Source organism: Conger conger, chromosome 4, assembly GCF_963514075.1.
Source record: "Conger conger chromosome 4, fConCon1.1, whole genome shotgun sequence".
Classification (NCBI taxonomy): Eukaryota; Metazoa; Chordata; class Actinopteri; order Anguilliformes; family Congridae; genus Conger; species Conger conger.
The window spans coordinates 29,781,832-30,070,189 of NC_083763.1; the positions used below are offsets into that span (position 1 = coordinate 29,781,832).

General features: G+C 41.6%; 9 protein-coding genes and 1 pseudogene across 14 annotated transcripts in view; 5 read left to right on the top strand and 5 right to left on the bottom strand.

Moving 5' to 3' along the window:
* Positions 1 to 4,212: 4,212 nt before the first annotated feature.
* LOC133126587 (patched domain-containing protein 3-like) lies at positions 4,213 to 15,149 on the bottom strand. The gene is made up of 5 exons (XM_061238931.1): positions 14,415 to 15,149; positions 14,118 to 14,239; positions 10,427 to 10,572; positions 4,582 to 6,157; positions 4,213 to 4,219 (listed from the first exon to the last, which is right to left on the bottom strand). Exons 1-5 carry the CDS (start codon positions 15,141 to 15,143, stop codon positions 4,213 to 4,215), a joined length of 2,580 nt encoding a protein of 859 aa, XP_061094915.1. The 5' UTR covers positions 15,144 to 15,149.
* A 13,735-nt stretch (positions 15,150 to 28,884) lies between these two features.
* LOC133126588 (uncharacterized) lies at positions 28,885 to 50,821 on the top strand. The gene is made up of 11 exons (XM_061238932.1): positions 28,885 to 28,942; positions 29,552 to 29,705; positions 32,812 to 32,972; positions 33,192 to 33,395; positions 33,997 to 34,178; positions 35,102 to 40,596; positions 44,199 to 44,565; positions 44,666 to 44,720; positions 44,861 to 45,231; positions 45,305 to 46,626; positions 50,749 to 50,821. Exons 1-11 carry the CDS (start codon positions 28,885 to 28,887, stop codon positions 50,819 to 50,821), a joined length of 8,442 nt encoding a protein of 2,813 aa, XP_061094916.1.
* Positions 50,822 to 74,278: 23,457 nt separating this feature from the next.
* Positions 74,279 to 135,462, top strand: LOC133126589 (uncharacterized). Its single transcript, XM_061238933.1, is given in 9 exon segments — positions 74,279 to 74,328; positions 76,394 to 76,554; positions 76,678 to 76,881; positions 80,981 to 81,074; positions 81,076 to 82,075; positions 82,589 to 82,915; positions 88,011 to 88,301; positions 134,294 to 134,759; positions 134,762 to 135,462. Coding segments are annotated over 9 exon segments (3,294 nt in total).
* LOC133125932 (patched domain-containing protein 3-like) lies at positions 90,898 to 101,903 on the bottom strand (annotated as a pseudogene).
* A 3,437-nt stretch (positions 135,463 to 138,899) lies between the features above and the next one.
* On the bottom strand, positions 138,900 to 168,451 carry LOC133127089 (tetratricopeptide repeat protein 39C-like). 2 transcript variants are annotated; one of them, XM_061239725.1, is made up of 16 exons: positions 168,029 to 168,451; positions 167,772 to 167,919; positions 162,525 to 162,573; positions 155,444 to 155,572; positions 154,125 to 154,239; positions 153,213 to 153,564; positions 150,406 to 150,574; positions 149,646 to 149,739; positions 148,452 to 148,559; positions 148,119 to 148,228; positions 147,761 to 147,884; positions 147,177 to 147,274; positions 146,810 to 146,914; positions 145,618 to 145,656; positions 139,545 to 139,889; positions 138,900 to 139,242 (listed from the first exon to the last, which is right to left on the bottom strand). In XM_061239725.1, exons 2-16 carry the CDS (start codon positions 167,909 to 167,911, stop codon positions 138,931 to 138,933), a joined length of 2,289 nt encoding a protein of 762 aa, XP_061095709.1. In that variant the 5' UTR covers positions 167,912 to 167,919; positions 168,029 to 168,451; the 3' UTR covers positions 138,900 to 138,930. The 2 variants fall into 2 exon arrangements, with proteins under 2 accessions (XP_061095709.1, XP_061095710.1); XM_061239726.1 differs by lacking the exons at positions 138,900 to 139,242; positions 139,545 to 139,889 and adding an exon at positions 140,781 to 144,427.
* A 6,803-nt stretch (positions 168,452 to 175,254) lies between these two features.
* Positions 175,255 to 190,167, bottom strand: LOC133127743 (laminin subunit alpha-3-like). 3 transcript variants are annotated; one of them, XM_061240877.1, is made up of 17 exons: positions 190,138 to 190,167; positions 188,760 to 188,904; positions 187,832 to 187,936; positions 187,143 to 187,294; positions 186,503 to 186,620; positions 186,033 to 186,173; positions 185,627 to 185,757; positions 184,495 to 184,629; positions 183,777 to 183,915; positions 183,157 to 183,287; positions 182,030 to 182,210; positions 180,869 to 181,024; positions 179,712 to 179,874; positions 178,967 to 179,103; positions 178,035 to 178,125; positions 176,134 to 176,247; positions 175,255 to 175,509 (listed from the first exon to the last, which is right to left on the bottom strand). In XM_061240877.1, exons 1-17 carry the CDS (start codon positions 190,152 to 190,154, stop codon positions 175,364 to 175,366), a joined length of 2,202 nt encoding a protein of 733 aa, XP_061096861.1. In that variant the 5' UTR covers positions 190,155 to 190,167; the 3' UTR covers positions 175,255 to 175,363. The 3 variants fall into 3 exon arrangements, with proteins under 3 accessions (XP_061096861.1, XP_061096862.1, XP_061096863.1); XM_061240878.1 differs by lacking the exon at positions 190,138 to 190,167 and adding an exon at positions 189,220 to 189,526; XM_061240879.1 differs by lacking the exon at positions 190,138 to 190,167 and adding an exon at positions 189,386 to 189,494.
* A 23,834-nt stretch (positions 190,168 to 214,001) lies between these two features.
* Positions 214,002 to 219,134, bottom strand: cts12 (cathepsin 12). Its single transcript, XM_061238935.1, has 7 exons — positions 218,985 to 219,134; positions 217,781 to 217,903; positions 217,495 to 217,659; positions 216,806 to 217,027; positions 216,088 to 216,256; positions 215,659 to 215,764; positions 214,002 to 214,101 (listed from the first exon to the last, which is right to left on the bottom strand). Exons 1-7 carry the CDS (start codon positions 219,132 to 219,134, stop codon positions 214,002 to 214,004), a joined length of 1,035 nt encoding a protein of 344 aa, XP_061094919.1.
* A 2,443-nt stretch (positions 219,135 to 221,577) lies between these two features.
* On the top strand, positions 221,578 to 233,979 carry ankrd29 (ankyrin repeat domain 29). Its single transcript, XM_061240197.1, has 10 exons — positions 221,578 to 221,884; positions 222,941 to 223,051; positions 225,480 to 225,578; positions 227,510 to 227,608; positions 227,922 to 228,020; positions 228,546 to 228,644; positions 230,294 to 230,392; positions 231,718 to 231,813; positions 232,256 to 232,354; positions 233,487 to 233,979. Exons 1-10 carry the CDS (start codon positions 221,873 to 221,875, stop codon positions 233,568 to 233,570), a joined length of 897 nt encoding a protein of 298 aa, XP_061096181.1. The 5' UTR covers positions 221,578 to 221,872; the 3' UTR covers positions 233,571 to 233,979.
* A 3,200-nt stretch (positions 233,980 to 237,179) lies between these two features.
* Positions 237,180 to 249,370, top strand: LOC133126419 (vacuolar protein sorting-associated protein 4B-like). 2 transcript variants are annotated; one of them, XM_061238623.1, is made up of 10 exons: positions 237,180 to 237,421; positions 240,198 to 240,343; positions 240,785 to 240,897; positions 241,626 to 241,739; positions 242,965 to 243,118; positions 243,677 to 243,795; positions 243,934 to 244,015; positions 245,393 to 245,612; positions 246,294 to 246,434; positions 246,792 to 249,370. In XM_061238623.1, the coding sequence occupies exons 1-10, from the start codon at positions 237,404 to 237,406 to the stop codon at positions 246,891 to 246,893; spliced, it is 1,209 nt and encodes a 402-aa protein (XP_061094607.1). In that variant the 5' UTR covers positions 237,180 to 237,403; the 3' UTR covers positions 246,894 to 249,370. The 2 variants fall into 2 exon arrangements, with proteins under 2 accessions (XP_061094607.1, XP_061094608.1); XM_061238624.1 differs by having other exon boundaries at positions 240,785 to 240,840.
* Positions 249,371 to 269,610: 20,240 nt separating this feature from the next.
* The window catches only part of LOC133127182 (apoptosis regulator Bcl-2-like), an 80,387-nt gene continuing 61,639 nt past the window's right edge, over positions 269,611 to 288,358 (top strand). For both annotated transcript variants that reach the window (XM_061239875.1, XM_061239874.1), the window contains exon 1: positions 269,611 to 271,055. In XM_061239875.1, the coding sequence (XP_061095859.1) occupies positions 270,501 to 271,055 (555 nt within the window). In that variant the 5' untranslated portion in view covers positions 269,611 to 270,500. The remainder of the gene's footprint in view (positions 271,056 to 288,358) is intronic.

The window sequence follows — 288,358 nt, forward strand, 5'->3', positions numbered from 1 at the left end:
GAACTGGAGAAGGGGGCCGAGGTGCCCTCCGCTGAGGCTTTTGTTTGGCGGTGCCGAGGCACCTGGATTAAAGTACGGGCGGCACTCCTACGGGCTACTGCTACCCAGAAGCGACTGGCCGACAGACATCGCCGGTCAGCTCCTTCCTACAGGGTAGGGCAGAGGGTGTGGCTGTCCACTCGCGATCTGCCATTGCGAGTGGAGTCGCGGAAGCTCGCCCCCCGCTATGTGGGTCCATTCCATATTATCAAAAAGATCAACCCAGTTACGGTGAGACTCCAACTGCCCCGGTCCATGAGGATCCACCCCACCTTCCACATCTCACGCCTTAAACCGGTGCTCACCAGCGTGCTGGCCCCGGCGGAGGTTCCTCCACCGCCTCCACGGTTAGTTGACGGGGGTACGGCCTATACGGTGCGCCGCATCCTGGCTGAGCGTTGCGTGGGCAGGGGTAGACAGTACCTTGTGGACTGGGAGGGCTATGGCCCTCATGAGCGCTGTTGGGTTCCCACTAGGAACATTCTGGACCCAGAACTCATCCATGAGTTCCGCAGGCGGGGGGCTGAAGGAGCGTCTGGGGCCGCTCCTTAGAAGGGGGGTCCTGTCAGGGTTGGAGGTAGTACTGGTTGTGGTCACCAGGGGGGCTTATTACTTTCACCTGGTGGTCATTAGTGCGTACTTGATGTCTACCTCCTGAAGGTATTTAAAGCCCTCATTTCCCCTCAGTCTTCGCTTCGGTGTCACTGTTCGCTCTGCCACCTAAAGCCGGTATTTAGCACATGGTAGACTCAGCAGCTAACGAGTCAGGTATTGTGCTGGTTCGCATTGTGTTCAAAAAAGGTAAGGAAGGGGTCTGCGTGCTAGTGTGTGTACACTGCAACCGCCTTCCTTTTGGTTCTGTTGTTCTTTGTTTCTTTTTATTTTCGGCTCGTGTGAGTCCGTGGGTGAGGGACGTTGTCCCCGGTATTTTGTATTTTGATTTGTGTGTTATTTCGGAGCTGCGACTCCTGAATCTTTATTTTTGTTCGCCCAGTCTTTTATACTGGGTTGTACTTTTATTTTGGGTTTTCCCCGGTCCGGGAGAGGAGTGCTAGCCTTTACGCACTCATTTTTGGTTTGTGATTTTCGCCCTGGTTTTGTAGGGTAGTTTTATTTTCAGAGCCGTTATTTGGGGCTCTTCCTTTTATTTGTGCGGAGTTGTCTCCGGGTTCAGAGCTGTCTCCTGTACCCCCCGGGGTCTTAGTGGCGGGCACGTTTGTGTGTCCGCTTACAAGGGATTTACCCCTTAGTCGCACCTGGCTCTCTGCACCTCCTCAACCTCACAGATGCCTCCAATTCTTTTGCAAAACATGTTTAGAACTGATAGTGAAAATGTCTGTGTTCAGATCATTCAGGCGGCTATTCTGTTCCAGAAGGCATACCTGAAGAAGCAGAAAGCATTGCTTTACAGTTGGCTGAAATCAATGCAAATTATGGAAATTCCAGTACTGAAAAACACCATCTTTCAAAGAATGATTTCAAGAAGCATTGAATGCTGTTCTGTTCAGGAATCAAAATCCTACTTCAGCTCAGACACCACATCTGTAGTTGTGCTTGATGGAAACACTAAGGATGAGGTCTCCAACCTTCCAATTCAGGAGAAGCCAAAACAGCATTTCATGCAGAAATCTACATACATAGTGACGGGGGACTGGGATTTGAAACGGAATGTTCAAGGTGAGTGCATTGTTTAGCAGAAGGTCTGCTATCTTTCATGTTGAGTTTGACTGAAAACATGAAAGATGACTTTACAGAGTTTTAGACATTTTGGCTTCAGATAACAGCAGTTGCCAATTTTTTTATTTGTATTTATATTTTTTATTTTTTTGGAATCTATGCATTTTATTAGCCCATATAAATTAGAGTATGATTCAATGTAATATTTTTAAATATGACTTAGGTGGAGTTATACGTATATTTTGAAAAAGAAACAAAACTTTGGAAGCCAAATCATTTGAATAAGATTTATTAGGCCTAAGAGATTGATATGCAGATCATTCATCTTCTTTCAGTTTTTGTATGAGGGGGAGAATCATTTATTTGAACAATTGTGTTTTATTGAATGTTGATTGACTAAGTTCCATCAGAAAAATTTAGTACATTCTATCATGAAATGTTTCAGTTACAATTTTACTTGGCACAATCGTCTTTCTTCTTCTCTTTATTTTTCTGCTTGCTAGTCTCTATAGCAAGGGTGCCACGTAGAAGATGTGGGAACATAGACTTAGAGCGTTTTCTGTTCTCTGTTATACGTCTAAGTCATTCCTTTTTGTCTGGGTTCGATTAGTGTCTCTGCCTCCTGCTCCATATTTGTTTTAAAGGTACAATAGGTAAGATTTCTGTGTTAAAACACTGACATGTTGACTCACCCTCTGTCTGTGTTCATAGTCCTTCTGGTTTCAAAATATACAGTTGACAGGCATTGTACAGCTGTAGAATAATTCAAGCTCATTGGTTAAAAAAACTAGTTCTAATTGCCACAGCCAATGGTGTGGGGGCTTATTCTGATTGTTCGTAACTGCCCAAATTGCATCACTGAAACTCTTGCTATTACTTGCAATATACTATTGCTTATTATCGAAGCGAAGACTACATTTCTATTTATAAAACAATACCAGTTTGCAAATTAGCCATAGTTAGCTCGATGAATTTACAAATATCCTCCTGAGGCAATACGAACGTAGTAGTGAGCATTGCGAGCATAGTTGCACAGGGCGTTGTGCCTCAGGTTGGATAAGAAGAATACATGTTTTAGGTAAGCAAAATGCAGTATTTTATACCTCATAAGACCCACAATATAATTTAGTAAGAGACTCCAAAAGACTGAAGGATGCAAGTGTGTTCAGCGGCCATAGTTCCAACCGTCTAACTTCTCAGAAAACAACGTCTCTCATTTTTACAATTCTTTTCTTGAATGTGTATTTCAAATAAACATGATACCTCAGGTAAATAAGACAGCTTCAGAGTTGCTGTAAGGGAAAATTCTTCACATTGAAGGAGGTAGGCTACTGACTCCTATAGGCTTCAAGTCTTTATGCTAAGCTAACAGATTATGCTAAAATGGAAACAGAGCCAGTGAATGCACAAAAATGAAAATTAAATTGAACATCTCATTTAAGTCTGGGTAAGTCGGAAAAAAGGTATATTTCCCAAAATTTGGTGTATTCTTTTACGGGGTTATCCAGCTATTCAGAGAACTATAATGTATTTTACTGAAAGATAAACTTTAGAATGAAATAGTTATTGCTGCATAGACTATTACAATTTGGGTTTTAATGGTAAATTACAGTAGATTCAAACTAAATGGCATTGAAAAATCACATTTTATTGTTCAACATTGCAAACAATTACAGTAATCATTGATTTCCTGAATTACTCATAATTACTCATAATACAGATGTCACAAAAAATCACAAAATCACTTAAAGAAGCAGTGGGCCTGTATTGCCTATATACAATATGCCAGTGCATAGTCTGTCAGCATCTTGAATTTGGTAGAGGGATGATGACACCATAAATCAAGCCAACTTTTCCATAGCACATTTAAAATAACAAATTGACCAAAGTGCTGTACAGAGTTAAATAAGATGCATGAATTAAAATAAGATTTCACATTACACACAAGACATAATGTATTGGGAAATACTTCAGACAAACTCATAGGCTAATGAGAAGAAGTATGTCTCATGACAATATTTAAGGTGTCAATGGAGGGGGAGGACTTAATACTCAGAGGAAGGCTATTCTCAACCTCTCAATGGAGAAGGCACAATCACCCTAAAATAGCATTGCGGAATGCACATGAGCAATTTGTCAGAGGATCTCAGAGACCTGGAGGTGGAATAGGGTCAGAGGAGTTTGGAAATATAGTGAGGGGGCAATCCATGTAGGGCTTTAGAAACAAAGATTAAAACCCTGACCAAAACAAACTTTACTGGTAGCCTGTGAAGAGAGGCTAGTATGTAGGTGTGATGTGATCTCATTTCCTCGTGCCAGAGAGAAGCTGAGCAGCTGTATTTCGGACTAGCTGTAGATGGAAGAGGATTATGTTGGGAAGAAATAAAGGCATGCATCTCCTGAGCCTTAAGTTTTAATTTAGCAATTGCTTTTAAGTTGAAAAAAGCTTCTACTCACCACAAAGAGAGAATATTTGATGACAGAGGCCCTAAAGTCTTAAGTGCTAAGGTGGAGTCAGGGGGACAAAATAAGATAACCCAAGTCTTACTCTTGTTTAGCTGAATTAACTCACAGTTATCACAGCGCCACCCAAACCCTTCACTGGTTTTCCTTACCTGTAACTTGCCATTTTAGAATGGCCAATGTCAGAAACAGTCAGGGTCCAAGTGAATATCATGAGCATATCCTTGATTAGCAGAACTGTGTATGTTTCCGTTGATTGTGTCCCTTTGTCCAGCAGCAGTTTCTGCATTTTTTGCCCCAGAATAGTTTTTCTCATTTTCTGACCGACGATACGTGTTCTCATTGTTTGGCCAAGCATCATTATTTCCATATTTTTGCCCAGTGACCCTTATCTCATCTGACCCAGCATCACTTTCCTCATTTTCATTGTTGACTTTGGCAGAGGAGTCGCAGAAAAAGAAAGTAAGAAAAACTGGAATGAAAGCAATTCCATGTGCTGCCCCAAACAGGATGACTAGGAACAGGATTTTGAAGAAGGTTCTGAAGATGTAGCTCGGAGATGTGGACAGCGCCACCAACCCCAGTATGGTTGAAACAGCCCCCTGGACTATGGGATAGCCTAGTTTGTGGAGTGCATCGACAGCCTTCTTATCGGGTTTAACTTCTCTGCTTGAGATAAAGGCATAAGCAATGTGCGCAGAGAAATCCACAGAAAACCCAATGCAGATGACCAGATTGATCATGGATATGGAATCAAGATTAACATCCCATAAGGTCATGAAGCCAACAACACCAATAATGACAGAGGCAATGGCAAAGGTCACCCACAGAGAGCAGATAATATTTGGAATCAGCAAGAGGGAGATGACCAACATGGCTGCTGTGGCCACTAGAATATTCTGAATAGTATTATTAACTATGACAACATACTGGTCAAAGTAGATGAATGCAGGGTGATAAACCATGAAATAATAATTCTTATTCTTATCAGAACAATTTACAGCAACCTCTCTTAGTTTAGTCAACATGTTCTTTTCTTTATCACCATCAGTTATGTTTACAGTCTGGATAAAAAAACGGGAGGCATAAATGTTGCCATTGGTGAAGTTAACATCTTGCTTGAAATAATTTTTTTCTAAAAATCCAGGTAAATGTGATTTAAATTCAGTTTCATTATTTATATGAAATCTGTTTTTTGCATAATTTTCATAAATATCCAGCCAAGACACAAATAAGCTTTTGTCAATAAATGGTAGACTTTGAAATATTTCCAAGCTTGAGTTAAGAGTGGCTCGTTCTGTTTTGTTCCAATACTGAAATTCACCATCTAAAATCACCATAACACTTGGACCATATGTACTGAAGTACAAATCCTCATCACTGTAATACTTAACAACATAGGAAGTGTCTGGGGCCAGGTTTCTGAGGTCTATACCCTCTTTTATCTGGGTGCAATTGTAAATGCTGCCAGCCAGGTAAGTAGCATAAAGTAGAGTCAGAAAAGCTTTGCTCCCTAATTTTGTTAAGAAAGGCCCATAGAAATCCCTAAAAAAGTCATTGATTAAATGTACTTTCTTCTTTTTGTTTGTACTTTCTGTTTCAACATGTAATTCTCTACAGTATTTGCTACTGCATTTATATCTTCCTATGGAGTTTTTGAATTCAACCTTTTTGCACGTCAACCAGTGCAATTCTTTTTCTTCTCTCTGTCCATCCAGTGCCATGAAAGCCCCAAAGAATGTCACATTGTAGATGTAACAGAACAGGATAGCTGTTCCAGTGTACAGACAGAAAGACTGCACGGAGCGGAACTGTGTCATGAGACCAATGTAGAAAGCCAAGAGATTTGTCAGGGTGGTGATGGTGATAGACATGGCAGCCTCTTTGTATGTGTCTGCCAGACGCTGATGAACAGGGTCGCAAATGTTGGTCTGCTGCCAGGCGGAAATCATGATGAACATGTCATCAACACCAATCCCTTGGAAAGAAGAACAATGGTTTTGTTAGCATTAATGCAGAATTAATTTTAAAAATTATATTTTAAAAATGGTTCATCAGACTTTGAAGTGAATAAATGTTCAAAAGTGGTAATGCAAAACCCTAAACCCCTGTACCAAACAATGTGAAATATCATGATTACATTTGAATATTTTAAGGTTGAAGAGTTGAGTAATTGTGATTATAGGAGAGTAGAAGATAGTGGGATCAGTGAGGTATACTACTGAAATGTATTAATTTATCAACATTTACAGTCATCGGTTCATTGAAATTCTGTAATATTTGCCTTACATTTGTTACAGTTGTTTCACAAACTGTCCCATGTCTTCTAATGCAGTCAATGTTTACTTGTAGGCCTAGGGTAGGACCCTGAAATTCCTTTTTGAATTATTTTCGAACATTAGCCCATTAGCCACAGAAAATAAGACAAAATGCAGTTTTCAGAAATACTAGACTACGTGTTAATTTATGTGCATCCAGTCCGCATTTTCGTTTCCCCCTTTTCATTGTATCATTACCCTATTATGTTCTCAACCTGTTGTCCATTTGTTTAGCCCACCTCACTCCTGTGCCCCGCCTACTTTGTCAACTTCCCTCATGTATTTAAACCCCAGTCTCTGCAATGTTCTTTGTCAGAACGTTGATCAATATCCAGTCGCCGATTCATCAAAGCCTGTATGTTTGAGATTCAAGAACGACACCCTTTGCCATTGACACCGAGTTTGCCTTATCCTTGGTTTTTGACTTTTTCCTTCAGCATTCTTCAACTTCGTTTTTGCCTAGCCCTTTTTGTACTTCAGCCTGTGACTCTCGGATTATAGACCCCTGCTATGACCATTCTTTCGCATCTCAATTCTGGCATTGTTTGAGCTCTGTTTACCTGGCCTGATTCTGGACTGATTAAAGACAACGTTTTTGCATACTCCCTGGTCTGCCTCTGGGTCCTCTGAACAGTATGTCACACCCGAGGCCCCGCCTTGATTGTCACCTTCCCTCATGTATTAACCTCAGTCTCCGCAGTGTTCATTGTCAGAATGTTGATCATTATTCAGAGCTGAGTTACCAGTATGCCTGTTTGAGATTCTCTTTGACAACCCTTTGCCTGATTTCCAAGTTTGCCTAGCCCTTCTGATTTGTTTGCACTTCTATTTATTTGGTTTTGACTTGATTCTGCTTTTTCGACTATGATTTTTGCCTACCCCCTATGTACCTTCGCCTTCTGATTTTCTGGATTTTTGACTTGTTTCTTCCATTTTCCTTTTGCATCTTGTTTTGGCTTGAATGTCTAGTAATCTCTTGGCTTTGGTGTTGGACTGTAATAAACTATGTTTTGGAATATCCCGTGGTCTGCATCTGGGTTCTCAGGGTCGCACATAACACCCTAAGGTAAAATGTCTCATTAGTGTGCATTAGTGTTCTCCAGTGTAGCATTTTCTCCAGGATTAGCTAAGTATCATTTGTTTGTGCCATTTCTAACTAAGTTTATTAGTCACTATAGTGTGATTCTGCTCTTTATTTGTTTGTTTGTTTGTTTGTTAGTTAGTACAAGTGCTGTTTATTTAGATTGCAGTGAAACTTGGTTGTGTGTCTAATTCTCCCAGGTGAGCTAGGCTATTGAGTTAGGCTATTGTCGCCACTGGCTGGCAGGCCACAGCTTTTGTTGTAGGAGGAGCCATTAGTTTGCACCCTGTTCACAGTATAATTACTGGCACAGCTGAGCTCACGTCAGTGTGCATTAGTGTTCTCCAGTAGCATTTTCTGTGACTCAGTGTCAGCTGGTTATTTAAGTGATTGTGTAGCGCACCAGCGGCAGCTGGGTGCAGCAGCCTCGTCTACTTGCCTCGGTGTACAGTCACAGGCATACAAAGTCGAGGGTGTCTACATACGGGTGTCCATCAAGGCTGTCTAAGAGCCTGATTATTGTTTTTGCTGCCTGGCCTCACCTCACTGCATAGGATTCCTTCTGTCCACCCTAGTTCTCTATCCATGTGTTTCCTCCCCATTCCTGTCCTCTCTCCTCTCCCCAGGTCCCAGTCAGGTAGGAGGTCTGCTTCCCACCAACATGGCCGGAATATCTCTAACCTGATCATCCCTCCCAGATCTGCTGGTGTTGATCTCTGTGTGGCTGGTGGCCTCTGGACCTGCCAGTCCACCATCCAGAAAACAGATTTATATCAGCCTTTGCCTCCCACCTCAACCTTGACATTCTTGCCTTAATAGAAACCTGGCTCTCACAAGAGAACACAGCGACCCAAGCTGCCCTTTCCTCTGCCTTCTCTTTTTCCCCACACACCCAGAACCTCTGGCAGAGGAGGTGGCACAGGTCTCCTAATCTCATCCTCATGGAGATCTAGTGTCTTCTCCTCATCCTTCTCCTTCTCCTCTTTTGAATTTCATGCAGTTTCTGTTACTTTTCCATGAAAACTCTATTATTGTTGTTTATTGCCCCCCGGGTCCTCTGGGGAGCTTCTTGCATGAGATGCATCCTCCTTAGCTCCTCACCAGACAATGGCACTCCCCTGATCCTCCTGGGTGACTTCAACCTGAACTCAGAGTCCACCCAGTCTACCTTTCCCTCCCTCCTTTCTTCTTTTGACCTTACCCTCACACTTTCTCCTCCCACCCACAAAACAGGGAACCTTCTTGACCTGGTCTTCACAAGGAGCTGCACAACAACCAACCTCTCTGTGACACCACTCCACATATCTGACCACTCCATCTCTTTTTCTCTTCCACTGTCCTCTAACTCCCATCCATCTCTCCTGCCATCCACTGTCACCTGTCGGCGTAACCTACGCCACCTGTCTACCTCCACCCTCTCGTCTGCAATCCTCTCCTCCCTACCATCTGCGGAGTCTTTCTCTCGACTGTCTCCCAACGATACTGTGACTCTCTGTGTCCCCTCACCACCAAATCAGCCCAGGCCTCCCCCCCAGTCCTTGGCTTTCTGATGCTCTACGAGCTGTCCGAACCAAACTGCAGGCAGCGGAGAGAAAATGGAAAAGGTCCTGTCTCCCCAGTGATATAGCTTCCTTCCATACCCTCCTATCATCTTTATATTTCTCTGTCTCTCTAGCTAAATCTTCCTTCTTTTACTCTAAAATAACACGGCCGCCTCTAATCCCCACAAACTGTTTTCAACCTTCTCCTCTCTTCTCGCCCCCCCTCCCCCCACCTCCCACACCTGATGGCTTTGTCTCTTTCTTTGAAAAGGTAGATGCCATTCACAATCCTTTGTCACTAAAACTCTGGAAGGGGCGGTCTGCTCCCAACTGTCCACTTATCTTCTCCAGAACAATCTCCACAATCCCAACCAGTCCGGCTTCAAGAGTGGCCACTCCACTGAGACTGCCCTGCTCGCGGTCATGGTCTTGGTTCTGTTATCTCTTCCCATGGCTTTTCTTGCCATTCTTATGCCGATGACACCCAACTCTTTCTTTCCTCCCCCCCCCAATACCCAGGTCACCACACAGATCTCTGCCTGCTTGGCTGTTATCTCTGCGTGGATGACTTCCCACCACCTGAAGCTTAACCTTGCCAACACTGAACTTCTCTACATCCCTGCTAAGTCTTCTCCGACAATCGACCTCTCACTGATTGTTGAGGACTTTGTGGTATCCTCCTCCCATACGGCCAAGACTCTTGGGGTGACTCTTGATGACCACCTCACCCTGGCTCCACATGTATCCTCCACTGGCAGAAACTGCAGGTTCTTCCTCTACAATATACGCCTTATCCGTCATCTCCTGACGGAGAAAGCCACCCGGCTCCTAGTCCAGGCCCTCGTCATTTCCCACCTGGATTACTGCAACTCCCTCCTAGCTGGTCTCCCAGCTTGTGCCATCAAGCCCCTCCAGCTGGTCCAGAATGCTGCAGCCCGCCTGATCACCAGTCAACCCAGGTCGGCTCATGTCACCCCACTCCTCATTGGCCTCCACTGGCTTCATATTGCCGCATGCAGTGTTGGCATTTCAGGCTGCTAAGGGGACGGCCCCACCTTACATAGAATCTAGCTAGACCACTCCGGTCTGCCAGCTCTGGTCACCTTATGGTTCCCTCACTATGAGCACCTGGCGGTCGAGCTGCCCCTTCCGATATCCCTCTTGTCTAACCCGAAAAAGAAAAAAAACGTGCATTTTACTAGTTATGGATGTGATGCTTTAACTTGTGGAAGAACCTACACACTTGTAAATCGCTTTGGATTAAAAGCATCTGCCAAATGACTAAAATGTAAATGTAAATGTCTCACCAAGTATCAGGAAAGGAGCAGTGGCTACAGTCATGGCAAAGGGCACACCACTGTACAGCAGCAGCCCAAAACTGGACAGTACTGCCAGACCAGCAGAGAGGACCCCAAAGGTCGCCACCCACACCTTGTTCCATACATGATCCAACCTGATGAAATGTTTAAAAAATAAAAAGGAAACAACTATTACAATTCACCACAAACTAAATGGAAAGAAAAGCTCTCATCATTACTGTGTTCTTCCCCAGATAACATGGCATTCACTGTAAAACATTTTTTTATTAAATTAACTAATTAGGTAACTTAGGTAACTGATCACAACCACACTCTTCAGTTTGCTCAGCTGTCAAGGTTCAAGATTCTTACCTCTGACAATAATTATATGTTGGCATGGCTTAATAAAGTCGAATGAACTCAAATTGTGCTGTTCAGTTAACAAAATATTTGTTTTTAAATAAAATAAAAACTCCATCAAATATGAAACCAAAATTGCATATTTCATGTGACTAAGAATTATACAGTGGGACACCCCTGACTGGCAATGCACAAATAATATTTGTCATATGCACGAACAATACACAAATAATATTTAAAGATGAAAATAACTCAATACAGTCTAACGGACAGTACAATAACTTTTTTTCCCTACACAATAGTAACCTACACCCCAAATTAATCCCCCAACAAAATCTATTTGAAACAGACACCATTAATTCTGTCCAGCTCTCTCATCCAGTGCAATCCAACCATCTGCCCTCCACTGCTTGATCAGGATAAGTTGTACTAAGGTGTACTACAAAAATGTATATAAGGTAGGCAAACATAATACACATGTAAGATGACTTTGATTTACTTAATGATAATGCCACCATACTGAAACATTAAATATAAATTATATAAACTTTAGGCTTTGGCCTATATTATTTTTCTTGACATGCACTGGGAAGTCATGAATAATAATATAGGCCAAGGCATAATTTAATGTTTCAGTGTGGTGGCAATATCAGAAAGCAAGTAAATAAAAGTATTATTTTAAATTAAATTGTATATTTGTACAAGGACATTTGAGAATGCTATGAAAATATTTATAATGTATTATGGAGGTTCCCCGTATAGCTTGAGAATGTTTTTGCTGGGCAGGGCCAAATTAATCGGCTGGATTTCTTTGTGCTTACACTATACAAGATAACTAGATTCTCAATGGAGAGAAAATACAGTAGCCTACATATGCAAGCTTCTTGAACCCGACATGTCTACTACTTCCCTTAATTTGTCACTTCTTACTCAATTACAATCATTCCTATGTTTGAGGTGATCCCAAACGGTTTGTGTTCAATTTAAGCAAATGTAAATGTTGTTTGATGTTACAATTGTAAAGTATGTTCATTTTATGTTAATCGATAATATCTGCATTATTTTCCAGGACATAAACACTTGTTTCAAATAACCATATTCTGCATGAATGTTTAGACTAGCAACCAATTAGGAATGCCATTTATTTTTAGTTAAGTGTGAGACTGAATGAGATGTGGTTTCACATTTTTGTTTCTTGTCCACATTCTGTGAATGCACTGCTTACAAAGAATTCTGTGCTTTTATGTCCCAATGGTACTCTTTTGTAAATCATAAATAAATGAGGAGAATATACATCTTATTGTGTATAATTGATAATCGATGTGTTTTCCTGTAATTTAATTAGCATTTTATGGGTCAAAATAACAGTTACTTGCATAACACCTGAGATTGTACTGTTTACATGAATAGTTTACATTCAATAGGTTACATAATTTAATTCATGAAATTAGATTCCAAGACAATAAAAATGAAAGATAAAAAACAAATGTCATGGTAGGTTAATACAGTGTGTTTGTAAAATTAAATCTTTTGGAAAATGAATATTTGGAAATCTCAAATGTCTTCTTATATACTGAGACATTTTTGTATTTAATTAAAAAAGTAACATATTACTGTAAGCAATTGACTACTTTTTACATAAAAACTTGATCAAGGCTATCTGAGATCAGAAGCAAGGAGCCAACCAAAGTCAGCAGAAGTTCTCCAACATGCTTGGAACAACCTCCCTGCTGATTGTCTTATAGAACTGCAGGACAGCGTTGGCTATCTCAGAGAAGTGATGCAGTTTTAATGCCGAAGGGTGGTCACAAAAAATATTAATTTGATTCAGTTTTTAAATGTATGAATGTATAGTATTTATTTAGGACCTTTCATTGAAATTTTGAAAGAATCTTATCTGTACAGAATGTTATACAGGTACCTAAGACTTTTGCACAGCACTGTACATTTGATAGATTTTTTAAGTATAAATATCTTTGTCCCGTACCTTTCTTTAAAATGTAGTTTTTCAAAGCCAAACAAATTTTTACAGAAAAGGGGCAACTGACAAAAATGGAGGGAAGTTCATATTTTTGTGTCCCTAAGTAGGGAATTTCATTGTACTCTTTTTCGACCCCCTGGATATCTTATCTTATCGTATCTTACTATACTGATGAAAATATTGTAATTGTCACTTTGAAAATGATGCAAAAGTTTCATGAGTCAAAACAGTTGATTACTTATAAAATATATGATTATTTTATTATTTACAACAATTTAGCCATTTGAAAATATTTAGAGAGAGTGAGGCACACTAGGGTACACTGCTTAAATTTTGCTTCATAGATCTTTAGTAGTTCTGCATATCATCGTCACCAGCACAATTGTGGTCAACGAGGTTATGATCCAGGAAATGTATAGGTCACCTGTTTTACATTTGTGACAACAAACACAATAATGTTTGGCAAAGCAGCTAGCTCCCATTACTGTGCTACAGTTGAGGTATGCTTTTTTATTGAATATAAGAAAAAATGTGTTGTATGCTGTGTAAAAATAAAGCCCAGTTTTCCGGACTCCATGCTAAATATTTATTTTCTGTGTGTGATTGGAAATTGCTTTTAAAGTTCACCATGACTGCCCATTTTTGGGTTTAAACCAGTTTAAACCTATATGAGCTGGATTGATCTGTATCACCTGATTCAGGATTCACTGTTGTGGACATGCCGCATAAAGCTCAAGCAAGGCAGACTTCAAGTTTATATTTAAGTTTTATTGAGTCCGCTATATGGAACTGACCTTGTCAGACCTTGTTTAGTATTACAGGAAAAGACTCCATGCACTTATCTTTGTAAGAGGTGGATGCAGTATGTAGCCTACTAAACCAGGGGTGCCATTAATTATGAAACCTTTATTTGGGTTTTTTATTAGGCCTAAATGAATGTATGATTTTGGTTGGTTCCATTGAAACATGAATAAAATACAGTATTTGTAAAAAAATAAAATAAAATAGTGTATTGCCAGGGGATGCCAATAATTTTGGAGCCCACTGTACATTGGGCCAACCTGGAAAATAAACAAGAATACCACCAGTCTGTCCATCCATCAGTTTTCTATACCACTTGAAATGTTGGACTTGCACAGTCTGCTTGGTTTAACGAGATAATACAATACTAATGCTACTCAACTCAAGTTATCTATAACCTCAACAGAAAATCTAAATAATTGAGAGTAATTAATTTTCAAACGTTATAGCGTAACGCTATGATAAATAAGCCAATCGACTGTTACAGAAGCAATGTACAGTATAGGCCAGAAAGTCAGTAAATATGGTGTGAATCCAAAGTAACAAAATGTAGGCTACCTCAAGCAAGATACGATTGAGAAAGTGATCACAAGGAAGTATGTCACTGAAAATAAAGGGATCACTTCTTTTGTATTTGCCTCAAGCTCCTCCTGCCGTGATCGAGAAGTGAAATAAGACACCTGCAACGATAATACACATGAATATTATATTTAAATTATATTAATAATACGTTATTATATATTGTAATTAATATACATTAATACAGTATACACTTCTCACGAGCACGTTCAAACCCTGTTGCATCAGTTGATCAAGGAGTAGGCTAAACATGATCGAAAAGAGAATTCTACATACCTCAAAGGAATTTGCAGTTGTGTAATTTGATACAATTTTCACGAATTCGTCCAGCCATAAATTGACTTTTTGTCGATAGGCCTCATCTTCCCATAAATAGTAATATAGTCTTATTGCCTTAGCATTTTCGACAACATTATCTTCACTCAGAGTCACTCCACCGACTTCAGAGCCCAGAAAATATACTTCTGATCCGTTCCTATACGTTGGAAATGTAATTTTGGTTTGCGGCACCATTTCGTTGTTGTAATCAATAATTTCTAATATCGCATTGGAGACGCACATATCATTCGACTTGGCGCAAATGTTAGAAAAGTTTATTGTCTCCTGGTCGGCTTTCACGCGTACGTTGCGAATAGTTTCGTCCAAAGTGATTATTTCTTTAAAAACCTCATTTGTCAGTACATTACGTTTATTTTTTGCTATGAAAGATGCATATGTTCCTTCGGTGTAGAGCCTCTGACTTGAAAACATTGAATTATTGCTGTAAGGAAAGTTTTCCATGACAAAACGTCTTTCGTACTTGGCAGGTCCGTTCACCGGGGTAAATTGATCCTCGATGTCATTCGCCTCTCTGTCTTCTAGAAAATAGAATCCCCCTCCTAAACAAGCGGAGAGAAATAGAGGAATTATGAAAAACGGTAAGGGGTTGCTGCCCACACAACCCCCAAATTGCTCAAATAAATTGCTTAAGCGTCTCGAGACGCAGTCTGTGACACAGGAAGCCATATTATTCGTTATCGGTTTATCGTCCCAACATGTTATCCCAAATCAGTCGGACACAATGCTCAGTGTTTTTCCGCTAATGTCTGACACGCGCGGAGACAGACACCAGAATGCTGAAGCATATGCTCCGCAGGGCGTGTACTAAATAAACCAGTCATTATAGCTATTACCTCATTGGAATATCTGACGTGCAATTTCATGTCATCAAAAAATTAAGAGCTCTGAAGTCCAGCGATTGTTGGGTTATCTGTCCATCAAACTAACATGAGTTATACTCGGGGTTGCTCTGGATAAGAGCGTCTGCTAAATGCCTTGTAATGTAATGCAATGTAATGTAATTATGATCAGAGGAAGAAGCCTGCTATCCAGTCCTACATTGGATCCCCTTGGGGGGGATCAAGCAACAAGGCTGCCTGGCAGCCTATTCATGTTGAATGGTGGTTGTGATATCATATTTCATGGGTCAATTGTATTAGTCAGGTACTCAAGCTGATGTCCAGATTTGCCCAGAAGGTCAGATAGTAAATCCCCTTCCCACTCCAAAAGCTCCCTTCCAATTTATGAAAGTCTCCTTCAAAAGATTTGCCATGGATCTGGCCAGTCACTTTGTATTGGTTGGTTTTGTGAATTTTACAGGGTCATGTCCGGAGACAGTGCCTAGACATAATAAACTAGCATGGACCATTGCTCTGCTAGTCTCCCTGGAAGTCATAATGGATGAGAGGCCATCTCACCCCTGGGCAGCAGACAGACATAGGTCAGCTGCAGGGTGTTTACTGATATGTTCTCAAGTATGCCAGGACAGACTGATCAGACTGAACACCACCTTAAGTGCAGTCCATAAGTATTTGGACATCTTTAGATGTAATACTAGGCTTTATCCCTAAAGAAGGTAAAAATAGATCAGAGTGTGGTTCATATAGGCTGGTATCGGTCCTCAATGTGGACTATAATATATAAAATAATATATACATCTATTATGGCTAAAAGGATGGAAAATATGCAACCCCAATTCATACATTATGATCAGACAGGCTTCACACGACACCGATAGACCCAAGACAATATTAGACGTACATTACATAGGCCATTTTAATTCGTTTAGATGCTGAAAAAGCTTTTTATTCTGTCGGCTGGATATACTTATACAAGGTTTTGAGACGGGTGCGTGGGGAGTTTGGACCCAAAACACACGACTCAGAAACAATAGTGAAGTAAAGTCCCGTCAGGGCTTTATTTGGGGAATATCCAGAGAGCGTAGTCAAAAACAAGCAATGTTCGTACACGTAAAATCCAGCCAGAAAACCAAGCGCAGTACCGAGGGAGAAGGCAGTCTCGTAATCGGTACACCATGCAAGAAGTCCGGTAGCCAGGAAAGCTGTCAGCGGGGCAGAAGTACAGGCGGGCGGTAGGCAGGCTCAGGGTCGATGACGGTGCAAGAATCAAAACCGAAGCCTTGTACAAAAGTACAAAAACAGCAGGCAAAATCGTGGTACAGGCAGGCAATGGTAAACAAAACAGAAGTCAATAATCTTTGGTCAATAAACAGGCTTGGATTGTAACGGGTAGACATGGCTTGACAAAACTGCTCAAAAGACACACTGATGAACAGGAGGCAAACAATTCCACAAAGACAAGACATGAAACTGAGCTTTATATATATGAAGACAGGTGTAGACAATTAGCTTGAGAGCAGCAAGAGAATGGAAATCAACTAAATAACATGACATGGCATAATAATAAACTAAATAACATGACATGGCAAGAATAATAACTAAACATAAAACATGACATGACAAACATGAAACGTGACAGGTTTTGTATAAATTTGGATTTCATGAGATCATAATAAAAATTATTATGACTCAGTATTCAGGCGTAATAAAATAAACCCAATGCTAGAATAAAAATAAATGGCCACTTGTCAGACCCCATTGATTGATAAAAACTTAAATAAAAATTTTTAAATAAATAAAAAAACCACTGCTTGGGCATTTTAAGGGGGGGGGGGTTTAATACCAGCGAAAATGATATGGTAATAAAACAATAACCATAAATATAATATAGACAGTCCAAGCAGTTGATGTCAAGCAGCACAATGTGATGATTAAGAAGTTTGTTCACTGTTTCTCAGGCTGTTGCAGGCTATTGTGATGCTATGGCTCCCTCCCTCAAGAAGGCTGGCTATACATTTTGTCATTTAAATGTTATTGATTTACATATGGATTTAACATACAAATTTAATGGACAATAACCAAAAGAAAGGGCAAAATGTAAATTTCCCCTGTATCGTACCATTGCCTCATTTTAGCTTTTTCTGTCCTGAAAAAAAGTAGTAGCGCAATATCGTATTGTTTAACTGCCAATGCGACAAACAAAGAAAAGGTTAGCCAAAGAAACCTTGTACTTCTTTCTTTACCATTTTCCATTTAATTAATTCCCACAATTACCCGTAAGACTTCAAAAATGATTTGAGTTTTCTGTAACCTTCTTTTATCTTACTACATCCAGGGTCATCGAGTTGAAAGAATATGATACTGTACATTGAGATTATTAAACAAATACGTAACTTCATGGTGAGTAAGATATCATAAGCTATCCAATAAGGCAAAGGTCATGTCAATTCAGGAGTATCTGAACAAACTATTTCCTTATTACACAAACAGAATGGCTTATTATCTGGAAATTTAGACCTGAGCCTTTCCATGAAGTTTTATCTTTGACTGTGTGCTAGTGAACACACTATTTCCTTATTACACAAACAGAATGGCTTATTATCTGGAAATTTAGACCTGAGCCTTTCCATGAAGTTTTATCTTTAACTGTGTGCTAGTGAACACACTATTTCCTTATTACACAAAGTGAATTACTTCGCTGGAAAGGTTTATTTATTTATTTATTTATTTATTTTTAATATATTGGTCTTCTACTGCTGTAGCCTATCAACTTAGAGTTTTGACAGATGTTCAGAGATGCTCTTCAGCATACCACTGTTGTAATGTGTGGTTATACAGGTGCATCTAAAAAAATTGAATATTGTGGAAAGGTTTTTTTATTTCTTTTCAAATTTTTCCATAATTTAATTCAAAAAGTGAAACTTTCATATATTCTAGATTTGTTACACATTAAGTGAAATATTACAAGCCTTTTTTTGTTTTTATCTTGATGATTACGGCTTACAGCTGATGATCCAGTATCTCAAAATATTAGAATATTACATAAGACCAATCAAAAAAAAAGGATTTATAATACAGAATTGTCGACCTTCTGAAAAGTCGACGAAATCCACAAAATCTGGTACTGTCCAGATCCAGAAAGAGGAGATGGCAGGGAACTTGAAATCCCCAAATTAGGCAATGCAAAAATATTTAGCCAAATTTTTGTGTCGTTATCATCACGCATATCATCCTACCCAGATTGTGAAATGTCAGTTTGTATTTCTGGGTCATATGCGGCAAACAAATTCAGCAATTTAAAATGGGAGTGGGTTCATTAATTTGGTTGTAGCCACTGGCGTAGCGGACACCCCCTCAGCCCCCGCTGTGCAATTATAATTTTTGCTATATATAACACCCAGCATTAATGATCAGTAATCTCACTAATCTGTCATATTTTCCCGTTAAAATTCACCAGAAATGAATATTTCTTTAAAAAAATTATGCCACTGGTTGTAGCCTACATAAAACCATTGTGACCATTAACAAGCAGGGCAGCTACAGTTATTTCAGTGGCCTACGTAAACATGTATGGATGCATTTATTCAACCAACAGTTTCCAAATGGAATATTTATTACCAATACATTCGTTACAGATGTTACAGTGGGAAATAATTGTTTTTCAATGTGAACACTCGCGATAACTGACATATTAAGTGCCATATAGCATAGGCTACATTTATGCAAGTGATGAGGTAGCTGGAGATACCACCTTTATCACAAATAATTGTATCCAAACACTTCCTATAATTTGATATCAGTCTTTCACATCACTATATCCCATTCTTCTTTTCAGAACTGCTTCAATTCAGAAAATCTGGCCTTGACCATGATGTTTTAACACTGAACTTGAAGCATACTTCATGAGAAATAGGAAAACCAACAACGCAATAAACCAATAACAACTATAGCTTATCTTGACAGATAAGAATCAGTGTCATGTGTCATCCGCGTCCTAGTGTCCTTTCCACAGAATCACTGATAAAATCTACACACTGACAATTACATAATTGGCATTTAGCAGACACTCTTATCCAGAGCGATGTACATTTGATTAGATTAAGCAGGAGACAATCCTCCCCTGGAGCAATGCAGGATTAAGGGCCTTGCTCAAGGGCCCAACGGCTGTGTGGACCTTATCGTGGCTACACAGGGATTAGAACCACTGACCTTGCGTGTCCCAGTCATTTACCTTAACCACTACACTACAGGCCACCCATAATATATAACAATATATTATTGTTATATATTTATATTATTGTTATATAACAATCAATATATTTTTTATTTGTACTGATTGATTTGTATAAAACCTCCAGAGTTTCTGGATCATTATCACAATTATTGATTGGTCCTGAACAGAAAATTTGTTTGTCAAGGTTCAGTTTATTCATAGAGCTCACAACAGCCTGTTGTTTTCTATCTTCCTCAGTGTGGAGGAAATGGTCAGAACTGCGAAGAAAACAGAAATGTGGAAGGACTAGGAACTGTCAGCCAGCAGTATGAGGAACCAATAAATGTCTTTATTCAAAAACTGAAAGGTCAGGCAATGGTCAAACACCGGCAGACTGGTATGGCAGAGACAGAACAGTTTGCTGTCGCGGTCATAAACAATGGTTCAATCATGGGGCAAACAGTTATAACTAGGGTAATTGGATCCAAAACTTAGTTCATATCACAGGTGAGAGTCCAAACGCAGCTGAGCAATCCGAAAAGGCGACAGTACAAATGTGATCCGAGAATCGTAAGTAGTAATTCCAATCAAAAGACATAACATAAAGTCAAATCAGGATAGTTCAAGAATAATCCAAAAAGCAGAGGTCGGGGTACACAGGTGTGTGTGAGGCAAATAGGCAACGAGACACAGGTGAACTGAATGACTAAATAAATGAAGACTACGGAAAGTGAGACGGGAGGCACGGGTAAACAGAAACACAAAACGGGAATACAGAACATGACAGGAACTAGATATTGTTATGTACGGTATATGTAGAGGCCCAAGTTTAAAATGGAAACGCCCCAGTATGCTATGATATGGCAGCATATTTAAAGACAAGAAGGTGTGCACAGCTATGAGTGAATAACCATTTTCACATTTTATTGATTGCTGTAAAAACTATCCTAATTAAAAACACATTAACCAACACCTTTTCCTACTTAAATCCCTTTGTCCTCAAAACTAAACAGAAATAGAATGAGAAGAATGATGCCAAATGCCCCCTAATAAATCCAACAATCAGCTTATTAATTAAGAGTTAACTGGTAACTGTTTGCCTCAATGACCAGAAGTAGTATGTAGGAATAAGTTGGATGCAACTATATACTAATGTCTTAATATGAAACACTTAATATGTAAACTGCTTACAGTCAAAGTTTATTTGTGCTGTTATATTTGTATAGAGCCCTCAGAGTCTCTGGATCATTCTTGCAAATATTGATTGGACCTAAAGAGAAAAGCATTTGTTTGCTGCAATTCTGTAAAATATTTGTGGATTAAGTTCAATTTATTCATAGAGCTCACAACAGACAGTTGTTTTCCATCTTCTTCAGGGTGGAGGAAATAGTTCTGAGCAAAATATGGAAAAGCCAGAGTGTGCTATGCTATGGCAGCATATCTAAAAGACAAGAAACAACCATGAAAGTGAACCATGACAGCAGGCCTGCATTAAGGGGTTTTCCAACCCTGGGCTGAGCTTAGAAAAGAGGGGAAATTGATCAGAGCCATTGCACAAGCATTGGGGATAGGTTTTACAACAACAAGAATGTCCTGAATAAATAAACCGCTGGCATGCTGAACAACAGACATCAAACAGTTTGACCAAGGAAAACAACAGCAGTTGATGACAGAAACATTTTGAAGGCGAGATTACTATTTGGAAAGAAATACAGAGATGAGCGACAAACGTTCTGGAACAATGATGAATGAACTGATGAGATCAAGATTAACCTCTACCAAAGTGATGAAAAGGCCAAAGTGTGGAAAAAGAAGGGGTCTGCTCACGATGCAAAACATACAAGCTCATCTGTGAAGCACGGTGGATGAAGTGTCATGGCTTGGGCTTGCATAGCTGCTTCTGAAGTAGGCTCACTACTCAATCTTTCTTGATGATGTAAATGGTTGACATTTATATAGTGCCTTTATCCAAAGCGCTGTACAATTAATGCTTCTCATTCACCCATTCATACACACACTCACAGACCAATGGCGATTGGCTGCCATGCAAGGCGCCGACCAGCACGTCAGGAGCATTTTGGGGTTAGGTGTCTTGCTCAGGGACACTTCGACACAGCACGGGCGGGGGATCAAACCGGCAACCCCCCGACTGCTCTTACTGCCTGAGCCATGTCGCCCCTGTAACTCATAATGGTAGCAGCAGGATGAATTCAGCAGTCTGCAAAAACATTTTGTCTGCCAACTTACGGAGAAATGTGTCCAAACTAATTGGGAGGAACTGCATCATGCAGCAAGACAATGACCAAAAACACACTGCCAAGGACCTCATTAGAGGGAAAAAGTGAAAGGTTTTTGATTGGCAAAGTCAATCACCAGACCTTAACCCACACTTTGGCCTTTCCATCACTTTGGTTGAGGTCAATCTTAAACAATACTATTTATATTTTTTGTCTTTTAGAAATTTTCTATTTTGCTAACCAACTATATTGTGAGCAAGCAAGTTATTTGGCTACATAACTAGCATGCTATATACCGAAGATATGATAGTCTACCACAAACGATGCAACTGTAACTTACAGTTTTACAGAAATGAAGGTTTAGCTTAACACGGATGATTGAACATGTAAAGAGATCACTCACAAGCCACTGGCTGAGTGCCACTGTGTTGGAGTTTCACCCGGGGAACGAGAGGGTTGCCTCTCTGCGACTACGTGTCGCTGGGGGGAAAGCTCTGACTGTCGTTTGTGCTTATGCACCATCAGTATCATCAGACCTGCGGCCGTATGTCTTGGACACTCGGGTGAAGAGAGGAGCAGAGCTGTCAACTGATCACCACCTGGTGGTGAGTTGGATCAAGTGGCCATGGAGGCTGCCGGACAGACCCGGTAAACCCAAACGTGTAGTGAGGGAACGTCTGGCGTCCGCGAGGCCTTCAACTCTCACCTCCGGAGGAACTTCTCGTGCATCCCGGGGGTGGCTGGGGACATGGAGTCCGAGTGGGCCATGTTCAAAGCCTCCATTGCAGAGGCGGCAAGCAGGAGCTGTGGCCAGAAGGTCATCGGTGCCTGTCGGGCCAGCAAGGGAGGGAGGCCGTCAAACTGAAGAAGGAGTCCTTTCGGGCTTGGCTGGCCCGGGGGTCCCATGAAGCAGCAGACAGGTACCAGGTGGCCAGAAGGGCTGCGGCTTTGGCAGTCGCTGAAGCAAAAACCCGGGTATGGGAGGAGTTCGGGGAGGCTATGGAGAAGGACTTTCGGTTGGCCTCGAGGAAGTTCTGGCAAACCATCCGATGACTCAGAAAGGGAAAGCAGGGCTTGTCTCAGGCTGTTTTCAGCAGGGGAGGAGAACTGCTGATCCGGACTGGGGATGTTGTCGGGCGGTGGAAAGAGCACTTTGAGGAGCTCCTGAACCCAAACAACACATCCTCTGTGGAAGAGGCAAAGCCCGAAGACTCAAGGAAATCTGCACCTTTATCCCTGGTGGAAGTTGCTGAGGTAGTTAAAAAGCTCCTCAGTGGCAAGTCGCCAGGTGTGGATGAGATTCGCCCTGAGATGCTGAAGGCTCTGGACATTGTTGGGCTGTCTTGGCTGACACGCCTCTTCAGTGTCGTGTGGAGGTCAGGGACAGTACCCGGAGGTGGTGGTCCCCATTTTCAAGAAGGGGGACCGGAGAGTGTGCTCCAATTATCGGGGTATCACACTCGTCAGCCTCCCCGGGAAAGTTTACTCTAGGGTGCTGGAAAGGAGGCTCCGACCGACAGTCGAACCTCGGATTTAGGAGAAGCAATGTGGCTTCCGTCCTGATCGTGGAACAGTGGACCAGCTCTTTACCTTAGCGGGGTTGCTGGCGGGGTCATGGGAGTTTGCCCATCCAGTCCACATGTGCTTTGTGGACTTGGAGAAAGCTTTCGACCGTGTTCCCCTGGGGAAACCTGTGGGGGGTACTGCGGGAGTATGGGGTACTGGGGCCGTTGTCATGAGTCATCCGGTCCCAGTCAAGCACGTTTCCAGTGGGTGTGGGACTCCGCCAAGGTTGCCCCTTTGTCACCGGTCCTGTTTGTGATATTCATGGACAGGATCTCAAGGCACAGCCAAGGTGAGGAGAGTGTCCGGTTTGGTGACCTCAGAATTGCGTCTCTGCTTTTTGGGGACGACGTGGTTCTGCTGGCTTCATCGGACCGTGACCTTCAGCATGCACTGGAGCAGTTTGCAGCTGAGTGTGCGGCCGGGATGAGAGTCAGCACCTCCAAGTCCGAGGCCATGGTTCTCTGCCGGAAAACGGTTGATTGCTCCCTCCGGTCATTGCCCCAAGTGAAGGAGTTCAAGTATCTCAGGGTCTTGTTCACGAGTGAGGGTAGAAGGGAGCGTGAGATCGACAGGCGGATCGGTGCAGCGGCAGCAGTAATACGGGCGTTGCACCAGACCGTCATGGTGAAGATTTACCGGTCGATCTACGTCACAACCCTCACCTATGGTCACGAGCTTTGGGTAGTGACCGAAAGAACAAGATCGCGTATACAAGCGGCCGAAATGAGCTTCCTCCATAGGGTGGCTGGGCTCAGCCTTAGAGATAGGGTGAGGAGCTCAGCCATCTGGAGGGAGCACGGAGTAGAGCTGCTGCTCCTTCACGTCGAAAGGAGCCAATTGAGGTGGTTCGGGCATCTGATCAGGATGCCTCCTGGGCGCCTCCCTTTGGAGGTTTTCCGGGCTCGTCCAACTGGGCGGAGACCCCGAGGTAGACCCAGAACCCACTGGAGAGATTATATATCTCTCCTGGCCTGGGAACACCTCAGGATCCCCCAGGAGGAACTGGAATGCGTTGCTGGGGAGAGGGACGCCTGGAATACCCAGCTTAGCCTACTGCCACCGCGACCTGACTCTGGATAAGCGGATGAAGATGGATGGATGGACAAGCGATCACTGAAACTGTATACTATTGCTTATCTAGTTAGAAAACAATACCAGTTCACTATCTGTAACAACAAGCAAATGAGCTATTCCTAGTTAGCTTCCCGAATTTACAAATATCCACCTGAAGCACAACACTTGTGCAATCGCTACTATGTTCGTATTTCCCATGGGTTTGGCAACCCTGGTCCTGGAGAGCCACAGGATGTGCTGGTTTCTGTTTTTGCCTTAATACCAGCAACCGATTCAGGCCCAAGAAACCAGGAGAGGCGAGTTAGCTGTGTAATTCACTGCTTTAATTGATTGCTTTAATTGATCAAAAGCCAGCACACCCTGCGGCGCCCCAGGACCAGGGTTGCCAACAACCCCTGGTATTGCCTATATTTTATCGTAAGTGGATATTTGAAAATTCGTCAAGCTAACTATAGCTAATTCGCTTGTTGCTACCAATAACAAACTGGTATTGTTTTATAACAAGACATGTAGTTTTCGCTTGGATAATAAGCAATAGCATTCAGAGTTTCAGTGATCGCTTGTCTGGAGTGCAATTTGGGCAGCTACACAAACAATGAGAAAATGCCCCCACGCCATTGGCTGTGGCAGTTAGAACCAATTGTAAACCAATGAGCTTGAATTGTTGTACAGCTGTACAATTTGTATCTGTATCTGTTTTGATACAGAGTGACGGCCCAACAAATGTACACTTTGAAACCCGAATTTAAAGACTATAAACACAGGCAGAGGGTGAGTCACCATGTTAGAGAGCATTTTTCAATGATAGGAAGGGATTTACAATAGTCTTGTCGCAATGTTTTAACACAAAAATCTTATATATTGTACCTTCAAAAATAAAGAGTGAGCCTGGAGTTAAAGATTAGAAATCCCAGAGATGGCAGTTGTTGCAATCTTTGTTTCAGTGAAATGAAACCCACTGTACATTATGTCATTGTAAATGGCCAATAAAGAAAAGAAGATCAAGGAAGAATGATTGCCAAAACAGCATTATTTAAAAATGTTCTTCACCTACAGAAAGTGGAAAGCAATGTTTTCTATTGTACTTTTGGTTGTGCTTGCAGTGTTTCGGATTTTGCTGTACATGTTCTTCCAGGGAGGAGGAGAAAATGAGGATGTCATCCAGGTAGACAAATACAAACTTAGAAATCATGTCTCTGAGCGCTAGTGAGTCCAAACGGCATCGCCAGGTACTCATAGTGGAGTGTTAAAAGGCAGTTTTCTTCTCATCACCCTCTCTTATATGCACCAGAAGATAAGCATCGCATAAGTCCAACTTGGTAAAAAACTTGCAGTTTTGGAGGGAGGAGCAGGTTAAGTGAGATAAGTGGAATGGAGAGTCTGTTCTTGACCGTGCTGTCGTTCAAACCCCGGTATGTATATATATGTGAGGGAAAAAAAGTGAAGGGGGTAGGATCAATGGAGGTGCACGTCAGAACCATCTTGCTTTCTGGCAGGCATTGCCTTTTACTGGACAGTTGGTCACTCAATGTCCAGGTCCGCCACAGTAGCGACAGAGTTGTTCGATCATCCGTCTTTCTCTGAGTAGTATCCTCTCTCAGGATTATCAAGCCAGGGCCTGGTTGCTGGAGTGTGGGGTGAAGGCTGGTCTTGGATTGGCAGGCTCCTGTGCCTGTCTCTCAGCCTGCCTGTCCCATCTCTCCATACCTCTAATCGGGTATCCACTTGAATGGCCAAGTCAATTAGCCTGTTGAGAGTGGGTGGCAGTTTGTAAGTGATCAGTTCATCTTGAATGCGATCCCAAAGTCCATTGTAGAAAGCCCTGTGTAGTGCTTCGTGGTCCCCTCCTGCAGATGCTGCCAGAGTCTGGAATTCAATGGAGTAATCTGACATGGAGCGATTATCCTGCTATATCAGGAACAGCTGACAAGAGGCGGCAGGGCCAGCGGTGGACCGATCAAAGGCTAAATAAATAAATTATCTGCAGGAACCGGGTTCTCCAGTGTAGCGCTCTGGAGGTGGCAGATGAGGGTCATGGTGATGTTAGGCAGCTTCGGAACCGGCACCCCTTGGGGAGTGGGCAGCTTGGGCTCCCGTTAGGGAGTCAGTGAAGTTTTTCATCCGGACATGCAGAGTCTCGAGAGCTTGGCTGAGGGACCAAATCCCTGTCTCTGGGATTCCTGGGTGTCGGTTTCGCTGGTTCCATCCTTGGCCAGATTGTTCTGTCAGGGCTCAGAACCAAGGAACCAATCGCAAATAGAGAGGTATCCAATAGAATGTCTTTATTCAAATCAGAACAGGTCAATTGGGCCATAGTCAGGCACGAGCAGATGGGAATATCACAGGCAACAAAGTTTGTGGTGATTAACACAGGCGAGGGTTTGAAACCTGAGACTTGGCCATAGGTAGATTGTCCGGCAGGACATTGAATCCAAAAATAAACTGAAATCCACACAGAAATGGTTAAGTAAAAACAATATTCAAGTTCTGCAGTGCCCATCTCAGTTTCAGACTTACTGTAGATCCCATCAAAAACCTGTGGTCTGATCTGAAAAGTCTACAAGCCCAAGAATATTAATGATTCTGAAAAGTTCTACATGGGGGATTGGTGAAAAATCCCTCAAAATGTGTTCTCTAGCCTTATCACAAATTATGAGAAAAGAGGTGTTTGCACAAAATGGATGCCAATAATTGTGGAACCAGTTTTTTGCTGAAATACATTTTATATTTGAAAAATGTAAGCCTTTGGTTGATTCCATTGAATCATTAATAAAGCACAGTACTTTACACATGTTGGAAAACAAATCTTATGTCAATAACTGTATTATTTTTTAGTTTACAGCATTGTTTTAACATCCATCCATCCATCTATTATCTTAACCCGCTTATCCTGAACAGGGTCGCAGGGGGGCTGGAGCCTATCCCAGCATACATTGGGCGAAAGGCAGGAATACACCCTGGACAGGTCGCCAGTCCATCACAGGGCACACACACCATTCACTCACACACTCATACCTATGGGCAATTTAGACTCTCCAATCAGCCTAACCTGCATGTCTTTGGACTGTGGGAGGAAACCGGAGTACCCGGAGGAAACCCACGCAGACACGGGGAGAACATGCAAACTCCACACAGAGAGGCCCCGGCCGACAGGGATTCGAACCCAGGACCTCCTTGCTGTGAGGCGGCAGTGCTACCCACTGCACCATCCGTGCCGCCTATTGTTTTAACATATTTACCAATAATTCTGCCCAAAGTACTTAACTGTACTGTACTTAATGTATTAATGTACTGTACTTAAAATAAATGAGTATTTTCAAAAAACACACTCAACCTTTGTTGTCTAAATGCTTGGCGCATCCAAATAATGACTTATTCTGCAGACTTCTCAAGCAATTGTGGGACATTAAGCAGATGGGCAAGAACTGTCTTTTTCTACTGTTTTACTTCAATTTTTTATTTTATTTTGGTGCACACAAAGTACATCTAATTTTTCTCCATAATTTTCTTGATTACTGGCTGTAAAAGCTATCCCAAGTAAACTGGGATAGTAAACTTTGATCTCAAAACTACACGGAAATAGAATGAGAAGAATGGCCCCCTAATAAATCCAACACTCATATTATCTTATCTTATCAATTAGGAGTGAACTGGTAACTGTTACCTCAATGACCTGAAGTATGGGGAAGTTGGATGCAACTATAAATAAATGTAATTTCTCACATTCCCATCACAGCATGTAAATATGCAACCTTTTGTAATCCGCCAGATGATCATGTGCGGTCATATGCCCATGTCCTTAGTGGCAATGGGGATAAAGTTCTGTTTTAGTCATTTTGTTTTGATTTCACTGAGAGTTTGGCAATAATAAATTCACTGGAAGTTACATTTATCATTTGAACTTTATACCAGAGTTGGCAAGACCTTTGGAAGGTTGGCAGCTGCCAAAAACGCACCCATCGGCACCACCCCATACCTATATAAGCTTAAGATTCTATAAAAGTTTTGAAAAGCTTGATCACATGAAACTCCAATAGTTTGGTAATGGAAATACCATAATTTTCATCAGAATTTGGTGAGTTAAAATAAAATTTAAATCTAACATTGAACATCACATGAAGTATTACCACAGGCCCACAGCAGCTTCATTTTGTAAAACCAGGTGCAGGTGTTCAGATTAGAGTTTATGTTAAGCTCAGAATATACTTTTTGTTGAACTGTAGGAAGGAAGCATGGAGTAGGAACATTAATCAGCATCATATCAGCATGCATCGTTATGGATGCTTTTATATAAATTGTTTTTATTTATATTATTTAAATTAATATTTTCTTTCTCGAATGCCCAATTGGTGTATTTTGGTTTATTGCTGGAACCGATATTGTCGATCTACACATTAGTTTTGATTTATGTTGCATGCTTTGGGTTGTGTTAGATATGATTTTTATACTTTCATTTTGCAAAGGAGTGAAGGCAGAATATGGCAGACTCAGATGAAGAGATTGCTGTCGTGGGCATTGGTTGCAATTTCCCTGGAGGTGAGGTGTCTGCCTTTCAAAAAGTTGTAAATATAGGCGGCCTTTTTTGGGGAAAATTGTAAAGATTTATTTCACTGTACTTTCACTGTATTTATTTCTCTTATTGTTTTCAGTGTACTGTACTGTACAGACATTATACTGTATAGTATATACAATATCCTACAGGTAACTCTAATGTATGTTCAAAAAAGGGATAATACAAAAATCAGATTTTTTAAAAGTTCAGCTATTGCTGTGATTTGATTTCTCAGTGGTTTACTATCAATGAAAGTATAATAGATATATATATATATATTCATAAAATAAATATTTATGAAAACGTTAAGGCACTTATTGAGTTTATTTCTTGCTCTTATGAAATACACCAACACCACCAAATGTAAACATTTTTCTATTTTTAGCACTGGCTTTAGTATATGTGAGCAGACTAACAGCATAATGGTTCATTTTGCAGTAAACCTTTTATTTTTATTTTAAGTTGCTTAGTCAAGAATGTTTTTTTAAATGCAAATTTTATGTGAATGAATTGCCTAATTAAAACTAATTGCTTTCTTTAATGGCATAGAAAACAAATGTATAGTGGAAGTAAACATTACCTCTATATGCCAGGTGAAGGACTTCAAAATTTCTGGAAGATTCTGTTGGAGGGAAAGAACTGTGCAGTGCAAATTCCAGATGACCGTTTTGACCCAGCATTCTGGTATGATTCAGATAACAGAAAAGCTGGGAAAACACAGACTGCCAAAGCAGCCCTAATTGATGGGTAAGCTACATGTTTCCTACATTTACCTGAATATTTTGCAACACATATTTATGAAATTCATGCAACTGGAACAACCAAAAACATAATTCTCCAAGGTATCTTCAATTGTCCATTCAGTGCGCTCTTGGAGATTTTCTGATGGAAATAAATGTTTCATTATACAGTCGCCGCAAGTTAACAGAATCTTAATACAGTCCTCTCCAAAAGTATTGGAACAGCAAGGCCAATTCCTTTGTTTTTACAATACACTTAATATATTTTGGGTTGAGATAAAAAAATGAACACGAGAGAAGCATTTATTTCCTGGTATTTACACCTAGATGTGTTAAACTACTTAGAACATAGCACCTTCGGTATCAGACAACCACATTTTTAGGTGAGCAAAAGTATTGGAACAGAGTATTTCAGCAAATGAAAGTAAATAACACTTAATATTTGGTATCATATCCCTGCAATCCCTGCAATAACTATATATCATGTAGTTATATCAATCCTGGGACCCACTGACATCACCATTCTTCTTTTTTGATGCTTTCACTGCAGCCGCAAGGGCGGTTCTAAAGGGGTGGCTGGGGTGGCCAGTGCCACCCCTAAAATCTGATTGGCCACCCCAGTGCCACCCCGCAAATAGTCAGTTGGCTATAACGTTGCCAAGATATTGTTTTTACCAACACACCGTCTTTCCCGTTTTACTGCCTTCCAAATGTGCATGAAAAGCGCACGTATCAGGAGCACCAATTTGATTCGCACGTTACTGGCTGTTTTATCAGTCAATCTGTTTCTAGGAAGACACCGTCTTTTCCGCTTGCAAGACTACCAAATGTGCGGTAAAAAGTCTGAATCACCAACACGTGACAGCACAGCTTGCAAGCTTATGTGGTGCAGTTTATAAGCCTCTATACTTCATTTTGCTCTTGTCTGTGTGACAGGTTGAAATATTGAATATGTTGAATGGTAACGTTACGGTTGAAATATCATTTAAATGTCATCATTAAATAACATCAAACTAGCTGACTAAATTGAGGACTAGTTACTAGCTAGCTAACGAACGTGAGTCACAACAAGAAATAAATCACTTGAATCCTGTGTTTCTTTAATATAATATGGCCCCTTCTGTACTACTAGCTAAATCAGCTATATCTATATAGGCAAACTGCTAACTTATCTATTTAGTTAGCTCATGTAACTTTGTAACGGATGGTTTGAAATAATTTACATTTACATAATAATATTGTACCCTCTGTGTAGGTGCTGGTACATTCTTATAATATTTAGACAATTTGACACGTTGATTGATGCAAGACAACAATCCATTCATATAGTTTCCAAAAGGGCTGTTACATGTAAACATTCTTCTCATGTCACATTGTGACATCCCTGTGTCTGACCCGTCTGTTGTTTTAAAAGATTTAATTTAAATTGAGATAATTTGCCTTTTGTTATTTTGAGTGTCTTTCTTTATGTCGAGTTTATGTTCTCTGTATTAATTCAGAAGAAGACTAACTGAAGTGACTGGATTAGTAATATGCATCAGAGCTGGTGAGAATGTGATTTTGGAAAAAGCAACAATGTGTATTATCATCATTTTAATTAATTTAATGAATCCTTTTAATCATATTAAGCTAATTTGTTAGACATCCATGACCACAAATTCTTGAACAGGCTTAGTTATAGGTCAGAGCCTTATTTATTGTAATAAATCTCATGTACATCATGATGATAATACACATTCTTTGTTCAAAATCACATTCTCACCAGCTCTGATGCATGTGTTACTTATCCAGTCACTTCATGGTATTATTCTCAGATTGAAACAAGTCTGTAAATATTTGTATTATGTTGATGTGCCATGGCAGGGATTGCTCTACACCATGTAGTTTCTTCTGCCGAATACAGTCCATTACTTTAATGCCCTTAAATATGACCAAACACTTTGTTTTTCTTTTGGTCCATAAATATGTAATTGTGTTATGATAACAATATCTCATGTATAGCACTATAGCCTATTCATTTATGTTTAGTCTTAGTAGACTAGTAATGCTTCATAGACTTTTGCACATGAAACAATAAACACATAAATAACCCCAAAAATGATTCACGTGAAGCCAGGAGATATGGTGGCCACCCCCAGACAACCCTTGGCCACCCCAGTAAAAAAATCCTAGAACCACCCCTGCTGCAGCCTATTTCAGTTGTTTTGGGGGGGAGGATGGAATGCATGCTCAATTTGGTTAAGGTATGGTGATTGACTTGGCCAAACAAAAACCTTCCAATTTTTGTCCTTTGTTGTATTGGCAGTATGTTTTTGGTTCCTTCCAATTAGTTTGGGTGCATTTCTCTGTATGTTGGCAGACAGAATGTTTTTGTAGACTTCTGAATTCATCCTGCTACCATCATGAGTTACATCATCAAGCCCAAGTTCTGACACTTCCTCCACCGTGCTTCACAGATGGCTCATGGTCCCTTCTTTTTCCACACTTTGGCCTTTCCATCACTTTGGTAGAGGTTAATCTTAGTCTCATCAGTCCATAAAACTTTTGTGGCTCATCTCTGTACTTCTGCAAATTGTAATCTCACCTTCCGATTCTTACTACTGATGAGTGGTTTGTATCTTTGGGTTCAGCTATATTGCTGCTCTCTCAGTCTTCTTCAAACAGTTGATTGAGATATCTGAACCCCTGCCCTGATTTATTTTTTGTGATGTCACTGACAGATTTTTTGGGGGTTTTTCACAGCTCTCACAATGGGTTTGTCATCAACAGCTGCTGTTTTCCTTGGTCGACCTCTTCCATGTCTGTTGTTCAGTATGCCAGCAGTTTCTTTCTTTTTCAGGATATTCCAAGTTATCCCCAATGCTTGTGCAATGGATTAGCTTTTTTTTTTCAAGCTTCAAAATGGCTTGCTTTTCTCCCAAAGACAGCTCTCTTCCTGTTCGTTCATCTTTTCTTTTTTTAAAAAAATTTTTTTCAGATTGTATCTTCACTGGCAAAACCCAAGGCTATAACTAAGAGTAGACATTCAATGACATTTGGAGGGGAATGTGTATCTCACGGAAACTCAAAGCAGTGTAATGAAAGCACTAAACAATAAATGATTTAATCCTCAGGTTGAACGAGTTTGACCACAAGTTCTTTGGAATCACTGAGGCAGAGGCTGACTTCATGGATCCCCAGCAGAAGCTCCTGCTGGAGTGCACCTACAGAGCCCTGGAGAATGCTGGGATACCCATGGAGAAGGCCAGTGGAACCAGAACTGGGGTTTTCATTGGTACAAACTACTCATTTTCCAGTGAGATAAAAATAGATTTTCCTTCAGGGGCATACATTGGTCAGGAAAACCTAATGGTGGCTATCATTGTCTGAATGGAGTTGTTTAAGATTGCCAGCCCCATAGCCAACTTTTAAATACATTTAACGTTTTCATGGTCCAGTGAAGCCATGCTTCGCAGCATACTTTTGAATTGTACAATTGAAATCCTGATTTTAGGACTCATGAACAGGGACTATGAGACACTTCTGAACAACAGCCCAACCACCATTACCCACTACAACGGCACAGGAACAGCCATGAGCATAGCTGCCAACAGGATCTCCTACGCCTTCAACTTCACTGGCCCCTCATTGGCTATCGACAGTGCCTGCTCATCCTCTCTAGTGGCTCTTCACTATGCTGCCCATGCAGTTAGACAAGGTAAGGCTGCATGTTATGTACAGTTTTGTTTTATTTTTAAAATATTTTTCTTAGTTTAATTGATCTCTCTGTTACTTATATCAGGTTCAAATAGTACTTGTTTGGATTAAAATATCATTCTATGGTGTAAATGGACAGGGCTTACACTTTTGGGATTATTTCACTTACAATACACCAGGTAAGCTTAATCGAATGCAAAAAAGTATTTAGAGCCAAAACAAATACTATTTGAGCTCAGGTTTTACTTGTATAGTACATATTGAAACAAGCAGTAGAGCCTTGTCCCTTTATTATGATTATCTCTGCAAGCATTGGTGTCATGTGTAGATGTGTCATCTTGTTTAGACTTGATTATGTGGATGACTATGGAGAGCTATTTTTGTGTGAATTTGACCAGGACATATGGGATCTTTAATGACAACAGCAAATCAGTACCTTGATTGAATTCTTGTTCAGTTGACAATTTATTTAATTAAAATATACTTTTTTTTTTTTGTAGTAGCAAGCAAAATCAACACTAAACTTTCTGAATATTTTTGAGATAATGTGACTGCAGTTCAAGACATTTTGGTTATTGAATTATTCTTCTTGCTTTCCCTAGGAGACTGTGAGATGGCTGTTTGCGGTGGAGTCAGCTGTATCCTTGAGCCACGGGTCTTTGTCGCTCTTAGCAAGGCCAAAATGATCTCACCTGATGGCTCCAGCAAACCTTTCTCCAACAAAGCAGATGGCTATGGAAGAGGGGAAGGCTGTGGGATTGTCCTGCTCAAACCTCTGAAAAAGGTAAGGCGTTTCCAGGGGGAAGCTGGAGTTTTATTACCCTAAGAGTCTGATAAGCATCTAAACTGCTATTCTTGCTAGTGGACAGTCTTTTTAACAATCTGCCATTACCAGTTTTATTACGTTGCCGTTTATATTTTTATTGACATATGAACGCAACAATAAAATAGGATGTAGATGTCTCAACCTATCAAGAGATTATAGAGATTATAGAGAATGACAGTGTATGTACTCAAAGCACAGTGACTAGGTCCAAAATAAAAAGTCCTCTATGGACACAATAATCAGGCCCCAACACACATACACACATGTGCATTTGACAGGAACCTTAAAAAAATTTACTAAATGTAATGAAATAAGCTTTGTAATGCGCAGTTATATTACTGTACTAATTACGCCAACTAGGGCAGTTAGTTACCAAGGGTGATCATGCTTTTAGTGTCTGTGCACCTACCCTCTGGGAATAACCGCCCATTACGCATTTAAAAAAACTGTTGAAAACCCACTTTTTTCAACGTCTATCTATCTATCTATCTATCTATCTATCTATCTATCTATCTAGCTATCTAGCGTTTGTCAGGAAACCTTAAAGATAAACAACTTCCACCTCTTTTGAATTCATTTTGGCAGAAATAATAACTTTTGAGTTATAGTGCAGTAAGCAGATTTAGCAAATTACATTTAGAAGTGTTGTAACTGAATTGGATACATCAGCAGCAATTTATAATTTATAATTACCTAAGGGTAATTATGTGTTGCAGACTAGAAAATTAGAAAATTAGAGAATTTTGTTTTTTCTATTGGCTTTGTGGGATTCTCTTGTGATCATAAACATTCACATGCCTCTATTAAAGGAGCCTGTGGTGGCACCACCATCAAATTCCTGTATGACCTCATGGAAGTCTTTCCTGTATTGTCCTGGACAGGCTCTACGGGACTTTGATCATGTGTGGGGCATCATAAGCAAAACTGCTGTCAATCAAGATGGCCGTACTGTCACTCCAATCACCAGGCCATCCATGGCCCAGCAGGAGGACCTGCTCCACAGAATTTACTCTGCTGGGTTTGATCCATCACATATCCAGTACATAGAGGCTCATGGGACTGGAACCCCTGTAGGGGATCCAACAGAAGCAGGTAGCATCTCCAGAGCTGTTGCTGAAGCCAGACATCCAGGAGAAGCACTCTGCATCGGCTCTGTGAAAGGTAACGTTGGACACACTGAATCTGCAGCTGGAATGGCAGGACTCATCAAGGTGCTTCTGATGATGCACCATGAAACTATTGTTCCCTCACTATCCTACTCTGAGGACAGTGCCAGTATTGATGCTAAATCTTTGAATCTGAAAATTCCCACTAGAGTAGAGAAGTGGGAAAAGACTGGCCCAGCAGGAAGGGCTGCAGGTATCAATAACTTTGGGTTTGGAGGGACCAATGCACATGCCATTGTCAGAGAGTACAGGCGGATGGACAGTTCTAGATCCTGCATTCAGGATGCAGACAACACAAAACTGTTTGTGTTGTCTGCAGCCTCTGAAAAGTCAATTGGAATGACAATTACAGACACACATCAAGAACTGGCCACAAACAATGCAGTAGATTTAAAATCTCTGGCATATACATCAGCATGTCGGAGAAGCCACCTAAAGCACAAATACAGAAAAGCGTTTCTGATATCCTCTCTCAGTGACTTACAGGAGCAACTTAGATTAGCACTAACCAAAAGCATTGTGCCAATAAAATCAGGCTTAAAGTCAGTGTTTGTGTTCTGTGGAAATGGTGTGATCTACAGAGGCATGTGTGAGGAATTGTTGAAAGAGCAGCCCATTTTCATTGAAAAGATGAAGGAGGTTGCAAACTTGTTCCTGAATTACAAAAGCACTAACATTTTGAAAGAACTGGAAAATGATGATTATTCAAAACCAGATGTTGCCCAACCCCTTCTCTTTGCTATCCAGGTTGCCATTTTCAGCCTTCTAAAACACTGGGGTATTAGACCTGATGCCGTTCTGGGGCACTCTGTAGGAGAGGTTGCCGCTGCCCATTGCTCTGGTCTGCTGTCTCTTGAGGATGCAGTAAAGGTGATCCATTTCCGCAGTATGTTGCAGAGCAAGGTCACAGGGGGGAAGATGCTTGTTGTCAGTAAGATAGCGGTATCGGAAATCGTAACGCTTCTGCCTGCTTACTCAGGGAAGGTCTGCTTAGCTGCCTTCAACAGCCCTCAGTCTTGTACCCTATCAGGTGAGGCAGATGCAGTTGACTCTCTTCACCATAAGTTGAAGACCTCCTTCAAGAACAGTTTGTTTCTCCACATTTTAGATGTCCCTGCTGCTTACCATAGTCATATGATGGATCCCATCCTGGACCAAATACAGAGCAGCATAGGATCCTTGCAAGAGAATGAAATGGAGGCAGAACTGTTTTCAACTGTGACTGGAGAGATGTGTTCTCAAGGGGATTTTAGCTCAGGGAGATATTGGGCCAGGAATATCCGTGAGCCAGTTGCATTTGAACAAGCATTGAGATCAGCAGCCAATAACAAGAAGAACATAGTCTTTCTAGAGATAGGTCCAAGACGGGCCCTGCAGAGGAACATCATGGAGACATTGGGGAATGACATCTCTGTGTTCCCTTCTGTACAGCCAGATAAAGATCACGAGACACTGTTCACTGCTGTGTCTAAGCTCTTTGAGATGGGGGTGAATGTAAACTGGGAACGCCTCTACAATGGACATGAAGTACCACCAAGACCCATCCCGAGGTATCAATTTGATTGTGTAAAGAAGGACGTGTACTTTGAAGCAGTAAGGCAGGGCAATGAGACAACATCTTGGACCCTTCACCCAGTTATAAGGCCTATAAAACAGAGCAGCACAGAGTTCACCTGTAATCTTTCCTCAGATGCAACAAAGTACATGAGTGAACACAAAAACAATGGTGTTGCTCTTGTCCCTGGTGCTTTGTATGTTGAATTGGCTCTAGCATCCTTCATAGCCAGTATGAAGTCAAATATGCCTCTTTGCTCACTGCAGCTCTGTATCAGTTTCCAAAATCCATTCATACTCAGTGAGAACTCCCCCCAAATGAAAGTACAGCTTGAACCATCAGAGAAAACAGCAGAATTTAAAATACATTCTCAGTCAGCTACCTATGCCTCTGGTGCCATTGAATGGACAAATGGATCAGTGGCTCCTGAAGAAAGGAACATCTCCTTGGATTTTGTCTTCAAAAGATGCCAATCACTTATGACGGCGGAGCAGGCTTACACTGCCCTCTCTCAGGCAGGATTTCAGTATGGTTCAGTCTTCCGACAGCTGGGAGACGTGTACTATGGCGAGGAGTTCAAGGAGGCTATTTCAACCTTCAGGGTTCCAGATGAAATGATGAGGCAGCTGCATGACTACTATGTTCACCCAGTAGTACTGGATCACTTTCTGCAGATGACGGCTGTTGTAGCCGGGAATAGATTTGCATCAAGGCCTGGGTTCCCATCTGGTATAGGCTGTGTCACAGTGTCTGGCCCCCTGCAGAATGAAATGGTCATATATCTGAGAACAGCAAGAGAGACATCTGATGGAATTGAAGTATGTGGCTGCTTCACAGACAAAGAGGGTCATGTTTTGGTTGAACTAAGACATGTGAAGATCACATTATTGGGAGGCGGTTCTCGTGTTGCAAAAGATTTCTTCTTTCACAATGAACTGCATGCCACTTCTGAGGATGCCAGCCTCTTCCACAAACCAAAATCTTTAGTTTTTGCTGATCAGTTAGGGGTTGGTGAATTGCTACAGCAGTATCTTCACTCAAGTTCTACTTTTGTCCGGTTCAAGGAATGGGGAAAACTATCCTCCTCCAAAGTCAGAGAATTTTTTACGGAATTAAGTGTTCCTGATGGCAACAGGAACAATTTCAAAGAGGTTTTGTTCATGTGTGGTATTCAAGATCTCAGCCATTTGAAAACAGAAATGGTCCTGGATCACCTGGTCGACTGCTGTGAGCTTTTCCGTGAAATTGTTCTTGCACTGAAAGCTGCCAAATACACAAGCAGTATGAGAATTATAACCTACAGATCAGCAGAGGGGACAGTAGACCATATCAGTCCAGGTTTTGTCATTTCTGGCATGACTCGAGCCTGCGCAGCTGAAATTTCAGGTTTCTCATTCCAGCTAATTGATCTTGCATCTATGACAAGTGAGGATATCAGGTTGTTGGCTCAAGTTGTATGTTCCTACCCAGCCACCAAGTACCCAGAGCTAACAATAAGCCAAGGTCAGATTCATTCAAGTGCAATCACTCGCACTCCCATTAAGACCACTGAGAGTCCTGAGAGGGATGTCTTCTATTCAGGAGCTGAACATGTCATCCTGCAGACTGCTGACCCTTACAAAATGACAAGCTTGTCTGCAATTCCCTGTAATGAGCCTGGAGAACAAATCTGTGAGCAAAATATTGAGGTTCAACTTAATAAAATCTGTGTTCATTCATCAGATTACTTCCCTGTCAGTGTTTCTGCTCAGATATATGGCCAGACCATGTACTGGAACAAAGACACATCCCAAAGCCACAATCTTCTGGCACTTGACTTCAGTGGTACTGTTACGGCTGTGGGGAGGGATGTGGGAAAACTGAAAGTGGGAGATCATGTTGTTTCATGTTACCCTATTACTGCGTCCTCAAAGGTTGTGATTCCAGAAACTGCATGCTATAGAACAAAGAAGCTGCCATTTCTCAAGGAAGTACCATGCGTTTCCTTCTTTGTTCTTGCATGGGAAATCTTGCATCATGTCCTTCCAAAAGTAAGACAAAAGAACAAGTTGGGCATTATTTCTCTTGAACCCGATTCAAATCTGATGCAGGTGCTAATGTTTACTGCAAATCAATCAGGGTGGAATGCCATTGTATGCACCCAATTTAGTGGACTGCTACAAAACATGAACAGGTGTGATGCATTTGTCCTTTTGCCTCCATTTGATGCATCATTGGTTGCTAAAGCTTGCAGTGTTTCTACAGTCAGAAACATTGTATTAGTGCATGATAACCAGATGCCACCTATTCTTTTGCAAAACATGTTTAGATCTGACAGTGAAAATGTCTGTGTTCAGATCGTTCAGGTGGCTAATCTTTTCCAGAAAGCATGTCTAAAGAAGCAAAAAAGATCAATCTACAGCTGGCTAAAATCAATGCGATTGAATTATATTCCAGTACTGAAAAACACCATCTTTCAAACAATGACTTCAGGAAGCATTGAGTGCCTGTCTGTTCAGGAATCAAAATCCTACTTGAGCTCAGACACCACTTCTGTAGTTGTACTTGATGGAAACAAGGTCTCCAACCTTCCAATACAAGAGAAGCCAAAACAACCTTTTCAGCAGAAATCTGTTTACATTGTGACAGGGGGTCTTTCTGGGCTGGGGTTTGAAACAGTGAAGTTCATTGCTCAAAGAGGAGGTGGGTGCATTGCCATTTTCAGCAGAAGGTCTTCGTCTCATTTGCAACATGAGATATCCGACCTGCAGAATCGGTATGGAGTGTCAATCATCAGCATACAGTGTGATGTGTCAGTTTCAGAACAGGTTGTGAAGGCAGTCACTGCAATTGGACAGATGTTTCCTTCTTGTCCAATCAGAGGAGTATTCCACAGTGCAGTCATCCTGCATGATGGTCTACTTGAAACTCTTGACAAATCACACTATGAAAAAGTGTTCAAGCCAAAGGTTAATGGTGCTATGAATCTCCATCATGCAACAAAGCACTGCAAACTTGACTACTTTGTGTGCTACTCTTCCATCACCTCTTTCATTGGCAATGCCACTCAAACAAACTATGCCGCTGCCAATTCGTTCCTGGACATGTTTTGTCATTATCGGAGGAGGCTTGGACTGGCTGCACAGTCCATTAACTGGGGGGCTTTGAACCTCGGCCTCCTATTGAACAAGGAATCTTTACAGAGATTTTTGGAGACTAAGGGAATGACAGTGATGCAAGTAGCAGAAATTCATGAAGGCCTGGAGCAATGTTTATTGCAAAACAATGCCCAACAGGTTGTGTGCAAGTTCAGCTTCACAAACCTTCGGAAGCATGTGCTGTCTCAAAACACATCCCTCAAAATGCGTCTGTCAGATTTGGTAGATGAAGAACTGAGAAACATCAGCCTAACAGAACCTAGTGTACAACTGTCAACTTCACCCTCCTCACCAGGGGAATATGTCAGGACCATGATCAGCGAGACTTGCAATGTAGACCTTCAAGAGCTGAGTGATGGTACTACACTCTCTGCTCTGGGTGTCGACTCCATGGTGTCCATGACTCTGCAGAACCTCATGTTCCAAGAGACAGGAGTCAATGTTCCCCTTGTTAAATTACTGGACCCAAACAGTACAATCTCTACGTTGGTGTCAATCTTGGAGGAAGGAGAAGATCGGCAACTTAAGAAAGATGTCAAAAAATCTACTCTGAGTTTGACTGAACACGGAAAATATGAGATCACACAGTTTTAGACATTCGATCTTCAGATTACAGCAGTTGTTGGAATGGCAGAATAGTCCTAGTTTGTAAACAGACTAGTAGAATACATTATTCTAGAATCAGAAAATAAATGTTGAGGAATGAATAAAACTTTGATTAATTAATAAATTATTTCTATTAAAATTAAGTCAAATTTTAATAAAATTAGAATAAAAATAGAATGTAAAGTTTACCATTATGACCATTACAATTATGTGTTGAATATCTCAGCCATTTATTGTACACTCAAAATAAGGCTTTACACAAGCAATCTACTCTCACCCAAGATAAATATTATAAAGTTGGAATGGCATGTCCAGTGCCAAAAATAATATGAAGAAGTTTGCTTCCACAAAGTTATTATTATTAGTACTATGTACTGTCTATGGGAGGAAAGATACTTTACTCCTGGGCAAGTTCAAGGGTGAGAAATTTGCAGATACACCCATTCCTTCATGTTAAAATAACCCTGTATTATGTGCATGTGTATTTAGTGTCGTCTAGTTGTGATAAGTTTTCAATGTTACCATTCATATAAAAGGAAATCACAAATATCAAGTAACACAAAGTGTATTTATTTTAATAAAGTGTTTTGCTTGTATCCATCACATTCTGCAATATTCTGCTCTTGTCACATGTGCAATTGTATGAGATAGCAAATAGTGAACATCCCAATGAAGTTGTAGGCTTTGTAAAATGAAGGTCAGGTATTTTACTGTCGTGATACTTTCTTGTAAAACTGCACAGAACAAATAAAGTTTGTTACAGCATTGTATTGTTTGCTTCTTTTTTCTTCACATAAGCTTACAACAGGATTATTTAAACTAGGGACTGAGAGGAGGGGGCAGGGAGGATCGAGAGTGAAATGGGTAGGGAGGCAGAGACTGCCCAGACTGAAGCGGCCAAGGCTACATATAATGGTGAGAACACTGATAAAATATTTTTAAAGCAACATTTTAGTGATGGTGGCTTGGGAGTGAGGGAACGGGAGAGTGCAGGAACAACAGTCTGAAATGCCTTTGTTTAAATGCTAGAAGTATAAATACTACTTGGAACTTGAGGCTGTTATTGAGACATACTACTGATTACAGAGACATGGCTTGGGGATGAAATGGGGATGAATATTATATAGAGGGGTATAAAATTATTCGGAAGATCGATCCAGTAAGAGAGGTTCCATCTTCCTAATAAAGGGACAATATGCAAGATTTTTGTGTTAAAACATTGTTACAAGACCATTGTAAATCCCTTCCTATCATTGAAAAAGGCTCACTGACATATTGACTCACCCTCTGTCTTCATCGTCCTTAAATTCTGGTTTGAAAATATACAGGTGCATCTCAAAATATTATGGTAAAAGAATATCATGTAAAAGTTTTTTTTCCGTAATTTAATTCAAAAAGTGAAACTTTCATATATTATAGATTCATTAAACATAAAATGAAACATTTCAAGCCTTTTTTTGTTTTAATCTTGATGATTACGGCTCATGAAAATAAATATCAATATCTCAAAATATTAGAATATGACATCAAATGTTGACCTTCTGAAAAGTATGTTCATTTATGCACTCAATACTTGGTCAGGGCTCCTTTTGCAGGAATTACTGCTTCAATGTGCCGTGGCATGGAGGCAATCAGCCTGTAGCACTGCTGAGGTGTTATGGAAGCCCAGTTTGCAATCTGTATTGTTGGGTCTGGTGTTTCTCAGCTTCCTCTTGACAATACCCCATAGATTCTTTATGGGGTTCAGGTCAGGCGAGTTGGCTGGCCAATCAAGCACAAGGCTTGATGGTCATCATGGTCAGCAACTAGTAGTTTTGGCACTGTGGGCAGGTGCCAAGTCCTGCTGGAAAAGGAAATCAGCATCTCTATAAAGTTTGTCAGCAGACGGAAGCATGAAGTGCTCTAAAATCTCCTGGTAGACAGCTGTGTTGACTCTGGACTTGATATAACACAGTGGACCAACACCAGCAGATGACATGGCACTCCAAATCATCACTGACTGTGGAAACTTCACACTGGACTTCAAGCAACTTGAAGTATGTGCCTCTCCACTCCTCCTCCAGACTCTGGAACCTTGATTTCCAAATGAAATACAAAATTTACTTTCATCTGAAAAGAGGACTTTGGACCACTGAGCAACGGTCCAGTTCTTTTTCTCCTTAGCCCAGGCAAGACACTTCTGACTTTGTCTCTGGTTCAGGAGTGGCTTGACACTAGGAATGTGACACTTGTAGCCCATTTCCTGGACACTTCCGTGCGTGGTGGCTCTTGATGGACTGACTCCAGCCAAAGTGCAGTCCTTGTGAAGCTCTCCCAAGTTCTTGAATCGGCTTTGCTTGACAATCCCTGCTGTTTGTGCACCTTTGCCTACCACACCATTCCCTTCCCGTCAACTTTCCATGAATATGCTTTGATACAGCCAGCCCTTTCAGCAATGACATTCTCTGGCTTACCCTCCTTGTGGAGGGTGTCAATGAGTGTCTTCTGAACAACTGTCAAGTCATCAGTCTTCTCCATGATTCCCGACCAAGTACTGAGTGCAGAAATTAACATACTTTTCAGATGGTCAACATTTTTGTCTCATAATTTTTTTTATGTAATGTTCTAATATTTTGAGATACTAGATTGAGCTGTAAGCCATAATCATCAAGATTAAAACAAAAAACGGCTTGAAATATTTTACTTTATGTGTTATGAATCTAGAATATATGAAAGCTTAATTTTTTTATTAAATTACGGAAGAAAATGAACTTTTCCATGATATTCTAATGTGTTGAGATGCACCTGTTGTACAGTTGATGGGCCGTCACTATGTACTAAAACATTGCACAGCTGTACAATAATTCAAACTCATTGGTTGAAAGTTGGTTCTAATTGCCACAGCCAATGGCATGGGGACTTATTCTAATTGTTTGTGTGTAGCTGTCCAAATTGCACTCCAGACAAGCTATCACTGAAACTCTGTATAAAATTGCTTATTATCCAAGAGAAGACTACATATCTAGTTATAAAACAATACCAGTTGGCTATCAGTAGCAACAAGCAAATTAGCCATAGTTAACTTGACAAATTTACAAATATGCACCTGAGGCAATACGAACATAGTAGCAAGTGTTGCACAAGCGTTGTGCCTCAGGTGGATATTTGTAAATTCGGCAAGCTAACTAATAGCTAATTTGCTTGTTGCTACTGTGGCGGCCCGATCAGGGATCGGTACACCACGGGAGTGGAACGACCCGTGCGCCGACGCCAAGTGCTCGGGAGAATAATTAACAACGTGAATTTCCCTAGTTCGGATTTAATAGGTCAGCACCTTGGAGAGAGCCCGGCGAGGAGAGTCAGCACCAAGGCCAGCAAGGCCAGTTTTTTGTTTTGGACTATTGAAATGTGCCCTGAAGTCACTTAAAAAATTAATAAAAATGATTTTTGATTTACCCATTTTTTGCTCTCTCTTCCTCTCTCAGCCCCTGGGTCTCCACATATGGTTGGGAAGAGACTGCCCTCTATTCCTCAGCTACTGGAATGAGAGGCCGACCCCTGAGAGGCCAGTCCCGACCCCCCGACCCCGCCGAAAGGGCCACCAGGAACCACACCCGGTTTGGGTAGCCCCTGCTGGGGAGAGTGATGAGGAGGAGACCCCTCCCCCAGGGGGGAGAAGACAGACGACGCAGCCCCCCATGGAGAGCACGGATACAGCCTCGGAGGGACCGGACCCACAGCAACCCCTGATGGCGGAAAGGGGTAGCAGGGGCGGATTCTCAGAGTTCCAACCCGAGTTAGAAAGGGCCCCAATGGATTTTGGCTCCGCCCAGCTGCAAGACCCCCTCCTCGCCCAGGCCTGGAGAGCAGCTGCCTACATTGAGGGCGTCCCACAAGGCGGGGTGAGTAGACCGGCCTCCCCATATACAAGTGCAGCATGGCTTGCTATATCGAACATGTACTGTTAACCAGGGAGAGATAGATGAACTCCTGGTACCCCAGACCCACACCTCCAAGGTGCTCACCTGTTGGGGGCCCACCTGGGACGGGAGAAGACGTACGAGCGGATCCTGTCCCGGTTTTTCTGGCCCGGCATCAAATGAGCCGTGGAGGACTACTGCCGGCAGTGTGCGGAGTGTCAGCTGCATAGCCCCAGGGTGACGTATCGCAATCCACTAATCTCTCTCCCCATTATAGATGTGCCCTTCTGCCGAATCACCATGGACATAGTGGGGCCCCTACCCAAGTCTAGCCGAGGTCACCGTTACATCTTGGTGGTCGTAGACTACACCACCCGCTACCTGGAGGCCGTACCCTTACGGGCTGCAACAGGAAAGAGCATCGCGAAGGAGCTGTTCCTACTGTTCAGCCGGGTAGGGATCGCTGAAGAGGTCCTGACTGACCAGGGTTCGTGTTTCATGTCGGAAGTAATGAGGGAGATGTGCCGCCTGCTCCAGGTCAAACAAGTGAAGACGTCCATCTACCACCCCCAGACAGACGGGCTGGTAGAACGTTTCAACAAGACCCTAAAGTCGATGCTGAGGCAACGACAAGACCTCCGGGAGATGGTAAGCCAACACCGTGACGTGTTTTCCCACCTCCAGGGCCGGACTATGAGGGTCCAACACGACATCGTCACAGAGCCAGGGACTGCGGCCCTACCGGATCCCTGAGGCGAGAAGGCAGGCCATCCGGGTGGAGGTGGCGAGGATGCTGGACCTGGGGATCATAGAGGAGTCCCAAAGCGCCTGGTCCAGCCCGGTAGTATTGGTACCAAAACCGGACGGAAGTTGGCGGTTTTGTAATGACTTCCGGTGGCTGAGCGAAATCTCACGGTATGACGCCTACCCCATGCCCCGGGTAGACGAGCTGATCGAGTGGCTGGGACCTGCCCGCCACATGAGCACCATGGACCTCACCTGGGGGTACTGGCAGGTACCTCTGACCCCGCAGGCGAGGGAGAAGACGGCCTTTGCCACCCCGGACGGCCTGTTCCAGTATAGGGTGCTACCCTTTGGAGTGCATGGAGCCCCCGCCACCTTCCAACGGCTCATGGACAACCTACTGAGGCCCCACAGGGAGTATGCCGCCGCCTATCTCGTCGATATTGTCATCCACAGTGCCGATTGGGAGAGCCACCTCGGGAGACTGGAGGCCGTGCTGGGGGCGCTCCGGGAGGCCGGCCTAACAGCTAACCCCGCTAAATGTCACCCGGGCCTGGAGGAGGCCGACTATCTGGGCCACACCGTGGGACGAGGGTGCGTCCGGCCCCAGAGCCAGAAGGTGGATGGGATCGCACACTGGCCACGAGCCACCACAAAGAGGCAAGTTTGCATGTTCCTGAGCCTAGTAGGGTACTATCGCCAGTTTATTCCCGACTTTGCGACCAGAATGGCCCCTTTGCACGAGCTGACCAAGAAGGACCAACGGCACACAGTGAAATGGTCTCAAGATGCCAACCGCGCCTTCCTGGACCTGAGAGCTGCCCTGGGGAATGAAACACCTCTTAACTTTTCACAACAATTTGTTTTACAGACCGACGCCTCAGAGACCGGGCTCGGTGCCGTCCTCTCGCAAATCCAGGACACAACGGAGCACCCCATCACCTATATCAGCAGGAAACTGCTGAAACACGAAAATAACTATAGTACGGTGGAGAAGGAGTGCCTGGCCATAAGATGGGTGGTCGGTAAGCTGAAATACTACCTCCTGGGGCGAGAGTTCATCCTCATAACTGATCATGCCCCAGTGAAATGGATGTACCGGTGTAAGGACACTAACACTAGGGTGACCCGGTGGTTCCTGGAACTACAAAGTTTTAAGTTCAAGGTAGAACACCGAGCAGGGAGACTCCAGGGAAATGCGGATGCCCTGTCCCGTATGGACGAGGGCCTCTATTGTGACGCTCCCGCCGAGGGCTTGGAGCTGAGGGGGAGGAAATGTGGCGGCCGGATCAGGGATCGGTACACCACGGGAGTGGAACGACCCGTGCGCCGACGCCAAGTGCTCGGGAGAATAATTAACAACATGTATTTCCCTAGTTCGTATTTAATAGGTCAGCACCTCGGAGAGAGCCCGGCGAGGAGAGAAATCATTTTTGATTTACCCATTTTTTGCTCTCTCTTCCTCTCTCACCCCCTGGGTCACCACACGACCAATAATTAACTGGTATCATTTTATAACTAGATATGTATTCTTTGCTTGGATAATAAGCAATAGTATATAGAGTTTCAGTGATCGCTTGTCTGGAGTGCAATTTGGGTAGCTACACGTTCCTTTTTCTTTTTACATGTTGAATAATGCGTGTTTAGCTCAAACTGTAATTTTCAGTTGCATCGTTTGTGGTACACTATCATATCTTAGTTATATAGCCAGCTAGTTCGATAGCCAAATAAGTTGCTTGCTCATAATATAGTTGGTTAGCTAAAGTGAAAACTTCAAAAAGACAAAAAATATAAATAGTGCTGTGCAGCATACTCAAGTCAACATTTCATAAAGTCACCTGGTCGGCAAACATTTTCTTACTAGAACACTACGAAAAGACGGCAGGCTCTGTCGCGTGTGTCACTGTCAACTTTCCAAAACAGTGCATGCTGTGTTTGTTGCTGCAATTCCTCTCTTGACTGTTAGGACTCTGAAATTACCCATTGTACCTTTAATGTGCCAAATTCCAGAAATTAACCATTTATCTTATGCCTAGTGAAGATATTTGCATTAAACTCATTGGCGAACATGAAGAGGGTCTTGAAATAGTGTTTCATGGAACGCAAGCTTTAGACAGTAGTGTGAATCCAACGCTCTTGGATTGTTGGGGAGGAAAGACTATTATCATGAGTGACATCAGTTACATATATAAATTGAAAATTGGGTGAGGAAGAATTTGTAGATGTTATAAATGAAAAGGACTTGGAGGTAATAGTTGATCAAAGCCTTTCATGTTCTAGCCAATGTACTGTAGCAGTAAAAAAAGGCGAACAGGATGTCATAGGATACCTAGTCAAGAGTATAGAGTATGAATCTAAGGAAGTTATACTCACCTTATACAATACCCTTGTCAGACCACTGTGTAGTTCTGGGGACCATACTAAATGAAAGATATGGAGGCGCTTGAAAATGTTCAAAGAACGGTAACCAGATTGATTCCATGTATAAAAGATAACAATTATGAGGAAACACTTTAGAAGCTTAATCTCTTCAAGCTTTGCAAAGGGAGACTAAAGGGACATTTTATTGATAATTTAAAAGCTTCAAAGTGAACTATAGCAGATTTTTTTAGGGTGAGATCGGTAAACAGAATGAGGAGGCATAAATGGAAATTATCAAAGGATGAATTCAGCACAGATATTAGGAAGTATTTTTTCCACACACATTGGAAACATGCATAGACATGTAGTGGAGGCAGAAACACAGCAAAAGCTCATCCTCAAATGCTTGTACATTTGAGGATGAGCAGGAGGCAATTTCTCTGGACCACCAAAAAATAAATAAATAATAATAATCACTTTCCCTGCATGATGACCGGGGAGCTGTACTGTAGTGGGTGCTGACTTTCAGATGATACCTCTGTTCATCTGTTCACCTAATCATACCATCCACATTTCCCAGACTGCACAACTGCTTGAATTCCCTACCTGTTCATCTGGGGCCTCATTTATAAACGTTGCGTAGGCACAAAAGAATGCGTACGCCACTTTCTAAGCAAACTTTGGCATTTATAAAAAACGAACTTGACCGGAAAATGTGCGGTCCTCCACGGAAACTCTGACCCATGCGTACGCACATTAACTGGAGAAATGAGAAACTGTGCCTTTAATGCTCGTGACGTAAGACCAGGAAAACGGGAAGTGAAACAGGATGTAAAAAGGTATAAAGATTTGCCGGGAGTCGTGGCTGGGTATGGCTGCTGTAAGGACGTGGTTCGTCCCTGTTATACTTATGAAAGTGTTGTATTGTTAAATCTCGCTATACGGGTTCTCTCCCTTCCTAAGTACAACACAACATTTGGCGACGAGAGAAGTCGAAAATGATACACAACAGATACCACTGTGTAAAATAAATCGAAATTGATTGTTGTTGATTGTACTCTTAAAGGGTTCTGATTTTCTGCATGTTTACACTAGGACTCGGAACTATACTGTCCTCTCAGGTCCTCTTTGCACTTGTTCTTGTGTTTAATTTGCACTTTGTTGTACGTCGCTCTGGATAAGAGCGTCTGCTAAATGCCATGCAATGTAATGTAATGTAATGTAATGAAATATTACCTCTCACGTATCATATACGAAGAGTTAATTTGCAAAAATGGATAAAAGCCTCTCACAACAAATAAACAAACAGCTGTTTGATTGATGCTCCCTGGAGTGCCCAAAAAATATGATTTAGGATGATAAATATAAACGGAGATGTTGTAAAATAATCCCTCAAATATGTAGACGAATTGTTAAACAATACTTCATGTTATTAAATGTATTCTCATAAATAATATGGTAAACAGTCGGACAAATTGCGCTGCACTGATGCCGTTTACAATGCGTCAGTCGGCAGATACGAGCAAAGTTTCATATATTGTTATCATATTCATATATTATGTTTTTTTTTCCAATGGTGCTAGACAAATAACGTGTATTATTATTATTATTATTATTATTATTATTATTATTATTATTATTATTATTATCATCGTCATCATCACATTCGTTGTGCAGAACTGTTCGTCATTTACAATCAATCAGGGTAATTCCCACACCTGTAGCTTTTCAGAGGCAATCAAATGGCTGAAATCCCTTTTCTTGGCCTTCTTGTCAGCGTTTGCCATTGTCCTCTTCGTGAAATGCATATTCATTAGGGGTGTTTCACTGCCTATTTATAGGCAACTGTGGGTGGGACATGAAGCTGGCAAAGTTGCGCCACATTTAGAGTTGATAGTGATTTATAAAGGAAAACTGGCGTGGGACGTGCGTATGCACTGTTTTATAAATCAGAATATTTTTTTGCGTACGCACGTCCTAGGTTTCATGCTTACGCAACCTTTTGACGTGAATCCTAAGCACAGTTTTATAAATGAGGCCCCTGGTCATTAATGCAAATGATTTGTATATTTAAGTGGCAATTCTGGGTAACACTCACTATAGACCACACCCTTTTTCAATGGGCTTGAAAAACACTTTGTTCCCCGCTTGTCTGATTCAAAGCACCGTGGTCATTGGAGTCCCTCCACCCTTTACATGCTTGCTGGTGATACCAACGATGCGATAAAGGCTGATCATGTACAAACTAAGGTGTCATTGTACTGTACAATTTTGTAGTCTATTCAGTATTTTTCTATTTTTAGTTGAATTATTTTATTAAGATTAAAGATATATCCTGCAGATGAGCTGGGAAGCATCATCAGTGATGGAACTTGGGGTCATTGGGTTTCGGGTCTTTCAACATCAGGCAACCCTGATGCGATGGAAGTCGGCTCGCTATATGTTGGACCAGGTGGTCTTTTGTTGCAGCACACTTTCTTATCAAGTCCATGCTCCTTGCTATACTATCCCCACCAGAGGCGACATTGGCTCAGGCGGTAAGAGCAATCATCTGGCAGCTGGAGGGTTGCCGGTTCGATCCCGCCCTGGGTGTGTCAAAATGTCCCTGAGCAAGCCCCCTAACCCCTAAATGCTCCTGATGAGCTGCTTGCTACCTTGCATGGCAGCCAATCGGCGTTTGTGTGTGTGTGTATGAAAGGGTGAATGAGAAGCATCAATTGTATAGCCCTTTGGATAAAGGCACTATATAAATGCCAACGATTTGCCATCCTGCTGCCTCGTACCTCCTCCATGCCTGCCTGCACTTCCTCCTGAACAAGATGTTCCCGCTCTTTGCCCTGGATGTTGACCCTAGTTGCCAGGAAGTGGCCTATGCCTGCATGCCCTGTTGCTACGGACCCCACTAGTGGCTTATGCCTCAGCCATGACTCAGCCACCACCAGAGATTTGTCTGTGCTCTATTTCCTGTGTGATCCTGGATACCAGCAGATGCCACTTTTGGATCCCTAGATTCTCTGTACTGGAGTGCTTCCTGTGACTGTGATACCTTGACCTCTTCAGCGAGGTCACTGATCAGGAGCTGCAGGATGTTACTGGTACCATACAGAGCAGCATTGCTCAGACCGCGGGGTAGGCCTAACTATCTTTGCAAGTTGCTGCTGATCTTCCTCTCCAGGGCCTCAATGGTTTTGCAAGTGTGGCGAGGTGGTGATAGAAACAAAGAAAATACCATTCATCCGACTACGCCACCTAGGGAATTTCACCCCAGGAAGTATATAGGGGGGGCTTGGAGTAATACCTTGATGATACACAGGCTACACAAGTTCGATAACTGAAAAAAGACAGACGTGATTCCAAAAGAAATGCAAATTTATTGAATTAATAACTAAAAGGGTCTGTGGAAAGAATGGGAAATAAACCAAACCTAGGTGAAAGGAGGTAAAAGGTTTATTACAAATTTAATCAATATATAAAATACAATATTTTCCTAAACTTCCCCTTCCTAAGGCCCTAAGGGGAAAGTGGACTGAGGCCAGCAATGGGGAGGCAGGCTAGCTGAGTGTGTGTCCAGGGGTGCAACCACTTTCCTACCACACGTGTATTCACTCCAAAATGGCTACCATGGCAAACAGGTGAAAAACAAGTGTCCTAGTGCTCTTTTTAACACTACCAACCAGTGAGGGGAACCACACCAAGGTGTCTAGCCTCGCAACCAAGCCAGCACTCAGTTCCACTTCGAAGAAATAAAAGAAATATTAACAATCAGAAAAGGGTCACCAGTACACCAGTAAGCTCACAATAAAAATACCAGACAACTGGCTAGATAAAATACATACACATTGAATATAAAATCTACCTAGGCAAAACAGCAGCTGATGGAGACCTACAATCAAAAAGGCACATTAGTACATAAATTACTTAAGGTACTGCTCAAACCCTACTTACCCCTGAACATTGGTTTATACCTTGGGTAAAATGCACGTTGGCCAAGCAGCCTCAGGGTAACAATCCCCAGCACCGAAGGGCAATCGGTTAGCAGCAGACCAGGTAAACAGGACACTATCAAATAAATTAAAACTCAGTCATTGAGTATGTAAAAAGAATCTTAAAAAACCAAACGCATGCCTGCATCACCTACCCCAGTCACAGAGAGGAGCCAGCAGTGCCATCAGCTCAGAATTGGCAGAAACCAATGGGTACACTGCTCCTTAGTAACTAGGATGGGTTAAATAGAAATTGGTAAAAAAAAGTGAAATAAAAAGTTATTTAGCTAATGACATTACATTTCCAACGGCGTATTTTGTTAGGCTTGCATAAAACAGCACAGCATTTTTCCACCTGTTAACGAAACCGTAGCATTTTCAATACACACATGGAGACTGTTTCGCTTCGGCAAAAACAGAACACGTGCATCTAGCTCTACCTTCAGAAGGTATGTGGATCACTGCGCTCAACCAGCGGAAGACTGAAGGATACATCTGTGTTCAGCGGTCATAGTTCTCTGAAAACAATGTTTTTACATATGTATCTCAAATGTAAATGATTATTTCCTGTAATATACATAATTATAAAAAAAAAAAATACATTAAAAAAAAAAACTATGCAAAATCACTTCAAGAAGCAGTGGGTCTGTACTGCCTATATACAGTAATCCAGGGCATAGAGTTTGTGAGCATCTGGAATTTGGATGATGACACCATTAATCTAGTCAACTTACATATGTACATAGCACATTTAAAACAACATATTGACCAAAGTGTCACGTTTCATGCTTGTCACATCATGTTTCATGTTTAGTTACGTTATTGTCATGTCATGTATTATGTTAGTCAAGTCTCGCCGCGTTTTTGTTTTATTTCCTGTTACGTTGTTACGACTTAATTGTTAGTCTTGTCATGTCACGTTATAGTTTATTGTCATAGTTTTGCAAACTTATGTCAGGATTTATGTTTGTTTAATGTTATGTTCTGTTCATTGATTAGCATACACTTTTTTGTGTCTTTCTGCAAACCTGCATTCATGCTTTTTCTCTCTCTCCCTTTCTGTCACTCATGCTTCCCTAATTGTTTCAATTTCCCTTGTCTTCTTACTAATCTACTAACTTTAGATCAGGATTGGGTAATACTAACATTCTAACCATGTGTTCATGTTACCTTATGTTTCTTGTGCATGTCATTTACTAATTTACAAACGCTAGGGCAGGATAGGTTTGTACTAACGATTACTAATTATCTTGTTGTCAATCCTCCACACCTGATTTCCATTCTCATGCTGCTCTCAAGCTAATTGTCTGCACCTGTCTACACCTGCATATAAGCTCAGTTCCATGGCATGTCTTTGTGAAATTGTTGCCTCCTGTTCGTCAGTGCACTTGAGCGGGTTGTCAAGCCATTGTTTACCCGTTAAGATCCAAGCCTGTTTATTGACCATCGTTATTAACTTCTGTTTTGTTGACCATTGCCTGCCTGTACCACAAACTTTGCCTGCTGTTTTTGTGCTTTTGCCCCGCGGGGCGGACTTCGGTCTTGACTCTTGCGCCATCATCGACCCCGAGCTTGCCTACCATCCATCTACACTACTGCCCTGCTGACAGCTTTCCTGGTTATTGGACTTTTTGCATGGTGTACCGATTACGAGACTGCCTTCTCCCTCGGTTATGGCTGGATTTCGCATGTATGAACTTTGCTTGTTTTTTCGACTACGCTCACTGGACATTCCCTGAATAAAGCCCTGATGGGACTTTATTACATCTCTGTTGTCTGAGTCGTGCATTTTGGGTCCACCCCCCCACGCACCCATCTCATAAAGTGCTGTACCGAGTTAAATGAGATGCATAAATTAAAATAAGATTACACATTACACACAATTGCACATCACTAGACATAATACATTGGGAAATACTTCAGACTCATAGGCTAATGAGAAGTATGTCTTATGACAAGATTTGAGGTATCAATGGAGGGGCAGGACTTAGTACTCAGAGGAAGGCTATTCACAACCTCACAATGGAGAAGGCATGATCACCCTTAAATAGCATTTTCAAATGCACATGAGCAATTTGTCATAGGATCTAAGTGACCTGGAGGTGGAATAGGGGCAGAGGAGTTTGGAAATATAGTGAGGGGCCAATCCATGTAGGGCTTTAGAACCAAAGAGTAAATCTTTGAACGAAACAAATTACTGGTAGCCTGTGAAGAGAGGCTAGTATGTAGGTGTGATGTGATCTCACTTCCTTGTGCCAGAGAGAAGCCTAGTAGCTGTATTTTGGACTAGCAGTAGATGGGAGAGGATTATGTTGGGAAGTAATAAAGGCCTGTATCACAATTTCCTGGTCCTTCAACAAGAGGAAATATTTTAATATAGCAATTGTTTTAAGTTGGAAAAATCTGCTACTTACCACAGAGAAAGAACATTTGACAGAGAAAATGTTTGCGAAGGTGGAGTCAGGGGGACAAAATAAGATAACCCCAGTCTTATTCTTGTTTAGTTGAATGAACTCATACTTATTAGAGAGCCACCCAAGCCCTTCACTGGTTTTCTTGACCTGTAATTTTCAGTTTTAGGATACAAATGGCAAGTCAGGGTGATAACCCTTGTTATCGCAAGCAAATTCTTGATTATCAGAACTGTACGTTTTCTTTGATTGCGTCCCTTTGTTCATTTGGCCCAGTAGCAGTTTCTGCATTTTTTGCCCCAGAATTGGTTTTCTTCCCACACATGTATTTCAAATACACAGGACACCTCGTGTAAATAAGACATCAGAGTTGTTGTAAGGTGTATTTCTTCACTTTGAAGGAGGTAGGCTACTGACTCCTAAAGGCTTCAAGTCTTTATGCTAAGCTAACACGTTATGCTAACATGGAAACCAAGTTGTATCTATACAACTATATAAGTGCCATTACAGTCTATGGCATATATAAGGCTAATCATGGTGGTGAGTTAGGGAGGGAAAGGTGTAGCCTGAAGAAATTAGTCTTTAGTCTGTGCTTGAAAGAGGTCAGAGACTCTGCTGTTCTGACATCCACCGGGAGGTCATTCCACCACTGTGGGGCCAGGACAGACAGCAGTCGTGAGCGAGAAGTGCAGGTGTGGCGAGGGGAAGGCGCCAGACGGCACAAAGTGGCAGAATGGAGGGGTCTTGCTGGTATATAGGTTTGGATAAGTGATTGAGTATATACAGGGTCTGATCCCTTAACTGCCTGGTACACGAGCACCAAAGTTTTAAATTTGATGCGAGCCATAACAGGCAGCCAGTGGAGGTTGCTGAGCAGGGGGGGTGACATGTGAATGTCTGGGAACATTGAATACCAGATGGGCTGCAGCATTCTGGATCAGGTGTAGGGGTCTGATGGCAGATGCTGGAAGGCCAGCCAGCAGAGATTTGCAATAGTCCAGGCGGGACAGGACCATTGCTTAGACAAGGAGCTGAGTGGAGTAGGTGGTGAGAAAGGGTCGGATTCTCCGGATGTTGTACAGGAAGAACCTGAATGCCTGGGTCACCGTAGCGATGTTCTCGGAGAAGGACAGCCTGTTGTCCATCACCACTCCAAGGTTTCTTGCACTAGGGGATAAGGTCACTGTGGTATCCCCCAGTGAGATGGAAAAAGGGAGAGGTTAGAGCAGGGATGAAGTTTACCTCCGTCTTACCTGGGTTGAGCTTTAGATGGTGGTTGCCCATCCAGCTCTGAATGTCTCTCAGGCAGGTGGAGATACGGGTAGAGAACTGTGTGTCTGATGGGGGAAAGGAGAGAAAGAGTTGGGTGTCATCGGCATAACAATGATATGAAATGCCATGAGCAGAGATAACAGGACCATGGGATCTTGTGTAAGTGGAGAAGAGGAGGGGTCCGAGGACTGAGCCCTGGGGGACTCCTGTAACAAGGGGGCGAGGGGTTGACACTTCCAGCCCAGGACACGTGGGAGGACCGGCCAGAGAGATAAGATTGAATCCAGTCTAAGGCTGTGCCACAGATCCCTGTAGATGCCAGGGAGGCTAAGAGGATGGAGTGGTTGACCGTGTCGAACGCTGCAGAGAGGTCAAGAAGGATCAGGACAGAGGAGAGGGAGGTTGCTCGTGCAGCCTGAAGGGACTCATTGACGGAGAGGTGTGCGGTCTCCGTCGAGTGGCCAGGTCTGAAGCCGGACTGGTGGGGGTCCAGCAGGTTATTCTGTGAGGGGAAGGAAGAGAGTTGGTTGGAGGCAGCTCGTTCAATGGATTTGGATGGAAAAGGAAGGAGAGATACCGGACGGTAGTTTTGAATGCAGGAGGGGTCTAGAGTGGGTTTCTTTAGGAGTGGGGTGATGTAGGCCCTCTTGAATGATGAGGGAAAGCAGCCAGAGGACAGAGAGGAGTTAACAAAAGAGGTGACAAACGGGAGGATGTCAGGCGTGATTGCCTGAAGGAGGTTCGAGGGGATGGGGTCCAGGGCACAAGTAGTAGGGCGGTGGGAGAGCAGGAGGTGAGACACATCAGCATCTGTAAAGGCACAGAAAGGGAGGCAGGCACAGAGGTGGTGGTGGTCGTGAAGGTGCTGTGGATATCTGCAACCTTTCTCGTCAAAAAATACTGCAAAGTCATCAGCAGTGAGGGAGGACTGAGATGGTGGGGGAGGTGTGCTGAGGAGAGAGGAGAAAATGGAGAACAGTTGACGAGGGTTAGAGGCGGAATTCTGGATTTTTGTTTGGTAGTAATTTATTTTGGCAGTGGTGATAGCGGAGGAGAATGCCGCCAGGAGAGACTGGTAGGAAGACAGGTCCAATGGGTCTTCTGATTTCCTCCACTTCCTCTCAGCTGCACGTAGGCTGGGCCTGGAGGAACGTAGGTTGGAAATCCAGGGGCTGGGAGGGGAGGATCGAGCAGGCCTGGAGACAAGAAGACAGAGAGAGTCAAGGGCTGAGGAAAGAGAGGAAAGCAAGGCGGAAGATGCAGAATCGGTGGGTAGTTTGGAGAAGGAGTCAAGAGGAGGGAGAGAAGCGGTGTCTCTGGGGGCAAGCGAGAAGGGTGATAGAGAGCAGAGGTTACAGCGGACAGAAACAGTGGGGGTGAGAGAATGGGAGGGAGGCAGGGGAGCAAGGGGGATGGAGAAGGAAATGAAGTGGTGATCAGACATGTGTAAAGGGGTAACAGTGGGGTTAGAAGAGGAGCAGTTCCTCAGAAAGAAGTTCCTCAGGTCTAGAACGTTTCCAGCCTTGTGAGTTGGGGGAGAGTGCTGCAGGGAGAGGTCAAAGGAGTGAAGTTGTGGTAAGAAGGCAGCAGACTGGGAGGCTTCCAGGTGGATGTTAAAATCTCCCAGGAGGATAAGTGGGGTGCCATCCTCAGGGAACGAGCTGAGTAGAGTGTCAAACTCATCAAGGAAACTTCCCAGGGGACCTGGAGGACGATAAACAACAACAATATAAAGTTTAACATGGTGAATAATTGAGACAAAATTGTGGCATTTGTGTGGGAAACATTGCAAATAATCACTTCAGCAGCTCCAAAATATCCCCCCCAATCGCCCCCTCCCCCCCAAAAAAGAACAACTAATTGGCAAAATGGCGTCTCTCCCGTTCTCTATCCTCACAATTTCTCAAAAATCCCAGATGTGTTAACCTTAACCTTACAAGAACATACTTCATGCTGTTATTCTTGTAAGAGGTTGATGCAGCAAGTAGCCTACTCAACCAGGGATGCCATTAATTATGAAACCTTGATTTTGGTTTAATTTTTTTATTTATTATTAGGCCTAAATGAATGTCTGGTTTTGGTTGGTTCCATTGAAACATTAATAAAATACCGTATTTATTTAATTTATTTAATTTTCAAATTTTGAGTTTTTCAATAATTATATTGCTTTTTTTCTTTTTTCTTTTAAGGATTTTTGTTCATTGCAAATATTCTGGAGCCCACTGTACATTGGTCCAATCTGGAAAATAAAGGTGATTGTGAAATAAAAATAAACGAGGTATGGCTAAATACCATCAGTCCATCCATCCATTCATCACTTTTCTATACCACTCGAAATGTTGGACTTGCACAGTCCAACAGAACTGTTGGTTTAACTAGATAATACAATTATGATGCTACTCAACTGAAGTTATGTAGAACAATTACCATCTGCCATCAATACTCTGTATACATATAACCTGAATAGAAAGTCTATATTATTGAGAGTAATTCATTTTCAAATGTTATATAGTAATGCTATGAGCCAATCGACTGTTACAGAAGCAATGTACAGTGTAGGGCAGAAAGTCGGTAAATATGGTGTGATTCCAAAGTAACAAAATGTAGGCTACCTCAAGCAAGATACAATTGAGAAAATTATCACAATGATGTATGTCACTGAAAGGAAAGGGATCACTACTTCTGTATTTGCCTCAAGCTCCTCCTGCCGTGAAAAAGTGAAAAGTGAAAGTGAAAAGTGAAAAAAGACACCTGGAACGATAATACACTGTTGTTACATTACATTTAATGAATATAGATTAATACAGTATACACTTCTGACGAGCACGTTCTTCAAACCCTGTAGCATAAGTTGATCAACAAGAATGCTGCAACATGATCGAAAAGAGAATTCTACATACCTCAAAGGAATTTGCATTTGGGTAACTTGGTACAATTTTCACGAATTCATCCAGCCATAAATTGACTTTTTGTCGATAGGCTTCATCTTCCCTTAAAAAGTAATATAGTCTTATTGCCTTAGCATTTTCAACAACATTATCTTCACTCAGTGTCACTCCACCGACTTCAGAGCCCAGGAAATATACTTCTCATCTGTTCCTATACGTTGGAAATTTAATTTTGGTTTGCAGTACCATTTCATTGTTGTAATAAATAATCTCTAATATCGCATTTGAGATGCACTTGGCGCAAATGTTCAAAAAATTCATATGATCCTATTCGGCTTTCACAGCTACTCGTTTCGTCCAAAGCGATTATTTCTTTAAAAAATTATTTTGTCAGTACATTACGTTCATGTTTTGCCATGAAAGATGCATATGTTCCTTTGGTGTAGAGCCCCTGACTTGAAAACATTGAATTATTGCCACGAGGAAAGTTTTCCATGACAAAACGTCTTTCGTACTTGGCAGGTCCGTTCACAGGGGAAAATTGATCCTCGATGTCATTCGCCTCTCTCTCTTCTAAAAAGTAGAATTCCCCTCTTAAACAAGCAGAGAGAATTACAATTAAAATAATTTTATAAAAAACAGTAAGGGGTTGCTGCCCACAAAAAAGCCAGAAAGCCATATTATTTGTTATTGGTTATTAACATCGTCCCAACATGTTATCCGAAAGCAGTCGGACAATGCTCAATGTCTTTCTGTTAATGTCTGACACGGGCACAGACAGACACCAGAATGCTGAAGCATATGCCCCGCAGGGCGTGTAGTAAATAAACCAGTCATTATAGCTATTATCTGTGAGACGGGTGCGTGGAGGGTTGGACCCAAAATGCACAACTTGGTCAACAGGGATGAAATAAAGCCCTGTCAGGGCTTTATTCAGGGAATGTCCAGTGAGCGTAGTCAAAAAACAAGCAAAGTTCATACACGTGAAATCCAGCCAAAGTACAGTACCGAGGGAGAAGGCAGTCTCGAAATCGGTAAACCATGCAAAACGTCCAGTAACCAGGAAAGCTGTCAGCGGGGCAGTAGTACAGATGGACGGGAGGACAGCACAAGAGTCAAGACCAAGGTCCCCAAAAGACAGTAGGCAAAGTCGTGGTACAGGCAGGCAATGGTCAACAAAACAGAAGTCAATAATCTTTGGTCAATAAACAGGCTTGGATTGTAACGGGTAGACAATGGCTTGACAAAAACGCTCAAAAGTGCACTGACATGACTTGACATGAAACTGAGCTTATATGCCGATGCAGACAATTAGCTTGAGAGCAGCATGATAATGGAAATCAGGAGGATTGACAAGTTAACAAGATAATTAGTCATCGTTAGTAATAAACCTATCCTGCCCTAGCGTTAGTAAATTAGTAAATGACCTGCACAAGAAATGTAAGGTAATGTAAAACCCCACGCTAACCCAATGACGGAATTTAGCGGGGGCCGAAGGGGGTTTTGCGTGCTTGTCCTTCTGGCGTTGCTGGGAGAACATTAGTAGGGTTAATTATTATCCTCCGTACAAGAACAGAGCACAATTATGTTTAAGAATATACTGGGTCCGTTGCCATGGGTCGGATATGGATTGACCTGCCCCATATCCCGCTTACAGCTGGCCAGAAACGGATCAGTACAATTGTTAATATTCTCCGTTCTCAAACGGGGCCGTATTGTATGCTTAGTGGTTACTGTAGTTTTATTCGTTTATCTGACTCCATTTAAAATATAATTTAGAAATTTGGGTTTGTAACTTACGCGGACCTCGGGAGTGATTACACTCGACTCGTACCTGCGCCATCATTACTCAATAGATGCTCCCGGGATTAGCATTACTGCTGAAATCTCAGTTCGGTGGAGAACTCAGAGGCTGAGGGTCCAGTCAACACAATACATGGAAACCTGCCATGATAGTTGCGAGCCCAGGTCGGCGTAGCATTATCTGGGCTCCTTAGAGCTAATTTGGCAGGAACCAGCGCCGTAACGCCCATGGGTTCCCTTCGCACCAAATCACAAGAGCCGTGCATCACCTGACCCTTTAATGGACAGAAATTGCTGGCCTCACAGCTTAGAACTACCACAAGTGTACCGCACTGCCGATCGGTCGGTCTTTGGCCCCCATTTTCCCCCTGAGTATTCAGTTGTAATTTAGGCTGAAAAGGTACAAGATGAATTAGAGTCATGGAGATCACGCAAGTTACAAACAAAATAGTTTATTCGCAGACAGGTAGGTTATTAGCTTTAGAATATCAGTCAATTACAAAATACAAAAATAAGAATAGCGATAGAGTAAATAATCATACCTAGCCTGCTTTGACTACACACAAACAAAGAGTATAGAATATGCCATGTATGGGAAGCCGATTACGGCCGTTTCCGCTGCTACACCTACATACATAAATACATACATACACAAGACATGTTGTGTGGGAAGTCGAATACGATCTTCCCAGATTGGTCTGTCTCCCTTGCTTTTATGCCAAATCCTACGTTTGGAACCAGGCGGCAGTGCCATAAATCAACCTGGAGGGGTGGTCAAATCTGGAATTTAGACCCCTACCCTTGGGGGTTGTTGAGTAGGGAAAATGAGATGATTACCAAGAGAGGACGTGTAGGTTTTCCCTTGAGTTACTGAAACTATGGTTTATTAAACTCCATTTGGTATGAAATGTATCTCATCCGATTCCTTGATTTTACCAGATCACATCCATACCAAACAGATTACCCATGTTTTATTATGTTGAAGTTATCATGAAACTTCCCTCCTGATTATCCATTTTACATGCAATTCCTGTTACCATTACATAAGACTTAATGCAATAATACCAGGATCACATAGGCAATGTTTTCAAGGTTTTACCGGGTCTATTTACTATCTTAATAGCAGTTTTGAATATTTAATCTAGGAGAACAGTCACCGGTGTAATGGCAGCAGTGCCCAAATGAGGGCACTGTGGCATTGTCCGGAGTCTTCCCCCTTGGAAGTGACCAGGTATGGGGTCACAGGGAGGTCACCAATGTTCTGGAGGATTCTTTTCCCATGACCCAACTGCCCTTGGACCACTCATACATCTTTCCCTTATCTTTGCCCGAAACTTTACATTACATTATTGGCATTTGGCAGACGCTCTTATCCAGAGCGACGTACAGTTGATTAGACTAAGCAGGAGACATTCCTCCCCTGGAGCAATGCAAGGTTAAGGGCCTTGCTCAAGGGCCCAGCGGCTGTGCGGATCTTATTGTGGCTACAGCGGGATTAGAACCACCGACCTTGCCTGTCCCAGTCCTTTACCTTAACCACTACACTACAGGCCGCCCCTACATAATATGTTCACGAAACTGTAGTCTAAACAACATTGAAACCCCAGCTCTCAGGCCCCTCACAAATGGCAGCTCTTCCTGACCTTAACCACTACGCTACAGGCCGCCCCATCATATCTATGAATGCTGTAGTTAGGAGTTTTCATGATAACTGCATTATGCTGTAAATATGTATTTGTGCCTCTCATGGTAATATACCTTTTGGATAAATCTGATTTGGGTGAATGAAAGGAAAGGAGACACAACCCCAGATTGCTTGGTTTCTTCTCCTTATCTCCGAAATCCAGGCCTTAGTTCTTGACCCTAAAAGTGTCACCCATCTGTAATTTACAGCCAGCCCCACCAGGCAGGGGGCTAAAGCACATGGCTTCTACAGCTTTGACCAGTTTCCCCTTGGCTCCTGAATGGTTATGATATCAAAGGTAGACTGTTACAAAAACTAGACCATTACACCAGTTGCACTGAACCAATCAGAATAACACCAAACATTACTATGTTCTGACCTGGGATTATCATGAAACATCTTTATGCCATCTCCAGTATTCCTGTGCTCTAACCTGTCAGGAATGTGAGAGAAGGGGGCTCCAGGAATCCTTCTCTAGCTCTCCCCCACAGGCATGTGTGCCAAAAGGTGGGGGCTAACAATGCATGCTCCGGGAGGGGGAAGTCAGCAAGCTGACCAGCGCATGAGACCAAATGTTACTTATGACTGGCTTACAGTAACATGAACACATGGTTAGAATGTTAGTATTACCCAATCCTGATCTAAAGTTAGTAAATTAGTAAGAAGACAAGGGAAATTGAAACAATTAGGGAAGTGTGAGTGTGTTGTATTCTATGCCACTAGGTGTCAGGCTATTGTGATTCTGGTTACTAAAGTAATGTATACAAATGAGGAGGAGAAGAAGAGAAGTTCCAGTACATGTGATGCTGTTCGCATTGTTCACGATGTTCCTCAGTAAAGTAATGGAATAGTATTACACAGCCTCTTCATTTACATACTACAATACATAACAAATTGGCGACAAGGTTTCCTCCGCCTTTTCTACCTTGCCCGGGTGAGCCGCCTATTCCGCTCGTTACATGGGAAAAGATGTTCCAAAACTATCTACTGGTCGTTAGTGCGACGGGGGATGGATGGCCGGAGGAGAGGAAAAAGGTACTTTTGCTGCATAGTCTCGGAACAGAGGGCCAGAGACTGTTTTATACGCTACCAGGTCAAGGTACGACGATGGATGAAGCCCTTACGGCTTTGAAAGCTCACTTTAACCCGAAAATAAATACTGTTGCTGAACGACATGCCTTCAAAAAGAGAGTTCAGGCTCAAAATGAAAATATCCTGCAGTATGTTGCCACACTACGAGATTTAGCTACTACGTGTGAGTTTGCGGACAAGCAGGATGAAATGTTAAGGAACCAATTGGTCTAGTCAGCGCATACGAGAACGTCTGCTGCTGGAGACTAATTTGACATTGGAGAGAGCAATCACACTTACCACTCAAATTGAAGCTGCGTTAGTGCAGGCCAAAACAATCTCTGCCATTGCTGCGGCTACTGTCGCCGCTGTGCATACAAAACCTGCAGACGGCCAAAACCGTTTACGTAACCCCCGCACTAGGAAACCACCTACTGCTCCCAATTCAGGACCTGCTGCTGCCTCTACGTCTTCGCGTTCATGTTATAGATGTGGTTCTGACAAACATATGGCAAACCGCTCTTCCTCTATACTCCCTGACACTGTACGCTCTTATTTTCGCTTGAGAGATGAGTTCAGTGTGCAAAATGTCTATGTGTTCAGAGGCACTCGTCTTGTTGCTCCACTCTCTCTGCGTAACACACTGGTCAATTTAGCACATGAGGGCCATCAAGGAATTGTCAGGACGAAACAGAGACTCCGTGACCTATACTGGTGGCCAGGCATGGACGAGCAAGTCAATCAACAAGTCAAGGGATGCCAGTTATGCCAGTCATGCGACAAAACTGCTACACCTGATCCCATACATAACAGAGTGACAGAAAGGGAGAGAGACAAAAAGCATGAATGCAAGGTTTGCAGAAAGACACAAAAATGTGTATGCTAATCAATGAACAGAACATAACATGAAACGAACATAAGTCGTGACATAACAAGTTTGCAAAACTATGACAATAAACTTTATAACGTGACATAACAAGACTAACAATTAAGTCTTAACAACTAAACATGAAATGTAACATGACAATGAAACGTAACAAGAAATAAAACATAAAAACGTGGCGAGACTAGACTAACATAATACGTGACATGACAATAACGTAACTAAGACAATAACTAAACATAAAACATGACGTGACAAGCATGAAACATGACAATCTGATTCAAATATCTGACATCCAATATCCTGCCAGCAAAGTTTTAACGGCTCTTCTGGGGCCTCACTTTCTTGATTTACTTTCAGGGAATCTACCCTATTGAACGTTATTCCAAGTCGATTAAAAATACCATTTTGAGCATTAAAGTTAAAAGTGATCATAAAAATGTAGTTAATTTAATTTAATTTAAATTGTTTTGATTGTCTTGGACAATTTATGTGTGCAATGAATTATAATTTAGATAATTAGGAAGGTTTGTCGTGACCTGCAAGATTTTCAGTGGCTGGTATAGGGGCATCAGCAGATTTATGGTTCGAAAAGAAAATACATTTTAAGAAACCCCAAAGCAGCATGCACAGCAAAATTATGTTTGCTCTTTTGATTATTTGGTTTTGATTTAGATTCTTCTGCCTCTTTTAGATTTTGCCTTACCTTTATGTACCTCTGCCTTCTGATTTTCAGTATTTTTGACCCCTACTTGTTTTTTCTACTTTCCTTTTGCATCTCGTTTTGGCTTTGTTGTCTCGTGATCTCTTGGCTTTGGAATTGGACTGAAATATGTTTTGGAATATCCCCTGGTCTGCGTTTGGGTCTTCAGTACTGTACATAACAGAAAATCCACATGACGTTCACCATTACACCATATAAGTCTCAGTTTTATTAAACAAGAAAAAATATGTGTACTCTGATACAGAAATAAACTATTCAGGAAAAATAATGTTGACAAGCCCAAGTTACAAAAGAAAGTGTACAGTAGGTGTAATGGTGAAATTAAGTTGGTTGAATATTGAACAATTCTACACTTGCATAAAGATTAACTTGAATATTATTTGGTTACTGCCATGTACAAAATGCATGACGCCATTCATTCAAGCCCATTGACAGTATAAGCTGGACCCGGGTGGGAGAGCCAGTTGGTGACATGAGTTATGATTAGAGGAGGAAGCCTGCTGTCCAGTCCTACATTGGATACCCTTGGGGGGACCAAGCAACAAGGCTGCCTGTCAGCCTATTCATGTTGAAGGGTGGTTGTGATATCATATTTAATGGGTAAATTAGTGGGCGGCACGAATGGTGCAGTGGGTAGCACTGCCACCTCACAGCAAGGAAGTCCTGGGTTCGAATCCCCGTTGGCTGGGCCCCTCTGTGTGGAGTTTGCATGTTCTCCCCGTGTTTGCGTGGGTTTCCTCCACGTACTCCAGTTTCCTCCCACAGTCCAAAGACATGCAGGTTAGGCTGATTTGAGAGTCTAAATTGCCCGTAGGTATGAGTGTGTGAGTGAATGGTGTGTGCCCTGCGATGGACTGCCAACCAGTCCAGGGTGTATTCCTGCCTTTCGCCCAATGTATGCTGGGATAGGCTCCAGCCCCCCTGCGACCCTGTTCAGGATAAGCGGGTTAGGATGAATGAATGAATGAATTGTATTAGTTTGGTATTCAAGCTGATGTCCAGATTTGCAGAGAAGGTCAAATAGTAAATCAACCAGCCACTCCAAAAGCTCCCCTCCTTCAAAAGACTTGGCCAATCACTTTGTAATGGTTTGTTTCGTGAATTTTGCAGCCATAATATACTAGCAAGGACCATTGCTCTGCGAGTCTCCCTGGAAGTCATAATGGATCTCACCCCTGGGCAGCCAGCAGACAGAGGTAAGTCAGCTGTAGGGTGTTTACTGATATGTTCTCAAGCATAACAGGATCCGACTGAACACCACATTAAGTGCAGTCCATAAGTATTTGGAAGGTGACACAATTTTGGTTGTTTTGGCTCTGCACTCCAGCATATTGGATTTGAAATGAGATAATGACTAAAAAGATTAAAGTACACATAAAATCACACAACTACTGTTAGTTTTTAGCTACCCCGTTAGTTTCCAGCATAGCCTGCAATAAAGGTGAACAAAACCTGCAGGTTTAAAACATTTTATAGATTTATTTCTAGAGTGTGATTGCAGAGATCCTATAGAACATGTAACAATGTTAAATAATGTTGATAAAATGACTGTAGAGGTCAAAAAATGGCTACAGAGAGAGGGGGTGAGAACACGGGATGGTGAAGGGGCTAATGAACCTCGGGGTAAGCGTGGGGCAGGTGGAGTGGAGGGGAATGTACCTGGATGACAGCCATACCTTCTGGCCAACAGTGTAGCGAGGGGCAGGGCGGTGGCGGCGGTTGGCGAACCTCCTAATTTCTAAGACGCTCTTGAAGAGTGCAGTATGGGCCCTCTTCCAGGTTTGATGGGCCCGCCGAATGAGGGGCTAAGCCACCGGCACCTCCACCACCGTCTCCTCCTCTGGGAAAATAGGTGAATGGAGACAATCCGGTGGAGAAGACAGGTAACAAGTTTTTGGCATACTCAATGTTCCGTCTGACCGTTGGTCTGGGGGTGGAAGCCAGACCAGAGTTGGTCCTTGGCACCGATGAGCATGCAAAAAGCCTTCCAGAACTGACTGGAAAACTGAGGGCCTCGGTACGAGGTTACCTCCAGCGGAAGGCCATGCAGGCAGAACACATGGAGAGCTCGGAGTTTGGCCGTCTCTTTAGCTGATGGAAGCTTGGGTAAGGCGATGAAATGCCCACATTTTGAACGTCTACCACCGTCAGGACAACGGACATTCCTTTGGCAACGGGTAGACCAGTGATGAAGTCCAGTGTACGGCTGACCCCAGGGTGACAGGTGAGTCGGGATGTGTGTTCTTGGAGCCAGGTCAGTAGGTCAAGGAGAAGTTGTTGAAGAATAGTGACCACCTGGCCTGGTGGAGATTGAGTCTTTTGGCTGACCTGGTTCTCCAGGTTGTGGTGATCGGTCCAGACAATGAACGGTGGCCCCCTCCAACAGATGACACCACTCCTCAAAAGCCAACTTCACTGCCAGGAGCTCCCGGTTGCTAATACTGTAGTTCCTCTCCATGGGCAAGAGGCGACGAGAGAAGCAGTCACAAGGGTGGACCTTGTTCGCCGGGGATCACAGGGACAGAAAAGCTCCGACCCCAGTGTCGGAGGCATCCACCTCAAGGGTGAATTGCTTCTCAGGGTCGGGCATGGTTAGGACAGGAGCAGAGGAGAAGTGTCTCTTCAGTTCTCTGAAGGCGGAGTCGGCAGCAGGTGTCCAGCAGAAGGTGACCTTGCTGGAGGTCAATGCAGACAGGGGAGCGGCGATGGAGCTGTAGTTTTGGATGAACCTCCTCTAGAAATTGGCGATAGAGCTCCTTACAGTTTATAGGAGGGGGCCAATTAGCTACAGGAGAGATCTTTTCTGTATCCATTTCGAGCTGCCCCCTGGAGACGACAAAGCCGAGGAACTGGAGGGTTGCTGGAATTCACAGCTTTGACAAAGAAATGGTTCTCCAGGAGGCGATAGAGAACTCGACAGACGTGGTTGACATGTTCTTCCAGGGTAGCGGAGAAGATGAGGATATCGTCTAGGTAAATGAACACAAAGCGGTTGATCATGTCCCAGAGGACACCGTTGATGAGGTTCTGGAAGACAACTGGGGCATTGGTGAGCCCGAATGACATCCCAAGGTATTCGTAGTGGCCGCTTGAGGTGTTTTCTCCACTAAGAAGAACCCGGCTCCAGCTGGAGAGGATGAGGGACAGATCAGACTGGCAGCCAGGGATTACTCGATGTACTTCTCCATGAAGAGGGTCCCTGGGACGGACAGGGAAAGGAGGCGCCCTCTTGGAGGAGTGGTGCCGGGATGCAGTTTGATAGCACAATCATAGACCTGGTGAGGAGGCAGGGATTCGGAACAGTTCACGGGAGGCAGCTGGTCCGGAGATAGCCTGGTTGAACACCCTCTTCATGGCTGGACAGAAGAGTGTCCATGTAAGCCAACTTGGACCATGGGGAACGTTGCAGCTCGAAGATCAATTAACACTGGGACAGGAAGGAGGCGCAGTCCTTGGGTTCACCCTCATCACACTGCGGAGGTGGCAAATGAGGCTCCGGGCAGGAACGGACTGGACCGGAGTAAGGCACTGGAGGAGGCTGCGGGACCTGGATGCCGGTCAAGGTGCCCACCAAGGTAACTTCCCACTGGATTAGGGTAGCTACGTCTTGGTTCAGGACACGGAGTTTGGTCTCGTTAACCCCGATGCGCTGTCCTTGAAGTTGGATCGCATCCAGTGTCGGGATTGGATCTGCTGGTTCCATTGTGGCCAGATTGTTTTATCAGGGTTCTGGAACAACCGAACCCAGTCACAGAAATCCAGCAAGCGAAAGTTATTTCAGAGTATTTATTGTTATAAAGGCAAGTCAGGACAGCGTGGGTCAATAGCCAGCAAACAAACACAGCAGGAATCAGGCAGTTTGTGGTCAAGTGTCCAAGCAATGGGTCAATACAGCAGCAAACAGGAACAGTAAGGAGAATCCAAAACGGGGTCGTGGTTGTCGTGTTTGCTAAAAACATATATACGCACGAGACACTGGTGACTAAATATGCTGTCTTATTAGCTAAGCAACTCTCCCGAATCCTTACCCGCCTGATGTCACCTAACCCTGTTTCTTTCCACATATCCCAACATTGATTCCTATTGGTCCCTAATACATAGGGCTTCATTACATTAAATTACAGGTATTTGGCAGACAATCTTAACCAGAGCAACGTACAGTTGATTAGACTAAGTAGGAGACAATCCTCCCTTGGAGCAATGCAGGGTTAAGGGCCTTGCTCAAGGGCCCAACGGCTGTGTGGATCTTATTGTGGCCGCACTGGGATTCAAACCCCCCAACCTTGCCTGTCCCAGTCATTCACCTTAACTACTACACTACAGGCCGCTTCCTATTGGTCAAATACATGTCAATCAATCCTATTATGTACTGACATGCAATAATACCACAGTGGTCACAGGCGAAGGTTCGATAACAGACGGGCAAAACAGGTAAAAGCAGAATCCGAAAAAAAAAAAAGCTAAAACGGGTTGATAAACTACAGTTCCAAACAAGACAGATGGGAAAAGTAAAATGCGGAAGTCGGGGGCGAAACAGGACGTAACAGAAATCAATCAAATAATGCTGGAGAGTATCATAAAGACACAACAATCTGGCAAAGAGACATACAAAATGAGGGGGTTTTATAATACAAAAGGAAATGGTAATCAGGTGTGGGAAACAATCAGGAAGTGAAAACGCAGGTGAAACAAGTAACAATGAATGAACAAACTGATAGGGTGACTACGGTGTGCACAGAGGATACTAAGACAGGGAAACGCGACGTACTTTGACAAAAGACTACACAGTGAAAAACATGAAACCTGACATGTACAGTATTGCAATATCTTATTGTTTAACTGCCAATGCAACAATGTGCCAATTCTGAATTCACCTTACCATAATTATATTGGTTTTGTAAGCACTTTAATTCTCCTGATGATCATGCACCAATGTCACTGCATTTAAACACAAATTTTCCTTCTTTTTTTAACTTTTTTTCAAGCATCAGAAATTGACAGGGGACCAGATGGATATGAGATGGGATTTAGCCAAAGCTGAATAAACTATCAGGAAATTCACAGGTAATGTCTTCTATTATTATTATGATTATGATTATGATGTTCCATCCATCCATTATCTTAACCCGCTTATCCTGAACAGGTGTCGCAGGAGGCCTGGAGCCTATCCCAGCATAGATTGGGCAAAAGGCAGGAATACACCCTGGACAGGTCCATCGCAGGGCACACACACCATTCACTCACACACTCATACCTACAGGCAATTTAGACTCTCCAAGCAATCTAACCTGCATGTCTTTGGACTGTGGGGGGAAACCGGAGTACCCGGAGGAAACCCACACGAACATGGGGAGAACATGCAAACTCCACACAGCCGACCGGGATTCAAACCCAGTACCTCCTTACCCGCCCTAGTCCATATAACATTCAATTAATTTTCATTATGGACTTAGGGCATAAATTCGTCCACACTAATTGATTCAAAGTGTTAAGCAATTCCACCATTTCTGAAAGGGTTATAAAATGGCTGGGTGATGACCGTGCGCAATGATGCGCAATGACTGCTTTAGCGCTGTTGGAGGGCTTTGCCAATGGCAGGCTTCGGATGGAGAGGGCGTTCTGGGACCACAAGGATTTTCCTGATGACTGGCTCATGAGCTGATTTTGTTGATTTTCAAATCATTGAGCCTCGTCATGTTATCCGTGTGGGACCGTTTCCCTACACTGCGGGTGAATAAGCCAACATCAAAGCACAATGTGCAGCGCGTTCCGAAATGTAATCGGTGCGATTGAAATCACTCATAAGGACACCACACAAGGTAGGGATGTGACAAATCATCAGTTTTTGTAAACGGATTCCATCCCATTTTTTAAACGGTTAACTGTAACCGATACTGTTCGTATCTTTATTTTTTTTTTAAACTGTACTGACACATTTAATTGCATTTTCAACTTTATTTTGGGCCATCTTAATAGATACACGTCAACATTGTAAGTTAGATAATAGCCTAATTGCCAAATTAAAGATTTACATGTACATTGACATGGTCCAGTGTCACCTCACAGCTACAGCAGTCTAGGCTACTTCAATTCATGTAGTTTACGTCCAAGCATGCTGGTCGGTCGCGTGTCATTTAAAAAAATGCATAGAATTCTTCATGTTTTCATCCCTCTTCCCTATGGCTTCTGCCAGACAGACTTGATTGGCATGAGATCTGTAAATATGCTGCCGTTAAGAATTTACTGACGGGGTTGTGCACTCCGTTGGGAGTGCAATATTTTCCTGATATAATATGACACTATAGCATTATAACACTGAGTCTGTATCACCATAGGCGACTGGTCTAATGATCATGTATGCCAATACAGGTCTCTATACAATTTGATATAAGTTTATGTAACGGTAAACTTTGCCAATGCATATGGCGCGGGACAATCGTGGTTGTGAGATTAACATAGTCAATTTTTCGCTGAAAGCACGATAAATAGCCTAATGATAATGTATTGCTTTATTTGTTTTTATGTAGATACCGCATAGTGGAAAGCTACGTTCAGTTATCCGGTAGTTTGAATCCGCGTGTTAACAAATAAACACTGAAGAAAAAACGCCAGATATGAAGCCACAAGTGAACCCACGGCTACAGAAAACACAGAAATTATTTGATAACTATGGTACTGTAGAATTCAATTCCCTGCGGTGTTTGCCTTCTTAACCCCCTGAAATGGCCACAGATTGATTTCACATTCAACAGCTTATTGCAATATTGCTTAAACCGCAATAAAAAGGATGATGGTGATTGCGCTTTTATTTAAACTGAGTTTACCATTTCAGCTTCAGAAAAAAAAAATTGTTATCAGTGAGCATTTTTTATTTTTTTATTTGGAAACGTTTACAACTCAGTTTGGTTAATCGTTTAAACGAGGACAAATTTGATTTTGTGAATCAATTCCATCAATTTCCAAATTATCTTTCTTATTTATCTTTTTATGTTTTTCTTCTTAGCTTTGCACTCTGACATAGCCGACATAGGGATTATCCGGGACAGTTTTATGCTTATCAATATTAATTAAGGGCGTTTCTTTTCTTTTACATGTACGGACAATTCAAAGTTGTTTTTTGTCATTTATAAAAGGAAATTACGCACTCAGAGGCGTACGCAAGGTGTTATACATACATTTCCTTTATTCTACATACGCCAACATTTAGTATGGATTCGATGCAGTTTTATAAATGAGACCCCAGACCTTAACCCGGTTGAGCATGCGTTTCATTGAAGGGAGATTGAAAGGAAAAACCTCCCAAAACAAACAACTGAAAGAGGCTGCAGTAAAAGCCTGCTAAAGAAGAATGCAACAATTTGGTGATGTCAATGGGTTGCAGGCTTGATGTAGTTATTGCATCAGTTAAGTCACCAAATATTAAGTGTTATTTACTTTCATTTACTTAAATACTCTCTGTTCCAATACTTTTTCTCAAATAAAATTTGGGTGGTTTGATACCAAAGGTGCTATGTTCCAAGTAGGAAATGAAATTCATAACTTTTGTCTCAGGTTCATCTTTTAATCTCAACCCCAAATGTATTCAGTGTATTGCAAAAACAAAGGAATTGGCCTCGATTTTCCAATACTTTTGGAGTGGACTGTATGTGTGTAACCCCTATATTAAATATTAAGACTGCAGAAGCCAGCTTATAGTAGGGACCACAAGGAAAATTTTATTCCAGGGAGGATGTATATGTACTTTAGTTTCTATTGTCTGAACTGGAACTACAATTGCACACAGCATACAGTTTCTTTGCAAATGTGAAAAGGAAACTTACACAATGATACAGCATAAAAACAAAAAATTGAATTCTCAAATTGAACTATCTAGAATCAGTCCATGAACATGTTTGTTTGGAGAAAAAAACCCCAAAAAAACAAAAAAACCGTAGGAGTCAAAGTTAAACGGGTACCCGTGTCATAAAGAAATTCTGTTCCAATTCCTACTTGATCCCGTTGACGAAAGGAAGAAAATTTATGAGCGGCAGCGGGGCTCCCTCTAGTGGTGTCCTCGAGGCAAGTGACGGATGACCCAAGGCGAACTCTTCTCAGTCTCCGACACCTAATATGAGAGGCATGTAATTGCAAACTTTGTAGGGGCAAGAATTATCGCCAGTGTGCAGCGGTTACTTTACAGGACTGTACTGCTACTGCCTCAAGTCTGCACACTTACTTTCTGGCGCGCACATGCTCTACCAGTGCATTTATACTGCTAGCTAAGTGCAGCTAGGTACATTACATTTTGTCCTACATATAAAACATCACAATTTTAACCTCAACAGTCAAAATATTCCTTCACTATTGCATCTCAAAATAACGTACTTGATGCAAACTTTACACAGTGATACGTTTGTCTATTCCGTTAATTGAAAACCCAAAATAGCTAGCAACTGTACTAGCCATGTACAACTCCCAATGATTGATATTTTTAATATAGTTTTAACATACATGCTCTTTAATCAACATGCATAAGACTCTACAATTTCTTTTGGTCCTGATGTTATATGGTGAACTTTATAACCCACGCATTTCACATTTTCAACCAAGAATAACGTGTTGCGGGCGGCACGGATGGTGCAGTGGGTAGCACTGCCGCCTCACAGCTAGGAGGTCCTGGGTTCGAATCCCCGTTGGCCGGGGCCTCTCTGTGTGGAGTTTGCATGTTCTCCCCGTGTCTGCGTGGGTTTCCTCTGGGTACTCCGGTTTCCTCCCACAGTCCAAAGACATGCAGGTTAGGCTGATTGGAGAGTCTAAATTGCCCGTGGGTATGAGTGTGTGAGTGAATGGTGTGTGCGCCCTGCGATGGACTGGCGACCTGTCCAGGGTGTATTCCTGCCTTTCGCCAAATGTATGCTGGGATAGGCTCCAGCCCCCCTGCGACCCTGTTCAGGATAAGCGGGTTAGGATAATGGATGGATGGATGGATAACGTGTTGCTTACTTGCATCTAATTAGCAGCTAGCAGTAACAGCTTTGGCCCGCCATTTATATGATTAAGTATTAATACACTGTTTCTACTAAAAGCAATTTCTTTATAATAATATAGACAAATGCTTACCTAATATGAGAGGCATGTAATTGCAACTTTGTAGGAGCAAGAATTGTCGCCAGTGTGCAGCGGTTACTTTACAGGACTGTACTGGTACTGCCTCAATTCTGCACACTTACGTTGTGGTGTGCACATGCTCTACCAGTGCATTTATACTGCCCTCCTTACTATTGCCATAAACTGTGACGCTACCGCAGAAAATAGCCTAAAATGCGGCAAAAACTTCTTAAAGGAACCCCATCACTACCTTACCAACTTTGTGTGGTTACATGTGCGTGAACACTTTTGGCTGAGCCATATAAGCCTGTCTGGTTCGTAGTCTCTTCTTAGCAGCTTCCACACCACACTGTCACTGGGGAGCACCATTACATTTTCACTGTATATGCTGAAATGGGTCACATACATGACTCGCACCATGGTTTTTATGAAAACGATTATTTATAGACTATAAAACTATAGACTTAAAAACACAATTATATTATAGACTATAAAACACACAAAAACCAAAGCTGATCTGGAAGCAATTTCTTATTCGTCATGAAAGTTGCACTGTTTGGGACATTTTGTTTCTTTTTATTTAGTTTTATATGTATTATATACAACATGAACACTGTAATTAACATTTGACGCAAGCCTATGATTGATGAAAAAATTATTGAAGACACCCTAGGGAGGCCCCTCCGGCAGGGGAGGCCCTGGGCTGCAGCCCATGTTGCCCATTGGCTGCCAAAACAGCGGAGAACGTGGTGCCGCAATCCCAGCGACGACAGCTTCGAAAACTATGGGAAAAGCTGGGAAAACTGGGACTACCAAAGCAGCCCTAATTGATGGGTAAGCTACATGCTTCCTACATTAATCTGAATATTTTTTGTAACACATATTTCTGAAATCCATGCAACTGGGGTCTCCTTATAACAACCAAAAACATAATTCTACATTAATGTAATTTCCAAGGTATCTTCAGTGTGTTCTCTGAGATTTTCTGATGGAAATAAATGTTTTATTATTGTTTTATGAGTATATAGTAAGTTTATTACCTTGAAAGTGGACAAAGTGAATTGAGCCGCAAAGGCAACAGAATCTTAATACAGTCCCAAAAGTATTGGAACAGCAAGGCCAATTCCTTTGTTTTTGCAATCCACTGAATATATTTTGGGTCGAGATAAAAAAAAATGAACACGAGAGAAGAGTTCAGAATTTCTATTTCCTGGTATTTACACTTAGATGTGTTAAACTACTTATAATATTGCACCTTTTGTGTCAGACAACGACATTTTTAGGTGAGAAAAAGTATTGGAACACAGAGCATTTAAGTAAATTAAAGTGAACATTTGGTCACGTATACCTTGCTTGCAATAACTGCATCAAGCCTGCGACCTATTGACATAACCAAACTATTGCATTCTTCTTTTATGATGCTTTTCCACCTCTTTCAATTGTTGTTTGTTTCAGGGGGGGTTTCCCTTCAATCTCCTCTTCAGGAGGTGGAATTCATACTAAATTGGGTTAAGGTCTGGTGATTGACTTGGCCATCATCAATAAAAATGCTGTGCCCACTCCAGAAGCAGCCTTGCAAGCCCAAGCCTTCCTCCACTGTGCTTCACAGATGAGCTCGCATGTTTCGGCTCATGAGCAGATCCCCTCTTTTTCTACAATTTGGCTTTTCCATCACTTTGGTGGAAGTTAATCTTGGTCTCATCAGTCCATTAAACTTTGTTCCAGAACTTTTGTGGCTCATCTCTGTACTTATTTGCAAATTGTAATCTTGCCTTCCGAGTCTTACTGCTGATGAGTGGCTTGCATCTTGGTGTATAGTCTCTATATTGCTGCTCTCTAAGTCTTCTTAAAATGGTTGATTGAGATATGTTCACCCCTGCCCTGTGGAGATTGTTTGTGATGTCACTGACTGATATTTTTGGGTTTTTCTTCACAGCTCTCACAATGGATCTGTCATCAACAGCTGTTTTCCTTGGTCGACCTCTTCCATGTCTTTTGCTCAGTAAGCCAGCAGCTTCTTTATTTTTCAGGATATTCCAAGTTATCCCCAATGCTTGCTCTCTTTTCCAAGCTTCAAAATGGCTTGCTTTTCTCCCAAAGACAGCTCTCTTCATATCTTTTCTTTTTTTTCTTTTTTATCCGATTTTTTCCCTTTTTGTCCCAATTGGACCCCGTCTGATTCAATTAGAGCTAGTATTAGCTACAACACCCACACCCCGTCCCTCAGCGGCCGGCAGGAGAGCGACCTTCTTTAAGCCGCCTCGTCTCACAAGTCGTGACCGTGATTGTTTGTGATTGTTTGTGTCTACTAACCCTGCCAAGTCCCTCCCTCTGGAGCAGCGAGCCAATTATTGCTGCTCCATGTGAGCCGGCCAAACTTGGCTTTTGGCAGGACCGAGATCAAACCCCGGTCCCCGGTGTGCAACTGCAGCAAACTGCAACCGCAAGTCTGCTGCGTCTTAGCCTGTTGCGCCACCGCGGCTCGGTTTATCTTTTCTGACACAAATACATCTTCACAGGCAAAACTCTAGGCTAAAACCAAGAGTAGACATTTAGAAATATTTATTGTTCAACCAATCAATCTAACAGGACACATCTGGGCAACAAGAAACACCTGTCAGTCACATGTTCCAATACTTTTGCTCACCTAAAAATTTATCTGATACAAAAGTTAATATGTTGTAAGTTGTTTAACAAATCTAGATACAAGTACCAGTAAATTAAAGTTGAAATTTGGATCTGTCATTTCATATACATCTTTTGAAATCTCAATAGTCTTCAGTGTATAGCAAAATGAATTGACTTTGGTGTTCCAATACTTTTGGAGGGGACTGTATATCTCACGGAAACTTGATGCAGTGAAATGAAAGTACTGAACAATAAATGATTTAATCCTCAGGTTGAACGAGTTTGACCACAAGTTCTTTGGAATCACTGAGGCAGAGGCTGACTTCATGGATCCCCAGCAGAAGCTCCTGCTGGAGTGCACCTACAGAGCCCTGGAGAATGCTGGGATATCCATGGAGAAGGCCAGTGGAACCAGAACTGGGGTTTTCATTGGTACAAACTACTTATTATTACTTTTATAGTTATAGCTGGGTCATTTATCATTGACCCAGTGCATCTGTGTATGAATTGAATTATACAACTGAGTTCATGAACAAAAACATATATTTCTGATAGGACTCATGAATAGGGACTATGAGACACTTCTGAACAACAGCCCAACCACCATTACCCACTACAACGGCACAGGAACAGCCATAAGCATAGCTGCCAACAGGATCTCCTACACCTTCAACTTCGCTGGCCCCTCATTGGGTATTGACAGTGCCTGCTCATCCTCTCTAGTGACTCTTCACTATGCTGCCCATGCAGTTAGACAAGGTAAGGCTTTCTCTGTGTTATTTCATAGTTTTATCGTAATATTTCTTGGATATTTATGGTATACATACTGTATTGAAACAAGCTGGAGAGCCGTATCCATTTAACCATTCCTTTTTCACTGACAACAGTTCCTTATTTTGTAACATGCGGGTGGTAAAACAAGAGGGGGGAGACCTCACCTTCTCTGCATTTCGGAAATCACGTACTACAAGAAATACGGTAATGTCAGTGTCCTTGTCAGGGCAAAGATCCAGCGGAACAAATGCATAATAGTTTCTCATTCTGAAAAATGTGCTAACTCTAAATAAAATGTCATTGTTGTCTGTTTCGCTGCTGTATACTTATTCAAAAGTACTTGTACATAGAAGTGCTATTATCTACCTTTTGTATAGGCTCTCTCGACCACGATGAGCCCAAGTACGGCTGTCTCTGACCAGTATTGATAATGTAGTTCCAGAGAAAATGCACTACCCCCATCCGTGTGTACGGAAATTAAGTATAAACTTCAGCTCTTCAAAAAACGACTACGAACATGTTATTGAAGTGACGACTAAAAAGTTATATAAATACATATAGTTTGCTTGGCTTGGCTTGCTTAAAACAACACAGCCTGAGTAAATGAAACTGTAGCATTTTCAATATGCACACTGAGACTGTTGCGATTGGGGCTGCAGACTCTTGAGATTTTATGGCAAACATTTTTGACATTTTATTTTTTAACCAAAAAAATATTTCGCAAATGCCTCTAAATAGAGACTTCCTTTGGCGCAGTTCCAAGGAATGTGAGGGCATTTTCAGTGACGTGGCCCCATTTTATGTTGGTGAGCATGAATACTTATATAAATGAGAGATTTCAAGTTTAGATTTTTATAAAAATTCTAAAAAACATGTTTTCACTTTGTTATCATGGGTTATTGAGTGTAGATTGATCGACAAAACTGGCAATTTATGTTATGCCAATGAAGGTTATGCCAATGAAAGTCAAGGAAGCCATTATGAGGCTGAGATAAAACAGTGTCAGTAGGCTTACCAGCAAACAGTTTGGAACATCATTCATTGAAGACCGTTTGTGTGTGTTTGGGATCCTTGCCTTGGGTTGTGAGATGAAGCACTGTCCAATGAGTTTGGAAGTGAACTTGAGCTGCAGATGCTACACTATATTGCTTCTATTAACAGGTGGCAAGTAAGACAGCACCTGTGATGGCTATATGTGCCCAAACTATAATCTCTTTCACAGATGAGGGGGGGTGCTTTTCTTCTTGGGCAGTTCCTTTTAGTCTCCACATTTTGCTCTTGCTATCACCAGTCAACCTTGCTTTCCACAATACCTACTTCCAGAACTCCGCAGGCTCTTTTTGGTACTACTGTGACATGGGCATTCTTTTAATGCAGCTAAAGAATGCTTTGCATTCTTGCAGTGTAGCCTCTGTAGATCTGTTTGAGAAGTCTTTTGCAGAGAGTAGTCACTAACACCTCCATGCCTGGTTCCTGAAGAATGTTTCTGATCTGTTGTACAGGTGTTTGGGGTTTTTTCTTAATTATTATTAATTAAGAATTATTTGGTCATGAACTGCAGATGTCATCCTTGGCCTACCACTGCCATTGCAATTGTTGAGCTTACCAGTGCTTTCTTTCTTCCTAATGTTATTCCAGACGGTTAATTTTGGAATCCTATTGTTTGGCCTATATCTCTACCTATTATTTTTGTGTTATTTCTCAGCCTCATAATTGCTTCCTTGACTGTCAAGACAGTGAATTTTGGAATCTTATTGTCTGGCCTATGTCTCTACCTGTTTTTCTTTTTTTTGTGTGCGTTATTTCTTGGCGTCATAATTGCTTCCTTGACCGTTGTCGAGGACCCGGCCCTAGGCCTGCCTGATGAGAGATTGACAGAAGATGGGTTAGGCAGGAATGCATTGTTAACCCCTCGCACACGCCCATGGGGTAGGAGTAAAAGCTCCCGTAAGAGGAGAAGTATATGGTACAAGATAAATGTACAACCGTATATGGACACTGAGGAGTCTGAAGTCAGAGGACTTAGATTTAGGGTTTTAGAGAGCAAGGCTAAAGGTCTGACTGAGGCCATGCGTAGAATGTGTTCTAGCATGACCGTGGAAGATGCTCAACATGCTGAACGGGTAATTGGTGACCCAGGGAGTTTGGCGTTCAAAGAAACGGTAGATGGAATAACATACTTAGTTGACACGTGTGGGCTTGCTCCTACAGGGGAGGAGCACAATGCCTGGTTAAAGCAACAGGATGAGGAAAACAATGAAGATAATTGGGAGATCAAAGAGTATGAGGAGATGGAAAAATGTAGGAGAGATAAGGAAAACAGAAGGGATGTCAATACCGAAAGAAGATTAAGAGGCTTCAAGGGCCTTCCTGATTATAGTACAAATAATTTATCGGATAGATTCAAAGGACTAACAGTGGAGGAGTTAAATGATGAATTACACTCAGCTATGAGCTGGATTTCTTTTGTAGATCCCTTAAGGCGCCACAAAAAGGGGCACCTGAAGAGTGTATTGAGATGGTGGCAGGCACTAACTTCTGGCTTGCATGAGGTGTGGAGGAAGTCAAGGAGAGACTATGAAATTGAAACAGACACCAGTGATGAATAGATTCCTTAAAAAAAATACAAAAAGGCTAGTGTTTTTCCACTCGTATATTGAGATGGTGGAAATTCCCAACCGGAGGGGCACATGAGATAAAGTATTGGGGAAATTTCTTTTGAGGTATGATAAAATGACAGTGGGACAAACAGAAGTAATGAATATGGTCATTAAAAAAGTTGCATAAGAGATAAATGTCTTCCCACTCGGTATACTGGGGACATTTCTTATCAAAAAAAGGTACACTTTTATACGAATAAAGGATATATAAGGAATAAGCTTTTAGACCTTAGGATAGCATCTTAGAATTTTGCTTCACAAGATATCTACGAGCTGCTGAAGAAAGAGCAACACAGAACAACTATAATCAAGCTTGAGTGGTAATTATAATCTATATTACTTGTATAAGTAGGAAAAGTAGCACATAGAAGTTCAACTTTATAAGTTTCCTTTTATTTTTATGTCTTTTATTTCTCATTAAAGGTACTATATAAGGTAGAAAAATGTAGAGAAGTTTTTAGAGTTTAGATAAATATAATATTCTAGGAATAGTTTCTTTTAAATGTCCAGAGGGGGGAGCTATAGGATAAGGCTAAGGGCAAAGAGGATGGGTATTTGAGGGGTGTACCTTGAATTTTAACATCATGGTGGAAAGGTAAATTAGAAAGAGCTAAAGGGGTATAAGTAACTTGCATGTGATCAGCAAACTGAAAGATGATATATATCCTGTAATCTGTATAACTCTATTCTTTTGATTGATTATAATAAAGTATATCTTACTATAATCATATGTGATAAAGATTATTTTAGAGGAATACATTGAATACAGGACATATACCAGATTTGCATCACACCCTTCACTTCGAGACTGGGCTGGAAGTTCAGTAGAACTTACCAGGGCTCCAGAACGTTCGGAGTACTTGAGTTCGTCCCCGAGACACCTCATGGTGAGGTACTGCTCGTGGGAACGTGAGGTCTGAGCTCGGCAAGGGGTCCGTGGCTCACCACACCATCATTGGCATAACTATAGCTGAGAAGTCAACTGTCCAGTTACTTTTGGTGCCCTAAAATGGAGGGACTATGTACAAAAAGATCTTGATGTAAATACCCTCAAATTAAAGCTAACAGTGCACACTTTAACCTCATATTTATTTAGAAAAAATTTGCATTATGGAGTAAAGAGCCAAAGCATCAGAAATTGTCACTGTCCAAATACTTTCTTGTATCTGTAGTACCATGGGTATCTATATTTGCAGTTGTGATCGTGGCTACACTGCAAATTAAATAATTCTCAATTTTCATTCAGCTTTGCATTATAAATGCCTTTGTGATCAGGAGCTATCTATGATCCTAAGGTGGCACTACCATCAAATTCCTGTGTGACATGAAAGCCATGAAAGTATTTCCTATGTTGTCTTGTGTACAGGCTCTCCAGGACTTTGACCATGTGTGGTGCATCATAAGCAAAACTGCTGTCAATCAAGATGGCCGCTCTGTCACTCCAATCACCAGGCCATGTCTAAAATGTCTGGCATATACATCAGCATGTCGGAGAAGCCACCTAAAGCACACATACAGAAGTGTTTCTGACATCCTCTCTCAGTGACTTACAGGAGCAACTCAGATTAGCACAAAGCTTAAAATTAGTTTTTGTGTTTTGTGGAAATGGAGTGACTTACAGAGGCATGTGCAAGGAACTGTTGAAAGAGGAGCCAATTTTCAGAGAAAAGATGAAGGAGGTTGAGAACCTGTTTCTGAATTACAAAAGCTCTAACATTTCACAAAAACTGGAAAATGACTATGACAATGATGATTATTCAAAACCAGATGTTGTCCAACCCCTTCTCTTTGCTATCCAGGTTGCCATTTTCAGCCTTCTAAAGCACTGGGGTATTACACCTGATGCCATTCTTGGGCACTCTGTAGGAGAGGTTGCCGCTGCCCATTGCTCTGGTCTGCTGTCTCTTGAGGATGCAGTAATGGTGATCCATTTCCGCAGTATGTTGCAGAGCAAGGTGACAGGAGGGAAGATGCTTGTTGTCAGTAACATAGAGGTATCAGAAATCCTGCCTGCTTACTCAGGGAAGGTCTGCTTAGCTGCCTTCAACAGCCCTCAGTCTTGTACCCTATCAGGTGAGGGAGATGCAGTTGACTGTCTTCACCATAAGTTGAAGACCTCCTTCAACAACAAGAATCTGTTCCTTCACATTTTAGATGTCCGTGCTGCTTACCATAGTCATATGATGGACCCCATCCTGGACCAAATACAGAGCAGCATAGGATCCTTGCAGGAGAATGAAATGGAGGCAGAATTGTTTTCAACGGTGACTGGAGAGCTATGTTCCCAATTGGATTTTAGCTCAGGGAAATATTGGGTGAGGAATGCCCATGAGCCAGTTGCATTTGAAAAGGCTTTGCAGGCTTATACTGCCCTCTCTCAGGACGGATTTCTGTATGGTTCAGTCTTCCGACAGCTGGGAGATGTGTACTATGGTGAGGAATTCAAGGAGGCTATTTCAACCTTCAGGGTTTCTGATGAAATGATGTGCCAGTTGCAGGACTACTATGTTCATCCTGTAGTACTGTAGTAATGGTCATATATCTGAGAACAGCAAGAGAGTCATCTGATGGAATTGAAGTATGTGGCTGTTTCACAGACAAAGAGGGTCATGTTTTGGTTGAACTAAGACGTGAAGATCACATTATTGGGAGGTGGTTCTTCTTTCACAATGAACTGCATGCCACTTCTGAGGATGCCAGCCTCTTCCACAAACCAAAATCCTTAGTTTTTGCTGATCAGTTAAGGGTTGGTGAATTGCTACAGCGGTATTTACACTCAAGTTCTATTTTTGTGAAAAAGGAATGTGGAAAGCTATCCAACTCCAAGGTTGCAGAATTGCTTGCTGAATTAAGTGTCACAGATGGTGACAGGAATTTCAAAGAGGTGTTGTTCATGTGTGGTATTCAAGATCTCAGTCACTTAAATGCAGAAATGGTCCTTGATCATCTGGTCGACTGCTGTAAGCTTTTTCGTGAAATTGTTCTTGCACTGAAAGCTGCCAAATACACAAGCAGTATCAGAGTTATAGTAGAAGCTCCCATTTCTCAAGGAAGTACCATGCGTTTCCTTCTTTATCCTTGCATGGTAAATCTTGCATCGTATACTCCCAAAAGTAAGACAAAAGAACAAGTTGAGCATTATTTCTCTTGAACCTAATTCAAATCTTTTGCAGGTGCTAATGTTTACTGCAAATCAGTCAGGGTGGAATGCCATTGTAGGGACCCAATTTAGTGGACTGCTACAGAATGTGAACAAGTGTGATGCATTTGTCCTTTTGCCTCCATTTGATGCATCATTGGTTGCTAAAGCTTGCAGTGTTTCTACTGTCAGAAACATTGCTTTGGTGTATGAGGTCAGGGTTGGAGGTAGTACTGGTTGTGGGCTTATTATTGTGGGCTTATTATTGTGGGCTTATTACTTTCACTAGTGGGACTGGTGAGAGGTATCAGCTTTCGCACGTTTCTCCCCGTCAACTTGACGTGGAAGGGGGGTGGGGCTAGGGCAGACGCCTTTATTGATTCCGGGGCAGTGGACAATTTTATCGACCGACAGTGGGCAAAACACCAGAGACTGCCGGTTCCAATCCATCACGGCGCTGGACGGTCGCCCGTTGGGATCCAGGGTTGTGCGTCAGATCACTGACCGGGTGGTGATGCGGATTCCGTTTCGGGGGCACCGGGAGCGCATTTTTTTCTTTTTGGTGGAGTACCCTTTACATTTACATTTTAGTCATTTGGCAGACGCTTTTAATCCAAAGCGACTTACAAGTGCATAGGTTCTACCATAAGTCAAAGCATCACATCCAGAACTAGCAAAATACACATGAAATGCTGTTCTAAACATAGTTGTCATCATAAGTGCTTTTTTTTTTTTTTTTTTTTTTTTTGGGGGGTCAGACAAGGATAGAGATATCAGAAAGGAGGGGCAGGGGAAATCAGGAGGGAGGACTAAGGTAGAGTTTGAAAGGGTAGGTTTTGAGTCTGCGTCGAAATAGGGGGAGGGATTCTGCTGTTCTGACAGTGGTAGGCATTACATTACATTACGTGGCATTTAGCAGACGCTCTTATCCAGAGCGACGTACAACAAAGTGCAAATCAATCACAAGAACAAGTGCAAAAGTAGACCTGAGAGGACAGTACAGTTCCGAGTCCTAGTGTAAACATACAGAAATTCAGAACCCTTGAAGAGTACAATCAACTTTCAAACTAGCATATAAAAACAACAATACCTATACAAGTAACGATATCTATACATAAGTGCCATTACGGTCTAAGGCTAATCACAGTGATTGTGAGTTGGGGAGGGAAAGGTGTAGCCTGAAGAGGTCTTCAGTCTGCGCTTGAAGGAGGTCAGAGACTCTGCCGTTTTGACATTCACCGGGAGGTCATTCCACCACCGTGGGACCAGGACAGACAGCAGTCGTGAGTGTGAAGTGCAGGTATGGCGAGGGGGAGGTGCCAGACGGCACGAAGTGGCAGAACGGAGGGGTCTTGTTGGTGTATAGGTCTTGATAAGGGATTGAATATACACAGGGGCTGATCCTTTAACCGCCTGGTATGCGAGCACCAAAGTTTTAAATTTCATGCGAGCCATAACAGGCAGCCAGTGGAGGTTGCTGAGCAGGGGGGTGACATGTGAATGTCTGGGAACATTGAATACCAGACGGGCTGCAGCATTCTGGATGAGTTGTAGGGGTCTGATGGCAGATGCTGGAAGGCCAGCCAGCAGAGAATTGCAATAGTCCAGGCGGGACAGGACCATTGCTTGAACAAGGAGCTGAGTGGAGTAGGTGGTGAGAAAGGGTCGGATTCTCCGGATGTTGTACAGGAAGAACCTGCACACCCGGGTCACCGTAGCGATGTTCTTGGAGAAGGATAGCCTGTTGTCCATCACCACTCCAAGGTTTCTTGCACTAGGGGATGAGGTCACTGTGGTATCCCCTAGTGAGATGGAGACATCAGAGAAGGGAGAGGTTAAAGCAGGGATAAAGATCACCTCCGTCTTATCTGGGTTGAGCTTTAGATGGTGGTTGCCCATCCAGCTCTGGATGTCTCTCAGGCAGGCGGAGATACGGGTCGAGACCTGTGTGTCTGATGGGGGGAAGGAGAGAAAGAGTTGGGTGTCATCGGCATAACAATGATATGAAATGCCATGAGCAGAGATAACAGGACCATGGGATCTTGTGTAAGTGGAGAAGAGGAGGGGTCCGAGGACTGAGCCCTGGGGGACTCCTGTAACAAGGGGGCGAGGGGTTGACACTTCCAGCCCAGGACACGTGGGAGGACCGGCCAGAGAGATAAGATTTAATCCAGTCTAAGGCTGTGCCACAGATCCCTGTAGATGCCAGGGAGGCTAAGAGGATGGAGTGGTTGGCCGTGTCGAACGCTGCAGAGAGGTCAAGAAGGATCAGGACAGAGGAGAGGGAGGTTGCTCGTGCAGCCTGAAGGGACTCGTTGACAGAGAGGAGTGCAGTCTCCGTCGAGTGGCCAGGTCTGAAGCCGGACTGGTGGGGCTCCAGCAGGTTATTCTGAGAGAGGAAGGAAGAGAGTTGGTTGGAGGCGGCTCGTTCAATGGATTTGGATAGAAAAGGAAGGAGAGATACCGGACGGTAGTTTTGAATGCAGGAGGGCAAGTCATTCCACCACTGAGGAACCAGAACGGAAAACAGGCGTGAACGTGCAGCTCGACCGCCAGGTGCACGTAGAGAGGGAAGCATAAGGCGACCAGAGCTGGCAGACCGGAGTGGTCTAGCTGGGGAGTAGGGAGTGATCAAGGATTGTATGTAAGGTGGGGCAGTCCCCTTAGCAGCCTGAAATGCCAACACTAGGGCCTTGAAACGGATGCATGCGGCGATAGGAAGCCAGTGGAGGCCAGTGAGAAGCGGGGTGACATGAGCCGACCTGGGCTGACTGGTGATCAGGTGGGCTGCAGCATTCTGGACCAGCTGGAGGGGCTTGATGGCACACACTGGGAGACCGGCTAGGAGGGAGTTGCAGTAATCCAGGCGGGAAATGACAAGCGCCTGGACTATTGTACTAGGTCACGTTTGGCTAATAAAACATCAGCCCCAAATAAACTGGGGAGACCGGAGCAATCCGGTGTCCCGGTGGGGTCCGCAGTGCGCCAATCACTCTGAGCAGACGCACACTCCCGCAGCCCCACCCGTAGAGGCCAATATAGACTCTGAGGGGGACGAGGAGGAGGCTAGGGGGTTCCCCTCGTGGACGAGGGGGAGGTCAGTGACGTCACTGACCGGGACTCTGAGAGATCCTGGCAGGACTCTGACAGTGGAGATGAGGGGCAGATGATAGGGGCTATTGCGTTTCCTCTCCCGCAGAACGTTCCCAGGGAATATAGGGAGGTAGCGGAGGTGTTTAGCAAACAGCGAGCCACTATGTTACCTCCGCACCGACCCTATGACTGTGCCATTGAGTTATTCCCTGGAACGTCTCCACCTAGGGGGTCGCTGTTTTCGTTGTCGGCACCAGAGAGCAAGGCTATGAATGAATACATTCGCGATGCATTTATTAGACCATCTACGTCACCAGCGGGGGCCGGGTTCTTTTTTGTGAAAAAAAAAAGGACGGGAGCCTGAGACCCTGCATAGATTATAGAGGGTTGAATACAATAACCATTAAAAATAGGTATCCCCTACCGCTAATGTATCTTTTCTTGGGTTTATTGTGTCTGAGGGGAGAATTGAAATGGACCCAACGAAAGTAGCGGCCGTTAAGAACTGGCCTACTCCTGCGTCAATAAAGCAGGTTCAGAGGTTTTTAGGGTTCGCAAACTTTTATAAACTTTTTTAAACTTTTATTATAGGATGTGGTGTCTGACCGCGGACCCCAGTTCGTGTCTAGGTTTTGGCGTGTGTTCTGCTCCTTGTTAGGGGCCTCATTAAGTCTGTCTTCGGGCTTTCATCCTGAGACCAACGGGCAGACGGAGCGCACAAACCAGACGCTTGAGAACACACTTCGGCGCTTAGCTGCGGCCAACCCCACGTCCTGGAGTTGTCAGCTCGCGTGGGCCGAGTACGCACACAACACTCTGCGCAACGCCTCCACTGGGCTCTCGCCCTTTGAGGCTCAATTTGGGTACGTGCCGCCATTGTTCCCGGAACTGGAGAAGGGGGCCGAGGTGCCCTCCGCTGAGGCTTTTGTTTGGCGGTGCCGAGGCACCTGGATTAAAGTACGGGCGGCACTCCTACGGGCTACTGCTACCCAGAAGCGACTGGCCGACAGACATCGCCGGTCAGCTCCTTCCTACAGGGTAGGGCAGAGGGTGTGGCTGTCCACTCGCGATCTGCCATTGCGAGTGGAGTCGCGGAAGCTCGCCCCCCGCTATGTGGGTCCATTCCATATTATCAAAAAGATCAACCCAGTTACGGTGAGACTCCAACTGCCCCGGTCCATGAGGATCCACCCCACCTTCCACATCTCACGCCTTAAACCGGTGCTCACCAGCGTGCTGGCCCCGGCGGAGGTTCCTCCACCGCCTCCACGGTTAGTTGACGGGGGTACGGCCTATACGGTGCGCCGCATCCTGGCTGAGCGTTGCGTGGGCAGGGGTAGACAGTACCTTGTGGACTGGGAGGGCTATGGCCCTCATGAGCGCTGTTGGGTTCCCACTAGGAACATTCTGGACCCAGAACTCATCCATGAGTTCCGCAGGCGGGGGGCTGAAGGAGCGTCTGGGGCCGCTCCTTAGAAGGGGGGTCCTGTCAGGGTTGGAGGTAGTACTGGTTGTGGTCACCAGGGGGGCTTATTACTTTCACCTGGTGGTCATTAGTGCGTACTTGATGTCTACCTCCTGAAGGTATTTAAAGCCCTCATTTCCCCTCAGTCTTCGCTTCGGTGTCACTGTTCACTCTGCCACCTAAAGCCGGTATTTAGCACATGGTAGACTCAGCAGCTAACGAGTCAGGTATTGTGCTGGTTCGCATTGTGTTCAAAAAAGGTAAGGAAGGGGTCTGCGTGCTAGTGTGTGTACACTGCGACCGCCTTCCTTTTGGTTCTGTTGTTCTTTGTTTCTTTTTATTTTCGGCTCGTGTGAGTCCGTGGGTGAGGGACGTTGTCCCCGGTATTTTGTATTTTGATTTGTGTGTTATTTCGGAGCTGCGACTCCTGAATCTTTATTTTTGTTCGCCCAGTCTTTTATACTGGGTTGTACTTTTATTTTGGGTTTTCCCCGGTCCGGGAGAGGAGTGCTAGCCTTTACGCACTCATTTTTGGTTTGTGATTTTCGCCCTGGTTTTGTAGGGTAGTTTTATTTTCAGAGCCGTTATTTGGGGCTCTTCCTTTTATTTGTGCGGAGTTGTCTCCGGGTTCAGAGCTGTCTCCTGTACCCCCCGGGGTCTTAGTGGCGGGCACGTTTGTGTGTCCGCTTACAAGGGATTTACCCCTTAGTCGCACCTGGCTCTCTGCACCTCCTCAACCTCACAGTATGACAACCAGATGCCTCCAATTCTTTTGCAAAACATGTTTAGAACTGATAGTGAAAATGTCTGTGTTCAGATCATTCAGGCGGCTATTCTGTTCCAGAAGGCATACCTGAAGAAGCAGAAAGCATTGCTTTACAGTTGGCTGAAATCAATGCAAATTATGGAAATTCCAGTACTGAAAAACACCATCTTTCAAAGAATGATTTCAAGAAGCATTGAATGCTGTTCTGTTCAGGAATCAAAATCCTACTTCAGCTCAGACACCACATCTGTAGTTGTGCTTGATGGAAACACTAAGGATGAGGTCTCCAACCTTCCAATTCAGGAGAAGCCAAAACAGCATTTCATGCAGAAATCTACATACATAGTGACGGGGGACTGGGATTTGAAACGGAATGTTCAAGGTGAGTGCATTGTTTAGCAGAAGGTCTGCTATCTTTCATGTTGAGTTTGACTGAAAACATGAAAGATGACTTTACAGAGTTTTAGACATTTTGGCTTCAGATAACAGCAGTTGCCAATTTTTTTATTTGTATTTGTATTTTTTATTTTTTTGGAATCTATGCATTTTATTAGCCCATATAAATTAGAGTATGATTCAATGTAATATTTTTAAATATGACTTAGGTGGAGTTATACGTATATTTTGAAAAAGAAACAAAACTTTGGAAGCCAAATCATTTGAATAAGATTTATTAGGCCTAAGAGATTGATATGCAGATCATTCATCTTCTTTCAGTTTTTGTATGAGGGGGAGAATCATTTATTTGAACAACTGTGTTTTATTGAATGTTGATTGACTAAGTTCCATCAGAAAAATTTAGTACATTCTATCATGAAATGTTTCAGTTACAATTTTACTTGGCACAATCGTCTTTCTTCTTCTCTTTATTTTTCTGCTTGCTAGTCTCTATAGCAAGGGTGCCACGTAGAAGATGTGGGAACATAGACTTAGAGCGTTTTCTGTTCTCTGTTATACGTCTAAGTCATTCCTTTTTGTCTGGGTTCGATTAGTGTCTCTGCCTCCTGCTCCATATTTGTTTTAAAGGTACAATAGGTAAGATTTCTGTGTTAAAACACTGACATGTTGACTCACCCTCTGTCTGTGTTCATAGTCCTTCTGGTTTCAAAATATACAGTTGACAGGCATTGTACAGCTGTAGAATAATTCAAGGTCATTGGTTAAAAAAACTAGTTCTAATTGCCACAGCCAATGGTGTGGGGGCTTATTCTGATTGTTCGTAACTGCCCAAATTGCATCACTGAAACTCTTGCTATTACTTGCAATATACTATTGCTTATTATCGAAGCGAAGACTACATTTCTATTTATAAAACAATACCAGTTTGCAAATTAGCCATAGTTAGCTCGATGAATTTACAAATATCCTCCTGAGGCAATACGAACGTAGTAGTGAGCATTGCGAGCATAGTTGCACAGGGCGTTGTGCCTCAGGTTGGATAAGAAGAATACATGTTTTAGGTAAGCAAAATGCAGTATTTTATACCTCATAAGACCCACAATATAATTTAGTAAGAGACTCCAAAAGACTGAAGGATGCAAGTGTGTTCAGCGGCCATAGTTCCAACCGTCTAACTTCTCAGAAAACAACGTCTCTCATTTTTACAATTCTTTTCTTGAATGTGTATTTCAAATAAACATGATACCTCAGGTAAATAAGACAGCTTCAGAGTTGCTGTAAGGGAAAATTCTTCACATTGAAGGAGGTAGGCTACTGACTCCTATAGGCTTCAAGTCTTTATGCTAAGCTAACAGATTATGCTAAAATGGAAACAGAGCCAGTGAATGCACAAAAATGAAAATTAAATTGAACATCTCATTTAAGTCTGGGTAAGTCGGAAAAAAGGTATATTTCCCAAAATTTGGTGTATTCTTTTACGGGGTTATCCAGCTATTCAGAGAACTATAATGTATTTTACTGAAAGATAAACTTTAGAATGAAATAGTTATTGCTGCATAGACTATTACAATTTGGGTTTTAATGGTAAATTACAGTAGATTCAAACTAAATGGCATTGAAAAATCACATTTTATTGTTCAACATTGCAAACAATTACAGTAATCATTGATTTCCTGAATTACTCATAATTACTCATAATACAGATGTCACAAAAAATCACAAAATCACTTAAAGAAGCAGTGGGCCTGTATTGCCTATATACAATATGCCAGTGCATAGTCTGTCAGCATCTTGAATTTGGTAGAGGGATGATGACACCATAAATCAAGCCAACTTTTCCATAGCACATTTAAAATAACAAATTGACCAAAGTGCTGTACAGAGTTAAATAAGATGCATGAATTAAAATAAGATTTCACATTACACACAAGACATAATGTATTGGGAAATACTTCAGACAAACTCATAGGCTAATGAGAAGAAGTATGTCTCATGACAATATTTAAGGTGTCAATGGAGGGGGAGGACTTAATACTCAGAGGAAGGCTATTCTCAACCTCTCAATGGAGAAGGCACAATCACCCTAAAATAGCATTGCGGAATGCACATGAGCAATTTGTCAGAGGATCTCAGAGACCTGGAGGTGGAATAGGGTCAGAGGAGTTTGGAAATATAGTGAGGGGGCAATCCATGTAGGGCTTTAGAAACAAAGATTAAAACCCTGACCAAAACAAACTTTACTGGTAGCCTGTGAAGAGAGGCTAGTATGTAGGTGTGATGTGATCTCATTTCCTCGTGCCAGAGAGAAGCTGAGCAGCTGTATTTCGGACTAGCTGTAGATGGAAGAGGATTATGTTGGGAAGAAATAAAGGCATGCATCTCCTGAGCCTTAAGTTTTAATTTAGCAATTGCTTTTAAGTTGAAAAAAGCTTCTACTCACCACAAAGAGAGAATATTTGATGACAGAGGCCCTAAAGTCTTAAGTGCTAAGGTGGAGTCAGGGGGACAAAATAAGATAACCCAAGTCTTACTCTTGTTTAGCTGAATTAACTCACAGTTATCACAGCGCCACCCAAACCCTTCACTGGTTTTCCTTACCTGTAACTTGCCATTTTAGAATGGCCAATGTCAGAAACAGTCAGGGTCCAAGTGAATATCATGAGCATATCCTTGATTAGCAGAACTGTGTATGTTTCCGTTGATTGTGTCCCTTTGTCCAGCAGCAGTTTCTGCATTTTTTGCCCCAGAATAGTTTTTCTCATTTTCTGACCGACGATACGTGTTCTCATTGTTTGGCCAAGCATCATTATTTCCATATTTTTGCCCAGTGACCCTTATCTCATCTGACCCAGCATCACTTTCCTCATTTTCATTGTTGACTTTGGCAGAGGAGTCGCAGAAAAAGAAAGTAAGAAAAACTGGAATGAAAGCAATTCCATGTGCTGCCCCAAACAGGATGACTAGGAACAGGATTTTGAAGAAGGTTCTGAAGATGTAGCTCGGAGATGTGGACAGCGCCACCAACCCCAGTATGGTTGAAACAGCCCCCTGGACTATGGGATAGCCTAGTTTGTGGAGTGCATCGACAGCCTTCTTATCGGGTTTAACTTCTCTGCTTGAGATAAAGGCATAAGCAATGTGCGCAGAGAAATCCACAGAAAACCCAATGCAGATGACCAGATTGATCATGGATATGGAATCAAGATTAACATCCCATAAGGTCATGAAGCCAACAACACCAATAATGACAGAGGCAATGGCAAAGGTCACCCACAGAGAGCAGATAATATTTGGAATCAGCAAGAGGGAGATGACCAACATGGCTGCTGTGGCCACTAGAATATTCTGAATAGTATTATTAACTATGACAACATACTGGTCAAAGTAGATGAATGCAGGGTGATAAACCATGAAATAATAATTCTTATTCTTATCAGAACAATTTACAGCAACCTCTCTTAGTTTAGTCAACATGTTCTTTTCTTTATCACCATCAGTTATGTTTACAGTCTGGATAAAAAAACGGGAGGCATAAATGTTGCCATTGGTGAAGTTAACATCTTGCTTAAAATAATTTTTTTCTAAAAATCCAGGTAAATGTGATTTAAATTCAGTTTCATTATTTATATGAAATCTGTTTTTTGCATAATTTTCATAAATATCCAGCCAAGACACAAATAAGCTTTTGTCAATAAATGGTAGACTTTGAAATATTTCCAAGCTTGAGTTAAGAGTGGCTCGTTCTGTTTTGTTCCAATACTGAAATTCACCATCTAAAATCACCATAACACTTGGACCATATGTACTGAAGTACAAATCCTCATCACTGTAATACTTAACAACATAGGAAGTGTCTGGGGCCAGGTTTCTGAGGTCTATACCCTCTTTTATCTGGGTGCAATTGTAAATGCTGCCAGCCAGGTAAGTAGCATAAAGTAGAGTCAGAAAAGCTTTGCTCCCTAATTTTGTTAAGAAAGGCCCATAGAAATCCCTAAAAAAGTCATTGATTAAATGTACTTTCTTCTTTTTGTTTGTACTTTCTGTTTCAACATGTAATTCTCTACAGTATTTGCTACTGCATTTATATCTTCCTATGGAGTTTTTGAATTCAACCTTTTTGCACGTCAACCAGTGAAATTATTTTTCTTCTCTCTGTCCATCCAGTGCCATGAAAGCCCCAAAGAATGTCACATTGTAGATGTAACAGAACAGGATAGCTGTTCCAGTGTACAGACAGAAAGACTGCACGGAGCGGAACTGTGTCATGAGACCAATGTAGAAAGCCAAGAGATTTGTCAGGGTGGTGATGGTGATAGACATGGCAGCCTCTTTGTATGTGTCTGCCAGACGCTGATGAACAGGGTCGCAAATGTTGGTCTGCTGCCAGGCGGAAATCATGATGAACATGTCATCAACACCAATCCCTTGGAAAGAAGAACAATGGTTTTGTTAGCATTAATGCAGAATTAATTTTAAAAATTATATTTTAAAAATGGTTCATCAGACTTTGAAGTGAATAAATGTTCAAAAGTGGTAATGCAAAACCCTAAACCCCTGTACCAAACAATGTGAAATATCATGATTACATTTGAATATTTTAAGGTTGAAGAGTTGAGTAATTGTGATTATAGGAGAGTAGAAGATAGTGGGATCAGTGAGGTATACTACTGAAATGTATTAATTTATCAACATTTACAGTCATCGGTTCATTGAAATTCTGTAATATTTGCCTTACATTTGTTACAGTTGTTTCACAAACTGTCCCATGTCTTCTAATGCAGTCAATGTTTACTTGTAGGCCTAGGGTAGGACCCTGAAATTCCTTTTTGAATTATTTTCGAACATTAGCCCATTAGCCACGGAAAATAAGACAAAATGCAGTTTTCAGAAATACTAGCCTACGTGTTAATTTATGTGCATCCAGTCCGCATTTTCGTTTCCCCCTTTTCATTGTATCATTACCCTATTATGTTCTCAACCTGTTGTCCATTTGTTTAGCCCACCTCACTCCTGTGCCCCGCCTACTTTGTCAACTTCCCTCATGTATTTAAACCCCAGTCTCTGCAATGTTCTTTGTCAGAACGTTGATCAATATCCAGTCGCCGATTCATCAAAGCCTGTATGTTTGAGATTCAAGAACGACACCCTTTGCCATTGACACCGAGTTTGCCTTATCCTTGGTTTTTGACTTTTTCCTTCAGCATTCTTCAACTTCGTTTTTGCCTAGCCCTTTTTGTACTTCAGCCTGTGACTCTCGGATTATAGACCCCTGCTATGACCATTCTTTCGCATCTCAATTCTGGCATTGTTTGAGCTCTGTTTACCTGGCCTGATTCTGGACTGATTAAAGACAACGTTTTTGCATACTCCCTGGTCTGCCTCTGGGTCCTCTGAACAGTATGTCACACCCGAGGCCCCGCCTTGATTGTCACCTTCCCTCATGTATTAACCTCAGTCTCCGCAGTGTTCATTGTCAGAATGTTGATCATTATTCAGAGCTGAGTTACCAGTATGCCTGTTTGAGATTCTCTTTGACAACCCTTTGCCTGATTTCCAAGTTTGCCTAGCCCTTCTGATTTGTTTGCACTTCTATTTATTTGGTTTTGACTTGATTCTGCTTTTTCGACTATGATTTTTGCCTACCCCCTATGTACCTTCGCCTTCTGATTTTCTGGATTTTTGACTTGTTTCTTCCATTTTCCTTTTGCATCTTGTTTTGGCTTGAATGTCTAGTAATCTCTTGGCTTTGGTGTTGGACTGTAATAAACTATGTTTTGGAATATCCCGTGGTCTGCATCTGGGTTCTCAGGGTCGCACATAACACCCTAAGGTAAAATGTCTCATTAGTGTGCATTAGTGTTCTCCAGTGTAGCATTTTCTCCAGGATTAGCTAAGTATCATTTGTTTGTGCCATTTCTAACTAAGTTTATTAGTCACTATAGTGTGATTCTGCTCTTTATTTGTTTGTTTGTTTGTTAGTTAGTACAAGTGCTGTTTATTTAGATTGCAGTGAAACTTGGTTGTGTGTCTAATTCTCCCAGGTGAGCTAGGCTATTGAGTTAGGCTATTGTCGCCACTGGCTGGCAGGCCACAGCTTTTGTTGTAGGAGGAGCCATTAGTTTGCACCCTGTTCACAGTATAATTACTGGCACAGCTGAGCTCACGTCAGTGTGCATTAGTGTTCTCCAGTAGCATTTTCTGTGACTCAGTGTCAGCTGGTTATTTAAGTGATTGTGTAGCGCACCAGCGGCAGCTGGGTGCAGCAGCCTCGTCTACTTGCCTCGGTGTACAGTCACAGGCATACAAAGTCGAGGGTGTCTACATACGGGTGTCCATCAAGGCTGTCTAAGAGCCTGATTATTGTTTTTGCTGCCTGGCCTCACTTCACTGCATAGGATTCCTTCTGTCCACCCTAGTTCTCTATCCATGTGTTTCCTCCCCATTCCTGTCCTCTCTCCTCTCCCCAGGTCCCAGTCAGGTAGGAGGTCTGCTTCCCACCAACATGGCCGGAATATCTCTAACCTGATCATCCCTCCCAGATCTGCTGGTGTTGATCTCTGTGTGGCTGGTGGCCTCTGGACCTGCCAGTCCACCATCCAGAAAACAGATTTATATCAGCCTTTGCCTCCCACCTCAACCTTGACATTCTTGCCTTAATAGAAACCTGGCTCTCACAAGAGAACACAGCGACCCAAGCTGCCCTTTCCTCTGCCTTCTCTTTTTCCCCACACACCCAGAACCTCTGGCAGAGGAGGTGGCACAGGTCTCCTAATCTCATCCTCATGGAGATCTAGTGTCTTCTCCTCATCCTTCTCCTTCTCCTCTTTTGAATTTCATGCAGTTTCTGTTACTTTTCCATGAAAACTCTATTATTGTTGTTTATTGCCCCCCGGGTCCTCTGGGGAGCTTCTTGCATGAGATGCATCCTCCTTAGCTCCTCACCAGACAATGGCACTCCCCTGATCCTCCTGGGTGACTTCAACCTGAACTCAGAGTCCACCCAGTCTACCTTTCCCTCCCTCCTTTCTTCTTTTGACCTTACCCTCACACTTTCTCCTCCCACCCACAAAACAGGGAACCTTCTTGACCTGGTCTTCACAAGGAGCTGCACAACAACCAACCTCTCTGTGACACCACTCCACATATCTGACCACTCCATCTCTTTTTCTCTTCCACTGTCCTCTAACTCCCATCCATCTCTCCTGCCATCCACTGTCACCTGTCGGCGTAACCTACGCCACCTGTCTACCTCCACCCTCTCGTCTGCAATCCTCTCCTCCCTACCATCTGCGGAGTCTTTCTCTCGACTGTCTCCCAACGATACTGTGACTCTCTGTGTCCCCTCACCACCAAATCAGCCCAGGCCTCCCCCCCAGTCCTTGGCTTTCTGATGCTCTACGAGCTGTCCGAACCAAACTGCAGGCAGCGGAGAGAAAATGGAAAAGGTCCTGTCTCCCCAGTGATATAGCTTCCTTCCATACCCTCCTATCATCTTTATATTTCTCTGTCTCTCTAGCTAAATCTTCCTTCTTTTACTCTAAAATAACACGGCCGCCTCTAATCCCCACAAACTGTTTTCAACCTTCTCCTCTCTTCTCGCCCCCCCTCCCCCCACCTCCCTCACACCTGATGGCTTTGTCTCTTTCTTTGAAAAGGTAGATGCCATTCACAATCCTTTGTCACTAAAACTCTGGAAGGGGCGGTCTGCTCCCAACTGTCCACTTATCTTCTCCAGAACAATCTCCACGATCCCAACCAGTCCGGCTTCAAGAGTGGCCACTCCACTGAGACTGCCCTGCTCGCGGTCATGGTCTTGGTTCTGTTATCTCTTCCCATGGCTTTTCTTGCCATTCTTATGCCGATGACACCCAACTCTTTCTTTCCTCCCCCCCCCAATACCCAGGTCACCACACAGATCTCTGCCTGCTTGGCTGTTATCTCTGCGTGGATGACTTCCCACCACCTGAAGCTTAACCTTGCCAACACTGAACTTCTCTACATCCCTGCTAAGTCTTCTCCGACAATCGACCTCTCACTGATTGTTGAGGACTTTGTGGTATCCTCCTCCCATACGGCCAAGACTCTTGGGGTGACTCTTGATGACCACCTCACCCTGGCTCCACATGTATCCTCCACTGGCAGAAACTGCAGGTTCTTCCTCTACAATATACGCCTTATCCGTCATCTCCTGACGGAGAAAGCCACCCGGCTCCTAGTCCAGGCCCTCGTCATTTCCCACCTGGATTACTGCAACTCCCTCCTAGCTGGTCTCCCAGCTTGTGCCATCAAGCCCCTCCAGCTGGTCCAGAATGCTGCAGCCCGCCTGATCACCAGTCAACCCAGGTCGGCTCATGTCACCCCACTCCTCATTGGCCTCCACTGGCTTCATATTGCCGCATGCAGTGTTGGCATTTCAGGCTGCTAAGGGGACGGCCCCACCTTACATAGAATCTAGCTAGACCACTCCGGTCTGCCAGCTCTGGTCACCTTATGGTTCCCTCACTATGAGCACCTGGCGGTCGAGCTGCCCCTTCCGATATCCCTCTTGTCTAACCCGAAAAAGAAAAAAAACGCGCATTTTACTAGTTATGGATGTGATGCTTTAACTTGTGGAAGAACCTACACACTTGTAAATCGCTTTGGATTAAAAGCATCTGCCAAATGACTAAAATGTAAATGTAAATGTCTCACCAAGTATCAGGAAAGGAGCAGTGGCTACAGTCATGGCAAAGGGCACACCACTGTACAGCAGCAGCCCAAAACTGGACAGTACTGCCAGACCAGCAGAGAGGACCCCAAAGGTCGCCACCCACACCTTGTTCCATACATGATCCAACCTGATGAAATGTTTAAAAAATAAAAAGGAAACAACTATTACAATTCACCACAAACTAAATGGAAAGAAAAGCTCTCATCATTACTGTGTTCTTCCCCAGATAACATGGCATTCACTGTAAAACATTTTTTTATTAAATTAACTAATTAGGTAACTTAGGTAACTGATCACAACCACACTCTTCAGTTTGCTCAGCTGTCAAGGTTCAAGATTCTTACCTCTGACAATAATTATATGTTGGCATGGCTTAATAAAGTCGAATGAACTCAAATTGTGCTGTTCAGTTAACAAAATATTTGTTTTTAAATAAAATAAAAACATGAATGAAGTGGTAAATGAATTTAATTCTTTTTTTGTAAATGTTGGGCCTAGTTTAGCAAATGACATTACAAAAAAACATGGACAAACAGAAAGTGGCTGGAAAGGGGAAAATAAGGTGATACAGTCAATGTTTCTAGGAGAGGTGAGAGAAAATGAAATAATTTCTGTGGTAGCTAAAACAAAAAAGAAGACATCAACTGACAGTGATGGAATTGACATGAAAATAGTAAAAATGACTATTGATTGCATAGTCAAACCACTATGTTATGTTTGCAATCTTTCATTTAGAGCAGGTGCTTTTCCAGAGAGGATGAAAACAGCTAAGGTCACTCCATTATTTAAAGCAGGAGATAAACACAGTTTTAATAATTATAGACCAGTATCATTGCTTTCCCAATTTTCAAAAGTGCTAGAAAAACTGTTTGTTCAAAAATTTGATAGTTTTATTGAAAACAACAATTTATTGAGTGAGAGTCAATATGGTTTTAGGACAAACCGGTCTACAGGTCTTGCAATAATGGAAATAATAGAAGAAATTACAACAGCAATTGATAGAAAGAAATTTACAATAGGGGTATTCATTGATTTAAAAAAAGCATTCGATACTATAGACCATTCAATTTTAATTTCTAAGTTAAATACATATGCGGTGAGAGGAGTTGTTCTAAAATGGTTAACTAGTTATTTAAACAATAGACAACAATATGTGCAATATGCTGGTAATACATCAGAATGTATGAAAATTGAATGTGGGGTCCCACAAGGTTCAGTTTTGGGGCCTCAACTTTTTGTTTTATATATAAATGACATCTGTGAAGTTTCAAAATTATTGAGGTATGTGTTGTTCGCAGATGATACAAATTTCTTTTGTTCAGGAGATAATTTAAAAACTTTATCTGAAAATATTGAAAATGAAATGGTTAAACTTAAATCTTGGTTTTATGAAAATAAGTTATCGTTAAATTTGAAAAAAACTAAGTTTATGGTGTTCTTTATCAGCTTTGCTAATAAAGAAAAGGATGACATCTCATTATCTATTGATGGAATTAACATTGAGAAAGTATCCGAGTTTAGGTTTTTGGGTGTAATAATGGATGAAAATTTGACATGGAAATCTCATATATCACATGTAAAAAAAAAGGTGTCCAAGAATATTTTTATTTTGAACAAAACGAAATATGTTTTAGATTGTAACACAATGAGAATGTTGTACTGTTCACTTATACTGCCTTACTTGTGTTATTGTGCAGAAGTGTGGGGTAACACATATATAAGCAATACAATGCCATTGCTTTTACTACAGAAAAGAGCAGTTAGAATTATTCACAAAGTCAAATTTAGAGAACATACGAATGGATTATTTGTTAAGGCACGGTTATTGAAACTCAAAGAGATAATTGAACAGCAGACATTATTAATTGTGTTCAAAGCTAAAAAGAGAGTATTGCCAAAGAATGTGCAAAAACTGTTTGTGTTTTCCTCAGAAGATGAAAATCATAGAAGGAGATTGGATTTTAAGCATCAAGTTGCTAGGACCACTTTAAAACAAATGTGTGTTTCTGTTAGCGGCGTCAAACTTTGGAATTCTCAACAGAAGGATTTAAAGGGTTGTACAGATATCTTTCAGTTTAAAAAAATGTATAAAGAAAGACAAATTAGACAATATGCATATGAAAATTAACTAAGTGTTTTGAACTTGAATATGATTTCTATTTTACAGGTTATTTTGTTTTATGTTGTTGGAATTAAGGGTGTAGGTGATGGTGTGGGTGAAGGTGTAGGTTAATGGAAAAGGCAGACCATCTAAGATTGTTGTGTTCAAGTAAGGGGCAGACAAAAAATAAGAATTGTATTCTTCTTTCTGCTCCTTTCCAATCATGAAAAGCATTAATTTGACAGATGTGTTGTGGACTTGTGTGTTAACTTTATATTGTAATGTGCATTTTCACGAAAGGAACAAATAAAAATGAAATGAAATGAAATGAAATGTTTGAGGTGATCCCAAACGGTTTGTGTTCAATTTAAGCAAATGTAAATGTTGTTTGATGTTACAATTGTAAAGTATGTTCATTTTATGTTAATCGATAATATCTGCATTATTTTCCAGGACATAAACACTTGTTTCAAATAACCATATTCTGCATGAATGTTTAGACTAGCAACCAATTAGGAATGCCATTTATTTTTAGTTAAGTGTGAGACTGAATGAGATGTGGTTTCACATTTTTGTTTCTTGTCCACATTCTGTGAATGCACTGCTTACAAAGAAATCCATATTTAAAACTTTTTCTGTGCTTTTATGTCCCAATGGTACTCTTTTGTAAATCATAAATAAATGAGGAGAATATACATCTTATTGTGTATAATTGATAATCGATGTGTTTTCCTGTAATTTAATTAGCATTTTATGGGTCAAAATAACAGTTACTTGCATAACACCTGAGATTGTACTGTTTACATGAATAGTTTACATCCAATAGGTTACATAATTTAATTCATGAAAATAGATTCCAAGACAATAAAAATGAAAGATAAAAAACAAATGTCATGGTAGGTTAATACAGTGTGTTTGTAAAATTAAATCTTTTGGAAAATGAATATTTGGAAATCTCAAATGTCTTCTTATATACTGAGACATTTTTGTATTTAATTTAAAAAGTAACATATTACTGTAAGCAATTGACTACTTTTTACATAAAAACTTGATCAAGGCTATCTGAGATCAGAGCAAGGAGCCAACCAAAGTCAGCAGAAGTTCTCCAACATGCTTGGAACAACCTCCCTGCTGATTGTCTTATAGAACTGCAGGACAGCGTTGGCTATCTCAGAGAAGTGATGCAGTTTTAATGCCGAAGGGTGGTCACAAAAAATATTAATTTGATTCAGTTTTTAAATGTATGAATGTATAGTATTTATTTAGGACCTTTCATTGAAATTTTGAAAGAATCCTATCTGTACAGAATGTTATAAAATAGTGTATTGCCAGGGGATGCCAATAATTTTGGAGCCCACTGTTCATTGGGCCAACATGGAAAATAAACAAGAATACCACCAGTCTGTCCATCCATCAGTTTTCTATACCACTTGAAATGTTGGACTTGCACAGTCTGCTTGGTTTAACGAGATAATACAATACTAATGCTACTCAACTCAAGTTATCTATAACCTCAACAGAAAATCGAAATAGCGTAACGTTATAGCGTAACGCTATGATAAATAAGCCAATCGACTGTTACAGAAGCAATGTACAGTATAGGCCAGAAAGTCAGTAAATATGGTGTGAATCCAAAGTAACAAAATGTAGGCTACCTCAAGCAAGATACGATTGAGAAAGTGATCACAAGGAAGTATGTCACTGAAAATAAAGGGATCACTTCTTTTGTATTTGCCTCAAGCTCCTCCTGCCGTGATCGAGAAGTGAAATAAGACACCTGCAACGATAATACACATGAATATAATATTTAAATTATATTAATAATACGTTATTATATATTGTAATTAATATACATTAATACAGTATACACTTCTCACGAGCACGTTCAAACCCTGTTGCATCAGTTGATCAAGGAGTAGGCTAAACATGATCGAAAAGAGAATTCTACATACCTCAAAGGAATTTGCAGTTGTGTAATTTGATACAATTTTCACGAATTCGTCCAGCCATAAATTGACTTTTTGTCGATAGGCCTCATCTTCCCATAAATAGTAATATAGTCTTATTGCCTTAGCATTTTCGACAACGTTATCTTCACTCAGAGTCACTCCACCGACTTCAGAGCCCAGAAAATATACTTCTGATCCGTTCCTATACGTTGGAAATGTAATTTTGGTTTCCGGCCCCATTTCGTTGTTGTAATCAATAATTTCTAATATCGCATTGGAGACGCACATATCATTCGACTTGGCGCAAATGTTAGAAAAGTTTATTGTCTCCTGGTCGGCTTTCACGCGTACGTTGCGAATAGTTTCGTCCAAAGTGATTATTTCTTTAAAAACCTCATTTGTCAGTACATTACGTTTATTTTTTGCTATGAAAGATGCATATGTTCCTTCGGTGTAGAGCCTCTGACTTGAAAACATTGAATTATTGCTGTAAGGAAAGTTTTCCATGACAAAAAGTCTTTCGTACTTGGCAGGTCCGTTCGCCGGGGTAAATTGATCCTCGATGTCATTCACCTCTCTGTCTTCTAGAAAATAGAATCCCCCTCCTAAACAAGCGGAGAGAAATAGAGGAATTATGAAAAACGGTAAGGGGTTGCTGCCCACACAACCCCCAAATTGCTCAAATAAATAAGTCTCGAGACGCAGTCTGTGACACAGGAAGCCATATTATTCGTTATTGGTTTATCGTCCCAACATGTTATCCCAAATCAGTCGAACACAATGCTCAGTGTTTTTCCGCTAATGTCTGACACGCGCGGAGACAGACACCAGAATGCTGAAGCATATGCTCCGCAGGGCGTGTACTAAATAAACCAGTCATTATAGCTATTACCTCATTGGAATATCATGAGTTACATGAGTTATACTCGGGGTTGCTCTGGATAAGAGCGTCTGCTAAATGCCTTGTAATGTAATGCAATGTAATGTAATTATGATCAGAGGAAGAAGCCTGCTATCCAGTCCTACATTGGATCCCCTTGGGGGGGATCAAGCAACAAGGCTGCAGCCTATTCATGTTGAATGGTGGTTGTGATATCATATTTCATGGGTCAATTGTATTAGTCAGGTATTCAAGCTGATGTCCAGATTTGCCCAGAAGGTCAGATAGTAAATCCCCTGGCCACTCCAAAAGCTCCCTTCCAATTTATGAAAGTCTCCTTCAAAAGATTTGCCATGGATCTGGCCAGTCACTTTGTATTGGTTGGTTTTGTGAATTTTACAGAGTCATGTCCAGAGACAATGCCTAGACATAATAAACTAGCATGGACCATTGCTCTGCTAGTCTCCCTGGAAGTCATAATGGATGAGAAGCCATCTCACCCCTGGGCAGCAGACAGACATAGGTCAGCTGCAGGGTGTTTACTGATATATGTTCTCAAGTATGCCAGGACAGACTGATCAGACTGAACACCACCTTAAGTGCAGTCCATAAGTATTTGGACATCTTTAGATGTCATACTAGGCTTTATCCCTAAAGAAGGTAAAAATAGATCAGAGTGTGGTTCATATAGGCCGGTATCGGTCCTCAATGTGGACTATAATATATAAAATAATATATACATCAGTGGAGGCTCCTCCATAGAGGTGGAGGAGGCCTGGCCTCCCCAATAATTTATTTTTTATATTCATATTATTTTAGTTTTGTTCATAAATCTAAATTTTCCCATGGCTAAAACCCAATATTGCAATTGTAAAGCAACAGGCCAGATTTCCCTATCAGTTTGTATTAAGGGAGGCCAGGCCAGGCCAGGCCTCCCCTAGGAAATGAGATTCTCATAGAAGTCAATGTAATGCATTTTTTTTCATGCCAATATGTGATTGGCCAGATCACTGAAAATGGGTGGGCAACGGAGGCCTGGCCTCACCATGCATTGTGTCCAGGGCAAAGATTGACATTTTGTTCGTCCAATCACATGCTACTGGTTCATTTGGAATCAACTATCCTTTCCTTTCTATTCAACACAGAAGCCATTTTGAGAATTCGCTAGTCACTTCAGTCAAACAAACACTCGCCATAGTGGCTACGAGTGTCCTATCAACTTGTGCTTTTCAGAAAATTTAGAGAACACCCCTGGCTATCATCCCTGGAGTTTATAGCTCATGTGGCCAAACACTTTTGCTTAAAACTACCTCGGAAGTCGGCGAGATTCTAGCGCAATTTGAGATCTTGGGCTGGAGATATGCAGATTCCAGATACTAGGGAGTGAGAATGACATTCAATAGGTCATGTTAGACACCATTTGGGATTTATTGAACAGTTTTATTTTTAATGTAGTCCATTTCGTTTTATTACAAGTCAATTTAATAATCTTCCATATCAAATTACCGAATTGTTGCTCTGTGAGGAAATTCACTCTAAATACGAATAGAGTGCTGCCCTCTAGTGGATAACGTTAACGTTAGATAAAGCCAACTGGAACCATATTTTTACATATTTTATATTAAATATATTGAATAAAACTACATATGATAAAGAAAGTGTTATCTTATCTTTTTTATATGCTAAACTTGATTAAATTGGTGATTACATGTTGAAGCTGTAGAAGAATGAAAAATGTAAGCTAAACAAAATTGTTTTTAACTACATAATTAAAATTCCTGCCTTTTACACATGTTCACTTGGCATTTATATTACATCCAAATGTCATTTCTCAGCTTAATTATCAGGCAGGCTCATAGACTTACAGCAATGTCATTTCTTCAGGAAGGCACAAGGCTAAGCTCTGCACAATTTCATCAGCCAGAACTTTCTGACTGTAGCTTACACTCCAAATAGTATGCCTTTGGCCAGCACAAAGACAGATAAGAGAACAGGGAACATTCCATCGCGAGTGAAGTGAGCAAGCGGAAAAAAATGGCCTCCTCAATTCTGGAAGTCACCAGCCTCCACTGATACATCTATTATGGCTAAAAGGATGGAAAATATACAACCCCAATTCATACATTATGATCAGACAGGCTTCACACGACACCGATAGACCCAAGACAATATTAGACGTACATTACATAGGCCATTTTAATTCGTTTAGACGCTGAAAAAGCTTTTTATTCTGTCGGCTGGATATACTTATACAAGGTTTCCAGACGGGTGCGTGGGGGGGTTTGGACCCAAAACACACGACTCAGAACAATAGTGAAGTAAAGTCCCGTCAGGGCTTTATTTGGGGAATATCCAGAGAGCGTAGTCAAAAACAAGCAATGTTCGTACACGTAAAATCCAGCCAGAAAACCAAAGCGCAGTACCGAGCGAGAAGGCAGTCTCGTAATCGGTACACCAAGCAAGAAGTCCGGTAGCCTGGAAAGATGTCAGCGGGGCAGAAGTACAGGCGGGCGGTAGGCAGGCTCAGGGTCGATGACGGTGCAAGAATCAAGACCGAAGCCTTGTACAAAAGTACAAAAACAGCAGGCAAAATCGTGGTACAGGCAGGCAATGGTAAACAAAACAGAAGTCAATAATCTTTGGTCAATAAACAGGCTTGGATTGTAACGGGTAGACATGGCTTGACAAAACTGCTCAAAAGTCACACTGACGAACAGGAGGCAAACAATTCCGCAAAGACAAGACATGACACTGAGCTTTATATGCAGGTGAAGACAGGTGTAGACATTTAGCTTGAGAGCAGCAAGAGAATGGAAATCAACTAAATAACATGACATGGCATAATAATGAACTAAATAACATGACATGGCAAGAATAACAATTAAACATGAAACATAACATGACATGAAACATAAAAACGTGGTGATACTAGACTAACATAATACGTGACATGACAATAACATAACCAAGACAATAACTACACATAAAACATGACATGACCAATATGAAAGGTGACAGGTTTTGTATAAATTTGGATTTCATGAGATCATAATAAAAATTATTATGACTCAGTATTCAGGCGTAAAAAAATAAACCCAATGCTAGAATAAAAATAAATGGCCACTTGTCAGACCCCATTGAGTTGGAGAGAGGCACACGTCAAGGGTGCCCATGGTCCCCACTGCTCTTTGCCCTATATATTGAGCCCTTAGCCCAGGACATAAGACAAAACAGGAGAATTAAGGGTATTAATATGGACGGTGCCGAGCAGAAAATAGCACTTTACGCAGATAATGTCTTGATATTCCTAGAAGATCCCTCCACTACCTTTCCAGAGTTGATGACAAGGCTGGAGGAATTTGACCTCTTATCGGGGTACAAATTGAATGTTTAAAAAACCAAACTAATGACATATAATTATAATCCTCCAAATACAATTAGAAGTAAGTATCCCCTGAAGTGGCACACAGAGTCAATAAGATATCTGGGAGTATCACTACCTAAAGACATTTCAAAACTATCAGAGATCAATTATGGCCCCATGAACTCCAAAATCAAAGCAGATATAATGAGGTGGAACCTAATCCCTTTTTTGAGTTTGAGTTCTAGAATTGAATCAATAAAAATGAATATTCTACCTAGACTCTTATATTTATTCTAAACACTCCCAGTTGAGGGAGTATTTCAAAACATGGAAAGACATCATTAAAAAATATAAACTAGACAATAATGTAGGAATATTAAAATGGTGCGCTTTTGACTCAGCATTTACGCCTAATAAATTTGATGGGAGATTCAAGTATTGGGTAACCAAGGGAATAACATCCTTTAGTAATATAATGAAGAATGGGGAGCTTCATAGCTTTCAAATGTTCAAAGAAAAATATGCTCTGGAAAATTAAGATTTTTACAGGTATCTTCAAATGAGACACTTTTTCGACAAGCATATAAAGAATAGGGGCGATGATAACAAGGGAAACTAAATAGTGAAGACCTTCACAAAAGGTGAAGCAGAAAATCTATTTGGGATTATTTCAAAATAAGGACTCCTAAAATTAAAACAACATACAACATTATATATGTACGGGATGAATGGGAAGGAGATGGTGAGATGGTGATCTCCCATGAGGAATGGTTGGGCATCTGTGGCTTTCAGTGGGCTTCTACTAGATCCCAGAGTTGGCAGGAATTCTGCTGGAAAAATGTTATTAGATATTTCACCACCCCTGTACAAAAGGCCCATTTCTATGCCGAGTTAATACCGGGTTAATACCAGCGAAAATGATATGGTAATAAAACAATAACCATAAATATAAAATAGACAAAGTCCAAGCAGTTGATGTCAAGCAGCACAATATGATGATTAAGATGTTTGTTTCTCAGGCTATTGCAGTGAACACACTATTTCCTTATTACACAAAGTTAATTACTTACCTGGAAATGTAGTTTTTTGTTTGTTTTTTACATGTTGGTCTTCTACTGCTGTAGCCTATCAATTTAGAGTTTTGACAGATGTTCAGAGATGCTCTTCAGCATACCACTGTTGTAATCTAAAAAAAATGGAATATTGTGGAGAGGTTTTTTTTATTTATTTTCAGATTTTTCCATAATTTAATTCAAAAAGTGAAACTTTCATATATTCTAGATTTGTTACACATAAAATGAAATATTACAAGCCTTTTTTTGTTTTTGTCTTGATGATTACGGCTTACAGCTGATGCTCCAGTATCTCAAAACATTAGAATATTACACAAGACCAATCAAAAAAAAGGATTTATAATACAGAATTGTCGACCTTCTGAAAAGTCGACGAAATCCAGGTACTGTCCAGATCCAGAAAGAGGAGATGGCAGGGAACTTGAAATCCCCAAATTAGGCCATGCAAAAATATTTAGCCAAATTTTTGTGTCGTTATTATCACGCATATCATCCTACCCAGATTGTGAAATGTCAGTTTGTATTTCTGGGTCCTATGCAGCAAACAAATTCAGCAATTTAAAATGGGAGTGGGTTCATTAATTTGGTTGTAGCCACTGGCGTAGCGGACACCCCCTCAGCCCCCACTGTGCAATTATAATTTTTGCTATATATAACACCCAGCATTAATGATCAGTAATCTCACTAATCTGTCATATTTTCCCGTTAAAATTCACCAGAAATGAACATTTCTTTAAAAAAATTACGCCACTGGTTGTAGCCTACATAAAACCATTGTGACCATTAACAAGCAGGGCAGCTACAGTTATTTCAGTGGCCTACGTAAACATGTATGGATGCATTTATTCAACCAACAGTTTCCAAATGGAATATTTATTACCAATACATTAGTTACAGATGTTACAGTGGGAAATAATTGTTTTTCAATGTGAACACTCGCGATAACTGATATATTAAGTGCCATATAGCATAGGCTACATTTATGCAAGTGATGAGGTAGCTAGAGATACCACCTTTAGCACAAATAATTGTATCCAAACACTTCCTATAATTTGATATCAGTCTTTCACATCACTATATCCCATTCTTCTTTTCAGAACTGCTTCAATTCAGAAAATCTGGCCTTGACCATGATGTTTTAACACTGAACTTGAAGCATGCTTCATGAGAAATAGGTGTAGGGACTACAACTTCCACATTCCCACAGGAACATTCTGCGACGTCCACCACGAATGACGTCTAACTTGGTTCAGCCAATCCCGTAATGGTGGGAGCAATAAACGGTCCCGTATAAGAGCAAGACACGTTCTTGGGATCTCTCTTCTGATTTTTCTGCCTCTTCTGCTTCTTCTCTTCGACGCACCCTTTTTGGCCATTTGCTTCAGCTCATCTGCTCCGAGACTCGGACAGAGGCTGAATGCTGCACAGCGCACTACCAGGCCTACGGACACACCCAGTTACCTCGCGGTAACTTCGTGGCCTATAGCGAGTGGAAACTGGTGTACGCGGAACGCTACATCAGTTTACTCCTGCAAAGCTCACCATCGAACAACAGCAACAAACTTTTCCACCCGGAAAAAGGACAAGCGAACATCCTTCCAGCAACCGAGTGGACCAGACGACAGCGCGCGGCTAAGACGCCCCAGCCTGCGCATCTCTCCAGGACACGCATTCACAGCACCATCGCGGCTCCTATAAGGACAGCACGTCTTTTGGATCCAATGCGTATGGACTCAGTAAGAGAACAAACATTCAGGCATAGCCAGTGTTTAGTTTAGTCTTAACTGTTTTTGTGAATCTGTGTTTCTATATTTACCATCCTACTATTGTAATGTGTTTGGTTAGCTACATATATATGTACGTGAATTGATTCGCCGTCTTTTGCGCATATATAGAGTAAAACTACTCAAGTAGTCCCATCTCACAGCTAACTCTAACTCATTACCATACCCAGAACTCTAGCTTACTCAAGCTAGCTACTCCCACCTTTCCTTTGTTCAAGCGACACGCGCGCTCGCGCGCGCCCACACACACACATACACGCCCTAACGTAACCTACTAATTTACCCAACTAAATTTCCGTTAGTTTATCTGTTATGTGTTTGTATGTTTGTTTAATAAATATATTTTATTAAACCCCGGTGTCCGTTTTGGAATCGCATAGACATGAGAGCCGAGTTAAAGCAGTCTTTCGAAGAACTTCCAACCTTCAGGTTATCGGTATGTTTAATCATTAATATTGGTTATTTAAATTATTAATTAAAATACTAAATTTGTGGTTAGATATTTCTGATAATAGTAATTTTATGAGACTGATTACTTTTTGCAGTTATACTGCTACACAACGTTTAACTGGCGCCCCGGTTTTGTAGAGAGTAAAATCCCTGGCGGCCTGTGCGAGGACCCTACATAATTTGGAGTCCCGTGCGAGGACCCCTACATATTTTGGTGCCCCGTGTGAGGAAGACTAGCTTTGGCTCAAATTTCATGTCTTGTGACTTCATAACGAATTCCCCTCCATATTTGGAGTCTGCATGAGAAAGACGAGCTTTGGTTCATGTCACGTGACTCCAGAACGAATTCTCGGCATTCTTTCTCAGCTAAATTGCCACAAGTGCAATTTTCTGAAAAGACCACTAGATGTCACCCTTGTACCATTTTTGAAAGCCTGCATGAGCCGCTTTCTCAATATACTGCCCCCTCGTGTAACATTGTGGCATTACATTCGTAATCTTACACGGTAGTCTGTTGATTTGCATTTACCTTCCGGTATAATACGTATTATCAATAATAGTATTATTAGCCGCACTGTATTATTAATTATAATTACTTTGTCAAAGTAATTTTAATAATTAATTGAATTTTACATTTAAATCCAAATTTAATTGTAATTTCAACCAATCACATTCTGGTATTTAGGATTAATGTGATCAGCATCACAGTTCCTATTTTACGGTCTGAATATCCGCCATATGTTCAGTCATTTTGCTGTTGTTGCATTGCAGTACCGCTAGTGCAACGCGAGTCCCTGTGTGATGCTATAGCTACCTTGTACTATAGTTAGAGAATATTCAAAGAGCATTTTAAATTCTTTATCCTTCATCACAACTTGTATGTTGGATTATTTTGGTGAACAATTCATTGCCAACTTTTAGGAGCTCAAGGCCCTTGTGAAATAGTTAACTTCAAGAGTACCCTCTTAAGTTACTGATTCAGCTTTTAGCTTTATTTGGCTTGAGATATGGAACCCATATCTATTGATGAGTACCTTTCCTTTTTAGCCCATGGTTTAGCACCTGGGTACATAGCTTTCCTGAATCAGATGAACCTCACTGATTGTAGGAAAGAAATGTTCTCATTAATCAACGAGAAAGGTCACTCCCCCAACCATTCAAAAGACACAATTCTAAGTTGTCTGGTCTTGAATTTTGCCAGACAGATTAGTCTTGCTCTTCAGAGCAACAAAAACTTAGAATCAGAGATGGCATACCTCAAAGGACAACACACCAGTGTTTTACTTGAGCTTCAAACTGTTGGCAAGAAAGCAGTACAATACTTGCGTGATCTGCATTCAGCCGAATCAGATCTTTGTTCCTACAGAGAGGAATTATTTCAGTTGAAGACTGGATGCCACAAACTACCACATCCACTCTCTTCTGTAAGCCTGCTTTCTCAGGCTTGCCCAACTCCAGCTTCTCCTGCTTCCTCCTTACACCACAAGGCGGGGGAAGGGGGGTCACAAATTGATTCGGGTTTGTCAGATCCCGGTTCCACAGCTTGCTCTGATGGAGACTCGTCAGTCTCCTCAGATTGCAGTGCTGTTGACCACCCATGCAATGGTTTGCCCACCTGTTCCCTGGAGAGGGAAAGGGGGGACTCCATCCCAACGGTGGTCCATCTCCGCAAGGGAGAAACAGTCAGGCAAGTACAGGACTGCACCTTCCATGCCCACCCCTCTCGTGAGGAGGTCAGGGAACCCTCCCGTGGACACGGTAGAGGAGATTCTGCGTTATTAATTGGGCACACAAAAAGCAACGCTAATCCCGCTAGCTTTCCCTTTATAACTGAGAGGATAGGTGACAGCTCTGTACAGTACACTGACACCGAGAATTCATCTTCTGCCAACCATTGTGAGAATGACTGTTTTGTAGCTCTGCCCCCTAAACCAAACCGAGGACGTCGAGCTCCGCATGAAACGCATTCACATTCAAATGTGATTTCAGTCTCTCCTTCTCCAAACAGGCAGACTAGTGCAACTTCACATGGTCTTCGCTTTGAGGAGCTAGAGGCCATGGCGAAGTATGTCCACACATTTGACCCCAAGGACTCTGAATTTAACATTCAGAGTTACTTGAGAGAAGTTGACTACTGTCTCTCGGATCTGCCCAGGGCAACCGATCGAGAAAAGGTACGACTTGTATGGAAAACCTCTACCAGAGAGATCCATACATTTATGGAACAACTTCCATCACAGGTTCGTTCCAGCTATCCCAAGGTTTGTGAAGCGTTGGTAGCTGAGTACCTGCCACGGTTTGATCAGGCCACAGCCATGATCAAATCTGTGGAGGTTAAACATAGCCGTACAGAACGACCAAAATACTTTTACCAACGACTTAAACATGGTTTTTTCCAGGGCAGAAACGGACCAGGCTTAGATGAAGATCAAGCCTTCAAATCCCTTTTTGTGCACAATCTGCACCCTTGTGTCCGAACTCATGTTTCACTATTTTCAAGGGGCCAACACTCAGCCCTTGAATTAAGAAATGAAGCCCAAATGGTCTGGGACACTTTAAGGATTGTGACCAGGAACGAGGTATTGGAAACAGCTAAGCACGTTGTTCCAACCAAGCCCGCCGGCACTTCCCAAGTTGCCCTATTAAAGTCTAATGGCTCAAAACAATGGCATGTGAGTAAGTTCCCGGTTAAGAGCCACCGTGGTCACTTCTCACACTATGATTCCAGCCGGAATTGGAGAGAAGACCGACCCGGTAGGCCCAAGCCTCAGAGTCACCAGCATGACTCTGATAGGGAAGATACCTTGTCTGAAGAGAGCTTCTTCAGTTCCTCTGAGGACAACTAAAGCCTCTAACCTTTGTTCAGTAGTGTGTATGCCTTGAGTAAACCACTCCAAAGAGCTATCTGGTCTTGTTCAACCTCCATCAAAAGACGTTGGTTATCGGTATGTTTAATCATTAATATTGGTTATTTTAATTATTAATTAAAATACTAAATTCGTGGTTAGATATTTCTGATAATAGTAATTTTATGAGACTGATTACTTTTTGCAGTTATACTGCTACACAACGTTTAACTGGCGCCCCGGTTTCGTAGAGAGTAAAATCCCTGCGTTATTTGGCGGCCCGTGCGAGGACCCTACATCATTTGGAGTCCCGTGCGAGGACCCCTACATAGGAAAACCAACAACGCAATAAACCAATAACAACTATAGCTTATCTTGACAGATAAGAATCAGCATCATGTGTCATCCGCATCCTAGTGTCCTTTCCACAGAATCACTGATAAAATCTACACACTGACAATTACATAATTGGCATTTAGCAGACGCTCTTATCCAGAGCAATGTACAGTTGATTAGATTAAGCAGGAGACAATCCTCCCCTGGAGCAATGCAGGATTAAGGGCCTTGCTCAAGGGCCCAACGGCTGTGTGGACCTTATCGTGGATACACAGGGATTAGAACCACTGACCTTGCATGTCCCAGTCATTTACCTTAACCACTACACTACAGGCCACCCATAATATATAACAATATATTATTGTTATATATTTATATTATTGTTATATAACAATCAATATATTTTTTATTTGTACTGATTGATTTGTATAAAACCTCCAGAGTTTCTGGATCCTTGTCACAATTATTGATTGGTCCTGAACAGAAAATTTGTTTGCTACAATTATGTAAACTGAGATTGTCAAGGTTCAGTTTATTCATAGAGCTCACAACAGTCTGTTGTTTTCTATCTTCCTCAGTGTGGAGGAAATGGTCAGAACTGCGAAGAGAACAGAAAAGTGGAAGGAATTGTCAGCCAGCAGTAGGAGGAACCAATAAATGTCTTTATTCAAAAACTGAAAGGTCAGGCAATGGTCAAACACCGGCAGACTGGTATGGCAGAGACAGAACAGTTTGTTGTCGCGGTCATAAACAATGGTTCAATCATGGGGCAAACAGTTATAACTAGGGTAATTGGATCCAAAACTTAGTTCATATCACAGGTGAGAGTCCGAAAAGGCGACAGTACAAATGTGATCTGAGAATTGTAAGTAGTAATTCCAATCAAAAGACAGTAACATAAAGTCAAATCAGGATAGTTCAAGAATAATCCAAAAAGCGGAGGTCGGGGTACACAGGTGTGTGTGAGGCAAATAGGCAACGAGACACAGGTGAACTGAATGACAAAATAAATGAAGACTACGGAAAGTGAGACGGGAGGCACGGGTAAACAGAAACACAAAACGGGAATACAGAACATGACAGGAACTAGATATTGTTATGTACGGTATGATATGGCAGCATATTTAAAGACAAGAAGGTGTGCACAGCTATGAGTGAATTTTCACATTTTATTGATTGCTGTAAAAACTATCCTAATTAAAAACACATTAACCAACACCTTTTCCTACTTAAATCCCCCCTAATAAATCCAACAATCAGCTTATTAATTAAGAGTTAACTGGTAACTGTTTGCCTCAATGACCAGAAGTAGTATGTAGAAAGAAGTAGGAAGTTGGATGCAACTATATACTAATGTCTTAATATGAAACACTTAATATGTAAACTGCTTACAGTCAATGTTTATTTGTGCTGTTATATTTGTATAGAGCCCTCAGAGTCTCTGGATCATTCTTGCAAATATTGATTGGACCTAAAGAGAAAAGCATTTGTTTGCTTCAATTCTGTAAAATATTTGTGGATTAAGTTCAATTTATTCATAGAGCTCACAACAGACAGTTGTTTTCCATCTTCTTCAGGGTGGAGGAAATAGTTCTGAGCAAAATATGGAAAAGCCAGAGTGTGCTATGCTATGGCAGCATATCTAAAAGACAAGAAACAACCATGAAAGTGAACCATGACAGCAGGCCTGCATTAAGGGGTTTTCCAACCCCAGGCTGAGCTTAGAAAAGAGGGGAAATTGATCAGAGCCATTGCACAAGCATTGGGGATAGCTTGTACAGCAACAAGAATGTCCTGAATAAATAAACCGCTGGCATGCTGAACAACAGACATCAAACAGTTTGACCAAGGAAAACAACAGCAGTTGATGACAGAAACATTTTGAAGGCGAGATTACTATTTGGAAAGAAATACAGAGATGAGCGACAAACGTTCTGGAACAATGATGAATGAACTGATGAGATCAAGATTAACCTCTACCAAAGTGATGAAAAGGCCAAAGTGTGGAAAAAGAAGGGGTCTGCTCAGGATGCAAAACATAAAAGCTCATCTGTGAAGCATGGTGGATGAAGTGTCATGGCTTGGGCTTGCATAGCTGCTTCTGGAGTAGGCTCACTACTCAATCTTTCTTGATGATGTCAATGGTTGGCATTTATATAGCGCCTTTATCCAAAGCGCTGTACAATTAATGCTTCTCATTCACCCATTCATACACACACTCACAGACCAATGGCGATTGGCTGCCATGCAAGGCGCCGACCAGCACATCAGGAGCATTTAGGGGTTAGGTGTCTTGCTCAGGGACACTTCGACACAGCCCGGGCGGGGGATCGAACCGGCAACCCTCCGACTGCTCTTACTGCCTGAGCCATGTCGCCCCTGTGACTCATGATGGTGGCAGCAGGATGAATTCAGCAGTCTGCAAAAACATTTTGTCTGCCAACTTATGGAGAAATGTGTGTAGCTTAACACGGATGAGTGTTGATGTAAAGAGATCACTCACAAGCCACTGGCTGAGTGCCACTGTGTTGGAGTTTCACCCGGGGAATGAGAGGGTCGCCTCTCTGCAACTACGTGTCGCTGGGGGGAAAGCTCTGACTGTCGTTTGTGCTTAGGCAGTTCAGAATATCCGGCCTTCTCGGAGTCACTGGGCGACATCCTGGAAAGGGTGCCGCCCAGAGACTCCTTAGTGCTGCTGGGCGACTTCAACACTCACGTGGGCAACGACGGAGAAACCTGGAAGGGGGTGATTGGGAGGAATGGCCTGCCTGATCTTAACCCGAGCGGTGTCTTGTTATTGGACTTCTGTGCTGGTCATGGATTGTCCATGACGAACACCATGTTCGAGCATAGGGTAGCTCATAAGTGTACTTGGTACCAGAGCACCTTAGGCCAAAGATCGATGATCGACTTAGTGGTCGTATCATCAGACCTGCGGCCGTATGTCTTGGACACTCGGGTGAAGAGAGGAGCAGAGCTGTCAACTGATCACCACCTGGTGGTGAGTTGGATCAAGTGGCCAGGGAGGCTGCCGGACAGACCCGGTAAACCCAAACTCGTCAGCCTCCCCGGGAAAGTTTACTCTAGGGTGCTGGAAAGGAGGCTCCGACCGACAGTCGAACCTCGGATTCAGGAGGAGCAATGTGGCTTCCGTCCTGGTCGTGGAACAGTGGACCAGCTCTTTACCTTACCTTAGTTGCTGGCGGGGTCATGGGAGTTTGCCCATCCAGTCCACATGTGCTTTGTGGACTTGGAGAAAGCTTTCGACCGTGTCCCCCGGGGAACTCTGTGGGGGTACTGCGGGAGTATGGGGTACTGGGGCCGTTGTCACGAGTCATCCGGTCCCTGTATAACCAAAGTGAGAGCTGTGTCCGCATCCTTGGCTCAAAGTCAAGCACGTTTCCAGTGGGTGTGGGACTCTGCCAAGGTTGCCCCTTTGTCACCGGTCCTGTTTGTGATATTCATGGACAGGATCTCAAGGCACAGCCAAGGTGAGGAGAGTGTCCGGTTTGGTGACCTCAGAATTGCGTCTCCGCTTTTTGCGGACGACGTGGTTCTGCTGGCTTCATCGGACTGTGACCTTCAGCACGCACTGGAGCAGTTTGCAGCTGAGTGTGAAGCGGCCGGGATGAGAGTCAGCACCTCCAAGTCCGAGGCCATGGTTCTCTGCCGGAAAAATGTTGATTGCTCCCTCCGGGTTGGGAACAAGTCATTGCCCCAAGTGAAGGAGTTCAAGTATCTCAGGGTCTTGTTCACGAGTGAGGATAGAAGGGAGCGTGAGATTGACAGGCGGATCGGTGCAGCGGCAGCAGTAATGCGGGCATTGCACCGGACCATAATGGTGAAGATTTACCGGTCAATCTACGTCCCAACCCTCACCTATGGTCACAAGCTTTGGGTAGTGACCGAAAGAACAAGATCGCGTATACAAGCGGCCGAAATGAGCTTCCTCCGTAGGGTGGCTGGGCTCAGCCTTAGAGATAGGGTGAGGAGCTCAGCCATCTGGAGGGAGCACAGAGTACAGCTGCTGCTCCTTCACGTCGAAAGGAGCCAATTCAGGTGGTTCGGGCATCTGATCAGGATGCCTCCTGGGCGCCTCCCTTTGGAGGTTTTCCGGGCTCGTCCAACTGGGCGGAGACCCCGAGGTAGACCCAGAACCCACTGGAGAGATTATATATCTCTCCTGGCCTGGGAACGCCTCGGGATCCCCCAGGAGGAACTGGAATGCGTTGCTGGGGAGAGGGACGCCTACCCAGCTTAGCCTACTGCCACCGCGACCTGACTCCGGATAAGCAGATGAAGATGGATGGATGGATGGATGGATGGACAAGCGATCACTGAAACTGTATACTATTGCTTATCTAGATCGAAAACAATACCAGTTCGCTATCTGTAACAACAAGCAAATGAGCTATTCCTAGTTAGCTTCCCGAATTTACAAATATCCACCGTAAGCACAACACTTGTGCAATCGCTACTATGTTCGTATTTCCCATGGGTTTGGCAACCCTGGTCCTGGAGAGCCACAGGATGTGCTGGTTTCTGTTTTTGCCTTAATACCAGCAACCGATTCAGGCCCAAGAAACCAGGAGAGGCGAGTTAACTGTGTAATTCACTGCTTTAATTGATTGCTTTAATTGATCAAAAGCCAGCACACCCTGCGGCGCCCCAGGACCAGGGTTGCCAACAACCCCTGGTATTGCCTATATTTTATCGTAAGTGAATATTTGTAAATTCGTCAAGCTAACTCTAGCTAATTCGCTTGTTGCTACCAATAACAAACTGGTATTGTTTTATAACTAGACATGTAGTCTTCGCTTGGATAATAAGCAATAGTATACAGAGTTTCAGTGATCGCTTGTCTGGAGTGCAATTTGGGCAGCTACACAAACAATCAGAAAATGCCCCCACGCCATTGGCTGTGGCAATTAGAACCAATTGTAAACCAATGAGCTTGAATTGTTGTACAGCTGTACAATTTGTATCTGTATCTGTTTTGATACAGAGTGACGGCCCGACAAATGTACACTTCGAAACCCAAATTTAAAGACTATAAACACAGGCAGAGGGTGAGTCAACATGTGTCGTGAGCCACTGACCCCTTGCCGAGCTCAGACCTCACGTTCCCACGAGCAGTACCCCACGAGGAAGTGTCTTGGGGACGAACTCAAGTACTCCGAACGTTCTGGAGCCCTGGTAAGTTCTACTGAACTTCCAGCCCAGTCTCGAAGTGAAGGGTGTGATGCAAATCTGGTATTCGATGTCCTGTATTCAATGTATTCCTCTAAAGAATCTTTATCAAATATGATTATAGTAAGTTATACTTTATTATAATCACTCAAAAGAATAGAGTTATACAGATTACAGTGTAAATATCATCTTTCGGTTTGCTGATCACATGCAAGTTACATATACCCCTTTAGCTCTTTCTAATTTACCTTTCCACCATGATGTTTAAAAGTCAAGGTATACCCCTCAAATACCCATCATCCGCTTTGGCCTTTACCTTATCTTATGGTTCCCCCTTCACGGAGATAAAAGCTACTGAACTTCCATTAATACAATGGGTACGAACACCCCTAAAGTCTACTACTTATTTATATCGTATATAGTATCTTACTAAAAAATAAAATACATAAAAATGAAAGGAAACTTATAATGTATTACTTCTATGTTTTACTTTTCCTACTTCTACAAGTAATATAGATTATAATTACCACCCATGCCCTAAATATAGCCATCTCGTTTTCGGCGGGATTTGATCCTTCCTCCTTGCTGTTGATGAGCTCTTTGAACAGCTGCATTGGTTTGGGAATCTGGGGCAGGATCAGGACCCAGACTTTCGAAAGACGTGACTTTGCACTTCGTACTTCTCCTGCCTGTTGTATGGGATATGCACTGGTATGTCTTCGAACACGTCGGGGGTTTTGCAGTGCAGCCACAGCATATGCCTCTCCTCACTGACACTGAGGTTAGGGGGGGAGGCTTCAGGTTCTTGCGTGGGTCCAGCAGGAAGGTGTTCTGTAGCGTGGAGGAACCCCGCGTCCCGTCTGTTGGCCTCCAGGTGCAGTTCACGGCTTCAAGCATGTCGTAAAAGCTCTTTAACTCTTTCACCAGCTTTTCTGTATGATGAGGGATGCGCATGAACACCTCTTCGACATCAGTCCCGCTGCCACAACTCTTGGGCTGAGTTCGCACCAGGTACGTCACTCCTCTCTCCATATCCATATCCTGGAGTGGCGCGCAGAGGGAGCGCGCCACTCCAGCTTGACTACAGCTGTCCTGCGTTGCTCTCTCTTCAACAGCCCTTAGATATCTTCTGAAGCAAAATTCTAAGATCCCATCCTAAGGTCTAAAAGCTTATTCCTTATATATCTTTTTTGCATACAAAAGTGTACCTTTTTGATAAGAAATGTCCCCAATATTTCAAGCGGGAAGACATTTATCTCTTATGCAACTTGTTTTTTAATGACCATATTCATCACTTCTGTTTTTCCCACTGTCATTTTCTCATACCTCAAAAGAAATTTCCCCAATACTTTATCTCATGTGCCCCTCCGGTTGGGAATTTCCACCATCTTAATATACGAGTGGAAATACACTAGCTCTTATGTAATTTTTTAATGAACCTATTCATCACTGGTATTTGTCTCCCTGTCATAATCTCTCCTTGGACTCTCTCCAAACTTTGACTTCATACAAGCCAGAAGTTAGTGCCCTCCACCATCTCAACACACTCTTCAGGTGCCCCTCTCCGCGGCGCCTTAAGGGATCTACAAAGGACATCCAGCCAATAGCTGAGTGTAAATCATCCCCCAACTTCTTCTACAGTCAGTCCTTTGAATCTATCCAATAAATTATCAGATTATAATCAGGAAGGCCCTTAAAGCCTCTTAATAGTCTTTCGGTATTGACATCCCTTCCGTTTTCCTTATTTTTTTTCTTTAGCCAGGCATTGTGCCCCTCCCCTGTAGGGTTGGGGTATTCTCAGTCAGAACTTTAACCTTGCTCCTTAAAACCCTAAATCTAAGTCCCCCGACTTCAGACTCCTCTACTGACAAGTATGGCTGCTCATTATCTCTGAACCACATATTTTTCTTCTTACGGGCGTTCTTACTACCACCTCAATGGCGTGTGCGAGGGATTAACAATGCATTCCTTCCTAACCCATCCCCCGTCAATCTCTCATCAGGGGGGCCTAGGGCTGGGTCCTCGACACCCCCTTCAACCCCTCGCACTAAGCCAATTTTAGCCCGTAAGTGCCTCTCAATTAACTCACATAGCTTTAATATCCAGGTATCAAACGGTAGGGAGTACCAAGTACTAACTGGGCTCCCATCTATCATCCTCCTCATTGTTTTTTATCATCAACCAAGCCCATGAGCACACCTACCAATGGGAGAGTGTTCTGCCCTATGTCCTGCACATATGCCTATATGACGTAAGCTGAGGAGAGCACTTACCCCTCCCTTACATTTTTTCTGGTTATCTGTCACAAGAAAAATTTATTCTTTTAAGCAGTCCTCTGACTATATGCATGAGAATACAGATCTGGATATATAAATCCTAAATTATATTATACTTTTCTTCCATAATCCCTCCTTTTATCATATAAATGATAACATGTTCAAAGAGAAAATAATTTGTCTACTTTGCTCATCTTGATACATAGAATAACATAAGATAATCATACTGATTCATAAGATAAACATAGAATAACTAGGAATAACTATGGAAAATATTCTACATAATTTTCCCCCTTTTGCGGCTTCTAAGCCACACACATAGCAAGCTTATCCAACAGTAATGTGCCTGTTTCGTGCCTCACTCCATCGTTAGCCACCTCATTTTAGACAGTTGCACATCCGCAGTGTGCTAATATAAAAACAAAAAATAAAAGAATAAAACAATGATGCAACCAATAGTCCCAAAAGCCACTCCTCTACAGGAGCCTCGTATCCAAAGTCCTGTCCATTCCTGAGCGTTGTCTTCATGTTGAAGCAGACGCATTCCAGGCATCCCCGCATGCCTCCTCGCAGCGTGGAATGGGCAATGTCTCTTACATCTTCGGAACTTCACCCCCTTCAGGTTCAGGGATGCATCGTGTAACCAGGAAACTGTTCCTTCCATCAAGGAGAGCCTGCCAATCTTTCTAGCCTGGCTAGAACCTGTCTTCCCGTACCTTGCCGCAGAGGATGGATAAGGGTGTACCCAGTGCACGAATCAACTATTATCAGTAAGTATCGGTGCCCCCCTGTGGATCGCATTACAGGACCGGCCACGTCCATGCAAATACTTCCCCAGGGTACTCCCGACCTTATAGTAAATCCAGCACTCCACAGGCCGTGTGGTGTATTATTCATCTGGCATTGTGAGCAGTTCTTAACTACTCCCTTCACTACCTCTTTCAGCTTGGGTATATGTAACCTATTCAAGTTCTTAATTACATTAAAAGAGAAATGTCCATTCTCTTCATGTATTTTCCGAACCAATGCCTCTCCCTCTATCGGAGGCACCACTTGTTTAGTCCCTACTATGGGCTATTCTTTATTAGGATATTTATACTATTACTTTATTAGAATTTACTGTCCTATACAGTCTTCTAATATTGTAACTTATTCTAAATTATCTCGATTCCTTTCGAGTTTGAGTATTATGGTTTCACTACTTAGGTGTACAGCACCTTTCTCGTCAGTGCCAGTAATTAACTTGAGCCTCACGAGTAGGAATCTACTCGAGCTGTGCCTCAATAGGCCGTGAGCAGTCAACTCAACTACTCGTGCCCCACGTTGGGCGCCAAAATTGTCGTGAGCCAATTGCCGAGCTCAGACCTCACGTTCCCACGAGCAGTACCCCACGAGGAAGTGTCTCGGGGACGAACTCAAGTACTCCGAACGTTCTGGAGCCCTGGTAAGTTCTACTGAACTTCCAGCCCAGTCTCGAAGTGAAGGGTGTGATGCAAATCTGGTATTCGATGTCCTGTATTCAATGTATTCCTCTAAAGAATCTTTATCAAATATGATTATAGTAAGATATACTTTGTTATAATCACTCAAAAGAATAGAGTTATACAGATTACAGTGTAAATATCATCTTTCAGTTTGCTGATCACATGCAAGTTACATATACCCCTTTAGCTCTTTCTAATTTACCTTTCCACCATGATGTTTAAAAGTCAAGGTATACCCCTCAAATACCCATCATCCTCTTTGGCCTTTACCTTATCTTATGGCTCCCCCTTCACGGAGATAAAAGCTACTGAACTTCCATTAATACAATGGGTACGAACACCCCTAAAGTCTACTACTTATTTATATCGTATATAGTATCTTACTAAAAAATAAAAGACATAAAAATTAAAGGAAACTTATAATGTATTACTTCTATGTATTACTTTTCCTACTTCTACAAGTAATATAGATTATAATTACCACCCATGCCCTAAATATAGCCATCTCGTTTTCTGCGGGATTTGATCCTTCCTCCTTGCTGTTGATGAGCTCTTTGAACAGCTGCATTGGTTTGGGGACCCAGACTTTCGAAAGACGTGACTTTGCACTTCGTACTTCTCCTGCCTGTTGTATGGGATGTGCACTGGTATGTCTTCGAACACGTCGGGGGTTTTGCAGTGCAGCCGCAGCATATGCCTCTCCTCACTGACACTGAGGTTAGGGGGGGAGGCTTCAGGTTCTTGCGTGGGTCCAGCAGGAAGGTGTTCTGTAGCGTGGAGGAACCCCGCGTCCCGTCTGTTGGCCTCCAGGTGCAGTTCACGGCTCCAAGCATGTCGTAAAAGCTCTTTAACTCTTTCACCAGCTTTTCTGTTTGATGAGGGATGCACATGAACACCTCTTCGACATCAGTCCCGCTGCCACAACTCTTGGGCTGACAGAATAGAGATTGGAGATGGTATAAAGATATTTCATGATAATCCCAGGTCAGAATATAGTAATGTTTGGTGTTATTCTGATTGGTTCAGTGCGACTGGTGTAATGGTCTAGTTTTTGTAACAGTCTACCTTTGATAGCATAACCATTCAGGAGCTGAGGAGAAACTGGGCAAAAGCTGTCTCTGTAGAAGCCATGTGTTTTAGCCCCCTGCCTGGTGGGCCTGACTGTAAATAATAGATGGGTGACTCACTTTTAGGGTCAAGAGCTAAGGCCTGGATTTTGGAGATAAGGAGAAGAAACCAAGCAATCTGGGGTTGTGTCTCCTTTCCTTTCATTCACCCAAATCAGGTTTATCCAAAAGGTATATTACCATGAGAGGCACAAATACATATTTACAGCAGAATGCAGTTATCATGAAAACTCCCAACTACAGCATTTATAGATATGATGGGGCGGCCTGTAGCATAGTGGTTAAGGTCAGGAAGGGCTGCCATTTGTGAGGGGCCTGAGAGCTGGAGTTTCAATGTTGTTTAGACTACCTGTTGGGGAGTTAAGATGTATGAGTGGTCCAAGGGCAGTTGGGTCATGGGAAAAGAATCCTCTCGAACATTGGTGACCTCCCTGCGACCCCATACCTGGTCACTTCCAAGGGGGAAGACTCCGGACAATGCCACAGTGCCCTCATTTGGGCACTGCTGTCATTACACCGGTGACTGTTCTCCTAGATTAATAGCAAAACTGCTATTAAGATAGTAAATAGACCCAGTAACACCTTGAAAACATTGCCCATGTGATCCTTGTATTATTGCAATAAGTTTTATGTAATGGTAACAGGAATTGCATGTAAAATGGATAATCAGTAGGGAAGTTTCATGATAACTGCAACATAATAAAACATAAGGGTAATCTGTTTGGTATGGATGTGATCTGGTAAAATCAAGGAATCGGATGAGATACATTTCATACCAAATGGATTTTAATAAACCATAGTTTCAATAACTCAAGGGAAAACCTACACGTCCTCTCTTGGTAATCATCTAATTTTCCCTACTCAACAACCCCCAATGGTGGGGGTCTAAATTCCAGATTTGACCACCCCTCCAGGTTGATTTATGGCACTGCCGCCTGGTTTCAAACATATGATTTGGCATAAAAGCAAGGGAGACAGATCGTATTCGACTTCCCACACAACATGTCTTATGTTGTCGTGTCTAGGAAACGACAGAGTCCAAATCTTCAATTTGTCGAAAAACATCTTCGCGAGGGAAAAGACGACACCAGGCAGCAAGATCTTCAGGAAAATCAGACTTTATTAGCACACGTGCATAAAGCCGGATCAGCTCTCCAGAACTGAACCCCGACTGGCATTTGTACACCCATTTTATACACAGTTACTCCACCTACAACTCCTCCTCAAACCTCATTCTGGCAAATCACCCACACTTTTCTTATCGTAACTCCTCCCAACGCTCCTCCCACAACGTCATTGTGGCAAATTGCCAACGGTCCTTATGCTCTGCCAACTCTGTACAAAGTTCAGGGCATTCTGCCAACTACGTGTCCTCACTTCACCCCGCACCTGCTCTTGGCAAACTACCAGACCTCATAAAGTTCTGGATGCCCTCCCTCTAACACGTCATCCATACACGTCACTCTGCATCTTTCGCTTTTATAAGACAAACTAAGCAGCAGTAATCATTGAAAATATACAGACAAACTAAACATTTCATTAATATTCACTTCTAATATACTTTTCTAATATACAGACATACTAAACATTTGATTAATTATTCTCTTCTAAGGGAGTAAATGTACGTAGCATTCTTTGCTCTCATTTCAACAGTTTTCACTGTGGTTTCTTGCGTTTTCATAAGCTCAGCTATAATTAATGTTCTAGGTCAAATAGATACACTTCTGGCATAAAACATCGAGAGTCCCGGAGAAATCAGCTGTACAGTCATATCTTGCTCTGCCCGTGTCCTTGACAGTTTGGTCTACACAGTTCAAGACAGCCCCCCCCTGCCAGCTGGCTGGGCTCACTGTGTAATCCTAGCACAATTTAGCAGTTAATCAGTTTGAAACTATACAGGGTACATATCATACTTTAATACAGATATATTGATAAACCTTTAGCACACATCTTCGAGAGTTTTGGAGGAACCAGCCTGCTTACTAAGGCGGAGTCTGATTTTGACTTGTGATTGGTTATCATGCTTTTAGGAGGGAGATCTTTCGTTCTGTGAATTTTCCCCTACAATGTATGTATGTATGTATGTATGTGTAGCAGCGGAAGATCGTATTCGACTTTCCACACGGCATATTCTATACTCTGTGTTTGTGTGTAGTCCAAGCAAGCTAGGTATGATTATTTACTCTATCTCTATTCTTAATTTGTGTATTTTGTACTTGATTGTGATATTCTAAAGCTAATAACTTACCTGTCTGCGAATAAACTATTTTGTTTGTAACTTGCGTGATCTCCATGACTCTAATTCATCTTGTACCTTTTCAGCCTAAATTACAACTGAATACTCAGGGGGAAATGGTGGCCAAAAACCAACCGATCGGTGGGGCGGTACACCTGTGGTAGTTCTAAGCTGTGAGGCCAGCAATTTCTGTCCCTTAAAGGGTCGGGGGACGCACGGCTCTTGTAATCTGGTGCGAAGGGAACCCATGGGCGTTACAGCGCTGGTTCCTGCCAAATTAGCTCTAAGGAGCCCAGATAATGCTACACCGACCTGGGCTCGCAACTATCATGGCAGGTTTGCATGTATTGTGTTGACTGGACCCTCAGCCTCTGAGTTCTTCACCGAACTGAGATTTCAGCAGTAATGCTAATCTCGGGAGCATCTATTGAGTAATGGTGGCGCAGGTACAAGTCGAATGTAATCACTCCCGAGGTCCATCTAAGTCGCAAACCCAAATTTCTAAATTATATTTTAAATGGAGTCAGATAAACGAGTAAAACTATAGTAACCACTAAGCGTACAATACGGCCCCGTTTGAGAACGGAGAATATTAACAATTGTACTGATCCGTTTCTGGCCAGCTGTAAGTGGGATATGGGGCAGGTCAATCCATATCCGACCCATGGCAACAGACCCAGTATATTCTTATACTTGTTCTTGTATGGAGGATAATAATTAACCCTACTAATGTTCTCCCAGCAACGCCAAAAGGACAAGCACGCAAAACCCCCTTCGGCCCCCGCTAAATTCCGTCATTGGGTTAGCGTGGGGTTTTACACTGTTTACCTCAATGACCTGAAGTATGGGGAAGTTGGATGCAACTATAAATAAATGTCATTTCTCACATTCCCATCACAGCATGTAAATATGCAACCTTTTGTAATCCGCCAGATGATCATGTGCGGCCATATGCCCATGTCCTTAGTGGCAATGGGGATAAAGTTCTGTTTTAGTCATTTTGTTTTGATTTCACTGAGAGTTTGGCAATAATAAATTCACTGGAAGTTACATTTATCATTTGAACTTTATACCAGAGTTGGCAAGACCTTTGGAAGGTTGGTAGCTGCCAAAAACGCACCCATCGGCACCACCCCAGACCTATATAAGCTTAAAAGATTCTATAAAAGTTTTGAAAAGCTTGATCACATGAAACTCCAATAGTTTGGTAATGGAAATACCATAATTTTCATCAGAATTTGGTGAGTTAAAATAAAATTGAATAATAACATGGAACATCACATGGAGTATTACCACAGGTCCACAGCAGCTTCATTGTGTAAAACCAGGTGCAGGTGTTCAGGTTAGAGTTTATTTTAAGCTCAGAATATACTTTTTGTTGAACTGTAGGAAGGAAGCATGGAGTAGGAACATTAAACAGCATCATATCAGCATGCATCGTTATGGATGCTTTTATATAAATTGTTTTTATTTATATTATTTAAATTAATATTTTCTTTCTTGAATGCCCAATTGGTGTATTTTGGTTTATTGCTGGAACCGATATTGTCGATCTACACATTAGTTTTGAATTATGTTGCATGCTTTGGGTTGTGTTAGATATGATTTTTATACTTTCATTTTGCAAAGGAGTGAAGGCTGAATATGGCAGACTCAGATGAAGAGATTGCTGTCGTGGGCATTGGTGAGGCACCCTGGAGGTGAGGTGTCTGCCTTTCAAAAAGTTGTAAATATAGGCAGCCTTTTTTGGGGAAAATTGTAAAGGTTTGTTTCACTGTACTTTCACTGTATTTATTTCTCTTATTGTTTTCAGTGTACTGTACTGTACAGACATTATACTGTATAGTATATACAATATCCTACAGGTAACTCTAATGTATGTTCAAAAAAGGGATAATACAAAAATCATTTTTTAAAAGTTCAGCTATTGCTGTGATTTGATTTCTCAGTGGTTTACTATCAATGAAAGTATAATAGACTGGCTTGGTTAGAAAGAACTAAAATAAATATTTATGAAAACGTTAAAGCACTTTTTAAATTTATTTCTTGCTCTTATGAAATACACCAACACCACCATATTAGAGCTACATAGTAAGTAAACGTAATAAATAGTGGTAACCGGCACCTTTGGTTTTTTTTGTTGTACAAATGTGTCGTATTGTTTGTTTGTTGTTGTCTCTATAATTGACCCTTGGCGAAAATAAAGTTCTCTGAATATGAATCTAAATGTAAACATTTTTCTATTTTTAGCACTGGCTTTAGTATATGTGAGCAGACTAACAGTATAATGGTTCATTTTGCAGTAAACCTTTTATTTTTATTTTAAGTTGCTTAGTCAAGAATGTTTTTTGAAATGCAAATTTTATGTGAATGAATTGCCTAATTAAAACTAATTGCTTTCTTTAATGGCATAGAAAACAAATGTATAGTGGAAGTAAACATTACCTCTATATGCCAGGTGAAGGACTTCACAATTTCTGGAAGATTCTGTTGGAGGGAAAGAACTGTGCAGTGCAAATTCCAGATGACCGGTTTGACCCAGCATTCTGGTATGATTCAGATAACAGAAAAGCTGGGAAAACACAGACTGCCAAAGCAGCCCTAATTGATGGGTAAGCTACATTTACCTGAATATTTTGCAACACATATTTATGAAATTCATGCAACTGGAACAACCAAAAACATAATTCTCCAAGGTATCTTCAATTGTCCATTCAGTGCGCTCTTGGAGATTTTCTGATGGAAATAAATGTTTCATTATTGTTTTATGAATATACAGTCGCCGCAAGTTAACAGAATCTTAATACAGTCCTCTCCAAAAGTATTCGAACAGCAAGGCCAATTCCTTTGTTTTTGCAATACACTGAATATATTTTGGGTTGAGATAAAAAAATGAACACGAGAGAAGCATTTATTTCCTGGTATTTACACCTAGATGTGTTAAACCACTTAGAACATAGCACCTTCGGTATCAGACAACCACATTTTTAGGTGAGCAAAAGTATTGGAACAGAGTATTTCAGCAAATGAAAGTAAATAACACTTAATATTTGGTATCATATCCCTTGCTTGCAATAACTGCATCAAGCCTGTGACCCATTGACATCACCAAACTTGCATTCTTCTTTTGTGATGCTTTCACTGCAGCCCAAGGACGGTTCTAAAGGGGTGGCTGGGGTGCCAGTGCCACCCCTAAAATCTGATTGGCCACCCCATTGCCACCCCGCACATAGTCAGTTGGCTATAACGTTACCAAGATGTTGTTTTTACCAAGACACCGTCTTTCCCGTTTGCCTTCCAAATGTGCATCAAAAGCGCACCTATCAGGAGCACCAATCTGATTCGCACGTTATTGGCTGTTTTATCAGTCAATCTGTTTCTAGGAAGACACCGTCTTTTTCGCTTGCAAGACTACCAAATGTGCGGTAAAAAGTCTGAATCACCAACACGTGACAGCACAGCTTGCAAGCTTATGTGGTGCAGTTTGTAAGCCTCTATACTTCATTTTGCTCTTGTCTGTGTGACAGGTTGAAATATTGAATATGTTGAATGGTAACATTACGGTTGAAATATCATTTAAATGTCATCATTAAATAACATCAAACTAGTTAGCTAGCTGACGTTAGCTAACGTTAGCTGACTAAATTGAGGACTAGTTACTACCTAGCTAACGAACGTGAGTCACAACAAGAAATAAATCACTTGAATCCTGTGTTTCTTTAATATAATATGGCCCCTTCTGTACTACTAGCTAAATCAGCTATATCTATATAGGCAAACTGCTAACTTATCTATTTAGTTAGCTCACGTAACTTTGTAACAGATGTTTTGAAATAATTTACATTTACATAATAATATTGTACCCTCTGTGTAGGTGCTGGTACATTCTTATAATATTTAGACAATTTGACACGTTGATTGATGCAAGACAACAATCCATTCATATAGTTTCCAAAAGGTATGTTAGATGTAAACATTCTTCTCATGTCACATTGTGACATCCCTGTGTCTGACCCGTCTATTGTTTTAAAAGATTAAAATTAAATTAAGATAATTTGTCTTTTGTTATTTTGAGTGTATTTCTTTATGTCGAGTTTGTGTTCTCTGTATTAATTCAGAAGAAGACTAACTGAAGTGACTGGATTAGTAACATGCATCAGAGCTGGTGAGAATGTGATTTTGGAAAAAGCAACAATGTGTATTATCATCATTTTAATGAATTTAATTAATCCTTTTAATCATATTAAGCTAATTTGTTAGACATCCATGACCACAAATTCTTGAACAGGCTTAGTTATAGGTCAGAGCCTTATTTATTGTAATAAATCTCAGGTACATCATGATGATAATACACATTCTTTGTTCAAAATCACATTCTCACCAGCTCTGATGCATGTGTTACTTATCCAGTCACTTCATGGTATTATTTTCAGATTGAAACAAGTCTGTAAATATTTGTATTATGTTGATGTGCCATGGCAGGGATTGCTCTACACCATGTAGTTTCTTCTGCCGATTACAGTCCATTACTTTAATGCCCTAAAATATGACCAAACACTTTGTTTTTCTTCTTGGTCCATAAATATGTAATTGTGTTATGATAACAATATCTCATGTATAGCACTATAGCCTATTCATTTATGTTTAGTCTTAGTAGACTAGTAATGCTTCATAGACTTTCGCACATGAAACAATAAAACACATAAATAACCCCAAAAATGATTCACGTGAAGCCAGGAGATATGGTGGCCACCCCCAGACAACCCTTGGCCACCCCAGTAAAAAAAATCCTAGAACCACCCCTGCTGCAGCCTATTTCAGTTGTTTTGGGGGGGAGGATGGAATGCATGCTCAATTTGGTTAAGGTATGGTGAGTGACTTGGCCAAACAAAAACCTTCCGATTTTTGTCCTTTGTTGTATTGGCAGTATGTTTTTGGTTCCTTCCAATTAGTTTGGGTGCATTTCTCTGTAAGTTGGCAGACAGAATGTTTTTGTAGACTTCTGAATTCATCCTGCTACCATCATGAGTTACATCATCAATAGAGATATTGTGCCCACTTCAGAAGCAGCCATGCAAGCCCAAGTCCTGACACTTCCTCCACCGTGCTTCACAGATGGCTCATGATCCCTTCTTTTTCCACACTTTGGCCTTTCCATCACTTTGGTAGAGGTTAATCTTAGTCTCATCAGTCCATAAAACTTTTGTGGCTCATCTCTGTACTTCTGCAAATTGTAATCTCGCCTTCCGATTCTTACTACTGATGAGTGGTTTGTATCTTTGGGTTCAGCTATATTGCTGCTCTCTCAGTCTTCTTCAAACAGTTGATTGAGATATCTGAACCCCTGCCCTGATTTATTCTTTGTGATGTCACTGACTGATCTTTTGGGGTTTTTTCACAGCTCTCACAATGGGTTTGTCATCAACAGCTGCTGTTTTCCTTGGTCGACCTCTTCCATGTCTGTTGTTCAGTATGCCAGCAGTTTCTTTCTTTTTCAGGATATTCCAAGTTATCCCCAATGCTTGTGCAATGGATTAGCTTTTTTTTTCCAAGCTTCAAAATGGCTTGCTTTTCTCCCAAAGACAGCTTTCTTCCTGTTTTCTTTTTTTTTTCCGATTTTTTCCCTTTTTCTCCCAATTTGGTAGCCAATTGGACCCCATCTGATTCAATTAGAGCTAGTATTAGATACACCGCCCACACCCCATCCCTCGGTGGCCGGCAGGAGAGCGACACGCCTTCTTCAAGCCGTCTCGTCTCACAAGTCGTGACCGTGATTCCGAGGCGCTCGAGGTGCTTGTTTTATGCGGCGATCTACTAACCCTGCCAAGTCCCTCCCTCTGGAGCAGGGAGCCAATTATTGCTGCTTCACGTGAGCCGGCCAAACTTGGCTTTTGGCAGGACCAAGAATCGAACCCCGGTCCCCCGGCGGCAGCAAACTGCAACCGCAAGTCTGCTGCATCTTAGCCTGTTACACCACCATGGCTCCTTGGTTCATCTTTTCTAACACAAATGCATCTTCACTGGCAAAACCCAAGGCTAAAACTAAGAGTAGACATTCAAATCTATGTATTACTTAACCACTCAATCTAACAGGACACATCTGGGCAACAAGAAACACCTGTTGGTGGCGTGTTCCAATACTCTTGCTCACCTAAAAATTGGGTGGTCTGATACAAAAGTTAATATGTTGTAAGTTGTTTAAGACATCTCGATAAAAATACCAGTAAATAAAAGCTGAAATTTGGATCTGTCATCTGATATACATCTTTGACATCTCAATAGACTTCAGTGTATAGCAAAAACAAAGGAATTTGATGATCCAATACATTTGGAGGGGAATGTGTACCTCACGGAAACTCAATGCAGTGTAATGAAAGCACTAAACAATAAATTGTTTAATCCTCAGGTTGAATGAGTTTGACCACAAGTTCTTTGGAATCACTGAGGCAGAGGCTGACTTCATGGATCCCCAGCAGAAGCTCCTGCTGGAGTGCACCTACAGAGCCCTGGAGAATGCTGGGATATCCATGGAGAAGGCCAGTGGAACCAGAACTGGGGTTTTCATTGGTACAAACTACTCATTTTTCAGTGAGATAAAAATAGATTTTCCTTCAGGGGCATACATTGGTCAGGAAAACCTAATGGTGGCTATCATTGTCTGAATGGAGCTGTTTAAGATTGCCAGCCCCATAGCCAACTTTTAAATACATTTAACGTTTTCATGGTCCAGTGAAGCCATGCTTCGCAGCATACTTTTGAATTGTACAATTGAAATCCTGATTTTAGGACTCTGAGACACTTCTGAACAACAGCCCAACCACCATTACCCACTACAACGGCACAGGAACAGCCATGAGCATAGCTGCCAACAGTATCTCCTACGCCTTCAACTTCACTGGCCCCTCATTGGCTATCGACAGTGCCTGCTCATCCTCTCTAGTGGCTCTTCACTATGCTGCCCATGCAGTTAGACAAGGTAAGGCTGCATGTTATTTAGTTTTTTTATTTTTTATTTAATATTTTTCTTAGTTTAATTGATCTCTCTGTTACTTATATCAGGTTCAAATAGTACTTGTTTGGATTAAAATATCATTCTATGGTGTAAATGGACAGGGTTTACACTTTTGGGATTATTTCACTTACAATACACCAGGTAAGCTTAATCAAATGCAAAAAAGTATTTAAATCCAAAACAAATACTATTTGAGCTCAGGTTTGACTTACATATATATATACATACGTATAGTACATATTGAAACAAGCAGTTGAGCCTTGTCCCTTTATTATGATTATCTCTGCAAGCATTGGTGTCATGTGTAGATGTGTATCTTGTTTAGACTTGATTATGTGGATGACTATGGAGAGCTATTTTTGTGTGAATTTGACCAGGACATATGGGATCTTTAATGACAACAGCAAATCAGTACCTTGATTGAATTCTTGTTCAGTTGACAATTTATTGTCACGGGTCTTTGTCGCTCTTAGCAAGGCCAAAATGATCTCACCTGATGGCTCCAGCAAACCTTTCTCCAATAAAGCAGATGGCTATGGAAGAGGGGAAGGCTGTGGGATTGTCCTGCTCAAACCTCTGAAAAAGGTAAGGTGTTTCCAGGGGGAAGCTGGAGTTTTATTAGTCATAAGCATCTAAACTGCTATTCTTGGTAGTGGACAGTCTTTTTAACAATCTGCCATTACCATTCTGCAGTTTCATCATGTTGCAGTTTATATTTTTATTGACATATGAACGCAACAATAAAATGGGATGTAGATGTCTCAACCTATCAAGAGATTATAGAGATTATAGAGAATGACAGTGTATGTACTCAAAGCACAATGACTTGGTCCAAAATAAAAAGTCCTCTATGGACACAATAATCAGGCCCCAACACACATACACACATGTACATTTGACAGGAACCTTTTAAAAAAAAATTACTAAATGTAATTAAATTAAATTTTTAATGCGCAGGTATATTGCTGTACTAATTACGCCAACTAGAGCAGTTAGTTACCAAGGGTGATCATGCTTTTAGTGTCTGTGCACCTACCCTCTGGGAATAACCGCCCATTACGCATTAAAAAAACTGTTGAAAACCCACTTTTTTCAATGTGCATATCTTTAATACAGCAGCATTTTCCCTGGTTTGTTTTATATGTTTTTATCTGGTGTTATTATGATTATTATTATTATTATCATTGCCACTTCTGATACTTTTATTAACAGCATTTTATTGGTATATTTTAAATTGATCTTAAAACGGTGTGTTTCATTTTATCCTGATTTTATGCTTGTTTCTGTAAAGCACTTTGTAACTTATTTTGGAAAAGTGCATTAAGAATAAAGATCTATCTATCTATCTATCTATCTATCTATCTAGCATTTGTCAGGAAACCTTAAAGATAAACAACTTCCGCCTCTTTTGAATTCATTGTGGCAGAAATAATAACTTTTGAGTTATAGTGCAGTAAGCAGATTTAGCAAATTACTTTTAGAAGTGTTGTAACTGAATTGGATACATCAGCAGCAATTTATCATTTATAATTACCTAAGGGTAATTATGTGTTACAGACTCATGATTATAGACTTACTGTACATTATAAAATGAGAGATTTTCTTTTTCTTCTATTGGCTTTGTGGGATTCTCTTGTGATCATAAACATCCACATGCCTCTATTAAAGGAGCCTGTGGTGGCACCACTATCAAATTCCTGTCTGACCTCATGGAAGTCTTTCCTGTATTGTTCCTGTGTGACCTCATGAAAGTCTTTCCTGTATTGTTCCTGTGTGACCTCATGAAAGTCTTTCCTGTATTGTTCCTGTGTGTCCTCATGAAAGTCTTTCCTGTATTGTCCTGGACAGGCTCTACGGGACTTTGATCATGTGTGGGGCATCATAAGCAAAACTGCTGTCAATCAAGATGGCCGCACTGTCACTCCAATCACCAGGCCATCCATGGCCCAGCAGGAGGAGCTGCTCCACAGAATTTACTCTGCTGGGTTTGATCCATCACATATCCAGTACATAGAGGCTCATGGGACTGGAACACCTGTAGGGGATCCAACAGAAGCAGGTAGCATCTCCAGAGCTGTTGCTGAAGCCAGACATCCAGGAGATGCACTCTGCAGCGGCTCTGTTAAAGGTAACTTTGGACACACTGAATCTGCAGCTGGAATGGAAGGACTCATCAAGGTGCTTCTGATGATGCACCATGATACTATTGTTCCCTCACTATCCTACTCTGAGGACAGTGCCAGTGTTGATGCTAAATCGTTGAATCTGAAAATTCCCACTAGAGTAGAGAAGTGGGAAAAGACTGGCCCAGCAGGAAGGGCTGCAGGTATCAATAACTTTGGGTTTGGAGGGACCAATGCACATGCCATTGTCAGAGAGTACAGGCAGATGGACAGTTCTAGATCCTGCATTCAGGATGCAGAAAACACAAAACTGTTTATGTTGTCTGCAGCCTCTGAAAAGTCCATTGGAATGACAATTGCAGACACACATCAAGAACTGGCCACAAACAATGCAGTAGATTTGAAATCTCTGGCATATACATCATCATGTCGGAGAAGCCACCTAAAGCACAAATAGAGAAAAGCGTTTCTGACATCCTCTCTCAGCGACTTACAGGAGCAACTCAGATTACCACTAACCAAAAGCCAATAAAATCAGGCTTAAAGTCAGTGTTTGTGTTCTGTGGAAATGGTGTGATCTACAGAGGCATGTGTGAAGAATTGTTGAAAGAGGAGCCCATTTTCATTGAAAAGATGAAGGAGGTTGCAAACTTTTGGGGCACTCTGTTGGAGAGGTTGCCGCTACCCATTGCTCTGGTCTGCTGTCTCTTGAGGATGCAGTAAAGGTGATCCATTTCCGCAGTATGTTGCAGAGCAAGGTCACAGGGGGGAAGATGCTTGTTGTCAGTAAGATAGCGGTATCGGAAATCGTAACGCTTCTGCCTGCTTACTCTTTTCAGGAAGCATTGAGTGCCTGTCTGTTCAGGAATCAAAATCCTACTTGAGCTCAGACACCACTTCTGTAGTTGTACTTGATGGAAACACTAAGGATGAGGTCTCCAACCTTCCAATACAAGAGAAGCCAAAACAACCTTTTCAGCAGAAATCTGTTTACATCGTGGCAGGGGGTCTTTCTGGGCTGGGGTTTGAAACAGTGAAGTTCATTGCTCAAAGAGGAGGTGGGTGCATTGCCATTTTCAGCAGAAGGTCTTCGTCTCATTTGCAACATGAGATATCCGACCTGCAGAATCGGTATGGAGTGTCAATCATCAGTCTACAGTGTGATGTGTCAGTTTCAGAACAGGTTGTGAAGGCAGTCACTGCAATTGGACAGATGTTTCCTTCTTGTCCAATCAGAGGAGTATTCCACAGTGCAGTCGTCCTGCATGATGGTCTACTTGAAACTCTTGACAAATCACACTATGAAAAAGTGTTCAAGCCAAAGGTTAATGGTGCTATGAATCTCCATCATGCAACAAAGCGCTGCAAACTTCACTACTTTGTGTGCTACTCTTCCATCACCCTTTCATTGGCAATGCCACTCAAACAAACTATGCCACTGCCAATTCGTTCCTGGACATGTTTTGTTATTATCGGAGGCTTGGACTGGCTGCACAGTCCATTAACTGGGGGGCTTTGAACCTCGACCTCCTATTGAACAAGGAATCTTTACAGAGATTTTTGGAGACTAAGGGAATGACAGTGATGCAAGTAGCAGAAATTCATGAAGGCCTGGAGCAATGTTTGTTGCAAAACAATGCCCAACAGGTTGTGTACAAGTTCAGCTTCACAAACCTTCGGAGGCATGTGCTGTCTCAAAACACATCCCTCAAAATGCGTCTGTCAGCTTTGGTAGATGAAGAACTGAGAAACATCAGCCTAACAGAACCTAGTGTACAACTGTCAACTTCACCCTCCTCACCAGGGGAATATGTCAGGACCATGATCAGCGAGACTTGCAATGTAGACCTTCAAGAGCTGAGTGATGGTACTACACTCTCTGCTCTGGGTGTCGACTCCATGGTGTCCATGACTCTGCAGAACCTCATGTTTCAAGAGACAGGAGTCAATGTTCCCCTTGTTAAATTACTGGACCCAAACAGTACAATCTCTACGTTGGTGTCAATCTTGGAGGAAAGAGAAGATCGGCAACTTAAGAAAGATGTCAAAAAATCTACTCTGAGTTTGACTGAACACGGAAAATATGAGATCACACAGTTTTAGACATTCGATCTTCAGATTACAGCAGTTGTTGGAATGGCAGAATAGTCCTAGTTTGTAAACAGACTAGTAGAATACATTATTCTAGAATCAGAAAATAAATGTTGAGGAATGAATAAAACTTTGATTAATTAATACATTATTTCTATTAAAATTAAGTCAAATTTGAATAAAATTAGAATAAAAATAGAATGTAAAGTTTACCATTATGACCATTACAATTATGTGTTGAATATCTCAGCCATTTATTGTACACTCAAAATAAGGCTTTACACAAGCAATCTACTCTCAGCCAAGATAAATATTATAAAGTTGGAATGGCATGTCTAGCTTAAAAGCTGTAGGAGCTGTGTAGAAATGTAGGCATACAAAAATAATATGAAGAAGTTTGCTTCCACAAAGTTATTATTATTAGTTCTATGTACTGTCTATAGGAGGAAAGATACTTTAATCCTGGGCAAGTTCAAGGGTGAGAAATTTGCAGATACACCCAGTCCGTCATGTTAAAATAACCCTGTATTATGTGCGTGTGTATTTCTTGTGGTCTAGTTGTGATACGTTTTCAATGTTGAATTAATTACGGAAAATCAACTTTTCCATGATATTCTAATTTTTTGAGATGCACCTGTATAGTCGATGGGTCGTCATTATGTACCAAAACATAGCACAGCTGTACAATAATTCAAACTCATTGGTTGAAAGTTGGTTCTAATTGCCACAGCCAATGGCATGGGGGCTTATTCTAATTGTTTGCGGGTAGCTGCCCAAATTGCACTCCAGACAAGCTATCACTGAAACTCTGCATAAAATTGCTTATTATCCAAGCAAAGTCAACATATCTAGCTATAAAACAATACCAGTTGGCTATCGGTAGCAACAAGCAAATTAGCCATAGTTAGCTCGACGAATTTACAAATATCCACCTGAGGCAATACGAACATAGTAGCGAGTGTTGCACAAGCGTTGTGTCTCAGGTAGATATGTGTAAATTCGCCAAGCTTACTAATAGTGCATTTGCTTGTTGCTATCGATAATGAACCGGTATCATTTTATAACTAGATATGTATTCTTCATTTAGATAATAAGCAATAGTATACAGAGTGTTATGTATGCATTGATTCATATCCCTGGTTATTAGCATGGTGAACATTAGGTGGCGACTCTGCAATGGTTAAGACTCTGTACCATGTAACCTGTTATTCCCTTGAGTAAAAGATGAGAATGCGTTCCACCATGTCTCTGTGTCTCTTCGTGAGTCTGTGAAATTGTATATTAATACATATATATTATAGTCAAGTACATAATACAGAGTTTCAGTGATCACTTGTCTGGAGTGCAATTTGGGCAGCTACACGTTCTTTTTATCTCTTTACCTGTTGAATAATGTGTGTTTAGCTAAACCTTGATTTGTCTCAACCTGTAAGTTGCAGTTGCATTGTTTGTGGTGCACTATCATATCTTAGTTAAATAGCCAGCTAGTACCATAGCCAAATAAGTTGCTTGCTCATAATATAGTTGGTTGCTAAAGTGAAAACTTCAAAAAGACAAAACATATAAATAGTGTTGTGCAGAACACTAAAGTCAACATTTCATAAAGTCACCTGGTCAGCAAACATTTTCTGACTAGAACACTACGAAAAGATGGCAGGCTCTGTCGCGTTTGTCACTGTCAACTTTCCAAAACAGTGCATGTTGTGGTTTGAGGGTGTTGCTGCAATTCCTCTCTTTTAGATGCTATAAATGAAAAGGACTTGGAGGTAATAGTTGATCAAAGCCTTTCATGTTCTAGCCAATGTACTATAGCAGTAAAAAAGGCCAACAGGATGTCACAGGATACTCACTTTATACAATACCCTTGTCAGACCACTGTGCAGTTCTGGGTACCATACTAAAAGAACGATATAGAGGCGCTGGAAACGGTTCAAAGAATGAGGAAACACTATAGATGCTTAATTTCTTCAAGTTTAGCAAAGGCAGACTAAAGGGACATTTTATTGATAATCCCTTTAATGAATTTAAAAGCTTCAATGTGAACTACGGCCAATTTTTTAAGGTGAGATTGGTTAACAAGAAGAGGCATAAATGAAAGTTGGCAAAGGATAAATTCAGCACAGACATTAGGAAGAGTGAGGTCACATGTGGGGGGGGGGGGGTTCAAGACCAGGATTGATAAGATGCTAGATACTATTTAGGTTTTAGGCAAACTAAGCAGTAGGTATATTTTAGTGCAGCCATCATCAAATCTGGTCCTCAAATCCAAATCGGGCCCTGGTCTTCTTTTCTCCCAGGTAATTAGCTGAACAATTATTTCTACTGATTGGCCAGACTGTCTTCACAGCTGACTCCAATGTAAAGGGAAGGTAGAAAACCAACAGTCCTTTGACCTTGAGGACCGTGATTTGATGATCCCAGCTTTAGTGATTGTAGACATTTCAGGATGAGCAGGAGGCTATTTCTCTGGACCAACACAAAAAAATAAAAAATAAATAACTTCCCCTGCATGATGAGGGGGCTGTGCTGTAGAGTGCTGACTTTCAGATGAGATACCTTTGTTCACCTGACCACATAATCATACCATCCACATCTCTCAGACTGTACAACTTCTTGAATTCCCTACCTGTTCATGTAAATGCAAATGAAAATTTAATTTATGTGTAAGATTATATTTAAGTGGCAATTCTGGGTAACACTCACTATAGACCACACCTTTTTTCAACGGGCTTGACAGTTTGTTCCCCACTTACCTGATTCAAAGCACTGTGGTCATTGGAGTCCCTCCACCCTTTACATGCTTGCTGGTGATGCCAACGATGCCAACTATAAAGGCTGATCATGTACAAACTAAGGTGTCATAGTAATACCGCAACACGCAAATGTATGAATAAACTGCTTACGTAGCCAAACAAAACTAGCAAAGGTATTATCCTAATACACAAGTAAAAAACACAGGTAAAGACAACAATTAAGGTTTACAGGGAGGTAGGGAGGGACGGGGAGAGGTGCAGCTTGAAGATGGCAAGAGATTCTGCTGTTCTGACCTCCACGGGGAGTTTGTTCTACCATCGTGGAGTCAGAACGGACAGTAGTCGTGAGGGGGAGGTAGAAGTTCGGAGAGGGGGAAGCGCCAGACGGCCTGTGGTGGCCAAATGAAGAGGTCTGGTGATGTTGTATAGGAGGAACCAGCATGACCGGGTCACCGCCTCAATGTTCTCGGAGAGGGACAGTCTGTTGTCCATCACCACGCCAAGGTTCCTTGCACAGGGCGATTGGATCAGTTCGGTATCCCCTCGGGAAATGGAGAGATCCAGATGGGGAGAGGTAAGAGCAGGAATGAAGATCATTTCAGTCTTACTTGGGTTGAGCTTTATATGGTGGTTGTCCTTCCAGCTCTGGATGTCACTCAGGCAAGCAGAGATGCGGGCTGAAACCTGTGTGTCAGATGGTGGGAATGAGATGAAGAGTTGGGTATTGTCAGCGTAGCAGTGGTAGGATAGACCATGAGTAGTGATAACAGCGAAGGGAAGGAGTGTAAAGGGAAAAAAAGCAGGGCCGAGGTGTCAATACTGTACCAGCCCAGCCAACCTGGAAGGAGCGATCAGAGAGGTAGGCCTGATCCAGTTCAGGGCTGTGCTGCAGATCCCCGTTGCTGACAGGGAGGACTGGAGGATGGAGTGATCCAGTGTCAAAGGCAGCAGAGAGATCAAGAAGAATGAGGACAGAGGACAGGGAGGCAGCTCTTGCGGCATGAAGTGATTCACTGACGGAAGCCAGACTGGTGGGGGTCTAGAGCAAGACACTTTTACATTACATTACATTACGTGGCATTTAGCAGACGCTCTTATCCAGAGTGACGTACAACAAAGTGCAAATCAAACACAAGAACAAGTGCAAAAGTGGACCTGAGAGGACAGTACTGTTCCGAGTCCTAGTCTAAACATACAGAAATTCAGAACCCTTGAATGCTCTTGATGAGCTGGTTGGTATCTTGCATGGCATGCATGGCAGCTAATCGGCGTTTGTGTGTGTGTATAAATGGGTGAATGAGAAGCATCAATTGTACAGCGCTTTGGATAAAGGCCATTTACCATCCTGCTGTCTTGTACCTCCTCCACGAGATGTTCCCGCTCTTTGCCCTGGATGTTGTTGACCCTAGTTGCCAGGAAGTAGCCTATGCCTGCACGCCCTGTTGCTACAGACCCCACTAGTGCCTTCTGCCTCAGCTGACTCAGCCACCACCAGAGATTTGTCTGCGCTCTATTTCCTGCCTGTTTGAACCTGGATGCCGGCAGATGCCACTTTTGGATTCCTGGATTCTCTGTACTGGAGTTTCTTATGACCGTGACCTTGAGGTCACTGATCGGGAGCTGGAGAGGTCTCTCCCAAGCAGAAATTTCAAGGCAGACAGGGTTTCCAGACGTGCTGTCCAAGCTCTGTTGAAGAAGCACAAAGAAACGGGCAACATTGAGGACCGTAGACAGTGGTCGGCCAAGGAAACTTAGTGCAGCAGATGAAAGACACATCATGCTTACTTCCCTTCACAATCGTAAAGAAGAACAAGGAGTCCTGGAAGTGATGGTATGGCATTTGAGGCTGCCTAAATCCACAGAAGAGCTGTGGCTAGTTCTCCAAGATGTTTGGAACAACCTACCTGCCGAGTTCCTTCAAAAACTGTGTACAAGTATACCTAGAAGAATTGATGCTGTTTTGAAGGCAAAGGGTGGTTACACCAAATACTGATTTGATTTAGATTTTTCTTCAGTTCATTCACTTCTTCTGTTCATGCATTTTGTTAATTGATAAAAAATAAACTATTAACATTTCTATTTTTGAAAGCATTCTTTAACAGTTTAACAGTATGTTAGAAAAGTACCATGCTTTAAGACCCTTAAGGAAAAATAAAGTTGTTCAAATTTGACTTAAATATAACCTCTGGCAGCTGGTATGACAGATTCTTTCATACCAGCTCCTTTCAGGACACTGGTCTGCTGAGCTTCAACTCCAACCATGCTAGCTTTAGCTCTCACCATTCTGAAGCACATTAATGCTTTTGAAAAGGATTAAAAAAAATCTTGATGTCTCTAAATGCTTATGATTCTTTCATGTGGAAATGGAAAGCGGTGTGATGTTCTGTTTTGTTAACCATCCTTCAAGAATGTATTAAAGCTGCTGTGTAATGATGTTATGCTCCCTGTGCATCCTACTTGCAGTTGGAACATCATTTAAAAAAATAATAAAAAAATAAAATAAAACCTTAAATGGGCCTTTCTCTCATGTGCTATTTTAATGTTAGGCCCTGAGAGACAACACAAGCAACACCAAGGTGGATTTACAACATTGATCCTTTATTCTTTCTAAACAACTTATCAGCTCCTATAGGAAACTGCTGCTTATCCCTGGAAATCCAGTTCTTGTAAAAATGTAAAATTTGCCAGTCAAAATGTTGTCCTCACCATTTTCTATTCCACCACTTTGTCAGTGGACCAAAAGCAAGATAATTTAATGTATTACTGGTACGTTTGTTCATACATTACAGTATATACAGTTCATTGCCAAACAGATTGTAGAGCTGCATAAGGACCATACCGTTATGTGAAATATGGTGGAGATTGTTATACTGCAGCACAGGTTCCAATTTACCTGCCTTAAGTCAGACTGAAAAAGGGTGGTTGAATCATTACATTCACCCAATACATTTGTTAACAAATGAAACTGCGCACTTAAACAAGTTCTCAATGACATAACCTAACAAGTGTTTCTCAGAAAGACAGAAGTCTTCTTTATATCCTGAATTTATTGCGCAGTAGCCACACCTCAGAGTGCCTTTAAAACTGCAGAAGTATACCCTGTTGATTTGTCTCTTCCTTTTTTGTGGTAACACAGCACTCTTCACCAGTGTGGTCTGATAAGAAAAAAAAAACACATTTTACCAAAAATATAACAATGTCTTCAGGAAAATAAAGGGGATAAAAATTCTGAAATAATCTTAATTCATCCATGAAAAGTAAAAGCATCTTAATTACGCTCCCCAAAAAGAGGAAGCTGTGGCCACACCTGATTGAAGGGATCACAGTTACTTAACACAGAAAAGATCCCCATAAATATTGAGCCATACAGGTGTACAATACAAATCATACAAACCCACCCCATAATACAGTAAACATTCTTTTTCATATACAGTAGTTGAAAGTGTGAACCATATTGGTACATATTCATGTCAACCAGCATCAATAGAGAAATATCAGTACACTTTATTTTACAGTACAGACTGCTAATTTTGACATTGCCGTGAAAAATGCTATGGCTGCTTCAAGGAACGGTCACATAATCCATGATCTGCTTCACTGTCAATGCAGTTAAGCAAGATGCATACCAGTTTTTACAGGCTATTTTTACTTGAGACACCATTTCATAGGGGAAATGCGAAACTTATGCTTTCATGTTTTCCATTTATACAGCTGGACAATGAGTGAGGATAATCCAAATTGCTTACAAAGATACAATGGCATAGTAAAGCTGGGGAACTGGACATGCATCTTTCTGGTGACAGACAACATTGACCACAACCCCACACTATGGTGAGTAAAATGGAAGTTTCATATAAATTACCAGAGACGTTTGCTAATCTGTTTAAACCAATCACAATAAATCACATTATTATACTGTACTGTTCAATAAAGTGCTGCAGAAACAAATGCTCTGAGGAATAACTAGAGACTGGAGAACATGCATAGTTCAGTTATCAATGCCCAGTTTTATATTAACCATTGGTGATGAAGATTTTGTTTTACATTTCAACAACCTGTTGCAGTGTGTAAGGATCCTTGCACAACTGGTAAGTATTAGAAATTCAACTAATAAATAGGAGCATGTTGAGAAGTCCTTATAATTTCTACTGACCAAACAGCAGTGTATTTTTCATTAATTTTTAAAAAAAATTTTTTAAGATGAGCACACATTTCATAAAACTATGAAATCTTCTTATTGTTCATCATGCTGCATGATGTATGTATGTACATATACTATTGTGACATGTTACAGAGTAAGATAAAGTAATAGTTTAAAAGTTTAAAGTCAAAGTTTTGGATCATATCATCAACAGATGACCTATGGACAACATTCCCCAAAAGATCTTTATCTTTTTGGAGACGCAGAGAGATTAAAGTTACAGAGATCTATTTTCTGTGGTGGATTCCATGAGTGACACAAAGGATCTCTGGCCTTTACTTTGTGTGTGCATATCTGAACTGGATTCCGTAAACTGAGGTCCAAAAAAAAAAAAAAAAGGTAGTTTCTTAGTAAAAGTAATTCAATGTAATACAGTGGCACTGACAATGAAAATTAATTAGCCTGCAGTGACACAAATATGTTATAATCTGATGGGTTTCTGACTGTCTTATATGGTTATAAAACAGTAAAATATGACCTGCTGATTTCCCAGCTTTACCAAATAAACAGGTCAGAACTCCATTATGAATCCAACACTGTTCCAGAGAACTGAAACAACATTGAGAAGATTATCACAGCTTTTCTTACTAAATCAACGACATGACAGTTAACTGACAGATCATAAAAAGACCATGACTATGAACAAACGTAGGGGGAAGACTATCTTGTAAGTGCAGCAAAACATAACCAAAAAAGCTTTGAAGTTCTGTCAGAGAAAAGAGACACATGGCAGTTGGGCATCTAAACCTCAAAAATGTGTTGAGAAACTGAAGCTTTCCAAACTTCTTGTTAGTGATACTGACTGCTAAATGGTCTATTTACTCACTCATTGTCACATAGTGGGTTTTTCAAACTGCAATTAGGAACAATTCGGTTTTTACAGTAAAACACGGGGAAGAAGATAATTTGGTAGCCAAATGTGATGGCTCACTCATGATTTGCATTTGGCACTTGCTTACTTAAGGGCATATTTACCACAGCACAACAAACGCTAGTATCAGAAAATGAATTAGAGAATAGACTCTTCCTCGGTCACTTTCCGTCAAGTCCTCCCATTCCAAACATAACTATGGCAAGAAAAATACGGCCAAAAGAGGCATGGGCCACATATATTACCATTTTCTATACTTCCGGTGATGTATAACCATGTCGAGGACACAAAGACCTTGTTCATGATTGCCTATCTTATTTTTAGCTTGGGGGGAGCATGATCACATTGCCACTGCCCTTTTCAGCCATGGGAATGCATTACATTTACAGACGTGCTAAACAACCTGGAGGACGACAAGAGAAAATAAAGTAAGGTGTCTAGGTCTCTATAGCTGCACATGCCACTGGTTTACAAACTGAAAACAAACAACTCATTGCTTTCAGTAATTATCCAAATATAAAATAAATCATAAAGAGGATTAAGCTGTAAATGCATAAATCGGGAAAATTGTAAAACATCTTTATGGTAAACAATATATTATGCCACAATGGTACAAGTAAGACACCGACAGTACTGCATATGTACCCAGTACATCAATGGCCTCCCACAGTCACCAGATCTTAATCCAATAGAGCACCTTTGGCATGTTTGTGCAGCGGAAATCTGCAGCAATTATGTAATGTTATATCAACATGGACAAGAATCTCTAAATAATGTTTCCAGCACTTTGTGGAATCCATGGCACAAAGAATTTGGACTGTTCTGGGGGCAAAGGGAGGTCCTACCCAGTACTAGAAAGGTGTACCTAATAAAGTAGTCACTATATGGTAAACAATAGCACAGAAATTGCGCATACATTCATACTGCTGTTTGGATGGTTTTGGTGGATAAAGCCAAGCTCCCTGTAATTTGTGGTGGGTTTGGCGGTGCACATTTTGGGTTAGGGTTTGGGTAGGGGGGAGGACATGTATATTCATGGATATTCTGGGATATTCGGCAAAGTCACTGTGGGACCACTTCCTTCAGAGAGGCCAGGGCCGAATGGATGCGTACATGGAGTCTGTTCTCAAAATCGTAGCCTGCGTAATCCTCCTGTATTGAAAAAACACAGACACACACACACACACACACACACACACATACACACATACACACATACACACACACACACACACACACACACACACACACAATACAGCAGCGTTGGATGAGAGAGCATATTCCCCGTTCTACGCGAACAGGAAGTGACATGCATGTCCCGTGCTCCATAAAATGTAGGTAAATGTGCATACAATGTATATAATTTCCACAATTGTAAGCTTGGCAGAGGGAGACACTGCAGGTCCCTGACTGACCAGACGTTGCTACTGGTCAGTCAGGGACTACAGAAGACTACAGAAGGTCAGACTATAGAAGTTGCTACTGCTGATGAAAACCCTCCCTCCCTATCTGGACAATTAAACATTTTTAAAAATAGAACCGTTTTAACCTTTAAATAATGCAAATCACTGGTGTGTACAGCTGAAAACTGCTGAAGAATGTATACCACATTTCAGCATATTCCGGGCCCGGTGTTTCAATAACAAATTCATTGAGCATCTAAATGAAGTCCCTCTGGATTCATCGTGGCTGAATTTCCAAAAAGACATCTCTAAGAGAACCCCAGACTACTCGTTAAATATAATAGGGGCCTACAAATGGCTTAACCATTACTATTATGTTTAGAGTTTATGACCTTTATAAGCCAACAGTTTAAATAAATGCAAACTTATTGCAAAATAAAAATGGACACTGTGTGTCACCTTCTTTTTGTCTCCCAAATGACTAGCCTTTTACCCATAAATACACAAAAATATCTCATTTTAGAGCCTGAGGTAGAGGAAGTGCAAGGTTGGCACCTGTATGGGAAAATGCCACCCGAATCATCCACAAAGAAATCCACAAAGATAAAAATAGAAATTGTTGTATATTTTGTGACATTTTATACAGTTACAGAGGGTCAAAATAATCCCAAAGTTGGTACAGTTGACTTCTGAAAACATAGCATTAGCATTAATATTTAATCCCACCAAAATCAAAAATGAGAAAAATCATATGAAGATTAAAAAAAAAAAAGGTTAACTGGTTTTTAAGAGACATCAAGCACTGCATGTGGTCAAATTGATAAACATAATAGGAGGTTAAATATCTGAAGCCCTCAGTGATGCTGACTTGGTGACCTGCCCAAGGGAAACCAGGGCAGCAGTATTTCAGCAGCGCTATAATTCCGCACAAACTCTTACCTTAGCCTGAAGTAACACTGCTCTTCCCTTTCCCACTGTCTGCAGGAACAAAGAGTAATGGCACAGTGAAAACTCACGGTCATTAATAATGATACAGCAATTCCCTGCATTTGTATTGTGCTTTTCTCACCAGCCAGCAATTCAGCGCATAGTGATAAGGGGGAAACTCGCCTCAACCACCACTAATGGCCATTATTATGACCGTATACAAATGAGGTATTATATATGCATATACTGTATATTAACATATTTTGTCATATTTATACACTCAGTAAGCATTTTATTGGGTATTCATTAGACTTTTTTTCTTTTTTTAACTTGCTGCTGTAGCCCATCCACTTTTTGGACGTTTGATGCAATGTGTGTTCAGAGACGCTCTTCTGCATACCACTGTTGTAACGTGTGGTTATTTGCGTGACTGTCACCTTCCTGTCAGCTTTGACCAGTCTGCCCATTCTCCTCTAACCTCTCTCATTAACAAGGCGTTTTTGCGCGCAGAGCTGCTGCTCACTGGATGTTTTTTTGGTTTTCGCACCATCCTCTGTAACCCCTAGAGATTGTTGTGTGTTAAAATCCCAGGAGATGAGCAGTTTCTGAGATACTCAAACCACCCAGTCTGGTACCAACATGGTCAAAGTCACTTAGATCACATTTTTTCCCCATTCTGACGGTTGACGTTACATTACATTACATTATTGGCATTTGGCAGACACTCTTATCCAGAGTGACGTACAGTTGATTAGACTAAGCAGGAGACAATCATCTCCTGGAGCAATGCAGGGTTAAGGGCCTTGCTCAAGGGCCCAACGGCTGTGCGGATCTTATTATGGATACACCGGGATTAGAACCACCAACCTTGCGTGTCCCAGTCATTTACCTTAACCACTACGCTACAGGCTGCCCTGTGAACATTATCTGAAGCTCCTGTCCCGTATCTGCATGACTTTTGCATTGCACCGCCGCCACATGATTAGCTGATTAGTTGGTGTATAGGTGTTCCTAATAAAGTGAGTGAATATGACAAAAGTGAATATCCTGTTGGCTCCACGGAAGCATGCACCAACCACACACAACTCCATCAAATGCTCTCAGATGGAGATCTATGAAATTGCATACACTGACACCGACTCTTCACGCCCAGCTGCTTCTGCACCGGGCGGTGCGGGTTACGGCTCTGGGCGACCTGCCTCACCTCAGGGTTGTCCAATAGGATGCAGCCCAGCTCGTAGCAGGAGTACGGCTGGATGTAGGAGTTGCTCTGTCTCCCGGCCTCGTCTCTGGCCGCCAGCTGAAATGACTGCAGAGAAACAGAAAAGGCTCAGTATTAACTCATTATGGACTTAGGTGTCTTATAGGAAATCCATAGAAAGGTGTAGGCCAACCACTGTATTCCAGATACCACTCAGCAGGGCCATGGACCATCTTGCTTTAGACAAGATTGTGTTAAACACTGCCGTTTTAAATACACAGAATTTAAAGTAATACAATTAGGATAAATCGTCTTCTGTATCAATCTGGCCAAAATCGAACCACGCCGGAAGAAACCACTTTGTAATTACCTGTATGGAATCCTTCGTATTTCCCAGACATTTGTGAATGGCACCAAGAAGCAGGTTTCTGAGGCCTGTGTGTGAGGGGTCCTCCACGTCCAGTAAAACTGAGGGGAGAATTAAAATGGTGAAATAAGCATGTGTTCGCAAGGAAACCTAGCGACAACTCCACAGCAGGGGTACAGCACATACTCTGACTCAGCTTGACCATCGTATGCTCAGTACATCAGACAAAAACAACAACTTTAAAATGTAAAAAAAAAACACCAAAAATAACACTAGTCTTAAAAAATTATGGCAGTGGAGACAAAAAAGCTACTTAAAAAGTATGACTGGTTATAAAAGCCAAGCCAAATCCAAAGAAAAATAATCTTACTGGATGACACTGAATTAAATAGACCCAATTTTCTTTTGTCACAGTACCTTACTCAGCAAGCAGAAACAAGACTATATATGGCTCTGGCATGCTGTTACAACTCTTTTCTCTACCACTACAGGAAGGAATGACAAATAAAGGTGGTGTTCCATCTGAAGCTATCATTTCCTCTTTTTGGGGTCCCTCTCTTTGTATGGGATGAGGATCAGTGACCTACCTTGGCTCATGAGTTGCAGTTTGGAGGTGGAGCAGTTGGGCAAGGCCTTCCACAGGTACAGAACCTCAATGGAGGCCAGGGTGCACAACTCCACTGAAGGAGGAGCCTTCCTTAACCTTTCTGCCTGAACACACACACACACACACACAGGAAAAAGAGTCAACCCCAGCAGTAGGCCAGAACAGTTCCAAACAGAGGTAAAAGTGCCCTTTTGCTATAGGGCATGAGCTCCTAGCACATCACAATTCCAAAAGATGGTGGTTTCCTAAAACGTTTGAATCACACCAGACGGTTAAAGATTCTTTATAAAACTCTTCGGGACACAGAGCAAAGCTGAAAAACTAGTGTGCATGCCCACCTTCTTCAGAGAGAACTGTTCAATCTGGTTGTTCTTCCTCTTGAAGAGTTTCTGAACGTCCTTGAAGACAGCCGTCGCCCCATCCAGGTCTCCCGTGGCTCCCTGGCACACTTTGAACACATGTTCTCAGCAGTTGATGTGTCTAAACTTTATTCCAGTATAATGAAATTTAAATATGCAATGAAAATAAATGGTGCTTCACAAAGAAATTTGGTAAAATGCCCCTCCACCTGCTACTCCCAGTCCAATTTGTGGTGTGAATATGGCAGTACTCCTGAACCTGGGATGCTACAATAATAGGCCCCCAGCCAACCAGGTGGCAGTGACACTCACCTCCTGTCAGGTAGGCGTAGTAACACTGGGACCACCTTGACTCATTCTTCAGTCTCTCAAAGGACTTGTACGCATCTTTGAAATTCATTTCGATCATGCTGCACCACCCTAAAAGCAAGGACAGAAAGCTTTTCAATCGGGGCCTTCCTGCTGCCAAACTGCTGTAGCTTGGGCGATAAATTCAAACGGGTCAGTGACCTGCTCTTACCAGTGAATGAGCCTCATTAAAGTGTTCAGCCAGGGTATTAACTTGGTCATTCAAATTGAAAACCTTTGTGCTAGCCTACTGGGCAGCTAAAGGGACAGCTCCGTGAAACCTTCAAAATATCTTCATACTCTACACACCTACCCAGCCCCTTTGTTCTTCAACCTCTCTGGGCATTTTCCAACCACCCCGCCCATGTGTCAGGACTTCTAGGTCACGTCTGCACGTCCCACTGCAGTCAGAACAGCAGATATCCCACCGGTTTTCTGACACAGACTGAAGGCTTGCCTCTTCAGATTGCACCATTGCTCCCCAGACCCTGTTTATTATCCTCTTTTTCTCTTTCCTTCCCTTGATTTCCTTTTGGATAATTTCATAGGTATAGCTGTATAAGAGGTCAAAGGTCATCCATCTAATTTTAAGTTCTCTTACAACGCAGATTCTTGTTTATTAGGTAAATATTACACTTTGTGACTATGAATGGGTCTGTGCCTTCTTGATGATACCGCATTTTTGTATTCCCGAGTAACACTGCCTCCCCACTACAGTTTGTCACTGCATTCAAGTATCTGCCAAATGATAGGAACGTACACTCAATTAGGTATTTATTACTATTTTAGGACTTATTGGTCTTCTGCAGCTGTATCCAATCCACTTCATTTTTTTGACATGCTGTGTGCTGTCTGTGCTGATTCGATATTTGCATGAACTGTGGCAAGATGCCAATCTTATGTAATCCTAAAACAGGTCATGTTCATTTAATTTAATTATTGGCACAGTATATGCCCTACAGAAATGTCAGCTTCAACCGACTTCTGATGAAGGTTGCTTGACTAAGCACAGGCGTATTTATTGTATAATTGATATTGCTTCAAATAAAAAATACCCAATAAACATACAAGGCTTCAGAAAAATGAAATAAACTGCATGTTGGAAGTGTTCTTTGGTTTATGCGGTCTGTAATATTGAAATAAAGCTCTTGCACCTACCGATTTCATACAGGCACACATGCTGGATTTCTCTTTGATCAGTAGCAAGTTCCAACGCATCATGGAAGGACGTCAAGGCACTATTGATCTGACACTAGAAGATCATGGGGGGGAAATTGCATGTTTAGTCCACCTTGTCGCTGAGGTTTGGTACACAGAGCTAAAGACTTTGGGTAAGGCTTCCCTAGATGAGGGTCAGTTCCCCTGTGCCAGAGACTGTACGTGTATAAGCTAGGACAGATACTAGTCAGTTTCCGTCTGGCAGAGACAGTACGTATATAAGCCAGGACACATACTGGTCAGATCCCCTGTGGCAGAGACAGTACATGTATAAGCCAGGACACATACTGGTCAGTTTCCGTCTGGCAGAGACAGCATGCGTATAAGTCAGGACAGATATGGGTCAGTTCCCCTGTGGCAGAGACAGTATGTATAAGTCAGGAAAGATACTGGTCAGATTCCCTGTGGCAGTGCCGATATGTGTATAAGTCAGGACAAGTGCAGAAGTTCCCCTGTCGCAGAGACAGTACGTGTAGAAGCCAGGATAGGTGTGGGTCAGCTCCCCTGTGGCAGAGATAGTATGTGTATAAATCAGGATAGATTTGGGTCAGATCCCCAGTGGCAGAGACAGTGCATGTATAAGCCAGGATAGGTGTGGGTCAGCTCCCCTGTGGCAGAAACAGTACGTGTAGAAGCCAGGATAGATTTGGGTCAGTTCCCCTGTAGCAGAGACAGTACGTGTAGAAGCCAGCACACACACCTCTAACCTCTGGATCCTGCCTTTGAAGAACATGAAGAGGGATGAGTGTGGGTACTCTGCTTCCTTCCTCCGCAGGATGGACTTGGCCTCCAGCAGGCCTCCCTGCATGTCAGAGCCGTCCAGCGCAAAGAAGGGGAGAACCACCGTGTGGTACCACAGCAGGGCCAGCCTGAGAGAGACAGGGAGAGGGTGAGGGAGAGAGAATTGCAGAGTCAATAATAGGGAGGTAGGAAAGGAGGGTGCACATCAGAGGGCTCATATGAGATGCAAGAACATAGCAGGGGGGGGGGGGGACACATGTACAGTCACACTGGTTTCCATAAATCAAATCTGGAGACCAATCTCTTCTCATCAGTCTCCCCATGAATGCAGTTGCCACATTCTACCACGAGAGGGCATCTGAGATCTGACTGCTACACATTGCACACTTTGGGGCCATACATCTTCAACTGAATGTCCAGGTATAATGTGCTGTACAAATTCAAATATGACAAATGTGAGGTTATAGTAAAAACATATCAACAAAGGTGTCTGCTCTATAAAAGGAGAAGATAATATGTGTCTGATCGTCAAAATACAATTAATTATACAATAAACTGTGTCTGGATGAACCATCCTTGGTAGTATTGTGAACACTGTAATACCAATCATCATATTGTACTAGATATAGCCTATGTATGATCCGAATCCACAGTATATAAAAATCACATTTTGGACTTGCTTCCACGTATGTGTGCAAGTCACTCACTGTGTGGAAAGTTACCAACTACTTAATTTGGTAGGAGGTCCTTAAAAAGAGGGAAGTCATTTCAGCAGGCCTTGGCATTACAATGTTTGTAAACCCAAGCTAAAATAGGGCATAGGATCTAGCTCAACTGCACACTCCATTGTCTGAGAGGATTAGAATTGGGTATAATATAGTTATGTAATGGGGTAGTAAAAAACCAGTCCTGAACATCTGATCTTCCCATTTTAATAGAAAAACTAAATTACATGCTTGTGAAATCTTTCCACTCACTTTATTATTCGCAAATTAACTATGAAAGGGGAAACAATTATATAATTACATACGCTCAGTGACATTTTTTATTTTATAACAGTAGGTATTTACTAGACTTATCTGAGTTATTGATCTTCTGCTGCTGTTGCCCATTGACTTCAAGGATCAACATGGTGTGTTCAGAGATGCTCTTCTGCATACCACTGTTGTGATGTGTGGTTATTTGAACCTGTCTGGCCCTTCTCCTCTGACCTCTGATTTCATTAACAGGGCTCCAACAGAAGGCTCACTGAATGCTTTTTGTTTACGCAAAATTCTATATAAACTCCAGAGACTGTTGTGCATGAAAACCCCAGGAGATACTCAAACCACCCTGTCTGGCACCAATAATCATTCTGCAGTGAAAGCCACTTACATAAAAACAATTCCCCCATTCTGATGCTTGGTCTGAACAACAACTGTCGCCATGCAGAGAGTTGCTGCCACATGATTGGCTGATTAGCATTAACGAGCTGGTGTACACGTCTACCTAATAATGTGTAATAAAGTGATCATTGAGTATACCTATAACCTCCCGGCCCACAATTTTAAGCAATAATGAATTACCAGAATAAATTTTTTCAAACCCTCTGGAATAGTCGAGACCTTCTGACAAAAATGAGTTGGTGTCATAAACACATTGTTTATAGGGCACTATATACACTGATGAGCCAAAATATTACACTCACAAACTAAGCGAATAACGTTGATTATCTCATAACAACACCGCATGTCAACATCAGGGATATATTAGACTGTAAGCAAACCGTTGGTTCTCGTAGTCGATGTGCTGGATGTGGTAGAAACGGGCAGCCGTAAAGACCTGAACGACTTTGACAAGGGCCAAAACGTTACGGCCAGACGACTGGGTTTGAAGAGCTAAGGGCCACAATGGCTATCTCATCTGATTCGAACTGACAGACAGCTATACTGTGGCACAAGTCACAGAAAATTTTAATGATGGCTACAGGAGGAATGTCTCACAACACACAGGGCATCACACCCTGCTGTGGGACTGGACCTTGGAACAATGGAAGAAGGTTGTCTGGTCCGATGAGTCCCGTTTTCTTTTACATCGTGTGGACGGCCGGGTACGTGTTCGCCGTTTACCTGGGGAACAGATGGCACCAGGTGCACTGTGGAGGGCAAGCCGGTGGAGGGAGTGTGATGCTCTGGGCAATGTTCTGCTGGAAAATCCTGGGTCCGGGCATTCGTGTGGACATCGATTTGACACATGCCACCTACCTAAACATTGTTGCGGACCAAGTACACCCCTTTTTCGGGCAACGGTATTCCCCCATGGCAGTGGCCTCGTTCTGCAGGATAATGCGCACTGCACAAATTGTTTGGGAATGGTTTGAGGAACATGCTGAAGAGTTCAAGGAGTTACCCTGGCCTCCAAATTCCCCAGATCTCAATCTGATCGAGCATCTGTGGGATGTGCTAGGACAACAAGTCTGATCCAATTTACAGGACTTAAACAGGTCTCGGTGCCAAATAACAGAGGGCACCTTCAGAGGTTTTTCTATGTGGGTCAGAGCTGTTTTGTCCCAACTGCATATTAGGCATAATATAATGTTTTGGCTCACCTGTGTATATGTGTGAAGTTTTACATTAAAAACACTTAAAAATGCTGAATTCAAAATGTTGCATCTGCTTGGAGCCCATTCACATCTCTGACTCTCAATATCTCAAAGCCACAGAAAACGCGAACAGAGCCTTACATTTCCAAGGTCACAAAATGGAGGTCGGCGGAGCGCCTACTCACGTAGCAAGGGGCGCCTTCATGTCCTTGCTTTCGCTGGCGTACGTGAGGGAGGACAGGCCCTCATGCCGGTCGCCGGGGAAACCCAGCAGGTTGATGATCTTCAGCAGGTGCGGTGGCACCATGGAGATGCACAGGTGGAAGAGGCCGTAGCCAAAGCTGACCGAGCCCTTGAGCCGCCCCAGAGCGTCGGCCGTCACCTCCCCCTGGGGGGGCGCGTTGGCGTGGCTGGGGGGGAGCGAGGCGTCCTGGGAAGCCCGTCTCTGGCGCGCCTCCTGGAGCACGACGATGTCGCTGTGGCACTTGTTGTACATCTTCCACGCCTTGCGCAGGATCCAGCCACCCTTGATGTATGCTGGAGTCGGTTCAGAGCAAAAAGAACATTAAGGGGTTTAGGGGGCTATTGTACCTTGAACTATGCCTCCCTCACCTTCAACTCATACATACTGAGGTGTTCCCTACCTTTGTGACAAATAAGCCCATCGCTACATGATAAAACATTCGGGGACTTATCAAAAGCATATTTATTTTTATAATAAGCATTTTACTAACTCTTAGCTTTTAAAGCCATCATGCTTGACCCTTTCAGCCCCAAGTCCAATATGAAGCGGCTCCACTCAAATCCAAAGGAGTTTTGGCTTTGGTTGAGAACATTGAGAAAGATGAGAAAATGTAGTAGGGTTCTAATAGGGGATCAAAACAATAGTACAGCAGTCATTTTATTTGGTTGAAAAGGTATGAGGTGCCATACGCCACTCTTGGGATTTAACGGTAGTTATGCTTGAGTGCCACTCTAGGGACTGAAAGAGTTAACTGTTAAACCTTCTGCCTAGAAACCTTATAAACATCTAGGTCCAATAGGAAAGAGGAAAGAAAACAAACTCAGGAGGGTATTGGTGCAGAGCGGAGACACACCTGAGAGCTCCTGCTTGATGAAGGAGAGCACGGCCAGGTACACCTGACAGTCTGCTACTATGATCTGCCTCTGCAGCCGATCCACAACCGTCACGCCCGACCTCGAGGAGTCCACCTGAGGAGTCGGGGAGAGATAGGGCAGCAACTTATCTCACAGGAACTGCGCAAATTTCCTCCTCTTTTTCACCCCAAAGACTAAGCTCTCCTCAACGGGGTTACTGGACTCCCTGTTCAGCAGCTCCTCGTGTGTGGAGGGCTCTCACAAACCATCTGAGAACTCCTCAGATTTTAAGTCTAGACTTTAGGAATGTGCTTCATTAAATGGTTTTCTGTCTGGCTAATCATTTTATTGTTCCAGTTTATATTGTATCTTTGTTTTTTGTTTTTATTGTCATTTGTTTTTTAAATGTATTTTGTAAATAAATCATTTTTATCCTTCATATTATCTTTTTATGTAGTGCTTTAAGACTGCTCACTCAATAAAAAGTGTGTAATAAATTTGATATTATTATTATTACAGACGCACAGCATACTGAGCCATTCAGACAGAGCAGCTGGCTACCTTACGACAAATATGAGATCCATCAAAAAAAGAGAAACAAAATGGCCGCTAGTGCTTGCTTCAATCTGCATGTTTTCCATACACAAACGCTCACTCATAAACACCTGGACATGGACAGGGAGATGGAAAGGATGGAAAGGAGATGGAATGGAGGGTGGAGGTACATTATGCTACAACCAGAACTCTAGCTACTTGTCACACAGTCAGTGCCTTCCTGACTGAAAGACACAGGAAAAGGCAAAAGGATTATAGGGCTTTATGAGAAGTTTTAGTATGTATGCCTGTACACTAGCTTGTTAATGCAAATCGGGCAATTATGTGGGGAAGAAATGTGATCCGAGTGACTTTAACCATGGAATGAGTGCTGGTGCCAGATGGTGTGGTTTGAGTATCTGAGAAACTGCTGATCTCCTGGGATGTTTTAACACACAACAGTTTCTAGAGTTGACGGAGAATATTTCAAAAAACGAAAAGTTCTGTGGGCAAAAACACCTTCTTAATAAGAGGTTAGAGAAGACCAACCAGACTGGTTCAAGCTGACAGGAAGGTGACAATAACCTAAATGACCATACACTAAAGTCCAGAAAAGAAGTCTAATAAATACCTAATAGAGTGTATGTAAAAAATAATAATAATAATAATAAAAAAAAGGTTCCAGAACACGCAACAAGCTCATGTTCAACTTCCCCGCTTCCTCTCTGAGCCGAGATCCAGGTGCCTGTCAGGAAAACAAGATGGCTCCTCCCGGGACACTCACATTCTTTTTAATTTTGTTCTTGATGGTCTCAATGACTCCGGCGTTGTCGCTCTCACAAAGCTTCTCCGTGGCCCGCAGGTCCTCGCAGGCTGTCTGCATCTTCTCCTCCTCAAAGGTCATCATGGCATTCTGCCAAAAACAACAGAGCCACGCTTTAGTCATCCGACTGCAGCCGTTACAACACGATCAATACAGCATACCGCGAACAAGAGTAAATCACTTCATCCGTTAGCTCACATTCATTACAGCATACTGCAAACCCAAATACATCACACTTCAGCCATTACATCATGTTCATTACAGCATACCGCAAACAGAACACATCACAGTTTAGCCATTACATCACATTCAGGTACATCACACTTCAGCCATTGCATCACATTCATTACAGCGTAATCCGAGCAAGCATTTTTCTGTTATTTTGGCTCTGTACTCCAGCACAAGTATTGCACCCTTACAAAGTTAATTTCATATTATATCTGAAAATACATTCAAAGTGATTAGTAGAAACAGTTGTGAAACAACCCCTTCCCAGGGAGCGAGGGTGAGCTATAGGCTATATCAGTATCGGACAAATATCGCCTACTTTCAGGAGTTCTAAGAAATATCAAGCAAAGAAAGGAGTTGCAATTAATGTGTTCTTGAGTAAATCATACGGAATACTTCATTTGCCTAATTTACAAAATCTCATCCTGCTTTAGCATCATTGCTCCAGGTATACATATGTATGAACAAATATACACATCAAAAGAAAAGCCGCAGAGTGACCCAATCCCCGCAAATTACATCCTAAAAGCAATTTTGACCAATTGTGACTTAAGTAAATCCCACGTAGATGTTTCAGCCTTGACTGCTTTTGCGTCGGTAAAGCAGATACAATCCATAGTAAATCTAGTGTTTTGATGTGGGGGACAAGAGCAACGGGATGTGGACAATTGTGTGAATGGAAAACAGTAAACAATCAAATCCATTGTTGGGCAAGTGGCATCATGTTGAATGGCTAATGACGAAGCAGCATGTTCAAGGGCAGTCATTTCACACTGCTTCTCACACTAATAACGAGACAAGTACACTGGAGCGAATATAAAAAACACCAGAGGCCATTCAATCCTGTGTCCTTTAACGCACTTAACATCTCTCAACCACTCATTTTGCTTCAACAGTTAATTGTGCCGTTCCTCGCATTAATAGATTTGCTGCCTGTGGGAGGGAAGAGACTACAGTACTGTAGAATAACCTTGAACAGCAAATGGGTGCAACACAGTGACGCATTTGAAGGAATGTAACACAATGGGGTTAAGTGTGAAATGAAATAGGTTTGAGGCTCTCAGAGCTGTAACAAAAGGCCCTTTCTCTTGTACAGTACAGTTGAACAGCAATAATACAGGCACTATGTGCAAGAGGGTTCAGCTTCCGTTCTCAAAGGGATTTGCAAAGACAGTCATTTTAAAACGCTCAGGTAATTTCCTTAATATTGAAAATTATCTATCATTTTGACAGTAGAAACAGATAAAACCTAACCTCTAATGAATTTGCAAAAAAAAACATCAACCACAGAGGTGGATAGAGTAGCCAAAAATTTTACAAGTAAAAGTACTGCTACTTTAATATAGTAATTACTCAAGTAAGAGTAAAAGTAGTCATCCAAAAAAGTACCTACTGAAAAAAATACTCAAGTACCGAGTTACTTTAGACAACAGGATCTGATTCAATATTCAATAGAACAAGCAGAGCAATGGCTACAAAACTGCAGAATCGCAGCCAGATATAGTGTACACACAGCAAGGTCAAAATGAATTAAAATGTTCAAAATATAAAATAAAAAAATGCACTCCAAATAAAAAGCTACTAAACAAAATATAAAATAGCCATGTGGAATTTAAAACAGGGCTTACAACAGGCAATGATATCTTTATCCAAAAAGCCAGAAGAGACAGTATTGTTGATCCCCAAACTTGTTCTTCAACAGATTATTTTGAAATATCAAAACCTGATCACTGGTTTTAAATACACACTGAATTAAAAAATGATCTTATCACTCTTTTTCCTCACAGTTTTTGTAACAAATACTTAGAGGTCTCTGAGGCAATAAAATTCTCACTGTACAACATTTTAGGACAGAGCAAGCATGACATGCTTGGTCCTCATACATGGTAGGTTAGATTTGATAAATGTAGCAACAGCATATTCTTTGTTCTTAATACACATCACAAATCATGTGACCTTAACTTATCCGCCATGCTGGAGGAGAACCTGTCAATACTGCATGTGTTGTTCCCAAAAAACAACTCATCTCAGGTCAGCTATACTGATGATACACACAGCAATAATCCAGATGTGAAATAATGGTTAATTTCTGCATTTTAACCTTGCTCAAATCGATCTGATTGGGAGATAAAACAAGTCATTCTTATGTTTGCCAACGATTATTCGCCATTAGGGAGAGGAAACACGAAGTTTGACACGGTATGACAGTAAAAAATGACCAGTTGTATCAAGTGTAAATTCCAAACTAGGCTACTAGTTCAACATCAGCTAATAGATGTTGAGCCACCGTAATTACTTGTTATATCCTAACTGCCGGTTTGGACCTCAAGTCATTAACTAAACTGAGTGGATTATCAACAATGAAAACATTCTCTCCTCGCTGTTAAATTGCCGACTGTTACTTGGCATCATAGCTAGTTGGCTAGATCGGCACTGAAATATTACATCCATAAATGAAAGCTCTACTTGATTAGCAACTGCAAAATGGCACGTGCAAAGTGGCATGGTGTTACTGAAAAATTATGCTGTGTACAAAAATGAAATTAAGTTTTACCGATAGTGAGTGACTCCATAATTACGCCTGCTGTGTAATTGTTAGCTTATTCCCGTGGTGTCACCACTTTTATTTTAGCAATCCACAAATCTGAATTTACAAGGAATTTAAGTTATACCTAGGCTACATTTAAGCTGAAATACAACTGGTACAACCCAGTCCTACAAAGGGCATGCAGAGGGCTGATGAATAAATTATGTACTATTCAAATGTTGGCATGTTTATTTGAAATTGAAAATCAAGTTCTAGGTTAAGATATAGAAATTTTAGCATTTAAAAGGTTAAAAGGACTGATCATACATGATTTTTGTTGTTTTTTTTGTTGGTGATAGCTAAGTTATAGCTAACAAACGTTAATAGCTAAATGAAAACCCCCCCCACAACATCAATGGATGTTGTCCTGAAGACATAGGGCTCATGAGGTCAGCCATCTTTAAGGACATCCATCCAACAACATTAAGTGTTCCTTCTGGGAGGTAGAAGTAGAAGATAGGAACTCCCACTCTTGCCTTTGAGCAAGAAAACATTTTAATGAGTGCATGGCTTACTTTTGCCATATTTTCCTCTTCTCTCTGTGCACAAGACCACACTCTCTCAAGCTCTCTGGATCACTTAAGTAGACAATAGGACTATCTCCCCGTTTCCATAACAAACTACTACAGGCAAGTTTTCACAAGCAGACAGACCATAGTAACTACAATAGGAACCAAACATAAATGTAGTCTTTTAGTGGCTTATGTGTGAAATATTTAAACAAACACACCTGTTAGTTAGGCTAAAACCTAAAACATAAAAAAATACCTTAAAATGCCTCCAGCACAATCATCAAATAAAGTATCTAAACGTATCTGCCGCATATCACCTGCCACGATAGCAGACCGGACTGAGTCAACAGCGCATTTAATAATTAATGAACAATGAATTAATGATTTGCTCTCATCAAGGTTGTCCCGGCAACATGAGGCAGCAGGCCTGGTTCAGCGTAATGACAGCTTTTCAATCCCGATTAAAGGAAAACTTCAAAGGGGGGTGGGGGGAAATCTGGGGGGGGGGTGTCAGGGGCTGATAAAAGGTCAGGATTTTGAGTGCAATGGATAATGTGTAGTCTAATGCAAAGGTTCCTAAACTGTGCAGTGGGAAACATTACTTCTCGTATATCATGCGCTTCCATTACATCCACTCAACTACTTACTACTTAATGTTAAAAAACATTCAGCTTTCCATTTTTCAATCCACATATTAATAACAAGTGGGTCCCCGTGCTTATAAAATACGGAAAAATCTGCTCTACTGTCACCCTGGATAGGAAAAAATGTAGCCTACTGTCTGTAAAGAAAGGCAATGACTTGTCACCACATAATAATTACCTGCTTCAGGGAGAGTACATATTATAGAACAAAAAGGGTTCTCACATTCAACAATAACAGCCCTTATGAAACCAGGAGCACATGCTTCCAAACAACTGTAGGGATCACGTTACATTAATTCTGTCGAAACAGCAAGAAAACGTGGGTTCTTATGATGGGGTGGCTTTAGTTCCGGCTTTGATGGCCGAGGAGTGACTGCTGACAATAGCGAGATGACCAGAGAGCCTAACACCACCGTTGCATGCTTCCTTTGAGCAACATCCCTTACCTCTGCTCTCCTTTTTGAAACTGCTCTGGCACAAGTCCAGCAGTTGTTTTTTTAGTTTTTTTTTAAAGATTTGAGTATGATGTTCAACTGTGAGCATCTGAGGACTCTGTGGACACAGAATTAGGGAACAAGCCCCTGACGGGGATGGAACCCTATTGTTATTGCTATTTGTTATTCACTGTTATTCAGCCCTCTTCCCTTCTCAAAATGGCCATACATCTTTCGAACAACATTTTATGCTTTTTATGAGTTTTGGCAGGTAGGGACAGGGCCCAAAGCCACACATTTTGACACAAAAGATCCTGAAGGGGGTGGTGATATAACAAGAAGTCAATGTCAAAATGTTGAGAGGCCATAACTTTTGAACCGTGTGTCATATACACATGCAGCCTACACTACCAGATCTGTCTCCTCAAGATGAACACAATCAACTAAACAGATTTCCACCATTTGAATTTTGTGAAAAATGATCAACAGGAAAATTGTTAAAGTATGTAGCATGTTTGTACCGGTCCTAACAAATAAAATAAATTGCTACATGCAAATTAGTTTCTAGTACTTTTCTAACTTTTAGGAACATGTTCAGACATGCTAGGTATCGTTTGTCATGCCAATTGGCCTTAGAGGCGATTAAATACATGGGAAAATTGTGAATATCCATTTTTTTAAATTCAATGCAGCCATGTGTTTTTTATGGAAATGAGGCTATGTCTTGTCAGACCAAAAGGCAGTGCAATGACATTATATGCCAATTTTGAACATGATCGGAGAAAAAAACATGCCAGAAACCATTCAATATTACACATTTTTTCATGAAGTCCAAGTCTAATTGACATGACAAATTACCTAGCATGTCTGCCTAAAAGTTTTAAGTTTGTAGAAGAACAACAGCACTACATGCAAGTTAATCAGTACCATAAATAACTACATATTTAAATGAGGCTATGTCAGTCATCATTATGCTAATCATTCTCAAACTTGGTCTGCCTCAACACAGATCAAATGGTGACACAGCAATTTTGTCTATTGGTTAAAATCATATTCTGAATGGAAGGGCACAACACCATGAACAAGTTTAATAAATTGATTCTCTTAAATTGAGAATGGTGTCAATAAAAATAAAAAAACAAAGCTGTTCAGAGGAATTTGAAAAGCCTTTCCGCCTATTTGATACTAAAAAATAATTCAACAATCACAAAAGTCTTAAGAGTTGACAGAACGGTGCGGAAAACAAAAAACATCCAGGGAACAGCAGTTCTGTGGGCAAAAATGCCTCAGTAATGAAAGAGGTCCGAGGAGAATGGGCAGACAGGAAGGCAACCGTTACTACGTGTGACAACAATGGCATGCAGAAAAGTATCTCTGAAGAAGCAACACATTAAACCTTGAAGTGGATTGGCCACAACAGCAGACAACCAATAAGTCTAAAAAAATAAGCCTAAATACCTAATAAAGTGGATACTTGAGTGTATAAGTGCAGTCAATGGTAAATAGGGAATGTTTGTCAACTCCACAGCAAGACCACTATGTCATTTAATAAGGAGGCAGTAGGCTTCCCCGTATCTGTAACACTGCTCGTCTTCTAGCATTGCGCTCTGTCTTTGTCACAGAACTCGCTAGACCTAACCAGAAGGTTGCAGGTTCAAATCCCTCACTGGGGGAGGCTAAACAGGTGAGGTACATGCATCAGACATTTTTATTTCATCACTACTCCTACTGGCATGTAAAAGCTTGCCTTGCTGCATCACGTTTGATGCTCCGATGAAGGCTTCACGCCAAAACGCGTTAGTCATGACCACAATAAATGGTGTTCATGAGATGACGTTTCTATTTCCAATTTGGTGTGCTGCCGCCTCCATAGCCTTTTACTCAGTCTCAGTCTCCCTGCCTACACGAACTGGCTAGCCAAACTGACTTTGCTTAATCAGTAAGCCTCTGCTTACTGGAGTGGGTAACATGCAAAAAATGTGAGCTATGTCAATCGAAAGACCCCTCGCTAAACAAGGTTGTGTTACGTCACTTTGATCTTCTCCTGCAGAGTCAGCATCTTGAGCCTGCAGGATTGGCAAGACAGACAGGGGCAGCCTGTAGCGTAGTGGCTAAGGTACATGACTGGCACCCGCAAGGTTGGTGATTCGATCCCTGGTGTAGCCGCAATAAGATCCGCACAGCAAGACCCTTAACTCCACATTGCTTCAGGGGGGATTGTCCCCTAGTTAGTCGAATCAACTGCAAGTTGCTTCGGATAAAGGCGTCAGCTAAATAACATGTAATGTAATTAAATAGTAGAAGAGCGGTTTTATCAGCCCCACTGATCCAGGAAGAGGACTGCTGACTGCCTGGTGCTCTGCACTACTCGGTGAGAGGCGTGCCCTTGGGAAGTATTCCCTGCCCTCTGGAAGTCTTCCAGATCAGTCTGTCAATTCAACTCACTTCAATTCTTCAATTCAATTTGCTTCCTAGGCATGACAAATGTGGACACTTGTACTGCCAAAGCTTGTTAGATACACGGCATGCATAAAAAAGTTCTGCAGGACTTTTGAGGGAATATAATCCCGTGTGTGAGGAGCATTGGGTCAGGATGGACAGCTTTTGGAGGGGGGGGGGGGGGGGGGGGGTACTCACTAGGAAGCTGACGAAGCTGGCTCCAAAGCTCATCAGTGGGCTGTAGTTCCTGAGAGGCACAGAGAAGAAGAGAGAGAAAATGAAGTGTCATCTTCAAGCCCCATCATTGTTACAGCATGGGCTAGCGTTGGTGTCAAGAGTGCCACCCACACCACTTGCGGGGAAACCTGCGCAGTTTCATAACAGCATTGAGTGATTCATATCCTGCCCACCTGCAGCAGGTAGGCAGAGCGATTAACAGGAGGAGAGAGAGTGAATGGAGGGGACAGGGAGGGAGAAGAGAAGGAGGGAAGAAGGATAAAATCAAGGGGGAAAGAAGGGAGATGGAGAATAGGTGAGGGCAGAAAGGGAGAGAATGGGCGAGCCAAGATATGGAAGAAAAGGGTGAGAGGTAGTGACAAAAGATTAAAACAACTGCATTTCCCACAGTAAGCATGTCCTGAGCCTAGATCCTCAGTTTTAATCAATCAACACATTGAGTCTCATCACAAGAGTTTTATGCTCAAATTATCACCCTGGGATTGGGAAAGTTAACAGACAGACAATCTGGGAACAGTGCATTGTAGCTCCACATATAAATGATTGGCAGAATGCACTGGTTGTCAGAAAAGTGAAATTTAAGTATACGCAATTCTCACACCAATCCAGGTCAGCTTTCAGAACTCATTAATTTGAGCATTCTGTTCGCTGAAACATTTGGTGTGGCATTTCATGAAGCAAGTCATTCAACTGTATTAATTTCATGCAAGACTGATGCCAATTCCTATACCTGGGCTAAGAAGAGGATGACCTTAAATTCAACAAATAAACATAAATTGACTGGTATTTCTGTGGATGATATTTACAACACATCTATCTTATATATCTATCAGGTATCAGTCTCCCATCTTGGAGAAATATGCCTTAAATATGCCAAATTATAATGTATTAGCCATGCATAGACAAGAAGAGGTGTTTCAAATACAGGATGAGGCAAGTAAGATTTCTAGACAACCACAACATTAAAAAAAAAAAAACATACATGTATTGATCTTCAAACAATGGTGGGACCAATAATGTACAATAATAATGTGTTTAACAGCCTGAAATATTGAACCATGTTTTTACGTTTGAACTAAATTCAGCACTTAAGTATCAGTTTGTTTCCGTTACAATGCTGCCTGATCACGCTGTGTCTCTCCACGTGTACCCCTTCTTCAATTGCAATTAGTGCTGCAGTGACATTTACACAACCAGGGGGAAGGAAATGGCCTAATGTGGATATACTGACTGGGCTTACTAACTGAACTGGGCTTTTGTGCGCACGTAGCTGGGGGCAACACAGCAAGCCCTCATCTTTGTTCCAGTGAATGTGCTTTAAAATGCATACACCTCCCTTCAAAAACATGCTATTTAGTGGACAGGCAAATTATGAACCAAATTACTGTTCATAACTTCATAACTGAAAATGACATCGAAATACAATCTCATTCATTACTTATATTACTGTAGCCTTTTTTTAAATGTTTTAATTTTTTTATCGACAACACCCATTCGGTAGCTAATATCCTTAGCTCAAGGAATGGTCGACATTAGCTCGGCGGTAAGAGCAGTTGTTTGGCAGTCGGAGGGTTTGCCGGTTCGATCCCCCGCCCGGGCTGTGTTGCTGTGTCGAAGTGTCCCTGAGAAAGACACCTAAGCCCCAAAATGCTCCTGACAAGCTGGTTGCTGCCTTGCATGGCAGCCAATCACCATTGGTGTGTGAGTGTGTGTATGAATGGGTGAATGGGAAGCCTCAGTTATACAGCGCTTTGGATAAAGGTGCTATATTAATGGCAATCATTTACATCCATTTCAAGTAAATAACTTGTTGAAAGGATCCTATGAATCTCACTTGGGCTGTCTCAATCAGTTGTTTTGTGTTTTCATAACATGCAGGCATACTGCATATAATGTAGCGTGTACTGTTTAGTATGTGAAGGGCAGTGTGAAAAAAATAACCCCCAAACTATTTACCCGACCCTATTGTGGAAGTGTAGTAAGATTTTGCCCTAGTGACCATGCTCATGTGTCGGTGTTATTGAAGAAAAGCATTTTTAAAGTGAAGCAAAAATGGTTGCTTACATTTACATATACAGAAATTCTTGCCTGCTTAGCAACTTTCTCATCCAGCGTAATCAACAGCTATACTCAATAGTAGGCTAGTGTGCCAATTCGGACACTAGAGACACCACTCCAATGACAATGTGTTATTTTATGACAAAGATGAAGCCCTTGAGACAAATCCTTTTATTATATGCAGAGAAGAGGAAGAAGCAAGAGGTGACATTTTGAAAAGGCATTTTGCACAATAAAGTGTACTGAATAGGGGTGTAATGGTTCACTGATCCGGATAAAGTTAAAACGGCACTGATCCAATCGATACAACATGCAAAAATGTAGCCAATGCATATCGTTACAAATCATAGCAAATATGTATTTACATTTCCATAATCTCATGCCGGTTTGCTCAACCTCATCATTACTTGCTCTAGTGCCATTGTTCCTTCTGTTACTAACAACACGTCAATACGTGTTTGCAACCTCATTTTGGTCGTATGTATGTTGTAAAGGGATCATATTGTATTTATCATTTCTAGCTTTGAATCACATCTTAGCAAAAATGTAAATGCTTTCAAATCCTCCAGATTTAATGAAGCCTTACACCCCTAGTTTGGGAAATATATAATGAATATTTTAACAACCTTAAAGACATTTGATTTAATTTTCTTCAAAGACTTGTGGGTATTTCACAAAACAAGTGCATTGAAATTCAACATTTTCCATAGGATATTAAAATATCATATTGTCACTTGTTATACGTGCTATATCTTGGTTTTAATATATTTTTTTATATATTCTGAATGTACATTTTATATGTCATTGACAACAGATTTGATGCAACACCAAGTCATCACATTCACAGAATTGGAACTTCCCTGTATTGCTCCACTGACTAATTTTAACAGTATTTCCTGTTTTTAATCAATGAAAATGGCCGGCTCTTTTCATATTTGCCACAAGAATAAACTTGTACTTGAAATCTTGAGCAGTTCATGGAACCTAAATAACACTTCCTCCATTTCAGCCATGTCACAAAATGAGACTTTAATCTACCTGGCATTTGCTTGGAGATGCCACCACTTTTAGCGAAAACAGGGATCCCAACTTAGTGATTTAGCCACAATTCCCAACACCTAGCTTCAGTGAGCATGGCCAGAATAACCCACAGAAAAACTGAAAACTTTCATTGACAAACTATATGAAACTGTACAGAGTTCTTATCTTGCTTAATAACACAAAGTACAATATTATGCACAACACTAGACTAGATGATTCATCCCTGAAAATGATTACTGGTCTGGCTGAGAAAGCTAGCTAATTGTTTAAACACAGCTTAAATAATTGACTATTAAGGAGTGTATTGCCTTGTTGCAACATACTGCACTAAGCCTTTGAAAAGGGCTGTAGAGCTATTGTGGCATGGTACCCAGAATGCACTATGGACTCCTGTCAGCATTCTGCCACCATGCCAAATTCTACCTAACCCGCATGCGTGCACACACATAGATACACACACACACACAACACAAAACATTCACACTCATCCATTCACTCGCCCACTCTTGTGAGCCCTTTGCATCCATTCTCCATTTACCATTACCATTACATCATGGTACAAACTGACTCACTCTCTCATAAAGAGAGATAATGAGAGAGAAAGGGAAAGAGGGAGTGAGTGAGAGATATAGAATATCTCTGCAATGTTTGCTCAAAGAAAACTTCATGAATATATTGATGAATTGCGCTATCAAGGTCCAATTTAGTCCAGGGAGGTGGGCAGAGCTGGAGCAGGTGCAACACCTCGCGTTCTGTAGAACTACAACCATGTTGACTAACGAACTACATAAGAGCCTGACAGAGTGTCCCGTATTGTCATTGGCATTGTCGGTGGGTTGCTACTCTGACCCTCACATTAGCACTCATCGCTGAACAACATGGATGAGTGAGGTAATGATGTCACACGGGCATCTGTGACTATGCTTTTTTTCAGTTTCTTTTTCAGTTTTCTTATCTGCATTCTGAATGGAGCATCTCATCACATGCTGGCCTCCAACTTTTGCATTTATGCAATGTACATTGTCGGCCAATGAAAACTCTCATCATGTCTGGAACTGCATTATGGGAATGTCACTACTGTGGCACAGGGCCTGTATTGATTACCATTGCAAATTCAGTGGATTGCCACCACTTACTTCCCTGAGTGATTATGTAATTTAAAGCAACATAAGCATGTGACCATCAGGAAGTCAAGTGGAGTCATAATGACTGCATGTGAAATATGGGCACAAATAATATAATTGACAGTGTGAAATGCGATGATAATTACATGCTGTGCAGTGCACAAAATGCGCATTTAGACAATGCAAACAGACAGCGGAATGCAAACAAGCAACCATAAACACATAGATAGTTTGAACAAAAAATTTTATATTCTGATTATTTTCACATCACTGGATGAAAGTAACTTGTGAAATTCGCAATTGAGCTATCTGTGGATTGTCCAACATTATTACAATTGTGTTAGTCATCCCGCAGTCCAAACCTGTGAACCTAGCAGTAACGCTGTGACATGGAAATACACCGTTTGGCTTCCCAAACTAGCTACACTGAGTCTGAGCAAGATAATGGAGAATTTGTCCCTCCTGCCGCTACCTTGGCCCTGTTTGTTGGCAACAGCAGGATGTCCGTGGCCTCTCGCTCCCTACCCCTATACTGTCCTGACTGCGTCCTACCAACCAGGGCCAACTAGTTTTGCCAAAGAGCGCTAGCTAATGCGTAGACGGTACCCGACTACAAGTTCAGTTTGGCGGCTGACAGGTTGACAGGCTACTTCGGAGCCATTTGGCTACAATAATTGTACCACACTTCACTGCGAATATCGCGGTACACAAAAACATTCAAGCAATTAGCCTACTTGGCTTTTTGTTTATAAGCGATATTTTGAGTTGCGTACAGGCGAACTATAATATATAGCTATATTTTAGTCGTGTGCAATACCATAATCGACTGAACCAGGCCCACAGTAACTAATCAAAGCGAAGCTAAAAAGCAACTGGTGGAAACAAGACGGTGTTATCCGTTTTAATGGAGCAGCAGAACGCAACGCAAGATGCCGGTACAAAATTGATCCGACAAGGCAATAGATCACAAAAGGTGTATTCTTACCTGTATTTCCTAAACAACTCGTCACTCTCCTTGAACCCGTTGTTGAGTAGCATGTTTATGCCTTGGAGAGCCAGCTCCGCATCGTCTATCCGCTCTGCTCTTGCCTCAACCTCCTGTTGTGTCTGTTCGGGACCCGCCATTGCTTAGCCTAAAATCATCACAACTGGGTTATGCGAGGAACAAATAGGTTTAAACACGAACCGGTTTAAAGAGAAGCAGCGAACAAAATATGCAATAGGAGAACAGTAACGCGTTACCTTGTGCACTTGGCTATGGGAGGGAAATGCGCGTCCAGCCAGTTTATTTTGCAAGCAGAAGCCGCAGACGCCAGCCCCTTTCAGAAGCTTCACGATTTGCTTGCTAGGTTGTAGACTGAAGGCACTCTCAACCGAAAATCTGCATCCAGTGCATCGTTAATGTTACATTCTATTTTAAAGAGCTTTCTCGTAGCCTGTTCTCGTGTCAGGACTTTTGGTCTACTGAAATTCCGGATTTCGCTTCATTCTTACCATAATTCGTTTCCTGGTTATCTTTTTTAGCTATGCGTGTAATGAGCAATGTAACGTTTTTAAAGATTGTTTTCTGCCTGTTGTTTTGTTTCTTGTTTTTCTAATTCCCAAACATTCTACGCTCATTCATGCAGGGGGGTTTCGAAGGCGTCACTCGGACCCCCGGATAAGTTTCACAGTTAACAGAGCGGTGACAACGGCAACCTCTCACCCCAACGACACACGAGATGGCCAATCAGCGATCACTCGCGCGGCTACAGTTGTAACTATGCAGTTGCGATAATCTACAGCAGTCGTTCCCAAACTCGGTCCTGGGGGCAGCCTGTGGATGGTAGTTTTCGTTCCAACCATAATTGCAATCCCAGAATTTTAACAAGCTATTCGTTTATGTGCTTTTATGAGGGATTGTTTATGAGAATGATTATGTATCCTCTTTAGCCACATTATGTCAGACTGTAGCTATGCATGCCGCAAGAATACAATTCGCCTGTTCATATTGTGCTTCTTGTGGTACATTGCAAGCAATTACATAAAAAGGCAACTTATTTTTATCTGATCAAATTAAATAATGTGGTGAATCAATAGGCTCCCAAGGGGTGAAATTGTGGACACCTGGCCACTAAAAATAATCACATGGAAGATAATACAGAATACAAATGCAAAGCAGATTTGAGATATTAGATTGCGAATGAGCCAAAAAGGTTACCTGTTTTTATGCAATTTCCTGCAACAATAAGCACAATACAAAAATGTGAGTTTTATTTTTCATGGCATGCATAGCTACTGTATATCTGACCTGTATGAAAAGAATCCCCCTGAACAAGAAAAGCACATAATGGAAAAAAAAACTGCTTGTTAAAGTTTTGGAATTCAAATGAGGTTGGAACGGAAATCAGCATATGTAGGGGGCCGAGTTTTGGAACCACTGAGCTACAGAATGTGTAGAACCGGTTTCTGAAAGCAATAATTACCTGAACTAGGAGAATTAAGAATATGTTGTCACATCATTATTTACAAGGCAATTCAAGTTCATTCATCTTCAAATGTTATTTATTTGGCACGCATGGCAGTTAAAGATGTGAGAGCATATTTCTCAGATTGAATTTATTCTAATTAGCACAACTCCAGGTTTTTATTTAATACGATTGCCATCTTGTAAATTCTCCACCTGCCTGTGTTTCTGCTTAATTGACTCTTGACTGATAAGTTTTCATCTTTCTTTCTGGGGAAATAAATGATCACTCTTCCATAGAAGGTCTGTTTGACAGTATCCCACATGAAACCAACTCCAGTCCCCTCATACTCTGACATCATACCAGCTTGAATTTTGAAAACAAATATTTTAGTTAATTTTTCTGACTTGCTATCCATTTGAAATGGTCTCTTTGCACTGGATGCGTTCCTTATTACTGCTATTACTGCTAATGCTGCCTTTTAAAGAAGCCAAACCTTGATGTCTCTGTATTGTCTCTGTAACTGCAGATCCATTTCAAAGCAACCTGAAAAAAAAGCTGTAACTCAGCAACGATTAACAGCAATAGAAAAACAACAATATAAAAAAAAAATACCAGGCTGGTTTCTGGCAGCACCAAAGCACTGGAACTGATGCTAAGAAAATTACAGTTGATTAGACTAAGCAGGGGACAATTCCCCCTGCTGAAATGCAGGGTTAAGGGCCTTGCTCAAGGGCCCCACAACTGCATGGATCTTATTGTGGCTTCACTAGGGTTTGGACCACCAATCCCAGTTCCAGGGCCCAGTCATGTATCTTAGCCACTCGACTATATTTTCATAAGCACAAACATCCCGATAATTTATTTTCTGCAAGGTTCAATTGAAATATTTAACTTGTACAAAAGTACTGTATACCAACTGTAAAGCAGACTAGTATGAATCTTGAGTGCTGGTGACAGCAGCATTTTGTAGTTTTAATATGACAGCTTGTTTGCAACTTATGTTATTAAGGCTAATAGCAGCTTCAAAATTCAAAGTTGGTGTACTAACAGGTATAATGCCCAAGTAAATACCACATAAATTACACCCTGTTAATATCCCAACTTTGAATACTGAAACTGTTATTGTGATCGTGCCTTCCTGCCGTGGTTCTGTCTTATTCATTTGCTTCTGTACCATCTTGGTTTACTTATAAGACTGGAAGAGCTATTGTCAGTCTAGTGCAAGTCTTTCTTTTTCAGTGTTCAGAAGAATGCACACTGTTGCTTTAATTGGCACCATTCACTTGGAAAGTAGTAGGAAACAAGAGCATTTTTGGAAATTGGCCACCTCAAATAATGACATATTTTCTAGGAAAACCCTGGGCATACTATCCTGAAACAGGCCTGTTCTAAGAAGATTTGAATCAGTCTCACAGTCAATGCCTGACTGATTTCTTTGTATTATTTTTGTTTTAAAATAAATTAAGGAGTGTCTCCAGGGGTGGAAAGTACTTGAGTAATTGTATCCTATTTTATTACTATACTTAAGTACTCTTTTGTACCTCAAGTGTTTTTAACTCATTATGGACTAAGGCTACCCTATAGAAAACCCATAGACAGGCCTAGAAATCACAATGCATTTCAATAGTCATGTGTCTTTATACAATATAATTTATATATTTATAATTTATATAATTATACTGTTTACTCCTTACATTTTTTATTTTCACCTTCAAAGTACTCTGGCCAAAATATCAATCCCCGTTTTTATTTTAAACAGCCAGTCAAACCCATATCAATGGTTAATGAACCTGTCATACCTATTCTGATTGCTCATTGTGCAATGCTGGATTAGACACCAACTGAAGTACTATGTGCCACAGTTCGCTAGCCTGAAGGTTAACGTTAGCTGTTCTTGGCAAGGTTAGTCAGCTAATATTAGCATCTTGCTTGAAAGTACAATAGGTAATTTTGGACTTCTAACGGTCAAGAGAGGAATTGCAGCAACAAATACGCTCAACCCACAACACTGTTTATCCCTCCCATTCTCTGTGAACGTGCTGAAGTTGAAACACCATTGGCTGTGGCAGTTAGAACCAATTTCCAACCAATGAGCTTGAATTATTGTACAGCTGTATGATGTTTTGGTACAGAGTGCCGGCCGGTCAACTGTATATTTTGAAACCTGAATTTAAGGACTATAAACACAGGTAGGGGGTGAGTCAACATGTCAGTGAGCCTTTTTCAATGATAGGAAGGGATTTACAATGGTTTTGTAACAATATTTTAACACAAAAATCTTACCTATTGTACCTTTAATATGATTTATTGTGCATTAGTGATGTAGTTCAGTTTTTGTGCACAGTAAACAGTAAAAACTCATAAACTAATGTTTAACTTAATCTAAAACAACATTAAACACAAAATTTCAACACAAAAATTGCCCTCTGTCCCTTAATTTCAGCATTATAGATCCCTACCAATTAAAAACTTTAGTTTTTACTTTTTAATAGATACTTTTTTACTTTCACTCAAGTATATTTTGGTTAAATACTCTGACTTTTAATTGAGTAGGATATTTACACAGTACCCATACTTTAATTTAGTTGAGTGTCTCATGAGCATATGTTTTTTTATATCTTTGCTCTTCTGTAGATGGTTCAAGCAAAGATAAGACTTGTAAGATGGGCACAATTTATCGAAGAAAAAAACATAACATTTAAATGTGCACCTGTGACAATTTTATATAAAGATAAAATTAAAATAAATAAATCTGTCAAGCATTGTCTGATTCAAATCTTCTTAGAACAGGCTGCATGCAGTACGATAAGCCTCAGCTTTTCCTTGCACATATTTATTATGTCATAATTTGAGGTGCTGCTCAAAATTAAAAATAAATGATGCAGAATGTAATTTGCATATGATTGCATGAGTCACATATAATTGTGAATAAAAAACAAAATGTTCTTCTTCAGCTTGTGCTGGGCCAGGAGCTTCTGCCAAATAAATACATAACCAATATTCCACATTAAATCTGACAACGATGAGTCCACACTCAGCCTGTTCAGCCTGTCACATACACAATTATTAACATATTTTATGTTCAATAGAGATAATGAATGAAAATACATTTGTAGATTATTGAATCAATGTTATAACACTAGAGACAGGCTTTGGCCCAAAAACTGCCATTGAGAGTTGCGCAGCTCAGCAGTGCCTCTCAATGGTGAAACATTGATACTGTTTAAGAATACTAAACCCCAAACAAATATTCCAAAAACCGGCATAAACAGCCACTACAGACTGTTAGGAAAGGGCGTAATGACATTAGAAAATATTCATGTTTATTTGTAGCTTGAATGTCATAAATCTTAAATCCAGTGCTATTCGGACACTGTTCAAAGCTACAAGTTTAAAGTTCTTCTTTCAGTTCCTCTTTCTCAGCCCTAACACTTGAGAGACCACGGAAGGGATAACTAATGTAACATTGGATTAAGCATTTGCAGGCAGCATACATGACATACCATATTTTGGTAGATTTGCATATTTCCTGATTTCAGGATCATGGATAGGGAGGAAGGATGTACACCAAAATATACGGCGTATCCTGACGGAGAAAGCCACCCAGCTCCTAGTCCAGGCACTCGTCATTTCCCGCCTGGATTACTGCAACTCCCTCCTAGCTGGTCTCCCAGCTTGTGCCATCAAGCCCCTCCAGCTGGTCCAGAATGCTGCAGCCCGCCTGATCACCAGTCAACCCAGGTCGGCTCATGTCACCCCACTCCTCATTGGCCTCCACTGCTTCCTATTCCCGCACGCATCCGCTTCAAGGCCCTAGTGTCGGCATTTCAGGTTGGTAAGGGGTCTGCCCCACCTTACGTCCAATCCTTAATCACTCCCTACTCCCCAGCTAGACCACTCCTGTCTGCCAGCTCTGGTCACCTGGCGGTCGAGCTGCACGTTCACGCCTGTTTTCCGTTCTGGTTCCTCAGTGGTGGAATAACTTGCCTACCACTGTCAGGACAGCAGAATCCTTCCCCCTATTTCAACGGAGACTAAAAACACACCTTTTCAAACTGTACTTTAGTCCTCCGTCCTGACCCCCCCCCCTTTCCGATATCCGTATCCCTATTGAACTTACGATGACTGTATTTTTTGTTTAGAATAGCACTTCATGTGTATTTCACTAGTTATGGATGTGATGTTTTAACTTGTGGAAGAACCTATGCACTTGTAAATCGCTTTGGATTAAAAGCGTCTGCCAAATGATTAAAATGTAAATGTAAATGTAGCAAGGTGCAGACTAACGGAGAGCACTAATAACAAGCTAAAAATAGGCGCACACTCTATAATGCTCCCCAAGTAATTTATTGCAAAGAAACAACGTTTAAACACTTCTTTAGCGTATACAGTGGGCTCCAGAATTATTGCCACCCTTATAAATATGCACAAAAGTGCCGTACACTAAAAAAAATAACAGTTTATTAATTGTTTAATGTAATCAACTAAAGTCTTATTTCCCCCAAAAACAAGTTCCATAATTAATGGCACCCCTGGTTTAATACTTTGTGCACCCTTGGCAAAAATGAAAGCCATGAGACTTTTCCTATTATTTGTGATAAGGTTAGAGAACACATTTGGAGAATCATTGATATTGTCACATCCCATGTTGCTCCCTATTTAGTGTTTTCTGTTTCATGTCATGCACTTCTATGTTATTGTCTGTTCCGTAGTTAATTTGTCTCACTGTGTTTCATTACCATGGTCACACCCTGTGTTGCGTTCTATTTGATGTTGTCGGTTTCCTGCTACGTTTTGTCTCTTCTCCCGCTCCGTACCCCTCACTCCATTCAGTAATTTCACCTGTGTTTAATTCTCACAACTGATTATAATCTCAGTTTAGTCACTTGGGTATATATACTTGTATGTCCGCACCATTACTTTGCTAAATTGTTATGTGTCTTTTGCATTCTCTCAAGCGTTCAACCTGACTGTCTACTCTATGCCTCGACCTGCTTCTGGATAAGTAGACATCTAATTTCTGAACACCGATTCTGTACCTTAAATCACGCCATTGCCAGTCGCCACTGTGATTGTTTGCCGGTGATTGAACTCTGTCTGTCTGACTCCGAAAATAATTTTTCATAGGATTTAAGTCTAGAGACTGAGATGGCCATTGCAGAACATGGTTGCTGTTTTTACTGAACCATGTGTGGATTTAATGTGTACTTGGGATCATTGTCTTGCTGGAGAATCCACCTACAACCAAGACTCAGCTTCTTAGCACAGGCACCAAGATTTCCAGGTACTTTGTTGAATTTATTGTGCCCTTGATCTTGAATAGTGCCTCTGGACTACTGGCAGTAAAACATCACCAAAACATCAATAATCCATCGCCATATTTGACAGTTGGTATGAGGTTCTTCTCCTTCATTCGATTTTGCCGCCAAACACGTTGATGGTGTGTATGGCCACACCACAATTTTTGTCTCATCTGACCATAGCACTCTCTTCCAGTCATAATTCCAATGTGGTTTGGCAAAGACCCAACCATTCTCTCCAATTCTTAAACTACCATCCTTGGGTTACTTATGGCCTCCCTCACCATCTTCCTTGCCGTCCGTGGGGATAATATACACTTTCATCATCTTCCTGGCAAGTTTGCAACCATTCCATATTTTTTTACACCAAACATGTTTCCAGGTTGTTTAGTATATGCTGCCTTTTTTCTCCATTTCTATTAAGGGTACCCATAATTCTGGAGCTGACAATATATGTGCTAATTTCAGGATCCAATAGATACCATTATGTGTTACATTGTCGTGACATTAAGATTACTGTGCACTTGCATTTAGAATACTCTCTGGACTGCTGAAATGACACATTGAAATAAAAGATTACATTAGCAATAGAACTGTAACCAATTTGCCTACTGAATGTGCAGAGAACATTTTACGTGACATGATTAGGTGGAATAAGTAATTTTCCCATGCACAAAATAATATTTTCCACCTTTTCCATAATTTACATTCTTTATTGTCCAATTTAAAATGCTCGATTAACCAGCCACAACTTTCCATTTAGCAATGGCCAATGCTCTGTCAGCAGTGAATATGATGTCATTGTTTCATCAGTGCACAGTGTTCCCTCAGCTTGCAGGGCACTCTTGGGTATTCACTGGGCCGAACACTTGAGGTGCTTTGCCAAAGGAGATGGGCTTCCCGTTTATCCGCAGGTTTCGTATGCAGCCAACAAAAGATGCCTTGACTGGAGGTTTGTGGTGCAAGAAAGTGTCTGTGCAGGGAGAAAAAGGTTATTTATTTAATGTTATTTATTTTCATTAGGGTGGCAGTATAGTGGAGAATCGGTTCTTGGCCCTTGGGGACCATGATTTGATTATTCCTGGTTTATGGCTTCTTATACACTCACTGAGCACTTTATTAAGTATTTATTATACTTTTTTATACTTCTACTGCTGTAGCCTATCCACTTAGAGTTATGATGCATTGTGTGTTCAGAGATGCTCTTCTGCATACCACTGTTGTAATGAGTGGTTATTTGCGTTACTGTCACCTTCCTGTAATCTTTGACCAGTCTGGCCATTCTCCTCTGACGTCTCTCATTAACAAGGCGATTCTGTCTGCAGAACTGCTGCTCAATGTTTTTTTTGCACCATTCTTTGCAAACTCTAGACCACCCCGTCTGCCACCAACAATCATTCCATGGTCAAAATTTTTTTCCTGCACTGCTGCCAGACAATTTGATGGCATGAATAAGTAGGTGTAATAAAGTGAAAATGTTCCTAATAAAGTGCATTTTTGCAATCTATATGCAGTGCCTTAAAGTTTATAACTGTATCCACTTTTACAGAAACAAACCAATTTGCCTGGTGACGTGGTGAGCCGTGTGTGACAGTACCTGGAACACCACCGGCATAGAGGTGACATCCACTGCTTATGCCAGAGAAAGAGGAACCTCTCATGTGCTCAGACTTCTCGTCCACAGTCAGCTGAACAGTGTTCTTTCTGGAAACTAAAAAAAGAAGGCGGTATATTTAGATTTGAGAAGATCTAACAGGCTAATCCCTGAAAACATCCTAAAATATACAGTATATGCACAGAATTATTGGTGGCTTACCACACACGTAATATGAGTGCATAAGTTGATGACTAAATGTTTTTTCTGGAATAGGTTGTAATCTGTAAATGAACCCTATGGAAAGTGTATACGGAGAGCTATAAAAGCTTACTAAGACCGAGCAATGTCTCTGGGTTTAATTTTTTATGAGACAATAGACACATTATTTTTTACATTTTATCTAACCAGGTTAGTCCCAGTTAGTCAAGGGAGACCTGGCCAAGATGGCAGCAGCAGATAAAATTGCAGAGAATATAAAACCATGGAAATGAAACAATATCACATATCCAAACAAAGTGTGAGCGAGCGCACGAGAGAGGCAAGGGGAGAGAAACACTAGAAAGACTAAGAGCAAGCAAAATCTATTCAAATTATTCAAAGCAACAACAATTTACAATTGAATTAGCTTCCATAGCCCTAACAACTGATTTGAACTAAACCAAAGCTTAAAGGGATCAGTGTCTAAGCTTTAAATCTTTCTGCAGGCTATTCCATGCCAAGGGGGCATGGGTCAACTTTTTCATGTCAGAGCTTTTGGGACAGTTAACAGAAGGGAACCTTGAGACCTCAGGCTATACTGCCCTCCAAGCTTCTGTGTAAAGTAGATGCATAAATAATAAGGAAGCTCTCCTAAAATGGGCGTATAAATAAACATATACTTGTGACTGAGCGTACTGCTTGGACAGAGATAGCCAACCAGCCCTGGAATACAATGTGCAATGATGAGTAAAAGCTTTACAGTTTGTAACAAATCTCAAAGCAATACAATAAACAGTATCTAACATACAAAGACACTGAGCTGATGTATTCATATACAAGAGATCTCCATAATCAAGTAAAGGTAAAATAGTTTTTAAGAGCTCCTTCATAAGCACTACATAGCACATTCATTTATCATTCATTATCTTAAGTAGACACCAACTGTCTGTCATCAAGATGGCATTTGTACATTACGTTACCTTCGCTATTTATGTAGTGATGAAATTATAAAAAGCATGTATATTTCTTTACTGAAATAATGAGTGGTTTTGTCAGATTACACTGGATTTTAGAGTTATTTTTGCTCAAAGAAAGTCTGAATTTTTTAAGCTGATTTTGGGGTACCCATAACAGACATGGCACAATGTAGCAATACCAAAATAGTTTGTGAGCCTGCCGCCACTTGCAAAAATGGCATTGCGACTGGTTTTGAAATAGGCGAATTATGACTGTTCAAAATTTGCTATTTTCAATGGGAGTGTCAACCAACACAAACATATAGTGACTGCCAATATGAGCATTCATAAGTGCTTATATCCATAACCAACATAAGGATCTTGCGTCACTTCACTTGATATGTCATGGTAATGTCATGGTAATGTCATTTACTGCCTCAATGTTGACATAATACACACAGTATACCTATTTGTGGTTATTGACATAAGCGTTTATGAATGCTTATGTAGTGCTTATGAAGGAGTTACAGTATATCGCTCTTTTGTAGGAGCCTTCAAATAAAGTGTTACCAAAAGTTGCACGCAGCTACTAGTTTTCTCTTTCACTATGATGCTTTGTAAAGTGTGATTGGTTTCTAAAATAAAACTGTCTCACTACAACTATTGAAGGTTACTATAGAAATGACTATAGAACTATAGAAAGTACAGACACACTGAGGAGCAGAGCGAGGTATTTGAGCACTGTACCTGTCACACGGTGGAACAGGCCGTCACAAAGGCCTTGCTGTGTTACAGACACGCTGGATTCACCTGCTGTACTTCTCGCCTTGAGCACAACCTACGGGAGGAGAAAAGGGCATTCTGTTATCAGTGGTGCTGGTGGCCACCACAGCGTTTTGGAAAAGATTAGGCAGTTAGTCATGTTTCGCTTTGCTGATGGCGACCATCGGCATGGTGGGGGACGGTGGTGTGGATACAGTCATGTATCCCCAGTCATGTGTGTATATCAGTCCTGGGTCAAATACATAATTGTTTTGAATTAAAATAACAATATTTCTATGCTTTACTGAGCTTGTCTGGTGTATTTTGTACCTATGAAATACTGTCGAAAAGTGAAAACCCCACATTCTGGTCCTCTTGGTTGGCTCAATTGCACCAGGGCAGATCAATCGAGCACAGAAAAGTATTTAAATCCAAAATAATTACGCATTTGCCCCAGGTCTGGTGTGGATGAAGCCTCAGTCATATAAACAGAGATGGACAAAATATTTAGGGCAGAACGAAAGGCCAAAGAGCCTTTCTAAGAGGCTCAGTATTCCTTCAATACACAGCAGGATTAATCTGAAGAACATTGAACTGAAGAACAAGAACATCTTACTAATTTGTACCCAAAGAGAACATGACTTTCAGGGTACATTTGGGAAATATGATCCTTGAAGAACAAAAATGTACCTCCATTGTCACTTAATTTCTGACAGTGTATGTACTGCTAACCGCAGATGCGGATGCGCATGCAATCAAAAACAGCAGGCGATTCGTCCACTAAATCAGCGCATACAAGTCACTGTCATTACATGAGCAAAAAGTGGGCTGCAGCATTGCTTGTCCTGCAATTATGCATGATCAAACAAGGGGTTACCAATGGCAGCGTGCCATATGGTGCATAAGCCTGGGCTCACCTCCCCGTTCTTCATGAACAAAACAAGGTGGGGGTGATGCTGATCCCTGATGTGGAGGAGAATGCCTGTCATGTTTCTGGGCCGAACCTCAAACTCCAGGTGAAAGCCCACACCCATAAAATTGGAATTAGGGCAGTCTGAAAAAGGGAAACACTGTTTAGAAAATACTTTATTAAACCCTGTGGAGTAATTTGTCCTCTGAATTTGACCCATGATAGTTACTTAGGAGCAGTGGGCAGCCACAGTGCAGCACCCAGGGAGCAAAGTGGGATAAAGGGCTTTGCTCAATCACCCGGCAGCTGTGCAGATCGTGGCCACACCAGGGCTTGAACCACCAACCTTCCGGGTCCAGTCATGTACCTTAGCCACAACGCTACAGGCTGCCTCACAAAATTTGAAATATATATATACTTTTTAAAATCAACTTTTTTTTTCACTCTTATTTGGAAAACCTAATCATAATTTGTGCGATTACTGCAATGTACTTTGTCTATATATTGGAGAGTGTACTCCTTTCATTTACACTATTGAATTTTCTGGGAATTTCACTGAACAATTTGGGTTAAGAATCTCACTCGGATACATCAGCATTTTTTTATTTCCTGACCTCTTGGTACAAAATCAATTCCCCTATCACTGCGGTTTATTACAGACGTTGTACATGCAAGGTTCCTGCCATGTTAATTTAACAATACTCTGGCATTTAACATGAGGCAAAGGAATTTAAATGAGAAGAATGTGCAACCTAAAGCAACATATCCCCCTTTTCCTGAGAAGTAGGCCCCCTTTTCAGTGTTTCCATTGAAACACGGTGGAGCTCCGTGATTGGCTGAGGGCTCCTCAATCCACTGGTTGTTCATCTTAAAATTCCGAATGCAACCCACCACACTTTCCCTAGGGAGAAGCCTCTGCAGGAAGAAACACATTTATCGGTCTCCTGCTGTCAACAATCTGCTGTGTACAATTAAATGTGGCTTATTTACACAAATGAGCATATCTGGGTGTGAAGGTAATACATTCTGACAAGCACTCTGGGTTTCAAGTGCTACAGTGTTAGGCACCCACAGCAGCAGAAAGTATATGTGTGGGACTGCCTGTCTGTCTGAGTGTGTGGTAAGTGCAGTAGCATCTGGTGAGCTGAAATTTGGTGGGGCACAAAACTTTCCTTAAAACTAATAATTGATCTCATCCGGTTTTCATTCATGAAGCTTGGCAACAATAGGACTAATCAATTGGCAAGTAACACACAGCTTCTTCATATTGTGTTAGGGGGATTAAATCATGAATTAAATTGATCCGTTACAAATCCGTTTTAATCACTAAGTAGCCTACATAACAAAACCTGGGCTTCAAGATTGTTAACAATCTACGCATTGCAGATCTTTTCCAGTCTATTCTTTGAGTCAGAAACAAGGCTAAACGTGTCTTCAAAAGTCTACACGTGTCTGCAAATGAAGTTGATGGAAAATGTACACAAAAATAAAAATAAAAGTATAAGGCCTGTGCTGCCTAATTGGGGAGAGCTGCTATATCTGATGGTACTGAGTATTTTGTGAATTATGTATTGAATGTATTGATACTCCAGACACGAGGGGTCTCCACCTCTGCTTAGTGATTAAAATCTAAATATTCTAAATTGTTTTTAATCTCTCTAAGATGTGAAGAAGCTGTGTTTGAATTTCTGAATGATTAGTCAGATCATTGGCATGTTTCTTATTCAAGGAAAATGAATAAAAACTTTTTTTTAAATTAGTTAATGTGTTAGTTTTGTGCCCCACCAATTTTCAGTTTATCAGACTTACTGGGTAAGTGTATGTACATGGTACACGTGTGTCTATGTGTTTGAGTGCTGTGTTTATGCATGGTTGCACATGTGAGTGTGTAAGAGATGAGACCCTTTACCTGACTCTCAGTGTAGGTGTACTGAGGCACAGAACCCAGGAAAACTGGTGGCTGCAACTCCAGAGAGGAGCCGTTACTGTGGGTTAGGACACCATCCATGGCACGGTGTTGATCCACGACCAAGTGGAATGTATTCATCTCTAAGCTGAACATGACCTGTCCAAAGAGAGATTATGATGATGCAGCATGATGATTACATCATCAGTATGAGCCAGAGGAACATAACAACTTGTAACATAATTATGCTGAATTTAAGGGCGGTATTCGAGTATGGGCATTTGAAATTTATATGAACTGTCATCTTGGACAATTTAAACAGTCCCATTCAGCTCTGCATCGCCTGTAAGACTGATGTTAGGCCACAGTCTAACTTACATTTTCCCAGATTCGCTACCAGTCCATGGAGCTCAACCATGCACTAGAATAGTGCCTTAACAGTATGAGCTACTCAGCAGAGGAGCCTGATACTGTATTAATATTGTAAGAATAATCAGTGTAACATTATATAACAGCAAAATAGCCCTGAGTTTGCTCTGTGGCTGACATTACATTACATTATTACATTACATTAATGGCATTTGCCAGAGCGACGTACAACAAAGTGCATACCCATAAACAGGGATAAGTGCGCTGAAAGACCCTAGAGGGAAGTACAATTTCAACTGCTATCTGTACAACAAAGATAAGGACCAGGGCCCATTTTTTTGATTAATATTATTTTTTCTTCAAACCGCAACACGCAAATGTACAAACAAACCCCTTAAGCCCCTGCTTACCTAGCCAAACTAAAATAAAATAAAGATATAGTTTCTACTGTGGCTAAGAGAGGTATTTCTGTGGCTGAGGTATGAAAGGCCAATGTTTTGTGGTGTGAATTTAATGATAGCGTGTTACACCAGACCGTCTTTCACATGGCTAATACATTTGTGCATCATGACAAGGACATGCTTGAGAAACTAGTGGCCCTAAACCAACTATAATTCTTGTTGTATGTTATAATTACACAACTTAAGTGAACAGCCTCTCCCATAGCCCAGTCTGAAATATACTCTTACACATATCACACTACACAATACATACAGCACACTTAGCTCAGCTAAGTAAGTCTTTCCGAATAAGGTGATGTTTTCTATATTTAACAACATAATGTAAATGACTTACCGTGTGCCACTTTCCATCATTACACATTTCCATGTGGGTGATTGGCAAATTCCCCCCGACAGACAGTTTGATCCTGCCTTTAGTTATGTACAGGGCCATGTGCCAGTGACCTCGTTTACTGCCAACAAAAAGCAGTAGCCCCTCCGCTGACCTGGTCCTGAAAGCTAGTGAGAAATGAGGCCTAAGGACAAATGTGACATTAAATGTTTCATGTAAAGTTATGTTGTGTTAAGTGTATGCTATTTTAAGTTATACTAGAGACACATTTATCCAGAGTGAAAAAGAACAAAGTACATTCTTCAGTACATTTTTTTGGAGAGAGAGAGAGAGGGAGAGAGAAAAAGAAAAGAAAGCAATGCATCAGACTAGCAGCAAATTACATCACAGCTTGGCAACAAGCAAGCTTATTTTGGTAGGCCTATATGGCTGTATACAGTGGCTTCAGAAAGTATACAGACCCCTTCACTTTTTATACACTTATTGTGTTGTATATTTAATTTTAAATGGATGAAATTGCCGTTTTGCCCATCATTCTACACTCAATAACATATAATGACAAAGTGAAAACATGTTTTTAGAATTTTTTGCAAATGTATTAAAAATCTAAAACTGAAATCTCTCATTTAAAGGTACAATAGGTATGATTTTTGTGTTAAAACATTGTTAAAAGACTATTGTAAATCCCTTCTCATCATTGAAAAAGGCTCACTGACCCACCCTCTGCCTGTGTTTATAGTCTTTAAATTTGAGTTTCAAAATATACAGTTGATGGCCCGACACTCTACCAGAGCACTGTACCTGAGCATTGTATATCTGTACAGTAATTAAAGCTCATTGGTTGAAAATTGGTTCTTATTGCCACAGTCAATGGCATTTCAACATCAGCACATTTACAGAGAAGGGGGAGGGATAAACAGTGTAGTGGTTTGAAGGTGTTTGTCTGCTATTCATCTCTTGACCGTTAGAAGTCCAAAATTACCTACTGTACCTTTAAGTATTGAGTGGCAACTTGCATTCTGTTTGCTGTAATTGTCCTTGAGATGTATCTAGAACTTGATTGGAGTCCACCTGTGGCAAACTGCACAGAAAGGCATACACCAGTATATATAGAGAGAGATACTGCCTACCTGTAATTGAGCACCTGTGGAGCGATGTTGTATCTCAGATGGCTGGTGGGGCCTCCAAGGTGGTAAGCACGATTGACAGCAGGGGGGAGACTGCACCTAGAGGTGCTGTCACCCTGCCAAAGTTCTGTCTCCTGCCCAGTGCAGAGAGAGGGACATATTATGTACTGTTACGTGTCATATTAGACCACGGTATTTCTTAGCTCATTGCTATCACACCCTAGCCTGCAACAGGCAGAATCATCTTAGGGGTGTTGGCAGGCTGGGTTGAGAAAGGAGGCGTAGACATTTTTTGTATGTAAACAAAGGGCCACATCAAGGCCTAAAATTCTGCGTAGTCTGCCTTTTGACACTTGCTCCAGAAACAAGCTCATCTTCAATAATGTGATTTTCAAGTGATTGTATAAGTTTACTACGCACCATAAACACTGAGATATGTTCTTGTTTTGATAGAGAAGGTGCTGTTGGCCTGTAAAAACTACCTCAACAGGGCTCATTTGATAAATAGAGGATAAGGAGTTGCAGTGATAGTGCTGACAGTGCCAAAGCTCCCATGTTTTCTGCTGTAGGTGACTTCTTTGTTCCTACACCATGGCTACCTCCTGTGTGGAAATGACACCTACCCAAGCGGAGTGGCCGGGGTCCTGGTAGAGGCTGGCGACAATGAGCTGTGGAGGATGCTCTGCTGCACAGACGCCCACAGACACGTCCCCACTGGAGCTGAATGCACTCAAGTCCTCCGGCTTGTACAGGGCACCGGGTCTAGAAGCAGTCAGAATGAGCTTTCAATGTGGGGCGGGCAGTGCTTGGATTCAATATATATATCGCCAGCCTCTACCATATATGTATCAAACTCAAAACCGGATATCAAATAATCAAAATCAAAACATCTGGCTAGCTTCTCTATTTTGAGCAGGACATAACTAACCAAAATGTGTAACCATAGCAGTGTGCTAAAACAGTAGCCACCTTAACGGCTTAAAGAAGAATAAAAACATTTTATTTTGAGGGTGAATTGGCCAAAAATATTAACGACCCCTTCTTATATTTCTTATATATCTTGGGTAAAAGACCATGTTATAAACGGAATAATCTACTCCGAGGTGGTCATTAAAGGGTTATAATACACTCCGTAGAGGCATCATGCGTTAAAACCCTTTAATGGCCACCTCATTGTGGATTATTCCTAACTTTTATTCTATTAATATATTAATTATTCCATTCGCAGAATACTAGCTAAGTGTTGTTAATTTAGATACATAACCTCAATTTTCCTTCATTTTGTAATCCAATAATCCAATAGTGTCCTGTCAAAAAAAAAATAGGAAACTGGCAAATGACCTCCTCATGTAAAGATTGGTGAGGCAGCCCTGGAAGGTGCCTTTCCCCAGCAGGACGTCTGGTCCATTAGCAGTGACCAAAGAGGAGAGAGGCTGCACCTGTCCCAAATCCTCTTCATCAACTCTCATTTCTAGCCTGAGGAAGGCATAGATAAAACTGATTACCAAACATATCCCAAAATAAACCATTCATATAGTCACACAGTGAAATTTTTAGTGATTAATAAACTCTTACGGAGTTTATATCCACTACAGCCAGAGTGAACGGAATTAACACTGGACACACCGTGCATGTATTCAGAAAAGCTGTAACTTTCCTCTTGGTTCACAGCCAGCTTAGTTCAGCTTAGTTCACAACATACATCAAAGGCTTTATGATAAACCTGTTGGCTAAATACTTAAAGGTGCAATAGGTAAGAGGTTTGTGTTAAAACACTGCTGCAAGACCATTCCTAGCATTGAAAAAGGCTCACTGACATGTTTACCCTCTGCCTGTGTTTATTGTCCTTGAATTTGGGTTGCAAAATATACAATTGACCAACACTGTTCCAAAACATTGTTTAGCTGTATAATAATTCAAACTCATTGGCTGAAAATTGTTTCTAATTGCCACACCCAATGGCATTGGGGGGGGGGGGGGTGTCCTCTCTTGACCATTAGAAGTCCAAAATGACCTATTGTACCTTGTACCTTTAAGAAGGTCATAACAACTGTTAATATTTTTTCTGCTTATTAAAATGGGCACTTATTAAAAGCAGAGGTGGGTTCAAATAGTATTTGTTTTGGATTCAAATACCTTTCTGCCTTTGACTACGCTTGCCTTGTGTATCAGAACAAATGAAATGATCCCAAAAGTGTAAACTCATCTGCTCTTCCTTGCAGGCTCAAATGCACCAGGCTTGATTAGAAGACACAGAAAATCAAAAAGCAAATACTAGTATTTGTTGAATGCAAAGCAAATACTATTTGAACCCAGGTCTAATTAAAACCAAATTCTTCTGAGTAAATATTTAAATATCCTGATGCTTTTTAGCTCCATTTTGCAAAATTATGAATGAGGCGCACACACATACTTGTAGTTACAAATACCATAATTTAATATATTGTAGAAAATTCTTAAATATTTTTCCTACCTTGAACCACGCTTTTTAACCGTCAGGTAGTGCCATTTACCATCTTTGTACATTCGATTTGACTTCAAGGCTCTCTTATCCAAGTTGAATACTACAAACCCGTCAACCAGGGAAAGTTCCATTCCAATGTCCTATCAGGAAAATATATTAACAATAGGACAATTTAAACAGCATCTGCACCTTCTGATAGACTGGAAGCTGATCATTGAAAATGTCAAGACAATAAGCAAAACTGCAGAAAACTGTTCACCCCCATATGCTGTAACAGACTATTGACTAAATGCATTTGTCAAATCAGATGAATTATAGATTGCCCCTCTGTTGCTCCAATAGTTAAACTACATCATGCTCCTGGGAATTTGTTTAATTTGCAAGGTGGGAGGGCGTTTAGTAGCGAGAAATGTACCCCCTGGTTGTTTTTCAGCAAAACACCCCCATTCTGCAAGGTTCTGAACCCCAGGGAGATTGTCATGTCGGCGTTCAGCTTGAAGCCCCTCGGTGGTGCAGAGAGGGAGCCACCCAGGGCAAACGTGGACTCACGGATTGCCTGAGGTCAAACAGAGGGCAGGGTAAAGCTCCTCCCACAACACGGATGGGTTATTAATGCCACTGGGCTGCCTATTTACTGAAGGGTAACATCATCTGTAAAAGTATTACACAGCACATTTACTAATGAGATGGTAACAGCTGACAGATGGAATTGTATTGTCAGTAACCTCATGGAACACTGACAATACTATACCGAATATTTAATTTTCAGATTGTAACAATTGATAGTTTGGAGAATCACAGTACATCATGAAACAAATACTTTATTTTAAATTTACATTTTTGTATAACAAGGGCCATTGAAAATTCCTTTGCACTGTGACATACCAGAAAATCACTGGAACACCCCCGGCCAACACCAATTTCATCCTCAAACGTGACCACAATACTGTCCAACTTGATGTTTGACATGCATCCTTTAAATGGTGGGGCAGTAATGTTGTATCTGAATTTTAAAAATGCATCTTCGTTTATGAAATCGTACCACTTAATTCCACTAATGTATACACCAACAATGATTAGGTATAGGAATGCGGTATCATTATTTTAAAATCACACCATGAATGAGTAGCCTTATTAACGAATTAATTAGAATGTCAAAAGCTGTTAAAATACTTGTCAGGGGCTATTTAAAATTAGGTGTACTGGGCAGGAGGCTGAATTACTTTTTATTTCCATGATTGTACTGCATGCCGACACCTCATTGAAGCAAAGAATAGCTTTTTTACGCATACTTTTCAGTTTCATCATTTAAAGACAAACATTAATGGTACACAATTTCCAACTTTTGTCTAAATCAATTGTCTGCATCATAACAAATCTATTATAATAGAAGGCACCCAACATGTTCCAGAGAATATTGCTCATAAATATTCCTTATAGGCTGGATTTGACCCCAAGTTTATAACTATTTGAGAAAAGGCCTGTATCAAAGGCTGGAGGCCATTTTTAAAGAAAAGATGCATACCTCTCCCTCAGTGAGGATGCCAGACCCCCAAGGTAATAACTTTTGTACTCCTCCGGGGTGTATTTGGCCGTGATAACGTCCTGCCCTGTCAAACGAACCAAGATTTTCTTTGCTTGGCCAAGAAGAACAACTTGAAGCTCTTTACCTTGAGTCTGCAGAATAAGCAAGATAAACATATTCATCAAACAGTGTACATGGAAACTATCACTGAGGTTTGTCAAGTCAAATAAAACCGTAAAACTATTTATTAATTTACAGTATCAACAAATAAATTGCTATTATTCATAAACGGGAGATCGAACAGGATCAGGGTGAAGGAGCAAGGAGCAGGCAGGGGAGCAGGAAAGTAACAGGAACAGGAGTGGGCAGAATTGAGGAACAGAAGCAGGCAGGTAACAGGAACAAGAGCAGGCAGGATTCCCAGAACAGGTGCGAGCAAGATACAGAATGATAATGAAACATGAGGGAACTTGTATCAGGCCCGAGGGTATGGTCAGGAACAGAGGAAACACAAAACATGAAATGGAACACGGGGCTCAGAAAATACATAGGACCAGGTACATCAGGAAATGACTAGGAAAATAACAAGCTAACATGTGACAGAAAATCCGTCCTTCATGTAATGGTTTCAGATGAAGGACAATCATAATAATTATGTCAATCTCAATGGGTGGACTAAGAGATCTTACCAAAGGAAACTCTTTTTTTGCACTTTTCTGTTCCAGTACATTGTTACCTTCTCTCCATCGCAATACAATGTACCCTTTTTCCACAATCACAGTATAGTAAGATTCCTATTTGAAAAGAAAAACCTCATTAATTATAGCTTTTGTGAGTTTATAATCATCTATACGAACAACACAGTTGGTAAAGTGACCATTAAATGAAATAAATATAAGATCTTATTTTGCAGTTGAATTCCACAGTCTGTCTGTAGTCCATCTCTAGCATCTTTCATTTAGCACCACCCTGTGGCTATTCATACAATTCCAACCTTCTTTCCAATCATATTTTCCTGTAGTATTCCTGAGTAATACAGTACTGTGCAAAAGTTTTAGGCAGGTGTGAGAAAATGCGGTAAAATAAGAATGCTTTCAAAAATAGAAATGTTAATAGTTTCTTTTTATCAATTAACAAAATGCATGAACAAAAGAAGTGAATGAACAGAAGAAAAATCTCAATCAAATCAATATTTGCTGTGACCAACCTTTGCCCTCTCTTCTGTTCACTCACTTTGCATTTTATTAATTGATCAAAATAAACTACTGACATTCCTATTTTTGAAAGCATTCTTACTTTACAGCATTTTTTCACACCTGCCTAAAACGTTTGCACAGTACTGTAAATATTGTTGTGAACTCTTGCATAGAAAGATGAGTTTTTTTCCATACTTCTATTTACATACTGATATTTATCCTGCCGTATTCCTGGATGTTACGTATGAATTTGAACCTTTAGCATTTAACATACTATAAAGGACAATTACTACTGTATCTGCATCATATAAACTCAAAGCATAATTATGTGTTTATATGAATACCCAAATACACCATTTATGCACAAATGACACAAACTGACACAAATACATAGATGCATTTCTGTAGCGATGTCACATACCTCATTCCCAATGTAAAACAGCATTGAATTTTCTGAGTGGCTTTGGATAAATTGGTAAAATACATATATATTCTGTTGTTTTTGTATGGTTCCCCTAGCATATCCAGTTCCTTCAAAGAACTTATTATTCGGTGTTTGGGAATATCTGCAAAAGAAAGCATAAAATATAACTCAGCAAGTTTTGAATTGTTTGTATGATATTGCCTCAGGCTGGTGCAGCTTCTGCAATCCATGTGGTAATCAAACTCTCAGTCTCAACTGAGGAAATGGAATGAGTGTTTCCTCATTCTGCATGACAAGAGATGCAATTAACTTAGGGATTTCAGTCATTTTCATCTTTGTTCCAGGTTTTATCTTCACTGTGCACACTGAACTCACATGCACAACACACTCAGTAGTTGAATGTAAAATATTTTCCTCCCCTGATTCAACCAAAACTGTCAAACAAACCTATACACACCAGAGATGAATATGGCACCAAATCAAATGGAAGTGGCTATTTCCCTCATACCCCTTTCACACAGAAGCAATGACCTGGGAATGTCCTGTGTTTGCTGTTGTTGTGAAAGGGTCAACCTGCGATATCTGTCCTGGGACCACGGCCCTGCTCATGTCCTGGGAATTACCGATTTCATTGTATATTGACATCTTACAGCTGTATCATTCAATTAAAAAATCCGACGGCAGAACTCGCAGATCAAAGGCTGAGCCGTTAAGCCTGATTTATACTTCGAGTCTACGCGGAGGCTACGGCGTACTACCCTATGCCGTTGAGAGCATTTATACTTGGGGTGTCTGCGTCGCCCTGCAATTACACCACCAAAAACGCTAGTTTTCGTCGTCATTATATCCCATAATCATTTGCGATTAGTTGTGAACGGTGTGCAAAATATTTTTTCCCCCTCAGCGTGCTGCTAATATTCGTTCTTGGAGAAAATAGCCTTTATGTTGTCAAAACATTTGAAAATTCATGCTTAGAAAGCTGCTAGATGTAGGCAAGTGCATATTACATACTGTCTCTTCGCCTGACTATTTATAATACCTTTCTTTAAAAACCTTAATTTTAACTTGTCATATGGCAATGCTGGTTACGTCTTTCTCTTTGATGTTACGCTCAGGCAAGAAACAGTCTTTCTATATTTCACAAACATTCACAATGCAAAGTGAAACAAGCAGCAACTAGATCAGGTATTAGCGTAAGGTCCATTTAATTTAAACAGCGCCAATGACAACAGACTATTCTCTCTCAGCTATAGATTCCACACTTCTCGATTGCGAAGATGCTTGAACATGATTGTATACTGCAATTATTTGCATTAAGCTTACATTAGATGACTGCATAGGAGAGCAATCCTGTACATTTTAAGATTGAAAATACCCGATTATGCGCACCATCCGCCATGTTGAATCTCCAACAAATGAAACTGTCCATGATAGTGCACTTTTATTAATTTATGTATTTAGGCAAAATGTATTTTTATTGCAAAAAATATATAGCCTACAGATAAATTAATAGGAACATAACGTCCACTTTTAGTGGTTTTGAGATGGGACAGCCCTGTGCCGCAGTGAATGGGTGAGTGAGTGACCTGAATTTGCCTCTTTCTGCCGCTGGCCGCATGGCACGCTGGGGGAAAAACACTATTGTTTTCATAATTATGTCTTTGTATTTCTATCAATGATTTGTGTCTCCTTTTATATCAGTAAGTGCTGTTCCTGGTTGTGACCAAAATGAAAATACCCAGGTTTTTTTCTAATTCTTCAGAAGGTACAGAATACAACATTTAGGCTTCGGGGTTTAAATGCCTCTGTTCACTAATTATTTTACCTTCCACATGGCAGCTTTCTGTTTATGTTGCTGGCGTTCTTAAAGTTGTAAAGGCTGATGAATCGATCATTGACAGTGGAGAATTCAATACATCCTGTGTACTTCTTAAGGTCACGTAGAGGTGCTGGTGGCTGGAGGTTAAAGAATATTGCTTAAACATGGATTGTTAAGTGTGATGCAACAATGAATGTCATAAAGGCATTAGATCTGTTCTGATTTGTACTGATTCAATGATTTGTATTGATCCGACTAACTTAGTGATTGATTGATAGCTGATGAAGCAAGGTCATTATAATGCATTATCCAGGTAGGTGCTATACATTCCATTGGTGGTGGTTAAGGTAGAGATGAACAGTGCCACAAAAACACAAACCATTATTATCACAATTATTGAAAATAATTGAATTGGCTGAATTACAGTGAAGATCTTATCTGGATATCCACCGACATAGAAAACCACTTCTCCTGGATCCAAATCCAGAAGTGTTCCAAGGGAGTCTCCCTGTGCGCTGCTGGACTGGGGAGGGTAGGGGTTGGATGATGTGGATGATTTTGTGAAATTGACTTCTACATCCTGGTAGATTCTGATGGGATTATAAACAAAGGACAAAATAACGGTGAAGGATAGGGTTAGGTGTACTTCCTAAGATGTCTGTAGTAACTGATTTAAACTATAAATTGAGAACAAAAATAAAATCCAAGGAAGGACATGTAAGGTTAACTCTCCGTGTTCGGAACACCAAGTTAGCTCACTATGTTCTGAACAGTGCACATTTCATGCAGAATAAATTTTTAAAAATAATTCCAGATCAGCTTTGGTTTTGGTTTTGTGTGTGTGTGTAAAGTCTAATTCCTTCCGTTTTCATTTAAACTTGGTACGTGTCATATCCATCTCAGCCTACAGTGACATGGTAATAGTGCTACACTGTGACATTGTGGTGGGGAAGGTGTTGCTAATGAAAGACTACAAACCAGGCAGGTGTATACAGCTCAGCATGCATAACAAAGTGAATAGGCATTGTGAGCTAACATGGTCTTCTGAACACAGGTACGTTGTGCAGTTATTTGTTGTTTTCTCGAGAAATATTGTTTTAGTGTCTGGGATAGTCAATAAGCAACGATAATCATAAGCCACATCACTCAGGAGAAGAACTACCAACTAACACGGTGAATTCACGTTACTGATTTTTTGCGACTTGCAGCATTTTCAATTTTAACCTTTTTAACATTTTAACCTTTGACCATGAGATCATATGTAATTTTTACTATGAGGGGCACAATGACATGCAACAGAAACAGTACATTCAGCCTCAGTGATGTCAAAACTGCTGTGCTTGGTGAAAGAGGTTGGCATGCACCTGTAGAAGTTCACCCTGTCAAAAAATGCTTGTTCTGAAGGTGACTCTGTGACGAGGTAAGACTGGATCTGGTGCTCAGCTCCGGCCAGCATGTAAATGCAGTGCAGTTTATTGTCCCTCAGAGCCATTCCGATGTAGTCTTTGGATGACTAACAAGGAAACACAAGCCAGTCAGGTCATCATTAACCACCTTTAGTTTGAAAGCTAATCCTACGACAGGTTAACAAACAGGTTTTGATTCAGCATTTGGTGACACAAAATAGAAGCCATAGTTACAACCTGACTTTACCTGCCTAAGACTCTTCCAGACTCACAAGATATGAATATAAAATTTATGTTTTTGCTGCTAAGTATGTGTAAGACACTGAAATCTGTAATGCACAATATACTGCACTAGTTACTAAGACAATAAAGTACCTAATTTCATGAAATAATTCAATTCAATTCTGGTTTATTTTCTGAATAAAAGTAAACCTACGAGAAATGTATTCATTTAACAGAGATCAGTATGCCCAGAAATGTATATGATATGGGTTGGCAGTGTAATATAATGGAACTGGGTTTGAGCGGTTGTGTTCAAAACATACTCAGCGTTTACTCTTATACTGTTCAATGCGTACATCAAATACACTTTTCATACAACAGTATGCCAATGTGCAATTGAATTAAATGTATACATCAAACAAAAAGTTTGGAAATTTGTGTTTGGTTGATTATTTCTGTTATAACAATGCTTCTTGGCAATACATTTTATACCATTGGACAGCCTATTTATTTCCCTTTTAAATGGTGCCCCATTTGTAAGGAACATGCATTTGTGGGATGAGCAGCACAGCTGAGTATGTGGGTAGTGCTCATGAAAAATTTGCCAAATCTTCTCAGCCAATGCCAAACAGCTTATTCTGCTGTTGCTATTGACTCTTGTTTGAGCTTCCGGTACCCCCAGGTGCTGACAATCAGGTGCCTGATTGGTACCTGATTGGCAGCACCTGTGAGCATGGGCCCTGCTACAGTGGTCAATTGGTTTCTGCTCCAAGAATCGGCATGCCACGTTTGTCTGATCTCGGCAATAGGGCAACTTCAAGCTGGTGATCCACAAAAGCAAGTTATGGCATCATTTGGAGTGAGCCTTAGTACCATCTCCAAACTGAGGGCCAAGTTCCATGAAACAGAGGATGTCAGAGACAGACCGCGAAGTGGGCGTCCCAAGAAGACGACACCCCAAGAAGACCGGTTCTTCACCCTTTCAGCACTTAGGAACTGTACATCTGTCTTCTACAGATTTGCAGTCAAAGTTTGCAGGACGATATGGCACACGGCTTTCGGCCCAGACAATCCGGAACAGACTGCACGGAGGCAATCTCTGGGCTCATAGGGCTGCCAGGAGACCTGCCATAACTGCCCTTCACCATCAGGCCCATTTGCGCTGGTGTCGAACATCTGCACTGGAACCTTAACATGTGGAGGAACGTTATCTTCAGCGATGAGGTCCAGATTCTGCCTACGGAAGTTGGATCGTAGGGTCAAAGTGTGGAGAAGACGGGGAGAACGCTATGCTGATTGCTGCCCCGATAGAGTAACACCTTTTGGTGGAGGCAGTGTGATGGTGTGGGGCGGCATCTCCATCACTGGAAAAACGAGGCTTGTCATCATTGGAGGCAATCTCAATGCAGAGAGATATCGAGATGAGATTCTGAAACCAGTGGCAATCCTATATCTCCACAGTCTGGGACCTAACTCCATCCTCCAATATGACAATGCTCGCCCCCACAGAGCGGGGTTTATCAGAGAATTTATCCAGAATTTGGGAGTAGAGAGAATGGAACAGTCCTGACCTCAATCCAATTGAACACTTGTGGGATCAGGTGGGGCGTGCTGTTCATGCTAGAATTACCAACACAACCACGTTGACTGACTTGCGACAAATCCTGGTTGAGGAGTGGAATGCCATCCCACAGCAATGTGTGACCAGGCTGGTGACCAGCATGAGGAGGAGGTACCAGGCTGTTGTGGCTGTGTATGGTTCTTCCACACGCTACTGAGGCTCCTGACTGTTTGTTAAATTAATAAATTGCAAAATTGCCAATATGTCTTGTTTCTTCCTTGTTACTGATAGACTTCAATCATTCAGTCCACCAAACAACACCAAACTTTCTTTTGTGGAACACCAGCTTGAAGTTGTCCAATCGCACGGGCCTTATCGAGATCAGACAAATGCGGCATGCCAATTCTTGGAGCAGAAACCAATTGACCAATTGACCAGGGCCCATGCTCACAGGTGCTGCCATTGTCAGCTCAAAACAAGAGTCAACAGCAACAGCAGAATAAGCTGTTTGGCATTGGCAGAGAAGATTTGGCTAATTTTACCTGAGCGCTACCCACATACTCAGCTGTGCTGCTCACCCCACAAATGCATGTTCCTTACAAATGGGACATTTAAAAGGGAAATAAACAGGCTTTCCAACGGTATAAAATTCATTGCCAAGAAGCATTGTTACAACAGAGAAATAATCTACCAAACACAAATTTCCGAACTTTTTGTTCGATGTTTAGTTTAACTCTGTAGGATCCAAACTAGAATAGTGCCATCTACCATTACCAGAGGAACTATATTTAGCTTTGTACTTGATTAAAAGGTTTTAAAATACACTTTTCCTTTCCTAGCATTTTAGCATTTCAGCATTATATGTTGTATGTTGCATAATATACAACATTATATAATTTAGCGAGGTTTTTGTGGTGGTCACTCACATTCCTGTTTCCAAGGTAAAGCACAAACATGTTGCCTGAGTGAGTAGGTTTCTGTCGACGGGTGCGGCCACTTGTAGAGGTCACAGGTCTCTGCAGGGAAAAGGCGAGGTTGGTGTAGGCCTTCAGGTCTTCCAGGTCAGAAGGGGGCCTCAGCTCCACGTACCCATCACCTGAAAAGTCCACAGGAACCGGGATCTGTGGACACACAAAGAGGAGAAATACAAACAGACAGAAAAACATTTTTTCCAGCTGCAGTTTCCCAGAATTGGGGGTGAATTTGTACTGGCTTACAGACAAAGACAAAAACAAAGAATATAGTTAATTATTCTCATTAATCATATTTTAGTCAGTTGGTTGAGTGGCGGAGTTGTTGAGGAATTATTATTATTGCTTATAAATTAATATGTAAAATGGCAGCTGGGTATAGGAATAGCTCTGGGAGATATGGAAATATATGGAAAAGGAGAATCCAATATCCTTCTCCACCTAATGGGATGTAATTGTTTGTCATCGGTCAGTATAATGTAGTGGGGTTAAGGTACGTGACTGGGACCCGCAAGGTCGGTGGTTCAATCCCCAGTGTAGCCACTATAAGATCCGCACAGCCGTTGGGCCCTTGAGCAAGGCCCATAACCCTGCATTGCTCCGGGGGCGGATTGTCTCCTTAGTCTAATCAACTGTACGTCGCTCTGGATAAGAGCGTCTGCCAAATGCCATAATGTATAATTTGAGGTAGTGTGTGTCCAAGATCACTATAACATGATGAAGTGTGTATCCTGGATCAGTATAATGTCAGGTAGTGTGTGCCCTGGATCCATATAATGTGATGTTGTGTGTATCCTGGATCAGTATCATTTGAGGCAGTGTGTGTCCAGGATCAGTATAATTTGAGGCAGTGTGTGTCCAGGATCAGTATAATGTGATGAAGTGTTTGACCTGGATCAGTATAATATGATATAGTCCGTGTACTGGATCAGTATAATGTGATGAAGTGTTTATTGTGGATCATTATAATGTCATGAGGTGTTTGTCCTGGATCAGTATAATGTCATGAGGTGTTTGTCCTGGATCAGTATAATGTCATGAGATGTTTGTCCTGGATCAGTATAATGTGATGAAGTGTTTGTCCTGGATCAGTATAATGTGGTAAGGTGTTTGTCCTGGATCAGCATAATGTGATGAGGTGTTTGTCCTAGATCAGTATAATGTGATGAGGTGTTTGTCCTGGATCAGTATAATGTGGTGAGGTGTTTGTCCTGGATCAGTATAATGTGGTGAGGTGTTTGTTCTGGATCAGTATAATGTGGTGAGGTGTTTGTCCTGGATCTGTATAATGTGATGAAGTGTTTGTCCTGGATCAGTATAATGTGATGAAGTGTTCATGTTGAGTTAGAGGCTTACTCTGTTAGCAGCGTCTCTGGCCTGCTGGATCAGCTCCTTTATCCTCCTGATGCTCTCTGAAACGTTGTTCTTTGAAGAGAGCAGATGGCTGTCCATCTCTGTGCGGTTCAGCAGGCCCCAGAGGGAGGGGATGGTAGTTGTCAGATTACTCACTGTGTGGGAAAAGTGGGAAAAGTATATGAAACTTAGCCTCATAAGTTTGAGGCTAGCTCCCCCACATTGATCGAATCTCATGCTTTTGGATGGAGGAAATATACTGCAGTATGCTGATTGACAGTTAAAGAAATGTGTCAGAGATTGTTACTGGTGTTTCTGGTGTTACTTGATGGGTTACTTCGGTGCGACAGTGTTCATTAAATTCAATCAAGCCACAGGGACCAGACCTGGGTGAAATACATAATTGTTTTGGATTCAAATACTTTTCTGTGCTCGGTTGATCTTGCCTGGTGCAATTGAGCCAACCAAAGGACCAGAAGGTGGAGTTTGCACTCTTTGAGAGTATTTAATAGGTTCCAATACGCAACCAGACAAGCTCGGTAAAGCATAGAAAGGTATTCGTATCCAAAACAAGTATGTATTTGACTCAGGTCAGATGGGGACATCACATGGTGAAGTATGTAGCACACCAGACTCTCAGCTACAAATCCTGACAGATCCCCTTGTGTAGCAGGGGGTTAGATTTTCAGTCTTTCTGGACTGAAGTCATCCCCTTTTCCGTTTAAATCTAATCATGCCAGACATTACATAGTGTAGTTCAAGGTATAAGATATTTAGTGAGGTTTGTGCTGTTGGAGATAGGTGGAAAGCATGACAGGAAATATAAGTCTGGACTGACCTGTTTCATTCAGATCTTCAAAATTGGTAGAATTTACATCAGGAGCAATTAGGTTAATCTTCTCCAAGTGAGCCCTGATAGAAACAATCCTGTCCGTTGCTGTATTGGCACTGTTGTTGGCAGAGGCTGCATTTGTCTTTGCAGCATCTAAGATGGCACCCATGTCATCTATGTAAAACAAGGGCAAATGATGACCGTCTTATGACAATGATTACACACCGCATTACACACCGCATGTCACATTAAAGACAAAAGGCAATTTTGGCCTTCATCATTTCAAACATTATTCCAGTGGAAATGTGCCACTGTATCTGGATTTTCTGGTCTTGAAAGCCCTGATGTCAGCTTCATATGGTGCTTTCAAACTGTATATGTCATGTTTTCAAATGTGTTTTTGCTTAATGTCATCTTTTTGTGTTGTTGTTTCTCTGTTACAGCAAAAGGCCAACTGATTTCCCCCTTGGGGACAACAAAATCATATTCTGAAATCTCAATCCACAAACAAGCTCCATCACACTGTAAAAGTTGACTTGCCTCTTCCAATCTTGGCCAGCTTGTTCTGGGCTGACAGAAGATCTTGCTTCAGAGTCTGCATCTTCCTCTGGGCCTGGGCCAGTTGTTTTCTCTGAGCAGCCTGCTCGTCTGTGGCCTCTACATGGTAAAATGAAGGGTACAAGTGGGCGCTGTAGAGCAGGTTGCTAAAGTGTAGAGGTGATTGGCCACTGATGGCTGAAATCATGGCCTAAGACCAACCTGACCAGTTACTTTATGCTACTCTGAGATGTGCAGCATTTTATCTCGATAGAACTTCGGGGTAAAAAAAAAAAAGGCTAATATAAATGAAATAAAAATACAGTATCTAGAGAAGCGATTACATTGAAATCCTTTATCTTTGCAGTTTGCTGTGGAATGTCATCAATGTTTTATTGACTGAAGCGTGACTGATTTACAGTCCAAACTTCAGCCGGTACCATAGAAAATACAGTATTACTTTTTTGGAATGTACAGATAAAACACATAGTATTGCTTTGAAATGCATAGTCTCATCTGTCCCTAGACATGTACATCTGTTCGATCTCTTTAAAATTTATTTTGTCTTCATTTTCATTTTTTCCATCTCTCTATTGCAATATCTCCCACTTGGAATTTACAGTTGTACCTGAACCTCAGTTCTTCCAACCACACCTCATACAAGTAACTCTACCACTGAGACACTGCACTCAGTTTGGTGTAAAAAAAAGGCATGGATGTGTCAGTGACTACTGTCCACAGAATACTTCACAAACAGATCTACAGAGGCTACACTGCAAGATGCAAACCACTAGTTAGCTGCAAAACAAGATTTTTAGAATATAGTTTGCTAAGAAGTATCAAAAAGTGCCTGTAGAAAACGTCTTATGGACAGAAGAGACCAAGATTGATTTGTATCAGAGTGATGGCAAGAGCAAAGTCTGGAGGCTAAAAGGAGTTGCCCAATAACCAAAGAACCCCCTTCATTGGTGATACACGGTGGTGGGGATGTTAAAGGTTCGGCTGCCACAGGTCCTGGCTCACTTGCCTTCATTGGTAATGTAACTGCTGATAACAGCAACAGAATGAATCCTGAAGTGTGAAGTATCTGATCAAGTTCAATCAAAAACCATTGGATGGTGTTTCATCACACAACAAGGCAATGATCCCAAACATCTCTTTCTTCTTAATAATGTTCCAAACAGTTTGTTTCCATAAGCCTATTGTTGGGCCTATGTGGGACTGTTTACAGAAACATACTTTTATGTTCATTCCGAGCATCATTGGCCTTGGTCAGCAGGCCCTCAGCCTGGGCTTTCAGGTCCTTGGCTTTCTTGGCAAAGTCTTCGCTCTTCACATCCTGCAGAAATGAGCCCAATATGCACAGAAAGTTAAAGAAAAAGTTAAGAGACAGACAGTGGAGGAATACGGACAACTGAACATGCAGTTTGTATCACTGCCAATAACTTTGATCGAACCCTTGCTTTACCCTGCAGTGCCTACCAACTTCTTCTGCAACAATATGAGAATTAATTGGAAGAAGTATCCACAGCCAAGATTTTGATACAGCGTGTTAGCTGGATATTTACTTACTCTTTGCTTAATTGCCCTCCTGGACCCCTTGTCTCTCTCGCTCACACAATTCTTCCTCTGTAAATTCCAGTTCAAAACTGTCAAAACATCAGCAATCGCCATCAGCCATCAGACGCTGAGGGAATGAATCCATTGCAATGAATGACAGCGGCTCTACTGTGCCATCGCGTCACGTTCGATGTCAGCGTCAAAGTTAGATAATCGGCAAGGTTCATTTCTCGATGGTTGACATGTGCATTCATTCCCATATAGTGAATTTATTTTAATGAGAAATGTAGTTGTACTGCTTGTTTTTTCATATTTAACTTTTCATATTTTTCATATTTAACATATTTACAAATTATAATGTGGGTGGCTCTTCACATCGGCTACGTCATTTAGCTAGCTAAATTACAGACTGTGAATTATAATAGACTGTGGCTAGCTAGCTAGCTAAATTAGCTGGTTACAACTGAACTAGATAATTGTTGCTTAATCTAATGAGAGAAAACATCATAGCTGTCGACACCCAATGTAAAGTAAGCTAACAAAACAAAACAGTAGGCTGTCAGATGTATTGACGATGGCGATGGCTACAATGGAGCCGGTAGAATGTCAAAATGATGGCTGATGGAGATTGCTGATGTTGATGGCTGCAGTGGAGCCGTGCCGTAACTCGGCGAAGTCCTCAAATCACTACTGTGATATCTGTATGCTAACATTACTGTATTTTCGTTGGAGTGTTATGTGATCGGCTGGATGGGTGGCTGACCAAAAACCATTCTCAGCGGTCACGGGTGGAGTTTGAGCACCCGTTACCTTCATGGTAACACAGGCTGGAAATAGTTTTGAGAAGTTTTGCCCAATATTTAGGAAACGGCTACACTCACAGTGATTAAAACATAATTTAAGCATTTAATCCAAATAAGCTGAACTGAAAAAAAGTGTGACAGTGCTCCTTTAAGGAAAACATGGTCACATCTCAGATGTCTTACGTTCAGTAGTTTCTCAGCTGTCTCTTTTGCCTGTCTTGCTGCCTCCTCCGCCGCTGTGACCGTATCAGTGATGTTCCTGTAGGTCCCGATGGCATTGATGGCTTGCTGCACATCTGAGCTGTTGGTGGCTTTCTTCACTAGCCTATGGATTCAGAAAAGTGCTGGTGAAAATTCTGTGGTAGATATGCACACTGCCCCTGCTGCCGGTGAACTTTCACCAGCACAGAAATTGGTTTATTTATGTGACCTTCCTCTACCAACACAGATAGACACAATAAATACTGTGGGTTGTTTTCAGTGATGCCACAAGTTTTGTAAGAAAAGGTTCTGGTTTCAAAAATAATCTACCTTCGCTGGTACTGGTAATGTTGCTGAAATGTATTATTGTGCATGATAATGGCACCTGAAAAAAGTTAGTGAAATAGGTTTATAACAGTAATATAAAAGCTCATCTTTCAGGTTATTTGCTTGCAGTGATATCTTGACAGGCAGAAAAAATTACTAATTGTCATTTCACAAGTAAACAAATATTTAAACCATGCAGATCCAGGCCTTAATTATTCCTACTGCATGCTTTTCACAGCCAACAGAAGGATTGCCGGTGAACTCACTCTTCCAATTCTCTGGCAAGCCTGGCAAGCTCCTTGGCATGCTCCTCTGCCTTCACAACAATGGGCTCTTTGGATGCAGCTTGGGAGATGGTGTTGACCCTCTTGATGAGCTCAGTTCTGGCCCCATCAAGCTGAGCAATAAGTCCTTCATATTCCTTTCATAAACGACAAGAAGGGGCCTATTGCTGAAGTGCACAAGTCTATAAATGAGAATGTTAACACAACTCTTTAAAAGCTACAATTCTGGTCGAGTTCAGATCAGAGCATTTTTTAAATACAAAGTAAAACAATTATTTCAGGCCTTTGCTGTAGTTATGGAAGTTTGCAATGTCACTTGAAAATTGAGCTGGTAAAGCAGGTCATATAGAAAGCTGGTCTAGTTGGGTATGTTCAAAATATAGCCGACCAACTACCAGCCGTTTCAGGGTTAGTACCTTGTCAGAACCAGCCTACAGTTTCATTATTGTGGTTAGTCTTTTTTTAATCATTTACCATTTCTAAGTCCCTCAGCATTTTCAGAAGGCCTGCTGCATCTTTTAGCTGATCCCTGGCCATCGAAATTTGCCCAGCAACCAAATTATGCACCACCCGTAACTCCTTTGAATGATGCTAGGAAAGACAAACAGAAAGGATTCTTGTTAGTTTTGTAATTAATTTTACACACTGCTTCATTGCAAATGGGTGACTTGATTTCTTGTCCTCTAACTCGACTGTCCGATCAAACTCGACTCTGTCCTTACCTATAGTAAACAAATGAAAGAAGAATATTAAGACATATTGCCTTGAAGTTAGTTGACATTAATATGTGCCTTTGTGTTAAATCTTGATATGTCTTGGAGACACTCAGAATTTGGAGCAGAGTCAGTGGCAGTTTACAAGCCATTTTCTTTGGAGATTTTATATCACTTACAGGCATTCAGGAGGCATGCCTTAAATAAGAGAGCTTCCAGAACCTTCACCAGCATGACCAGTGCAATTACCTGAATGTCCTCCAACTTCGGAGCATTGAGTCCGTTCTGTAGGGTCGCCTTCCTTACATTGTCATTGGCTTCTTTCAGGGCTGCCTCCAGATCCTTCAACTTGGAATTAGACCAATTCAGCGAGGCAGCAATTCTGTCAGCCTCGCCGTGGTTACTGATCTGTGGTTCACTGATGTTGTTCTTGATGTAGCGCAACACTACAATGCCAAGAGTCCACAGAGAAAGTGACCAATGATGGTTAAAAAAAGGAAGACAGTTACAAACCTTCCATAATGTTCCATCCGTGTCATTCTTAGCTTTGTTTTATTGTTTTTCGGTTGTATATGGTTATGTATATTATGTTAATTGATTGTATATTTATAAAACATACATTTCTGTGCAATACTTTCTGGTTTGCATGTCATATTATAAAACTTAATTCAAGTGAATAGAGAGATGGGAGAGAGAAGCGAGATAGAGATAAATAGAATCCCAACTTTCCTGTACAAAGAAAGTCAATGAGTGGGGGTGGTAGAACCCTACATTTGTTTGACTCCTCCCACTCCTTGTCAGCTGCATTCCCCTGGGTGGAGCAATCACGCTGCTCCATCTCTCGCACCATCTTTTTGGCTTCCCTCACCATACGGTACAGCTCCTCAGTGTCCAGTGTGCTGCTGGCATTCACCCTTTTCACTTGCTCCAAGAGGTCTAAAGGGAGTCAGAGGCAGGTGTCAAAGTTTAGATAGTAGTCATTCCAGTGCTTCAGTGCTGAAATGCCCCATATCAAGATCAATTGCCAAGCTGGTCATAAAGTTGACATGTAGTCAAATGGCAAATGGTAGCTAACGTTAGTTAAAGTTTGCCAACAAATTCAAAAAATGTTCTGTCCGCCACGAACGTTGCTAATGTTAGCTAACAGTTAGAAATGGTAGTGCGTGGTGAACAAAAATCGCTGCTGATGGGGAAAACGCCAAAAAAAATTTCGGCAGTAATAATACACTTTATTCAGTGAACTATTTGTTCTTACCTTTAAAAATAAATTACAGATGAGCGACATATCAGCTAGCTGGCATTTTTAGACGGAAGTCGCACCAGTTTGTGTTAAATAAGCGTTGGTGGTGAACTAAATAGAATGTTCATTGAAATCGTTCAACAGCAACTGTTTTCTGAAAACATGTCTGGTCTAGCTGGATTAGAGCCAATCAACCAGAAACTGCAGATAGCTTGTCTGACCTGGGAGCTGGTCAACTAGCTACCAGCTGCTTCAACACATAGCTTGAGCTGGTCAAACCATGCCAAGCTGGTACCTGGTCTGAACTGGTCAACCAACTAAATTATGTTGAGCTGGAAGCTGGTCTGAACTGGCCAACCAGCTACCAGCTGTTTCAAAACCCAGCTGGAGCTGTTTATTTTGCCAGGACACACACTAATGAAAAACTGATTATGTACATGTTTGCTCTACTTCCACGCATACCTTCAAACACTGATAAGCCATGTTTTATCAATCAATGCCTGCCTGTAAAGCTTAGTCAAGATAACCCCTAGGGAGTGGTGACACTGTTCTGTACCAAACAGTTTCACATGAACTCAGAAAAATCTCTGGACGTACATGTAAAATAATATGCACAAGATGCAGCAGCGTGTGGTCAGGGTTGTGAATTAAATTAAATGTATTTCTGATTTTTCCCTTTTTCTCCCAATCTGGTCGCCAATTGTACCCCCATCTAATCCAATTAGAGCTGGTGTTCGATACACTGCCCACACCCCATCCCTCGGCGGCCTGAAGGAGAGCACCCGAAGCGCCGGGGGTGCTGTTGTGCGGCAATCTACTAACCATGCCAAGTCCCTCCCTCTGGAGCAGCAAGCCAATTATGGCACTCCACAAGAGCCAGCCAAACTTGGCTTTTGGCAGGACCAGGAATCGAACCCCGGTCCTTGGTGTGCAACTGCAACCGCAAGTCTGCTGCATCTTAGCCTGTTGCACCACCGCGGCTCTAGTTAATTAAATTCTTATTTTCAAATATTAATTATATGTTAGAATAAGTACCACCAAACTTTTCTTTGTGTTGGCATTGTGTTGGTATTTATCAGTAACTGCCAATGAAATTGCCACACAAAGCCTTAACTGAGAGATCCCCCTTTAATTAGGCTAACATTCTATGTCTAAATCAAAAGCTAATTTTATATTACATACATCTTAATCAATCAAGGAAAAGAATATTAACCTACATACTTCGAATTGATGAACACGATGCAAATTTTCTAAATTGAGCATATCCACTCAGCAAGCTACAATTCCAGGCATGCCAGCAAGCCAGCTGGTCCATTATCAACCAAATTGACGAAGCTGGTTGATTAGCTCACTTAAGCTGTTAAGCTACCACTAGCTGATTCATCAGTTCAACAAAGCTTGTTAACCAGCTGATGCCAGCTCAGCCAGGCTGGTACACCAACCAAGCCCGGCTCAACCAGGGTGGTCCACCAGCCCAGTCTAGCTCAATCAGCTGGGGTAAACTAGCTCAGCCCAATTCCATCAAGCTGGTACTGCAGCTAAAACCATGCTTTACCAGCTGCATTTCTAAACTGGTGTTACGATGGTCTAAGCTGGAATTTAAAGCAGGGAAGACAGTTTTACCTTGTATACTCAGGAACAGTAAGCGGGCTTCAGACACCAGATGTTCAGCTCTCCGATAAGTTTTTCTGGCCTTCTCACGCTCTGACTGTGCACGTAATAAAATCCTGTTTGCCTGAACAGGAACAAATTCATGTGAACAGGGCTTTTATTCATTCACAGTTCATGTTCTTAGTTTAGATTTTAAATATTGCATCTTCTGAAAAGCCCATCTGGGTGACTACTGTAGGAAATGAGCCTCGGCCATGGACATTTCATGACTGTCTCTTGACATCATGCTTGCTGCGAGAAGTACAAATGCATGCAGTTTGACAAAAGGCTAATGTCAACAGACTAATCTTTACTTTTCCCAAGGCACACCCCAATAAAGAAAAGCAGAAACCTTTTCTCTAAGCTGGCTGATATCTGCATCCAGAGTGTTGACATCTGTCCTCAGCTCGTCGACCCTTGACCCCTGGCTTTTAACAAAGTTTTTGTATTTCCTGACCAGGTTCTGCAACAACAAAAAAAAAGTTCATTAATCTCTACTGCCGGCTGCAATGTCCATATAATTGGTACTTTGGGACCTTGGTACCTGTGTGGCAGCAATGGCCTCCTCCAGCTTTTCCAGCCTCCGCTGGGCAATGGGGCCCACTTTGGGGTTCTTCAGTTGCATCTTCAGCCACTCAAGCTCTTCGTCCATCACCTCCAGGTGCTCCAGTAAGACTTGAGTGCAGCTGTCGCACTCTGTCAGTGAGAACAGTGTTTGAGAGCACACTCCATGCAGTGTAGAGTGCTGAGTTCTGTTTTGAACAGTTAGGTAGATATTCCTTTATTGATGGCTGGGGTGTATGTGTGAGACCATGCGTTACATTACATGAAATTATAGGCATTCAGCAGACACTCATCTGCAGAGAAATGTACAATAACAAAGCGCAACACAAAGTGTATAAATAAGTAATGCCACACTGTATCTAATGCAGAATGTTGGGTTATGCATGTGTGCAGTGGGATGCTCTTTCAGACTGAAATGTTCCATCTTGTATTTTATATGTATGCCTTCCCGTAAAAAGGGCATTTTCAATGCTTCGAGGCATAGATTGTTTTGATGGATGGTACAAGTCTCTTCTGTTTGAAATACCCATTCCATATTTCTGTGCACATACTGTACACAGAGCTTGTTCTGTGGAGAAGTCTAAGGTACAATACAAAATAGCAATTAGAAAAGGAGCATCACCAACCTAGACATTGGGCTCCAGAATCAGGGACATTAGGTTCCAGAGAATTTATGCACGCTGCAGTGGAATGAGAAATACAGTAATTTTCTTTGAACACAAAACCACAGTTGGAGACAATCTACCAACAACATGCTTTGACCATACAAACAAAGTTACACTGACTGTTAGATATGCGCTGACGTATAAGAAACATATACTGTAGAATTTGAATTCAAGGAAAAATTTATATAATGAAGTAATTCTGTCATATGTCTGTCCGTGTGCGTGTGTGTGCATCTGTGTGTGTGCATGTGTGTGTGAGCACTCGTGCATGCTGGAGTGCGTTCCAGATTCACCTCCAGTTCTGGAATCACAGACGTTGGGGTTGCCATTGTTACAGTTGCAGGGCTCACAGGTGCCATGAAATGCTAAGGGGTTACCATAGTAACCAGGAGCACATCTGCAGGACAGGGAGAGAAGTAGCATTGTGAGACACAACCTCCTGGTACTTTTTGTGTTAGGAAAGTACCTTTAGTCCTAACTGTTTCCATTAAAATAATAAATAATAATTTGTTACTTAGCTGAGGCTTTTATCCATAGCGACTGGCAATTGATTAGCTTAAGCAGGGGACAGTTCCCCCTGGAGCAAAGATGGATTAAGGGACTTGTTCTAGGGCCCAACAGCTGTGCAGACCTCCCGGGTCCCAGGCATGTACCACTAGGCTACAGGCTGCTCCATTATAGTACAATGTTGTGTTCTGATCGAAGAACAGCAGTAAAAAATCTATGTTTTAAACCAGAAGACCTTTCTTGTCATTTTGTCAGTTATGTCAATTGGTGTCAATTGTACTGGAGTCAATTGTACACAGGTAAATGTTAACTCTTAAATCAGAGTCTATTTGACTCTTACTCTCAATGGAGTGAGACTAAGAGTCATAGACTGCGATTAACTCCACCCTGTTATGCTTTAATCCAGAAATGTGTAATTTACATTTAATATGTTACTGTCCTTATTTGCATTTAGGACGCAATGCTAGATTCTGAGTTTCACTCTGCTTTGTCAATAGACAGGCTTTTCAATTGGCTTCTTAATTTTGTTCTCAATCCAGCTCACAGCTCAGGGCTCATTCAAATGCTCCACACCCAATGTGGTATTTTAAATAAATTTGATAAATATAAATACATTTTTCATAGAAGACAAACCGTTCACATCTCGGTCCAGTATAGCCTGGTTTGCACATACACTTAAAGCCTTCGTCAAGTTCCATACAGCCAGTAGCGAAACTGTAAATGCAAAATGTGCCTTTTATTTACACAGAAATGCTGCGGAATTCCCCAACACTAAATTTCAACACCCTTTAGCAGATAAAAATGAAGCCACAGTACTCAGCAAACAGTAACGTACAGTAACAAAGCAGTTTCTTAAAACATGAATCCCTGTTTAGCATTTAATGCAACTTCTGTATTTCTATAATAAAATATGTTTGAAAGCAACAACAACCGTGAAATCCATGGCATAGTTAGCTCACAAAATTCTAATGGTGTTGGCAATAAGGGCTGTTACAACCATGGGACAGCATGTGTACAGTACTGGCACAAATTATGATAACACTGCATTTATAATCAGAGTTTGACAATATCATTCATAATACCAACATAGAAAATGAAGAAATAATAACACCTTTTTATATGTAGATTAGTTCATACCTATATCGTAATTGAGCAGTTTAATGTATTTTATTGCACTCTGTGAAACAACAACAGAAGAAAAAGCACATATAAAGGTACAAAACGTCTTCCTTCTTTAAGCACAGTGTTTTACTTGTGCCAGTACATTACAGTAACAGGGAATTTTAAAGCAAAAAATTTAAAAAACAGGCATCAAATCTGATTCAAAACAATAACAAAACTATGAAGCAGAACCCAAGAGTAAGAGTGTGACTTTCATGTGACTAGCATATGTAGTAAACAACGTCTTACACTGACCTGTTGGACAGCAAAGCAAAGGGACATGGACAGATGCAGCAGGTCCTCTGAATGGCACTTCCATAGTAACCGGCTTTGCAGTACTCACAATGGTCACCCACTGTGTTATATTGGCAGTTCTAATCACACACAGAAGATTGCCATCATAACCCACAATTGGGCAGTACAAACTAAGTGAGTTTTGCTACTGAGTCTCATGGCAAGTACATACCTCTGAGTACTTTTTTGTATATGCAATCTAAAAAAGGTTATACTTAAGGTTAAGTATACTTTGCTACAATTTCAAAATCATTTTCCGACTTACCCAGACTTAGACGAGATGTTTGATTCAATTTTTCATTTCACTGGCTCAGTTTCCATGTTAGCGTAACATGTTAGCTTAGCATAAGGACTTGAAGCCTATAGGAGTCAGTAGCCTACCTCCTTCAAATAAATACACTTTGCCCTGCCTACACCCCCAAGATGATGAAGCTCACTCACTAATAAAACAACTAGATATCTTGCTCTGGCTTACGTCGGTAGCTTTGTAACATTGTACTGCAGACTACTGGAATGATGTCTCTTTCAATGCCTGTCTATGAGAAAGGGAGAGAGTGAGGTGGGGGAGAAAGAGCGAAAGACCTACCAGGCATCGCCCTGTGACATCTTCACACTCAGATAGACCGTTGCAATCACAAGGCATACAGTCCCTATGGTATGGCCCTCTCCTCACTCTGTAGAAGCCAGGGTCACAGCCCTGTAGAAGTGAAGAGAGATGCTTTTACTGCAGCTCATGGCATTAACACAGGCCTGGGACATTACTTTTTTATGACAGCTTTTATTTTGTATTTCATGGTTCAAACAGACAAACGCATACTCATGCCGCACAAGAAACATGCCGCCTGACGCTAATCTCATGCATTTTGAGGGTGTCCATGTGAAAAGTACTTTGCATATGGAATCAGAAATGTAACTAAACACAATCTAAGCAGCTGAGAGAATCTGAATGGATTGGAAAAGTGTACTGTACGGAATCTGTAGTATGCTGAAAGCGTCCTTCCACATCCACCCCAGTCCTTGAAAGACCTGTGTAAAATACACTCAATGAACTTTATTAGGCATTATTCAACTTTTTCTTTAGACATATTAAGCTGTAGCCTATCCACTTAGAGGTTTGATGTGTTGTGTGGTCAGAGATGCTCTGTTGTACCACTGTTATTTGCATTACTGTCATCTTCCTGTCAGCTTTGACCAGTCTGGTCATTTCCCCTGGTTGATGTGAACATTAAATACACCTCCTGACCTGTATCTGCATGATTGTATGCATTGCACTCCTGCCACACAATTGGCTGTTTAGATAATTGCATGAATAAGTAGGTGTATAGGTTCCTAATAAAGTGCTTGGTGAGTGTATGTAATTGTTTTCAATTCAAAAAACGTTTTTACTGTGCTAGATTGATCTTCCCTGGTGCAATTCAAGGAGTCTCATGGCAAGAGGATCAGAAGGTGGGGTTTGCAGAACTTCTAATATACCAGACTAGGTCAGTAAAAGCATAGAAAAGTAAAAATAACTACGTATTTGACCCAGGTCTGGTCCTTAATGGGTGATCTGACATGCTGGACACCCTGACCTGTTCAAGGGACTTGTCTCGAATTAGGCCATCTGTGTGGCTACGCTCAGTAAGAGCGAAAAGATAAGAAACTGATTACAGGCAAAGTACAGGTGTAAATAAAGGAGTGTAGCCCATTGGGACAGCGTAACGCACAGCTCTGTCAAGCTAGAAGATCTGCCCAGGAAATATTGTCCTCCGCTTGAGAAGCGTTTAGATTTTGGTCAGTGCACAGTGATTTTCTTCTCAAAATGTTGTTCATGTCCTTCAAAGTTACAATTTTACATTTTTATCCTTGTAAAGTGCCTTAAAAGCCTTTTTTCAATCAATCAGTTTCTGAGATTGTTATTTTCCTGAAAGAATTCAGATGAAATACCTTGTTCAAGGATAAAAATAATTATTAACATTAAGCTACACTGCCAACCCAACTGCAAGTCCAGTTTCAGTATCAAGGTTGTAGACTGTACAATAACAAATGAGAGAAAATAATATATGGTGCAAATACCCTCAATTAGCTTTTTTCGCTGTTTATTAGACTTTATGAGTCTTCTGCTGCTGTAGCCAATCCACTCAGAGGTTTGAGATGTTGTGTGGTCAGAGATGCCCTTCTGCATACCACTGTGGTTATTTGCGTTGCTGTCACCTTCCTATCAACTTTGACCTGTCTGGCCCTTTGACCAGTGTGGCCCTGGCCTCTCATTAACGCGTTTTTGCCCGCAGAACTGCTGCTCATTGGATGCTTTTTGTTTTTCGTACCATTCTCTGCAAACTGTAGAGACTGTTGTGTGTGGAGATTCGGAAATACTCAAATGACCCTGACTGGCAGCAACAAGCATTCGATGGTCAAAATCACTGAGATCACATTTATTCCCCATTCTGACATTTGGTCTGAACAACATCTGAACCTCTTGAGCACATCCACATGCTTTTATGCATTTAGTTGCTGCCATGTGATTGACTGATTAAATATTTGCATTAACAAGCTGGTGTACAGGTCTACCTAATAAATTGCTCACTGAGTGTATGCCGAAAGCTGAATATACCAGATTCAAAAAGGACAGACAAACTTTTTTGAATATCATGTCCTCATTACCTGTCCTGGTTTGGGGACACAAACCTTGCTTCCACCGTGATTGTCGGTCCTGGGGACTCGAACCCTGGCTGTGCCGTTTTCGTAACCTCCCCGGTCTGACTGCTGACCACTCTGTGGTGTTTCCGCCCCTGCGGAGCAGAGACCCCACGTAGCACACAAAAAAAGCAGCCACCGCATTCCTTTCACTCTGCGAGTATCTCCCAAGATCATTCCTGATCCGAGCCCCTCTTCGAGCGGGATATGGAACAAGAGCAAATCACCCAGCTTCTTGAAGCACTCCCACTTGGAGTGAAGCTGGCTCCACCCAGAGATAGCACTGTAGCAGGAGCACGTGTACGGTGTGTAGGCAAGGAGGGCCATAACAGTTCCACAATGCTGGCTTGAGCAAGAGCCCATGAGCAAAGGTCACCTGCCTGTTGTTTTGCCTTCCTGTGTCATTTCTTCCTGCAGTTTTATTTTCGATTTCTGCAGAATTCAGCCATGAATTTCCATACAAATTATTCCCCCTGGGCTGTTTTCTGTTGTTTATTCTTTTTGTGGTTTTCATTCATTGTGGAAGAGGAAACCTTCATGCATGAGTAGCCCATAGCTTAGACTTTTTATATGCTATTCTGGCATATATGGAAGCTATTCCGTGCCTTATTTCCAATTATCAAACAACCATTTATAATTATGAAAACTCAACACATGAATGAACCCTCTCCACTTCCCCCTCCTAGAGGGCAATTTCCATCCATTTCATACGAGTCCTATAGAAGTAATGAAGTCAATATTTCAAAAAAATATTTATTGCACATACATGGTTGGAGACTTAAATTAAATAAAATACAAAACAATTACAAAATGCCTTATGTTTTTATAGTTTAGCAATGAATATTTCATTTTCTAAGTAAAGGACAAACCCAGAACTATTTTATATTTGTGCAAAAACTTGATGTCAACTTGTGTACAAAATATGATAGACCAAGAGTCATTCAAATTCCATGTGAGTTTTCCCAAAACTCCACCCAAATGTCCTCAAATCTCCCCAAATCTCTCCAAATAAAAAACATCTGCATATCTTTTTGTCCAGACATATGGATGATGAGAAAAGCTTCTTTTTCTATTAAAGGAGGAGGTACATTTTTGCTCTTATATTTGTCCCAAATTTACCCTGCATGTACAGTAATGCCCTCTTTGGGTACAAATGAATACATTTTCCAAGCAAGAAAGGTGCAAATTAATTATATATTGCCGGTTAGGGATACAAGTTTATGTACCTATAAGGTACTCTTTATTTTCATTATCTACAATTTTCTTCATCAATTATTTCCACAGTGCAAATACTGGATTGAATTAAGGTGGGCTTTAGTTTATCATTGCACAGTAACTGGTTAAGTATTATAAATACTTCATGATATTGTTTGAATAGAAAAGCCATGCCTGTCAGACTAGAGATGATATTTGGTGAACATTAACTTCTCTCTTCAGCAACAAAATACATGCATAGAGCCCCGATGATTTCTCGCAACATTCCTTCAAAGATTATAATTTTCATACTAGGAGTCAAACGACAGTATTCTGCTTTTATGCATCACAATAAACACATATGAAATGCAAGTCAGGTCACTTTTGAAGAGGATCATGCATCAGCAGTTATGCCTGTTAAACTGTGGGTTCAGGTATACAGTGGGGTCCAAAAGTCTGAGACCACATTGAGCTTTGCAAGAACAACTCAAGGACCAAAGAAGAGCAAGGAGTGCTGCACAATTCACAACTACCTGACCTCAACCCCATCAAACATTTATGGGGGCACTTGAAGACTGACAAAAGCAAAGCATTTAGTAGCAACATAAAACATTGTAAAATAATGCTGTGATGGATCATCAGGTTTTACACAAATTTGTCGAGCCCATGCCAGTTTGAGTACACGTTGCCTTTGAAGTAAAAGGTGGACATACCAAATACTAAGAAATCCTGAAATTAATCTTTTCAGCGATTCAATTTTTCACTTGAATTGTTAAGCTGATAATATAATTAGTAATTTATTTATTAAGTTATAAATTAATTAGAAAAGAATGCAAATAGAAGCATTGGTCTCAGAACTCCACTGTAAGTGTGTAATGAGCACACAAACAGCCTCCTCTCAAAGGAAAAATTCAGGTGTTAAATGAAAATGTGAAAACATAGTCACTGTTTTTCATTAACCAGGCAGATGTTGATAAGAAGCAGGGTGTGTGTGTGTGTGTGTGTGTAACAGTTCAGTAGTTCCTTCAGCACACACATACACTTTGGTTTTAGGCCACAGTTTGGCACAAACCTCGCCACACTAAGTTATGTGAGCCATTGAATGCAAAACCATTTTAAGACCCACAATTTGTCTATTTCCAAAACCTACACATACACATTCTCTTAAAACGAATCTAGAACTGTTATTTAAAAAAGCATTGAAGCATAAACCATACAAAAGGGGACTATCATCCCAATAAGAAGTCTTATCAAATGGTTTTGAAGCAAGTTTAATAACTAATGAGAGATGTCACATTATGCCTAAATCAAAAAATGTTTTTACTCAGATCAATTTTCAGACAGCTGTTAGTTTCACTTTTTGTACTGTGGTGAATGAGCCCTTCTGAGAGTTTTTTTTTTTTTTTTGCTAAATACTAATGATACAGAGTTTAAATACAAAGCAAACCATAATGAGCCAAAGCTTTTTTAAATCGTGAAATAACTTACATGTTTTCAGTTACCATCATTCCTCAAGAGATTTTACACAAGAAAGTTTTATTTGTTGCTGTTGTGAATCCTTCTATTTAGGAACAAAATGGAATTGAATAAATAGAGGTATGGGAATATTGCATGAAGAAGACCATTTCCAATAAATGTTTCCTTTTTAGTTCACAACATGTCACTGTAATAATGGTATATGTGCTAATTGGGAGGGGAATATACCTCCTGATGAGGACTTCTTGAACAAACTCCACACAAGATCCCACTTTTGCTCTTGTTTGCGGATTCTCTGTCAACGTGAGGACTTGTGTCCCTCTGCTGGACAAACATTATCATTGCAGTCATGCCTGAATTCTTCCATCTTCTTCCGTCTCTTGGTAGTGTCTGCTAACCCCACTCTGGCTGAATAGCTTACCTTGGTTCACTGACTTCTTTTCTGTTCCTGCTTTTCCTGCCTCGTTTACAGTAAGGCACTTGGGTATAGATGATCAGAAAGAGGAGGTGCCGACTTAACAGCAGTTCTGTGTGTTGCTGCTTTAAAATGTGTTCATTTTTTATCCGTAATAATTCTACCGATGCATCTGACAACTCTGTCAGTATCTGCAGTGTTGATGATGAAGAAATAAAGCAAACACATTAAATCGTTGTTTGTATTTATTTACATATATCTTTAGGAATAGTGGGGCGGGGGATTTTCCCTTAAATAAGAACCATTTAATAACCAGGTCGGGTGATTACACAATAAAAATTGTGGGATGTGAAACTGCAGTTGACTTTGTAACAATTGTGTATTAGTCGTGAAACTATAATCCAAGTCTTTACCATAGGGAGAAAAAAAAAAAGAAAGAATTTAACAAGATAACAAGAAATCCAAATGATCTATTCTGATTCCCCAGCCCATTTCCTGTTTGTTTGCACCACAGCCAAGATAAACCAACTTTTGATACTGGGGACAATAACAAAAGAAAAGAAAAGAAAATAACAGTATTTGTTTCTCTCCTTACGACACACTGGTGGTAGAAACAAAGATAAAAGGTTACCGGGACTTCTCAATGTGGTGTTTTTGTGTAGGCAGTGGTGGTGTTCTTTATCCACTGGACATGATGTGATTGATTTACACTGTAATGCGTGTTACCCTGATAGCTGATCCACCACTAGACGCATCAGGAGTCCCTGAGAGAAGCAGAAGGTTCCGGCACCTGCAGGAGTGGCGGCCGTCAAACAATGGGGTAGAGAGCGTAGCTGGCTATGCCGCAAGCGTTGTTCTCGTTCCTGAGCATGCGCATGTAGCCACCTTCTCCCCACCCGGTACCCCAGCTAGGGAGCAGAAGGAGAGGTTAGTCCCTGCTGAACTGCCCAAGCTACACTTTGAAACAGCTGGTAGCTGGTTGACCAGTCCAGACCAACTCCCAGATTGTCATGGTTTAGCTGGTTGAACAGTCCAGACCAGCTCCCAGATTGTCATGGTTTAGCTGGTTGAACAGTTCAGACCATCTTCTAGCTGGTTGACCAGCTCATACCCAGCAAGACCAGCTTTATGACCAGCTTGGCCATGCTGGTTGACCAGCTTATATGGTACCCAGCTAGACCAGCTTATGACCAGTTCAGTTTTCAAGATGGTCAAACTGACATAGCTGTTTTTTTTCAGCAGGGGTGTGGGTTGGCTTGGGGAGACATATGGTATCAAGAAGGTTGTGGGTCCAAATCCTAGAAAGGCCTGTTTTGAAAAACACTTTCATAAGACCTAAATTGCTTCAACTGCTGTGTCAATGTTTATTTTATTTAATTAATCTGGGTCACCAGATTGTGGCAATGAAAATGCCTGCTAAGCCAGTACAAATCCTATATTATAGATTTACATATACACAAATGATCACTTCAAAAGGGAATTTGAGGTGTTTATCTTGTAACATAGCAGAAGGGGGTAACCCTTCTTGTAAAAATATCAGACAGAGCCTTATGCATAGAAACACTTTTGGTGGAAGCCCAGTAACCTTATGGTTCAGGCTCTGTCATTGCCCCCTTCAGTGTGGAAATACATGTGGATTACATAAGCAAATAAAATGTGCTGTGTATTGCATTATTACTACATCCCTGGTGCAGGTAATTGCTGGGGAGCAGGGCCTGTTACCAGGGGTGTAACCAGAACCTAGAAAATACAGAGGTCAAGAGATTCGTGGGGGTGGGGTGAGGAGATAAGTTGGGGTTTCTACCTTTAATTTGTTAATTTTTGAAGATGCATTTTTGGGTGTAAATGCTGTACATATGCTTCTAATTTGACAAAATATTCTCACTAAATTAATCAAATTACACATAGGCTTTGGAAATGTAAAGTGGTGTCCAAAGGTCTGAGACCACATTGAAACTCTTGGGGGGTTTTTTGATTTTGAAACATTTAAAACAAATTAAAGTTACTTTCCAAGAGCTACTCGAAGACCAGAGAAGAGCAAAGAGTGCTGCACAATCCACAGTCACCTGACCTCAACCCCATTGAATATTTATGTGGACACTTGAAGACTGACAAAAGCCAAGCATTCAGTAACATCACAAGATGCTCTTTGGAACATTGTCAAATAATGCTGGCATAACATGGATCAAATTTTTGGAGTCGAAGAAAACTCGAGCACAGCTTGCAATAAAAGCAATAGGGGGACATACCAAATACTATGAAATTCTCAAATTCATGTACATCTTTCAAAGATTCAACTTTTCACTTTCACATTGCTATGCTGATAATATAATTTGTAATTAATAAGTTTGTATTAAATTAGAAAAGACTTTTGGACCCCACTGTACATGGAAAAAAATACAGAGGACATGACCTCTGTGTCCTCAATGGTAGTTACAGCCCTGCCTGTTCAGTGAATCACCCACCTGTTCTTGATCAGCCAGTAGTCCTTTCCCCCCTCAGTACCATATCCCACCAGCAGGACGGCATGGCTTAGGTTGTTCGGGTTGCAGTTGGATTCCTCATAGATTCCTGCAAGACAAATGCAATGCATTGTTTTTGTTTTTAGCCCTGTGTTAATGTTCTTCCCAAATCTGAGCCCGAACACTACAACTTACGGTTAGCTATGGCTACGGTTTAAGCTGAACGGTCTAGCAAATTGCATGCTTCAAGAAGGCTGTAAACATGAACTCACTCCAGACGGGCACACAGACACTTTCTCTAACCTGTATTTATGCTTGGTCTCTACCTGTGCCATTAAAAAAATATAAGACAAACCCTGAGAGGGTAAAAACAACAGAGCCCGAATGGCCACCACCCTCACTATGATTTTAAATTCCTCCATTCAAACATACCTGAGCTGTAGAACATGAAGCTGGGGTGGTCTGCATCCAAAGCTACCGTGATTGGGCCAACCGTTGCCACGGCATCCGCCAGGGCCTGCTCATCCCCAGCGGGAATAAACCTGTAATCTCTGATCCGGGCCACTGCCTTTCTGCTGCTATAGTAACAGGGCTGGGTATCCTAGGGACACATTCAATTACAAGGGTGAACTTTGTGCACCTTCTGCATATGATGATTAGCTCAAAGAGCTAATTTGCGCTTCATTAGCTAGGGGGGATTTTTGTGCGTCGGAGCAGACTTGACCTTAACATCCGTTGTTTTCCCAACAAAATATTGTTGGACATTATATATAAAGAATGAATATTGGGCATGAGGGTGAAAGCTCAGGTTGTTCAAGTTGCTGATATAACACACAGTTAACTCACCTCACCTGGTTTCTTGGGTCTGAATCGGTTGCTGGTATTAAGGCGAAAAAACAAAAACCAGCACACCATGCAGCTCTCCAGGACCAGGGTTGCCAACCCCCGGCCCAGTGGCTAAATACATGACTGAGATCCGCAAGGTTGGTAGTTCAAGCGTAGCCGAGTTAAGATTCCCACAGCTGTTGGGCCCTTGAGCAAGGCCCATAACCTCCAGGGGGCGATTGTCCCCCGCTTAGTCTACGCAGCTGTATGTCACATTGGATAAAACCATCAGCTAAATAAGAAAAGATGTATTTGTTGTATTTACCTCTGCGGTGTAAGGGTAGGAGGCCTCTGACTGCAGCCCGTTGTGCAACACGTATTCATAGGCGTCGGCCATCCAGGCTCCACTGCAGCCGAACGTCCCGTAAGGCCGGGAGCAGTCCACCAGGTTCTGCTCGCTCAGTGACACCAGCCTTCCTGTCTGCTTGTACATTTGGCCCTCAATGGCACCCGTAGTGCTGAAGGCCCAGCAGGAGCCGCAGTAGCCCTGGGGAGCAGAGTGTTTAGCGGGAGTCAGTAGTTTGGTAGCTGTGATTGTCTTGGGTTTATACAATGTTGGAACTCCTGAATCTGAAGTTAAATAGGGCTACTCCAGCACTATTTTATGTTTGGGTTGGTTTATTATCACTCTCTCTCAAATTCACATTAGCTTTATTGGCATGAAAACATATGAGTATAACATATAAACACAATACAAATTCTGTTAATCTACTATTTAGAATGTGTGATTGTGCTATTTATGTACTGCATGTGTGTTTTTATGTGTATATCCTGCATCATGTTTGAACTATACTTAAATTATTAAATTAACAGTATATTCTCTTGGCCACATTAAGAGTAACCATGAGAAAGGTAAGAAAAATTGTGGATATATGACTCAATCTTTTAAATGATGAATGAATGGATGATGAACAGGACAAAAAGATCATTATAGAGTGGGGTGCACTCCCATACCTGATCCTTGACACGTGTGACATAGCCCATTTTTCTGTAGTCGAAACTGAATTTCTTAGATTTCTTGCCGGCTAGGCGAAGCTTCCGGGCAGACACCTGCTTCCCGCGCTTGATAGTGCGAGCGTCGATCTTAGTGCCCTGCAGCCTCCCATACTCATTTCGGTTCTGTGGACAGGAACCAGAAAAGCATGAGGTTCAGTTCAGTTCTGGTTCTGGGTGAGGGTAAAAAGCATGACCCAGAACAATGCACACAATATGCGGTGCAGCAACGGGGCTGGTCACTCACCAGGTCACCATATTTGTTCATGGCCATACTGAATCTCTTGGTGCCTTTGAGGAAGTCCGCGTTGTTTTCCTCAATTAGCTTCATGTTATCCTCCCAGATGACTCTGCGTTCATTATCATCAGTCTGAAATGAAAGGGAGAACCTTAGTGTACCTGCCCTGATGTAAAATCCAGCTATGATAGCTTGACCAACTCGAAAATTGAGCTGGTCTAGCTGGTTATGAGCTGGTTAACCAACTACCAGCTGTTTCAAAGCCTAGCTTGAGTTTTTTTTTCAGCAGGCAGCAAGATGCATGAACATGACTGTAAAAACCAGTACTGTAAGATGTAGTCTTAGTTTCTAATGATTTGTTTTAGCATAATTTCATTCTATTCTATTTTGGAGATTGCTTGTTGCCTTCAGTTCTGTCTAATGTATGTTCATCAGCTTCAAAGATGATGCCACAGATTTGCAAGGAGAGATACTATGAGCCAGTCACCACTAAATTGCACATACAGTGGGGTCCAAAAGTCCGAGACCACATTGAAAATCTGTGATTTTATTTTTCCAAGTAATCCTGGAAATAAACAGAAGGTTTTAGGATTTTGAAAATATTTTAGCAATCAGTAACATCATAAAATGCTCTTTGGATCATTGTCAAATAATGCTGGGATACATTAATCATCAGGTTTTGTACACATTTGTGGAGTCTACAGCACCTTGCCATTGAAGCAAAAGGTGAACATACCAAATACAAAGAAATTCTGAAATTAATGTAATTCAACTTTTCACTCAAATTGTTATGCCGATAATATAATTAGTAATGAAAAAGTTTGTATTAGAAAATAATGTAAAAAATCAAGTAATTAAAAAATTGTACTGATATGTTTGCATAATTTAGACAGAAAAAGGTCCAATAAGGAAAACAATTTTTTCAATCATACACATTTGGGGGTGCAATGAAAATGTACTCTTATGAAAAATAACTGTGGTTTAAGTGGGTTAAACCCTTCCAGCAACCTCCATTGGTAGATAAACATAAACCACTTCGAATTGGTAAAAAAACCCTCATGTTGTACATCATGCCATCTTGTAAAATATATATATTGTTTTGTATTTTTATTTTTTTTCCACAAAACAGAGGTTAGGGTTTTTCAGACCTCTGACATTCCATTACATTTCAATGCATTGTCAAGCATATGCATTGGGTGGGTTAGGGTCTGACCTCAGTGTAGGACACACCAAAGCTCCTCTTCCAGGCCTTCCACTCTGTGTCCATCTCCTCTTCTGAACACAGCACCGGCAGGAGACACTGACACAAGAGTAGGGACACAAGTGTGGTCCCCATAATGGAGCTCAACCACTCTAGAGACATGTCTGCAAAAGATCATTTAAACATCATTGATCTAATGGAACCATAGTACACTTCATTATTACAGAGACTCACATATCCAGAGTGGCTGAAATTGTTTTGCACATACATTACAGCTGAATTCAAAGTTACAGCAGCAGTGTCTCACCTGGAATTAGAAACTTTTATGTGCAAAGTATTGTATTTTATTCTTGATATACTGGAGAAATTTGACATGGTGACAAAATTATTACAATGTCGTATGTATTGTAGTCTTCCGAGAAGCAATGACAATATTGTAAGTCACACTACAATGTCATCTGTACAATTATAGCTTCTACTCACTAATTAAAATAATACGCAGGAGACCCACCCCATAGCTGATAGGCTGATTTAAATATTGTGTTGAAAAGCAGGAAATTACTTTTCCTGTTTGGAAAAAGTCAGAGTTACTGTAAAAGGCAAACACGTAGTTAAATGACTAAATTATTATTAGCACAGCACAAACAAAAAACTTTGTTTATCGAATAACAAACAGGCATATGCCTTCAATCTCATAAATCTTTTGGCTGCTACTCACTTGCCAAGCTGTTCACTTGCCGTCTCTCCTGGAGTTGTCTCTGATCCCAGAGTCTAAGGTTGTGCTGGTTTCTTGGTTTGTGTGTTCGCAGCGCAGACTGATAATAAGGTGTTATCAGCCCATCTTTTATTCCTCTTTTCGGTGGGTGTGCTTTCGCAGCGCCTGCAGAATTCTGACGGCCATCTTAACCAAAGGGGCGTGGGGGGCAAGAAGCAAGGAGGGCACTAATTAAGTGACACATTACTCCACACTGCAATCAGGCTACTGTAAATGTGGAAATATGTGAACTACATTGTTGAATATCTTGAATACATTACATTGTACTATATCACTGGCACAATTATGCCTTCGCCTTCAAGAGTACTTCCTTTAAAAGTGTGTTTTTATTTTTAGTGAACAACTGAATGGAATGTTGAATGTATGCACAGTGTGCATTAATGTTTATATATTCTTGCCATTTACAGTGCCCTTGCATAGGCAAAAAATTTAAATAAAAAATGCTAGCTTTTCTAAGCAACTGGGTAATTTGTTTATTCTAAACCTGTTAATTAGCTGTTTTCCTCCGAGGTGTCATACACACTCCGCCTGTATTTTAACTACAGGTCACCCCTGAAAAATAGATGGTTATTACAGGATTCAAATGTGTAGCTTGCCACTGTATCATCAAATCCTTATGTGTCTGTTATCTTGCTTTTCTGTGGTTTTCGCTAACCCTTGATTATCAGAGCTATGATGCAATGGGGCATTTAAGAAGAATGTTTATTAAATTACACTGTTCAGGGTGGTGAGCGCCTTTTTTGAGGTCACACTCTGGCCTATCCTCGGAATGCCTAGTTAGTTTGAAGATGTACGAGTTGTGTTTCTTTTCTGTATATAAATGATTCTATCCAATCTTTAATTTTCGGTCATAATATAAGTCAAATAGCAGGAAAATAAGGGAATTTGTTTTTAATGCTGAATATAAAATATTAATTTGAATCACAGTAGTAATACTATCAATAAGGTTTGTGTAGCATCTTCAAGCACATTATTCATCCTCCTCCAGTGATTTTCACTTTTTTGTTCATGTTGCTTTGCCTTTTGATTGCACTTTTTCCTTTATCTTAGGGATTTTTTTTATAGTGGGGTTTAACAAAAATGTAAATCCATATCCCTTACTGTGAGCATTAGATAAGACATCATATTTAACTGTGGCACAGAGATATCTCAAAATATATATTATACATTTCATGACTTGATCCTTCCCTGCCTGTGGATAAATACTAATTACCCTAACTGCTGAACCTGTTTTTATGCTGTGAATGCACCTGTATGTTTATAATGGCATAGTCAAATCCATCACGTTATCCATGCTGCAAAGCATGTGACAGTGCCTATTTGGCTTGACAATGTTTCATAACAAATAGTGGCATAATATGGGGTCACTTTATTCATGAAGTAGGCTAAACTGCTTTCCACTCACAAATGGTGTATGGGAAAGTATAGGCTCTTATCATCTTCTGCAATCCTGTTATCCTGTTCTGAAAAGTTTAAAGAGAGAATGTGCAAAAGCAATCTCATAAACTCATCTAAATAAAATATGGATTATCATGTTGCAAATTTTACATTATGGCAAAATACATTTCAAAGCATTAGCTAAAATTGAATGTTCTCTTTTTATTTTTCTCCAATAGCAAAATGCATACCAGGCTAAAGAAATGACACACACAAATTGCAAACCCAATAAGGTTAATAGCAGTGTTATATATTGGTTCCTTCAGCTATTTATACTTGAAAAACTACGTTTCCAGTGGCTCCTTTCTTTTTGGGGGAACAGTGAGATAGGATACAAACCGAGCACGGGCTGCTGCATATGCTGCACCTTTCGATAACCCAGCCATTGTGCAGTATCGTGACAGTGAGATGTCCCGTGTGCACGCCCTGTGGCCGGAGTAAGACGCTACTGATGTGTGGGAGACAGCTGGCAGCTCCCATATCTGTCAGCTTGTGGGTGTGCGGCACTGCAGTGGATGGTTGCAGGGCACCTACAGTATATAGCCTAGTTTTGGATCTTTCTCAGTACCCATAGCGTCTCCGCTAGAACGAGTGGGTATTAGCTAGCCTCCTAACTGCTTCAAAGGGCGATGCACCATCCCCCTGCTAGCACGCTAAAGTGAGATGAGTCACGAATGAGTTCTGCAGGATGTCTTTCAAGGTAAACGACGTATTCTCTGCCGCTCTTCTATTTTGTCGCTCGCAGTCAGTGTGCATTCTAACACCTAGCTTGCTAGACATACCTGCTTGTAAAGGTGGTCTAACATTATGTAATGTTATACTGTTGTTATTACGCAATATGCGCCATTAACTCTGTCTCTGGACCATATTGGGTTCCGTCGCCTGACCTTCACTGTATAGAATGAAAGTATGAGTTACACAAATACTCTGGCAGTGAAAGGTGCAGAAATAAGCTTTAAATTGCCGTTTTATTTTCTACAACGGCTTATTATGGCTACGTATAATAGACGCAGTAAACTAGTTAAAATATTGGACGACCAGAAACGTAGACAAAACAGTACCATCTACGTTAAGAACTGCGGATTGTTGCTGCAGTTGACGCTTTACATGTCGATATGTTCTTTAGCTTGATTTTAACCACGTTTTGGGGACTAATGGCACTTATTATACTTTATCAGTTAAAATGAAGTAATAGCCATTTATTTTTCAATAAGAATAAGAAGGCCCGTGACGACAACAAAAAAGGGCGTGTTGGACAAGCAAGGGGATGTAATAGTGTTATTATGGTATTGGTTCGTCCACATGAATTTGATCATGAGAAGTGATTGATTTGCTTAAGTGGTAGCTGCAGTCAAAACACGATGTAATGCAACAGCCTTATTCATATTTCCATAGAACTGTTTATGGTTCTTGACAGAGGAGCAAAGTCTGTTTGATTGACAGTATCTAAGAGCAATGCTTTTGCTTCTATATTCTAAAACAAAAACAAATGCTTTTTGGTTTGGTGGGCCATATTGCCTTCACAAGTGTAATTTGATTAGATGGTCACGTTAGATTTTTAGGTAGTTGTCTAGTTTTTTATTTGCTCTTTATATTCTCTTGTAACTAATGTGCAGTCACCCTGGATATAATCTGCTAAGAATAGTGTCATAGCCAAATAAAAGCATGTTATGTAAATGAGTGAAAACATGTACAGCAGGTGGGCGGATCCCCTTTTTTTTGGGTTTCTAATGGATAAATGTGCTGTGTATTCCAGAAGGAAACTCCCCTAGCCAATGCTGTGTTTTGGGCAGCGAGGAAGGGGAACTTGGCCTTGCTGCAGCTGCTGCTTAACAGTGGTCGGGTGGATGCAGACTGCAAAGATAGTGTACGACCAATGCATACCCACTACATCTGCATGCTTTTCATATAAACTACATGTGGTAGGAGAGAGAGGGAAATGTGTGTATGTTTGTCTGTATGTTTGTGATCTGTGTGTACTGTATGTATGTGTGTGTGTGTGCTTTAGTGAGAGTATCTGTGTGAGTGGCTGTGTGGCTGTGTGAAAAGGAAGATGCTAATACTATTATTATAGAATACCTATACTGTAACCAGGATTTCATTTGATTCTTTTCAAAAGGAAAGGATGTCTATTCCAATTATCAAAAGGAGATCTGCAGCTGGTTATTGAAATAGAACATATGTTGAATCCGTGGAACATCTTTCACGCAGATCAAAGGAATATGAGATAATATAAAATTGTTGTGAAATCCAGGAGTACCACTGGAATTAAAACTAATCAGATCATAAACCATCGGGTACAAACAAGGAATTTATCCTTATATAAAATCCTAGCATCATTATGTGTGTGTGTGTGTGTGTGTGTGTGTGCGTGCGTGTGTGTGTGTGTGTGTGTGTGTGTGTTTGTGTGGTATGTGTGTGTCTGTCTGTTGACTCATCCATATTATGTGGGTTTTGAAAAGATAGAAACTGGAGCAAGCAGAAATAAATTACAGTTTTACAATTGTTAGCAAGCATTTTTCAATTCAGTGTTTCAAAACTTTTCATACAGCTCTCTGCACCAACATGCAGCTTGAACAGTTTATTTCATGCCCAAAATGCACAAAAACTGCCAAACACTGCAAACATGTCTCAAAATGAAATCTAGCAATAATTCTTCAAACAACAATATTTTGTCAGTCATAGCACAATGATCTAAAAAAACACTAACAACTAGTGGCATTACAGTAGATGCACTGTTTTCTGTAAGTTTTTGCAGTGGTAAGTAATTTTGCCCTGTGTCGTTTTACTGGAAATACTGCAAGTCACAAGTACAGTAGTGCTGGTTTTCGTCTACCTGGGCGACTTCATTTGGCAACATGTTCCCATCATCATAATGCCCTCACACCAGATGTCCTCTCTTGCTATACAGCAGGGAAATAACTTCTGTGCATGCTTGATCCATCCCTGGCAATCATCAGCTGAGATACTCATCCATCCTCTCCCTCCATCATCCAGCCATTTGTTTTCCCCTGTCACCCATTTTCCATCCTGAACAAAATCATTCCAACAATGAGATAGAAATTCCCACAATACCTGGGCAGGTCTCCAACTGAATCAGGTGTGATTGTTCTATTCAATAACTCATTCTCAATCAGACTTCAGCATCAACTTCAATCAGCATTTTTGGCCTATAACAATTTGAGGGTTTTGAATACATTTCAATATAATATTTGTGGCTCAGCAAATTGCTAACTAGTTTAATTTTAGCTTATACGTTTTTGAACTTTTATCAGTTTTGAATGGCAAACATTTGCAAATTGGGCCGTAGAAATGTATCCTTTTTTTTTGTGGATCAGCCTGACTGGTTTTTTATGTCCATTGAATGCATTTTTTGTTAAAGCAATGAAAAACTCATTCACAGTTTGGTCCACATAGAGTGCTGTTATGCTAACTGGGTGAACAGTTCTGGAAACTCGGTATCAAAAAAATGCTTGTTAGCAATTGTAAAAAACTGTAATAATGAATAATTATTACATTGTTGTTGACAGAATTTGGGAATCAGGAATGTTGAATTGTGGAGGGGGAGCAAGACTTCATAAAGCTGCAATGTGCTGTCAGACTTCACTCTCCTGATAACTATTGTGATAGTTTGATTCAAGGTTGACACACCTAGCTTGAGGACAGATTTTCATTACTTTCAATAATTGGAACTGCTTCGCCATATGATATTTATACATATGGAATGTCCAATTGCACAATTAGTCAATGTGTGGAGTAGCGTGCCAGTACATGTAGTGGAGGCAGAAACACTGGGAGTTTTCAAGACCAGGCTTGATACGGCAAACTATGCAGTAGGTACACTTAGGGGTAGGAAAAGGCGAGCATTGCTGGGCTAAAAGGCCTGTTCTCGCCATTACCCTATGTTATGTCATGTTTATTAATTTGCTTAGTAGTGTATGCTCTTATCCAGGTTAATTTAGAAGCAATTTACTGTAAAACAAATACATATGAACAGTTCTGTTTATACAGTTAGATATTTACTACATTCAAGAGTAAAAGGCCAATACTACTCAACCAGAGATTCATACCTGCAACATAATGACTGAATATCATGTTTCCTGTGTCCTGTTTGATCTTTTGAATAGTCCCTGCAGCATGAATGCTATAGTTAGATGTTAGTGACCAATATGTGGGGTGTGTGCGTGCCATAGGACATATCACAGAGTTCATTCTGCATGTGTGTGTCTTGTGTGTGTGCATAGGTGAGTGGTCATGAGCTGTCCTGATTGTGTGTGATGTCATCTGCCTTCCAGTACGGCACCACGGCTGTGATGGTGGCCTCTTACAGCGGCCACTTTGACTGTGCAAGAGAGCTGATTATGCAAGGAGCTGACATTAACCTACAGAGAGAGGTACTGTGAGGAGGGGGTGTGTGTGGCACACTATGACAATGACTCTGCATGTCACTGCTATGCTTTGAAACCAAGGCCAGGGGTAAATAAGTATATTCCATAGACCTCTGTAGGATTCTTCTGCATTAAAGACAAAGTGAATTGAAAATGAACTTTTTCCTCAATTTAGCCAATTCTTCATAACCATACGAACACAAAGTATATATTCCAAAAAAGAACTATACATTTGCAATACTTACAATACTTGTATTTTCACACAAGTTTTTTTTTCAATCTACTTCCTGGAAAACGAGATTCTATGAGATTTTACATCATCTCATGTACCAGTGGGCGTCTATGTTGATCAAATGTCTTTCGATTTTCCTTTCCCCACCAATCAATAACCTTTTCACACAACAGTGCACATCCTCATTTGATGTCCCCCTCCTCATTTCACGTCAGTCAAATCGACTCCCTGCCCTTCAAAAAGTTTCTCTTGTGTGTACATCATATCGCAGAAGCTAGTGGTGCTCTAACTTCCATTTCAGTTTGTCTTTCAGTCCTCAAACCCTCCACCCGTCCACCCCAATTTAATAGTCAGATTCAGCTTCCTGTCAGTCAGCTACAGAAGAAAGCTAATAGCTAGTTAAGTTGAAAGAAACCAGCATGAGACAGTATCCTGGTAATATTTTCTAAAGGATGACATCTAGCTATTCAGTGCAGGAAATAGACCAATTTTCTATAGCCACACTTAATGTAATAACTACTTCTGTGTTGTCTGGTAGCGGCCATAGATGTTTGTTGTCTAGCAGCGTGAGTAAAGTGAAATAGGACTTCTGAGTTGTCGATACATTGACCAGTTTAGGCCAGCTTCCTGCTTGTTGTCAAGACTGTTAGGCCGGCCCTGGAAGCCAAGACCGGAGGCAAATTAAGCCCTTTGAAAATGCTGTGGTCAGCAGCAGCTTATTGAGTTGGAACAGAGGCGGATAGCTAATGCATTATTCATGTGACTTCTGCACGTGTGTGTTCCCCACGAGACCAGATGAGACTCAATGTGTGTGTAATGGCTCTCTAAGTGGTCTGTGTTTATTTACCTCTCCATATGCTCATTTTATCCTGCTTTGGCATACTCCAAAAAGTTTTTTTAATAGAAAAGATCATAGTCTATCAACCTGTTTGTTCAGTGATTCTGTTTCAGGAAAATATAACTTTTTTTGTAAATAAATAATTGGAAATATTCAAGTGTTTAGCCTTGTACATATGAAGACATACACAACAAAACTTTGCTGTGAAAGATACTCTTTCTACTTCACTCGCTTCTCTCACTCAGTCACTCATTCCTTAATTTACTCACCCTTTGACACACTACGCTCATTCCAATCACTTATTTTTCTCCTCTTTTTCCTTTTCTTTTCTCCTTTTCTTGTCCCTAGCTCCACCCGTTGGGAGAGGATAGGAAAAGATGAAAGACAGGAATTAGGCGAATGGAATGTCCTTAAAATGTTAGTTCAAAGCCACGTCTGTAACTGATGTGTGGCAGATGTATGTATCCAAAAAAAAATACTGGATGAATAAAGGATGCCCTGATGCTTTCTTGCTCAAAGGAAAGATAAGAGTTCCTAATTTCTACTTCTAGCTCCTATAAGAAACATTGAATGGGTTTGAATGTCCTTAAAAATAGTGGAGCTTTCCGGGTCAGGAGCAAGGAAAATAAAAAAGTGTAGAAAAATAAGCGATTGGAATGAGCCCAATCTCTCTCCCTCACTGCTCAATGTACACCCCAACATAATGACAGTATCTCCCTTTTACCAATAGATGGCGTGCACTCACAGTTGAATCCAACAAAGTTGTCAGAGCCCCTGAACACTGCATTAAAATCTTTTTAAAATGATGTTCATTTGATATTATTTCCTTGTATTGCAGAGCTGATGTGTCTGAATATTATTTTTCAGTCAGGCTCCACCGCCCTGTTCTTCGCCGCCCAGCAGGGGCACAACGACATCGTCAAGCTCCTCTTTGAGTTTGGGGCCTCCACCGACTCGCAGACGAAGGTATTCTGCCTGCCCGGGGCCGATTTGGATGCTGCTAAAGCTTTGACAGTTTCAGAAGGCAAGAGAACAGTGAATAAATTTTTCTACCCTAGTGTGGTGACTCAGGGGACAGCGAGAGGACATTCAGAACACGCTGACATGTCTGAAAACATCTCAAAAAATGTCCGCGTCAAACAATCCCAGGCCTATGGGAGACTCGCTTGAATTAATGAGGCTCCTCGCTCCCTCCCCAGCAGAAGCCGTGCTATCGTGCTATTGCACATCCGTATGACATGGCGGGTCATAAAGCACCGCTGTTGTTGTCTTTCGGCAGGACGGCGGGACGGCGTTATCAGCCGCCTCTCAGCACGGCCATGCCAAGGTGGTGGAGACCCTGCTGAAGAACGGCGCAAACGTTCACGACCAACTCAGTGTGAGTGACCGCCAACGCAGACCTGCCTTCCCCGTGCTGCACTGCTTTCTCCTCCTTGAAGCTTCGGGTCTGAGAATATCAGATTGAATGCAGAGTCATCTGCTGAGTCACTCTGAAAAGTCCAGCTCTTAGGGACTTACTGCTGGTTATTGATATCTTTTTATGTTTTAACACACTTTCCAGAGGGAGAGTATCAACTCTGAAATGATGCTTATTTGTTATTAAATAATAACTAAATGTTCAGATTTCTTTTTGGTCAGGGAACAGAATATAACAGTGCATAATTCCATAATGAAATGACTTACTATGACTTAAAACCAGTAAAAGAATCATTACAAATAGGCTAGCAAATATGACTGCCTACATAAAAAACATTCTACTCTTTATGGCCAGTGCTTTGAACTTACAAGTTCATGTTACAAGTGCACGGTATGGTATGCTTGTCATGCCGTGTGCTGCGTGCTTGTATCATGTAACCACTCGGTCTGTGTGTAATGTGACCGTTCCTGTGTCATTGTGTTTCAGGATGGTGCAACTCCCCTTTTCCTCGCCGCCCAAGAAGGTCACGTGACCGTTATACGGCACCTCCTGTCATCGGGGGCCAAAGTCAACCACCCACGCGAGGTGAGCGTCCTCACAGCGCAGGAAACTGGAAGATGTCCGCCAGAGCAGAGCCACACCCTACGTATGCTAGCTTGGCCAGCTTGAAAATTGAGCTGGTCAAGCGGGTACTGAGCTGGTCAAACCCTGTCAAGCTGGGAGCTGCTCTGAACTGGCCAACCAGCTTAACCATGTGGAGCTAGGTGCTGGTCTGAAGTGGTCAACAACCAACCAGCTGTTTCAGAACCTAGCTTGAACAGTTGTTTTCAATAGGGCAGCCGCCACAACCATATCTTTTTCTCTCCATTCCTTCCATTTTCTCAGCTCCCTTCCTTTTATGACCCATATTGTGCTCTCTTTCCCTCTCATTTTCTGTACTTTTTCTTCTTCCTCCTGTCCATTCTCCTGTCTCACACTTCTGTCATCTTTTACTATCCTTACTTGTGTTCTTCTCTCCTCCACCAATTCATCCCTCTTTGCCTGTCTATCTGACCTTTTCCTCTTCGCTTGCTGTCCGTCTTTCTCTTTTATTTTCTGAATTCAATCCATTTTATTTGTATATAAAGCTTTTCACAGAGGACTGTCAGAAAGATCCTTTACAGAGTAAAAGAAGTGAAGAAGGAGAAGGTAAATGATTGACATTTATATAGCGCCTTTATCCAAAGCGCTGTACAATTGATGCTTCTCATTCACCCATTCATACACACACTCACATACGCCAACCAGCTCGTCAGGAGCATTTGGGGGTTAGGTGTCTTGCTCAGGGACACTTCGACACAGCCCGGGCGGCAACCCTCCGACTGCCAGACAACTGCTTTTACTGCCTGAGCCATGTCGCCCCACCCAAGGGGCCCCCAGATAGCAAGACGTAAAAAAAACAGCCTTCAAACTGTGAGAACGGGGGGTGCCCATCCTCCCCTGGCCTATAGGTTATGTTGGTTGAGCTATTAAACTAGCAAAGTAGTGAAGTCTAGTCACATTTATTTTTGAAGCTGTACAATTTCTAATTACTATATACACTCACTGAACACTTTATTAGGCATTTATTAGTCTTCTACTGATGTAGCCTGCATACCACTGTTGTAATGTGTGGTTGTTTGCGTTGCTGTCACCTTCCTGTCAGCTTTGACCAGTCTGGCCCTTCTTCTCTGACCTCTCTCATTAACAAGGCGTTTCTGTCTGCAGAACTGCTGCTCACTGCATTATTATTATTTTTTGCACAATTATTTGCAAACACTAGAGACTGCCACAAACAATCAAAGTCACTTAGATCAAATTTTTTCCCCATTCTGATGGTTGATGTGAACATTAACTGAAGCTTGTGACCCGTATCTACATGATTGTGTGCATTGCAATGCTGCAACACAATTGGCTGATTAGATAATCACATGAATAAGTAGGTGTAATAAAGTGCTCAGTGAGTGTATGCAAAAAATAAAAACAGTGAAAACAAATCCCCAGTTCTGCAATAATAATACATAAAGATACAACAAAAACAACAACAAAGACAGTTATCATATGGAATTAAAAGCAAGAGAAAAGAAGTGAGATTTGAGCTGGGATTTGAAGGTGTATATGGATGGTGCAAACCTGATAAAGAGAGTAGACAGTAGAAAGTCTACATGAAGGGATATAAAGCATCTCCTCGGCCTGTCTCCTCCTCTCCATTTCAGGATGGCACCGCCCCGCTTTGGATGGCAGCCCAGATGGGACACAGTGAGGTCGTGAAGGTTCTGCTGCTGCGTGGAGCTGAGCGGGATGCCCATAGAAAAGTACACACGCGTACCCACGCCCCAGAGGATTCCTAACCCCCCCCCCCTCAAAGACACACATGCCAAATTTCCCATTGTGAGACAGTGTAGATTATTAATGAGCTCCCGATTCAAAAGGAGACCCATGTGGAAAGGTATATTAAAAATGCATTCAGTTATTCAGCCTCTAAAGGGGATGTGGCCCCCGTCGTACTTGTTCTTGTTTGAAACAATGGGCCTCATTTATCAAACGTGAGCCGAAACCAATGTCATCGTAAATCATTAAGCCTCCCCCATGGGGGTTGGCTTATACCAGTTGTTGGGTTTCTTTCTACATTGATCTCCCGCAGGAATTATATGTGTCATCAGACTCCATGTCCTCCCACTAGTCCGAAAATACTCTAAAAATATATATTCCTCTTTTTTTTTCTTCTGGTTGGTTAATTTTGTGGCATTGGAATCTCAGAAACTGCAAAGCCCTGGAACTAGTCCTTGTACATCAGAGATGTATATTTACTGAAGTTCTGCTAAATCTATTTGTTTTGTGACCTAGACCTACTTTTCATCCAGTAGGGTGGCCATCTTGGAAAGAATGTATTTGCTGATAACTCGAGAACTAAATGTCCAATCAGGACAACTATATAGGTTAGATGTCAAGGTCAAGATCATATGGCCAATTGAATAGAGGTGCTACACAAAATGGCACTTTTTTTGGCCTACAATTGTCTATACTGTATGTCATTGTTCATCAGAGATGTATGTTTACCAAAGTTGTACAACACCTATTTCTTCTGTGAACCTACTTTTTGTCTTAGAAAACACGTTTTTGCTGATAACTGGGGAACTATTTATCCGATTGGGACAAAGAAAGTATCAACTTGAAGCTTGACACTGGGCACATATTTATCAAATGACAACTATATAGGTCAAATGTCAAGGCTACAGATACATATGGATACATTCAAAAAGTGGTGCAACAAAAATTGGCTCAAATTCTCTATATATACTACTACTATAGTTCTCCTGTGGTGAGTCATGGTCTGCAGTATAAAAGAAGAAAAACAAACCAAGGCAGTGGAAGGGCAGGTGGGGGAAGGCTTTTTTCCTGATCGTTCAGCTATTATTCTAAATTGTAGTTCGTAAATATATTTACACAAACAATGTGGGATTTATCAACATACTTAGATATAAAAAATCTGTGTCTATGCTATGTTTGATAAATACAACAGAATTGGTTAGTTCATTTCCGATTACACACATTTTTTATACATTTACAGTTTTATGAAAATATTGATACATCAGGCCCATTGTGTGTGAGTTACACATTTCTCTCCTCCCTTTTGAAGGACGGTTCAACTGCATTGTTCAAGGCTGCTCACAAAGGGTATAGCGACGTTATCGAGGAGCTACTCAAGTTCTCTCCTTGTCTTGGCCTTCTGAAGGTATGGAGAATTCTGCCGAGCAGCGGTTCCCAAACTGGGGGCCAGGTCCCCATGTGGGGTCACCTGATCTGTGGATGGGGTCTTCTGATTGGTCTTCTGGCGTATGTGCAGATCACATAAATTTGGGGACATTTATTTGGGGTCGCATTAGAAGTTTGGGAGCCCCTGTTGTAGAGCTTGATTTTTTCCGCCGCTGTAGAGGCTTAATGGAGTTTTTATCACCCAAGAACAACCAGAATCACAAACTCTACTTAGTTGTTCCTGATATTGTCTGGAAGTAAAATATCTAATACACACGCATGTGTATGCATAGTGCAAAAGACAAAAACAAATCTTCGTCTCATATTCGTAACAGTGGAAAATGTTTATTTTACTTTAGTGAAATAATGACACTGGGGTATTGTTTTAATGAGAATCTCTGTTTATGTACCCTGATGCCCAGAACGGTTCCACTGCTCTCCATGCTGCGGTCATGGGTGGGAATATCCGATCAGTGGTGCTTCTGCTGGCTGCCAACGCAGATCCCGTTTTAACAAACAAGGTGGGTCGTCACCTCAGGGCCACAGGGGCACAGACATTCAAATCTCATGGTCGCGGTGTGGTCGCAGTGTGGTCGCTGGGGAGGAACACATAGGGGGGACATTAGAGCTGTCCTGTGCCGGCATTTGTGTATATTCCCCACGGAGGGAGTGAAGCTGTGTAACAATGTGCAGGAGAGAAAGATAGTGGAGGAGAGGGAGAAAAAGAGGAGGGGGTGGGTCTTCATCAGGGTAAATATGGAAAAAGAGAGCAAGCTAAGTGCTGTCACCATGGGGGGCTGTCAGAGTGAGGCTGTACGAGGTTGTCTGGTTCACAAACAAGTGGGGCAAGATAGGAAATTTGTGTTGCCATGGAAACTCTATCCATTTTGACAACAGAAGATTTTTTTGGCTTGTGAGCTTGTGACTGGTTGGATGGTTGTGACTCTCTCAGGCTCCACCCCAGTTTGGCTCCACCCTCTAATGCTTTCTGCCTTGAATAGACACATTTCTCTGGCATGCTGAATCAGTGATATTAGAGTGGTTATTTTTTCATAACAGGCAAATAAAAAATTAAGCGGTAGCCTGTAGCCCAGTGGCTAAGGTACAGGACCCAGAAGGTTAGTGATTCATGGTGTAGCCATGATAAGATGTGAATAGCTGTTGCGCCCTTGAGCAAGGGCCTTAACCCACATTGCTCCAGGGGGGATAGGCCCCTGAATAGTCTAATCAACTGAAAGTCGCGTCAGATAAATTACTCTAATGTAATGTTTTACTAACCAATTTTAGGATATACATTTTTTAAAATCATAATTACCCTTCATTGTGAAATTATTGCTCATGCATAAAAAATGCATAAAAAATATTATCCAAAAGTAAGATATATTTTTGCCATGACATTGCAACTGTTGATTATGTTTGTTTGCAGTATGCTGTATACTATGTGACTATATTAGTGAGTTAAAATACTTCAGTGGCTGATCTGAAGGGTTGTGGCAGTAGAGAACATTTGAAGTTAACACTCCTCTTGCAGTTACGGCAATAATACACAAGCAGAATAAATGTGATATATTGGAATAATTATCAGCAATGCAAAGTAAAATATATCTTTACTCTTAAACTTATTTTCTTACTTTATGTTTGTTTTCCCTTCAGAACAATGAATTGCCAAGAGACCTAACGCAAAACGACCGAATCCTGAGACTTTTGCAGACACAGACGGCGAACGGAGAGAGTTGATGATGATTCTCCAGCTCTCAACCAATAGCTACAGAGGCAAAGTAAACGCACTGGGCTCCAGTCAATGAGCATCACAGACACGCACAGCCAACAATCTCTCATCTTTCCCCAAAACATGGTGTTTGCTTTCAGCTGCGGCTTCAGATTAACCTGTATTAATTAATAGACATATATGAACCGGACAGGAGGGCGGTTACTGCGCGTTATACTATACATCGGTTTGTGGCAAAGGTATAGTATAAGTCTGCCTTGCATCGTTTGTTCTGTTGAAATGCAATTCTTAAAACTGTTTTCTTAAAATGTTTCTCCTGGTGCTGTACGTTTCTAAATATTTTGCTAATTCTTATTTCAGCATTTGTAATAAATGTGACAAACTGTACATTTGTGAAATAAAATATACTGAAAATTGTCATGTTCTTTTATATGCATAATAGTACATTTTCACAGCACTTTTATCACTCTTCTCATAAGGGCTTTACAGTGATAAGGGGGAAACTCACCACCAATGTGCAGCACCCACCAGGGTGATACATGACAGCCATTTTGTGCCAGACACATCGCCACACATCAGGTGAGGTGGACAGGGAGAGAACAATATATAGCAGTAGTCTCCAACCCTGTTCCTGGAGAGCTACAGGGTCTGCTGGTTTTTTATTGTTATTCTGCACTTAACACAGTTAACTCACCTCACCTGGTTATTTGGGTCTCGACTGGGTGCCGATTTTAAGGTGAAGACAGAAACCAGCAAACCCAGTAGCTCTCCAGGACCAGAGTTGGAGACCACTAATATATAGTGTGTTACATAGAAAAAGCACAAACTCTTCTGTTTTATTTTTCAGAGAGGAATTCAGCTGTTGTGTTAGTGGCTAAGAATACACTTTCAATTGATAATGTGTTTCTGTAAATTGAATATTAATGGAATAACATTTCCTTATTAGTTTTTTTCCCGTGTCTATTGTCTTGTATATCTAGACGCTTTAAATAAATTTGGATTAACAACAGGGTATTAGGGTGCAATTCTTGCAAAACACACTCTGATCGCAATGATTATGAACACCCACTAGGGGGCACTATAATACAATCTGGCAATAGAATATTTTAGCCACATTCATTTGAAGCTTATATCTACTTTTAGATTGTAACAAGAATTTTCCCCTTCACAACAATTACTCTGAATAATATATATATATATATATATATATATATATATATATATATATATATATATATATATATATATATATTGCCATTATATCGCGTCACATATAAAAACTGTAATGCTACGAACACCATCAGAATAAATTCCACCCTATTTTGGTCAGGTGAATTCAATTTCTGTCAATTTTCTGAAAACATTTGCTGACTGGTGCATATATAGTGATTTACAATCGTGTGGCATTTGATGAATTGTATTATCGAGTAAAGTGGTACATCGGGAGGCACGAATTCACAGTCCTGTCATATTGAGTAATGTGGTGGATCCAAGAATGCTTCTGCAGTGTCATCATTTTATGTTCTTCTTTTCCCACTGTTAGCAGCAATATGGGCTCAATTTGGTCAGTTCTAAATGCCGTCAGTTCTCATTTTAAATAAGTGTTATTTCTAAACCTTTAAAGTGGCTAACAATTTGGTGAATTCAAATCGTATAGTTTTAATTTTCTGGACCAGTTGTCAGGCTGGTTATAACCAAAACTAATTAGACATAATGTCTGCCAATTAAGCCAAAACAATCATGTTACACAGCCAAACAAAAAGGCAGTGTCTTCAACAAAAAAAGAGACCAACTCACTTACCACATATTTATTGAAAGGCCATGAAAATTCAGTCAATCTTGCTATTTTTGTGACAATTTATAAAAAGTGCCCTCCAAAGGTATTGTAATGGTAGATTGAAATTTGTTCATTTTTGCTACAGGTACAGTATATAATTCAGGCAATAATTGGATTAGCGATCAACAGAATATGAGACAAAGGCATGGATAGTTTTTATTGCAGCTTGCCTGATCTACAATCCCCCTTTCATTTCTCTTCACTACCTACTGATACCGTCATGTGTCAAATTAAATGCCCGGATGCTAGCCTACCTGGCTTTGTTAAAAGTTCACGATATAACACCCAACACCAACACTGGTCATAACTCTTTGGGCACCATGCAGGCCTCTCCCCTACATACATGCAGTTCCTGGTCACATATCCAGTCTGTTCTGGGCCCCAAATTGTTATATATTGCGTGCTATATCTTGAATGAGCCATCCAATATGGTTAGGACAGCAGAAACTCCTAACAACCTAACATCCAACATAGACTGAAGACCCACCTCTTTCTTTCATTTTGGATTACCAAATAGTGCTGACATAGTATCATTGTGTAGCGATGTTTTATGATGTTTTATTTTATTTACAATAATACTTCTTGGTTTCTTTAGCTAGCTATACACTTCCCAATTATAAATAGTCTTTTTGTGATATTGCACTGCAGACCTGGGTCAAATAGCCATTAAAATGTGTCATGGCCACGCATGAAAATACACAAACAAATAAATTCATTTTCTTTTGTTTATTTAGAACAATTATATTGCTGATCATTTGATTTATTTCAGGGGTGTCCAATCTTATCAAGAAAGGGCCGGTGTGTGTGGACTAAGGACTAAGACAGCTGATTCTACTCATCAAGGTCTTGGATAAGATTGGACACCCCTGATTTATTTCAAAGCATTTGAATATCAAATATTTAAAACAAGAAATATTTGTAATTTCATTATTTGATGTATGCCTTGAAATTATAGAAGAAAAAAGTATGAATTTCACTAAGATGTTCCCTGGGGTATGTTTATCTCCAACCTTAGGGGTCAATTCATATCTGACTACAAAGATGAAGTATTAACGATGATAAGGTTGCATTCAGACTATGAAATTGTGAAAGTATCCATTTACAATTCCTGTAATTCCTGTCTGTACTCACTCCTTTACTGTTAATTCCGGGTACTTCCCTCTGGTCGTCAGGAAGTTGTCACAAACAGCTACTGTATACAGATAGAGACTAGAGGTAATGTGATTACCAGAGTGGCTCATTGTTCATGCTTGAGCATGAATGTATTAGAGGGGCTTTATACAACAAAATTGACTTGTTTCATGTCTAACTTGAACAATTTTGATAAATTCCTTTGTATCTCTTACATAAATAGTCACATTGCTCTTTTATTAAACCAGCTTAGGTAAGTCTGCAGGGTTACTGCAGTCCTTATGTATTTCATGAAATACATTTAAACTTTCATTTGAAATAATAGTTCTAAAGTATTTGAATTGTACGGAACAAATTGATATGCCGAGTTTGTAATACTTTATTTAAAATAGTGTTTGAATCAATCATTTGAATTATTTCAATTAGTATTTCAACAGAGAGCATTTGGTCTATTCAGCAATTTAATTACAAATACCTTAAACTAAAGGAATTGGTATTGCCTGGTTTATTTGCAAATTATAATATACAAACAAATATTTTAGATATAAATTATTTAAATAGTATCCTTCCAGTATTTGGCTGCAGGTCTGTCACACTTCGTCACTGACGTCACTCCTATTCTTCTGATCACGTGAACGGAGTAGGCGGAAGTATAGTTTCAGATGCGCATAAGTGTAGTTTTATTTCGCTATCTATCTAGTTATGTGGCTTTTATCCTATTCTTTAGCCTCACGAGTATCCAAATTTGATGTATAAAAACAAACAATAAAAAACTATTTCAAACGGCCAGACAGTTTCACGTCTGGGATTTGGTTATATTAAGGCGTGTTTTTGTTGTTTCATTCCATTTACAGTAGTAGATAGCTAGCTCCGATGGCGATCAATTTGCAGGTAAGATTCAATGACAGCTGCAGTGACAGGTGCCTAAAATGTGTCTTCACAAATTATGAATATCAAAAGAATGCTAGGTTGTGACTTAAAGGTTCTCCAATATGTTTCCTAAGCAGTGTACAAGCGTAAACAAGCGATATTCCTAAGTGGTGTACCCCATGTCTTATAATTAATATACAGAAATTGGGGCGGAAACAGCTAGTAAATGTATAACTTAAGTAGTTCATTTGAAAATGTACGGTTAGAAAGAAGAAGAATCTGTGTTTCCTTGTAATTGGCTAATGTGAACAGATGTTCTTGTTCTTGGTTGACATAGATATGAATGGATCGTGTTATTGGGTGAAGTAGCTGTACTGTAGATAATTACTTATTTGTGGCCTGGGGTATGTATCTGGCAAAAAAAAATTATGAAGGGGAAGAAGAACAATTATAAGAAGGAAATGATAAGAAAGTAACACACAATAATGTATATATATGTAAATAGGTTACTTTTTTTAAGTTACTATTTGTTACTATTTTTTTTTCATATTAATTTTTATATATAGGCCTTTATATATAGGCTTGTGGTCATTATTATCACTTCTGGAACCACAATAACCCTGAAAGGTTCTGAACTGTGCTTTGTTTTTAGGTATCGGGTACATTCTGTTAACCGTAACTTGGCTCATGGGAACTGCCCCAGAAACGTTACCTGGGTTTTACTGCAGACACAAATCAAGCTTTCCCTTCATTGCTAGTTGTTCTCTTGAAGCAACAAGCTGGAACTCCACAACATTTATGGCGAGGCCTACTTCTGTCTGACTGATTTCACTTCTTTACATCAATGGCTTCCCCTGCCCCCTAGCTGGTGTCATATGCTGTCTGACACATTTTAAATATGTGTGCTTCTGACAGGTAACGGATTGTCATGAAATCAACTGGCTAGGAAACAACATGTTCCTAACAGCATGTAGGTTTGAAATTAAAATGCTTTCTTGCCCAGCTCCTTCTTGGTTTGTCATATAAATCGCAGGCAGTGAGTCAGTATAATTTTTAAGGAAGCTGTTCAAGTGGAGCTACAGTGGACTCCAGATAACAATTAAGAAAAAAAGGCTGTATTTAGTAACACAGATAATAATGAGCACTTTTTAGATGTTTATTAGATCCACTTTGAGGTTTTACGCATTGTGTTCAGAGATGCTCTTCTGCATACCACTGTTGCAATGCGTGGTTATTTTCGTTACTGTCACCTTCCAGTCAGCTTCGACCATGTTCGACGGCAAAAGAGGAATGGATAGGAGAAGCACCTCATACCTATGTGACAGCTGCAGACCTTTTCTCCCCTTTCCCCCCTCTCAGTTTTCCCTCCGCTATTTTTTTTCTATCTTTGTAATCCTCTGCCTTTTTTTGGCCGAGTTTTCCTTTTTTGCAGTTTCTCTGATTTGCTTGAATTATTTACTTATTTACACATTTTGAGACTTGGTCTGAGGTAGATTGTCCAGCAGGACAATGACTCCAAACATACACTCACTGAGCACTTTACTAGGATTGCTTATTCATGCGGTTATCTAATCAGCCAATTGTGTGGCAGCAGTGCAATGCATAATATCATGCAGATATGGGTCAGGAGCTTCAGTTAATGTTCACATCAACCATCAGAATGGGGGAAAAGTGTGATCTCAGTGATTTCCACCGTGGTATGATTGTTGGTGCCAGACGGGCTGGTTTGAGTATTTTTGTAACTCCTGGGATTTTCAACAGTCTCTAGAGTTTACTCAGAATGGTGCAAACAACATCCAGTGTTGATAAGAGAGGTCAACGAAGAATGGCCGGACTGGTTCGAACTGACAGAAAGGCTACGGTAACTCAGATAACCACTCTGTACAATAGTGAGCAGAAAAGCATCTCAGAATGCACAACACGTCAAACCTTGAGGCGGATGGGCTACAACAGCAGAAGGCCACGTCAGGTTCCACTTCTGTCAGCCAAGATCAGAAAGCTGAGGCTGCAGTGGGCACAGATTCACCACAACTGATGTTCCTTATCACATAAATGCAAATGACTTCTGAAATCCAGGTTGTATTTTCACGAAACAGGATACACGTCTTTGGCACAATAAGTTTGCCCATGTAATTTAGTTCAATGAGGTTAATTGGTGGCACTATTGCATGGGAAAATGCAAAAATCTGCATAACTCTTTCTTGTCCTGGTCCCAGTGGATGGCACAGTTACCTATTGTTGCCAGAAATATCCCAGGTTTTAATCTGGCCAGGGCCCTTTCTGCGTAGTTTGCATGTTCTCCACATGCCAGTGTTGATCTTCTCCAAGTCTCTGTGCTTGCCGACTGCTGCTATGCTGTTTGGACCTTGTCAATCGCTGCTTGCAGCTATATTGTATATGGTAAATGGTAAATGGTTGGAATTTATATAGGAGTGGGGGTGACATGGCTCAGGCAGTAAGAGCAGTCGTCTGGCAGTCGGAGGGTTGCCGGTTCGTTCCCCCGCCCGGGCGGTGTTGAAGTGTTCCTGAGCAAGACACCTAACGCCCAAATGCTCCTGACGAGCTGGTCGGGGCCTTGCATGGCAGCCAATCGCCGTCGGTGTGTGAGTGTGTGTATGAATGGGTGAATGGAGAAGCATCAATTGTACAGCGCTTTGGATAAAGGCGCTATATAAATGCCTGCCATTTACCATTTAGGAGTGCCTCTCATTCACCCATTCATACGCACGCTCACACACCAACGGCAGTTGGCTGCATTGCAGGGCACTGTATTTATTATTTATATTGTTTTACTTAGGGAGACAAAGCTGAACAGAGTTTCAGAGTGAGGTGTGCTGAGTGCCTGGACGGGGGGGAGAAAATGGAGGAGTGCTTGAAGAAGAAGGAAATGGCTCCAACTACTAAGCCTGTGAAGCAGAACCAACCAGATGAACCAACCAAAGAGTGAGGAACAATAGAATGTAACCTGTAAAGTGCATAATGTACAGTTCATGACCCCATATGATTTGTCGGTATGAAGTTAAGCTTTACCTGTAACCAAATGTGCAAGTAAAGAGGAGTTTTACATATTTCTAAATGCCTTTGGACTTTTGATGTAAGATGACACAACAAAATTTAGTTTTTCATTAGCGTGTCCTACAGTATGTAATTACCATCGTTTGTGTGCTTTCTGTTTGTTGTATTGGTTAAGTTGGAATATCTAGGCACACCCAGGGAATTCCATCGGCTTAATGAACATGTGTCAATTAAGCGTGTCACTGATTAAATAATTCCATAATAATACTCACACATCTCTGCTCATGTTTGGTCTTTCAATAACCTCTGCCCTTTTTGAACCCTTATTCATTCATTCATTCATTCAATCATATGCATTCTTCTTTACAGGAATGACAGTGAGGAAAGTGATGACTCTGAGAAGAAGTTCCAGAGTCAGCTGCAGAGTGAGTCCTGGAAAGCAAAACATGAAGCTGGCTCTGAATTGGCTCTGGCTTATGAATGTACATACTTGACCATGAGTGTTTGTATGAGTAGAATGCACACATTTTTTGTAGCATCTGTTGAGACTCTGTGTGTGTAAGAATAGTTTGCACAGTTATGGCGAAATAGTTGCACATACATTGTTGAAACATTGCTTATGACATGACCAAAGGGACAGTTTATGACACGACCAATGGGAGGACATTATATTTACCAGAAGTTTTACTTTTAATTAGTCAATTACAGGAACATTTAGTCAATGACAGGAAGTTCTGAATAGGTTATTCAAAGGTTTACAGCAATCAAAGTGCGATACATCACAATAAATCAGGAGCCCAAGCAGATTGTTGAGCTGAGTGGATCGTAAACCGATACCGGCACAATTCAAACGTGGCACAATTGTAAAAAACATTTTATCTCACCTAATAATATAAGCACCTACCTGCCTGGGAGTATTTTGGATGAGGCCTTAATTTATATTTGAAGGGTGTTCTTTTGGGCTAATAAAGGCAATTACCCAACTCTTTATTTTAGTTTGTGTGTCAGTTCACCAAGTGACCAGGTCCTCCCTAGTCTGGCACTACAAAGGTAAACATACATTTTATTCCCAATGGGCTGCATTGCAGTAATATGGAGCAGGTGGATAGGCGGTGTGTCACAGTAATGGTTAAGCACACATCGTATATCTGTGTTTGCAGTAAAAGAGACGGGAGTAAGGGTTCGGTGCGGCATGTTTGGTTTTTTGCAGTGTTCATCGTCACGGAGAACGTCAAGTGGAGTGACGTGGCCGGGCTGGGGGGAGCAAAGGAGGCGTTGAGAGAGGCGGTCATTCTGCCAATCAAATCCCCTCACCTCTTCACAGGTACTGCCCCCAAGAGAGACGCCACTGAACTAAGCGTGTCAAAAGCGGGCCATTCTCTTGCAATCCTTTATTAACATTGAAATGCTTTCTCCTTTTTGGAGATTTGTAACCAGTCATATTCCTCATGGTTCAGGAGAGAGCATACGATCATGTGCTAACCTCTTAACCAGTGGTTGCCAACCCTGTTCCTGGAGATCTTCCATCCTGTAGGTTTTTACACAATGAACGCACCTCATTCAACAGGCAGTGATCTTGCTGAGCTGCTATTTGATAGAATATGGCATGGCAAAACAAAGTGAGATAATAAATAAATACATCCGATTAATATTTGCTCAGTCATATCTTGATCTGTGGGCGGCACGGATGGTGCAGTGGGTAGCACTGCCGCCTCACAGCAAGGAGGTCCTGGGTTCGAATCCCCGTCGGCCGGGGCCTCTCTGTGCGGAGTTTGCATGTTCTCCCCGTGTCTGCGTGGGTTTCCTCCGGGTACTCCGGTTTCCTCCCACAGTCCAAAGACATGCAGATTAGGCTGATTGGGGAGTCTAAATTGCCCATAGGTATGAGTGTGTGAGTGAATGGTGTGTGTGCCCTGTGATGGACTGGCGACCTGTCCAGGGTGTATTCCTGCCTTTCGCCCAATGTATGCTGGGATAGGCTCCAGACCCCCTGCGACCCTGTTCAGGAAAAGCGGGTTCAGATAATGGATGGATGGATATCTTGATCTGTTAGTTGTATATGGACAAGCTAGTTCAAGTTAACTTTATTGTCAGTCCACAATATGTAGGACATACAGGGGATCAAAAGTGCGTTTCTCCAGGACCACAGTGCAACATGGGCGGCCTGTAGCGTAGTGGTTACCATGGTTACAACGCCTGTAGCGTCAAAACCCGGTGTAGCTACAATAAGATCCGCACAGCTGTTGGGCTCTTGAGCAAGGCCCTTTAACCCCACATTGCCCCAGGGGAGGTTTGTTTCCTGCTTAGTCTAAATCAACTGTAAGTCGCTTTGGATAAAGTGTCATGGTGTAATGTAAAGTAACATAAAGGACAATAAATACAGTAAACAGAATGTACATATATTACGACATAAAAAAGCTGCTAAATTAAAGTTCCAAAAAATACATGGTAAATACAAAATATACACATTTAACAAAATACACATTGTGAATTGTTATTGTAGTTTTTGTGCAGGATAGAAACTATGGGCATTCTCCTGTCATTCTCAGGAAGGAGGACCCCGTGGGGGGGAGTCTTGCTTTTCGGGGCTCCTGGCACCGGGAAGACCTACCTGGCCAGAGCTGTGGCCACAGAGGCCCGCGGCTCCACCTTCTCCGTCTCCTCGTCCGACCTGATGTCCAAGTGGCTCGGAGCGAGCAGGAAGTGAGCACGCGGTGTAGGGGTGGAGAGAGAGGGGAGCACACTTCAGCAAGAGGATGGTCAGAGGGGTGCTATTGTGGGCATGCGTTAGAGCAGAACTGCATAATGATGTTTTCTGAATGAGCCATTCAGTACCCTGTGCTGCGTAGAGTGTGAGGTTGGAGAGGGATTTGATTTTAAGTGTTGTGTAAATTTGGATTTTACTGTCGTTTCATAAGGCTGCTGCATAAATTTGTAAATCTATTCTTAGCTCTCTCTCTCTTTCTCTCTCTCTCCCTGTCTCTCTTTCTGTCTCCTTCTCCCATCCTTGTTTTCTCCATCTCTCCCTCCCTTTCACCCTCACCATCCCTCTCCCCTCCCTTCTTCTGTCCCTCTTTCTTCACACTGCATTACAGGCATTTGGCAAATGCTCTTTTCCAGAGCGACATACAACAAACTGCATAACCATAACCGGGGACAAGAGCGTCTCCCACTCTACCCACTTCTGATCCCACTTTTTATATTTTCCCTCTCTCACCCTCTATCCCTCCCCATCCCTCTCTCTCCTCCCTGTCTTTTCAGGCTGATGATGAATCTCTTCAGGCTAGCTCGGGAGCACAAGCCCTCCATCATCTTCATCGATGACATCGACTTGCTGTGCGGCTCTGGGGACAAGGCCGAGTTCCTGGCTCAGATGCAGGGTGGGAGCCAGGCTGGGTTTTCCGTTGCGCATCCACCTAGCTAGCTAACGTTAGCTGCCTACTACATGCGCATAAATAAAAGTAAAAAAAAAAGTTTTCCAAGTAACGCGCCTCTCACATGTTTCCGTCGCCTCTCAGATGTCCGGAATGCCAATGAAGGAATCCTTGTGCTGGGAGCCACCAGCATCCCATGGACCCTGGACCCTGCCATCAGGAAAAGGTGATATCTTCTGACGGAATTTTCTGGAAAAATTAAAAGGATGTCTTTAATCGTTTTCTGTTACTGTTCAATTAAGCACTAACTTTCCCCAGAAAAGAGCAATTTGCACGATGTGTGCCATGCCATCAGTTACAAAAGTCAAAAGGAATGTGGAATGACCCCCTCTGGTTACACTCACTAACAGCTTTGAGAATAATTTATGATTGAAGTCTTTGCCGAGCTCTTCCATGTAGTCTGTCAGTGAATTGAGGGCGAGGAGTTGAGCCAAAGTCTAGCACAAGCAGTACTGAAAACCAAGCAACAAAACCAAGTGTTTTTGGATCGCTCAGTTGTCTGGGTCATAATTTGCTTTGATCCCAAAGCACCTATCTGACATTAAAGACACCTAAGGCTTTCTTTATTGTTGTCATTTTAATATCTCTGATTGGATAAATTGAAATTAATTTGATAGTTTTTGTAAAAGGTCAATACATATTTGACTACAGGGGAAATCACAGGGTTGATGTTTAATTGAGGAAAAAAAAGTCATAAAATGCGGTTATCATATCAGGTGCATAAATACCCCAAAAATTACAGTGGGAAGGAACTCAGACTGCTAGCTACAATAGATGCTGAGATATTTATAAAAATGCAAACTTGTTTATTGTGCAGACATTGTGCTAAAGTGCACCAGTGCATTGCAATAAAAGTGTCTATGAATGAGACTTTTCAGTCACGTATCATATCTTCTGTGCTTATTTATGATTGTTCAGTATCAGTAGCAAACAATCTCCCTGCATTGTATTTCCTTATATCCTCTCTAGGTTCCTACAGCTACCGAACAGAGAACAAATGGGCTAACAGTGCAATGGAGACAGACAGTGCAGAAGGATGTGCAGTGCAGTGCATAAATATTTGGACAGGGACACAGCTTTAAAGGGCCTCCATGGGTCACTCCATAGGGATGGACTGTCAGCTTTAATTTCAGGGGATTGACTTCCATGAGGAGTGAACCGTGTGGCAACTACAGCTGTCATTGTCCAAATACTTACGGACTGCACTGTAAGTCACGAATACAGACGAGATAAGTCCGGCAACTTAGAGGTGCATTAGAAGGGAGATGCTTTGCCAATCAGGGAATGGTAAATGGTAAATGGACTGCATTTATGTAGCGCTTTTATCCGAAGTGCTTTACAACTAATGCCTCTCATTGACCCATTCATGCACTCTTCAGGAGCTGATTGGGGGTTAGGCATATTGCCCAGGGACACTGACACACCCAGGGTGGGGATTGAACTGGCAAGCTTCCTACTGCCGGATGATCGCTCGTACCTCCTGAGGACCCGTGAGGGCGACATTAGCATAACGACTTGCCGCCTCCCTTTTCTTTGTGACCAGGTTTGCGAAGCGTATCTACATCCCCCTCCCTGAAGAATGTGCCCGTTCCATCATGTTCAAGCGGATGCTGGGCTCGGCGCGCAACACTCTGACCGAGTCTGACTTCGCCACCCTGGGACAGAAGACAGAGGGCTACTCGGGGGCAGACATCAGCTGCATAGTGAGGGACGCCATGATGCAGCCCCTCAGGATGGTGCAGTCCGCCACGCACTTCAAACGGGTGCGTTTCCGTGGGGTTCGGTTCAGAGCCAGTACCGTTTCATTTTGATCCGAGAAAGAGAGAATGAGAGAGGCGGCGAGAGAGGGAGGGAGAGAGAGAGAGGGAGAGAGGGAAGGACGGCCAGCAGGTCGTCTACAGCTATGAGTCAACCTTTAAGCCATGGCAAAAGTGTCTTCGTTCACGGTCAGCAGCATTGGTACAGTTATGAGACTTACAGGGAGTGAGAGAGAGACTCACCATTCACCAGTTACATGGTGTTCTCCTAGGCTAGCACCGAGAAGCACTTCTGCATCCATACCTGCAGGACACAGATGGGTCAGGAGGGGGCATCGCTGAGCGCGAGAGGGAGTGGGGGAGGGTCTCAGAAGGGGGAGGTAAAGGGTTATCTTGTGAGCTGGGGAGATGAGGAGGGGCGCGGTGCTTTAGTTGCTTGGTGCATGTGCTCTTGTTGACCTTTGTTAGGTGTCTTGTCTTGACGACCACTGTGTGGCTTTTATGGATTGTTAGGCCCTATGTGCCCGTCAGTATGATGCGAACGCGTTGCTGTTGCAATGCTTATTTAAAGGCCACGCCAAAAGTTTTACGAAGTAAATGTATACAAATATTATTACTAACACAATGGCACATGCTATGGTGATGGTAAACCCCCCCCTCCTTGACTGAGAGAGTTTCTGTTCACAGGTACGAGGGTCGGTGTGGAACATGCCCAGCCAAGTGGTGGATGACCTCTGGACCCCGTGCTCCCCAGAAGACCCTGACTGCGTAGAGATGACCTGGATGGACATCCAAGATGATAAGCTACAGGAGCCTGTCGTCAGCATGGTGGGGAAAGAGCCAAATGTGTGATTTCAGCTGTGGTTCTGCTGGTCTTCCAGAACCTTCTCCAAAAAGTCCAGTCCAATTTATTGCTTTATTGCTTAACTTTATTGAACCACATTGGTGGGTTAAGAAAAAACTGTAATAAGGACAACCAGAGGTATTGCACGTAGTTAAACAGCCACAAAAGACAACTAAAGAGAAACTGTGGTAAAAGGGGGGGGAAATGCCCAAATACTAATTAAGACTATTAATATGCTTTGCCATGCTCCCTTCATGCTAGTGGCATCTAAATTATTTTTAATGATGTCTAAATTTGGAATTGAATAATTAACGTGTTTCTCCCTTGACTCCCCGATGCAGTCGCACATGCTGATGTGTCTGTCCAAGGCCAAGCCGACGGTGAACGAGCAGGACCTGGAGCAGTTTAAGAAGTTCATGGAAGACTTTGGCCAGGAGGGTTAGCGTGAGCGCCGGGGGTCGCAAACATAGTGCTGGAGGACCGGACCCAACTTCCTCCCACTGGTCTCAGGTCCCGTGGAGATGGCCCCACGGTGGTGGAATGACCTTCCTGTGGAGGTCAGAACAGCAGAGACTTTGACCACCTTCAAGCGCATCCTGCAGAAGTACCCTTCAGGCTGCACCTTTCCCCTCCCCTCCCTATGTGTGTGTAATTTTGAATTATATGGTCACGCTAGGACTCGGAACCGTACTGTCCTGTAGGGTCCTCTTCACACTTGTTCCATGCGTTCAATCTGCACTTTGTTGTATGTCGCTCTGGATAAGAGTGTCTGCTAAATGGCTGTAATGTAATGTAATTAATTAGCCATGTATGCTGTATGCTGTAATTATCACACTTATGTACAGTATACTTATTTTAAAACTTCTCTACTACTCTACTAGTCATTTAAGCACACTTGTCCCTGGTTATGTTTTTGCACTTTATTGTAAGTCGCTCTGAGCGTCTGCCAAATGACTGTAATGTAATGTAATTGCATTACATTTATTACACGCTTGACTGCTCCAACAAGCCTAGTTTATAGCAAGTATCCAGCTCTTGTTTTTGCATGCAAATAACATAACACATTTAATATATTTTAATCTGAGAACAACGATGATGAAGACTACTTTCAGTGTATTATTTTTCTTCATATATCTATACACTCACTAAGCACTTTATTAGGAAAACCTGTACACCTACTTATTTATGCGATTATCTAATCAGCCAATCGTGTGGCAGCAGTGCAATGCATATAATCATGCAGCTACGGTTCAGGAGCTTCAGTTAATGTTCACATCAACTATCAGAATGGTTAAAATGTACTCTCAATGATTTCGACCGGGGCATGATTCTGTAACTGCTGATCTCCTGGGATTTTCACGCACAGTAGTCTCTAGAGCTTACTCAGAATGGTGTAAAAAACAAAAAAACATCCATTGGGCAGCAGTTCCACGGGCAGAAACACATTGTTAATTAGACGTCAGAGGAGAATGGCCCGACTGGTCGTAGCTGACAGGAAGGTGACAGTAATGCAAATAACCACGCATTACAACAGTGGTATGCATTAGAGCATCTCTGAACATACAGCACATCAAACCTCTGGGTAGGCTACAGCAGCAGAATACTTAATGAATCTAAAAAGCAAGTCTAATAAATTCCTAATTAAGTGCTCAGTGAGTGTATATTGCTTTAAAACAGTACAAGCATCATGGGTTCCTGAGAGATGGAGCCATGTGTGCTGATTTTGTGAAGCTGTTTACAGTACCTCTGCAGTATGCATCTGTCATTTCTTGGCCGGTAGAATAATTGCACTGCTAACATAATTAACAGTCCTAAAGGATTATAGCGGTTGTTTGATATTCAGAGCACCAGCTAACATTGGCAGGTTTATCACAGGATTTTTAAAATGTTATTATTTTGTTTATCTATTGAAGACAAGGTACTATAATCAGTGCGTATCATTTTAATAGTGCATTTTTAATCTGTGCATTTTCTTTTTTTTATGGATCATAAACAATGGTAGACGGGACCAGATCATGACTCGTTGTCTGTGATCCTACGTTCATTCCTATTCGTTTTTTAAATAAATAATCGGATGGACTACTTTTAAACAACAGGTGGGACGGACATGCCTCACTGTGAGGTTAGGAGGATGATTGCGGTAGTGAGAGTAGCTAGGATATTTTGACTGTTATTTGTTAACTGTTAAGGCCAGAGGCATAATGATTTACAGTAGATGCCAAATCGCATGAGGGGAAAATGGACTGTAATGCACGTAGGAGACTGATTCATGGGCTCTTGTGAATCCTGGTCCCTGTGATGTTGCCCATTCAAAGCGGGGGCCTTGGAGAATGACAAAATGGTACTTTTTTTGTTCCCTTTTGAACTGAAAACTAATATGAACTACTGGGGGGGTGATGGAGAAAGAGAGTGAGGGAGAGAGACAGAGAGAGGAAGTGAGACTGACATTATAAGGCCCTTTACTGCCCTTTATCACAACATCAAACATCAAGAAAAAAAAAAATACAAAGGGAAAGAATGTTACCAAAACACATGAGAGAAAGAGAGAGAGACAGAGGGAGATATCTACATTATGTGCCCTAGTCTCCTGCTGGGTTAATACTTACACATTCAGTTGACTGCCTTACTCCTGCGTTGAATGCATGCAGATGTGTATCTATATGTATTATCCTTTTTATGCCATGAAATGCACCTCATGTGATACATTTATAAATCTTGGCCATGACTTTTGTTTTGGTTTGAATCATTGAAATTTGGAAAACTGTTGGAAATACAATAGTAATGAAACTATGACTTGTTATACTATCTGCTGTTAGCAATACTGCACAATGATGCTTGTATATGTCCATGGAAAATATGAAGTATCTTCAGCACAACAATGCAAATATAAATTTGACTTTGAGTCAACACATTCTATTCACATTGTAGTCCGCATGTTTTTGGACAGTGGCACAATTGCTGTTTCTTCGGGTGTGTACTCCAGCACTTTGGATTTTAAATGAAATAATGTGCAGAATTTCACCTTTAATTTGAGGGTATTTACATGTGAGGTGATCCGTGTAGGAATTCCATATATAGTCCCCCCATTTTAGGGGACAAAAGGAATTGGACAGTTGGCTTCTCAGCTGTTTCTGATTAGTCAAGTGTATTCAATCACTTCCTTAGCGTAGGTATAAGAAGGCTTTCAGTATCTAGTCTTGATTCTAAGCTTCTTATTGCCTGTTATTGGCGTTTGTCAACAGGAGGACCAGAGTTTTGCCAGTGACAGGAAGCCATTAGAAATAATTTTTTTTAAATCTGAGACATAAGATTATGTCAGGCTTACCGAAATAAACTGTTTTGGACATCATGAAGAAGAAAGAGAGCCCTGGTGAGCTCAGTAATTGTAAAGGGGCTGGTAGGCCAAGGAAAGGATGAGCGAAGAATTCATGCTATATTGAAGAAAAAACCCCAATCACCTGTCCAACTGATCAGAAACAAACGGGAGGTAGGCGTGGATGTGTCTGACTACTCTCCACAGAAGATATCACAAACAGATCTACAGAGGATACATTGCTTAAAGCAAGCCACTAGTTTGCTGCAAAAAGAGGATGGTCATGTTTGCTAAGCATTACCTAAAAGAGCCTGCAGACATCTGGAAAAAGGTCTTGTCGACAGATGCGACCAAGATTGACTTCCAAGAACAAAGTGTGGAGGCTAAACTGCGTGTGAGGCTAAGAACCCCTCTTCTGAAACGTGGTCGGGTGTCGTAGTGTGGGCATGTATGGCAGCCAGAGGTGCTGATTCACTTGCCTTCATTGATCATTTAACTGCTAATAGCAGCCCCAGAATGAATTCTACCTACATATGCTTTCTGAAAACATAACTTTTTGCCTCTTGAGTCATCCAGTCTGGAAAGACAGCCGCCATAAGAGTAGGCTGAATCACAGGCTCAAGCCTCAGCTATGCTATTAGCTGATTTCAATGGAAGAATACAACTATATTCATCACGTCATCAGTAGGCTTCTCACTGAAGGATATGCCTCTGAATGACTAACAGACAAGAGCAACAGCAGTGCTCCTTCATGGGTTTAAGTGACCCGTCATTCACACTTAAGGTCATGTCCAACTGTACTGTTGCCAAGTGGAGAATGTCATATAGCTACGCATTTAGACCAACGTTGGGTCAATTTGCTCATTTTGGGTTTTCAGAACTTTGTTCATCTGGAAGTCACGATCAAAATAATGATAGGTTTGTGTGATTGAATGTTTGAACAAGAGGCAAAGCACTTTATTAGGCCTTTATTAGAACTGCTGCTCACTGGATTTTTTTTTTCCGCACCATTCTCTGCAAACTCGAGAGACTGTTCTGCATGAACATCCGTTTTTAGCAGTTTCTTAGATAAACCACCCTGTCTGGCACCAAACAATCCTTCCATGGTCAAAGTCACTAAGATCACATTTTTCCCCATTCTGATGGTTGATCTGAACATAACTGAAGCTCCTGATCTGTATCTGCATGATTTTATGCATTGCACTGCTGCTACACGATTGGCTGATTAGATAATTGCATGAATAAGTAGGTGTACATAATAAAGTGCCATTGAGAGTGTATATTTTGAGCTAGTGCACTTGCACCAAGTACGTGAGCCTTTTTTCACCTAAGATGTATTTGGTTGAAATTGCACTGAACCCCCCTTTGGCTCATTAAAACATAAAAGTCAGGGGAAAAGATCCTATTTTTAAACGAGCTAAGGGCCCAGGAGAATCCGGGCCCATCGGGAGGTGCACATCCCGTATCTTGCTATCTGGATGAGAACATGGGGGTGGACCATCTCAGAGTGAATTCCAGAGGAGAGGTCCTTCATTTTTTAATCCTGTTTATATGCTGGGTTTTTGGGTGTGCCTCATGGCCTGATACGGAACCCTTGAGAATGCTCATGCCAACTGTGACCAGCAGCCCTACAGGGAAGCACATAATTACATAATCAGCTGTAGCATTGGCAAGGGAAGTTGTAGTCTGCTTGGTTATCCACATATTTTTGTGTGCTAGCGTCTCCTCTGTCCTTCCAAAAAAGCCCGTCTTTATAGCCTTGTATTGTCACTTAAAATCATTTTTTTCTCCAAGTGGAAAATATTAGCTTGTTTTAAGTTAGTGTCCCTCAAAACTGCCTCACCTCACTTGCAATATTTTTGTCTTATTTTGCCAAAAAGCAAGACTACAATACTTGTTGAGATTGTCAATTCTTTGCCTGCAGTACACCTGCTCCTGTAGTCCACCTGCATCAGGTGTGTGTGCGTTATATTCCTCCAGTGCGATGACTATACAGTCCAGCTGGTGGACTGCAGAGAGAAAATAAGGGGTAACTGGCAGGACAGGCTTAAAAAATGTTTCTGCTCTGGATGGGGACCATGCAGCAATGAGACAGGCGAATGAACACAATCAGTCTTTCAGTAGTGGGAGGGCAAATAAAAGCTTTAGAAATATCCGGTTTTGGTCTTTTACAGGTCTATGAGGTCTACTGTTCTGCACCATAACAGAATAGCTGCATCTATTAGGTTAAATTATATGGAGGTACCTTGTGGACACAAGTTGGATGGGTAGTCTGAGGTGCTCTGGTGCTCAAATACAGGGGATTGAATGTTACATGAACCCCAGGCCAAGCATTCTTTATGAATAACAGGTGGTGGTTTTTATTAATACCATAATGTATATTATTGAACAAAAAGTCAATACATTTACACTTGGTATTGTATCTCACGCATGTTCAATAAGTGCGGTGACTCTGAGATAAATAATTTATTCAGTAGTCAGCAAACTAAACAGGATGGGGTAAAATACCTCAGATTAAGAACTGCATTTTAGTTCAGAGATGTTATTGTGTGCAGATCTCAGAAGCAGACTAAACCCCTCCCTCCACTACCTAGTCCCACCCCCCAGAGAACATCACGGTCATTTCACTTCCTGCAGCTCCATTGGCTGGATTTGTTGCTGGAAGTGGCTTTCCACCGCAGGTCACACATTCAATCCAATGCTGTGAGCCCTAGATGGGGAATTCCATTACAACACCATGGAAACCAAACCACAAGTAATAGCAATTATTCAGTACATAGTTGCATCCTGAGCTGAACTTGGTTACAAGGTCTCCCCCTGTAGGTGTATGCAGGTATAGCCTACTGTCAGTAGGTATGGACTACTATCAGACCTGTTGGTTGTATGTGGTTGGCATTTATATAGCGCCTTTATCCAAAGCGCTGTACAATTGATGCTTCTCATTCACCCATTCATACACACACACACACACCGACGGCGATTGGCTGCCATGCAAGGTGCCGACCAGCTCGTCAGGAGCATTTGGGGGTTAGGTGTCTTGCTCAGGGACACTTCGACACAGCCCGGGCGGGGGATCGAACCGACAACCCTCCGACTGCCAGACGACTGCTCTTACTGCCTGAGCCATGTTGCCCCCTCATGTGTAAGGTGGTACCCAGACCTGGTCCCATAACTCATTCCAGTAGATTATCTGGCCCAAAAAATGCTGCCAAATGTAGGGTTTCATATTTCAATGATTTCACTGGTGGGACATATCAGACCATCCTCACCTATGATGGCCTTTCTCTGTCAGACTGCAGAATATCTAGGAGCTGAGTGATGCCATTCTTAAGCCCTTCTTAAGCAGGATGAGTACTTTTCAGGTGAAAACCTGGTTAAATATGGTTGAAAAGTTAAAAGTGGCCAACTAGGATGTATCCAGGTTATATCTGGGTAGAACCTGAGCTATATGGGGGTTAACCACATCCATTTATGTGAAAACATCTTTCAACCTAGATTTACTCCTTTAGTTTAGATTCTAGCTTCTGCTCACTGGGCATGGAGACCCAGGGACGCCCAGATGGAAAGCCATTGAACCAAGCCGGGAGCTGCAAACACCAGCTGAACAAAAACAGGAAGAATATGAATGCAGTTATTGTATCTTCTCTTTCATTTCATCCTGCTCATTACATCATGTCACAGCAACAATCGAAGAAAGCGAAAATTGCATCATGGAGATAGGGAATTTGTCTCAGACAGTGCCTTACAGCTACTGGAGCTATTTGTGGTGGATGAGCTGAGGGGTAAAAGCAGTCATTTGACTCTGTATAACTTTATTTTCATATCCGAGTTTGATGTGATGTGTGTGAGAAGGACACAAATCTTGCGCAGCGTAGCTTCAAGGTTCTACCTGCCTGCATGAAAGTGCTGTTTCTCCTCTTGCTGGCACAATGAGTCTCCGATGTTGTCTGTGGATGAAATGTTCCAGCCCGTTTCTCTAGCCTTTTTCCATCTGTAGCGCTAGGCGAACTTGAGCTTTCTAAAGTATGTCTGCTTAATTGGGAAGAGAATACCCCTTGCTACTTCTCCTTATTCAGTGTCTTGACCTACTGTGTTATGAATAACAAAGTGAACAGAATCCCTCTGAACAGAGTCTTTCTGTCACTCTCCCTATCTCATTCCTATTCCATGCTTTTTAGATGACTTCCCTATTGAGGTATGCGATTGTTGCATTGAATATCTTTCATATCATCAGAAAATAGTTTCAACTTGGATCAGCACAAAGGTGGATTCAATTATATGCGAGAACGGTAAGTGAAGTTCCCTTTACAAGCTTGGCTTATTTGTGCATGGTTTATGAGTTATCTCATTTTTATCTGGAAGATCATCTTTCTGTTTATTTTGGGTTTTAATGGATGGCTTTATATAGACTCAGAGTGTGACAGTAGGTACAGATAACTTTGAGTTTACCATTCAACTGTAACTATCAGTGTCAGGCTCATGTGGTGTCACACACACACACACACACACACACACATACACACACACACACTGTTAAGAAGGCCGCATACTCAGATTTTCAGTGTTTTTAATGTCTGGAATTCTTCAACTTTATTATCTATTTAAGACTATTCCTAAATAAATCAGTATAAATCAGAGAACACAATGTTCTAATTCAAAGATATGGTACTTTAAGCCTCTACATTTTGTGTATCCTTGACAAATCAGTTTAGTGATAGATTAACATTGGCAATAATTACATTTTTGATGTACATCCCATCTATATCTCTATATCACGCACACGCGCACATGCGCAGACACATACACATTTTGTTAAGCATTTCTTTCATCTGAAATAAATAAAAATTCATTGTAAAAATAAGTAGATTCTTTGGAGAAATACAAAAGAGCCATAGGTGGCAGTATTGGACCTATCCTAATTCTTGGACCTAAATAATAATAATTATATTATTACATTATTATAATGCAGACACGATCTCCATAACCCTAGGCGATGACACGCTGCATAGGATACCTCTCTCATAGTGAGAAATCTAGCTGTTATCTTTGACTCATCTCTCACCAGGCCCATATTAGTCATTTCAAAAAAAGTGTCATTTTCCCATCTTCATCTAATCCCCTGCATTCAATCATTCCTGTCATTCCTGTCCCATGCCTTCATCACATCATGCCTCAACTACTGCAACTGACATTTTACTGGTGTTCCTTCCAAAATGATTTCACAAGCACGGGTAAAGACAATGCCAGTCCTAACCCCTACTGTCAGCAAAGAGCACACACATAACCCTGGTTTGGTATATCCTTCACTGGCTCCTCATTAACCCATTTTGGACTAAGGCACCCGATAGAAAACCCATAGAAAGGCCTAAGAATCACAATGTATTTCAACGGTCATGTGTCTTGAAAAACGGTCATATGATCAAATACAACCCTGGCATCACATCCATATATTAACCCTTGTGTTGTCTTAAGGGTAAAAAATGACCCGCCGCTATGTTTAAGAGCAGACAAAAACCCCTAAATTATCTTTTTTCAACTTGAAATTTGATGACAAAGTTTGTGATGAGTGACAGGTTGTTTCTTCATGCAAAATTCAATTAAGCTGCTTTATTTTTGGGGTTTAATGAAGGCATGTCATTTTTTACCCTTAGGACAAGGGGAGTATACAGAATGTTAAGACTGCACAATGGTTAAGAGAGATGTAACATGCAGGTCGCATCCATCTGTTCAGGGAGATGTAACAGGCTGGTCTCATCCACCCATAAGGGATGAAAACCAGGATTGTTTTCAAGGTCCTCCTACCTACAAAGCCATTGCTATACCCCTGCCCATCCTCTACACTCTTCTGATTCTGACAAATTCACCGTCCGCTCCAACAAGTCCCTGTGGAATAGGTGTTTTTTAGGCTGCGGAGAAATGTGTAGTCATTTTTTGTTTCTTTTCTTTTTTTTTAGTCCATCACTTGCCTGGAGTCAATCAAATGCCTTTGGTCTCCACAGAGAAACACTACTACTGAGCTACTCATCTATTCAAATCACTTCCAACAAAGAGTATAGCTGTATTGCTGTTACATTATATACAATATAAAATAATTGTCTAATAAACAGGTTTAACCTTCATATTATGTTTGGGGTCTATTTGACCCCATTCAGTGTTTCACATCTCTTAAAAACCAGTTCACCTTTTTTTTAAATCTTGATACTGTATTTTTTTCTTTCTTTTTTTCCAAATTTGGATGAAACAGGAAACATGGAATAAACATAATACTGTTTCAAAAGTCTAAACTTTGCATACAAGATGTGTTGTGTGGGTTTAGCTTTTCTTCTATTTTTACAGTATCTCAGATGTCTTTGTGTATGATTTTGGTGGCACTTTCACTTACCTCTAAAATCAGATGTCTCTCATCGATGTTTCATATTCATAGATATTTTTTGGGAGTCAATAAGAAGGCAAGATAGAGCGTGTAAGTATAAGAACATTTATACTACAGTATAATTCAAATTTGACCCCAAACATAAAAGTGGTAATACAATCTTAATATGAGGGTTAAATAAAAGTACATAAGTTTGTATGCACCTAAAATGTGTATATATTAACTACATTTATACCTCTTTAAACTGAAACATGAAAATGGCAAGTAGAGATTACTTTATTCTCAATAACTATTTGAAAATACATATGTATTTGATACACATATCAAGGTGTCATGTGACAGTTGGGAGGAAGAACAGACAGCAAGAATAAAAGACAGACAGATGACCAGGGTTGTAGATGAGGGAGAACAACAAGGCCAGAGGTGCTAGAGGGGACGAGCATGAGTTGAGAATGAGAGTGTGGTGCTTTGGGAATTTTGGTCAGTGGGCTGCAGACTGGAGCAAAAGGAAGGAAGAATGGAGAGGAATCATCTGGGAGAACTGACTTTTTAAATGGATAATGTATGATAAATTTGTTTATTTGTATTATGCTGCCTCTTGGCCAGGTCATTCTTGTAAAATGGATTTTTAATTTCAATTAAATTTTACCTAGTTAAGATTATATTTCACTGAACATATTTTCACCTTTTTAATTTTCCTTTTTCTGTTTACTGCTGTAAATCATCCCTCAACAATTCAACTATCAGGATAATACCACCTTTTGAATGATCACACCATTTATATGGTGAAATAAGAATAATGATTACCATTTCTATCTTTGGAGTCGATTTTCTAAAAAACCTGATTTTTTCTCAGTGCATAGTCATCCATCATCACGAAACTTTGCAAACCTTTACACCATATCCAGGAGAGTGATTTGAGCCAATTATATTCTTCTTATAAGCTTTAGGGGTGGGTACAGCATCACAAATCTCATTATTAGATCCTGAAATTGGTTTGGAATGTGTTTGCAGAGATTTCTGCCAGGAGGGGGTGGAAAAATCCAACTACACCAAATGAGGATAGGGCAAAGGGGCAATGTATTTGGTTTCATATGTCAGGGTTGGAGGTAGTACTGGTTGTGGCCACCAGGGGGGCTTATTATTTTCACCTGGTGGTCATTAGTGCGATGTCTACCTCCTGAAGGTATTTAAAGCCCTCATTTCCCCTCAGTCTTCGCTTCGGTGTCACTGTTCGCTCTGCCACCTAAAGCCGGTATTTAGCACATGGTAGACTCAGCAGCTAACGAGTCAGGTATTGTGCTAGTTCGCATTGTGTTCAAAAAAGGCAAGGAAGGGGTCTACGTGCTAGTGTGTGTACACTGCGACCGCCTTCCTTTTGGTTCTGTTGTTCTTTGTTTCTTTTTATTTTCGGCTCGTGTGAGTCCGTGGGTGAGGGACGTTGTCCCCGGTATTTTGTATTTTGATTTGTGTGTTATTTCGGAGCTGCGACTCCTGAATCTTTATTTTTGTTCGCCCAGTCTTTTATACTGGGTTGTACTTTCATTTTGGGTTTTTCCCGGTCCGGGAGAGGAGTGCTAGCCTTTACGCAGTCATTTTTGGTTTGTGATTTTTGCCCTGGTTTTGTAGGGTAGTTCTATTTTCAGAGCCGTTATTTGGGGCTCTTCCTTTTATTTGTGCGGAGTTGTCTCCGAGTTTCAGAGCTGTCTCCTCTACCCCCCGGGGTCTTAGTGGCGGGCACGGGACCCTTAGTCGCACCTGGCTCTCCGCACCTCCTCAACCTCACAGCATAGCCTTTGCATGCCATGACTTCCTGATGTCTACAACCTATCAACATCCTCAGAGTCTGGATATCTTATTTTCAGGTTGTCCTACTAAAACGCTTTGCATTTCATTAGATCTCTATGGGAATTGGGGGGTGGGACTAGATTCAGCTGTAAATTATGCTGATACAGTATGGAACACATTTGTTGGCTAAATGGTTCTAAATAATCGAGGGTCCAAGGTATCAAATGAGCCTCAAACCACTGTGTTGCTATCAGATATGCAGTAGATACTACAAATATAAAACATGACTCTTTTATTTGACATTATGTTAATTCGTCTCAAACATTGAAATGGGGGACTACATATAAGAAGTGCTGTAATTACTACATTGCAAAACCCAAATGTATAAAAATATTCTTTAGTAAAAAACTGTATTAGTCTGTGCTTTGACTACATATGAATTGTTTGCTTAATATCAAATCAGAAAAAGATAAGGTGACACCAAACTTTTGAAATTCTATTTCATGGTTAAATCTGGCCATATTTTTCCATTGTGTTTATTAATGTGCACTGTCCCTTCTTTTAAAAAAATAAATGAAAATAAAATAAAGTTTCTGTGGAATTAGAGTCATAACCACAAGGCTCCTGGGTATAGTTGTGGTGAACCAGGGAACTCTTTAGCCGGGCTGTTGTACCTTTTGTGCAAATTGAGCGCTCTGAATTTCCCTTCATGAAGGCATTTGCTAAACAAATACAAAAAATAAGAAAAGAAATCACAATCTAGAAGTGAAAACTTGATGACAACTATTAACATGAGCCGAAGGGAACATTGTCCACCTGCTACTCATGGACAACACAACCTAAGTAGCGCATTTAAAGGGAACAAACTACAGTTCTGTATATTATGGTATATGTTATAGTTTTACTGGCCACATAGTAAATGGTGTTGTGGTCTGAATGAGGACAGAGTGCATATCTGCATATTAATTTTAGGATGAGAGGGAGATGCAGAGTTCTTAAGTGCTGGGAGCCTGAGGGTATATTTTTATTATGCATGCAGTGTATGTGATTACTTATGCACCGTATGATAAGATACAAATGTGAGTTTCCTGTGGAAACTAGTGATTTTTAGAAATGCAAACATTCACCCATCAGCTGTCCACAGTTGTCCATTGTCAATTGTCTTCTTTTTATGTTTATTATTATGATTATTATTATTATGATTATTATTTGCAGATGCTATTATACAGGGTGGTATACAACCATTATACAAGCCCTAGCCATTCCCAGGGGATTTCCTGAACCTCTTCTGCCAGCACCGGAGCGCTATTACCCAGCAATTACTACTTTTTCTGCATTCTCCACTGAGATGAGGAGGGTCTTTGACCACACTACCATGACACCAGCCGCCACACACCAGATTCTATGGCTCCAGCAAGAGCAACAAAGCATATGGGACTTCTCCATTGAGTTATGGGATGGAATAAAGACACTCTCTATGACACCATTCTGCATAGACTTTCTGATTAAATCATGTGTGATCTGCCCGTAGATTTAGATGGACCTAGCTTTCCGTATTGACAACCGCCTGTGTGAACGTCAGGCGGAATGATGTCCTCCACATCGTCCCCGTGCACCTGTGTTCACTCCAGTGTCTCCACCAGAACCTGTGCAGGTCGACTGAATCCACCTCAGTCTCCAGCATTGATCGGATTACTGAACTCCTTTTTGTACTGTGGGTGTCCGGGACATTTAAATTGCAAATGCCCAGAAAAAGCCAATGCCCATCAGTGAAAGAGAAGGTCCTGACGGGCACTTCCTTGACTCCAGCCTCCTCCACTTCTCGCTCCACAGTACAGATCCTGCTAACCAGGAGAGGTGTCAAATTCCCTGTCCAAGCCCTAGTGGACTCTGGGACTGCCACCAATTTCATCTTTCCGTCCCTGGCTCAATGCATGGAGGTTCCTACCTCCCAGCTGGCTGCACCCTTGCAGACTGCACTCACTGGCGCCCCTTGGCTTCCTGGTTTTTGGCAACCACCTCAAGTCACCTCAAGTACCAGTGGTTCTAGGACACCCCTAGTTACTTCTACACAATCTGCAGATTGATTGGGTCAAGGGGATAATTTTGGTGTGGAGCCCCAAGTTCCAATCTACCTGCCTAAAGTCGGCAATTGGTCCTGGTGGTCCCACGCTACGAGAAACCAACCAACCTTTCCAAGGTCTCCAATTGTGAGGCTCTTTTTCAACTTCATTGACCTCTGGACTCATTTCCAGATGGGTATGAGTGAAATTGAAACCTTGTGTGTGAGTGCTTCCTGAGATCCCAGACTGCCACATCTATAGCACTCCACCAAGCAGACTGGACGCCACTGCAAGGGTCTGCAAACGAGTGTACTAGGTCTCTCCTGAACAGCTGTTCCCGCGACTGTTCTCTTCACCCTCATCAATCCTACGATTGCATAATTAGCCTGCATCAGTCCCTTGCCTCAGGCATCATCCATCCTTCCTCATCACCTGCGGGAGCTGGATTCTTTTTTGTTGAAAAGAAAGATGCACCGTCTGCCTATGCATCGACTGCCGGGGATTGAATAACATCTCTATAATGAACAGATACCGTTTACCTCTCATCTCCTCTGCCTTCGCCAGACTACAAAGAAGTAAAGTCTTCACTGAACTGTCTTTGCACAATGCCTATTGCCTGGTTCTCATATGTGAGGGGGAAGAGTGGAAGATGACGTTTACCACACACACAGGATACTACAAGTGCGACTTCATGCCTTTGGCTCACTAACGCGCAAGCCATCATTCAGGCCATGGTTAACGATGTGCTTTGTGACTTCATTGGTCAGTGTGCCTTTCTTTACAGTTCCTGTACAGTTCCTCGAAATGGACCCACAGAAGGTTGAAGCAGGTTGAGAGTGGCCCAAACCTACCTGACATAAATAGCTGCAACGGTTCCTGGGATTCACCAACCTCTAGCATAGATTACAGTTCTGTTGCTGCCCCTCTCACCGCGCTCACCTCCACCAAGATTCACTTCACCTTGAGTCCCACCACTAGTTCCGCATTGTGCACCAGTGCTTATCCTGCCTTTTCTAAACATCTTTTTTGTAAGGATTGACAGCTCCAAGCAACTGTTTTTCAGTGGGGGTTTCAAGCAATGGAGTAAACACCTTCCATCCAGATGCATCCGCAAAGCGCCAACGTATTGTAAAAACTTGGTTCAGTTTCGGGGCACCCTGTATCGTAGTGGTTAAGGTAAATGACTGGGACACGCAGGGTCGGTGGTTCTAATCCTGGTGTAGCCACAATAAGATCCTCACAGCTGTTGGGCCCTTGAGCAAGGCCCTTAACCCTGCATTGCTCCAGGGGAGTCTAAATCTCACTACGTCGCTCTGGATAAGAGCGTCTGCCAAATGCCATTAATGTAATGTAAAGTTTCCTGAGCCCAACACAGTAGTCAAATTAAATTTCTATGCACTTCTTGGTCTCCCAAAAGTCCTTTGTGCTTGCGACATACTTTCCAGGCTTGCAATTTCTATGTGAAACACTCCAAACATCCGTTCATTATCTTAACCAGCTTATCCTGAACAGGGTCGCAGGGAGGCTGGAGCCTATCCCAGCATTGGGCGAAAGGCAGGAATACACCCTGGACAGGTCACCACTCATCACAGGGCACACACACCATTCACTCACACACTCATACCCATGGGCAATTTAGACTCTCCAATCAGCCTAACCCGCATGTCTTTGGACTGTGGGAGGAAACTGGAGTACCCGGAGAAAACCCATGTGAACACGCAAACTCCACACAGAGAGCTGCACCACCCATGCCGCCCGATGCTCCAAACAGTGCAGGAGTAATCTGTCGCATCTTGCAGATCTCAGCTTGCACATCACAACCTTTGTGAAACAAGCACCTGGTTACAAGAATTGAAAAGCAGATGCTGTCTCAGATGCACGGCTCGACACATCCTCGGGAGTCTCCCGAGCCCGTTCTACCAGGGGCTTCCCTCTCTGACAGTGGTTGCACACTATCCCTAGCTCTGGCCATCCTGGAGTGCAATGCACCCTCTCCTTGGTTGCAAACAGATTCTGGTGGCCTAAAATCCATGATGACAGCCCCCAATGCCCTACATGCACCCAGACAAAGTCCCCTCATCAGCTACCCTCTGGCCTCCTGGAGCCCCTGCCAATTACAAATAGACCCTGGCCACACATGTTCATTGATTTCATCACTGATCTCCCCTCTTTCTTGGGTCTCGCCATTATCTTCCAACCTCGCTCGAGACTGCAGAATTCCTGTTCCACCATGTGTTCTGGGTCTTTGGCTAACCAGAAGATATTGTTACCGACAGGAGAACCTAGTTCACCTCATGTGGACAACCTTTTTAAGTGGTTAAATATTGCTGTTAATGTGACATCTGGTTACCATCTAGCAGCACGGATGGTGCAGTGGGTAGCACTGGAGCCTCACAGCAAGGAGGTCCTGGGTTCGAATCCCCGTGTCCATCTGTGCAGAGTTTGCATGTTCTCCCCGTGTTTGCGTGGGTTTCCTCCAGGAACTCCGGTTTCCTCCCACAGTTCAAAGACATGCAGGTTAGGCTGATTGGAGAGTCTAAATTGCCCATAGGTATGTGTGAGTGAATGGTGTTTGCGCCCTGCGATGGACTGGCGACTTGTCCAGGGTGTGTTTCTGCCTTTCGCCCAATGTATGCTGGGATAGGCTCCAGCCCCCGGCGACCCTGTGCAGGATACGCGGGTTAGGATAATGAATGAATGAATGAATGGTTACCATCTACTGTCCAATGATCAAACAGGGTGGTTGAATCAGGAGATTGGAAGGTTTCTCCGTTCCTACTGCCATGAACACCAGAACACATGGAGCCAGTTCCTACCGTGGTCTCACCCCATTCTAGTGCTTCCTCGGCTTTCAACCTCTCCTCTTCCCATGGACGGGTTTCCTTATTTGGTTTTTCCTGTTTCCTTATACAGTGCTTCCTGCTTGTTTACTTAATTACCTTCAGTTGTTTCTCATTAGCTTCACCTGTATATATACTGGTTTAATTTCTCACTTGCTAGGTCTTTTCTCTCTGTGAGTATTAGTTTGAGCCGTGATTTGTATAAATTATCTATCTATCTATCTATCTATCTATCTATCTATCTATCTATCTATCTATCTATCTTTTTTTACCATTGCCTTGTTTACTAGATTCACATACTTACATTTACTTTCTTGTTTTGTCTGCCTGGATTTGCCTGTGACTTCTTTATCTGGATTCTGATCATTGCCTTGTTTTATGGTGCTATGATCTTGAATTTGCCCTTCTGTTTTGGCTTCAGTGAACTTTTGTTCAGGTGATTCTCTCTCTGACTTTGGAACATTAAAGCTCTGCACCTAGGTCTTGAACAAACGCTTCCTGGTTTGTAACAATTACAGAAAGAAACATCCATAGTTATTTTGTACAATTATTTGTATTTTATATTTTATATCCATAGTACTATTTCTTTTGGAACTGAAAAGGTCCACTAGGGTGAACTGTTTCCTTGTCAAGCTAGTCATCTTAAAAAGCGGCAAATAAAGCACCATTAACAAGCATGGGAAAAGGCTAAACTCCTCGGTGATCACCTATCCACCAATCACTTTAACGCTTTAAGACTCATCCTTATGATTTATGTTTACAGGCAGTTGAATTATTTCGGCCTTTGCACATTGACCGCAATTCAGTCTTGCAAATAAATCACAGTTTATTCCACTCATCTCTTAATCACAATTCATGTATCTCTTTTCTTGCTGCAGAAAAGCAGAATGATCAAGAAAGGCAGTCTCCCTCAAAGAGACTTCATCCACAGACATTATGTCCCTTGCCCTAACCCATTGTTTTCTTTTTGTTTTGTTGCTTCATTCAAATAAACTGATGATGCAGAAGGTATTCCAAATGAAATTACAGGGATAGTTTGGGAAATTCCCTTTTTAGCTATCTTACCCAGTCGATACAATCAATATCAATTTCATCCCTCTGAGTCCAGTGCAAAAATATTAATCAATATCTATTGGCTGCATGCTAACTGTGCTACCTTTATGAATAGCTGCAGGTGGAATCTTCCTTAACTGTTTATCATCTCACTATGGGTAATTTGGACTATCCCTTTAAAGTACCACACTAACTTTTTTTGCAATGCAGTTGAGGGTGAATCTGGCCCCTTAAGAAGACATCTGGTCTGGGTACTTTTCTATGGGTTCTTTTGGTATGGATAGTCTCCTCATAACACACAGTGCTCAGCACTGTCCCACTGCATGAAAATAAATCAGATGGCACCATACTCTAAAGCAAAGATACTGTAATAATCATAATCATAATAATAAGAATAATAATAATAATTATTATTATGATTATGATTATGATTATGATTATGATTATGATTATTAGTATTATTATTATTATTATTAGTATTAGTATTAGTATTATTATTATTATTATTTATTAATCATTTTTTTATTTATAAAGCACTTTTCATGCATTGGAAGCAGCTCAGAGTGCTTTGACAATAAGACAGAAAAATGCTGAAAAAAATGCAGGACACAGGAGACAGATTACAGAGCACAAATAATAAAATAAATGGTAAAGCATAAAAACAGTAACATAATACAGATCAAAATAGTAAAACAAAAGGCATTACTAATTGCAACTAAGTCCCTACATTTTGTATATCCTTGACAATTCAGTTTTGTGACAGATTAGCATTGGCAGTGGTGACACTTTTTATGTAGGCCTGCATAGGAATCCATCTATATCACCCAGACACACACACACACACACACACACACACACACACATACGCACATGCCCACACACACAGGGTACAGATTTAAATAAGGCTGTATACCTGCAACAGATTCTCTGGCATCTCATTCATGCCATCACGTCCATTGTAGTGATTTTTGTAGTGACTTTATTATGTACAGTATATAAGATTATTCCTAAATATGCACTGTAATTGTGCCATCTTCTGTGTCCCAGGAAATCACCAAAAAAAAAACCCTGATGCATTATATTAAATTGTAATGATAAATTACAATGTTCACCAAAATATTTAATCCATAGTGATATTTTACTGCTAATTTACTTCTTGTTCTTTGTTCCAGCCCTGACTTCTTAATTTAGAAAACCTCACATTCGCTCCTTTTGGGTGTGTTTCTCACCTCGAGTCATGCAGAATACTTTTGTCTCATCAAGACATTTTTTTTCCAACAGAAATTTTCAGAAGCACTGTATGCTTCAATTGGCGAACACAAAAAGCCTTAGATACAGGCTTTTTGTGGCACAGCCCTTTCCTGCCAGATATTTCTGAGTGTAAATCTGTGTCTGGGTGGTGAACTTAATCTATGGCATATGATTCTGTTGCAATGTATATTTTGACCCTTTATATTCAGGGGTCCAAATAATCATTGGTATAGATTGGTATAGATCAGATAGATCAGATATGGATTTCTTATCTGAGACCTGAAGGTTTACACGTGTTATTAAGGACTTTGAAACTACATTTTCAGTTTAGAGTGTCACATGTTGGATGACTATTATTAAAAGGTGTATGACCATTTACAGGATAATAAATGAAGTAGGCCTACTTCTGGATTGCCTGTTTCAGTTTTGGTGGATTATACATTGTAACTAAATAATATATATGGAAGCGAGAAGTTTCCTCTATCTCAGTGAGTTTCCCCACGCATATTTATTTAAACTTTAGACTACCATAGCAGTCCAGGACTGGAAGATGCTGTGTTTAATATTCATATCTTGGAACTGAATGTTTAAGACAATAACCCTAATGACTTTTTTTTCAGAGTGACAACTGATTTCACTCATAATTCGCCCTTTGCAGTAATTACATACAGGCTGATAATCCTTCATAATTAATCTGTCAGTCATTTGTCATCATCTCTGAGAGGAAAGTTGTATGTATATCGGCCTATAGTTTGAATCTTTGCTGGGACCCTTCTTGTGTGGAGTTTGTATATCCCCCCAGTGTCTACATGGTCTGCACTTAAAAGAGGCAGTTCACCCAAAAATGTAATCACTGTGCTGACTATTTACATTTGAAGAACTTAAAAGCAACGTCTATTTCCAAATATAATCCCACAGTTAGTTGGGAACATCAACTCCATCCATCCATCCATTATCTGAACCCGCTTATCCTGATCAGGGTCGCAGGGGGGCTGGAGCCTATCCCAGCATACATTAACATGCATGTCTTTGGACTGTGGGAGGAAACCGGAGTACCCGGAGGAAACCCACGCAGACACGGGAGAACATGCAAACTCCGCACAGAGAGGCCCCGGCCGACAGGGATTCAAACCCAGGACCTCCTTGCTGTGAGGCAGCAGTGCTACCCACTGCACCATCCGTGCCACCGGAACATCAACTCAAAAATGTATATTTTAATCAAGAACTATTTCTTCTACTGTGGGAACTCGGCAACTGTGTCCGCATAAGCAGAAGTTTCCGCCAAAGCACTCCAGTGTTCTGGGGCGTCCTTCTTCTTCATTGTTCTACATTGCAAGCTAAACGAGTTCCGATACTGTCTTGGCACAATTTCTCTAAGTAAAGTTTACAACTGGCTAACACTTACACATTAATGTTTCAATATGCAAGTCAAGCACAGCAAACAGCCGCCCAAAAAACTGCTCAAAACAATTGGCACTTTGCCCCAGAATACTGGTGTTCTTTGGGGGGAAACTTCTTTTTCTGCAGACACAGTTGCAGAGTTCCCCCAGTAGAAGAAATAGTTCTCGATTAAAATGTGCATTTCTGAACAAATAACTGTGGTTTTACATTTGGAAAGCGACATTGCTGTTGAGTTTTGCGAATGAACAGTGTTGGTGCATTGATTACCAAAAAAGTCCATAGAGGTCCGTAAGCTATATCATGGAAAACTGCATCTAAAAAGGTGTTAAATCTAGAAAATTTTTCTCATATCAGCAAAATTATCTGGATTGATAAATAGTATTCTGGGTAAGTGAAAACATACTATAATAAAATTTTTGGGTGAACTGCCACTCTATCCTGAAATTATATTAATTACTTGATTTCTAATCCAATGTGCCATGAGATTACTTAATAGAACATATGGCAACTTATTTTTAATGGAGGGAGTTTGTGGGAAGGGAGAGCATTCTAATGGAAAGTGTTAATGCTGACTTTTCAATTGCCTGCTCATTGGACATTGATAACTAATTTTCTCAAATGTAGATACAAACATACAGTTGGGAAAATGCTCCGGCGTCTGTCTGTACAGTAGTCTCCTTTGTTGTAAACATGTTTTCCCACTGTTATTTTCAGGGGAAAACATATTTTCTGGCTTTCTGGTTACATTCAGGGCATTCCTCTCCAGCATTGCGCTCAGACCTTACAAGGTTTTTATTGTTTCAGCTCTACACAAAAAAACATCAAGGAGAAATGTGTCTGTTGGTGACCTATTAAAATAACTGCCAGCTTGGCCTGTGTTCATTGTGTTGGACAGACTGGGGTATGCCCCGGACCCCCTCTCACCATCCTTGTCCTCTTGACAGCAGAGGGCTGTGATTGGATCAGGTATACATGCTATTGTCTTCTCTTCTGTACAATATGCCTCACAGGAAAGCTTCTGTTTTCCAGACCTCCTCAACATATAGTGTGCAGCTAACAAAACTATTTCAGTGTACACTCACCAAGCACTTTATTAGGAACATTTTTACTTTATTACACCCACTTATTCAAGCAATTATCTAATCAGCCAATTGTGCGGCATCAGTTCAATGCATAGAATCATGTAGATACGGGTCAGGAGCTTCAGTTAATGAGGAAAAAATTGGGGGAAAATATGATCTAAGTGACTTTGACCATGGAATTGTTGGTGGCAGACAGGGTTGTTTGATTATCTCAGAAACAGCTGATCGTCTTGGATTTTCACACACACTAGTCTCCAGAGTTTTTCAAAGAATGGTGTAAAAAAACAAAACAAAAATACAGTGAACAGCAGTTCTGCAGAGAGAAACGCCTTGTTATTGCGAGATGTCAGAGGAGAATGGCCAGACTGATCAAAGCTGACCGGAAGGTGAAAGTAACGCAAATAACCACACATTACAACAGTGGTATGCAGAAGAGCATCTCTGAACACACAATGCATTTATTAAAATAGAGATTATATCTTCAGTGATATATATACACAATGGAAACAGCAGCCAGGCTGAAATGTTCAATAATTATACATTTACTAAATTTATTAATTTTGTTATTAGTTATTATTAATTTGCATGACGTTAGTTTTTATCTGAGACAATTCAACACACCTGTGTGGTATTTTATGTGCATTCAGGGATACACAATGAATTCATAGAGCAGGAAATGTTAAATTATTTAAAGGTACGGCAGGGTCCCACACAACATGCTTCAAACCTGCACCCTTTGAATTTGAAATCTGGCTCCTAAATAGCCCCAGCCAGCCTGTACAGTACAAATAAACAGCCAGAGGAAGAATTCACCTTTAAATATATATATATATATATATATATATATATATATATATATATATATATATATATATATATAATATATAAATATATATATATATATAAATAATAGCTGTACCAAAAAAACTGGGGTTGTTTTGAGGTTCATGTGTGTTTCAAGGGGTTGAGGTATTCTGTTTGAGAAACTGCCTTTCATGTGGAACATTACAGCAGGAGTCCTGAGCTTGTAACCACGTCTCAGACTGTACATAGGAGAAAACAGGAAATTATAACACACACACACACACACACACACACACATATAAATGCTGTTAGGTTACCCTATTTAGTATATATACACTCACTGAGCACTTTATTAGGTAGAGTCTCCTGGGATTTTCATGTACAACAGTCTCAAGGGTTTGCAGAGAAAACATCCAGTGAGCAGCAGTTCTGTGGGCAAAAATTCCTTGTTAATGAGAGAGGTCAGAGGAGAAGGACCAGAGTGGTCAAAGCTGACAGGAAGGTGACAGTGACACAAATAATCACACTTTACAACAGTGTTATGCGGAAGAGCATCTCTGAATGCATTAAACCTCTAATGGATAGGCCACAGCAGCAGAAGACCAATAAGTCTAAAAAATAAGTAATAAATAATAAATACCTAATAAAGTGCTTACTGGGTGAGCATATATATATTCTAAATAGGGTAGCCTAACAGCTGGGTTAACTCCTTCCACCATGGGGTCTCCACTTAATCAAAGAAAACCGGCTGACTGCTGCACGTCTGCAGTATGAATCCCATATGGCCACTGAACTCATGAATCACAATCTAATTGCCAATTAGTTTACAATGCTGCTCTCAGTTATATATTTCTGCCGCCCCACTTTAGCTATTCATTTTTCTATGCCTAAGTGCTGTTAAATAACACTTCATCCATGTCCGTATAATTAAATGGGTATACTGTTTATATTCGATTTGACTCTTAAAACTCAAGCGTAAATAACATCAACGTACAGACCGTAAATGCAACCAAAGAACCCATACAAAAGTAGCCTCGTGCAACGTTTCCATCATTTATGGTGTCTGTCTGCATAGTAGCCCAGTCCGCGCACGCAGAGAAATACTGAATGGCGTGACGTAGAGGAAATACCTCACTGCTGGATAGGAGTAACATAAATCGCGAGGCAGAGGGAGTGAGAGAGTGAGAGCACTTCCAGTCAGGGATTCTCTGCTTGCACTGTACATGACAGAAGCGTCATTGTAGTTTTTTTGCTGTCATTGTGCAAGCATATGGATACTGCGCTATCTGGATTTAATATCCGTTACGACATTGTATTGCTTTTTACCGGTTTCCCTCATATTTTTTTCTCTGTGGAATAAGTACAATTCGAAAGCTTGCTTGCTCGCAAATGCTTTCTCTTCCGTCTTTTCTCTGCAAATGTCAGTGGAATAATATAACCCAGGAAGGGAAGCAGTGTTTCTGCAGTTTTCTACAAAAATACGTGATAAATAATTTCGACTGATGCATCCAAGACAGACACGCAGCTTCCCCATGCTTGACTTTGAGGACGATATATTTTAAAGGATATCCAAAACTTGCTACTTTCCCAAGGATCTTTGCTCGCTGCTGAAAGGGGCGTATCGTTAGCCAAGATCAAGCATTCCTGACGCTTTTTTTTATTCTACAGCGGCAGACCACGTTCCGTGTCTGCACAATGCTGTAAGTTCATTTGCTGCTGAAAGTTGAAGGGAATGGTGCAGTTTTGCAGCTTTGTCGCAAGACGTTTCCTTATTGATATTTATGTGTTTGTTATAATTTTTGTGTTTTTCAATATATATACATAGAAACGCATCAATTTATATTTGGATAACATTGGTCTGTGCATTGCCGTGCTTTCTTTCAAGGTCAGAAATACAACGCTTTTTTGCACTGTGAGACATTGATTCTTCTTTTTTAATCATCTTAACAACACAAATATTATTTAGTCAGTTCGTTCATGCAAATTATTTGAATTGAGCACCTTACTCGTGGAGCCGTGGGCATGTATTTTGTGTGAAACTGTTGGTACAGACAGCCTTTGTCAAACCGTTCCTAAGGCGTGATGGCAAACGAGAGTCCTTACGATAATCGGAATATAGTGGAAAAATACATATATCACAAACTGTTGAAAAAGGGGTATGTATGGGAATTACAAGAGGCCGGGGAAAACGATTCTCCAAATAACGGATTAGCAGATAGCTCCCCCTCCAACTCTCAAGTTTTGACACGGCGAATCCAAGCAGCCACGGATGGAGAGAACGTTTCCCCTTTTCCCAACCGACTCCCGCAACCCGACCCTCACGCTGCTCTGCACCGTGTTCTGCGTGAAGCAGGGAATGAAATTGAAAGGATGTATCTTCGGGACTTTGCTGAAATGTCAGACCAGTTGCATTTCACACCCAGCACGGCACAGCGCAAGTTTACCGCGGTTGTTGAAGAACTGTTCAGCGATGGAGTGAACTGGGGTCGGATCGTGGCGTTCTTCGAGTTCGGTGGAACTATGTGCGTGGAGAGTGTGAACCGCGAGATGACGTCCCAGGTCGATAACATTGCACACTGGATGGCGGAGTATCTAAATGGACCCCTTCAGATCTGGATTCAGGAGAATGGAGGCTGGGTATGTTATGAGCAATTGCATTGTCACTTCCGTCAGGCTACTGTATATGAAATAATACAGGGTCGTTGTATTGGTCAGTGCTAGACTATTGTCAGTATATCCTAGCTCTGTCGAGAATAGCCTGCAGTATGAGAAGTTACTGCAATCTATGACATCAAATCTCAGAATTCCCCATTGCAATGTGAGCTGCGCCTATTCCAACCAATGGGGTTCCAGTTCAACTGTCACTCCTCCCTAAGGTCTCCCGAGTCACGTGGGGCTCTCAGTAGACGCTATCGATATTAGACACCTGCCTGCCTTACAGCAGAAAAGCCAGCAAACGTTCTGATTGTGACAAATTGTGCCATAATTAATATCTGCACACTTTGCACAAAGAGGGTCTACCCTTCAACAAGATAAGATGATTCGTATGTGTAAATAATGGACAATGATTGTGAGACCTGTTTGACATATTCAATTTCTTTCAAATTCAGAAGTTGGAGGTATGTGAGTGATTGTCACATACCTCCGATTTGTCACACACACAAGCACACACCCACACACACACACACACACACACACACCAAAATTAACCTACAGTTGTGGCTTGCATTTCTCTTTCCAGTGATTCATACTCCAAATATTTTAAAAGGCTGTTATGCATTACGTCATTGGCATCTACAGGTTGCACTAGGCAAAGAGGTTCATGAACGGCAAACTTTTCACACCCTGACAAAGCTGCCATTTGTGTCTTTAGTAATGGGGAATGGCATTTCTCTGAATCTGTGAATCATGTTTTATTCATTTTAAAAAATCTTGATTCATTGTTTGATCCTCATATTGATCATTTTTAGTGTATCACTTAAAATGCACACAATTTCACATTTTACAGGGCTTGTCTGTAGACCCTGTTTACGCAAAACATTGCTGCATTTCAATCCTTTGTCATGAAGCTGTCTTAGGGTGCAATGGCTTGCAGTCTGACATCTTGGCTCTGTGTGGAGAGAACAAATTGCACCAGGTGACTATGGCATCGGTTTGTCAGTCTAAAAAGCTCTGTTGGATTGAGGAACTGAGGCTTATGCCTCAAAGCTGCAGTGGGGTAGGATGAGAACTGCTTCCTCCCAAGAATAGGAAATGGAAAATTGCCAAGGTCAGAGAAAATGTTCAAGCTGTTCAATAGCCCCAAAGGCAGTGGGCGGCCAGGCAAAGCACCTGACCGTACCAGGTACAGAGGTGCAAAGCGCCATTTCCAGACAGCATGGTCAGTTTTATGTGTTGATACTGATGTGGCAGAACAGAGCAGAAGGCACCTGAGCAAAGGGCATCAGAAAGATCCTGGAAAGCCAATAATCATGAATGACCAAAATTGAACAACAACAACCCCCAGATACAGGATTGCACCGTTAGCCTGAAAGAAGACCAAAGTCCACACACACGTATCATGCTCACCCAAATTTTGTACAGTACCATTGATTAAACGGAACACACACTGCCTATTAGAAAGAAACTCAGAAAGCAACAGGAAGCCTTCTGCATGCAGTCATAGGGCCCCGTGATGCTAGTATAGCATAAGAATAAATTATTCTGAACCGACTGTATACTGGCCTTGTGTTTTCCATCCTTTCCATTCCATCTCATTTCCTGAGCCATTTCTACAACAAGATGACCATTCCTTATTGTTAGCTAAATTATCTGATTAGTTTCCTAGATAGCATCCTTAGGAACAGCCTGTTCTTCTCTGTGATATTCATAGATCTACACGATCTCTCTTTCTTTTGAAAGTCAGTGTTGTATCATCAAATAAATATGGTTTGGGTGCTACCTCATCAGTAAGTATCTGTTTTTCCACAATAAAGTTGGTTCACTCATAAGATACCTCTGTGTATTTTAACTGCCTTTGCTGAGTGTACCGGTTGGCTAAGTCTAAATATGGATCAGACAACAGCTCAGTGTTTGGAAATTGCCGGTCTTTGTTAGCACTGTGAACTTTATTGTGTTTTTTTCAGTCTAGTGTAAAAGCACTTTTCACAGCAGGGGGAAAACAAGATCTCATTTATAAGTAATGAGTTAATCTCTACTATGACCAAGAACTGGTCAGATGGTTACCCTTTTTTGCCTGTAAAGTGTTTCCTTTCCCCTCGATTAATCCTTTGTGATTATTCTTCCTTTTGAATTAATGTGATTCATTAAGGCAGGGATAATGCCCAAGAATAATTAGACGTCTGTGTAGAATAGCCTACATGACTTAGCAGCGTCTCGGTGAGGGGTTTATAGTTATCAGTGACCTCCCCCCTGGCTTACAGCTAACCAGTATGCCCAAAAGAGATTTTGATTTAGCCTACACCATTCATTCAACACCTATTTCAACTCAGGGATTAAGCAGTTTGTTTCCTCATGAATGTTCATGTAGGCCTATTTGGATACAATTCAGGTCTTGCACATCTTTTGTCTGTTTTGGCGAAGTCCAATGAGCTGTTTTAAAAATATATGTATTAGGTATTGCTACAGTAAGATAGACAGATAAAGATGAATTCATCCATCCATTCATTCAATTCAGATAAACTTTAATTTTGCATAACTTTGGTTATGAAACTGCATCAGCGTTATTAGACTCATTGTCACCACCGATGCTCCAATCATTGGGAAAATGAGAGGCTTAAAAAGCAATAGGTCTGGCTGCAGTCTATGATGCTACGAAACTGTGGAAAACTTCATCCATCCATCCATCCATTATCTGAACCCGCTTATCCTGATCAGGGTCGCAGGGGGGGCTGGAGCCTATCCCAGCATACATTGGGCGAAAGGCAGGAATACACCCTGGACAGGTCCCAGTCTATCTCAGGGCGGAAAACTTAATGATTCCAAAATTATTAATTTTGATTATTTATTTCCATTTAAAAAATAAATGAATATATATTATTTTGCAGATAAGAATATAGACTGCTGGACAGAACTTTATGGCTGGAACATGCGGTATGTCTCAGTATACAGTAGGTGCGACCTCATTGTCTTTCAGTCTGAAATTAGGTTGCTACACCATGATAACTTTATATAAAAAGCGATTATCACAATGCACATGTTTTGCCCCTTTGCTTGGCACAAGCTTAAAAATGACATACCCAAAATAAAATAGTTACTATTCTTGAGCCCTTTTGACTATAGGCATAATCCTGGTGTCTTCTGAAAGGTAACCCTTTGGGATTTGTTTTACAAGATAATTACACCAAATATTACTAAAACAAACTTACAGGAGCTCAAACACAGTGAAAGTGGAATATTTATTTCTCACTGAAAAGATTTTCTGTTTTTGACTGGATACAGATTATTGTAGCTGTGGCTTGTACGGTTAGAAACACAATGGAGCCACAGTCACAACACTGGCCAAATCCCCTTTCAAATCTGAGGACAATATCTCCAAAAATGAGCATTCTGCATTGTTTCTTCTAATCTATGTCTGGGCAGTTTTCCAAAAAGGACATTTGGAGGCTCCAAAAGGACACCTGGAAACTAAATAATTCCTCCAGAGAAATTCCAAGTAAACAATGGTCATTCTATCAATGTTTATCCAAGTTAGTACATTTTTAGAATGAGAAACTATTATGCATTTGGCTCGCTGGATACTGACATGACCTTATTTCTTGCAATGTAAAGTATGTGGAATTCCCAAATGCAGAGAAGGTGAGGTCGCCCCACACTTGTTTTACCACCCATGTTACAAAATAAGGAACTGTTGTCACTAAAGCAATGGCATGTTACAATAGGTTATTAAGATAGAACCGTGAGATTTAACGCTTTCAAAGGGTATATCCTGTTACCATAGTGATTGAAAATTGCAGTCTGAAAAAATTAATGAAGGTAAAAAAAACCCTCATCGGCCCAGTGAGACTTAAGGGGTTAAATCTCATTGGTGGTGACCCTTACTCTGTTGCTTTGCCTGGTTAGGTCATTAACATTCCAGTACAATGAACCTACAATGACTGTTGATGTTAGTCCAGTGGCTCAGTCTACTAGAACCAATCAGAATACAGGAAACTGATTATTAAAAAACACAAAAACAAACAAAAAAGAACACCCAACTGAAAGAGGCGTGTCCTGTCGAGGGGATGGCCTGTTCATTTTTTCACCGGCATTTGAACTTGTATATTCTCAGTTGTGTGCTGCATGGCTTCTGAGGTAACGCAACGCTGACAGTGAAAGTGAAAGAGTTACCCTACCTGGACCTTCCGAGCCAGTGCATACAGAATGACTGCTGTACTCTCGTGTACTCTCCTCTCACTCACTCCCTCTCCCATGCTCTTCTTTTCAAATAATTTGGTGCTGAACTTGGGCTAGAATGTTCAATTATCTCCACAACTGTGTTCATGGATCAACCCCCACCGATCCGGACAGACGCAGGTTTCGGACCTCTCAGGGCTTACCTTTTTTGGTATCATTGAGTAGGGTGCCACGACAGGCCCCACTCTCTCTGACGGCGGCCGGACGCTGCGGACGGTAACGTTGTCGTACAGTTGGTCGAACGTTCCCATGTTGCGGCCGGCTGCCCGGTATCCATGGGCTGATGACTACAGAGCACACGGCACGACACCTCTTTCGTCGGGCTGAAGCCCGCGACTCCTGTTTTCAGATGACTGATGGGTTCCTGGCTGCATTCCAGGGTCTTATGCAAATACAAGCAGGTGAAACCCAGAGATTTGCACATGCTGGATCCAATATGACAGGTCGAATATTTGGTTGTGATGCTACGGCCTTTGTCTCTGGTCTGTTCTTATTTGTGTACTACTATGACTACCGTAAGGCTTAATAGTAGTATTTTATGGTGGTGGGCGCTTTCGATTAAACGCATTGCTTGCTGATTGGGATCTAATTGGGGATATGGTTTCAGCAGATGACACCAGTCTGCACTAGAATGATTCAAATATGCAGAGGCAGACAGGAAATCTTACTTACATTGGAGATGGCCTCCTCTTGGGAAAACTTGGCTTATTATCCATTCCTTAGCCTCAATATATGCGCTGAAACGGTTCAGGTTGCATGCCTTGCTTGAGGGTAGAACAGAGTTGGATTTTAAAGCAGTGGGGATTTGAACTTACAACACAAGTGCCTCAGCCACTATACCACATGCTGTTCTGTGGCGATTAGGGGCAGGTTAACTAATTATGATAGAACATCAATTATGTCAGCGGTTTGAAAAAATTTTCTTAAGGCTTTTATCTTTTCATTTTATTGATTTTGTGTGTGTGTGAGCGCGTGTGCGTGAGTGCGTGTGTGTGTATGTGAGAGAAAAAGAGAGAATGTGTGCTTAGTGTGGCAGTGAGGAGCACTCAGGAAGAGGAGAAGCTTCGGAAACAGTCAGCACAGGTATTCGTTCTCCCACATGAGCCTTTCAAGTGAGGCTGTACATGAAAGCGAATCCGACACTAAAGTCACAAGACAAATGCCCCCGAGAGAGTGAGAGGTGAGGAGGAGAGAGGGATAGAAACTGAGCACAAGCAAGGGAAAGGAGGATGGGTGGTTAAGAGAGGGCGATGGAGTGAGTGCATTTTGGATTTTTTCATTTTTTATTTTAAGAAGACTTTACACAAAGCTGCGCTGTGCTTTGCAGTTGCTCTCCTCACTGTCAGAGAGGGCAGTGAGAGACACACAGAGAGGGCCTGTCAGAAGTGTGTGGAGTGAAGAATAGTGGTATGGAGTAAAAGTGGCATCTTCTCTGTTGAACGTGGAGTGGCTTTGGTGTAAGCTGAGCCTGGTTTATACAAGAAGCCCTTCATGTAAAGCCATTGAAGGGCAGCTCCTCATGGGGTGGGGGAGGAGGTGGAGAGGAGAGAGATTTGACATTTGGAGGAGTGGGTGGAGTGGGCCTGGGTCAGTTTTCGGGGCAGACGGGTCACAGGAGTGATGTTTGTAAACACCCTTTTGCCGCTTTCGGGTTGAAAGTGGCTGCGCTGCGCTTACCTGGAAAGTGGTGTTGGGGGTGGTGTGGGGGCAGGGTGTGTAGGTGGCAGCTGCGCTGATAAACATCTACGCCCTGTTTGTACGGCAGCTTGCAGGGAGTGGCTGCTCACGAGGCCCTGAGTGGCTGTCCCTGTTCGCCCCCGACTCGAGCCCTTTCCACTGTAGCTTCGAGTGGGTGTGGGAGTGGGTGTGGATGCCGCCCCGTTTCTCTGCAGTGAAATGGTGCGTGGGCCGCGTGCTGGCGTGTGTGGAAGCCCGCTGGATGTGACCCAAGCTCTGTCAGGCACACAGAAACAGGTCTGGACTGTGCGGTGAAACCCCACCTCACTGTTACGACTGAAGGATCTGTGACCGTGGGAAACCTTGAAGAAAGGACGGATGGGGCCTGTTTGGGGGAACCGAACCAAAGGGGAAATTCGAACATCTGTCTGATGAAACTGTCCAATGTGCCGCTCACATAAAAGGGGCCTCCTTCCTCTGGCCCTGTTTTCTGAAAGAGACGGTTTTATTTTATCATGGGCATGCTACGGCTGAAACTAGTCTTGTTTGCAGAGGGATTCAGCCAAGCTGTGAACAACACGACGCACAGCTGAGCCAACCAGAGACTCTCCGGGTATCTCATCCAAACAAACGTGCCTTCTCTATTTCTGCTTCTCAGTCTTACTCATCAAAACACTTCTGAGTCAGAAAAACAGTATACAACAATTACCCTAAAGCAATGAGGGAATTTTTTGTGTGTGGGTGCTTTCCTTTTTTACCCAGTCAGTAAATCTCCCGTCAGATTTGCAGTGGTCTCTGTTTGTATACCGTAAGGCATTTGTCTGCGATTTATCGATTTTTTGAGAAAGTTGTCCGGAGCAATCCTCCTCCTTGTTTCTCAGGATACCCCCCCCCGCCCCCACTCGCTGTGGCATGGTATGATACGGTGATGCGATACGGGTGCCGTGACAGTGGATGGTTATTACAGCGGAGATGACAGACTGCATCATAGCATACAAGGCCCCTGATCAGCTGCTGAGCTGAATAGGGCTATTGTTTATTGTTCAGCATGGGAAGATTTGCCCATTATGAAATTGTAGATATTTTTAATCTGCCCACGCTTATTTAAATCTTAATCTAAACTGATGTGCCAGTACTGAATGTATGTTTTTATTTTTTTTCACATGGATGGACAAAGGCCAGGCTGATTTGGGTTGGTGGTGGTGGGTGGGGTGGAAGGTGGGGGGGGGGGGGAGTTGAGTTTTACAACAAAAGGATGTTGCCTGATGATGAAGGTATAGCTGATGCAGTTTGCTTCATGAGAGACTATTTGCCTGATGATGAAGGTATAGCTAATGCAGTTTGCTTCATGAGAGAGTATTTGCCTGATGATGATGGTATAGCTAATGCAGTTTGCTTCGTGAGAGACTATTTGCCTGATGGGATTGAAGGGGTAAAATGGCCCCATGATCTGGGAAAGTTCTGGCCCAGTTACAGTGATCCTACCACTGGCTTTATCTTACTAGACAGCCGCAGTATTTCAACTGCTTTCTTCTGAAGTAAAGCGTTACAACGACATTACTCAACAGGCCCTTTGGCGGTGGTGTTTTTGGGGTTTTGTTTTTGTCCTTGCGAGAGCCAAACTCGAACGTTGATACCAGTTACTACATATAATTTTGTGGTGTTGCATCAGGACATCTCTTTGTTCTCGATCTGGCATAACATAAATGCATCTCTCTCTTCTATAATGCTGTCAGTCTAATTTGTTCTCTGTTGTCACTGTAATTGCTCTTCCTTTTCCAGTCGTTTTTGAAGTCATGTCTGTTTTAACGCTCGTTCTTTTCCTGTACTGTGCTCTGTGAAGACATCTGTGACAATTCCTTTGCACTGAGCACCGACATCAAGGCAAATTTAACAGAGGCGACGATGATTTATTGAAAAGACAGTGTCGCATAGAAATCCCACAGATTTTGGCAACAGCTGAACGAAGATAAAAATATGTTCTTTAGAGTCCCATTTTGTGTGTGAACGTTGTTTGCCATAGAGACTGTTATGCGGATTGCGCATTTGAGAAACAAGTCGTTTATCTTCTGTGAGCATTTGGTAGGATAACGCTCCCTGTGTTGAAGGCTAGTGCATTCATATCCCATCAACCCCTAGAGGAGAAGGTCAAAAGGGACACTTGAATCCCAGAGAACTGTAGGATACAGTGTCCCCTCTCTCATGGCTGGACTGTGCTGCAATGCATCATATTCAGGGGTGCCAGTCACAATGCCACCAGCTATATTCTACTCCGACCCCTTTCCCAGCAATTATTCAGGGGCAGCTTATCCTTTTCTCCCTGACTGAAGAGACAGATCGGAGGCAAAGATACACAATATCATACCGGTGTCACCGTACATGTTTTACCAGCAAAGTGACAGCATACTCCCACGTGTCCCGTTTCATAGGCAGAAACATGCAGCGCTCCGTCAAATATTTAAGAGGTGCTTTCATTCCTCTTGCCTCTCTTGTCACAAAAGGGAAATCCGATTTTGTTTTGTGAAAAAAAGGTCTTTCAGGGTGGCGTGGGGGCCACGGTCGACAACAGTGATTTAACCACCCACACAAAGTCGTCGGCCCTGGCAACCGATACTGGAGCACTTTACAGCAAATCTGCTTCCCTACCCCTCGAGCACTGACAGAGACTTGCATACCGTCTCTGTCTCTCGCTCTCTCTATCTCTCTCTCTCTCTCTCTCTCTCACCCTTTCTTACACACACACACAGACACACACACATACAGTCACACTAAACACACACACACACATACTGTACCCACACACAGACATACATAGACACAGAGACATGCTAAAGCAAGTCTGCTTCAGGCGGCTGAGGTCTTTATGAGAGCGTGGGAGGGAATGTGGGCAGGTTTGGGGGCCAGTTAATGGAATTTGTCTGGGCGTCGGGTATGGATTGCCTATTGCCTTCAGATGCTGTCGGCATCTAAAGCCAACTCACTGCCAATTTTTTTTTGCATGTGTATCTCTTTTTTGTCCTCCTTTTACATTTGTTTATTTTCAAGCATTAACAGTCTGTTCAGTTCTGAGGTCTGCTCCTTTGTGATCACAGTAATCTGCCTACCTTTGTAGTCAACAAATTATAGTTGTGGTGCATTTTGCCCTGTGTTGTGTCTATGCTGCTTAAATTTGTCAATATTTCCTTTTTTATTTGTGCCACATTACACATGAGTGCAATTGACCTTCTTTCTTTACATGGGCCATGAGATGATAAGAACAAAGTCCTTCATTTCAGTTACGCATTCAAATAATTTTTTAGTCATTACCTCACTCGAATGTCAATAACGTTAAACCAGGGTATTAAAATAGAAAATGCATTGCTGTTAACATCACTATGCCTATGACATTTAGAATTGCCTCTAGATGACTAAGTAAGACGATCTCTATAAAACGAGAAATATCTTTTCTCATAAATGCGTTTCTCATAAATGAATGGTATGCCAGCAGGCCCTTCTGCTGAGCGTGTACGCTTGAATGACTGGGGGGGGGGGGTTATGCAGGACCACCGAACCGGTGCATCCTGGGTGTCCTTTTTTGGAGAGGCAAAGGCTTGGGCGTTTTTGGACAGGGGTTCTGCCTCGCAGGGCCCCCTCCGCCGCTTGCACAAAGAGCTTTTTGGAGCGGTGGGGTGACCCGGCCAAGTTTCCCCCCTCCGGTACCTCCAGGCCAAGACTGAGTCTGTCGCTCACCATCTGCCGCTCTATTTACACTCGAGCACTGCGGGGCCCGGAATCTCAAAAACATTTCCTAGCGGCGGTCCAGCCAGAGCCGGGGCCCGTCCTGTCTCATCCTCTTCCCCGAACATGAATGCACCTCCTTCATGCATTCAGAGCAGCCTCCTGTGCCCTCTTACAAGCTACTCGCTGCCTTCTGTCGAGGAATGAGGGAGACAAACTGACTTGGCCTCGGACCCAGAAAACCGGGGTCCATCTTACCACCTTGGCCCGCATGCGGTTTTTCTCGGAATTAATTTGTTTAAACGGGGGTATGACATAATTGCGTAAACTTAGTGTGTAGTTCACCTTCAGAATGAAAAGATACATTTGCTTAACAGACAAACTAATTATGTTCACACTCTTTTGCACTATCCGTTCAGAATTCAGAATGTATGTACGGTTTATTTTGCTATCCGTTTATTTCACAGAATCCATACATGAAGGTTATACCAAAGCGTCCTTGAGTTAAGTGCTGTGCTCAAGTGTGCAAAGCCAATGTTCCTTGCGTGGGAAGCTAACCTGGGATTTCTGGGTTCCTATGCTCTTGCACCGGCTCATAAAGGCTTCAGTACCGCATGAGTCCCCAACCCGAGACCTGCATGTCTACATGGTGTGCTGGTCTTCATTCACCTCTTAATTGATCAGCTAAAATTTTATATTACTCATTTAAACTCTGCTCTGCAGCAGGTGTCTAAATTGGTCGGCAATCTTAAGGTGGAAGCAAACACCAACAGAAGCCACACTTCTCCAGGACCAAGGACTTGGGACCGCAGGTGTATCGTAATATGAAAGTGGAAACCACTTTGCTTTCCCTCGTAGTAAAAGATGCCTCTGTGAGCGAGTGCTTAGCATTCTGCGTGCTCTTCCTTTTTATTTAATATGGAGAGCAGAGCAGAGGGTAAAGGAGTACCGCTCCACCCGAGAATTGCGGTCTTTACTGGTGCAGAATGCTAAAACTATGATTTGACTCTCCAAGCAGCTGTTAAAGAGATATCGTTATAGCATAGGCAGAATCAAAGCCAAGATAAGCCCACTAATAATTATGTGTTTTAGGCTCATAAGATAGTTTTGCTGCATAATAAATTATTCATATTCTTGGATAAAAGCAGACTTAGCCATGTTTCCTGTTTTGTTTTGTCAGAGGCAGATTTATAGAGACATTTTTTTCCGTGTTTATTCTGGATGCTAAGAATGATAAAAAGCTGTGACCTGACAAGACAGCACTTTATAAACAGTGAAAATGTGCTGTTGTGGAGGCATATGTTCCATTAGCATCATTTGTCGACACAAAGCTGGAGGTGACTTTGTTTCCTAATTAATCCACTTACACTTTGGAGAGGTGGCCTTAGTTTCAGCTTTTTATTCCAGCTAATTCAATGATAGCAGATAAATAAATTCTTAACAACTTAACAAGTCGGAACTGATACAGAGGTGAGGAAGGGAAAAAACAAATTATTTCAGGTAGCAGGTTAAGACATCTCATGCACTCTTTTCTCCATTATCCATTTGAGGAGGGCACTCTTCCTTTTCTTGGTGACCACCGAGGAAAGATTGGTGCATTTCAAAATGGTTTCATCTATGAGTGTTTGGAAAGTGTATGGCCCTCAAGTACCCTAGGTTTAGTTTTTTTCATTTGTGTGAAGGTGTACATCAGGCACTAAGACATTTGAGAATGTGACAGGCATTTCATTTTGTGACCCCACCCTGTTCTAAGCTGTTGTATCTTGGCATTTAGGGCAACCCCCAGTGGTTTGAGAAATATCTGTTCTGGTACTGTAAGGGCTGTGAACATAGATAGGAGTTACTATTCTAAGTGGGCCCTGCTCTGGCCATGTCAAAGAGTTCTGAGAAAGCTGGCTAGCAGGCCTTACTGAGGTCCTTAACCTCATTGGTTCCCAAAAATTCAGACCCTGTGACCCACTTAATATAAAATTCATTTTCCTACTGCACAGTTAACCGTGCTTATTTAAATATGGTCCAACATATGTTCATACATAGAATTATGAAACAGCATGCAGACAGTCACTACGGCAGTGTAGATTAGCCAGTGCCATGTTCAATTGAATCTTGAATTGCATGTACAGCAAATAATTAAAAAGATTTCTCAAGCCCTCTCAAGCCCTCCCGTAATCCACCAGCATTTCCTGACCAAAAATCTACCCGATAGCAGGACTGCTCAGTTATACTGTACCTGCAGGCTGCTGGTCTGTGCTCAAGTGGATTAATCCCAACACGTGTACCCAAAGTGCTCTGCATGAGGAGTGATAAGGTTTGGGTCTGTATGCACTTTTCATTGAGAGTGCTGTCCCTGCCATTGTTGACCCAGTAAGTATTGAGTAAAGGAAGGGTGTTTGTACAGTAAGTACAGTATTATGCAAGTACAGTAGCCATGTTTAAATGTTGATTCCTTTGACGCAATTTCTTCTCTCTCAAGCAGTTCTCAGAGCCAAAAAAAACCAACCTGCAAAGTTTTATCTGCAATCATGGATGTGCCACAAGTGAAATTAGTGTTGGACAAGTGCTGCAAAGATTTATCTGTGTTGTACGTCATGTGTTAATAAGTGAATGAGTTAGTGAGTGAACAAATGAGTGTGTGCACATTGTGAAGGTGTAAGGGAGGGAGCATGTGTGAACAGTTAAAGCGTCTTGCATAATTAAATTTTGAGTCAACATCAGGTCAAATTCCCCTTTTTAATGGGTCTTTCTGTTTTGTTTTAAGCTGTGGTAGCTGCTGTGAGTGTATGCAGTGCAGCAATGCTGTTGTAACAAAATACCTTCCGTCATACCTTTGTATCTGGCAGAATTTTGGCTGAAAATGAGATTACAGGCCCGACAGTGCTTGAGTGGATACACCCAGCATGTTGTCATTTTTTTTGCAATAAATTACTTGGGAGCACTATAGAGTGTGCGACTATCTTTTTCTTATTATGATTGCTCTTTGTTAATCTGCACCTTGCTTTTGGATGCGTGACACCTCAGCCCGACGCGAAAAAACGACAGCTCTTTCTCCGGTGTCACAAAGCAAAGGACACATTTAACGTGAGATGAATAATTCATCGGAGGGATTCGCCAAGTGGACTTCGCTCTGAAAAGGGGCAGATTGCCGTTCTCCCTCCTCCTGCCACTCAGAGCCCTGGAGGTGAACGTGGAGTAGCATACGTCCGCACGCCCCTCACCTGAGGGACGCCCGGGCGAGGTGTCAGGTGTCAGCCCCTGGCTGTGGAAAATGCGGAGGACATGTGAGAGGCTTCTAAATATAGGAGCGCTCCCAGTGAGGCGGTTATTTTCTGCGGCATTTATGAATACGTTATTATGTCCTTCGGACTGAAGGTGAGACGCAAAACTGGCTGTGTGTGTATGGAAAAAGAGGCACCACACGACGTTGTCTGCCTTCCCACATGGTATGTATAGCCCTCTGTCGGGAATCGTTGACACCTTGACAACCTCACCCAAAAAATCTGAACATTCTACCCTTTAATTGGTAGGCGAGGAAATGCAGTAAAGCATGAGTATAAATGATTTGGACTGCATTCAAATAAGGTCAGTGGATATACAGTCAAGCTCTTGGATGCAGCAGAGTGAGGGAGGGTGGTGAAGGTAGGCAAGCAGTTGCCGAATTGGAAACTTTCCTCATCTGCCTGGACAGCTGTGTCGATGGCTTGGCTATGCCCCGCAGTGCTCCCGCGCGCAGGGCTCCGGGGCTGCTGGGTAATGATGTGTCGGACAGGAGATTTCCTTCGAAGCCGCGCTGTCATCGACTCGTTCTGCCAATCCTCTCCGCCTGTTAGTGGAAATGTTCACATTTTTTGTGTGAAAACTGCCAAGACGAGCAGTCACTCAGGTCAGCTTTGCTGGCATACCGTGTGACAGATCGCCATCACTCCATCTCCGGGGAATGCAAAATCAGCAAGAAAGTCTCGTCTTGCTCAGGGCTATTGTCTGGTACAGACAGCAATGATGATGATAGCACTAACAACAATAATAATGCATTTCCTTTATAAGGATCACGAAGAGCTGAATAGTTTGATGGAGCAACTCTGGTTAACCAACCACAGTGAGCCATCAACTGTTTTGTAAAAGGATATTCACCTATATCTGTGAGAAACATAGAAACATGGCTGTAACAAAGCATAATGAGGAGGCCAGGCCATTCAGCTCAGCAGTGCTTGCCTTTTCATATCACTAGAATTTACCTAATGCTTATTGTACCTAAAAGCTAGATACTACTAGTACTGTATCTAGCACAGACAGACAAACCTTTGCCAGTTGGCTATTGGAGCATAACTAGATTGACAAGGTGCAGGATAAGCTATTGTATACACTCATAAAAGTGTCAGCAGTGTGCCAGCACCTCGCTGTGTTCCCTCATTCCAAAGATGGTCATATCTCCCACTTTCTGCTCAATCCAGGTGGAAGTCTACCCCCCACTGCTCTGTCAACCCTGAACAGCTCTCAGGAGCAACATAGTTTTCCCAGGTCTCCCAACCACGTGCTAACCAGGCCCAGCCTCACTTACGCTAACAACAAATGCCTTGGGGAGTGAAAGCAGCAGGGTGGTTATGGCTGCAGGGCTGTTTTATGGTTAAAAGCTGGTGATGAAATGGAAATTTTGAGATTAGCGCGTATTGCTGTGAATCTTACAGAAGGGGCCCTGCAGCTGGTGCGGAGATGCAAAATGTATTACGTTGCTTTCGAACGGATTAAATTCGAGAGAGAGAAAGGCAGGCTGGCCAGCGTTTGGGATGAATGGCTTTTTAGGATGCTGGGGCAGCTGAGACTCCCACTGGCCAGCGCCTGCCCTTTGGGATTTCCAGGATTACGCTGGGGCCAGTATGCAGTGCCATTACTTGTTCCGTGCCGCCCTACCCAATGCACAGACACTCTGCAGGCACCAGGGGTATTATCGTAACAATACCCCCAATTGTATCATAGGCACGGAGCCTTGTGGACACAACACTCGCTACGGTCATGCTGTGGTCACTTTGCAACAGGGAGTCCTGTGTGGGGTGCTACAGGGCCTCTTTTTTGGCAATATCCCCGGGGGGTAACTCACGGCACGGGTTCTCAAGGAATACATTTCTTCTCGATCTGCCCAACAGCTGGGGACATTCATTGCAGACACTTTCCGGAACACCATTTTACTGTACAGTAGTGTAACTGTGAAAAAATGATTTCATTTTCCCTTGTTACAACATATGTATTCCTGTCAGACAGAAGTTCTGGGGTGAGGAGGTGGGGTAGCAGGGGGGCTGGTGGTGGTTAGGATTCAACTGGCAATCCTGTGAAAACATCAGGATTGATAAGCACCGAGCCCCTTTTAAGTCTACAAACAGGTGGAGGAAGTTGGCAGCTTGGATTCCTGCCCTGTCTCACCCCCTCCTCCTTAGCTCAGAAGGCACGTTTGATGATTGCTGATGAGGTTTGAAGTTCAGGGAAAGCAATACCTGGGAGATGAAAGTGTCAAAAGCATGATGCTACAGCATGCTACCAGGTAGCGTCAGTTACCATTACCCACATTTGGAACTTTGGGGGAAGTCGCTATACCGACACCCTCTCTCAGACCCATTCGGAAAGCTGCCCGCAGAAGAAAAGCACCTTATTTAACAGTTGATGGTGATGGAGATTAGCCTTGCTACATTGTAGCATCTTTGCCTAGCACTGTAGTTAGGAGGGTTCTTATGTACACCGCTCACTGGATTTCCCAGCTACCCTGCCTTGCGAGTAGTGTTGCCAACTTTTGTCACCTCTACTGAAGACTTTTGTATCATGTGAATGATGTTTATACATTTAAAATATCACTCGACTTCAATCCTGGATTCTCCTACATGTATCCTCAGCTTAAGTTCAGAGTGTGAGACTCATGTTTTTAACATCACAGTTTGGCAAGTTCAGTAATCACCAAAATGAATTTCCCTAATTGCATTTGTTATTAAATGAATTAATCTTTAATTACAAAACAGTAACAAGTAATATTAGGAAAACTGTTAACTTGTAAAAATAAATGATGCCATCATTCAGGTTTTTTTTCCGCTTTTGTTTTTGTTTTGGCTAATTTGGAAAATTAAATGCAGATATAGCTAGACATGGTTCACTGCGGTGATAAACATTGCACTGGAATTGTTAATCGACTGGTTCTTTGACTCTGAAACTTAACACTTCTGACATTTGCACTAGCAAAAGAATCACAGAGAGAAGTCAAAAGTAGTTCCTTTAAAGGAAAGATCTTAATTGCTGCACAGCCTTGTGTTTCTTGTCTTGCCTTGTTGCTAGGTAACATCACACCAACTAACTTCATAACCAACTTCATAAAATGAAAACTTTCAAGGGAAAATCTCTTTAACTGTAGAAACATGTCAATATGAAATCATTGAAAGAGTCATCGCAACTGTAGAAGAGCTCTGAGAGTCAAAACATGGAAAATAAAATACGACAATAGAGAAAAGTATAAAGACTCCAAATGAATGCATTTCAACACGAGTGATCTTTACCACTACGTTGAATTTTACAAGTGAATCAAGTGAGTGGGTTTCCAAAATAGCAGCCTCTACTTGTGTTGGTTGGTAACCTGAAAGCTGCATCAATAATTAACTGTACATTCATTTTGCTCTGTTTGTTTTAATCTGGAGATTAGTTAACAGAATTGGGGGCTGTCTGTAGCAGTGGCAAATGGGCGAAACTCAATTTATACGCAATGGGCTAAATGAAATCCAGACCACATCAGAAGCCCGAGGGCCTGAGTAGCTGTGGACTGCCAGCACCCGCAGATGGGAGCGTAATTGGCGGGTGAGGGGCGGGGCTTTGGAGAAACCCTGTCGGAACGATTGATGTGGTGGGGAGGGCGGTTGGCGCAGGGAAAGGGGGGATTACATCTCGACGGGGCTACAGAAGCAGATGGATGATTTGGTATTAAGGGAGCCCGAAGGGGGACCCTGCCACCCCCTGACTGGAAACGGATCAACAGCAGGGCCCTGAGATGCATAGCAACACACTCCGGGGGTCTCTGCTCGTGCCTCATGAGCTGAAAATACACAATGGGTGTGTGTCCAGGCTCTTTCTGGCTGTATAGCATTACCCTGTACTATACCCTGTGTGTGTATGGTATTACTCTGTACTTTACCATATGTGTCTGTACGGTATTACTCTGGTCTATGCCCTGTGTGTGTGTGTGTGTGTGTGTGTGTGTGTATGTATGGCATTACCCTGTACTATACCCTGTGTGTGTGTATGGAATTACTCTGTACTATGCCCTGTGTGTATGGTATTACTCTGTACTTTACCATATGTGTGTGTATAGTATTACTCTGTACTTCACCATATGTGTCTTTATGGTATTACTCTGGTCTATGCCCTGTGTGTGTGTATGGTATTACTCTGTACTTTGCCATATGTGTCTGTATGGTATTACTCTGGTCTATGCCCTGTGTGTGTATGGCATTACTCTGTTCTGTGTCAAAGCCTTCTGTTTTTTGTATTGGGTGGTAACAAATATTGTACAGTAGGTTTTTAAAGCTGGCTTTATTAGTACTACTTTCTCTGTTACAGTAATCAAAAACTTTGACAATATTTCTGTCAGCCTCTTCAGCACTTCTAGCCACGCTATACAGACCCAGAGG

What these genes read in the sequence shown, in the direction of transcription:
- LOC133126587 (XM_061238931.1), bottom strand. Translation starts at nt 15,143, where the DNA reads ATGGCTTCCTGTGTCACAGACTGCGTCTCGAGACGCTTAAGCAATTTA. An exon ending in CAACTGCAAATTCCTTTGAG is followed by an intron (nt 14,240 to 14,414) that starts GTATGTAGAATT and finishes TTATCGTTGCAG; the next exon opens with GTGTCTTATTTCACTTCTCG. An exon ending in TCAATCGTATCTTGCTTGAG is followed by an intron (nt 10,573 to 14,117) that starts GTAGCCTACATT and finishes ACATTTCATCAG; the next exon opens with GTTGGATCATGTATGGAACA.
- LOC133126588 (XM_061238932.1), top strand. Translation starts at nt 28,885, where the DNA reads ATGGCAGACTCAGATGAAGAGATTGCTGTCGTGGGCATTGGTTGCAAT. An exon ending in AGGGCGTCCCACAAGGCGGG is followed by an intron (nt 44,566 to 44,665) that starts GTGAGTAGACCG and finishes CTGGTACCCCAG; the next exon opens with ACCCACACCTCCAAGGTGCT. An exon ending in GACAAGACCTCCGGGAGATG is followed by an intron (nt 45,232 to 45,304) that starts GTAAGCCAACAC and finishes ACATCGTCACAG; the next exon opens with AGCCAGGGACTGCGGCCCTA.
- LOC133127089 (XM_061239725.1), bottom strand. Translation starts at nt 167,911, where the DNA reads ATGGCGGGTCCCGAACAGACACAACAGGAGGTTGAGGCAAGAGCAGAG. An exon ending in ACTGCAACTCATGAGCCAAG is followed by an intron (nt 147,275 to 147,760) that starts GTAGGTCACTGA and finishes TTCTCCCCTCAG; the next exon opens with TTTTACTGGACGTGGAGGAC. An exon ending in CAGTGTTACTTCAGGCTAAG is followed by an intron (nt 139,890 to 145,617) that starts GTAAGAGTTTGT and finishes CTTCTTCAACAG; the next exon opens with AGCTTGGACAGCACGTCTGG.
- LOC133127743 (XM_061240877.1), bottom strand. An exon ending in TGTTTTACATTGGGAATGAG is followed by an intron (nt 187,937 to 188,759) that starts GTATGTGACATC and finishes CTTTTCAAATAG; the next exon opens with GAATCTTACTATACTGTGAT. An exon ending in GCATCCTCACTGAGGGAGAG is followed by an intron (nt 186,621 to 187,142) that starts GTATGCATCTTT and finishes TTTAAAATTCAG; the next exon opens with ATACAACATTACTGCCCCAC.
- cts12 (XM_061238935.1), bottom strand. Translation starts at nt 219,134, where the DNA reads ATGTCTCTAGAGTGGTTGAGCTCCATTATGGGGACCACACTTGTGTCC. An exon ending in TTGGTGTGTCCTACACTGAG is followed by an intron (nt 217,904 to 218,984) that starts GTCAGACCCTAA and finishes CTTTCATTTCAG; the next exon opens with ACTGATGATAATGAACGCAG. An exon ending in TGAACAAATATGGTGACCTG is followed by an intron (nt 217,660 to 217,780) that starts GTGAGTGACCAG and finishes TCCTGTCCACAG; the next exon opens with AACCGAAATGAGTATGGGAG.
- ankrd29 (XM_061240197.1), top strand. An exon ending in ACGTTCACGACCAACTCAGT is followed by an intron (nt 228,021 to 228,545) that starts GTGAGTGACCGC and finishes ATTGTGTTTCAG; the next exon opens with GATGGTGCAACTCCCCTTTT. An exon ending in ATCCCGTTTTAACAAACAAG is followed by an intron (nt 232,355 to 233,486) that starts GTGGGTCGTCAC and finishes TTTTCCCTTCAG; the next exon opens with AACAATGAATTGCCAAGAGA.
- LOC133126419 (XM_061238623.1), top strand. An exon ending in CCAGATGAACCAACCAAAGA is followed by an intron (nt 240,344 to 240,784) that starts GTGAGGAACAAT and finishes TCTTCTTTACAG; the next exon opens with GAATGACAGTGAGGAAAGTG. An exon ending in GACCCTGCCATCAGGAAAAG is followed by an intron (nt 244,016 to 245,392) that starts GTGATATCTTCT and finishes CTTTGTGACCAG; the next exon opens with GTTTGCGAAGCGTATCTACA.